This window comes from Poecilia reticulata, chromosome 20, assembly GCF_904066995.2.
Source record: "Poecilia reticulata chromosome 20, P_reticulata-male-v2, whole genome shotgun sequence".
Taxonomy (NCBI): Eukaryota; Metazoa; Chordata; class Actinopteri; order Cyprinodontiformes; family Poeciliidae; genus Poecilia; species Poecilia reticulata.
In genome coordinates this window covers 5,623,448-5,850,356 of record NC_088849.1, presented here as the reverse complement: position 1 = coordinate 5,850,356, position 226,909 = coordinate 5,623,448, and the positions used below count along the sequence as shown (strand labels likewise).

The 226,909-nt window shown below is 41.3% G+C and overlaps 5 protein-coding genes, 1 long non-coding RNA gene and 1 other non-coding gene across 28 annotated transcripts; 5 read left to right on the top strand and 2 right to left on the bottom strand.

The window, feature by feature from the left end:
* The first annotated feature begins 7,662 nt into the window (after positions 1 to 7,662).
* itgb1a (integrin, beta 1a) lies at positions 7,663 to 39,149 on the top strand. Of its 2 annotated transcripts, XM_008438263.3 has the most exons (17): positions 7,663 to 8,000; positions 24,811 to 24,874; positions 25,179 to 25,264; positions 26,054 to 26,273; positions 26,365 to 26,535; positions 28,550 to 28,788; positions 29,050 to 29,205; positions 29,296 to 29,391; positions 30,178 to 30,267; positions 30,508 to 30,648; positions 32,120 to 32,322; positions 32,433 to 32,671; positions 33,571 to 33,793; positions 34,276 to 34,511; positions 34,601 to 34,767; positions 36,292 to 36,369; positions 38,089 to 39,149. In XM_008438263.3, exons 2-16 carry the CDS (start codon positions 24,811 to 24,813, stop codon positions 36,367 to 36,369), a joined length of 2,409 nt encoding a protein of 802 aa, XP_008436485.1. In that variant the 5' UTR covers positions 7,663 to 8,000; the 3' UTR covers positions 38,089 to 39,149. The 2 variants fall into 2 exon arrangements, with proteins under 2 accessions (XP_008436485.1, XP_008436486.1); XM_008438264.3 differs by lacking the exon at positions 36,292 to 36,369 and having other exon boundaries at positions 7,665 to 8,000.
* Positions 39,150 to 40,529: 1,380 nt separating this feature from the next.
* LOC103482237 (ras-related protein Rab-18) lies at positions 40,530 to 48,747 on the top strand. Its single transcript, XM_008438262.3, has 7 exons — positions 40,530 to 40,725; positions 42,919 to 42,974; positions 45,068 to 45,129; positions 45,303 to 45,375; positions 46,245 to 46,363; positions 47,165 to 47,231; positions 47,369 to 48,747. Exons 1-7 carry the CDS (start codon positions 40,532 to 40,534, stop codon positions 47,536 to 47,538), a joined length of 741 nt encoding a protein of 246 aa, XP_008436484.3. The 5' UTR covers positions 40,530 to 40,531; the 3' UTR covers positions 47,539 to 48,747.
* A 5,121-nt stretch (positions 48,748 to 53,868) lies between these two features.
* LOC103482236 (uncharacterized) lies at positions 53,869 to 129,285 on the bottom strand. Of its 6 annotated transcripts, none has more exons than XR_014085324.1 (9): positions 129,163 to 129,285; positions 109,153 to 109,208; positions 105,608 to 105,670; positions 103,897 to 103,946; positions 80,763 to 82,998; positions 71,800 to 71,855; positions 67,316 to 67,449; positions 66,870 to 67,219; positions 53,869 to 60,725 (listed from the first exon to the last, which is right to left on the bottom strand). XR_014085324.1 is itself a non-coding variant. In XM_081601606.1 (3 exons), the coding sequence occupies exons 1-3, from the start codon at positions 67,476 to 67,478 to the stop codon at positions 60,705 to 60,707; spliced, it is 534 nt and encodes a 177-aa protein (XP_081457732.1). In that variant the 5' UTR covers positions 67,479 to 68,820; the 3' UTR covers positions 53,869 to 60,704. The 6 variants fall into 6 exon arrangements, 1 of the variants encoding a protein (XP_081457732.1); XR_014085325.1 differs by lacking the exon at positions 129,163 to 129,285 and adding an exon at positions 114,573 to 115,023; XR_014085326.1 differs by lacking the exon at positions 105,608 to 105,670.
* Positions 129,286 to 133,891: 4,606 nt separating this feature from the next.
* Positions 133,892 to 133,963, top strand: trnag-gcc (transfer RNA glycine (anticodon GCC)). The gene has a single exon. It is a non-coding gene; the product is annotated as a tRNA-Gly (tRNA).
* Positions 133,964 to 137,170: 3,207 nt separating this feature from the next.
* odad2 (outer dynein arm docking complex subunit 2) lies at positions 137,171 to 176,464 on the top strand. 11 transcript variants are annotated; one of them, XR_014085347.1, is made up of 23 exons: positions 137,171 to 137,297; positions 137,770 to 137,989; positions 138,556 to 138,713; positions 138,998 to 139,157; positions 139,342 to 139,448; positions 139,917 to 140,053; positions 140,552 to 140,668; positions 143,447 to 143,631; positions 144,154 to 144,282; positions 151,035 to 151,188; positions 153,526 to 153,672; positions 154,250 to 154,459; positions 156,027 to 156,257; positions 157,463 to 157,573; positions 157,689 to 157,885; positions 161,506 to 161,686; positions 161,771 to 161,832; positions 163,859 to 163,973; positions 167,249 to 167,437; positions 167,614 to 167,835; positions 173,316 to 173,492; positions 173,905 to 173,967; positions 174,075 to 176,464. XR_014085347.1 is itself a non-coding variant. In XM_081601652.1 (21 exons), exons 2-21 carry the CDS (start codon positions 137,778 to 137,780, stop codon positions 171,968 to 171,970), a joined length of 3,093 nt encoding a protein of 1,030 aa, XP_081457778.1. In that variant the 5' UTR covers positions 137,171 to 137,297; positions 137,770 to 137,777; the 3' UTR covers positions 171,971 to 172,146. The 11 variants fall into 11 exon arrangements, 2 of the variants coding, with proteins under 2 accessions (XP_081457778.1, XP_081457777.1); XR_014085346.1 differs by having other exon boundaries at positions 173,313 to 173,492; XR_014085342.1 differs by having other exon boundaries at positions 173,280 to 173,492; positions 174,082 to 176,464.
* Positions 176,465 to 177,324: 860 nt separating this feature from the next.
* On the bottom strand, positions 177,325 to 179,787 carry LOC145549457 (uncharacterized). The gene is made up of 3 exons (XR_014085448.1): positions 178,507 to 179,787; positions 177,901 to 178,015; positions 177,325 to 177,806 (listed from the first exon to the last, which is right to left on the bottom strand). It is a non-coding gene; the product is annotated as an uncharacterized LOC145549457 (long non-coding RNA).
* Positions 179,788 to 181,377: 1,590 nt separating this feature from the next.
* Positions 181,378 to 202,137, top strand: LOC103482323 (homeobox protein Mohawk-like). Of its 6 annotated transcripts, XR_014085322.1 has the most exons (9): positions 184,871 to 185,112; positions 185,816 to 186,072; positions 187,727 to 187,886; positions 190,521 to 190,674; positions 192,025 to 192,372; positions 197,675 to 197,832; positions 197,903 to 198,167; positions 199,322 to 199,355; positions 199,471 to 199,523. XR_014085322.1 is itself a non-coding variant. In XM_081601577.1 (8 exons), the coding sequence occupies exons 3-8, from the start codon at positions 185,897 to 185,899 to the stop codon at positions 199,814 to 199,816; spliced, it is 1,218 nt and encodes a 405-aa protein (XP_081457703.1). In that variant the 5' UTR covers positions 181,378 to 181,922; positions 182,041 to 182,169; positions 185,816 to 185,896; the 3' UTR covers positions 199,817 to 202,137. The 6 variants fall into 6 exon arrangements, 4 of the variants coding, with proteins under 4 accessions (XP_081457703.1, XP_081457702.1, XP_081457704.1 ...); XM_081601577.1 differs by lacking the exons at positions 184,871 to 185,112; positions 197,675 to 197,832; positions 197,903 to 198,167 and adding exons at positions 181,378 to 181,922; positions 182,041 to 182,169 and having other exon boundaries at positions 199,471 to 202,137; XM_081601576.1 differs by lacking the exons at positions 197,675 to 197,832; positions 197,903 to 198,167 and having other exon boundaries at positions 184,870 to 185,112; positions 199,471 to 202,137.
* The last annotated feature ends 24,772 nt before the right edge of the window (positions 202,138 to 226,909 follow it).

The window sequence follows — 226,909 nt, the reverse complement described above, 5'->3', positions numbered from 1 at the left end:
CCCTGAATAGACCTTACCAGGGAGGCTTAAGAGTGTGACCCCTCTGTAATTGGAGCACACCCTCCGTTCCCCCGTTTTGAACAGGGGGACCACCACCCCAATCTGCCAATCCAGGGGAACTGCCCCCGATTTTCATGCGATATTTCAGAGTCGCGTGAGCCAACACAACCCTACAACATCCAGAGCCTTAAGGAACTCCGGGCGGATCTCATCCACCCCCGGGGCCCTGCCACCAAGGAGCTTTTTGACCACCTTGACCATCCCCAGAGATTGGAGAACCCTACCCAGAGTCCCCAGGCTCAGCTTCCTCAACAGAAGGCATGTTGGTGGGATTGAGGAGGTCTGCAAAGTATTATTGAAGAATTGAAGGGTGGCTTACTGTTAAATATATAAGTAAGAAAAATAATACACAGAGACATAGTTCTTGCTGCTAGGCCATAGACGCCCACTGGCCCACAACGTCCCGAGTTGAGGTCAGCAGCACACCATCCCCACTATAAACAGTGTTGGTGCTGCACTGCTTCCCCCTCCTGAGACGCTGGACCAGAATCGCCTCGAAGCCGTGCGGAAGTCTTTCTCCATGGCCTCTCCAAACTCCTCCAACGCCCGAGTTTTTGCCTCAGCGACCACCCAAGCTGCATGCCACTTTGCCTGCCGGTACCCATCAGCTGCGTCTGGAGGCCTTTTTGGTCTTCTTCAGCTTGACACTCCCTCACCAAAGGCATCCACCAACGGGTTCAAGGGTTGCCGCAGGCACCAACAACCTTGCGGCTGCAGGTCCGATAAGCCACCTCAGTAATGGAGGTACGGAACATGGTCCACTCAGACTCAATGTCCCCCACCTCCCCTGGAACGTGTTCGAAGTTCTGCCGGAGATGGGAGTTAAAGCTCCGTCTCACAGGGGACTCCGCCAGACGTTCCCAGCAGACCCTCACTACACGTTTGGGCCTGCCAGGTCTGACCGGCTTCCTCCCCCACCACCAGAGGCAACTCACCACCAGGTAGTGGTCAGTGGACAGCTCCGCACCTCTCTTCACCTGAGTGTCCAAGACATACGGCCGAGCACAGAAATCCAACAACAGAACACCGCTCGAGTTCAGATCAGGGGGACCTTTCCTCCCAACCACGCCCCTCCAGGTCTCACTGTAATTGCCCACGTGAGCGTTGATGTCCCCCAGTGGAACAAGGGAGTCCCCAGGAGGGGCACTCTCCAGTACCCCCTCTAAGGACTCCAAGAAGGGTGGGTAATCTGAACTGCTGTTTGGCCCGAAAGCACAGACAATAGTCAGAACCCATCCCCCCACCCGTAGGCGGAGGGAGGCTACCCTCTCGTTCACCGGGGTAAACCCCAACGTACAGGCGCCAAGATGGGGGGCAACAAGTATGCCCACTTCTGCACGGCGCCTCTCACCGTGGGCAACTCCAAAGTGGAATTACGTCCAGCCCCTCTCAAGGAGACTGGTTCCAGAACCAGAGCCATGCGTCGAGGTGAGGCCAACTATTTCTAGCCGGAACCTCTCAGCCTCGCACACTAGCTCCGGTTCCTTCTCCACCAGAGAGGTGACGTTCCACGTCCCAAGAGCCAGCTTCTGCAGTCGAGGATCAGACCGCCAGGGTCCCCTCCCTCGGCTGCCACCCGTAACACAATGAACCCGACCCCTTTGGCCCCCTCTGACAGGTGGTGAGCCCATTGGAAGGGGGACCCACATCTCCTCTTCGGGCTGAGCTCGGCCGGGCTCCGTGGGTAAAAGCCCAGCCACCAGGCGCTCGCCTACGTGCCCCACCTCCAGGCCTGGCTCCAGAGTGGGGCCCCGGTGACCCGCGTCCGGGCGAGGGAATGCCAGATCCAAAGTTCGTCTCCATCATAAGGGGTCTTTGGGCTGCGCTTTGTCTGGTTCCTCACCTAGAACTTGTCTGCCTTGGGTGACCCTACCAGGGGTATAAAGCCCCAGACAGCATAGCTCCTGGGAACATTGGGACACTCAAACCCCTCCACCACGATAAGGTGGCAGCCCAAGGAGGAGACCACAGATTCCACTTTGGTTTTATTTCATGAATGAGAGGTGCAGTGAAAACGCAATAAACAGCTATAATTTGAAGTAATTTTGTTCTTTATTAGTCTTTCACACAAGCTGTGCTTCTATTACAAGTGTGCACAAAACTGTGTCAATATTCAGCTAATGTCAGAAGACCACAACGTGGTGTTTCCATTTAACGAGTAACGCGAATGAAATCACCTGTGAACGTGATAAGTCATTGAAAATCATATTAGGCCATGATTCTCCCACTACTTCCTGTCCTATTCTTCATGGTAGCGACAACATCCGGTTGGGGATCATGTGACATGTGTGATGCGAAAAAAAGTAATGACTAGTATTATGTAATTATCGTTATTGTATTTTTTTTGCTACTGAATTAATTTATGCGTTTTTATGTATATTTCAAATATCAAAATTTGACACCCAATTTTATTGCAGTAGCAGAAAGATACCAATAGGAGGCAATGTGAGCTTGTAATCGCTTCAGAGTCTGCGTACCATCTATGACATTTCCACTGCAGTTTTGAGAAATAAACCAATTTTGATGACAAATTGTGTAAAGGAAATGCAGTTACTGTTATGGAGGAATTTTGATCCACTCTCCTTTGCTCCATTGCTTCACTTTACTGATTTTGTCTTTAAATATTCCACCACAGCAGCACAATAATTATAAACATGGACACTAAGCTAGCTATGTTTACATCCAATTATACTGCTAATTTGGAACATCCTTCTAAGATAAAGCAAAAAAAAAAGAAAGAGAGAAAATGCAAATTGGTCGTGTTTCCATCTACAGGTTATACAAAGCATAATTGTGTCAGATGTTGACGCTAAGCATGGCTGTAGTAAACAAGATGTAGAGGTTACAAACGAGTATGGACCATACATCTCAGACAAACGGTAAGAGTCCTCTGAGGTTCAGACTCTGAAATGTTTCCTGTTTTTGTGCCTCTGGTAAGGCACAGACCCACCATTGGGTGGGTACATTTGTTACGTTATAGAATTTAATAGGTAAATGTGTTTCCATGTTCCCTTTATAGCATTAAGTCTATTTTTTTTGAAAAACCAAATAAATAAATAAAAAAACACCTCAAGCAAACTTAGAATTTTTTGTTTTTTTTAGAAAACTGAGACAGTTATTAAAAATGTTGACAGTTACATCAGCCTTTTCTAACGTGATACTTCAAAACGTGCTGAAAAGACTTTGAAAGGAAAACATTTTATGACACTTTGATTCTTCTCTTTATCAGTAACTCTGTTGTGAATTTACTAACTATTTTGAAGGGGGGGTTGTCCATTTTGGGATTGGACAGATTACCCGAAAATATTCTGGTATAAAAAGGAGTACATCACATGCCAAGGTTTTATTTCTGATTTTGTTAAATAAGAATGACCTTTTAACCAGATTTGTTTTTCATGTCCTGAGAAGTAAAATCCCAGATTTAACACATGGTGTACTTCTTTTTACTGTAAGCCGGTTTGGTCTGACACTAAGTGAGAAAAGGTGAAGATTTGTGCTCAGATCTAGGAACAGATGGAAGCAACTCCAGCAATATCTCTGAAGTTCCACTTCACAGCAGCAGTGAAGAGGGTACCGACCACTAATGATATGTTGATGAGTGCCATACCCCGCCCAATAGTTGGCTTTCTATGTCCTATCATTAGAAGATATTAAACCAAAGATCTATTTTTACTGCTTTTTATTTTTAGCCAAGCAAAAATCTTTTAATTATCGCCTTTTTGGGGGAGGGATTTTGGTAGCGCAGGAAAAAAATGGAGGAGAAGAAATAAGAGCAAGAGGCAACACAGAAGAGATTTATTTGCAACTTCTTTACACACATTATTAATTTCATATAATCTGTTAGCAATTACAAGGCTTCCCCTAGAAAACTTGCTAAGCCCTGTGGTTGGACGCTAGGACAGTCATCCATCCAGCGGGCCGCCATGTTTTTGAATTAAAAAATGCTTAAAGTTGCCAAGAAATTTGAAAATATCACATGATAATTACGCGTTATTAAAATACTGGAAGATTAATATTTAAACACCAACTACAAGGTATTAGAAAAGCAAACATTAAAAAACAATTCAAGAAATAAGCAAGGCTTATAATACACTGGGGGAAACTCTGAATTAACACATCTTTACATGGAATATAATACACATTTTTAAGCAATGAAATTCAACCCTCACCAGACATTCTCTGGTTCAGAAGTATTCATACCCTTTGAACTGACTATAGCTTTTAAAACAAAAACTTACTGGGACTTTATAATGTAGACCAGGTAATTAGTCAGTTAATCAATCAATAAAGTAAGTTGTAAACAAATGCATTAATAAATTAATTCTGAAACAAGAATTTTGGAAAATTTGAACTTAAAGTGATAACAAGAGTATTTAAAAAGCAAAGGTGTGTAACATTTTTGGTTTAAAAAAAACAGATGAGTGTGTTTGTTAAAGTATTTTATTATGGACTTTATTGAGCTGACTTTGGTTTCAATGTCATTTGTCAATGTCATTCTAAGTCTCAGACACCAGGGATTACTATGATTTGAACTTTGAACTCCAGCCTTATAAAGTTTTGAGGTCAGGCCTTTTCTCCTTTTCACTGTGTCTTGTTGCCATTAGCAATGCTAAATGGTCCATTACATTTAGAGAGGTGAGTAGTAATTAGCTACGTTTACTCAGATACATTTACTTAAGTAATGTTTTTTGGGGGAAAAATACTATTTTAAAGCATCTCTGCTCTTACTTGAGTAAAATTTCTAGCTAGTCTACCCACTGCGAGCAACTTTACTGAAGGAAGAACAAACATTTTAACCAAAAATACCCCAAATCCACACACACTCCTACATTTTATGATAATATGAGACGTCCTGTTCCTACAGAACATTTATACTTCTAGTCTTTTTCTTTTTGTTTGACTCTTTTCAGCCATTTACAAGTCAGTGTCACATGATAGTATATGGAAGTAACTTATACATTACTTTGAGTATCATTGTTGAATATTAACCGTTTCACCACATATGTTTTTACTCTTAATTGGTAAATCTTTTGGACGGCTACTTTTTTACTTTTAGTTGAGTATAAATATGTCAAAGTAACTTTACTCTTAGTTGAGTAGATTTTTCTGGGAGTACGCTGTCCACCTCTTTACATTTAAAACTATATCCATGAAAAGACAGGATCAGTTTTTATGTCCACATGTAGGAGTTTTATGACAGTCTCATTCGTTTTTGGAAAAATCATTATGAAAACAGCATCTAATTTAAAAAAACGAAGAAGAAGAAGAAGAAGAATGGAAGGCTGTAGTTTATAATTTTACCAATCAAGTGGTTTTGGTCTTTAGTGGAAAAAGTGTGTGTGCATTTTTGGCGAAAAACATTTTTCTTTTGCATTTATTTCTATGACCATGCAGTATCTACATTCCACCACAAGGGGGCGTCAGAGTACAGGTAAAATACAAGAGAAAACTATACTGCTCAAAAAAATAAAGGGAACACTTAAACAACACAATATAACTCCAAGTAAATCAACCTTCTGTGAAATCAAACTGTCCACTTAGGAACCAACACTGATTGACAACGGGGACCCTCGTCGGGTCAATCAGTGTTGCTTCCTAAGTGGACAGTTTGATTTCACAGAAGTTTGATTTACTTGGAGTTATATTGTGTTGTTTAATTGTTCCATTTATTTTTTTGAGCAGCGTATAAAGAGCATCTCATAAGCTGTATGACTAGACTTTGTACACACTAAACGCGTCGGACCAATTTAACAACAAAACCTGTTACTGGATACTAAAACCACTTCCATTTCCTGTTTGTTTGGGGTTTCCTCTTTGGATTTAACCCATTTGAGAAGCCAAAACCTTTAAAAATCGGAGGTAAGATGATCACAAAGACGATAAACCCAGATGATAATGAAATACCCAATCTACTGGACTGTCTGCTTAGTTCCATATCTTCTCTGACAGGAAATGTCAAAATATTTGGACGCCTGTGGGGGACGTCTGGCTTTCCAGACGGCCTATATCTTTCATCGGCGACTATTTCCTGCTGCTTAGTCAAAAGAAAGATATTTTTTAGTCATTTTAACTCTATCTGGGATGTGAACAAATGAGGCTGCCCCACGGTGTTGACTAATCTGCAGGTCTGATTCATATCAGTTAAATTATAGCGCCTCATCCGGCTTTGTCATACTTCGGTTTAATTGATTGTGCCTACGGGAACGTTTTTTTTGTGTGTTTTTTTTGTTATACCAAATGACAAAAAATATCTAGATGTTTTAGCTTTCTATAACCATAAGAAAAATTCAATAGGCACAATTTCCTTCCGTCTTATCCTTGTCGTGGGGTAGTGGGTTTGTTTCACATCTCAGGGACTGAACGAATTCCCTTGTGAACATTCCCTGGAGACTAAACAGGATTTAAGGAGCTTCCGGACCTGATAGTTTGTTTTTCTTACATTCTTTTCCATGTGTCCAGAGCAAAGACAGCAACACTGACCACTTAGCTTAAAGCAAACAAATAAACTGACTTTGGTATTTGAACGGAAAGAGACCCAAAAGAAGCACTTATGTGGAAAGCTAAAATACGAAGTTGTTTCGTCAAAATAATACAAAAAAATTATGGTGGTCTTTAGAAATAAATAGAAAGTAAAAAAAAAAAAAAGTACTTCAAAAGTGCGTAAAAAAATTCTTTCGAGCTAAAACATGGTGGGTTTTGCTATGATGATGATGATGATGCGATGATGACACAGACTAATACTGGTGCAGCGTTACCGTCGACATGAGCAGCATCTGTATAAATAGGCATCTAGTTTAGTGGGGTCTGGTAGTGACGTGATCACGGTCCAGCCTCAGCCTTCAAAATAAAAGTAAAAAAAAAAATCTGAATGAAATAAAATTTAGTGCGTAATTAATTTCAGTGTGCTGGAATGTGAGATGTTTCATTCAATATGATAGAATAGTATATTTACTTTGAAATGTGTTGCAACAGTCCAGTTTCAGTTTTATACATATTTAGTTTTGTACATAGATTACAAAACCAATCTATGTGCAAAAGGTACCAAAGATTAAAATTATTTGCAGGTCTCTTCTCGCCTTCTGACAGAAACTCGTACATTTTATGAAGGATATGAATGCAAGATAAGAGAAATAGACCTCAATTAACAAAGAAAATTGATATTGATTAATAATTTATTTCAGAATTCCTATACCATATTATTTGTTTTTGTGTGTGTGTGTGTGTGTGTGTGTGTGTGTGTGTGTGTGTGTGTGTGTGTGTGTGTGTGTGTGTGTGTGTGTGTGTGTGTGTGTGTGTTTTTGTCTTTCATGGTTTTGACTGTGAAGCACTTCTGACCCTAATATTACTCGGAGAAGTGAAAAAGCACAATACCAATATTGCAACATTTGTTTGAGCATCTTGAATGGTCAGAAACTGTAGTATTTTCATTCAATGTTAGATAATTTCGATGCTTAATTAATTTTACTATATATAAAATTGGACTATATAAGTAGGAAAATATTATTTGGACTTTTTTTTAATAATCGCTCTTCTAAAAGTTGTCTTTTATTGTGAAGAGAATAAGACGGAAGCGCTGTTTCTAACGGGCCGCTTTGCTGCGGGCGGTGCGGTGTCTCCCTCCGCTTTATCCTAATTTAGTCTTAGGAGAGAAGACCCGCTCCCGGCGCTTCAAGGATACAATTGTTTATTTTAAGGCTTTCTGCTCCCTCTTTCGACTTAAATATATGGTAACATTTATTCTTTCATCGTCCAAGTGGAAGTTGAGTGGCATGAAGATTCGGAGGAAGGTTTGAGTCCTCGGAGGAGAAAGTGTCCGCCGGTGCCAACAGGGCAGACAGCCGCTGCTCTCGGTGCTTCTGTGTAGCGGGACATCACAGGGAGCTGGACAGCTCGCTCTTTGCTCCTGTATGTCGCCTCGGATATAACAGCACAGCGGCGAGGTAAGCAAGCTGAAACTGGACATTTTCTCTTCTCTTTTCTTTTTCTTCCATGCCCTAACTAATTTGAGCTGGTTAAAAGACACTTTTAAACACCTCCTCGTTTGTTTCAGTGGTGTGGAATCGCTTAGTGAGCTGAAAAAGTGTAATTACTGCGACAAACTGTGATGTAGCTTTCCTTTGGAATTGAACCAGGGTTCCTACAGTCTAAAAAATGTATTGCACTTAGTTTTATTCTTTTTCCAAAACAGGATATGTGTGGGGGAAAAAAAGGATATATCAATAATTTTTTTTGTTTTCCACCATTCATCCACCTATCTCTTACTTTGACTCCACCCATCCAAGTTTTTTATCCACCCAGGCACAATATCTCCACCATCCCTCAATTTGTTCATGATCCATTTGTTTACCCAATAATCAATCAGTTCATTTGATTTCCAACCGCCCTTCCATGAACCTATCCATTTTTCTGTCAACCATTATTTTCTATCACCATGTTTGTTTAGTGTAACCATCCATCTTTCTATTCATCTATTACATTAATTTGATTTCCAACCATCCATCCATTGATTTTTTTTTTTGTCATATTTTGTTATAAAATCCTCTTTAGGAAGTCACACCCAACTTTTGTATCTGTATTAAAAAGATTAAGACTTTTTGGTATGTTTTGAGTGTGGGAAAGTTTGGATACAAGACCTGAAACATGTGAACTCTGTGGAAATATTCAGTTTATTTTTCCAAAATAACTCACGAGTGATGGTTCAGGAGGAATTTCTGCTGCAGCCCGGCGTAGATGTTATCTTCTCCGTTTGATTAAATGGATCTGCAGCAGGCCCTTTAGTGCGCCTGGTCATATGAAAGGGGCTTCAACAAGTGATCTCATATGATGTATTGTGATTTCTGTCGGATCTCATCACATGAGGCGGGGAGAGAGCCACCCTAGAGGATTTAAGCCTCTCGCAGTGGGGATTTGTCCACAACGCTTTTTGACGACTTTGTGTCTGAACAAAGACGTTGGCTTTTCTAAAACCACTCAGCCCATGATTGGCAGGCTGTACAACTTCCACTGAGTGGGACTAAGCAGCAACCCCAGCGCGCCCCCCTGTTCCTCCCTCGCCCCACTCCTCCCTGCTGTTTCATCTGAAGAGTGAGATGGAAGATGAAAGCCTTATAAATCCAGCTGACCGCGCTGACTCCACACGGCACACGGGAGCGCAGTTTAATCAAGGAAATGGGGGCAGGAAGAGCGGCGAGGACAGACGGAGAATGAGAGGATGTCAGCCGGGAAGGACGGCCAGGAGGGTAGGGAGAGGAAAGGCTAATTGAGGGGGAGGGTAGATGTAGGACGGATGTAGGGTGGAGGTTGGTAAGATGGCAACAGAGCCAGCAGCTATCAGCTGAACGGATTGGGATCCCCGCTGTGGTGTCTTCCAGGTGGGGCCAATTTTTATTTTCACACATCTTCCCTTCAAGTTTGAATATTCTCCCTGCTCCTCAAATTGAGTGTTCTATCGATCTTAGTATGTATCTATGGCAAAGAACTGCATGGACTGGAATAAAGTACCACGCAAGTCTGTTATATAGTTGGTGACATTCTAATTTTAAATGTCTTGTTTTGGTGACACTTTTTGTTTAATGGATTTAGAAATGAAATTGGTAGTAAGATGGTCAAATGATTAAGACACCATTTCCCTTCCACCATAATCTATTGCTTTGTGCTGGTCTATCAAATAAAACCCCAATAAAATTACATTGAGGTTTCTTGTGACAAAATAAGGAAAACTTCTAAGGGTGGGAATACTTTTGCTTGGCACATTACGGTGACCTCAACAGTTACGTTTCCCCCTTAATTCTACACAACATCTTCACATTTCTTTGCCTTTTGAACCGCTAATACAAATGTTTTCAGAGTTGGATTGAAGGGTAGGTTTTCCTCCCAGTGACATGTTTTATGACCTCTACAATCATTTTTAGCTCCATTATTTTGCCTTCGCTCTTTCCCTGCCAGCCTCACACTTCAGGGAGCTCCAAATACTCTTCTGGGCCATTTTTGGTGTTGCCCGTTGCTTCTAAAAACAGCTTCTGAAGCACCAAGGAGGAGCGGCGTGGTTAGAGCTGACCTCTGCTCGCCATGGTCTGCTGAGGAGACGAAGCCAAACATGCTGCGTTGGTGGTAAATAGTAGAAGCCTTTGAGCTCTCTCTCTCTTTCTCTCTCTCTCCATCTCTTACCGTGTTTGTTGTTGTGATCGCGTGAAGGCTAAACTTTGAGGCCCTTCATCCTTCCACGCCCCTGCCCACATGGATGAACGTGTTTAGAGATGTGGCTGTGAATGCCGGCCCTTCTTTAATCAGTGAGAACAATAGCCGAACTGGAATCAAAAGAAAACAACAGAAATATGTTTTTATTTCTCTGATCCTGGTGGAATAAAAAAAATACAAATGATGTGAGGAGAAACTTGTACATTATGCCAGAATGCAAAGCCAGAACTGAATGCCATGTTATCAACTTCCTTTGTTCAATTAGAGGCAGGAAATGAGTCAGGAGACATGCAGCAAAGATTCCCAACTGGACTCGCAGTTTTGTAACTTTATAATCTTAATTGTTCTGTTAAGCCTGTCAAAGTTTGTGTCTTTTTTGTTATATTTATCTTTCTTTTTTTTTTTTACACTAGAGTTCAACGAGTGGTTCACTTAAGTTTGTCATTTTCTGTTTAGAATCAGCCAAATTTGTTCCCACAACGAGGATTTTCATATAAGTTTCACATCCTCACAGCATGTAGATGTTAAATATAAAGAACAGATAAAACACAGCAAGTATGTACGTATACAGTTATACTAATTAAATAAAAAATATATTAATTCCAATGCACCTTGTTTGTCAGATTATTAAGTGCCTATTGATTAAAAACAACCGTTAAGCAGGTATTAAACGTGTTTTCTATTAATTCCATATTACTGATATAAAAAAAAATTCTAATTGGCCTTATTTTAAATGTCATGTTTTCATTAGCTGTAAGTAAAAAATCCTGTTAATCAACAAAATTAAAGGTTCAAAAACATTAGTAGCCGTGCTTCCATTGAGAATTGCTCAGATTGGAATTATGAAAATAAATTTGTTTTATGACGCGCCAATTAAAAAAAAACGACAAATCTTTCAATGAAACGTTTTGCATTGGGATGTTGCTACTGGTGAAAATGCAAAGAAGACTACAGGAAGTGGTAGGAGCATCGTGGCGCCGCATGTTTTTTAATGACTTATCATGCGAACAAACTGATTCACATGATTTTAATTTGATTTTAATTGCATTTCTTATTTAATGGAAACACAGCAACTGTGAAATTGTTGGGTTTTTTTTCAACATTAGCCAAATATTAACTACGTTATGCGCACATTTGTATTGTTATCTATATAACAATTTCACTTATTGAACTGAGTAACTGGAGTAAATGAACTTCTTAATAATAATCTATTTGATTGAATATGGGTGTGTAAGAACACTCTATTTTATTTTCTCTAAGACAGGTTAGAAAAGTGAAGATATGCTTATTTTAATTCCTCAGTAGACTGAGAAAAACATTTAGCTGTAAAGAACTTGTTTTTCTTGTTCAGAACAGGAACTTGCTCTTTCTATCATGTTTTTTTTCTTTCTTAACAGTAGCTACCCATCTGACCATATCTACCATAATAGTCACTTTTTATGTCTTATCACATTCAAACAGTCCATCTTCAGAATGCTGACCAGTTAGGGAGTTTCTCTTCTGAGGAAATGTGCAATTTGCTGTGATACAAAGATAACTTTGCACATTTTCCACCTAAAGCTCTAAAATAGAACAGAATGTTGTTAGTTCCTCTTAATGGCCTTTTGAAACCAAAAATGACATTCACTTCACTTCTTTTTAAAATGCTGTTGAATGTTGCCTCCACACATCTTGCATACTAACAACCTACTCGTGTGCATGCAAAACGAATCACAGCTTGTTATGAATTTAATTACATCTGCATTTTGCTGCCATGCTCATAAAGTTTTAATTACTGTAGCTACAAGGGGTATGGATGAACAATTAATACTGTGATAAATCTGAATTCATCACAGTCATCCAAACACAGGTTAGTCTGAGTGACTGTTGCTAGGCTGCACTGAGTATAATAGCAGTATCATCCATGATAAGGTTGTGCTGGGTTTTTTCATCTAACTTGCCTGTCAACTCACATTCAGCAGTATGATACTTTCTTCTGACTTGTTTTTTACTTGTATATATATATGATATTCAGGACGTTATTCTTTTTTTAAAGTTATTGGAATCCGAGTTCAAAGCGTACCACAGATTTGCCCGACTAACTATACAAGCTTCTTTGCCGCTTCTGGTCAGTTGAAAAACAACTTTACAGAAACAACATTGCCACTATCTTGTGGTAGCACCAGCTGATTACCAAGTGATTTGTGTAGAAACTAGCAGGCCGTTTATGAAAATACAGCCTAATTTTGTATAATGCAGTGACTATTAGTAGGGGTAAATATGTCAGCTGGCTGATAAATTGGTCCTTACTGACTATAGAATATTAACTTAATAATCAAAAGTAACTCTCTAAACTCTGTCACAACAGCCCTACCAGTTCAGCTAGTCATTATTATTATTATTACTACAGAATGAGCATTTATTATTCACTTATAAGTGATGGAATGTTTCCTATCTCTAGTATTATTTGAACACATAATGTCATACAAATGTGATCAACTCAACAACATTAATGGTTGATTAGATTTTCTTTCCATATGTGTAATCAAATGCTGAGTGTTTTCTAAGATCTACTGGAATTTCCCCCTTCTTTCCTGTTGTCTAAATGATGTGAAAAAGGAACACACACGGGCTTCTACGAGTTAATGTCTGAATATCCATCATGGTCAGAAACTGTAATAGGTTTAAGAGCAGTTACAGAGGTCCACTGTTTTGTTTAACAACTAACAGATATTGAAATACATTGCTGACTCGTGATAATCTCCCATGACATGTTTTCCTTCACTGCTCCCTTGAGGAAATATGCGTAACTGCGGCGTGCTTACTGCTAAACTCTGCGCCGCTTTTCCTCTCCTGCAGCGACGGAAATAGCAGCCCTGAGTTAAAGTGTTAAGTCTGGGCCCTAATGAAAGACATCTGAGTGTCATTATTGCTCCAGTTACGGTGGAGCAGCCCACAGATGGCCTTTTTGCTTGGCTTAAACTAGATTAAGACTCAACTTTGAAAAGTCTATCTAGCAGTTCTGGAGCAGCTAACGCACACACTTCAAACTTGTTCTGTCTAACAGCTTTTCATTAATCACATCACACTCACTGCTGGAAATATTTGCGCTGTGGTCAGCTGCTGCCATATATGTAAATATTTCTGAGTACAGAGTTGTTGAGCTGATCTTTGTCAACCGATTCAGAGAAAGAACATCTGCGTCAGTTGTTTGCTGCTCTCCAGCTCTGTATGAAACAGTTTCCATGCTTAGACGTCGGTGATGACACGTTTAGGGTCATTTAACATTTGAAATAAACATTTGATGCTCTTTGCAGCGAGGCGGTTTAGTTTGGCCTCTATTCATCTCTCTTTCACATGTTTGAACGGCCACTGTGTCATTTTTGAGTGGGAGTTGGCTCATTCCTGGGCATTTAGATGCAAGCTTCCTGTGTGCTCAAGTTGAGTTTCCTGTGTTTTGAGTAGAGGAAAAGCAGCCTCAGCATACGTGGGGAATTTGTGGAGGACTACTGTGCACTTTCTTTTATTGGATCAGCATTAATATTGAAACAGATGAATAAAAAAACCTAAGATGTTCTACTTCACCTACTTTTAGGTAACCACAATACATGTGCCTAAAAAAAATTGGTTTAGTTGGTATCTCACATGGAATCTCCAATGCAGCATCTTCATCCTTGGTTTATAACCAGAACGAGAAGAAAACAGGTCCTTGTGGTTTTATCATCCTGTGTTCACACATAAATGTGACAGTGTGGGTTTCAGTGCTGAAGATTTCTTCTCAGAACAATGAGATATTTAACCTCCCAAGTAGAGTTTACAGGAACCATTAGGTAAAGATAAAGGTAATTCTATTTATATAGCACATTTTCAGCAACAAGGCAATATACAATGTGCTTAGGGGTGGTAGCCACATAATAAACTGCTTATGCTATAATCCATTTAATACCCAACAACATTCCAGACTCCAGATGAAAGGAGTCATGTGGTTAAAAGAAAGAGAGACACGAAGCATTCATGAGGTGCATCTGCTAAGATTCTTTGTCTATAGAATCTAATAACACTTTTGTGTGTCTGCCTTACAATTCCAAGGCATATGAAGATATGTTTAGAAAAAAAAACTTAAAGAATCATTTTGTGTTCATCTGATCCTCAAGCATTCTTTTTTCCTTCTCCAGCTAATGTGGCTGGAAGCTAGTAGTCAACGCCAAAGAAAATAAATGGAAAATGAATTCTGCCAATAATGTGTCAAGCAGCATTGTGCTGAGGTTTTTCAACTTCCCAATATTCATTTTATTTCAGATGTCTATCAGGGTTTCCCGCAGAAAACCTATAAGCCTGATGGTGCAGATGCAAGTTCAGTCCACCAGTGGCCCACCGTCTTTTTGTATTAAAAAATGTTAAAAGTTAAAAAAAAATTTACATGCACGATCAGGCATCAATATTTAGAAATAATACCATACGAGGCCAATGGGCAGGTGCAAGATGGCACAATTGGTGTACGCACTCTTGCACCCAGTTAAATGTGTCATCTATAAATAAACAAACAATGCTTAGAAAAGGGCAAATAAAACCTGGTGGCCCGCCAAGCTTATGATACATTTGGGGAAACCCTGTCTAGGAAAAGATCCATGAATACACAAAATGTCCTTGAATAATTACGTTCTACAGAAAAATCTATGAATAGGTGACTGACTAGAAGTGTCCCGATGCAACTTCAGATTTCACATCTGATGCGATACCAACATCGCAGCTTAGACTATTGGCCGATACCGATATTTACCTGATACAATGATATTGGCTCAAATCCTACATTTATTACTTATTTTGTAGTGTGGAATGTTAGAAAAGACTTGATCAAGTGATATTACTCAAACAGAAGAATAGTCAACAGCAATAGGTATGAGAAAAATTAAATCATTTTATTATAAAAAAATAAGGTTAATAATAATGGGGCTAGGCATTGGATGCAAGAAATGCTGAAGTAGATTAAATGCTGCAACAAAACTTTGGAGCAAAGTGCTTAGATCAGAGATTTTAGATGTGGGCCAATATATTCCGATACTCATTTTTTGGCTGATATGGGGCTGATTTCCGATACCATTATTAGCAAACAACCCTAATATTGACTTATACGTTGGCCCAATGTTTTGGGCTTTGAACCCTCATCCTCAGTCAGTCAGGTGATTCACACAAAGTATGGAAACAATGACTCAAAGGTAACTTAATCTGTCCAGACTCATCATCACTTTACCGTTTATCTTAATAATCAAGATAAAGGGTACAAAACGGGGTCACTCCATAAGCCTACACAAACTTATTAGACTTAACGCGACTTAATGTTCTTACTACACTCCATTCCTTCAGGCTTAGAACCACATAGAACACATTTTCAGATACAACATATGTGGAAAGATATGAACCGGTGTGACAGCAGTTGAAGAAATGTTTCATAGGCCGCTTCCTGTTCCAACGGATCACGAGCTGCCGGGCTGGATGTTTCCCAGTACAAGCTTTAGTTTAGTTTTTGGCCTCAGGAAGATGCCAAGAAAGTATTTGCTCATGTGGGAAAACAGTTTAAGTCAATATTGCTGAGAGACAAGAGCAGCCACATGGGGAGTCAGAAATAACCAGCCCAGAAATAGAGATGTGAACAGTAATAGCTAGTTGGCTTCACTCCAAAGGTTGTGGTTTTTGCCTTCATTGTTTCTCCTTAAATGTTCTGTAGGAGTAGGGTCTGATTAGAGGTGAACACTGTACAATGTAGCTGCATTTTGAGGGGCAGAAAATGATATCACTTCTGGTTAAATGTTGTAGCTTTTCTGTCTGGAAATGCTACAGTCTTTCCAAAGCCACATCCCCTCCAGAGGTGTATCTTTAGCCCTTGCTGAACACTTGAGGAATGTTGGTGGGATTGGAGACAATATCTGGGACTACAGGAAGGAAAAAACAGAACAGATTGGTTTTCAGGACTGGCAGCAGATTCTGTTTTACACTACTGAATTTGCTCATATTACTTCCAAAAATGTCAAACAGTGGGCCTCTGAGGAAACATTACAGATAGTTTGAAAAATGCATCAAAATATTTTTTTTCCTCCTAACTAAAGTGAATTATCTGCATTTTCCGCATACCAACTTAATTTAGTTGTATAACTTATGTTTATGAAAATCTCAGCAGATGTTTCTAACAAAGAACTTTGTGGTTCAAACCATATTTCTACATGCACATTACTTTTTCCAAACACTTCCAGAATTATCTACTGGGACAATTCTGGAAGACAGTGCTAGTATGTTGTCCTGTATTTCTCCTCATATGGATTCACAGAGAGCTGCCATGCTAATGTATGCTAGCCAAGAAAAAACTGGGCATGCAGTTTAAATTTTACATGTCACCGTTACAGCAATAGCCAGAAGATATTTTTATGCCTGTGTTTCTCTTAGAATATTGTTAAAACAAAAGCTGAAATGACAGTTTCGCAATTTCATTTGGTTTCTAGATTTGAGATCAGCACATGTGGGGGTGTTGCCTCTCTTTTCTCACTACATTTTCTCATTTCTCCTGTTCCCCTGAATCAAACTGAAGTATTCTGTTCTATATTTTTTTTTAGACACAAATGCAAATCAACCTCAAATGTTTCCTAGTAAAGAATATCAAACTCATTCAACCACAAACCTGGTTGTGTTTTATTGGGATTTTATGTGATTAGCAAACTAAATTGTAAAATATTGAAGTTTCACATTGATGTTTGTGGTAATTATTTCAATAAGATTACAAAATATATTGCAAAGTTTGACAAAGGCACTTTATATATTTTAACATGTTCAAAAAATTCTTTAGAAAGACTTAAACTTAAGTTGCTGAAACCTGTAGAAATCAGTTAAACCTGTCGAGATAGAAATTGCAACTCTTGTGATTTATGCTATGTTCACACAGCAGGTCTTAATGAACTGGGAAGTTTCTACAGTAATAAAAAAAAAGTCAGATACTTGGAGCATGGGCCTCAACATCGGATTGGGGTCACATTTGACCTGCTGTGTGAATGTAGCCCCAGCTCCAAGTGGTATCTGGAACACATTAATGGAAAGAAACACATAATCAATTGACTTGTTGAATTTATAAAGTTGTAAACAAATATGCCACAAAGATCAAGCCTCATTGTTGGGGCTTCTTGGGGTAATCTCCTGAAATATCAAGGATATGATTAGCCTGTTGGTGTACAGACCTGTATACCCTTCATGCTTTGTGTTCCTGCTTCAGCTCACTGAGCATTAACAAACAGGTAATTACCAGGTTTCTACTGGTCGTTATCGCTCACTGAGGATATTTATTCCTTTTAAAAGATCTGAATCTAATGATACCAACTTGCCGTCACTCGCCAGTTTTAACTCCACTTTTTCTTCAGTACAGTGAAAGAGTTTCTTCTGTTTTATATCAAACTGTAATCCTCAGATTATTCCTAAATGCTACAATGAACCAACTGAGTTAAGCCATCAGCACGTCTCTTTAGGGCTGCTTCTCACACAGATTCTTTCAGAGATGAGAGGGCAGTGAGTGTGGGTGTTTGGAGTGTCAAAGTCTGTGTCATAGTCCCTGGGGGCAGCCTGATTCATTCCTATTGTGTGGTAAGAGAAGGTCTTCTGGATCGGATCATGGTGGGAAGCCAGACCGGGGGTTGTGGAGGCGGAGCTGGACACAGATGAGCTCTGTTTGGTATTCTTCTTTAACACTCCTGCACTTGTACATCTCAGAGTTTAAGCATGTTGCTCATTGGCCACTGCTGAAGTTACGCGGAGGGATAGGGGCCACTGGTTTGGCTCCACTTGTAAGTGGAGGAACGGGGTCGCAGGCGGAGCGTGAACTGTGTGGCCAATACAAGAGGGTAGGAGGAGAGCAGTGGAATAGCTGAACAGATCCCTAAAACGTCTTTAATTGAAACCACAGAACACTGACAGTGTATTAATCATGTTACTGTAGACTGACGGGCCTCTTTAGGTTCCTTTTTCCTCATAACTTTAAATTAAAATGAACTTGTTCACCACCATGGAAAGCAATAGCTTAGGCAAAAAAAGTATTTTCTCAGGCGTCAAGGCTACCATTTCTCCTACTAAGCTGTGCGCCGCCCTTTCCTGTTTTCCTTCTCCTCCATTCTGTCCTTTCGCACCCATTCTCAGTAAGGGAAGCACCAGCTCCCTCACTGCCCCCTCCCAGCCATGACCAGTTCTTTAACACTGCTATATGCTTTAACTGCTTACTTCCTGATGCTACTAGTCATTAATCATTGTAGTGCGACTGAGGTCAGCTCTTCTGAGAATTTGGCAGTATGGTTTAAGTTAGAAGGGAGTCGGTCCCGTCGTGTTCTTGTGTGTGATTCAGTTCAGCTCTGTCTCCTGAGGATGTTTGAGTTGGTTATCTGCTGGTTTAAGAGATATATTAATATAACAGCTGGATCTGTAAGTAAAGTGTTGGAAGTTTTCTTTCTCAATCTTCAAAAAATATGAATCATGAGAATGTAAATTATTGAGCTTATTTTAATTTATCATGAGATTAATTAATTAATTGCAACAGAATTGGCTGCAAAGCAACATTGCAATCAACTAATCCACCATTTAGCACTTTTTTCAAAGATATTCTTGTATTTCTGTTTTTTGTTTGTCTTCTTTTTTAAAACACATAGTCACTGTGTTTCCATTATGATTGTACACAAATCTTTGCCTATTTTCTTCTGTTGCACAGAAGCATGATTTTTTTTTTGTTTTTTTTAGCTCGGTTTGGAAATTACATTTTCCATGGGGTCTTATTTAATGTGTTTCCATTAAATAAGAAATTAAATTAAAATCAATCACAAATAAGCTTGTTCACGTCATAAGTCGTTAAAAATCATGGCAAGACAAATGTAAACAACTACAGATATATTAATAATTCAGCCATCTATCAGCCTTATTCAGGCACAGGAGCAAAAAAAAAACAACCAAAAAAAACACAAATTCAACCGGTATTCATAGTGGATGTACAGAACCAGCATGACGGGTCACTATCACGGTCAAGCAGTGTTCAACATCTCAGGAATGCCTTAGAATTTCGGCCCCTGTTAGACACGCACCACAATTATCTGCCATGTTCCAGCCTCTCCTGCCGAGTGACAGATCCGTGTGAAGTCCATAAAAAGCTGAGCTGCCTTTAGTCACAGCTCAGGTGTGTGTGTGTGTGTGTGTGTGTGTGTGTGTGTGTGTGTGTGTGTGTGTGTGTGTGTGTGTGTGTGTGTGTGTGTGTGTGCGTGCGTGCGTGTGTGTGTGTGTGTGTGTGTGTGTGTGCGTGCGTGCGTGCGTGCGTGCGTGTGCGTGTGTATGTGTTGCTATCTCGGTGGAAGAATGACAAGGACAGCTAAATAAACTTTTAACAGCCAGTGCTGAGCTGCCCTCGCTCTACTAAAGGAGCTGTCTGTAACTTCTATGTCGTCTGGTTCTCCCAGGTTTCTTCTACATTGGAGTTTTCTGGTTGGTCTGCTGGACCCCTCCCTCTCACTTCCACACATTTGTTTTTTGTTAAATCTTTTGGTTCATGAATATTTAAGTTGTTTGTAGATTTCAACACTCATAAATCTGAGTATTACTGGATGATGGAAGAGTGTGCGGTATTCTTGGCAATCGGATGCTCTTTCAAAATGATGTGTTCGGTTTCTAAACTGTGTAGGTTTTTTTCATTTAGTCACATTGACATTCAGCTGCGGGTGTTTTGGATGAGCAGGGGAGCTTTTTTTTTTTTTTCCAACATATTATAAAAATTGGGGCTGCTTGTTTTTTCTTTATCTCTTTACCAGTATTTTTTAAGTTTATAGCCCCAAACCTTGTCTGTACTGAAGCGTTTTTTTGTTGTTGTTTTGTTTGTTTTTTTAGCTTGGTTTGGAAATTGTTGTTTTCCACGGGGTCACTGACATTAGTCTGTGAGACCAAGTGGGAGGGTTGGGAATCTGGGTAGCCTCAGAGAAGACTGCTCTTCCTTCGTGGGAATCTACTGGAAAAAAAGACGGCGAGGCTAAAGATGCCTACTAACTCACTCCATTTTGTGGTTTCATCAACATGAACCAGTCAGAAACTCTAGGGTGGGCTATATATATATTATTTTTTGGGAGCTTCAGACTGTATTATTATTTAGATTTGGACAGATTAAGCAACATAAGAGTGATAATCAAGTTTACACAACTGTTCTGTGTACAAGAAATTAATACACTTGAGTATTATAAGTGTTTTTGTTTATGTTCCTATTTAGAGTTATGTAAATTTAATGGTTTACTTAGGATTTCCCCTGGAAAACCTGCTAATTCCAGGTAGAGGCACTAGTGCAGTCCACCAGTGGCTCATTCCGTTTTTATGTTGAAGAATCTTAAAAGTTACAAAATTTGGAGGCAAGTTAAGCCTGGTGGCCCTCCAAGCTTATACTACACTGGCAGAAACGCTGTTTATTGTCGGTCAATATAAATAGTTTTCTTTATTATTTATTTTGATCTAGCATCTTCACGTTGCTTGGTATGAGACTCTCTTGATATGATAAACTAAAATCAGAGTCAGAATACTTTATTAATTCCAGGGAGAAATTCTGCTGTTGTAGACAATAATCTGAATACACATCCAAAAAAAAAAACAGATATGAAACAGAAATTTGATAAGGTGATCCAAATGGATTCAGACATAGAATCAGTTGTGTTAAATTAAAACAAACAAAAACCTTTTTTAATCCTATTTTAAGATGACAAAAGCACAAGAAACACTGTTAGTATAAGTGATTCTTTGTAGTCACAGAGAAGAGTTGTATATTTAAATCACTACATGTAGGAAAGATCTAATTGCTTTGATAAAAACACAAAAATTACAATAATTGTTGTCATTGCCAAAATAACCCACTCATATTGTTTATTCATTCACAATAATTTTGTCCATATTTATTTTATATTTGCTAAGTTGGACCTTTTGTGGTGCTTTTGTGGAGTTTAGAGTTTATCACATAGACTCTTATTGAGTAGATGTGCTGGTTAATTTGTCATACTGTTATATATATTTGCCTAATTCACATCAAACTTTTTAAAACCAATGTTGAAAGAAAATTTAACTGTAAGTAAGTCAAATGTAACACTTGAAAATGACCTTTAGAAACAGTGCATCATTGTGCTCTTTTCCTGTTCTTTAGCTCTCTGACTCCAGCTCCACGTTTTATATTTTTAACCAGCATTCCTCTAAATGCCGTGAGCCTGAAGATACTTGACTCCCAGCTTGAGTTTTATAGGCCTAGTTTGCATCTGAATGGATCCTTCAGAATGCCAAACCTGAAGTGAAAACAGAACCGGAGCTACAGTGAAAAGAAAATAGTTGAATGTTTTTGTAGTTGTCGGAATGCTGTGTGAAATTGATCATTTTGAAGTGAGGTCTCTCTGGAAATAGTAGTTTATTCTCCTTAATGTGGACCACACTCTGTGTGTAAACCTTTCTCTCTACGTCTCTGTTTTAACAGAAGGTTCTCAAGTTATATAAAATCTGTATTTTTATAGTGGTGTCACATTGTCAGTCATTGGTTATGTATTTTCTTTCTTATTATTCTTTTTAACGTTAAATGGAAATACACAGGCTAATACAAAAGTCCCAGGCACAGCACTGGAGATTTAAGCCATCTGATCTAATCTGGGGGGCTGCAGACAGGCTGTCTGCTCTTCTGTGTCTATTTAAATGAACACACACACACACACACACACACAGTCACATAGGCATTCAGGAATGCACTGGTCAACACCACTCACACTTACTGTCAGAACCTCTTTTCCCAACAGTGTAAGGCAATGTAATTTTATAATCCAGCCCCTATAAAAGACCAGCAGAAACTGGTAGTTAAAAGAAATCAACACAAAAAAGCTTCTGTCCTCCTATCTCTATCTTTCCGGATTTAATTTGAACCTCATGCTTTGATATCCAGTGTCGAATACAGGAGCTTCTCTGTGGAATAAATCTCCATGAGTTTCTGATTATCGCTCAAGCTCAATATTGGCCTCACATTCCAGCTATTATTTAGCTGCGGTATTTTTTTTTAAGCTCCTGCTATCCTGAGTAATAAAAGCTAAACTTACACCACTGATGTGTCCCGAGGTCATAATATTTCCTATTCTCTTTGTTTCTGTTGTGCAGCTTTCATTACATTAACACGGCTACTGTAGTTGTAGCATCACCAAAGCGACATAATTTGTTACCTGATGACCTTAAGCTTCGGTGCAGTTGTTCTGTGAGACTCAGAAATTTGTTAAAGGGCATGAGTAGAGAAACAATCAGAAAAAATTGGCAGCTGGATGGATGATGTCCCTTCTGTTGCCAACTCATACTAGTGTAGGTGTAGGCATTCTGCACAAAAAAAAAAAAAATTAGTTTGGCACTACAGGGTTTAAGCCTGAAAAGAGATGCAATGCGAGAAACACAAAGCCGTTGACAAAGAGTAACAGACAGACTCCGGATGTGTCAGTTTTTGATATTCTTGATTGTAGTACAGCAGAATTCCCCAATATTGTATTGATAGTTTTATTCGGTTTTAAATTTCATTCAAATTTAAAGGTCTTAAATTTGATTTGCTGAAACCTGCAGATACCGTGCGAGGAAATCTGCTATGAGTCACAGTTCATGTGGGATAATTTGATGGCGCTAGTCAATAGCGCATCACTTGTACGCAAGAATACTGCTGAAAGACCCCGAAAAAGTCATGCAACAGCATAAGACCAAATCAGGACTTTGACTGACGAGCAAAATGCTGCGTGTGGCAAAAAACCGAAACACAACATCCCCATTGTGAAACAGGCAGAGAACGACATCAGCCTGCGGCAGAGGTTAAGCAGAACCACAACCCTAAACATACAGCCAAAACTGCGACAGAATGATTAAGCTTAAAGAAGATTCATAAACTAGGATGGCCGCCATCGACATCTAGATCAAAATCCAATTGGAAATCTGTGGCAAGGCTGGAAAGCTGTTCCCCTAAATCCAATTTGACTGATACTGAGTTGTTTTTGCAAACATAATTTGATAAAGATTTAAGTCTAGATGTGAAAAACTACTAAGGAAGTACAGCTAAAGACTTGCAGTTGTATTTGCAGTGAAAGGTGGCATGACAAATTATAGACCTGGAACGGTTGAATAGAAATGTATGCTGGAATGCTGAAAACCATCCATCATTGTCCTTTCAATTCACATCTACGCTCTACTTTGCTGGCCTATATAGGCCTGAAAGTTTCACCACATCCACCTTTTGTTCCAGGAAACAAATAAGCTATTCTTGCACCTTCCAAACACCACAATCATCTGTGGTGAAGTTTAGGAAACGGTAATCATCTCCAAAACATAAACTGTTAAAATTTTAGGGCTTCTTTCGGACAGCTGGAAGTGATTCAAGTACAGTTTCAGTCTTCAAATACCTCAGAGATAACATTGTAAGAGAGCGCCTTCCTGCTTTGGTTTGCACCTGTAAACAAGCCCTTTTGTGCCCGTCTACTTAAACAGTTATTTTAAACAAGGAAAGTTGATGTATCATTTGATAAAAATGATCTCAGATCTCAAGTGTGAGTTAATTTGATTATATATTTATTTCCAAAGAGTTTCTATTTCCATTGTCTTTGGTTCTGATCACAGGACAGATGACTCTTGACAAACTCGAACTCCTGGTCAACCAATAATCATTCTGTGTAGTATTTATTAGCAATATACCAAAATGTTCTTGCTGAAGAGAAGACTATTAGTAGGTTATAGACAATAAACAGAAGAAATAAAAGATTAAATGTGCTTTGAGACACTGAGCAAGGCTGTACATGTCTCAAATCAACCTTTCCTTGCAGGGGAAGGACCTGCAGTCACTGCATCCATTAGCCCTGAGCTCTGCATTAGGATTAGACCAAGGTGCGTCGATACGGTTCCGACCAAAAAGCCTGCGGGATCAATAAACATGACAGCGGAGGGGTGGGACTCCAAGGAGACGATGCTATTTACAGTAATGGGGGAAATCTGGGGAGGAGTGGCGGCCTGCTCTTTGCGTGGATACATGTTTGTGTGCGAAAGTGGTCTGAATTTAATTAGCCGTGTGTTCCTCTGTGACCGCTAGAGAGAAGCCAAGCAACTGTCTCTGGATAATTTACGACCTCCAATTACAGGCAGGCCATTTACAGTTGCAGCCCGTTACCTCGAGCAGATCCGTCTGCACTGCTGCGGTCGGCTTCGTTCGGCTCGGTGGTGTTGCGCATGCAAACATTAAGACCTTCAAGCAGATAGTCTTATCAACTGGAACTAAAACACGGTCACCTCTAAAGGTGCTTTTTCTTGTGATCATGTCTTTTAGGGCTGCAATTAGTGCATATTTTAGTAATTGATTATTCTGACGATTAATCGATTAATCAGATTTAAAAATTGGCACATTCTCAATATTTTTATTTACTCAAAATATTTGACAATTATTTTTGATGAAATAATTGTCAAATAATTGATTACTTGACAATTGTTTCAAAAATCGATTCATCACGATTAATCGTTTCAGCCCTAATGTGTTGTCTTGTGTGTTTTCAGATGGATCTGAAGCTGATCTTCATTGCATTTATAGGACTCTTTTACTGCTGTAACTCTCAGAAAGGTAAAGTTGATTTTATAATTTTTTTCTAATATGAAGCTAAAACTTTCTTTTTCACATGATGTCATTGTGTTGTTTAGTGAATGGCCATGATAACAGAAGCATTTGCTACTTTAGTTTAATGAACTCGTAGAAGAAGCTGTTGTGCTGTAGCGTCCTGGAATCAGATGGAATATTCTGAGCCTTCAGTCAGTGTTTCACACCTACTGATGCGTAAATGTATGAAGTTTCTGTCGCAGGGCTGCTCTGTAGCGCTGCTCCCTCTGACTCTGACCACTCCACTCCACTCTCCTTGTTTTCCATCTAGAGGGGAACGAGTGCATCAACAAAAATGCCAAACACTGCGGAGAGTGCATCCAGGCTGGAGCCAAATGTGGCTGGTGTACAGACCCGGTGTGTAACTCAGAGATGTCAGCTACACTCCCTGCAGAGTAATGCACAGGGGTGAAATCACGTGTTTCTGTTCTATAGAATGCTCTCCTTTACATAAGTGTCTTTTTTATGTGCCTTCCAACTTTGTCAAAATTCTTCATACCCGTTTCTGATTGGAAACAACACAGGCATGGCTTATTGTTTTGCATTTTAAGCAAATCAAATGGGACAGTAAATTTCAAAAAACTAAATGAATAATAATAAAAAATTAAAAGGAAACTATTAAAACAGTGAGATTGTAAATAAAAGGATGATTAAGTAATGTGATGCTATTCAATGACTTACAATTTGATTCTGGTTTTTAGTGTCATGGTTTGATTCAGAAACCAATTTACTTAGAGAATCTGGTTTAATTATGTAGCTGTGACAAAAGGAAAAGCAGTCTAAAAAAATAGAAAATTCATTTAAAACAATTCCAATTGTATCAAATTCCATCAGTTAATATTTAAACAAAAATAGGGTTTGTTCATAACTTAAATGATCAGATTTAGATTATCTTAGCTGCCTGGCTTTGTCTTAAATAAAAAGATATCAAAAAAATATTCAAAACCTAATTTTGCAAAACCTTAAGCAGACTAAAATTGATCTGAGCAATTTCAATCGGTTCAGAAGAACAGGAATACATTTTTCTACATGAACAAGCTGTTTATTAATTTCTCCATTTATTGTCGATCCGTCCAACGGACCCTCACTGAAGCACCTCAAAATGTTAATCCCGTCATAAATGATCTCTGTGCTGCCTCTTTTCAGGACTTCCTGAAACAGGGCGAGACCGTGTCGAGCCGGTGTGACGAGCTGCAGTCTCTGATAAAACGGGGCTGCAATGAAACATTGATCGAGAACCCGCTGGGGAAACGGAAGATTCTCAAGAACAAGCCGGTGACCGATCGCAGCAAAACCACAGGGGAACTGAAACCAGAGGACATCACCCAGGTTCAACCCCAAAAAGTCAGCCTCACCCTCCGATCTGGTGCGTCAACATCGACTTCACATCTGGTCCAGCTCTGTATATCAGTCACTTTGTAATTTTAACAATTCTTGTCCATTATAACTATATAAAGGTGAGCCGCAGTCCTTTGAGTTGAAGTTTAAGCGTGCAGAAGATTACCCCATTGACCTGTACTACTTGATGGACCTGTCCTTCTCCATGAAGGACGATCTGGAGAACGTAAAGAACCTGGGGACCAGTCTGATGAATGAGATGTCGAAGATCACATCCGACTTCAAGATAGGTCAAGAAATCTCATTAGTTCAAGTCTCTTATTGTTGTTTATAGTTTATGAAACGGGGAATGGATTGTGCTTGGACATTTTACTGCTTGTCTACCTCAGAGCTTTACAAAGTATGACTTTTCTTTTTGTATCACCTTCATCATTTTAGCATTTAGCTTCTCTGCCCTCTCATTAGAAAGCTTTACAATCTGATCTGAAACAGACTACAGAAATTCTGTCAACAGTCTGTTTTTCATATCTGTTTTCACATTTTATTTCATTATTGACTCAACTACTGACAAGTTTGTATAAAATTCATTTTAAGTGGTAATAAACGGGGGGATTTAACCCATTTATTCCTCAGCAAACTTAAGTTTATGAATGGCTCTTGTTCTAAATCTATACAATAGCCAGATTCTGCTTTTGAAATTGGTTCAACAAGCATTTCTCCATACTGACACAGTTTGACCTCATGTAGCTAAGACATTATGCACTTATTTTGGGGAGAGGCTAGAAATATTTATTTATAGTCATGTAAAACAGAGTCAGAGACATTTTCAAGAATAGAACTCCTTGTATTAGGCAGGAAAAAATAGTCTGCTAAAAGGTTGTGGGGATTTTTCACCAAAATCCCCACAAATAATTTTAAATGCGTACAAAATCATAGCACACTTGAATTACAAGTGGCTACAGTTAGACCTGTCACAACAAACAGGTCAGTAAATTGTCCAGGAATTTATTGCAATAAACGATAATATTGTCATTTTGAGACTATAGTCAAGAAATATAATGGTTAAGACATAGTAATGCAAGTACATCCTCTCAAAGACCAGTAAACTTTCATTTCTAACGAACATTAATACTGGACCTCAATGACATTTTGAATCTTTAAAGTAAATAAATAAAACAACCAAAACAACAAATAAAATGTACACTTAAATCTCTCTAAGCAAATTTGCACCTGAAACAGAGGCTAATTGAGACCCAATCGCCAGACTGAAGCTGTTTGTCATACAGTCTTTGGTAGAAAGAGAAAAACAATCATTTGAACGGAAATTATCAAACTCATTTGAATTTATCTTGCGATTAATTGATTTAATTGCTTATTGTACCTATCTGTACCTGTCTACAGTTTATTTTTAAGAATAAAGATGATTACCCATTTACAGCTTTTATTAACACCTTGCTGATACTTCAAAGAGTTCACACCGGCTGCCTTTCCATTGACCATATAATTGCTTAAGTTGACATTTCAAAACTAAATTCACTTAATGGGAACATGCCATTTTGCAAAAAACAACTGGTTTTTATTAAATTAAGGCAAAGAAATTCATTAAATTTCTTTGCCTTTCCATTTTTATCTGTTCAAAGGTCACCGGATTGAAAGAGATAGTGTCAAAAGAAAATCCAAAGTCAGTTTTTTTTTTTTTTTTTACTTTAAGACAAGGAACGCAGACAGAACAGTGGGAACCAAACACAGCAACAAACATATACTTAAATGTATAGTGAGACTTTTCAAATGGAGTTCACTGTCCAGTGTTACTTTAAATTATGCACAGACCCAGCATTTTAGAGCAGCATATAGAGATGCAGCAGCAGAGAGTGTGTAAAGAGAGCACAGACACAGATTTAAAACATGTTGCCAGTGGCACAAACCACAAAGATGATGATGACAGGAAGTAGTTGGAGGAGGATGGCGCAGCATATTTCATGAATAAGTTTATTCATGAGTGGTTTTCAATCATATTTAATGGAAACACCGCAATGTCATTTTAAAAAATTATTTTATTTCCCGATATTACCGGAATACTGACAGGAATTTATTGCAATAAACAATAGTGTTGTTTATCGCAGTATTATAAGTTTTATGCGCATTTGTAATGGAAACGCAGCTCACTGATGCAAAATATTCACAAATGAATAGAAATAGGCTCACCGTCTGGATGCAGTTTTAGAGCATTATAATTTCACCAAAACACAGATACATGTGTTTTACTTGTAGTTTAACTCTGATTTATTTATTTTTTCTTCATAGGTTTTGGCTCCTTTGTGGAGAAGACAGTCATGCCTTACATCAGCACCACTCCAGCCAAGCTGCTGAATCCATGCACAGGCGACCAGAACTGCACCAGCCCGTTCAGCTACAAGAACGTGCTGCCGCTGACCAACAATGGCGCCACTTTCAACAGACTGGTGGGGGAGCAGCAGATCTCGGGGAACCTGGACTCCCCCGAGGGCGGCTTCGACGCCATCATGCAAGTGGCCGTGTGTGGGGTAAGCCACTGACATCGCTGACATCAACATGAGGTTCAGGTTGTGAGGGTAATTTTCCCACCGTTTGTACCGCTTTCTAGCAGCTTCACCTCACCAGATGTATCTAGTAACGTTTAAATGGGTGGAGATATTTTATGAGTCTTCAATTTTTGGATGCGACTCAAGCCCTCATATGTTTCTTTTTAAGCTGCTCGTTTACAACTCTGTTTCCAGAGATTTGAGGTGATTGCAGATTGGTATTTCTGTTCATTTTTTCTACAGGAACAGATCGGCTGGAGGAACGTAACCCGCCTACTGGTGTTTTCCACTGACGCCGGATTCCACTTTGCTGGCGACGGCAAGCTGGGTGGCATTGTGCTGCCCAACGACGGGAAATGCCACCTAGAGAACAACATCTACACCATGAGCCACTACTATGTAGGGAATGTCTGCTGTTTTGGCTGTTCTGGCAGTATCGAAGGCTTCCTGTGACGTGAAGGTAACCTACTCTCTCTTTTGTCTTTTCAGGACTACCCCTCAATCGCTCACCTGGTTCAGAAGCTGAGTGACAACAACATTCAGACTATTTTTGCCGTCACAGAAGAGTTCCAGCCCGTTTACCAGGTTAGCACACATTAGCCTTTTTTTCTCCTCTTAAGCTTATGTTGTAATCATAATGAAATTTTAGCCTCAAACTTCTGCCATAAGTTGGCAACAATGCACAGTTTCAGTACATTCATCTGCAAAAATACCTAGAGATTTTTGCAATCGATTGCTCTGTTGATTATTCTGACGATTAATTGGATAAAGAAAATTGACAAATTCCACAGATTTTTTATTTAACCACTTGTGCTTTTTTATACAATACTATAGTTACTTTTTCGAATAAGAAAATAAAAATTGTTTTCCAAAAATGCAATGACATAGCATTCAATTAGTGTATTCTTGAACATTTGTAGCTGAAGATACATCTGCAGCTAAAGTACTAAAGTACTGTCTACTAATCTGTTGATTTTTTTTTTTGGTTTTATAAATGGCCTATTTTTATAAACACTTTTGTTACCCATTTATGATGGGTAACAATAGATGCTTTATTGAGGAGCTTTTTCTTACAGAACTCAAACCAGGTGAAGCTAAAAATGCCATTTGAAGAGTTTTTGGTAGAATATGTACATATTTGTACAGTTTTGGTTTAATTACTGCTCTGACTGTTTTGTTCTTTCAGCAATTGGCCTTTTTTTTGGTCCTCTATACTCCAGTTAACAATTAATTGATTACTAAATTGGTTGACAGTTATTTCAATCATCAATGAATCATGTTAATCATTTCAGCCTTGGTTGGTTTTAAGGACAAGAGCACAAGAGTTTTTTGTTAAATGTTGTTCTTGGTATTTCCTCTTTAACTCTGCAGGAACTGAAAAATCTGATACCAAAGTCTGCAGTAGGCACTCTGTCTGCCAACTCGAGCAACGTCATCAACCTCATCATAGATGCTTACAATGTAAGTACATTCTTCAGGATTTTAAGTACAACTCAAATCCAGTCGAACTGATCACATTATCATTTGCTCAAACGAGCGACGGGAACCTTGTGCAGCATTCCGAGTTAAGTTGTGCCAGCATTCCTTCTTAATCTGCAGCTAATGCTTTGTTTATTCTCTGCTGTCTGAACCGGGCTTCCAGATGGCATTCCAGTGAATAAGCTATGTTGTCTTATCTTTTGTGTTGTTGTTTTTTGCCAGGCTCTTTCCTCCGAAGTGATTCTGGAGAACACCAAAGTTTCCAACAATGTAACAATCGAGTACACGTCTCGCTGTAAGAACGGAGTAATCAATAAGGGCGAAAATGGAAGGAAGTGCTCCAATATCTCCATTGGAGATGAGGTGGGATGTGGAAGATGATGTTTTTATGTTACAGATATCATATAGTCTTTCATTGGACAAGGGAGGCATTGTCATTTGATTAGAAAAAGATTCATTCTACAATGTTGAACATGCATGCTGCAGTAATAGATTGATAGCAATCAGTGCAAGCAATAAGAAAATAAGGGCTTCAAAAAAACAATGAAAATCAAAATGAAGCTGAAATCTCATCAGAAGCAAGCTTAAAAAACAACCGCTTTTTTTGTTTTTAAAAAAAAATAAATTTAAACATTGTGAGAAAGTGTGTTAATATGCAGTGGAAGAGTTTGGGGTGTAAGCAACTTGTAATATTGCTAGATTTGGATGTGAGCTATGTTCAATAAAGTGCCATCAAGAAGGCATCCTTGGAAGAAATGGTTCTGGTAACACTCCTCTCTAAAACTGTATGATGTAAAGTAAGTATAAGGTAAACTTCAGACATCAAGCAGCAGCAGTGCGTGAGGCAACATGCAAAGGCGCCAGCAGTGCGATTGGTGCGTGCTTTGGCTTTGTGACCTATTAAAAGCATAAACTATAAACCCATCTTTTAGGAATAATTCTGCTCCGCCAGTGAAACGCTCAGCGCAACAGAGAAGCTTGCAGTCCAGGATATTAAAAAAAAATTAAGCGGCTTTTATTTTTTTTTATTTGTCTAAAAACAAAGGCTTATAATACACTGAGGGAAACCCTGCATTTTTGTATAACAATAAAGCAAAAGCAAAGGAAGTTGCTAAGGAGGCAAATTAATTATAGGCCTGACAAACAATGAAGATTGGAATACAAATTATGCTCAACATAGGAATGGCTATTGTTTTATATATCAAAGTTTTTGGAAGGAAAGCGCCATTGTTTTTACTGTCTAAATATTTATTCTGTGTATTGTTAATATGCTATAGTTTGCGACTTCTCAAGCAAAAAATAAAAATTCGGCCTAAGAACTTCTGCCCACCACTAACAATTTTCCATTTTATCTTTAGAGCAGCGTAAAGCAGAAAATGCTACACAGGACTAAAAATCCTATTGAACATTTTCTGAAACATTTTCTGGTTGGATTAGTTTATTTTCTTCTTGATCTTATTCGAGATACTTCATTATACTGTCGTTTGCTTATAGTGGTTTTATTTTAGAATTTTTTTTCAATCTCATACCTTTTTATCCTTTTCAAAGCATTTACAACATTTGTTTTATGATATTTATTTATTTTTTAAATCTATTTTCTGTTGTATGACGCATTAATGTTTTCTGAACAAGTTGTTGAAAATGAGAATTTATTCAACTTGGCTGGTTAAATAAAGGTTTTTCAGCTTTTTAAAGGCTGTTTTTAGGCATTAAACTGCAGCCCTTTCAAGAAAAAGATTAATTAAGATTTCCCAAGCACGTCAGTTAAGATTTCTAGTGGCACCAGCAGCTTGTCTGACATCAGTGAATAAGCGTTTCTCCTGTGTTCCCTCAGGTCCACTTTAACATCAGCATCACCTCTAAAGGTTGTCCAAACAATACCAGTCCTGAAATTATCAAGATAAAGCCCCTGGGATTCACAGAGGAGGTGGAGATTATCCTCCACTTCATCTGCGAGTGCGACTGCCACAGCGAAGCCGTCAACAACAGCCAGGTCTGCAGCAGCGGGAACGGGACCTACGAGTGTGGAGCCTGCAGGTACGAATCCCTCCAACACCTCTTTTTTTTTGTTTTGTTTTGTCATTACTGCCCTTCCGGTTATCTAAAGAAACCCCATTCGCTTGGCGACCCTTAACCCTCTGCTTCAGGTGCAAAGAGGGCCGCGTGGGCAGGGAGTGCGAGTGCAGCAGCAACGAAGTGTCCACGGAGGACATGGACCGGACCTGCCGCAAGGACAACGGCACGGACATCTGCAGCAACAACGGGGAATGCGTGTGCGGCACCTGCGAGTGCAAGGCCAGGGAGAACCCGGAGGAGAGGTACAGTGGGCAGTTCTGCGAGTGCGACAACTTCAACTGCGACCGCTCTGGAAACAAGCTCTGTGGAGGTGAGTCTGTGGAGGGGAGAGGATGCCGTTCGTGATCTTAAGAGTCACGCCAAGTTATTTTCGTGTGAGTGAGCGCAACACATGAAACCTGGAAACTTGACTGAAAGTTAACCAGAAAAAGAACCGAAAGATGACCAAAAATATTAGTTTTGTTCTTTTCTAATAGTTTGATGCAGACGTTGACTCACCATCCCAGTATTCAGCATTAGATGTTAGTAATATTAGTATAACATTATATGATATTTTAGGTTACAACTTACATGTCTAAACTCTGTCCACATGAACCAAAATCGATTATGGAAATACTTAATGGCCACAATTAGTTTCCCCAAGTTATAAAAAGAATGACTTTTTGGCTTTAGTTTTACCTGCTCTGAAATAAAATAAACAAATAATATTTTCTTGAAGAAAACAATTAAAGAATCTCATATACACAACTTATTCAGGTTGGGTGTTTTCTGTTTTGTTGGTGTAACTTTTATCGTTATCACAGTAATACCACAAAATATTGTAACAAAACTTTAAGTCCATATCACACATTACTGCTTTGGACAACTCTGGTTTAAAATGTCTTTCATTTAAAATTCTAAAATCTAGTTTTACAGCAGCTTCCTTTATGAAGTCTCTGTAGGACTTTGCCTCTGATCCTAAATATAGTTAAATAATAACGGCTCATTGCAGGAAGTTTAGAAAAAAAAAACCTTTCGAGTTCCGTTCTCTTCAAATTCAGGTTCTTAAAGAGAAGTGAAAAATGTCTGAAACTATCATGAACTGGAAATGGAATTAAAAATTCTAATTCGTGAACCTCAGACGTTAATTGTGCTGTAAGAAATATGACCATAATACATCATGCTGAGACGAGCTCCGTCGTTCTCCCCTCCTTTCTCTCTGCTGTTCAGGACACGGGCGCTGCGAGTGCAGGAAGTGCATCTGTGACCCCATGTGGAACGGAACTGCCTGCGACTGTTCCCTGGACGAGAGCACGTGTTTGGCCAGCAACAAGCAGATCTGCAACGGCAGGGGACGCTGCGAATGCGGCATCTGCAAGTGCGACGATCCCAAATTCCAGGGCCCAAAGTGCGAAACGTGTCCCACCTGTCCTTCAGCCTGTGCTGAACACAAGTAAGGAATGACTTTGTGTGGAATAAAAACCTCCTTTAAGTTTCTATGTTCACAACTGAATCCATCCACAAAGTGAAGAACACTGAATTCTGTTTTTGGTCTGGCAGAATTTCGTCTTAAAAGTAGGGATGCACCAGTCCACTGTTCTTTTCAATATCAGGACCAATACAGATATTAATATTGGACGGGCGCATCTGTACTTTAAAGCACAAAGCTTTTACAAAGGAATTTGCTGAGTTGAAATACATAGAGAAGGAATTTAGAATGTAGAGTAGAGGGGGCTCTGCGGAGGACAGTGAGGGGAACGGAAACATTAGCTATAACGGCAGATATGATTTAGCTACACCTTGTTTGCAAAGCCACAATAAAGGTTGTCATCAAAGGAGATTTTAATCTTAGCAGTTTGCCTTCCCTTCCCAGAAAGACTCTGTAACAATCAGTTTTTAACATGTTTTTACTATTATTAATACGGTTTTCTTCAGAGATTGCGTGGAGTGCCGGATGTTTCACACCGGGGTGAAGAAAGATGTGTGTGAGGAGGAATGCAATTACTTCACCATGCGTAAAGTGGACACCAAAGACAAGTTTCCCCAGCCCACCGACAAATCCTACCCCCTCACGCACTGCAAGGAGAAGGACGCCAACGACTGCTGGATCTACTACGTGTACACCGTCACCAACAGCTCAGAGAAGGTGGTCTACGTGTTGGATAAGCCGGGTGAGCACAGACCCCAGCCCCCGTAGCGATTACAGAGGTTGTCCTAGCCGGACATGTTTGGCGATCCTAACTCTGCTGCCCCGTTCCAGACTGCCCCAAGGGCCCGGACCTCATCCCGATCGTCGCGGGCGTGGTCGCCGGCATCGTCCTGATTGGCTTGGCGCTGCTGCTCATCTGGAAGCTCCTGATGATTATCCACGACAGGAGGGAGTTCGCCAAGTTCGAGAAGGAGAAGATGAACGCCAAGTGGGATACGGTGGGTGTCTGGAAATCCCGCCAACGTTTTTGGCCAGTGTTTTAGCAGAGGCTAGTCAGATGTGGAAAACAGGTGCAGCTCGGCCCTCTGTGTTGCTCTGTTCCTTCACAGGGAAGGTAATCAGTTGTTCTTAGCAGCAGATGGGATTTACTGCCATGTTTATATCATTACAGCGCCCTCGCTCCTGCTCTGAGCGCTCTGGCAGCTGTGAAGACGGATTGAATTTGTTGCTTTTGAACAGGGCTCGACCGAAGAAGGAAAAATGTTGGGAGTCAGTGTGGACTTTTTTGGGAATGCTATGTGCTCTGTGCATAGCAAAAAATTTTCCAGGGAGGGGCCAAGCCTTCTTCCCGCCCCGCTTCCTCCCTCATGTCACAATGGCAGCCAAGATCAACAGGAGGCAAAGCAGGAATTTACTCAGGACCATATGAAGTCATACTCTGCCACCTAGTGGCAGGGTTGTATCACAATTGATTTGAATTCAGATTAACATGACAAATTTGATATTGTATCGTCACCTTCCTAAAATAATGGCCTATGTCATTTTATACAAAAAGTGATTTTGTCCAAAAAAATCACCACCTCTTCTGTTTTTTGCTGAAAGATGATTTAGGCAAAAAAAAAAGAAGAAAAACACTCTTTTGGCAAAAAGTGTGGTTTTAATTTTATTTAAGTGACAATACTTGTATTTAAGTTCCCCCTTTAGAAAAACAAGGAAAATAATGTAGCAAAAGCAGCTGATTATGTCCTCTCTTGACAAATTACAAATGTATTCATTCCCACAACCTGACTGTCTGAAATGTATTCTAAATGCAGTTAGGATGCATCTAGAAACAAAATAGCAGCAAGATGAAATCCCACCTCTGACACCTACAAAGAATTTACAGCATAATCATTGTTTGATTGTGCTAAGGATTTAAGGGATTTAAGGAAAGCTTGAACAAATGAAAAAACTAACAAATTAATTTTGTTTTCTTCCCAGTTATCCAGTTCTCACAATTCATTTCAATGCAAATTATTCCAGGAAACAGACATTTTATTTATTATTACAATTTTAATTTTATTTTATGTTTTTACAAAGGTATTCACCCTGCAATATAGTCACCATCTAAAGGTGAAGTTGGCAGATGTCAAAGGACGGCGATGTAGCGTTAGCATACAGAGAACGGTGGAGGTCAGGATCTTCCAGTCAGTAGATCACAGTATTCTACCGTTCTTGCTACTGGCCTGGTGGATTCATCAAGAGCAGATCAGTTATTCTGTAGGAGTTATATGAGTGGCAAGAAAACTTTGTCATTTGAGTATGTCATCAGATTAGTTGTTTTTTTCTGCATGTAACTCTTAAGTTAAACTGAATGTTAAAATCATCTCTCTCTCAGACAGACGTAGGTGGAGCGCTGCGTTGTCCTCCGTCCTCTGCTCTCACCTGACCCTGTTCTTCTCCCTGTATGCTTCTTATTTATTCCTCTCTACTGTTCTGATGTTCCTCGTGAACTCTCCTCTGTCCTCATTCTCCACCTGTAGCAAGAAAACCCAATTTACAAGAGTCCAATCAATCAGTTCCAGAACCCGAACTATGGACGTAAAGGCGCTGTCCTTTGAGTTCGTATTTCTTTTCCTCTCCTCTTGTTCTTCCTGCATGGGCTGTTTTTTTTTTTCTGTGTGTCCTCTACCTTTAGTTCCTTATCTTCATTCTATTTTTTTTCTGTATTTCTTTCTTTTCTTTTTTAACAACATAGCCGCTACAAAAGTAGGGGTAAAATCCCTGTTCGGATTTACAGTTTGTAAAAGACTGCATGAGTGTGCTGTGACAAAACAATGCAGCAAAAAATACTCACCTTTGGAAATATTGGGTGGTATGAAAAACATCTAACTGAAGCATTATGTGGTAAGTGTTTGAATAATTGTGTTTAAGAGGCTTAGTGGCTGTCTGGCATGTTCTTAAAGTGTGACCTGCATACAAGACGTGTTCATTAAGGGATGATCTCTACTGACATTCAGCGACTAATTTGTGTGTTCATTTTTAATTTTTATTTTTTAAACTAAAACTACAGCGCATTTGCAAAAGTATCTGTGCCTCTTGAAGTTTTTTGCATTTTTTTCCACATTAAAACCACAAACTTTAATATTTCCTCAAGAGATTTTTCTCTTTTAGACCAAGACTAAGTAGAGCACAAAAAGAACGTGGAAAGTAAGGAAAACACAATCTCCAAATTTCTTGGCAAATAAAGTTTTGAAAAGTACTGGGTAGTTTACCTCGATGCCTCACAATAAAATTCCATACAGCCAGTTGCCTTAAAAAGTACTTAATTGGTATTGAGTTCACCGACTTAATCACAGAATCAGCTGTTCTGGGAAGATCAGGGAATTTACTAGACAGTTTATCAAGAAAGTTATCAGAAGTTTTGCAGAGTTAAGGTATTAAATTATATCCCAACTTTGTCAATCCATCCTCCAAAAATTTTAATATGTAGGAGTGGACCCATAAATCCACCCGATAGATCGATGATTGGCCGATACTCACATGAGAAACCGATCTTCTCCATGAATTTTATCTACCTGGGTAAGGGTCTGAAAATCAGCCACTGCCCGCTTTTGCTCCGCCGTGAGAGGGCGACTGACCCGCACAACAGGTTAACAGTAGTCACCCCAGTGTGGCCAAGTTAGCAATTTGGTCGCTTTATTTAGCGATTTTTCAGTCAAAAAATGAGCATCTGAATCGGCAGGTCAGGCTTTTTAAAGATCGATGATCAGCTAAAAAAAAAAACAGCAATTGGTGCAACCCTAGAAATATGTCCATAAAGCTGACATTTATATTAGAGTTACAACAATAAAACCTTCCTAGAAGGAAAGAATTAAGTCTACCATAATCGGATGAGACCAAAATATCGCTTTGTGGCCCATGCTGGGGGAATTGTGGGAAAGGCTTTTATCCAGCAGGGAGAGTGAAAATGTTCAGAGTTGACCCAGGTAGTTAACTGGGTGGGCAACTATTTCAGACTGACCAGAGAAGACTTGAGTCTGGGGCAAGAGTTGAGCTTTCACCAGAACTATGCATTCAATCAGAGTGTTGAATGCATACACATCACTTTTATGGCCTTTTCCTTCCACTTTTCAACTATTTATTACTTTGTATTGGTTTACTTCATACAATAACACACCTTGAAGTTATTGGGATTTGAAGTTTGTGGTTATAAAATGACAAAACGTTCCAAACCCCCCCACCCCAAAAAACAACCTTTTTTAAGGAGCTGTACTTGTTCAGCTGACTTCCTGTGAGGGTTTTGAACTTGAACTCTGTTGTTTTTGTGTGCTCTCCAGGGTGAAAATCCAATCTACAAAAGTGCTGTCACAACTGTGGTCAATCCGAAGTACGAGGGCAAATGATGGCCCCGGGGTCCTTCCTGAACTCTGTCACCAACTCTGCAACAGCTGCAGTCATACACCAGCCGGTCCGGCGTCCGGCGGGAGCGAATGACGGAAAATTTGTGCGTTTCGTCTTTGTTGCTTCGTCGTAGCATTGTATCACTCAGCCACTGCGTCCTGTTTGTTGTTACTAACACGTACAATTTATACCCCACGTGTCGTATTTTTGATGTACAGTATGCAGTCTTTGTACATACTTCCAAGTGTCGCGTTTTGTTTTCTGCTGACGGACCGGTCCGATTCGGAGCCTACGGCTTTAGAAAGACTTCTCCAGTTTGTGCTTCTTAGCAGTCAAGCCTCCTGTTTAACGCGTCACTGTTGCTGCACTTCGTGTCACGTGCGTCTGTGTATATTTAGGAAAACGATTGCAATAAGGTATTCTGAACAATGTCGAGCAGAATTCAGTACAAATCGGACAATAGGAGCGGATAAAGTGGTTGTACATGTAGTTTTGAATTTGCAAATGATTTCAGTTGTTTGTTTTTTTTTGGTTTTTTTGCACTATTGCAGAGTGCAGACCTAATATAAAAGTCAAAACACAAGACGGATATGAAGTATTTTATTTGTAGTGCTGAGATGGCGTGCTACCGCAAAGGGATTGTATACCACTTGTTAAAAACGACGTCACAGCAATGCTGAACAATCAAAAAATGTCTGCAGTTATATACAGCTCTGATGTAATCACATTTCTTTTTTTATGACATTTTTTTTAATCCTCAGGTCCCGCGTGTTTTCTTATCAGTTTGTTTCTGTGCCAGTTTTGTTATTATTCACACTGAATGACTGAAGATGTCACCTGAATCACCTCAAAGTGTGCTCACACCCAGATGCCTCTAAACTACAACACACGGGCCTTTCAAAAATATTGCTTTTAAAGTGCCTTTTTTTTATTTTATTACCATGTTTTTCCCAGTGCTGTTCACAAGATATTTATTAAATACCAAAAAAAAAAGGTATTTTTGTCTATGTGGCTAGTTTGTGGTTCTCTTTAACACCATTACCGTAGTTCTTCATTGTAAATTAGGTCCACTTTATTAAAGTGGAGACTTTTAAATGTATTTTTCTGAATTAATTCGATTCTTATTATACCATTCTATACTGGTAATGGTCTAATATTAATTTGTATTGTCTGAACAATGTGCAGCATACTATGATGGCTTATTATGGCCATTCTAGATAAGAAAATAAACATTTCCACAGAAATCTTTTTATTAGAATTTCAGAAATTTACTAGAAAAAACAAGGACATTTCTGAGTTTGAAAAGTCAAAAATTTGAGAGAAAAAGCTCTAAAATGTTTAGATTAGTCTCAGAAAGTGTCTAGAAAAAATTTCTAAAAAGTCAAAAAATATTCCGACTTTTGGAAATTGTCAGACTTTCGAAAGTTGAAACGTTTTGTCCTCTGAAACTGAAATTTCAACGTTTTCCCAGAAAATTTCTTGAGTTCAATCTCAAATTTTTTTTCCTTTTGGAGTTCAGAAATTTTAGGATTTTTTTGTAGAAAATTTCTGAGACCATTCTCAAAATGTGCCGTTTTTGGCAGACATTTACAACAGGAAGTAGATTTAAAGCTATCAAAAATCAACACATAATCTCCCAATTTAGAGAAATTCAAGAAAAGATGAGGAACAAAGTCAGTGATATTTTTCAGACTACATGTCCAACTCTAAGGTTTGGGACTGCAGCAAACCACAGAACGAGCCGTCAGCTACAAAAAATAAACAGAACAGTGGTGATTATTCCAAGACATCCACTGAAAACCAGGAATAACATCTAAAGCATCGCAGACCTCAGCGTTAATGATTCAACAACAAGACAGAGACTGGGCAACTACTTCCATTGAGAGTTCCAAGGTAAAAAATTTTAAAAAGCACATAAATTAACTCCAGTAAAGCCAAAAACATCTTGATCTCATAGATTTGCAGGAAAATATCTTGTGGACTCGTAAATCAAGAGTGAAAGTTGTTGGAAGAAGTGCATCTCATTACATCTGGCTTGAAACTAACATAGCATTTCAGTAAATGGACATAAAACAGTTCATACTTATCCTGCTGCTTCAGAATAAGTAATGTAACCAAAATTTCCGCTGTTTAGAAATAAATAAATAAAACGGGGGACTGACGTTTAAAAAAACGTTTTTTAAATTTATATGTTTTATTGTGTGTGTGTTTTTTTGTTTTTTTTTACTATTAATTGGTAAAATTCGCATCATATGTCATTATGCTCTGACTGCTAAAACCAAAGAATAAAAAACGTCTTCTTTTCCATGACTGCGCATATGTGCTCTATCATTATGCAATCTGCTGGATAACCGGAAGTGCCAACAAGTCACTCCGGATATGATTGAAGTGAGACGTCTTACCGAGTCAAACCATCTGTGCTTCCAGCCAGCTGTAACCAGGAGCCAAGTTCTCTATCTCTGTTTTAGAAATTACAAAGAGATAAACAGGCCTTCTCAGGGGGAAATGGAAGACGACGTCTTAACGACGCTGAAGATTTTAATCATCGGTGAAAGTGGCGTTGGCAAGTCCAGGTAAGACGAAGCTTTATTCGGGTCAAGAACATGGCAAGAATCAGCGCTGCCTTGGATGTCGGCTAGTGCTACAGCCTGCTAGCGTCTGTTTTATTAAAGGCGTCCAAACATGCTAAACAGGACAGTGGAGCTGAGTTTAACCTGAACGAACATTTTCCATCGGGGTTTGTTTTTATTTTTAGCACTACTTACAAAGCTGTCAGGGCTAATAAACACCAGAGGACAGTAGCAGCCTCCTGTTAGCTGCTGGTGGCTAGCTATTAGCGGCTAGCTGCTTGGTGAGCTCATCTTTGTTCACTCCTAAAGATGTTGCAATCGGGATGAGGTTACCGCACAGGAGTCCAGTTCACCTTCTCTTCGCCGCCACACGTTTTTACCATGACGCTAAACAACTGCCCCCTAAAAACACCCTGGTCAGTGTTTAAGTCCCGCACCAAGCAGCTTGGCTCGGGTTTGCTGCCGGTCTTCATAAATGTGATCCAGACGAGCAGCCTGCGCTGCCAGCCACTCGGTGCTAAATGTCACCGCAGCATGACATTCAGGAGCATTCACGGAACACGGATAATGAGTAAACGGAAAGGGGAAAATGCTTGCAAAGTTAAATATTTGCGGAAGACAAATTCGAATCAGAATTTCTCTCTCCTGGAAGAAGAGGGTAAAATCCTCCTCATGACTCGTTTGGAGGAGCTGCAGGTCTGGTTCTTCCCTGGATGATGGATGGATGATCCACGCCTTTCCTCTGAGCCCAGCCGCTCATCCTTTTGGCCCATTGTTCATCTTTCATGCCTACACGGGAGATTCTTTTTGCACAATACGGTTTTATTTACGCACAATTGTAAACGGAATTGCTCTAATTGCTTTTATAACAAGAACACCGACAATTATTCTACTTTTTCTACTGTAGCAAAAATACCGTAATTTGTAATTACAGTTGGTATGCTATTGTTCTGACTTGAATTCCCTAACAGGACCAGACAGGAGCGTTGTAATGTAGATGGATGGGTCATTTAAAGGCGCTTGTTACTGCAGATGAATCTACGAGTAGCGATTAATATTAAGATATTGATTTATCATTGTCACAATAAATTCCAATTAATTAGTTAAAAAAAAAAATTCTAATCTTTAAAAAACCCTAAAACTGTCCGGTTTTTATTTCTATATTTTCCCCACTCTATGCTAAATGAACACCAAATAACTTCAAAATATGATTAAATGCAGTTACTGCGTTTGTTTCTATTGATATAAATCCCACTTCTTTATGAGACTGGTGTCCTAGAGGAGCATATTTTAAATGTGAATGTTTCTCAAGAGCATTACTTTGTCTTTGGGGCTGTGAATGCTACGTCATGCAGTCACAGCTACACAGTTACCTGAAAAAACAAAAGTACTAAATGGTTCTTATCGTTACAATATTACAACAAATTGTTGTGCTAAAACTTTATGTCCATGTCTCCCACCCTTCTGCCCGATGCTGTACGTCTGCTCATGTTCCCAGGCATCAGAGGGGTTTGCTCTGCACGCTGATTACTAGCTCGTCGTTCAGACCAATGGCAGCATTTCCACGAAGCTATCTGGTGTCATCGGTCACAGTGGGCTTTTGTTTGCTAAAACAAACAAGTTCAGCTCAGGATTAGTTTCAGATGTCACAATAATGATAATGATAATCCCAAGCCGTGGTAGAGTCATTAGGACGGGGAAGCGGGCGGATTTGTTTTATGTGATTGCTTCCGATCGTCAGGAAGATGTCCGCTTGGCAGGGAGGACGCGCATTTGATTTTTTCCAGAACCAGTAATTTCCACAGCACAGCTCCTTCCCTCTTACGCAGTAAACACTCAGTGCTGTTTGTCGCCCTACATAGGGGCATCCCAGAGAGTTCTGCTGGGGTCAGAGGTCAGAAGCGAGCCTCCTCATCAGGCTTCTGAAGGAGGACTTTGAACTTTTATCAGTCACCGTTGGAAAGTGACCTCTGTCCTCCTAGCTCATGTGTAGTGGTGACATCATCTGAAGCCTGTGTGTTTGTGTGTGTGCGTGACGCAAGTGAAGGGCGAGGTAATCAATAGAGACAAAAATGAGGTTGGTGGATATTTGAGCCAGGAAACAGGAAGCGCTGTCCAGAGCCGAATCATGAAGGGATGAAGAAGCAGTGAGTCATAACGAGACATGAACTTAACTTCCTGTTTTCCCACCAACAGCCTCCTCCTACGATTCACAGATGACACGTTTGACCCGGAGCAGTCGGCGACGATAGGTGAGTTAAGACGCCACATCTGTCAGAGTTTCTGCTCCCGCTGCAGAACCGCACACAATATTGGGTTTGAAGAATCGAAACAAACCTGAACTCTCCCCGCTTTTATTGCAACTTGTTCAAGAGAAAAATGTCCCCTCTAATAAGCACGTTTTCATATACCCATCCTCTCGGATTAGACATAAAGTGATGTTTTTTTTGCTGTTTGCATGTTTTTGGTCAAGCTCCTCTCTCAAAGATGTTTAGTTGTATTTCACACGGCAGCAGTGAAACGTCTGAGTTGTATATGAGAAGAGATAAAATGTCACGACGACCCAGATGAAGCAGCTTGTGAAGGACAAACCGGAATCCATAGAGACCAATATCACGTTCTGTTTTTTAAACCATGTAGTCTGGGTGACACGCTAGCTTAAAATGACGTTTAAAGGGGAGGCATTATGTATTTTTCAGGCATATGGTTATATTTTATATGTTATCTTCATCTTGGCAAAACTGAAGGTAACAGTTTTTCTAACAAAAACTTATAAAAACTGTCTCATATTTAAAGACTTTAATAAAATTGTCATATTTGACTTAAATTTCTTTTTAGTCAAATATGGCTCAAGAAAAATGACTATGATTTGACACCTTGAAATTGGGGATCTGCCTCTTTAAGAAGCTCCTACTCATTACAATGCTCTACTTTCAGAAAGTCATCACATTATTTCTCCATTCTGCCGTTTACAACTGTTCTTAGGAGCGTTGAACTGAGAAGTAGTTTGTATGATGAGCTCAACGGATTCGCAGTTCCACCAGGTGTTTGCTAATTGTAGCTGCTAGTCTGAAGGAGCTGTGTGTGAACATGCAGCTCTTGCTGAGACCAAGCCTTTAAAGGTCCTTGAATCTCCCTTGGCAACCATTCCTAAAGATTGCCAAGGGAGATTCAAGGATTTCTCAAACTTGCATGAAAGAATCAAGGTATGTTTTTGATTATGTAAAAGCTAAAAAAAAAGTTGATTTTGCATAATACTGCCCTTTTAAATTACATTTTCAGAAAAATTCCTTCTTTGTCCACTACTTCCATTGTTAGCCCAACAGAGTACTCAACACTGAACCTTTCAAAATGATGAAATGGTTTTTTTGTTTGCATCCAGTTCTCCCAAATGCTGCCATATAGAGAATTTCAGCAGTGAGAGAAATCTAGTTCTTTCCTTTTCACAGGGTCCTGTTTTCACAGTTGAAACCAGATCTTTACATCCATTCCACAAAAAGACGGTAAACGTTTTTGCCGTTGTGGCCGACACAGATTGACCTCGCTTCGACCTCCACTGTTTTGGAGTCTCGTTGTGTAGGGCGATTGCAAACAGATGCTTTCCTGGATGTTTCACGGGGAAACACGTCAGATTGCATAACGAGTCAAAGCGCTGAGGAGTCAGACTGGAAGAGAGTTTAAATTCCTCCATGATTTCCTTTTTACTTTGTCTGATCTAAGGTTCTTTCTAAGAATGCACCATATAAACGCTTTACGATGTCAACAAACTCGGTCTGTAGGTTCGCTGGCGGATGAACCTGCAGCGTGGAGCCTCAGAGTAGTTTCAGATTCACTTTTTTTTATTTTTAGGTTTTATTCTATGTTTATTAGCCCTCCATGGTCCGAGACACCGAGGTGACTTAACTCTTCGCATGAGAACGGAAGGCGTGTTCTGCTCTGTTCACGCTGACGTATGGGCCTGTTAAGGTTTTTGGACTTGAATATTCTCTGAGCCGTTTGACAGCTGGTTGCATTTGGTTCTTCCTCAGTTTTCAATGTACTCCCATTGTTTCGAGTTTAAGACACAAAAAGCACTCTGTCCCCCCAGTGTAGCGTTTGGATGCTCCGTCACAGCGTCTTTTATCTAAAAGACGTTGGACAGACCCGGTTACCGGGGGTTACTGGGGGTTCGGAGACGGTTTGCGGTTCTGTGTGTCTTGGCAGACTTCCAGCAGCGATTGCAGTCTGTCTGCTGGACGTGATATTCTTGGCACTGATGGATTAAAACCTGTGAGAGTCATCACACACTGGAGCATGAGGTAACCACAGCGAATTGACCGATTGTCTGAATTTCTTCTGCATGTAGGTGTCGACTTCAAGGTGAAGACCATATCAGTGGATGGAAACAAGGCAAAGCTGGCGATATGGGTGAGTTCAAATGTTCACATTTAGATTAAAGGCATTCATTTCTTTTCTATTAGAAACGAGAACCAAACCTGTCTGTGTGATTGCTGTTCCTCTAAGTTGCCACAAGATGGCACTTGTGCATCAGGAATGTCTTGTCTAGACTCTGTAACCTTGGATGGCTTTTTGTTTTGCAGGACACTGCAGGACAGGAGCGCTTTCGAACCCTAACGCCGAGTTACTACCGCGGCGCACAGGGAGTCATCCTGGGTAGGTGAACCACCTTCTTTAAAAAACAAACAAAAAAAAATATTTTTTTTACTTTAAGGTCAGGAAAATGTAAAATCCCACTGTTAGACCATTTTTAAATCCAAACTGAAAAACAGTTCTTTTTGGCCTTGCAAAATGACATCTGACAGTGTTTTATCTATATATATTTTTTCTAATTTTAATTTGTCAGTTTTGTTTCTTCTTGTATTCCATTTCTTTTATCTTGTTTGATTTATGCATGTGTTTTCAAACTCTTGACATTTTTCTCTGAAGCATTTTGAACTCTCCTTTACACAAAATGTGCCATGCAGCTAACTTAACACAAAATATGATGTTTGGGAATCAACTCACTAAAGTTCAGAAAGAAATCTGAACGTTTGTGAGGTGTGCTGCAACTGAATCAAAAGATACTTTTTTTACAGCATCTTTCAATTTAGTGTTAGCTTGTTTTCCACTTTCTAACTCAAATATGTTTTTCAGTTTGATTTCACTTGATAAACATGCGTTTAAAGGTGGAGAGAAGTTTGGAAACTACTGTATATATGTGTGTCAGAGAAAGTGATGCAGCAAAGAATTGTGGGTAGTTTAACTGAAGCAGAGAAGCACTGGTGAAATCAGTGGTATTATTTTTTTGTCAAGGTGTTGTAAGTGTAATAAAATATAAATATTATTGGTAATAATCTGCAGTAATCAATAATATTGGCAGATTCTCATATCTGTGCATCACTAATTTGCAGTGATTACCTTTCAGACTCAAGGCCTCTACTAAACATCCAGCATTTTTTGAAGAATGTTTTAGTTATTAACGGGAGATGTGTCGGTCTGAGCTTCGTTTCTTTTTATTATCGTTATTTTCTGATCACCTGCAGTGTACGACGTGACGAGACGAGAGACCTTCACCAAGCTGGACAACTGGCTCAATGAGCTGGAGACCTACTGCACCAGGAACGACCTCGTCAAGATGCTCGTCGGAAACAAAATCGATAAGGTGAGCGGGTCGGACGCGACCGTTTCTACATTCAAGCCTAACGGGAAGTGTTTATTAAAAATCCACCAAATGTTTTACGTAGGGATGCACTGATACACAACTTTTTAAAAATACAGATATCAAACAATACAGGTGCTGGATTGGCTTAAAATGCCAAAATCCAATTTTTTATTTTTTTCCAATATCCGGGCCAGTACAGATAGTAAAGGGTTAGTATTGTGTTTTCCAGCCACGTTGTTGGAAAAATGGAATAGTTGTCAAATAAAACGCAAGAAATTTGACTTTGTAATGTAACGCCTTGCAATTGGGCCTCTGTCTCTTTAAGAAACTCCGCCTTCAAACGATCATCACGACATGGCTCCTCTGTTAACACCGTAACAATGTCTTTACCGCCGTTGCACTGAAACGTGGCTCCTATAATGAGCTTAGCAGGTGCTCAGCTCCACCAGGTGCTAATTGCTGCTGGCTAGTCTGGAGTTGAGTCAAAGGGGACGGCTGCTCTGTAAGATGGAAGTTTGAAAGCTTTAAAACTGCAGCTTTGAGGAGGAGCTGTGCCTCGAAGGCGGGGCTAGGTCCACCCAGGCATTTTGCACAGCCAAGTGGTTGCCACACGAGATTAAAGGATTTCTCAAACATAACATTCCAGATATGATTTTGTTGGCATTCTAACATGATGCAACACTACAAACAAAGTCAATGTTACATGCACTTTTAATATTGGATCAGTGCATCTCTAGTTCAATTAGTAGTCAAACTTTATTAACTGGTTTAAACGAAGCTAAGACGTCTTTCCTGTTTTAGGATAACCACGACGTAGACCGAGCCGAAGGGCTGAAGTTCGCGAGAAAACATTCCATGCTTTTCATCGGTAAGTGGGTTCTCTACTCAGACCTGGCGAGCGTATGAGGTAGAGCCGAATATCACACGAGGGAAGCTGCTTTTCCAAGTCATCGTGTCTCTGTCCTTTTGGTCCATGCCGTCTAACTCTGTCCCCTGTCCATACAGAGGCCAGCGCAAAGACGAAGGACGGAGTCCAGTGTGCGTTTGAGGAGCTGGTGGAGAAGATCATCCAGACGCCCGGGCTGTGGCAGAGCGAGGGCCACGGCAGGGCGGTGCAGCTGACGGACGAAGACGCCGGGGGCGGAGCCTGCGGTGGCTACTGCTCCATGCTTTAAACCACACGTGATGGCAGCACGTTAACATCTACACCCCAAACCCCGTCTCTCTCTCTCTCCAGACTGCCAACCGTTTCCACTAAGACACTACTTTTGCACAATTAGAAAAGACGCTGCGCAGCTCAGTCTCAATTTAAATGAGTCAGGCTTTTCTTCCTGCTGTTTTTTTGTTTCTTTTAGGACCTCGTTCAAAGTCTCTGCTTCCATTTCAAGCTGTTTTTTAAGTCAATAACTCTCAAAAGTGGAAGCCAAAGTTCGTCAGACATCTTTATTTTCGGTCTCTGTGATCGGAGGGAACCAAAGCTCTCAGCTTCCAGCATGCTGTTTTCTGTCCTAAGAGCTCGTTGCCTTAGCAACCGCATCCATATCAATGCTGGCCCGACTTCTCTGCAGCGTTTAACCGGATGTGCTTCATCCTGCCCCCTCCTCTTCCTCACAGACTCCGATGTATTGCTGCTGGCTCGTAGCATGCGTCGTCCGCACAGCTGCCTCGTTTTACTTCAGTGTTGGGAATGCTGTTTTACTTTGTTATTGACTTGGACTGTAACCCTTTGCTTTGTTTTTGAAGAGCGCATAAATCAAAAGAGGCGGGCACCGCTGAGTGAGGACAAAGACTCACAAGACGGATGACATCAGAAACGTTAGCAGTTCGTCTGCGGAGACAAAGTGTTCAGATGGTGTTTCTACTCAATCTGGAAGTATCAAATCGACACCGTTGAGGCGCCGGTGTCTGAGAAAACTCGTTCAAAGTGTCCCGTGATTCAGAACTCTGAACACATTGCGTTTGAATGCCAGTATCTTGTCCTTCCTGATGGGTTCAGTGTCCTGAGTGGGATCTGTACACAGGACGCGGTTTTTAAACCAGTTTATGTTTGCATGTTTGTGTGTGCCATTCTTTGTCCATCTTGGGAAATAGTCCTCTCGGACCGTTTTGTTATAAAGATTTTAACTTATATTAACGCTTCATACATGAGCGTTTGAATTTAGCTGATCTAAATATAATTGAATTAGATTTTTATGTACTTAAAATAAAACCAGTTTTATTTTTTGTGGTTAGAAACAAGTGGAACCATGTAAAACCTTGTAAATTGTACATTTTAGGACTTTAATGGGGGTAATTCATGTAAGAATTGTAAAGCTGAATGTACACATATCTGACTTTAACCCGCCCAGTGTATTAAACTTAATAAAATTCCTTTTTGAAGTGAATATCTTGATTTCAATAAAAAAATGCATGTAAAACTATTTCCACTCCTTGAACATTGACTTTGAGCAAACTTTTTAGCCCCAAAAACTTGGTTGAAAGGGGAAATAAAATTTAAACTGAAAACAAACCATTTTCCAAATTAAGGTATTTTCCAGTTTTTCACACACAGTTTTTGTTTTGCTTTTGTTTCAACAAACTTTATGGCCCCAATTTAGCTCCATATAGTTCTAAGTTTGCTCTGGACTCATTTATAGATTTACTATTTAATTAAATGAGTTGCATTTAATTTCTCGTTGGGATCAAAGTATTTTTGAATAAACATATCTCCACTCATGTATTAATTACATTTTGTCATATTTAAATCACTTTTTAAAATAAATTTTGTATCTGCTAATTAACGTTTTGGTTGAACTAGCTTGTTAACAAATGGGGATCAATGAAGTCTTATTCGTTATCGTGTTCTGTCACATAACTACTTTGTTTTATTGGGATTTTATGTGACAGACCAACACTCAGAAGGAATAAGATGTATGGTTTTCACTTTCTGTTCCCACATTTATACAGAGAAATGACATCACAGATTTATTGCAAGTTTGCATCTATGCACTACAAAACAAAACTGAGTCCAACACGTTTTCTGTCCACTTCCCTGACTACACACTACTTTCTGCTGGTCTGTCACTTAAAACCCCAACAGAATAAAATAAAATTTGCGGTTGAAAATATGCGTAAACGATAAAGACCTTTATGGGAAGTGAGGGTAAGTTTTAAGAAGTTGTCGGCAGACAGAAATAGCTGTGTTGACGTTGCTGTGCTGGAAATGTTGCCGTTAGGCGATGGGTTTTGATCACACAACACGCGCCGCATTCCTGTCCTCAGAGCAAAGACAAATGTTTAAACAGAGCCCAGGCATTCCAGACTGCAATCCATCTAAATCATTTTACACCAAAGCGGCTCTAAATCACACTGTCACAGCTTAGAAAGGGATGTGCATCATTCAAGGCTAATAAGCCAAAGACTGCTAGCTTAGATACAATTTCTGACAGACAATCGCAGCAAATGTCTAAATATCAAAACAGAAATGCATGTTTATACTTAATCAGATATTGAAAACGTCTCTTCCCTGCTATTCTTTTGTGTTTAATGGTAGTTTTTTCGGTAAAGCTACGTTTTGTGCCTGTAGTCATTTTATTAAGTAATTTGTTACCGTCTGTATTTATTTTTAATTATGGCAGGATTAATCCTCCATACAAAACCCCATTACAGCAAACTGGAAGAGTGGTCCAATTAAGACAGGTGTTAATGCACCTGGAGACCAAATATCAGCATGAAAATGGACCTGAGGGATTAGTAGTTCTTGAATGAATTAAGCATGATATTATTTTAAGAATAAATTATTAAATTAGGAATATATATAAAAAAGAATACACAAGATGGTTTTATTCTATCCGGTTTTTCTCAGGCTTGTTGCATTTCCTCCCTTCTCCTCTGTGGATAAGGTTCTCCTTGTTTCTGCTGGACTCTGAAGGAAGTATGTGAAGCTGAATGTGTGTTTGGGTTCAGGCGAGGTGTGGTTGGCTCATGTTCACAGCAGGATGTTCTGCAGCTTTGGGGAAAACCTGTTGGACGGTAAACACCCAGAGTGTGAATGTGCCGAACACACACTCAGTCAGCGGCTGGCTGAGCTACAAACACATGCACGTGTCTGTTAGATATGATAGATATTCATCTCCATGGTGACAGGCTGCTGTAGCACACATGTATGTAGATGAAGTATTTGACGAGCTGCCTCTAGAGTCCATAAAGGCCCCATCTTCAGGTCCAGCCGCTCTGTGGGGTTTCTGTTCAGCAACTCACCACTCTGACACGCTGCTGCCATTTTCCACAGCCTGAGGGGAACCACCAGACCGGACCGGACCATGAGTCAGGTATGGACCTTCAGCAAGGAACTCATTCAGTAACACAGAGTTTGCTTCAAAACACACTCAATGGTTTAATGTAGTTACAAAATGTGTAGATCCAGCAGCTCAAAGCATTTTTTTTTAAAGGGGCGGTATTGTGTAAAATATTTTTTTTATTTTAATGTTATTCCATCATCAACAACATACCTGGGGTGCTGCTTTGATTCTTTGAATGTTTGAGAAATCCTTTAGTCTCCTGTGGCAACCATTGGAGGTGCCTGAATGCTTGCTGTCAGAGGGGCAGCAGCGGCAGCAACAAGCCTACACCTGGTGGAACCGCCAGTCTGCTGATGGGCTCATTATAGAAACCTCTTTTCACTGAAACGTCATTAAAGGGTTAATGGAAAAACACTTGGGATGACTTCCTGAAGGCGGAGCTTCAGAAAGTCATGTTTCATGCATGCAGCCTTTTTTAATAACTATAGGTAACATGATTTAATTGTGCAATAAAATGGTACCATGTGGCTGGAAAATACATAATACTGCCTCTTTAAATGAAAAAAAGTTACTTGCTGATGTAGCAGCCCACTGCTCTGTCCGCTATTAACTGGGACGAGAACTTAAACTCGTGGGGTGGCTATTTGGGGTTCGCAGGTTTACCTATGTTAAGTAAATCCTTACTCGTTCAATTACCATACACACATTTGAAGTAACATAAATAACTCCAGACAACCAGCTAACTGAATGGTTTCTTTTAATAAGAACTTGAAAAAAATAAAACGTTTTTATGAAAAACCCTTCTTTTGAACTGTTGTTTCAATATAACCAGAATTCAACTTTTGTCACCAACATAACTCCATACATTTACCGGAATTTACTGTTTTAAGCACAATATCACACATGGGCCCATACTCTCTCTCACACACACACACGCACACACACACACACACACACACACACACACACACACACACACACACACACACACACACACACACTGTCCGGTACCGGTTAAAGTTTTTGTTGCAGGCCTGATGAAGCTAGGGTGCGATGTCGCTACGACAATCCTCTTCTCCCCGTTTAAGCAATCAAACTGACCCAGACCTGCTCGCTCAGTCGACGTCCACTCCGTCAAGGTTGCTTTGCGAGTCCAATTTCTGTTAGAACTCCGCCACACGAGTTGCAGGTCTCCTCCTCAACCATGCTAAAGCTAGCGTCGCCATGTTGACACGTTCCTCTAGCCACCACGGATCAGCCGCAGTTCTCCTCCGCAGTGCTTCACTACAAAACACTTCTGCAGGTATCCTACCCACCGAGTGCAAGTTTACTTGTGCATAAAACAGTCCAGTTCTTGCTCCCACCTCAACCTCTACACGCATTAGCAGCGGTCTCCATGAACTTCCTCCTTGTCGTCTCCCGCGTTCTTCTTTCTTCTTCTTCCCATCATCCCATTCTTTTCCGGGTTTTTTTTTTTCTATGTTGAGTTTACTTGTCCCTCGTTAACCTTAACTACTTCATAGATAGGCAATTCATTACAGTATTTAAGTACACAAGTCACGTCCAGAAAAGCTGCGGCTTTCTGTTTTTCTCACGCTACTCACAACTATAACCGCTCCCCGCATGATTTACAAAATTTACAAAAACAATAATACAAGTTTCTCACTTATATTTTCTGTGTACATACAACCCACCTTGTAAATATTTTGTAAATATTAAAGGGCCTTAAGAGCATGGTTTTTAACCAGGGGCTACACTGAAAATACAAGCTTTGTTTTCAGGGCCTGGTGATGTTGTGCTCTTACCAGCCACTCAAATAGTCACGTAAACGCCGCACTCAGCTGATCAACGGGCGACTAGGTGTGTGGGATGGAGCTGCAATCAAAGCCACAACTTGAAGGTGACTAATTTTCCCCACCCCGTGTCTAAATTTAATTTCAAGGTAGAGAAGAAGAATCCCTCCTAGGCTGCCGTTCAGCTGGTGTTTAAAGCTGTGGTCGGAAAAGAACCCAGGGTCTGTTTTCAGTGTTGAGTTTGGTAAATGAGGAACAAACCGCTGCAAATTTACAGTTTAGCAACACGGAGCGGCAGCGCAAACAGATCCACTCAACCTCCCCGTTACACAGGAGGAGGGACAGAGGAAAAAAATCCGGTGCGTATTCATTTCACTGGCGTGTGTGGATGGGAGCATGACGTCAGAAAGAGGGACTTATCGAGCTTGTCATCGGTGAAACATCTGCCAGAAGGCGCGCGCGCACACACACACACACACACACACACACACACACACACACACACACACACACACACACACACACACACACACACACACACACGCTTAAAGCTGAGGGACAACAGCCGGACGCACGCTGGGACCTGCTCGGATGGATAAAGAGTGTGCGCTTTGCTTTACTCCATCCAGATGTTGAGCAGTTACCGCAGAGCTCTGTCCCTTGTGGAAATATGCGCACGTAGAGTAGAAATCCAGACAGTTTACGACTACAGACTTTGCGGCCAATTACCGGGCCGGACTCGGGTTTCTAAATAAAACCCATAAAATCTCCCCAGCTTCTCCCCGTCCCTCCGTCCCTCGTTTGATGGTCTCACGAAGGTGTGCGCAGGTGAATCGTTGTCGAGAACGTTCTGCGTCATGGACGGCGCGTCCCCGAGCTCCCAGACCCGATTACGTCCGGGATTACTCGGCACCAGCCAGGTGTTGACGTCAGCGTATAGAACACTCTAAAAGGCAATACCTATTCTTACTTGAATTAGGTTTGTATGCTTTACTCAAGTCTCACAAAATTGTTTATTCAACTCAAGTAATGTGAGCAATGTACATGTTTGGCCTGAGAAAAGTACAAGACTACGTTATTTTGAGTAAACTGGATTTGACTATTTTTGTTACTGGAGTGAATGCTTCAGCTCAGCGGTGCGCATGCGCAGTAAAGTGCGGGAAGCTTCCATTGGAAGAAACAGAGCTTCTTTAAAGGTGAGTTATTCGTCTTCAGTATATTTTCATGTGCCATGTATGCCTTTACTACTCGCATATATGGTTACAGGTAAATTTTTCTTTGAGAAGATGACACATAAAAGTCTTTGCAGGCTAATATGCTAATGTTAGCATTGGCTCATGGGTCCAACATTAGCTAAAACTGCCACGCCTTTTACTTGAGAGCCTTTAATGTTTTTGTCCATTGTTGTGGAAAAAAAACTTACCAAGCACTGTTCAGGTAAAATCACTCAATCAGGTTTATTTATGAATTATGCACAATACAGAGTAGGACAATCAATCATGAAGCAATTCTGGATGGAAAGCTCTGCCAGGCAGAGACAACACATGAGTCTTTTACACACATTAAAGTTAATTTTAAATTGACTTCTCTTATGTCTAGAAGAATGAATTTCTAAACTCTTAAACATCCTTAGGAGTCAAACAACTAAGAATGATCATAATTAAGCTACCCAATTTCATGTGTTTTCTAGGAAACCCAACAAAACAAAAAAATTACATTAGTGCAGTGAAGGTATAGATAAGTGTCCGTTCAAAACCCAACAAGAAAGCGCAGATTTTCCATCTGGAAAGTAGGTAAAGCGTAGAAACAGGAACACTGATCGCCTGCTCAGGAGGGTTTGTTACCTCCTGTCATAAAAGTATAAATCTTCACTCTCTGCTTCGGTCACTCGACAGTGGACCAGCAATAGTTCTTTGAGTGGAGAGCCTTTCAGAAACATCCAAACTAGCTCTTTGGTGTCAAAAGTTGAAGTACTTGATACTTGGTAGAGTGAAGTTTTGCTGCTCACTCTGTTGTTCTGTTGTTTCAGATTTAAAGTCGTGATCTAGATGGACATTACAGACAGGTCATCCTTCACAGTGGTTGATGTGGATTCATGTTGTTCCTTCCTTCTCGCCCCTCTCCCCCACTCGGTCTCGGCGTTGCTGCAGCCAAATCCCCCCCCCGTCTCTCTCCTCTGGCTTCCTGTCAGTCCAACTGGTTCTGGTGTTGGATCTTTGGGTTGTCCAGATCGTCCCTCAGGAAATGTCCATGTTGTCCACAGATGAAACAAGCGTCAACAGTTGAGAGTCTTCTTCCCTCACAGCTCTGAAGCATGTTTAGCTTTTCTTCCTCTACGCTGATACTGGACAGCAGACCAGCGGAGGTTGTTAAAGCTCAGTCTCACACAGTTTTCAGTCCAAATGCCCAACAGGAGACTGACAGTTGTCCCCTGGAGGTGATGGAGGTCTTTTCTGTCTTCTTGATCCTCCAGATCTTCTCGATCATTTTCATCGGCTGGTTTTGTAGGAGGGACATCATCTGGTCCATGGGAGGACAGATGGGAGGAGTTGAGGTCAGAGGTCAGATGCACCGCGCGAGGCTCAGACAGAGAGAAAGAGAAAAAGCAAATAGAAACCAATTAGGGTTTGTTTTGTCATTTTCCTTGTTGTTTTCGATACATATACATTTATGTTTACGAATCTTATTTTAGCCTTTTACGTGATCATATAGTTTTAGTTATTTATTATCCATCCAGTATTATTGCTCCTTTTTGTGAAACAGTTTGTCAGAGAAACCTGAGGGCTAACTGTTCGTACAGCCCTAGTGTGAGGATCTGTTTTTCTGTGTATTTAGTTTTGAGGTTTTTCTGTGTCTGGATCTGTTTTCCCCTGTGAGCCTCTGTGCCGTCTTGATTGTTCCCAGATATGTCTAGTCTCCCTAATTACCCTCTGTGTATTTAAGCCCACCTGTTGTCCCTGTTCTTTGTCAGATTCTTGTCGTATGTCGTTCGTTGTTGACCTTTAGTCAGTCTACTCAGCCTACTCAGTTGGACTGTTAAGTCATGAGAGTCTGTGCGATTAGTCGTCGTCAGTTGAACTGTTTGTCCTGAGTCGACGTTAGCTCTAGTTCCAGCTGCTCTGTTGCTACCGGTATGAGCTTAGCCTCCGTTTCTGCCCTGCTGCCAGTTCCTGGACTGTTGTGAGCTTCTCATCAGTAAATATTCATCATCATTCATCTATCTACACCCTGGGCTTCGTCTGCGTTTTCTCTCACCACCTCACCTCAACTTCATGATACTTAGAGCTGCTTTTAGTATGAAAGAGTCCCTAATAAATAAAATTAATTAATTGATTGATCCTTTTAAGAAAAAAAAAATTATTTATTCAAACACACGAAAGAAAAATTAAACATATTAAGGCCTGTAATTTATCAACAAAAGATTTATGTTCAGCATTTAATTCCAAACAATTCACCCTGAGGAGGAGATTGCGTGCTGGAACCACTTAGACCCATTCTTCTTGAATTGGGTGGCATATCTTCTTCAGACTGCAAACGTCTTCACAGAATCCATCAAATCAACTTTGTGGCCGCTCTGCCTCTTAATCCTCTAAGAAGGGCATTTATTTCCAATAAAGATCTTTAGGATTCCAAAAAGTTTGGTTCCCTCAATTTAGAAAACTCAAGGAATCACCTGCCTTATTTACCTTCCCTATGACTCGTGTTTAGTCAGAATGCTGGATTTGGGGTGGAGCCCTCCATGCATGGTCAGTAGTTTCCGAGTGTCTTAACATCGGCGGTCTTCATCTCCTCCTTTGGCCAGCTGATTATTCCTGCAGGGTCTCTGATTACTGGTAAGGCATAGCTGTTTATTGCACGGATCTTGTTCTTGCCATTAAGCTGGCTTCTCAGGACTTGCCTTATTTGTTGGAGGTATTTGGCTGTGGCTCCTTTCCTTGTGACTTCATTCAGGTTGCCATTTGCTTGTGGTATTACCAGGTACTTGTAACTGTCCTCAATGTCTGCCATTGTTCCTTCTGGGAGTGAGACCCCTTCTGTGTGGGCGACCTTCCCTCTCTTTGTAATCATTCGCCACACTTCTCTAGTCCGAATGACATCCCAATGTCAGTGCTGTAGGTCCTGGTGGTGCGGATCAGTGAGTCGATGTCTCGCTCGCTCTTGGCGTACAGCTTGATGCCATCCATGTAGAGGAGGAGACTTGGTGACTGCATTTTTGAGTCGGTATTCGTGGCCAGTCTGTTTGAAGTTTGGAGCCATCCCGTTCTTCCAAACAGCGATGGTGCTCAGAGGGGCTTTCCTCCCCCATTGCACCTTCCCACATGCCTCACCCGGAGAGCCAGGCCGCCGCTGCTGGGACCTCTGTCCGTGGAGCGCCGGCTCCTTCGTCCAAAGAGGCGCAGGCGTTTCTTCTTTGTGGCTGTGTCCTTGAGCTACAGGCGCGCCACCAGTAGCTCTGTATGTTTTTCTTTTTTTAGCCACCATTCGGATCACAGTCACGGGGGGGGGAGAGGCATCTGTCTGCACCTATTTACCAGCAAGTTTCTGGAGGTCCATATGGTGGCTAGGGTGTGCCACATCTCCATGAAGTCTTTTTTTGCTGTTTTCCGGTGGCTCACCCCGTGCAGCACTAGGTGCGTGTCGAGGACCTCCCTTGCTGGTAAGTATGGGAATTGCAAGGAGCCGGCCTTTTCCCACAGGTCCACAGCAGCACTGCACTCCCCAAAAGGTGCCTAACCGACTCCGGGTCGGGGGCAGATGTCACGGGAATGCATGACGGATCTGTCCGGGAGGATCCCATGAGCCACCATCCTGGAGTCTGTTTGGAAAGACAGGATGGCTCGCGTTGATGATTTGGCTGAGGGGATTCAGACCTATGCAGAACAGCAGTGGGGGCAGAGTTTTTCCTGGAAAGAATTATGATTCTTTCCAGTTTTTGATTTCTGCCCCATTTGATTGACACTTGTGCAAGTGGTTTGCAGTTGCAGGTTTATATATATATATATATATATATATATATATATATATATATATATATATATACTGCAAACTGCACAATTGGTTTGCAGTTGCAGTTTTTTATCCATCCATCCATTTTCTTACACCTTTGTCCCTTAGTGGTGTTGGGAGGGTTGCTGGTGCCTATCTCCAGCTAACGTTCCAGGTGAGAGGCGGGTACACCCTGGACAGGTCGCCAGTCTGTCGCAGGGCAGTTTTTTATTTATTTATTTTTAATAGATACTGCAAACCACTTGCACAATTGGTTTGCAATTGCAGTTTTGTTTATTTTATTTTATTTTTTTAATTTATATATAATGCAAACTGCAAACCACTTGCACAAGTGTCCATTGCTGTTCTGCATCTGAACCCCCTCAGCCAAATCACCAACAAGACTGGCTGCGGATACCGACTCAAGAATGGGGCCACCATTAATGTTACCCTAACCCTGCTCTACATGGCTGGCATCAAGCTGTACGCCAAGAGCGAGCGAGACATCGACTCACTAATACACACCACCAGGATCTACAGCACTGACATTGGGATGTCAATCGGACTAGAGAAGTGTGGTTGGATGGAGGGAAGGTTGTCTACACAGAAGGGGTCTCATTCCCAGCAGGAACAATAGCAGACATTGAGGACAGTTACAAGTACCTGGGAATACCACAAGCAAATGGCAACCTCGATGAGGTCACAAGGAAAGGAGTCACAGCCAAATACCTCCAACAAATAAGGCAAGTCCTGAGAAGCCAACTCAATGGCAAGAACAAGACCAGTGCAATAAACGGCTACGCCTTACCAGTAATCAGAGACCCTGCAGGAATAACTAGTTGGCCAAAGGAGGAGATAAACATCACGGATGCTGAGCAACAAGGTCCCAGAATACTGAAATATTAAAACTGTACAATTCATGTTTAAGGTCAGAAATCAGCAACTTTCACCCAATATACAGAAAATGTTTTGTGACAGAGAGGGCGGTTATTTAAGAGGTGAAGGACATTTTAAAAAACAATGTATTACAACAACCATGCAGAGGTTTTGTTTATCGGTGCGTGGAGTAGATGTATAGAATGGATTGAATGATGAGTTCAAAAAAGTAGAAATATAAACCAGCTTAAAAAACTGATTAAAAAGGAGATTATTGCAAAATGTGTTCTATAAGATGACTGTTTTAAAGTCTGTAAATACTATTGATGATATAAATACTGTTTAAATAATGGGACATCTTTAAATGTCATTATTTCTGTAGTCTGTTTCATTCTATTTTATTTAATTTTTTTCTTTCTTGATTGTCTTTTCTGTCTGTTATAAATAAAAATAAATACATAAATAATTAGCTGGCCAAAGGAGGAGATGAACACCACGGATGTTAAGACTCAGAAGCTACTAACCATGCATGGAGGGTCCCACCCCAAATCCAGCACCCTGAGACTAGCCGCAAGGAAAGAGGCAGAGGGCTAGTGAGTATGAGAGCCACTGTCCAAGATGAAACATCCAAGATCCATAAATACACCAAGTACAAGGTTTCAACAGACGATGTGCTCAATAAATGTCTCAGACAATGGGGAACAGAGGATGAGGTGCTGGAGGTACCATCATGGGAGGACAAGCCCCTACATGGGATGAACCTCCGACAAATAACTGAAGTGGCTGATATCAGAAAATCCTACCAATGGCTGGAAAAAGCTGGACTCAAGGACAGCACAGAGGATCTCCTCCTGGCTGCACAGGAACAGGCCCTAAACACCAGAGCAATAGAGGCTCAGATCTACCACACCAGACAAGACCCAAGGTGTAGGTTGTGCAAGGAGGCCCCTGAGACAGTCCAGCACATAAGAGCAGGGTGCAAGATGCTGGCAGGGAAAGCGTACATGGAACGACATAACCAAGTGGCGGGCATAGTGTACAAGAACATCTGCAGAATATGGACTGGAAGATCAAAGTGGGGAACACCCCCAAAGGTGGTGGAGAATAACCAAGCTAAGATCCTGTGGGACTTCCAGAGGGGATTCAGACCTATGCAGAACAGCAGTGGGGGCAGAGAATTTCCTGGAAATTATGACAGACAAAATGGTAATGACGAACCAACCGGACATTGTGGTGGTGGATAAACAACAGAGGAAAGCCGTTGTGGTGGATGTAGCAATACCAAGTGACTACAACATCAGAAAAAAAGAGCACAAGAAAATTGAGAAATACCAGGGCCTCAGAGAGGAACTGGAAAAGGCCTGGAAGGTGAAGACCACAGTACCATACCATCCCATACCAACTTTATTTATGAAGCACTTTGTACACCAATAAATTGATTAAAAACAGAAGAAAACTGACCAGCAGTAGAAGGGTTAAGAACACGATAGAACCGAGCTGCAGTGCATGCTTTAGCTTTAGCACAGGACAGGACAGCGTTATCTTAAATAAAACAGGCATATGGTCTGAAAATAATGAGTCACCAATCACTAAATTACAAACTGGTAGACCATAAGATAAAACCAGATCAAGACTGTGACCACGCTCATGGGTAGCACCAGTCAGACTGCACAAAATTAAAAGAATCGGTAACATTAAGAAATGACTGAGCCATAGGTGAAGTAGGACGACAGACAAGAATATTAAAATCACCAACAATGAGAACTCGGTCGTACCTTGGCATAATATCAGCCAGGAAATCAGAAAAGTCATTTATAAAGTTTTTGTTGTACTTCGGTGGCCGATAGACCACCGAAGAGAGCTGCCGAGTTCAAATAGGCTGATCTCAAAGCTGCTAAACGAGGCCAGAGGGAACTGTTTACAAGTAAAACTGCTTTTAAAAACAGTCACTATTAATCCACCGGACCCTGACATCCTTGGAGCAGTAAAATAGCCGCAGTTCCACGGTACAAGTTCATTAAAAATGCTGGAGTCACCAAACCACTTGTCCATGATTCTGTTAATAAAACATCCAATCAATAAGAGGAAAAGAAATCCCTAATGATAAAAGTTTTATTTGTCAGCAACCTGGCATTTACCAAACCGATCCTGGCAGAAATCGGCGGGTCTGCACCATCAGGTGGCGTCCGGTGCTCCCGGCAAAGAGGCTGCAGGTTGCTAGGATTCACCCTGCATCTACCTGTGCCTGTGGTCATCGGGGCCCTCGGGGTTGTCACCCCCATACTGGAGCAGTGGCTAAAACAGATCAGCATCAGACATCTCCGTCCGGAAATGTCAGGTTCTAGGCACAGCCAAGATACTGCGCAGAACCCTCAAGCTCCCAGGCCTCTGGTAGACGACCCGAGCTCAGTGGATGAAAGAGTCCACCTGCGGAAGGGTGAGAAGGGAATTTATATAAATATGAATAAATATATATACACATTGTTTGAGTATCTCCAAGTAGGTTTGATTTTAATTAGCTTTTCATCTAGCAGTAAACTACATTATTTATTTCTTATGTGCAGAACTATCAAACATTTCCCAAATACAAATACATGTGACCCCAACACTGAAACTGATACGTATCTTGTTAAAACGTGTTATGTATCTTGTTAAAACGTGATACGTATCTTGTATAAACGTGATAATTTTATGTCCAGGAAGTGGCGATATTACGCTAGGCTTTTACAGTGGCTAACATGAATTGGTCAGGTTTCCCTTCATATTTGGTCTACACGGATATGGATGCTGCTTTGCACTGTGGTTAAAACCATTAATAGCATGCTACTCTGAGCAGGATCCTAAATAGAACGGGGCTGCACAGAAGGAAACGTCAATTCGCTTCTCTAGCTGTGGCGGCGTTCCTTTGCTGCAAGGCATCAGCTCTACCAACTACACCACTGTGCAGCCCTGTAAATAAGTAACTAATCATGGAATTAGATTTAACATGCAAGTGTTAAGAAATCACCTGGTATGCTTTAAAAACAAACATATATCGACACTTCAAATCTGGAGTAGATTATTCTACGCCAATGGCAGAATATTTCAAACCTAGTTTGTGATTTGTGAAACCTTTATCTGAATTGTGAAACTTCAAACATGAGAGATTTAAAAACCTTTTTGTATCTGGAATGCATTATAAATGAACTATCACATTTACAATATTTGCTATTATTTTAGCTTTCTGTTTTCTTTCATTTTTTTGTCCTAGAGCACCTGTCTTTCTGTTTGGCTGTTGTGGTTTACAGGGATGCATTTTAACTTGAGAGGAAGTCTTTTATTTTGAAGAATGCTTAACAGGATCTAGTTTTGTCTTTTGCCACTATCTAGCCTTCTGTTGATTTCGGTTGCTTGGTTACGAACAGCCGTTGCCGTTGTTCAGCAAGTGTACTGTTAAAAAAAAAGAAATCTGAACAGAAAATGTTCAGCAAATACATCTGAGCCTCCGTTCTAATCGCTCTTTAGCCATTTCCCGAATCAGAAGCTACAAACGGAAGCCAACTTCAGCTCCGATCCAGACAGTCAGGAACGCCGCCACAGCTAGAGACCCAAACTGACGTTTCCTTCTGTGCAGCCCCGTTCTGTGTAGGATCCTGCTCAGAGTAGCATGCTATTAATGGTTTTAACCACAGTGCAAAGCAGCATCCATATCCGTGTAGACCAAACATGAAGGGAAACCTGACCAATTCATGTCAGCCATTGTACTAGCCTAGCATAACACCGCCACTTCCTGGACATAGAATTATCACATACCTATCACGTTTTAACAAGATAATTATCACGTTTTAACAAGATACGTAACACGTTTTAACAAGATACTTATCACGTTTTAACAAGATATATATCACGTTTTAACGAGATAACTATCATGTTTTAACAAGATATGTATCACGTTTTAACAAGATAGTATCACATTTTAACAAGATGCGTATCACGTTATAACGTGATAGCGCTCGAATTTCTTTTTTCCTGCGTGATAGCAAGGCGCTTCCGTAGACCCCATTTCGACATACAAGGGTTAAAATGGAAAACAAATGACTGCATCTTCTTTACAGACTAGTAGAATTATTCCAAAATGATTCTGAGTAAATAGGTCAAGTGACTTGGGATGTATTGAAGAAAAACACTCAATTTTGACAAAACAAAATTGTTAAAGGAAAATGACTTAAAATGGAAAACAAATGACTGTGTCTCATCTATACTGATTTGTAGAATTATTTCAGTGATTTTGAGTCAACAGGTCACATGACCTGGAAGAAAAACCCTCAATATAGAAAAACTAAAAAATAAATTCTAAACAATCAATTAATCAATCAATCGCTTTATTTTGGTAAATTGTCCACATAAAGGACAAAATCATCATTAAATTCATTCCACAGTTTCACACCAATGACTGAAACACATCTAGAATTTACCTGTCTCTTACAATGGAAAACAAAAAAAAAAGGAAAATGACTTAAAATAGAAAACAAATGACTGTTTTCTATTTTAAGTCATAGAAAACGTATGACTTAAAATAAGTTTTAAGTCATGAAACTTATTTTAAGTTTTATGACTTAAAATAAGTTTTTAAGTCATAAAAACTTATGACTTAAGTTTTTATGACTTAAGTCATACGTTTCTAGATTTCTACTAGAAATCTACTAGATTTCTAGTAGAAATCTTTCTAGTAGAAAGATTTCAAAGTGATTCTGAGTAAACAGGTCAGATAACTTGGAAGCTATCAAAGAAAACCGAATTATTTAATATTAAAACTATTAAAAATATTGTATATTACTTTAAAATGTAATAGAGGCTATTGTGTCTCATGTAAAAGCATGAATTGGCGTTGACAATTAGTCAGTTGGTCACAATTCAAGGCATGTATTAACATTTGTTTGACAGGAGTGTTTGGTTCGGCAGCCATAAATTATTGGGCAAATGTTAAAGGACATAAGGAAAATTATCCTCCAAATGTTATGTTACAACCTTGTCAAGAAACAGTTAAAAATAAGAAAATTAATAGTTTTGGATGGATTATTAATAATGAGATAAGTGAGACAGGAATAAATCATTATTTAATTAGTCCTGTGGTGAATATTCCTGATACTCCACCTTGGTTAAGTGGAAAAGCTGAAGTTGATTTAAGCTTATTGGAAAAAGGCAGACAAATATAAAAAAAGAGATGGAAAGGTATATAAAGAAAGAATATGCTGAGTATTTACAAGTATATACAGATGTTTCTAAATTGTTAAATGGTAAAATTGGAATAGCATTTATAATTCCGGACTTAAGTATTATGAAAAATAAAAGAGTAACAGATAGATTGACAGTTTACACAGGTGAGTTAATGGCTATATTAATGGCTCTAGAATGGAGTGAGGAAACAAGAAAGAAGGAAATATTGATTTGTTCAGATTCAAGTAGTGTATTAATAAGTATTTTAGAACAGAATTCAGAAACAAGACATCATATTGGATATTAATCAATTTTTAGAATAAAAAAATATGGATCCCGGGTTAAGTTAATTTGGATTCCTGCTCATATTGGAGTAGTAGGAAATGAGTTGGCGGATAAATTTGCTAAGAGTGCAGCAAATGAGGTTAAAAGTATAAGTAAAATAAAGAAATGGCAGGAACTATGGGATAGAGAAGAAAAGGCAAGATTTTATTATAGCATTCAAAAAAAGTAGGGGAATGTAGGGAAGGTAATAGGAATAAAAAAGAAGAGGATGTTGTATCCAGATTAAGGTTTGGGGATAGGGGGCTAAATAGTACTATGGAAATAATTAATAAACATAGTACAGGTTTGTGTAGTTATTGTGGAGAGTCAGAAACAGTGCAGCATATTTTTCTAGAACGTAATAAGTATAGTCGGGAAAGAGAGGTGTTAATCAGAGAGTTAAATAGAAATAAAAATAAATTAGATATTAAACATTTGCTGCAAAAATCGTCTGAGGATATAGTATTTAAAAGCATTTTTAGTTTTCTTAGGAAGTCAGATATTATGGGAAGATTATAGAGGTAGAACATCAAATCTATACTCCAGTCTGGAAGGTGGCAGTAATGCACCTATAAGTCGTTTGCCAACAGCCATAAAACAAGAAGAAGAAGGAGGTGTGGGATCCAGCACATATTGGAGTAGAAGGAAACAAGAGGGCAGATAAAATGGCAAAGAGGGCAATTAAAAATCCTATTTGATTTACAGTTAAAATAAGTAAATTTGAAGGAAAGAGTATTGTTAAAGAGAAACTGATGAAAGTATGGCAAAAAAGGTGGGATGAAGATAAAACAGGAAGATGGTTTTATAAAATTCTGAGGATTGTAGGAGAAAGGAGAAATGGAAGAAGAAATAGAAAGGAGGAAAGAGTGATAACAAGGTTAAGATTTGGACATACAGAACTTGATTATACACTTTTTAAAATTCAAAAACATAAAACTGGCAAATGTGATTACTGTGATTAATATGAAACCATAGAGCATGTTATATTAGAATGCAATAAATATGAAAAAGAGAGAAGATATATGGAGAGAGAGTTTGAAAGTATTAAGGAGAAGGTTAATGTATTAGATATATTGAGGAAGAGTTTAGGGAGTAAACGTATGCAAATAATTATTTGATTTCTAAAGAAAACTAAATTATTTCATAGAATTTAATTATACTAAGTGTGTTTGTGAGTGAAGGCATGATATACAAAGTTGTGCACAAGTATGTGTTTTTACGCGTGAATGTTTTTTTGGTTGGGTAAGAAAATCCTGCCTAAGATAAGTAGCTGTTAAAAATCAGTAGCTGTTAAAAATCAGTAGCTGTTAAAAATCGGTGGCTGTTAAAAATCGGTGGCTATTAAAGATCAGTGGCTGTTAAAGATCAGTAGCTGTTAAAAATCGGTAGCTGTTAATAATCGGTAGCTGTTAATAATCGGTAGCTGTTAAAAATCGGTAGCTGTTAAAAATCGGTAGCTGTTAAAAATCGGTAGCTGTTAAAAATCAGTAGCTGTTAAAAATCAGTAGCTGTTAAAAATCAGTAGCTGTTAAAAATCAGTAGCTGTTAAAAATCAGTAGCTGTTAAAAATCGGTAGTTGTTAAAAATCGGTAGCTGTTAAAAATCGGTAGCTGTTAAAAATCGGTGGCTGTTAAAGATCAGTAGCTGTTAAAAATCAGTAGCTGTTAAAAATCAGTAGCTGTTAAAAATCAGTAGCTGTTAAAAATCAGTAGCTGTTAAAAATCGGTAGCTGTTAAAAATCGGTAGCTGTTAAAAATCGGTAGCTGTTAAAAATCAGTAGCTGTTAAAAATCGGTAGCTGTTAAAAATCGGTAGCTGTTAAAAATCGGTAGCTGTTAAAAATCGGTAGCTGTTAAAAATCGGTAGCTGTTAAAAATCGGTAGCTGTTAAAAATCGGTAGCTGTTAAAAATCGGTAGCTGTTAAAAATCAGTAGCTGTTAAAAATCAGTAGCTGTTAAAAATCAGTAGCTGTTAAAAATCAGTAGCTGTTAAAAATCAGTAGCTGTTAAAAATCAGTAGCTGTTAAAAATCAGTAGCTGTTAAAGATCAGTAGCTGTTAAAAATCAGTAGCTGTTAAAAATCAGTAGCTGTTAAAAATCAGTAGCTGTTAAAAATCAGTAGCACTGCTGGCGGACGTTTAGTGAATCATGGAGCAGAAAACTGACGTCTCCCCACATCCGTTGGGTGGCACAAGAACCAGTGTCAACTAAGCGACCCGATTCCCCAGAACCAGGATCAGCTAAGCGACCCGATTCTCTGGAACCAGGATCAGCTAAGCGACCTGATTCTCTGGAACCAGGATCAGCTAAGCGACCCGATTCCCCAGAACCAGAATCAGCTTAGTGACCTGATTCTCTGGAACCAGGATCAGCTAAGCGACCCGATTCCCCAGAACCAGGATCAGCTAAGCGACCCGATTCCCCAGAACCAGGATCAGCTAAGCGACCCGATTCCCCAGAACCAGGATCAGCTAAGCGACCTGATTCTCTGGAACCAGGATCAGCTAAGCGACCCGATTCCCCAGAACCAGGATCAGCTAAGTGACCTGATTCTCTGGAACCAGGATCAGCTAAGCGACCCGATTCCCCAGAACCAGGATCAGCTAAGTGACCTGATTCTCGGGAATCAGTATCAGCTAAGCGACCCGATTCCCTAGAACCAGGATCAGCTTAGTGACCTGATTCTCTGGAATCAGTATCAGCTAAGCGACCCGATTCCCTAGAACCAGGATCAGCTTAGTGACCTGATTCTCTGGAATCAGTATCAGCTAAGTGACCTGATTCCCTAGAACCAGGATCAGCTTAGTGACCTGATTCCCTAGAACCAGCATCAGCTTAGCGACCCAATTCCCTAGAACCAGGACCAGCTAAGCGACCCGTTTCTCTGGAATCAGCATCAGCAAAGTGACCTGTTTCTCTGGAACCAGTTTCAGCAAGGTGGCCAGTTTTACCAGAACAACCCGAGGGATACCAGCATGGATTTAGTGCATCCATTCTGGTATCCAGTACCTCAGAGTACCTGTTCGGTACATGGTTCTGAAAACTGTACCTACCTTTTTGCAGACATTTCCGAGAGCTGAATCTGGTCCCTGGATCTCCTGGTGCTCCTCAGTCGGCTGTTGAGTCAATCTTTCCCTCAGCCCAACACTTTCAGACATTAAAGTCTTGTTTTGTTGTCTAAGGTAGTCAATCTCCTCACAGTCTCTGCTATACTGGCTCCGGATATGGCCCAACTCCTCTGAAAGACTCTGCAGGTCTTCGGATCGCCTTTGAACGCACAGATATGCCCTTTTCAAATTCTTCCGAAGCCTCATGAGTCTTTTTTTTAGAGCCAGTCGAGCTTCTTCCAGGTAACGCACTTCAGCTCTCATGTCCTCATGTTTGAGCTGTGTTCTTTCCAGCTCTACACGAAAACACATGATTTGAGCTCTAAGTGCATCGTTCTCACTTGCTAACATGTCACAGTTAGCTCGCAAGACCGATTGCCTGGATCTCCTACCAGGTTTGGAGCACTCGATGGTCCGTCGGAGATCCTCCACCAACTGCCGGAGTTCGTTGTTTTCCATCTCCAATTCTTCGGGGGTCGTGTCCTCAGAACTTCGGTCCGTCGACAGGCTAGACTGATCTTCATCCCTACATCGATAACAGCCACTGTATGCCATGTTTTAAATGAAATCGTGTTTTATAAAAACAGAATAAAACAGCAGGACTTTCAACTTTGTTCGCTTGTAGAACAAATGAGTTGCTCTGGAATTTTGGAATAAAGGGAGTGATGTCAGTGATGTCACAGACAATGAGTGACATCACTGTCAAGAGAATGAGTGACATCACTAGTTCAGGTCAAAGCTAGTAGAAGCCTGTTTTGTGTGGGTGTATATCCTGTATTTGATGCATTGTGGGGACTATTTTCCTGGCACATATTGCATTGTGGGGACTCACTGCTCCCAAAGAAGAAATGCTGTTTTTGGGTTTGGGGTAAGGTTTAGGTCCAAGGTATGAATTAAGTTTTGGTCAGAGTTTGGGTGAATGGAAGTCAATGGAAAGTCCCCGCAAAGATAGTGAGACAAAAGTGTGTGCATGTGTGTGTAAGTGTGAGTGAATCCCTTCATTGAGCAGCCAGAAGTAGACTGTAAGGAAATCATTGTTCCTCTACCAGAGCTGTCTCCTCGACAGTAGAGGGACTGTCCCGTTTCCTGCACCCCAGAGGGAGAGGGTGTGTGTGCGTGTGTGTGTGTGTATGCGTGTGTGTGCGCGTGTGTGTGTACTTTGGCTGCTTTCTCACTTTTAGTCCAGCAGTTGAACATTTTTAGTGGTGTGATGCACTAAAAAAATGGTCAGGTATGGGGGAAAAAAGAAAAATTCGATGGATTGATGTCTGCTGCGTCAATCATTTCCGTGATCATAGGTATATAATGGCAAGTAGTTTACTTTTGCAAACGATTGTGAAAGACAGGGTTGCTCTCAGGAGCTCACTGAAATCCAGAGTAGCACCGACATGATGAATCCGACTAATCGTATCTTACACAAACCCCTTCACACCTAGGAACCTACCACTTAGTGACTGCAGTCATTGAGTGGTCAGAAATAATAATTGTCTGCACCATTAAACATAGCAATTAACAACGCTCAACTATGAACACTGTCCAAGGCCCAATAAGCAAGAAGTAACCAAGCAGGAGGAGCACCGTGACTGTTCTCATCCTCCCTCCTGCTGCAACGTCTGCCACCATGACAGGTGACGAAAACAAAGAGCAATGAGCATGCTCTGCGTTCCTACGTTCTTGTTTTATTTATTCACCAATTAAATATAAAGATATTTTAATGAAATAAAATAGCTACTGCAGTGTACGCAGAGCATTACAAGAACAAAGAACGGCTCTCAAAGAGGCTTCAGCACTATAGGACTTGGTCAAGATCCGTCCAGAAGAATCGGATCGTCCATGAATGTCATATTACAATATTGCACTTTGGTCACAGCGTTGTCCCATATATGCAACACCTCAGTCAACACCTACACAGTGTAGCACCCCACTGCTCCATCACCTGTTCTCAGGGGCAGAACTTTAACTCACTTGTGGGGTGGCTACTTGGGTTCGTGATTTTCAGGTAGATACCACGCAGGTTTACCTCATATGAGTAGCCGTTACTCCACTACTGTTGTCATTCTTTTACCTTCCCAGTAAAATAATCCAGACATCCACGCACAAAGTTGTTTTTTCTTATTTATCTTCAACACACAAACCTGGCTTCTTCTATCTACCCTGAACGTTGGTAGGAATTTAACACACATCAGTCTCTATAACCCCTTATATATATTTACAAACATTAACAGTTCTTAAACTTACACCAACTTCACATTTCAGCATATAACTTTACACATCTCCGCACACAGGGCCCACTCTCACACATACAGTCCAATACCCGTTGACGCTTCCGTTGCAGGCCTGTTGATGTTCGAGTTCGCTGACACGAACGCAAAGTCCTTGTTACTGTTCCTCTTGTTGGAACCGGGTGGACCACAGAAACCGGCTCGCTCCGCCGACGTCCTCACCGTCACCGCTGCTTCGCGAGTCCACTTTCTTTTTTTTTCTTTTCCTATAGCGTCTCCACGCAGGATTCCTGTAGCTTTCTTTATCTTCAGGGAAACGTCCCCGCCATCTTGCTGCGTTACCCAAAAACGGGCTCCGCTGTAGTGTCCTCTAATTAGTAACAGTCCTCGCTTCCCATTACTCAATTGTGAACTATACTTATAATCTTATTTCTAACTTACCAACTATGTTTTACACAAATTCTTTTTCGTAAGGTTCCAATCCCTCTTTCCTTTTTTTTCTTCCCCTCTCTCCTTCCGCTCTCGTTCTCCTCTCGCTTCCCAGAATCCTCTCGTCTCTCTCTTCCCCCCCGTACACTTCACTGCACCTCGTAAATCTCAGTTACTCTCGGACACAGGAAATCATCCCTCTCCGTACTTTACAATAGGTAAATCACCAAAATATACATTTATGTAACTCCATTACCCATTCTTAACCCCAGTTACATATCGGAAGACATAAACCCCCACTTCTTATGGTTCTCCAAACCCCAGGGCTACAACAGTAATTCAGCACATGAGTGACAACTTTTTTTCATCGCAGATGCAACATGTGTTTCAGTAAATACAGCTAGCTTTGCTAGCATCACGTCCACGGATCTTACCTTTCTTTAAGGTACCTTTCTTCCTTCCAAGTGACGTTAAAAATTGGACAAAGTCCCACCGTCTGTGAAAGCGAAGCGCTGCTGATTTTACATGTCGCCATATCTTATGATTTATGCAGCGCTATTATATTACTGACGCTCAGAGGAAACCACTGCGCATGTCTGGAGCCCCGCGTGCGAGTAAAGGTGGAGCCGATGGGTGACAACAGACACTAAGTCATGTTATTGCTCGGATTTTACGGCGCCACCTTAAGTCCCTGAACTTCACATTTTAACGGAAAAAAAGAGCAACGCGACTTGGATGTAAGGAGTAACGAGACAGTTTGTAGAAATGTAGTGAAGTAGAAAGTACAGATACTTACTGTAAAATGTAGTGGAGTAAAAGTAGAAAGTACCCATTATTAAATCTACTTAAGTAAAGTACAGATACATGAAAATTGTACTTAAGTACAGTAACGAAGTACTTGTACTTCGTTACTTCCCACCACTGCCCCGGACAATGCTAAAAACAAACACAGGCTGTCCGGACAAGGTCAAAATGACATAATTGCACAAGGTTTGTCAATAATTAGAAAAATTACAATCAGTAGTTTGTAGTTTTTAAAGGAAATCACAACAGAATTATCTTTAAAATATATATAAGTATTTAAATGACAACGCCAAGCCTCGCCTCCTGCCTCTGATTGGTTGTTTTTTACCTGCATTTTTGTAGATTGCTATTGTAGCTCAGGAAGGAAGAGCAAAATTTAGAATTTTTTTTCATAGATTATCTGACTCATACCATACTATCATGACATAGTGACAGTTTCAACAAATATGTAAGAAACATATATTTTTATTTATTTATTTATTTATTATACATTATAAAAACTACATACTGTAGCTCTAAATAATGAAAGAACCAATAAAACAAAAGTCAAAATGTGTCCTATTCTAAGTGTAGTACAACTGCAAAATTATCTAAATCAACTAACTGTTCATAACAACAAAAAAACTAAATGTTGAAATCTTTTCTATATATATATATATATATATATATATATATATATGTGTGTGTGTGTATATATATATATATATATATGTGTGTGTGTGTATATATATATATATGTTTGATAGCAGATCCTATTTCATCAGAACCCCTTCATTATTGAGACTTTTCTATTCTGCAGCGTGGCAGCGTTGTGTTAAGAAACAGTTTGAAATGTATTGGAGTTCATAGGCAGTCAGTATCTTACCTGCAGCGCTCAAAATTTGGAGAAGTTCTGATCAGAGAGTTCAGTTAACCGAAATGAATCTTTATAATAATGATTTCGAAATAGAAAATATTTTTTAGTCTAAATCTGCCTGGGGTTTGAAAAGTTGGAAATTTGACCAAGCAAGTTATTGGGCAGCCATGTGTGTTTTCAAGTTAGTGGAGAAAAGCTAGTTGTCAACTCAGATATGAATGTCGAGAAAAAACTAAAACGAGGCAATACTGAATAGCATCTGCTCTATTTTTGGTATTTTACCTCAATTTAACCAACAGTTTTTGCAATGTAGAAAAAAAAATCTTCACTTCACTAAATCCCATTTTAATGATTCACAAAGTTAATATTTGGCTATGATATATAAACCGTCATCGCTTTTATGCTTGATGTGTTTTTTTTTTATATTGAGAACCATGTTGGTTTTCAGTTTGTTCTTTCAAAAGGAACATTAGCTTAAAAATAATAAACATTTGCAGCTGCACACAATAAACGGTAACAGAATGACATTTGTATTTGTTAGTTTTTCTCAGGAGTTGTGGCTCACCGTACATTGGAAGTGTTACTGGGACACACTGGGGTCAAGAGTCGTCTCTGCTGACACTGGATGAGATGAAAGGAAATGCAGTTTGAGAAATAAGACTGTGCTGCTTTTGTGTCAAGCTCTCTGTGTTTCTTCTGCACGTACCCTGGTGAAGGAGGGGGGGAAAAGAGACTTGCTCATGAATAAAATTGAAGGGAAATTTGAAGTAATTATATTTAATAATGTTTCACATCGACTCCCTCCGAAAAGATAAAACATGTGGACAGGAACAGAAACAATCCCACCTCCAGATGTGGTGGTCGGTCCATCTGCAGGCCTTTAAATCTACACTTGTACCACACAAGTGATAAAGTAGTGGAACTCACTGAAGAATATGAAAGAAATGTTATTACAATTATTTAATCACAAATCTCCGGTTTCATCAACAGATATGAACTGGGGGAGGGAAAAAAAAATATTTCAGGTTGCGTCTTAAGTGTCCACTGAATGAAAACCCTCATTATTGGAGTATTTGGAGAGAAAACACGAGGGCAGACAAATGGACACGTTTAAGATCGGACCGTCTAATGTGTTCGGCCTAAATCAACAGCAGACGTCTGTGTCGATTAGTCTAATACATGAAACCAAATAGTGAGAAAATAAACTTCGATAAAACAATAAACAGCTGATCCTGTCCTCGAAATGGATCCATGGAGCGGAGCTGAGGGATTCTTCCGATGAGGTTCTGGTGGTTTGGAACATTTCAGCCGAGCGAACCTGTCCCAGTTCGGCTCGTCGGGACACTTTTTTTTCTGTACTGCTTCCTGTTTTTAACATCTAACTAATAAGGCATGCAATTAATCGGAAGATTTTAACGCGGTAATATTACATAACGCAGATTAATCAACCTATCTTGACCTAAAAGCCTCTCTGCCAGGTAGAGACTACATATATTTAAAGCTAACAACGTTAGGCAGAGTGATTAATCGTAATTAATCACAGCGCTAGTGTGATTCAATTTGTAATTGCCAATTTGACAGCACTAGGTCTAACACACAACCACACTCTGATCCTGACTAGAACAAGAAGACACGAAAAACAAGCCTTTAACTCCACAAACACTTCGTAGTGAGGAGATTCATCAATCAGAAGTCAGAAACAGTCTTCCACCTCCCACCAGCCTGCAGGAAAACTATCCAGCTGCTCTGCAGGTCGTTCCTCTCCTCCAGACAGCTGCTGCTCAGTGATTTCTGGTCCAGTTCTGTTGGGATGGAGTTTGGTTCTGGACTCAGCCGGGGACAGGGAGCCGTTTCGCCTCCGCTCAGTTTGGTTGGGCTCCCACTCAGGGAGATCCAGACGGTGAACCCACTCCTCTGTCTGCTGCTCCCTGCTCATCTTCATCAGCTGATATTTTTTCTCTCCATTAATTTTTTTTACATTTATGATGTTTATTAAACTTGTTTTGGTGTTTTAATATGGATTTTCCCACCTTCCTGATGCAAAGATCTCTGCTCTCCTGACTACCAGCGTCTGCTTTATGCCATTCAGAGGTCACAGCGCCTCCTGCTGGGAGAGTGGGCGGTGGCTCCTTGTAGCTTCATTTCCTCTGCTTCTGTTATCATATATTATAAAAATATATTATAAAAATTCTAGTCTTCTGGTGGAGAAGACTAGAATGAATCATTTGAATGAAAAAGCCAGTTGTTAGTCAATCAGCATATAAATTAAAATTGATCAGACAAGACTTTTTTCTTGTCTGATAAGACTGACAATATTCTGACCTGAATGGTGTCAGAAAATAACCTTTTTTGGTTGTTTGTTGCATTTTCACACCATTACAGTTGAAGAGCTTGGTAATATTTATCATAGTGGGGTTCTGTAGAGAGATTTTGAGCTGTTAGTATGTAAATAACTCTTGTTTCGAGTTAGTATGAATGCAAATCAGTGTTTTGTTCATGTTACTATTAATTGTTATTTATTAGTAACTGTAGCAAGCAACTTATTCATCCAAAGGTTACATTTTAAAAGAAACAAAAAAAGGATCATTCTGTCCTCAAGTATTTTGTAGAAGTTCTTGGTGATAGCATCTTCTTGCTGGCACTATAGTCCAATATGTCTTCATCTTTGTATGGACTTTGTAAATGGGCCTCTGTCTCTTTAAGAAGCTCCTGCTCTTTCTGAAACTTTGCCTTCAGGAAGTCATCGAAACATGGCTCCTGTATTAACTCTTGAACAATGTTTTTATCAACATTACTTTGAGAAGTAGCTCGCATACTGAGCTCAGCAGATGCTCAGTTCCACCAGATGTTTGCCAATTGCTGCTGGTTAGTCTGAAGGAGCTCAGAGCTACCCATTGGCTTCAAACCCCTGATGGGGGTAATGTATTTGTACAAAAGGACATTATTTATTTTCCTCTGTATGTAATAGTCTTACCACTTACATTATTTCCTTATATCCCTGTTTCAAAAGAATCAAAGTTGTCTCTTTTAGAAACGAATCCCTAACAGCCTCCTGACCCGCAACAACACAGACATTTCTGATATGATACAAGACTTGAACACATCACACTGTGTGATCTCAGCATGTAGACGTTGATGGTAACCATGCAGCGTCACATTGTGTAATTTAAGATGTCATATCGGCAGAACTCGTCAGAGAGATCTGGCTTACATCAAAGCAATGTTGAATGGATGTTTCATGTTTCCGCCAAAACGAAAGAATAATAGAAAGAGAGACTTCCGAAAAATTCTGAACACATGAAGCCGGGCTCCAACCTTCCTCTTTCTCTTCTAAAGACCCCGTTGGCCTTTTATTAACCTCATTAAAGCTAGCAGTGTTATTCCAAGCCGGACCTGCAGGTTCTATCAAGGTTTACGGCTCCCACACAGCAGTTAAAGGTGAGGACGCTTCAGCCACGCACAGCTGCAGAGGAGGAGGCTGAAAGACGACACATGGAAATGTTTGAACGGGACAAAGCTTTTAGCAGACATGCTAATAACCACCGGCTGGATGTCCGGATGTTTGGGAGAACAAATTAACAATTCCAGCCTCTTTGCCCCAATCTTCGCTTTTTCTCATTTGGGTAAAGGTGATGGCTGTATAATGAGGCTGAGCAATGAGATCCTAGTCATATTGTAAACCTCTCTACGGTTCACCACGACTTAACTGTCACATATGCACACTTTGATGTATTTAATGTTTTGATAAGAATATGGCAAGACTTCTCTTCTCAGTCTGGGATTGCAATCTGTTTTTCCATCCTGAAAGAAAAGAATCCCGAGCATCTGGTCTTTGGTCGGTTTCAGCTTGTTGGAGACATTTGGAGGTTTTTGGGGCCGACTTGGTCTGTGCTGAGGGGGCTGGTGGATCCTCTGGGAGCTTCAGACATTTGTCCTGATCAGTAGCCAGCAGGCGGCTCACTGCCACACTGATACTGTACCAAAACGCTAGGATTTGTTGGAAGAGCTCCCTGTTTCCAGTTACATCAGAATAAGAATTTCCACATCATCTCTGCAGAAAAAAGAACTCTTTCAAAGAAAGCAGATGTTTATCAAAAAAAAATCCAATGAAAGAACTGAGAAGACCAGACAGAGAGTTGAGGGAAAGACGAGTTTTATTTGTTTGAATATGCAGAATTCTTCTTTTTATTGGGTTATGATGACTTCCTTCCTCCGTCATGCTCTTCCAAACTCTGCTGGGTATTAAATCAGTTATTGTTGGGCTGGACATGCTCACTTACATTACAGAGAACCTTAAAACAGCTTCTCAGAACGTTGTCTCTGTTTGACCAGCAGGCTGCGGGATGTTGAATCAAAGTTTCAAGACCATTTCCAGACCTTCTAGAGACGTGTGGCACTGGTATGTCTGCATCCAGGTGAACAGAACCAGGACTTTGGATGAACACTGCCACACTTGGCCTTCCAGCCACCTGCAAGGTTTCTAATCCTGACACCAACTGAAAGGTGAAGGGGCAATCTGCAGAGTCTCCATGTCTCTTACCTGTCCCCTAGTACTAAGATATTTCTAGAGCAAACTCGAAATAAGACACAACAAACTTACAAGTAACTTTTCAGTAAGATATAGAAGCTTGTTTTAAGCAAATAATTCCTTGATATTCATGAAAAAGTACTAGTTCCAGTGGCGTACTAAGATATTTGCACTAGAAACTTTGCCAAAAATACTTGGTAAGATTTTGTGTTTTTTACAGCATCCTGATCTGCAGTGGAGATAAGGTACTGCCTCATAAACCATGGTCTCTGACAGAAGTCTCTTTGTGAGGCCTGAAGCAACAGGCATGTAGAGTTACCTTGTGGCAGTGAGGCATAATCACAGTGATGGTTGATTGCAACAATCCATGATGCTTGTTGAAGTCATCTTTCTACGCTAGTGGAACCGAGCCAGCATCTTGCATAAATCGATCGCTTTTTCCCAAACCGAGCATAAACCTCTGCTGTAACATTCAGGAGATGACATCTTCTGTTCCTTTACCACATGTTCTTCCATGACCTGGAGTAGCTGCATCCTGAGAGCGCTGTTAGACTGACTTCATGTCGTACCTAACAATCAGCCTTTGTTACTTTATACCTGAACGTGTGACTCAGAGAAGAGCCGCCGTTGGAAGGACCGGTGGACTGATGACACATCCTGTCCATTCCTGTTCTGGCTGTGAAGAAGGAACCCTAAAACACTCGGAGCCTTCTTCTGGTTCAATTCTCTCCTCCTACTTACTGTCTGCCTGAGTTTCTCCATTCAGATTAAAGACTGTTTGTGTTTGTGCACAACTCATCGTCACCAGTTCCATTTCCATTAGAAATGTGTGCAAAACTTTGTGAATATTCCACTGAAGTTGAAAAAAAAATCTCAATTTTGTAATTGAGGTGTTTCCATTAAATAAGCAATGAAATTAAAGTCACAGGAAAAATTATGTTCACGCAATAAAACGTTAAAAAACATGCCACATCATCATTCTCTAGTTCCTGTCGTCTTCCTTGTCTTTTCTGCCAGTCATAACATCCGGTTGTTGTTCACATGATGTGTGATGCGAAGTATTTTTATTGGAGTTTTGCGAAATACACCAATTTAGATATGGCCAAAAAACCCACATGTTAGCGCAAAAACGTTTTGCGCTAACATTAATTACTCTCACCTAATGGACTTTATCGAAAGTCCATTCAGTGAATGTACCTTCGTAATTCCAAATTGCGCAACATTCTATGGTCACTAGAACCACAGCGACCGTGATCATTATTTCTTCTCCATGACTAGCTGGAGATGAAAGTTGAGCATATAATTGCTCAATTTGACATTTTGATAATAATTGTGCCCAATGGAAACACAACAATTTTGAGAAAACTCTTTTTTTTAATAAAAAGATTTGACGCTAGGATGAGATGGTTTTTCGGTTGCTTACTGGTAAACTGGTTTATTTTGGAGAAATGCCACGAATCACATGATCAACAACCAGATGTTACTGATGGGGCAAACCACAAACACAGGACGTAGCTGTAGGACAACGGTGCTGCATGCTTATTAATGACATATTGTGTGATTCTATTTGCTTTTCTTATTTAACGTAAACACCACAATTGCAAAGTTGTTGTTTTTTTTGACAGGAGTGGAATGGTAAAGTTTTGTGCACATTTTTAATGGAAACACAGACTTTCTGTGTCCTTTCCATTACATCCATTAGTGAGGTGTTATTTATGATGATGACCATTTCTGATGTTACATTTATCTTTAACTGCTTCTGATATCATGTTACCTTGTCAACCTCTTTTACTTTGTTTTCTTCAGACTGAGTAAGAGGTAAATGAAGCAGAAAGTTTCTCTGAATGTACATCAGTGGCTCCATCGAACAACAACAGATGTATTCCAGTTGCAGACAGGCTGATGGATCTGTCCCCAGTGGTCCGTGTGGACACAGAGTTTTATAGATTAGTTCCAGTCTTTTCTGTCTTTTAAACACCTGACAGTACGCTGCTGTTGACTTGATAGATCACAGTTGATTTGTTTCACTTTGAATGCTTTCCATAAACCAGGTCTGTGTGAAGCTGTTCTTTTCTCAGCCGGTTCTGTGGTTTGGCTCTGAGACAGGTTGGTTGGCAGTGTAGTGGTCACTTCCTGTGTATGGGACGCTTTGCGAGCCCGTGCTCCTCCAATTACTCTGAAGCTTGTTTCAGTCGTCCTGTGCAGCATCAAACTGGGCCTCAGGACCTCTGGGCTGGTCCACCACCAGCCACAACAGAACCTTGTGGTCCACGGTGAGACGCTGCCAGGTCCAGTCCACATAACTGCAGCCTGGGACAGTTAAGGACAGTCCGGCCAAAACAAATCAGAGCAGAGCTGCTAGAAATGAGCTGGTCTGCCCTTCAGTGGTGAAGAGTTGGTCCAGTTTCTCTTTTGGTTTCTGTATGTCCACACATCTGTCCTCACATCATCCAGTCTCCTCACAGTGACTTTATCGCCTCGTGGGTATTTTCCTGCCTTTTCCTCTTCTTCCTCTATCTTTCTTCCATGCTTGTCCGTCCAAAGGTTTTTATAGTCGGTGTTTGTTTAGCTCTTGTTTGGCTTTTCTGCAGCTCTTGCTGTGATTTTCTCTGAGTCACAAAGTTTTACTTTTATTTGCTCTCAGCTTTGACTTGGTTGGTCTGGGAGTTGCCCAGTGTTCGTCTCGCTGGGCATCTGAGGGGAGCTTCTTTGTCTCGGCAGGCAAGTGGTCAGCGCATCGCTCATCCTCTAGCTTGGCTGCCATCCGGAGCCCTTGGTTTCTCTGCAGTCGGAACTGTTTTGGGTCAACTACAATCACTAATTCTCTAATACGAGAAGTTGACTGTTGTTCCTGGCTTTGGTCACGGCACCATTTTCTGCTACTGTTTGCATGGTGTCCCATGGCAGACCGGGTGACCTCAATCCTTGCACGCTGACAAACAAAGGTCAACCAGCCCTCGCTCCAATCCCTGTCAGGTCTTTCTCTGCTAGGCTTCAGTGTCGTCAGCTTCTTTGTGTAGGCATCAACAGGAACGAGGATCACCACACAGTAGGGGAGGTTGTAGCCATTAGGGAAGGGTAGTAGAGTGAAATTTGATTTAGAATTTTATTTTGATTCTGAAATCATTGATTATTAAATTTATAAAGTTGCTTAATCCTGCTAAAAACTTGTTTAATAAAGATGAATTAAAATTCTAATATCAGCGTGGACAATCAAATTAATTGAGTCAACTTTTAAGCAGAGTACTTCTGCTTAAACTTAATCTGAGATACATAATTCTAGAGATTTGGGGATTGTCAAAAGTTACCTTAGTTGATTTTAAGCTTATGTGGAGCTACTAAAATTGATCTAGTCTAAAACAAGTACTCATTGTTAATTAGAAAGAGCTGCTGTGGTTTTTGCAGTTAGGCGGCTGCAGGGCGACTCGGCTGATTGCTTCACTAACTGGAAAAGGGTGTGGCACTTGGATGTAGGCAGTTAGTGGCTAGATGAGTCTCTCTTGACACCATCTTAAACAGATTATCCCATTAAACCTTAATTTAGAGTAAGAATCAAAGGGTTTTGGGGTTTTCTGGACCTGTTAGATGGAGAGTTGGTCACTAGTCAGCCCAGGAGTGTAAAGGGAATGGTTGGGACTGGATATTGCGCAACAACACTATCAGTAAGCAATGACCTCTTTCATCCTTCAGGAACAAAAACAATTACATAAATTAAACTTCATTTGCAGCAAATCACCTCCCATGTTCAGATTCTTTTACCTCTTGATTCACCAATTTACCGACAGAATTACAAACAAAACGTCTACAGCTTGTAATGCTACTCCTGACTCTAGTCTGTGTATTTTCTCTATTCCTGAAAGAATATCTATCACCATTTTCATTTTCTATTACATACATTTAACTATTTTGTCTAATTTTTGCAGCCACAAGGTTTATATTATGTCAGAGACGACTGAAGGAGAAAACTCCACATCATTTCTCAATGATCTCTTTGAAGAAAACGTTTGTTCAAGATCCAGGGTTGTAATGTGGCGGTGTGAGCATGTAAAAGAGTCTGACTTATGGTCTGCCTCAGAACGGTTCAGTCAGAACCCTGATGGTGGGTCTTGAGGAAACCAGACGGGTTTCATTTGATGCACAGATTGTTATGGATGGCCACAGAGTAAGGCGGCTTGAACAGAGATAATGATGGGCCGGGCCTGTTCACATTCAGGCTGTGGTTCTCTCAGGCCCCAAAGAAAACACGACGTGGTTCAGAGCGCATGGTGAGACTAATGAAGGTCGGGTTATGTTTCTGAGATGTTCGGCCAGACATGAGGGTGGAGCTCCTGGGTTCAATCTGGCTTCCTGACCACGCCTGATTATTAGGAGATGTTCTTTGAAGAGGAGTCTGAGTTCTTCTGTCGGACCTTCTCAGACCAGATACTATACTTCAGTAACTCAAGTTACCAAGCAAGACACTCAGCTTCCCAAAAATTACTGTCTGTTGCAATCGTAAAAAATACACTTCTCTTTTTATTTTTTATCAACACTAGCCTCTTTTAGCGTCTCTCATTCTTTACTGTCCTTTTGTTCATTTAGAACAAAAGACAGTTCTTTAGATCAAAAGTCGTCCTAAAGACGACTTTTGATCCAAACAGAACCGTTGGAAACAGACAGTATTCTGTTTCCTATGTTTTCTACTTGGTACTGAGACGTAAAGCAGCTGTCAGCGAACCGACCCAATGTTCAGACCTCCAGACACCAAACAGTCCAACTATCTCAGCTTACAGCAGAGACTCAGTCAGAACCAAAGTTCAGGAGACCCTGGCTAATGTTAGCAGTTCACTGTTAAAAAACCTGTAACCTTCCTCTTACGCTCCACCACCAAACCTCCGCAGGTTTCAGCTGTTACTCCTCAAGACTGCAACTAGGATAGTTTGAGGAGCTGAACGCTGCAGAGAAAACACACATCCTGTTAATCTGACAGATTTCCCATCATGGAAATGCTCAGGCCTCACCTGGTTCAGAAAGGCTCCTCAGGTTCTGCTGCTTCTGTCTGGAGGCCAAGAACCAGAGGAGGTGATGGAGATGGAGAGAGGACAGCATTCAGTCCCTGATGAGGACGTGTCTCTGATCTCTGATCTCTGATCCCCGTCATGCTGCTGGAGACTCTACCAGAGCTTTGGGATCAGATGATTTCAGATGAATCACTTCTCCTTGTTCTCCAGACTTTTCATCAGTTCAGGAACAGAACCGACAGGAAATGGGAGCTCTGCTGTGGAGAGCTAACTAGCATAACTAAACCAAACTAGCTAAATTAGCTAGTAGATCTGATCAACACAGCCCCTCTTGATGAAAACAGGTCACTGAAGGAAACTTTTTATAAATTTCACCTCACTCATTGTTCTACTGCCAAGTTCTCACTCCAGAAAAATCCACAGGAAATCTAAAGCAGTGTTCAGTTTCCACCTGCCTCAGGTGGAACTCTCTCCTCTGACCAAGTTTCTGTCAGCAACCTTTAAGCGGCCTCTGAGATCCCTCATTTTGTGGTCAGTCAGCTTGCCATAAATCCCTCTCCTGTTAGCTGCTAATAGGCTTGGCTCCTGCTTCGTTCTTCCTCTGCATCATTGATGTGGCCTCTCCAGTTTGTTCTGCACAAAGTGCTGCAGACCTTTAATGATGGCTCACCTTGCTGCTGGGGATTCATGGACCCAAGTGGAAAGTTGAGACAGTTTTCAGTGAATGAGCTCATTTCCAGTCTGTAGCTGTTGGGTATCAGGGAGATCCAGCTCCTATTCACCCTCCTACTTGTATTGTTATCCTGGAAGTGAACCACATAACTTCCTTAGGGGAATTACTAGAGTTATTATGAGTTTATCCCAGAAAATCACAGACAAATAGATAAAGTCTGTCTCTTTAAAATTTCTTAAAGAGACAGAGACCCAATTTCAAGACGTCAAATATGACAAAATAATTTGTCATATTTGATCTTTATTGCATTTTTATAACAACTGAAGTTAATCCAGTTACTCTATGTGCTACAAAATGGCATAATGTGCCTGGGAAGTACATAATACTGGGAAGCAATCCTGTTGGAATTAAAAGCAAATCCAGGTTCTCTCTTCTTTGGTGTTCACAGATATCCTTATTCTTTTTAAACCTTCAGGCTGCGGCTTCACAGTTTACTCTTTGGTTGAAGAGGAAAACCTGATTCAACATCTTCTGATGTGTTCTGATCCAACTGAAGGTGGGCTCACCTGACGCTTTCATACCTTTCCGACTAATTCTCATGGCTGGTGGTGAACATCAGCGTCATCTGCAGGATGTCTTTCGCACATTGTCCAGAACCTGTTGCTGTTAAGCCAGAATCCTGTAACTGTATCTGCTGTGACAGAACAAAACCCAAATCCCAGCTTTTCCTCTCATCCTGTTTGAGTAAACGGATCGTCTCTCGGCTTTTCCTGCTGCAGGTCTGTCTGTGATTGACCACTTCCTGTCTCCTGAACTGGATCCGTTGTACTAGGCAGTGGCGCCTTGATGCGGTGTTCTGAATCTGACCCAGGTGGATCAACAGAAATATGACACTGGTACCTCTGGTGGGTAGAGGTAGAAACTGGACCATGAGAAAGATCATCCACTGGGCTGACTGGAATTTTTCTGTGAACATCAAGTAGAGATTTTGATTCTCTCTGGATCAGAGTTTGAGGTGCTGCTCATTTTCCTCCACTATCCCTCCATTTTGGTGATGGAAGCTCAGTGGGTTTGTTCTTCTTCCTGCTTTGGTCACAGAGGAGTCAACAGACGGTTTAAAAACCCCTCTTTTCGTCACAAAGATGGATGTTCAGCTTCTGTTCCTTGTTGGAACGTCGTCCAATCCGTCCCTCCCCGGTGTTCCAGTTTTTTTTGTTTTTTTTTCAGACCACAGGTTGTTTTTGGAACTATTCTGTTTGTTTAGTTTTTTATTCCACAGGACAGATTTTTAATCAACTAGCAGCAGCACTGCCTCACTGTGTGGACAGAAAGTTCAAAAGCCATAAATGCGTCATGGACAGAAGCTTGGAAAGCCTCCTGAATAGCAAATAAAAGCAGAAATTCCTCAGTAAGTGGAGGTGGAGGAGCAGCAAGTAGCTCAACAGATGTTTCTGGGACTGTGGTATGTTGGAGCACTGAACACACTGGCAGCCTCACTCGCTCCTTTCACCAGGTTTCCTCCAGAGACAGTGATGAGGACTGATGAAGGAATCGGAGCCGCTCCTGCAGCAGAAGAGACGGAGGAGTCAGAATGCTTTGAGTTTTTAAGACATTTAAGTTTTATTGTTTTTCTACGTGAGATTACGTGAGCAGCAACGTTTCCATGCTGCTGATTGAAACGTTCAGCATTTTCTCTACTGCTGGTGTTTTTAGATGATTTCCAGCTTCCTGCTCAGCTTTGTCCCATAAACTGAAGTCTGAAAGTTTAAAGCTGTGCTGACCCATCTGGAAGTCGATCTAAGAATCCTGAACTCCTAAAAACATGATTTTGATTTTCGTGCAGACAAACACAGGATTTGACAAATGTTCACATGTGAAAAACACATGTAAATATGTAGTACATATGGATGTGGAATGGTTATAAAATTCAATATATTATTTTTACATGTGAATCACAAGAGTGAAATGTCCCAAATCCCCATGTGTAAATGTGCATTTTGTCATGTAGTTTATGGGTTTTCGCATGAGAAATTCCTAGGATTTTTCTGGAATGGAGCTGCTGGCCTCGTCTCTCTGAGTTTTCTCTCCCCTGGATCCTGGAAGCCAGAGGCTCTGGGTCCAACTCTGTCAGAATCCGACCCAGCTTACTGCCGCCGTTCTGGGCCGAGCGGCGGCTCCGGGAGAGCCTGCTGGGAGTAAACTGGTCCCAGTCTGTTCTCTGATTGGATCTGACAGCAGCCTGCAGGCTGTCAACACAGTCTCCCCCCCACACACACATACGTCCCACCCAGCTGCTTCTGAATCATAAATGGCAGAGCTGCAGTGTGTGTGTGTGTGTGTGTGCGTGTTTTCCTCTCTGCTCTTTGGCCTGAAGTGTTTGAGTGGAAATGAGAAAATGTTAACACACACCTCTAACTCACAATGTCAGTTATACCTGTCACAATAAACAATAAATCAATTAATCGCATGATAAATTAAAAGAAACAGTAATTTTTATTTGCTTGATTTATCGTTTTAATCTTTTTTCTCTCCTTTTTTTAAAACCAAAAACTGCATGATAAAAGTCTTCAACCTGGTGTTTTGGTCTCAACTATTCCTTTTTCTTTTGATAATTTTATTTACAGAGAATTCATAATTCATTTTTTTTTGTTGTTTCTCTGTTCCAGTGTTTAAATGTTCACTGGAATTTAAAGTTTATTGATCTGGACCACTTTAGCCTTTTGCTTTGCTACACAGTTCATACATGTCATAGCTTTTGCTAACTAGATAGAACCAGAGCATCATCATCTCTCCTCTCAGTCAGGAGTTCAGACTGTTGGAAACATCCCTGCCTCCCATCAGCCTCCATCTTCCCTCCCCAACATGTTGAACTACATGTTGGGGATGTTTCCCCAACATGTAGTTCAATGCTGGTGAACTACATGTTCACCAGCATTGAACATGTGAGCCACAGAGACAAGGAAGCACTGCTTCCTTGTCTCTCTGGGGTCACTGGATATCAGGCTGGAGCCCAGAGAGCATCTCCACTGATCATAACACCTGGAACATGATCGACACTAATTTATGGGAGAGGAAGTGATGTTGGTGTCGACAAACTCCGGTCAGTGTTTCAGACCTTCTCGAAAACGCTCATGCTTCACTGTGGGTGTAAAACGGACCAAAACATCAGTCCAACAGAACCAAGATGAGTTGACCCAATGATTGGCTGACTCCTCTGAGCCAATCAGAATGAAGAACTAAGACAGGCTGTTTTTCTTGAAGATGACTGATCCTCAGTCTACTGCCAACAGTGAGTCAAATGAACAGAAGTATCATGTATTTGTCAATAAAATCAGAGACACAAGGCTGCTTTTCAGCTATATAAAGTTCTTAATTTTATTAAAAGGTTATTAAACATAAAGTTAGCTTGGTGTATTTGGTGACTACATAACAGAAGTGAATCCTGAGCTGCTGAGATTAAGGGGTAGCTTATTGTCGTGCATCTGTCCACACTGAGTTGTAGGACAAGGTGCTCCAGTGACAGGCTGATAAACCAGATTTGAGCCTGTTTTTACCATCTCCATTGTTTAATATTCCTTTCTCTTCAGCTTGTCCCCTTTCCTAGCATCAGTTTGTTGAAGCAGGACTGACTCAGACCTGACTCTGACCTCTGCTGCTATTCATTAGTCCAGTGTTTTCCCTTCAGGGAACGGAAACTGGTGGAAATAATTAAGATGTTTCCCCTCATGAGATAATGGCACATGTTCCTGTGTTCGGGAAAAATGTGGATCTTCTGTCCTCCTGGTTGATGATATCAGACAGTGAGATGATCCACGGGTCTCTTGGTGCATTTGATGAGAACTCTTATCATCTAAATGTCAAAGAAAAACTTTTGTTTTTTATAGTATTTCCATTGATTTTTGAAAGTCGTTCTACAACTGATTGTGTGAACTTTTTGTTAAAGACTAAATGTGAGTTGTTCTTCTGCCCTGCAACGAACAGATCTGCTGCATCTTGCAACAACGTAAAAGAACTTATGAGAAAAAAAAACTACCAGAGAAACCTCATGTACAACTAACTTATTTATGTGTCATTTTAACTACTTTTCTTATTTAACGGTAGTGCAGCAATTGTGAAATAGTTCTTTGCAAGTATTGACTAATTGGCCAAGTTTGGCAAACATTTGTATTGGAAATGCAGCTACTGTTCTTTTATTCCTCCACGTGTCTCAAACAGCTTCAGGCCTTTTCTCTTGTTTTTCTTCTTGGCTGCAGCCGCTGACCTCATTAACCAGACACAGACGGCTCCAAAATAAATGTCCACTCCTTTTATTTTTTAATCCTGAACTGGAGGCCGTCCGTCAAATCCTCCAGGTGTCTCAGCCAGACACAGCTGGCTTCACCCTGGAGGATCAGGCTTCTCTCCACGTTGTCCTCAGGATTATTTGGCTCCTGCCAGAAACAACACCGAAGTTCCTTTCCAGCATCTTTGACACACACACACACACACACACTGATAGTCCGTCAGTGTGTGTGTCAGACTGCAGGGGTGTGAACAGATCAATCGTCTGCAAAGATTCAGGCTCAGAACGTTTTTCTAATTCTGTGCTGCTGATGATTAATTTCTTTTTACTCCCAAAGAAACCAGGAATACTTCAGCACTAAAGACCTTGAGAGTAAAAATAGTGACGACATATATCATGTCAACAAAACCCTGATATTGCATCATCAGTGGACGGATATCAGGGATGAACTTCCACAGCCACTTGACAGCAGACACACTGTCAGCATCGATCCTGACTTGCTGCAAAGAGACCCAGAGTGATCTGCTTTGCTGCTGCACCACCAAGAAGGAATCCTGGGTCAGACATCTTACTGTTGTGTTCCTTTAATTTATCTTCCAGTAGGGGAAAGGTCAATCCAACACAACACAGAGTTTGCAGACAACATCAGTCAGGAAGCAAATCAGCTGGGATTGATGAGGTGAAGTAGGAGATGAGACTGAGGACTGGGTGAGATCACACACACGCACACACACACTGCAGTCCTTCACATTAATGTGGAAGATTCTCCCTTTTTCTTTCAAAGCTTGTCAGACTCAGATTGGGAATTTATAAATGTGTCTGGGTCATTTTCCTCTTTTCCGTGAGACTGATATCTAACCATTAATTTCTGCCATCTTAATTCAACCATAAACGTTAAGTCCAAACCTTTACCTCAGGAGGAGGAAATGGGACAAGAATGAAATGCTGTACTCTTCCTGGTGACAAAGTAAAACTAGCTGCATTTTTATTACAAATATGCGTAAAACTTTGTTGAAATTCCCTTAATGTAAACAAACAAAACAACAAAACACTCACCAGTTCCCACTTGTCAAACCTTGTGATCCGGTGAAGGTTTTAATCCACAATGATGCATCTAAAGGTTGAGACATGGACATTTCTAAATGTCCATAATGCTGTATGTTTTTACAAATGACTATTCCCTCCAGCAGTCAAACTTTCAAATGGCTAGAAGAAGCCTACCTGCAGCAGCGTCGGACAGCATCTCCTACCAAGGCTGGTGAGCAGCAGCCAGATAAGCAGCTGCTGTCTATTAAGATGCTGGTGTGAGGCTGGTCATGTGACCCTAAAACCACGTGATAACTGACACACTGAATGGTGTTCTTGTTTGGTTTAGTTTTGTGCTTAAGAAATTAAGGAAAGGAGGATTTTATTTTCAAATAAATCTTTAAATTCATAAAAATAAATAAAAGTGACTAACAGAAATGGGAGAAAACATACCCTGGTTGCACTAATCCACCAACTCCGAGGCGTAACAACGCCCACTGACTCATATCAGCCCAGCAGGAATGCTTCCCTCTAGAGACCTGAGTGTGTGAAAGATTTGGGCCTGTGTTCTGCTCCGTGTCGGCGATCAGCAGCCAGGACACGCTCCATGTGCTCCCCATTAGCATCCAGCTGCTGCCGCAACTTCCAAGAAGGTTTTTACAGGGAATCAGTTGTGGCTCTGTTCCAAGTTGTTGGGAGGGGAGGCGGACGGCAGATCCGGGTAAAACAGCATCTTTTCTGGAGAGCTCTCGAAAATGACTCCCCCAAAATGAATTCTGTATATCTCATGATCTACTTGGTTACAAAGGTAATAATCCAGAGAATACTCGAGAGGTCTAACAATCAGCATTTGTATTACTGAGTAAGAGCAAATACTTAAGGAACTTAGTGAAAAAAAAAAAAAATTAAATTCTAATGGAATACAAAGCATGCAGTTGAAACCCAGAACCTCTAGCAATCCACAGTACAGGTCCTGACCACTTATTGTACCAAATTTCATTCCAAAAAAATTAAGCACAGACATTTTGGAAAGGTATTAGTTGATCAAATTCCAGGCGAACATTCCAAATGTACCCTTTTTGGCAGTATGTGTGCAATTACAAATTTCTCTCTCTCTTTTTATTTATTTATTTTTTAAATTTGTTTCCCCAATTTATATCTTCCTATAAATATTGTTTGCAATTATTAGCAATAGTTTTTGAAACGACACAAGTGAGAAGTGCTACTAACGAGGACTGTCCTGGTTGCTCTGGTTATAAAAGCATTGAGCATCGAATTGAAAAAGCAAACCTACAGGACAGATTATTTGCAGCTTATTGGTTGATTTGGGTGGTTGACACATCCAATGGCCAATAGAATCGGGGGTCATGTATCGTTGTCATTCACAACGAATTAAAATGTATTTGAGTAAATGACCAGAAAGCTCCAGCTGTGCGCTAAAGTGACAAGTCCTATGAGTTTATAAGCGGTATCCATGGAGACAGAAAAGTTGAAAATAGTGAGGAATCACATCAGTGTGATAAATCAGAGGTCTTACTTTCACCCAGCAGTGGAAGTGGAACAGAAAGGATGCATAAAACAAAGCAAAAGATGTTTCCAGAACTCTAGGGGTTGATACTGATCACCAGCGTGGCTGACCTGAGATCAGCTAACGTGACTGACAGTCTGTCATCATAAAGAGCCAAAACAAAACATAGATCCAACCTGAAACTCAAACAGAACTTCCAGTTTTAGTGTCTGTTTCACCAGAGGATGTTATGAAACTAGAACTTGGTCCAGATCCAACCTGCAGCTGGTTTCCCTGAAAAAGAGGAAAATGAAACTAACTAGAGCATTTCTGAAGAAATTTAATCGGGGCCTGCCAAAGTGTGCCCGTCGGTTGAATCTGGCTGTTCTGCAGCGGATGCTACGGAATCCTCTGCCAGACGCCAACCAGATGAACAGACCATGGAGAGGATGGGTGGAATCAGAGAGGATCTGGTTTGCTCTGCCTAAGCGCTTGTGAATAAGTCTGTTTACATGATATGTCATTAAGAAACATACTACATAGTACATCATCATCTGATTCTTGATCATGTGACTCATGTGATGGGGAAAAAAGTGCTTCAACTGCAGTTTTTCGAAATAAACCTATTTCGGTATATGGGCAAAATAAAAAAAATCACCTCATCTTAGTGCCAATACGTTTTATAAAGAAACTAGTTTTTTTTTCTAAATTGGTGTATTTAACGTAAGTAAATTTAAACAGAAATGTGTTTTCAAGCAACTGTTGCTTTCTTATCAAGCAACGGGATAAGAAAACCTGGTGGGTTTCACAACCCACCAGGTTGTGAAACAAAACCGGTCTGTTAGTAGGAACACCTTGTCTTTTCACAACCTGTCAAGACTGTGAAAGTCATGTAGTCTGTCCCCAAGCCAAAGAGGACGCCTGCTGAGGGTCACCATGGCTACGATGTGAGAACATTAGAGACCAACAAGCTGCTGTGGCCGACTCTGTTTCTCTCATCTGGATCCACTGGAAGTTCTGAGACTCGGATGGAGAAAGCAGACTTGGAGCTTCTGGCTGTGTGTGCCCCGCTGTGTCCGCCTTCCTTCTGCTGTTTCAAAGCCACTCGGTCGGTGGAGGCTCCTGTTGCTTCATTCACTTCCTGCTCAGTTCATCTTCTCACTGACACACCATCTTCCTCTGGTTCAGTTTAACCTTTACCCATTCTGCTCATTTTGTATTTCATTGTTCTGAGATGATGGATCTGATCAAACCAGAGGCCGAAACTGAAGTATAATGTTTGTTTTGCAACAAAATATAACATTTTTGTGTAAAATGAGCTCAGTGCATCTCTTCCTTCATCAGATCAGATCAACATCCTTAGCAGCCAGGAATGTGATGGCATTAATGTCTGACTCTGTCTGCTCTGTTTGTTGAACAAACATGTTGGGTTTTCCTATTATAGCTGAGAGTCACTGGCTCCCAGTCAGTGGAAACAGGAGACTTCAGGTTCTGTGGCATCCAACTGGCATCCAGCAACACATCGTCCTGCCTGGCATCAGCTAGCACCAATCAATCTGTGCAGCTTCAAGGCCCAGCCATCAGCTACCTCAGTCACTGGGAACCAGTAGATCAGATGGACTTCTCATTATGGGACCACAACTGGAAGACGTTCAGAGCCGGAGCAGCGACTGCATCTATGAACACAGACGACATGTTGAACATTATTACTGTCTGAGCTCCAGCTGCAGGATGGATGTCTGTGGATTCTCTGTGTTTAATAATGACTTGATCATTTTGATGAGATGGTTCAGAGATGGGATCTATCCAGTTTGGTTTTCCATGGATGGCAGTGATGGGAATAAACTGCTGGCACTCCACGGTTTTCCATCGCTGACACTTTCAGGACAGTCGGATCAGAGCCTCTGGTTCCAGTTCATCTGGAGATCTGCTCTAGTCTCAGTCATCGTCTTCCTCCCTTTAACCTAAAAGTCATTATTCTGATTTCAGTGTGGGCTGATGTGTCTTAGAAACGAAGTGGCGTCCCAGTTTGTCTGCTGATCTTGAGAGAAGCTCCTGATTGAAACGTTGTCCAGGAAGAGACCTGATGGATGTCCATGTTTAGAAAAGGAGAATCCTTTGTTGTCTGTTTCCATCTGAATGTTGAAAGAAAAGGAACGACTCAGACTGGAAATAAATGAAGCAGCTAATGAGACTCAAGCAGACAGCACACATGTTAGTGTTTTACAGACCGACCCACGAGCTTTAAAAGCAACATGTCTTCCACTTGATGGATTGCTCACAGTGTCTGTGGGGGTGAGGATGCCACAGAAGAAGATGGAGAGCTCTGCTGATGTTGACTGTCATTTTTCTCAGCCTCAGTGTAGCTCATTTCTCTCATGAGTCAATATGAAGTTGTTCGCTGACTGTGGTTAGCATGTTCCTGCTATGTATCTACTTGGTCTAGGTCAGGGGTCTTCAAATCCAGTCTTTGAGGACTGATATCTTGCAACTTTGAGATGCGTCTCTGGTCCAAAACGCATGAATCAAATAGCTGAATTACCTCCTCAGTGTATTCTAGCTCTCCAGAGTCCTGCTAATGACCCCTGCTAATGGTTTGCAGGACACCGAACCTCAAGGACAAGATCTGAAGAACCCTGGTCTAAGTTTTTCCACAGGTCTTCACATCTTCACCCTGCAGAGAAGTCAAGCTAGAAACATTCACAGTTTCCAGAATCCCATCACAGGTATCCCCAGATCCTGATCTGACAGCCCTCTAAAATCAATCCTTCTCTCATCATCTGTGATTCTGGTCTCACATCTTGGTGCTTTTGCACATTTCCACCTTGTGTTCTGAGCATCAGCAGGATGAATGAGGCTTTTGTTGCCTGTCAGGCCATGTTCTCTTCAGTGGCACTGCTTCCAGCTCACTCTGTGAATGAGAAGAGACATGTGAAAGTGGTGTTTTCTTTACACAGGATAACCAAGGGGGAAACCTGAAACAATGCCAGCGCAGAGAAGGATCTCTCTCTGTGACACAACAGTCTCTTTATATGAGCTCATCCAGCTCTCACACAGACATGCAGAGAGAAAACCTGTGGCTTTGTCCAGCTTCTAGCAGGGAGATGGCATTTCCACTCATCTTGCATGAATCACTGAGCTCTTCACACACTGAGTCATGGCAGCAGCATGGAGACAGACAGACACGCTTGGTGAAATTCACAAACCCAAACACCCCCCACCTGTCTGAAGCAGTGAGGTGGGCTGCTAAGTGTTGTCATAAGAACTGGGTAATGACCAGTTCTAACATTAAGGTGTAAAGATTCAGAGGAGGAAGATAAATGAAGGTGCACCTTCCTGTCAAAGAGTCGACTGTCTGCGGTGCATCAGATGGCAGCTTCTCCTGGAATCACTCCTGTTCCTCATAATTATCAGAGCAAGTCTTCAATTGACTTGTTAATGATGGAAGGTCCAGATGGGGTTAAGGAAACAAAAAGGAAACCAGAACCGGTTTGGATGCAGACAGGGAGAAGAGTAGAATAGTAGGAGAAGCTGTTATTGGTCACAATCCCACCTGATATATTAAAAGAGGTGGAATGCTGGGTGAAGGGTCACCTAACGGGTCGCTCTTTTATATCACCCTGAAAAATCATTAGAAAACTTTATGTATCATAATAGAGATTTATCAAACTGTCCAGCAGCATATGATTGAAGGTAGATGTATTTTTATGTCCAGGTTTCCCACTTTGTATTTGGTTCCTCCTGGTTTTTAAGATCTGCTGTGAAGGTCACCATCTTGTGTTTCCTCGGTGTCAGTGTTTAGAGCTCAGCAGGAGGTCATTGTCATCGTTCCACTTTTGCTTTAATTCACATCATGTCTAATTATCTGCGTCTCTCTGCCTCGGCCTTTCCTATTTGTTTTTCCTTGTCGCTCTCAATCTAGAGGAGAATGATGTTTGTCAGATGCTCCGTGTTCAGTTGGGTTCATGGCCGATGTATGGAGTGGTTGTTCCGGCCGGGTGGCTGTGAGTTTAAAATGGAGCTTTGTTTGTTTTCACTGGCAGGTCATGAACAGTAAAGTGGTTTTAGTTGAGGCCGTCGCTGAGCTGCAGAGGTTCTAGTGTCTGTCAGTGATACTAAAGCCACACAGAACAGCCCAGACGACTCGCCAGGCCTCCCATCTGCCAGTGGGTGCTCTAACCTTGTCAGAACTGCTTGATTTTTTAGAAGCCCTTCTCATTCAGTCCAAAATAACCGAACGCAATGAGTAATAAAACATTCAGCTCATCTTCATCCTCTTAAGTGTCGGATGAACATCACTCCACCTCCTTTCATCACCAGCTGTGTTTCCATTACAAACGAATGCAAAACTTTGTTGAAATTCCACTACAGTGAAGCCCCACCACAATGTCACAATTGCAGTTTTATTCATTGAAAAAAATGTTTTAAATTAAAATCATATGTGAATAAGTTTGTTTATGCGAAAAGTCTTTGTAAAATATGCCAAGCTATCATCCTCTTACCACTTCCTGTGGTCTCATTTGTGGTTTCCACCAATAGTAACCTCTGTATATTGATCACGTGACTCAAAACAAAAAAAGTTTCCATTGCAGAAGTATACAAACACTTCACATCGGAAAATACGTTATTTCCATTAACGGAATTTATTTTCGAAATGTCAAATTGTGGAATTTTAAGGCTAATGGAAGCGCAGCTACAGACTAAAGACTGACCCGGATATGTTTACTGCAGTGTGAACAGAGGCAAACTGAGAAACCAATACATAAGGTTTCAGAAGGTTTGTCTCTGATTTCCTCCAACTGAGCACAGCTACAAGGCTTTGCTTCAGACTTGGGGAGGGGGGGGGATGTCAGAGGACATTTTCCCCTAATTTTATAAATCTAAAACAGTTTCTGTTTTGGATTTATAAAATTGCTCTTGTCGAGGTAGAGACTTGATGGTTAAGTGGTTAAGTGATCAGACTCAGTGACTGATCAGACTCAGAGGGCTTCTGGCTTCACTTCAGCCAGAAGCCCTCTAGTCCAAACACACCCTGACATGCTTGAATGCACCAAAAACACACATACACATGTTGTTAGTCAAACATACATGTTGCTTGAACAGACATAGACGTTCCCATTCTGACCTTTGGTGCTGTTTTCAAGCACCAGTTTGGAAATGGTTTCTATGAGCCATTAGGTGATGACGGCTCAGTGTAAGCCTCACTATCAGTCCATGCAGAGCTGCTCTACGTGTAGCAGCCTTGCATGGCTGCTTGAGAGTCTTTACCTGCTCCCCCCACATCACACACTGCATGTTGTATCCAGGACAGTTGATGGATTTGTTTAGCATTCCTCGTTAGTGGCCACGCATGGCTGGTTGCTGATGATAGTACCCAGAGGGTATCACAGCACAGAGAAGGTTATGCTGAGTTCAGGAGCCTGGAATATTTCCTGGGTTTATTTCAGCTGCCTCAGATCTGCTTCCAGGGCATCAGACGGGCCTCACGGTGGGACTGACGGACTCTGGAGGAGGGTGACCCAGCATGGCCACTGCACCACTGTTTTCTATCCATAACCTTTAACAATAACACAGTGAACACTTAGCTTGGACACTAGGTGTGAGCAATAGGGAGGTGAGACCAAATTTAGATTTAGAGACTTTGTCCTTTTATCTTCCTTCTTTCCTTCCTAACTTATTTTCCTCCAAATTGTCTCACTACCAGGCTCTTTATTTAAATCTCTCCAACGCAACCCACTAACCCCCATTTCCTCACCTCCCTCCTAGAATTTAGATCGGACCTAAAAATATCCAACCCGCCTGAACCCATATGGCATTCTGTCTGAGCCCAATCCAACCAAGTTAGTTAACTTTAAGTAAAGTTCCAAGCCAGAAGTAAACCCAAAATATTATGTTAAGATTTTCATGCTTTCGTTTTTATATCACATGCAAACCATCTGGGATGAGTGATGGGATCCTATCTCTACTGCTGCTCGAGCAGAGATTTCCTCAACAGGTTAAACTATCTACACCTCTGCATAGACTGTAAGTAGATTAACATAGCTTTAAATTTTTATGATTGTACGTTTTCATTTGGCTCACCCTGTGTATGTGTTGCTGGCCACAAAAGCCCGACGCCAACCCAGACCCAACCATCAAGCAGATAATTCTGGCCCGGCCAGGCCGAAATTTTTCTTTGCTTTCTTGGACTTTAGGTTAATGACTCCATGATTCATGATTGCATTGCTCTATAATCACCGTTGCTTCTGGCACAAAAAGCTGAATCCTGCATCCTGGGTTCAACATGTCCTCTAAGCTATATGTGTCCAACAAGGATTTCTATGGATTGCCATATGTGGGGACATTCAGTCAGTCGTATGTGTGTTGTAGAGAGTGTCTGTGGAGTTTGTGTGGAGAACCTTGTGTCAGTCGTGACTCAAGAGTTCAAGGCTGCTGCTTCTCTGTTTAGTTAGCTGTTAGCTATTAGCCACCAGCATGCAGGAGCCTCCAGGGACACAATAAAAATATCCATCACACCACTGGCGCTCAGCCAGCAGGAAAGAAACTATGTTCAAGAAAAACTCTGGAAATGTAATGAGCACATGTGTGAAAACTCTCCTGGGTTTTACTCCAGACCCCTCGTGCTACGCTACTGTCCATCTCCCATCTAAATCGTCTCTCTGTCTGTGAGGGACGGCTGCATCACAGAAAGATACTTAAAGCAGAAGATTCAGCCTGACTTATGGTGCCTCCTCCTACTACTGACTGCAGTTGTTTGACTGCAGTTGTTTCTCACCTCCTGAGACCTCTCTTCTGTCTCTAATCACTATAACTATTCTATGAGGTCAGCAGGTCCTCCAGCTGTCTCATTCTCGTCTTCCGTTGTTTTCTTCTCTTCACAGATCCCAAATGCCTTGAGGAAATCATTATCTGAGTGGAAAACCATCAGGTCTGAATGTGTTGTAAAAACAACCAGGATGACACACTAATGGTGTCACTAAAATGCTATAAACCAGAAGCTTTTTAAGGTTTGTCTGATTATGATGGTTGCCAGAATTACTCTGGATATGTTGGAATAAAGAGAAAGCTAACAGTGAAAGATGCAGTAATCTGTTGCTGCACCAAAGAGGCAGCAACAAGCTCTTCAGCTGTATGAGGGAAAGAAGCTTTTTGTGTTAGAAATCAAAACATTCTCTGGAGATGATGGGAACAATGGATATAAAAGCTGAAAGGATGAACTGCAGCCATGACAACCTGTGTGTGGACCAGATGACCAGACTGTCTGGTAATCGGGTCTGAGTGAAGATGACTCCACATGTGTTGCTGTGTTGGTTTGTCCTGAATCTGAGCCAGACTGGGGCCTCAGTGATGCTTGGAGGAGCACTGGGATTGGTTGGAACCTGAAGAGTTAATAGGGTTGATGTAAAGGAAGAAAAGCTTTTAAGATATATAGGAAATACATCATTGTCAACTTGGAAGAGCCATTTATGACCAAGTGTTCCTTGCTCATGTCTTGAGATGTTGCTTCAATATTTCCACATCATGTATTCAGTACAGTGCCCCAGTCCCTCCTGTAAAAAGATAGCCCCACAACACGATGCTCTAAACCAGTTCCTGTTTAACATTAGCAGAAAAACTCAGTTTGATGTGACTGATGTTTGAAGCCTCTCACTGGTTCCTCTGTAGGGAGCAACAATAAGACGTGACGATGGAACAGGAGCCATCACTGTGGCCTGAATCATGAGAGGAGGAGCAGCAGACAGAAGCGGTCAGTTCTAGCTTTTCTACTTCTTCTTGCTCTTTCCACGTTTATCTGTCAGAAGGTCGGAGGTGTGACAGATCCTGACTCTGCAGCAGAGAAACGATGTGTTTTTGCCATAGATTAAATCAATCCACTCTTTAAAAGTGAACACAGATGGCAGAGCTCTGGTGCTTGTCCACATGTTTCACATTTGTGTGTGTGTGTGTGTGTGCGTGTGCGTGTGTGTGTGTGTGTTCACTGCGTCCAGCCTGTGTGCGTCGGTTCTGCCAGAGTCGAGCCAAAGGCAAATTTCCACACATGTCCTCAATAACATCATGATTCCTTTCCAGGCCCACTGATCATCGTCACTGTAAACATTAATCTGCCGTTCTGTACACAACCTCCGGCTCCGAACACGCTGCACTTTCACACAGTAGCTCACTTGAGTTGGAAGATTAGAATAATCAATATGAGGATGATCGTAGAGATTTAATTCTGGTGTTTTATAGGTCAGGGCTGATTCATTCTGGAGACGAACTGAAGGAGGTCAACGGGATCCCTGTGGACGACAAGATACCAGAGGATATCATTCGTATCCTGGTATGGCTGGTGTCTTTTAATGTACGTCCAAAACGTTCTCCTGTGTTTTAGCTTTTTTTTCCTGGCAAAGAAAGCAAATATTCCTTATTTGTGATGGTAAAAGATTTCCTAATCCTCCCCCAGACCTCAGGCCTCCCATCACTCAGCTTCCAACCAGACACTGGTCTTTCTCTGCTCTGAGTCTTTTCTGACCTTTACACCACAGGTGTTGAGCTGGGTATTGTTATAAACCTCACAAATGTATTCAATTTTAAGTCGATATTGTTTTAAAAACTTCTATATTGAATTGATTTCATTTAAATGGAACAGTGGATATTAACGAATGTACAACACTGTTGAAAATACACCACATTTAGCAAGACTCTAATTTCCATCTGTAAACAACATACACACATAGCAATTCCCATAAATAAAAATAAGAAATACATTAAAATAAAAAAGTAAATTTAAACATAATTCACGTTTTTCTTGACATTCACATTTTTGATTAATCATTAACAATATTTGAACAACATTGCCTATGCTTTCCACACTCCCCACCAGCAGGTGATGGTAATGCACATCAAATAGCTGTTTGGCAACCACCAATAAGCTCAAGAAGAAGAATAACAAGACAACGAAGAAGACTACAACTTCACATCAAACTTTGGTAACTAATTTAAAAATTACTTTGAAAACTCAAACGTTCCTGGAACCAGAGCGCACAACCATGGAAACTGTTGTTCACCATGCCATGAACCACCCTGAATTGGAAGAAGATGAATTGCAATGCACTGATGAATCAATATTTTTACCCAACCTCAAATTGAGCTGCAGGGTCTCCTGGAGGAAACTGATGCTGGAGTCCAAGCAGTCTTCTCCAACATGTCTCTGTTTTGGGACTGAAGTTTTCCAGGGAGGAACGAAAAACTCTCGTAAACTCTGCGCAGACACATAATATTCTCGCTCTTTTAAAGAAACACACACTCACACAAAGCATCATTCCTCACAATTATCCCAGTTTACCACTAACCATGACCAGTTCATTACCTTCCCCACTCTTAAAGAGAAAAAGCCCTCTTTGTTCTCAGTCAGATGCAAACCACCGATGGGGACAAACTGTTCTCAGTCATCCTACATTAAATTCTGACTTTCAGCAACTTAAACAGCAGGTGTTTCTGCAGGAACTCTTTGAATACGATCCTGGAAAGACAAAGCTAAGAGAATCTCTAAGAAGGCCTACTTAAACCAAGAGGATGCAACGGAGTAGCATGTCAAATGTGAGACGAAAGATGATCCCCGTGTTGGTCGGATTCAGTCCAAATCGGTTCCTGAGAGTAAGAAACAGTCTCCGGCTAGAACCACTTGTCCTATTCAATGGTACCTGGCAAAGCATAGAATAAGAGGCTGTTTTGTTTTTTTACACACAGGGGACTGTTTTTCTGTTATCAGTCAAAAGTTTCTAAGCCAGGAGAGGAAACCATGGAAACATTCCTCCTAATCCATGGGTACCTGACCACTGACTGCTCCAGAAGCAAAGTCTATCTTTGGTCTGAGCCTCTTTTTTGTTTCTCTAAGTTTGATCTGACATAATAACACTTCTAGCCATTTTGGAGCTGCTTCTCTGTAATACAGAAAACCCACCAAGACTTCTTCCCTCCAATACTTCTGTGTCGACTCTTCAACATAAAAGTCCTTTATTTGGCTCCGGTCCAGAACCAGAAGGTTGTCTAGGAATCTGCTTTGTTCAGTGCTGCTAGCATCCTCTATTAGCCTGTAGCCAGGCAGGAAGAGGCTGCGCTGCCTGTTTCCAGATTCTGGAGCTTCAGTAAAACCTGTTCTTGTCCTCATAGATGTTGGTCTGATGTTGGTCTGCTGATCATTCCCCAGTCTGGTTGTTGCAGAGGAATAGTTGGCGCTTCTTTCATGTCAGCTTGGTGACATGAAGGTTTTTATGTGTAGCTTCAGTAATCTGACCTGACTCCATCTGTCCTCTCACGAACTAGTGAATATCTGCTGGAACTGGAAGCATATCCATCTGCTGGAACTGGAAGCATATCCATTAGCCAGTTTAAGACAACTTTATAATAGCCCTTCATATAAATCCTACCCTCATCCATCCTGCCAGTTCTACCCTCATACTGAGGCCACATCTGTCCAGAGATTATCCCCGGTCATGGAGCGCTTCTCTCCTTCCTTTAATTCAGCCATTTTCAAACAAACCCTCAGCTAAGCGCACTCCACTTGGAACTGGCTTGATACGTCCGCTCTGGTCTCCCAGTGAACCAGAAGCCAGTTCTTACTGGGAATAGATTTTCCTTCAGACAGACATGTTCAGCTGATGACTTGCTTCCCTCTGTCTGTGAGTCTTTACTGGAGCTTGACTCAGAAATAACCTTAAGCTCAGAGCCCCGCTGACCACCTCTAAACTTAGCGTTAGCCTCTACCTATGCTTCAGCCCTGCAGCCACTGATTTATAGATGTTTTCATTTCCAGCTTATGTTCAACCACACACTGGCATCCGTGCTGCTGGACGGCCAGAAACGGCCCGCTGAAAGGTTGTAGACAGACACAGTTCAGCTGTTCCCTCACTGGTTCAGTTTAGTGAAACCACTTCCTCTGAGGAGTTCGGGAATTTCTAACTTTCCTCCTTGCTCCATGAGCCTCTGCTCATGGAGCAGGTGGGAAATGTAGTCCTCTGCAGGCCGCTTGGGCACCGTAGGTGAGAGTTAGTGTGGCGCTTAGGGTGGAGTTTGAGTTGACAGATCAGTGAAATCAATCAGGAAAAACTAGCTTGGCTAGGTCAGTTTTATGTTTGGCTAGCTAGCTTAGGTGCTACACTACACTCTGATAGACAACTAAGGCAACAAGTAATTTCACCATATTAGTTTTACTTCCATTTCTGCCACGTTTGTCCTCTGATTTTCTCCTTTTTTTTCTTCCTTGGGCATCAGACATATGCTTTCTGAAGTTTTTTGCATTACAAAACTCCCCCCACTCATGTGTACAGAGCTAGCCTGGCCATTGCCTTCCATCACTTCTAACCTCACTTCACAGCTCAGTCTGGGCTTTCTCCAACTGATTTGGATTCCTCTGGTAGAATTTCTAACGGGCCAATCTCCGAATAATAGAAGTTGTGAACAATGACGTATATTTCTGAGCTTTTTTAAGAGTTTTAGTCTGTCTGTAGTTTTAGCAATAGCAAGCGGAGGAAGTGAGGAAGCCGTTGAGTCCGTGTTGGCCACTATTCCAAATATTGAATTGGCATTAACAGATGCCTTGTTCGCTTCAGCATTTCTCCCTTTACAGTGGAGAATGGTGGTTTCCAGTAAGCTTCACAGCATTGAATTAGCACATTATACATATATATATGTATACATCACAGGCAAATGTTAGCAATTGGATAAAATGTTTAATTTTGACAGAGTCCACACCTCCAGCAAGCAATTGTTTCTCAATAGCTATTTAGGCCATCTTAAAGTGGTCCCAGCCCCATAAACTACAAGTTAATTGGAGGAAAGCTTGGAGAGCCTGAAGTTACTAACCGGAGGACAGAGGTGCTGATTGAAGAGGGGGTCTCTTCCTCTTCCTCTCCAGTCCAGGAGCTCCATCAGTTGGAATAATATTGGTGTTGGCGAGAGCTGCAGTGAGTGGGTCCGTTTACACTGAACATTTGTAACATGAAAATAATCCCTTCCCTCTCTGCTTCCATTGATTCCTTCTTTGGTTAGAAACTGACCTTTAAAGAGCCTCCAGTGCCGTTTCAGGCAGTTTTTAATCAGCTCCGTGTTAGACCAGCTAACTCTCAGCTTGACTGACCAGCCTGGCATTACCGCCTCCTGCCTTTCACTCCAGCTTCCTGCCATCAGTCCTTGGATCTCTTCCAGACTCTCTGAAAACCCTGATGACTTTCTTTGCTTTCTGACAGCGAGTCTCTTTCTGTCTGACATGCAGACCTCTCTACTGTCTGACCGGTTACTTTACAGTCTGATAAACATGTGGACCCACTTATCTCTCACCTTGGGGGTCTCTGAGTCTCACTTAATACATTAAAATGTTTCCCATATTTTTCTTGCTCCCCTTTTTCTGCAGTAAAGAATCGAACCATTTGAAAACAAGTCCAAGTCCTGAACCCGTCATTTGCTTCAGGTTCAGATACAAGGGTCGACTGACGAGAGTAATGAACAAGAAAAGCAGTGTTATTCTCCCAAGGAGAGCCCAGTGGAGGCCACCCTCACGGTTCAGCCACGTCCTACATTTTCATTTCATGCTTTTAGTCTATTTGTTGAATTATTAGTTACACTCTGTGCTCATAACTCAGGGCTACTTCCAGGGATCTGAGGTCAGTTAGAGGTCAGTTTTCCTCCCTGGCTGAAGATCAGATCACATCTCATGGTCTAATCCAGGGGTGTCTGAGGCGCGGCCCGGTCAGGTGCTGGAATGAATCATATCTTGGCTACAGTAATGTAATGATAACATTAATAAAAAATGTGTAATAACAAAAAAAATGTTGTGAAAACAGGAAGCACCTTAGCAAAAAAAAAAAAATTTAAAATTACACGTGTCCTATTCTTGTAGCTAAATTTGGGCTAAAAAAATATTCTAAACCAAAATCATCCCAAAAAATTTGGGAGCAGTAATAACAGCTGTTAAAACCTCTTTGTATACTTTGGATCTATGGTGGTTTACCAGGCTGGCAAGACTTTATTCGAAGGGATGTGCATAAAAGTGACATGACACTTGTCATAAACATGAAGGAGTCGTTATGAATGTTTATGACTGTTGTCATAAAGAGTCATTTACTAAACAATGCAATATTGCATTAAAATATTTAAAGGGTCACCTTTGCGTTATTTGGTTGGTAACGACAATTTAATGTTATGTAGCAACAAAATTTGCACAAAGTCCACTGAAAGTGTCAACTTTGCCATGTCAGTCTTATGGACAACCCCTTCAAATAAAGCGTTAGCAATCCTTATTGTACTAAAATCTCTGTTGTTATTTTCAGTAAAATCATATTGAGCAGTTACAATATAAAATGCACAATTAATTTATTAGTAAAGTGTAAAATGTTTACAAATAAAAGTCATTTTAACAATTTTGGTGTTCATGACCAAAATGTCATGACACCATTGGTCCAATCCATAAATCTGAACGGTGCTGCTGTGGATCAGGCTACTTTCCATACCAAGCAGTGAGACTGGGTTTTCACACTGAAACAAAAGAGGTGAAATAGTTTCCCAGATTGCGCAGTGGAAGCATCAATGACAGCTTACAAAGTAGAGAGCTCTGGAACAACTTGGGCTCATCTTATTTCCTGCAGTCCAGCCAACGTTCGCTTCTATCAACAGATTATAAATAACATCTGGTTGATTCTTCTTGATTTTAGCTTCATTGAAATAGTTTGGCTCAACCTTTGTTTACAACATGTCTGATTGTTGCTCGGGGCTGATGTGTCTTCAGACTTGATTGGTCCTCTAACCAGCAGCACATCCTCTTCCCTCTGTGCTTCCATCTATTTAAATGCTGCCCTCATCTCCTCCATTTGTCATCTCCTGTGGTGAATTAGCAGCAGGCCTGGGAGAACAGGGGTTGTACTCCTTTCAGACCCCAGTTTCAGCTCAGAGTCTTTTGCTCCCCAAATGTCTCTCCTTGGATGTCCGGATAAATGGCTGTCTGAACTGGCCAGGTTGGCTTCCAGGATCTTAGTGTTCTCAGTTTCCTGCCTGATCTCCATCCTGCTCTGTTATCACATGGTGCTTCATTAGAGCAGGAATGCTCATGTATAAGGCCAGGAGGCCATTAGACAATGTGAACCATTCCTGGTCAGATAGGCAGCAGATGAAAGCCTTGCACAGAATAAGGCAGCTCTGGGAAGTATATAAGATATCTTTCTCATTCTCCTGTTGTCCTTATTGTTTGCTTTTTAAGCTTTGCTTCATCCTCTCTCTCCCAAATCACATCTCATCCTGTTAGAAATGTGGTTTGGCTTACAATATCACATTCCAGCAGGAGGAGGTTGTATTGTATTGTTCCTCTCCGGAAAAGTGCTTTTAATCAGAGTCCCTTTTCGGTTACAGATGCTCGTTGAGTGAAACTCTGTCCCTCAGACAATTAGACCTCTTCCAACTTAAAATCTATTAAAACAACAACTAAAGAATTAGTTCATAACACATAATATCTGTCAACATTTTGACAGATATTATGTGTCTCCTAATCCAACCATGTGACCACTTATGTTTTGCCATCTAGAAGATGGATTAACTTCATTTTAAATGGACACCATTATGTAAAATCGACTTTTCTGAGCTTCATGTGATAATGTTATTTCCTCATCAAAAACATACCGGGAATGTTGCCTGGATTCTTTCATGCACGTTGGAGAAATCTTTTTGTCTCCTGTGGCAACCACTCAGCTGTCTAAAACGTCTGGGTGAACCTAGCCCCGCCTTTGATGATGAAGCTCCTCCTCAGAGCCGCAGTTTTCAAGCTTCCGTCTCACATAGCAGCTGTTCCCTCGCCACTCCGCTCCTTCAGACTAGCCAGCAGCAATTAGCAAACACCTGGTGGAACAGCGGCTCTGCTGACCTCATTATAGGAGCTACTTCTCTGTACAGTGCTGATAAAAACATTGTTAAAGGATTCATGGAGGAGCCATGTTGTGATGACTTTATGGAGGCGGAGTTTCAGAAAGTAGAACTTTTTTAAAGAGACAGAAGCCCAATTTCAAGGCGTTAAATTACAAAGTCAGCTTTCCTTCAAGTCAAATTTTTGTATAACGAGAGTGTGAATATGACCAATTCGTAACCTTGAAATGAGGACAGAGGCCAGGCCTGCTTAGAAATCTTATGAACCATGAAAGGCCAGTAAGTGTGAGGTTGCACCAAGGATCCACAGCTCCACTCAGGGAATTTATTAATCTGCCACCACAGGAAGAACAACAAGCACCTTACACGTGATATGAATGAAGTATGTGTTGGTGATTCCTGTAGAGCCTTTGCTGTGGCTCTGAACACATCTCTGATAAAAGTTCTGGATGGATTTGGGTTCAAGGCACTGCCTGCTTTCTACAGTCATATTCAATCAATTATAATATTTGTTCTGCTTTAAAGAGGATTGTTTGTCAGATTAAAATAACCTTTAAGCAGGTACCTTCCACTCACTCCACATTTATTTAAATAAATGAACATGTAGACATGTATAATGAGGGACGTATTTGGATGAAACAACTGAAGGTAGGATTTGATACGCTTTGTAAATATGATGCTCAGGGTTGTCTGTAATGTTCTTAGTGTTATGTGTCTGTTTTGTGTTAATTTGGTCCTAGTCAAACTTCATGATAATTACCTTTAATGGTTCTACAGGCCTTTCCAGAGAGCTGCTTCCAGTTCTGTCCTCTGTAAAACAAAAGTTCATATTTTAATTATCACTTTGAAGTTTCTTCTTGAGGAATCATTTTTTCTCATCCTTTTGTAATATACATGTATGTAATTTTTTTTTTAAGTATCCACATTTGTCTGTACTGTATTTCAATGCTTTCCTCTCCTATTTGATCTTTGTACCAAGGATAAGGTCAGTAGGTGAGTGACTTCAGATCACACAACATCAAATCATACTTCATATTTTGCCAGATATTCAGCACCTTCTCCACTGTTCTGTTCCAGCTTGTCCTTGCTCTGTCCTCCACATGACCTCGGTTACCTGAGGGCTCTGATTTTCCCCTTTACGACTCGAACAACATTCAGTCCTCCAGTAGCTCAGCGGCGTTTCTCGACTTCAGCCCTTAGCGAGGCTTAAGTGAAATAAAAATAAACTGAAGAGGAGAAAAGGCCCTGAAGGTTCTGATAACACGTCCTCTGGGTGAGTTCTGCTGCGCGGCTCTCCAGCCGGTTGGATGTAACGTTGGCCCAAACTCAAAGGTTTGGAACTCTAGAAGCTACAGATGTTTTTCCAATGCTACTGAAGGGGAATAAAGGCGGTAGTGGAAGGTTTTAGTCTTTTGTGTTTTTTCTTCCTGCTTCTATCACTGGCTCAGTTTCTATGAGTAATGTGCGCAAAACTTTGACAATGTTCCGCTAATGTCAAAAAAGTACAATTTCGCAGCAATTGTGCTGTTTCCATTGAATAAAAAACGCAATCAAAATCACATGTGAATAAGCTTGTTCACGCAATAAGTCATTAAAAATTGTGCCGCACCATCATCTTCCAACTGGTTTTTGAGCCAGAGGTAATATCCTGTTGTTGATCATGTGACTCAAAATATGTGTTTCGGTTGCAGTTTTGCAAAATAAACCGATTTTGATAGTGTTGAAACCCCCACCACTACCAGCAGCACCTCATCCAAGGCAAAATGTTTTAACTAAAACTTGCTCTTTTTTTTTTTTTTTTAATTGGTGTATTTCCATGAAGCAAATTTATTTACGAATGTCAAATTGCACAATAATATGACAATGAAAACACAACTAGAGTCTGGAAGGTTCGGAGTTAAAAGCAAAGTTTGGATGCTGTTTAGAGACAAAAGATCACAAATTAAAACTAAACTGCATAGAATTGCATTGAAAACCTTTCACGGATAGTGCTTCCAGCACAAAAGAACCACGGATATTTAAATTGTTTTGGGTGAAATTTGACTGCTTTTTTGTGTTTTGATCTCTGGAACCATCACTATTTCTGGTTGATGACTTCAGTGGAGGAACTTTTATGGCTTTAGAGGAACTATTGACGCAGCTGTATGGTGAACAAACCAGAGTTTCTTTTATAGAGTTTTTTTTATATAGTGGAGCTGTTCTCAGAATTAATAGCTTAAAAACAAGTTCAAACACCTGGATTAAAGTGGATTTCTTTACTGGTTTGATAAACGTCTCCATTTATTCTACAACAGAGATTTGGCCTGATTTTCCTGTAGCCATCTTGGATCATATTTTTAAATATCATATTTATGTAATTTTCGTGCTTACCAGGTTGTTTTCAGTGAACATAATTGACTGTGGCTTTAAAGTTTCCCCAACAATCTGAGCCACTTATTTTGTCAGTGTGAGTTTTATTATTTTTTGCTTACCGAGCTGCAGCTTCTGGGTCGACCAGCATCGTTCTGAGATGAGACGTCTCTAAGCCCGTAGAGCTGCGGGATGAGACGGAGGGGAAACATAGATTGCTTCTGACGCAAATAGACTTTTAGCAACCTCAGATCTGAAACACTGTTCCACCATGTAAGCCTGTAAGAGTTGGGTTGGAGACCATTTTCCTCATCTTTTGTGAGTCTCTTCTCCCCAGGTAACCCAGTTTAACACTGGGATGACCGCTACAGAAACTGATTAAAGATGTGAAGCATCATCTGGTCTAACCCCAGCTAAACCTCCCTCTGTCCGGAGGTCAGAGTAGCTACCAGACCAGATATGCAGGCTTCTCCTGGAAACAGATGCTGGATGTATTCACAAAGATCAGAACCTGAACTTCACTTCAGTGCAGAACCATAATCATTTCTGCAGACGTCTGTAGTTACAGTTGTAGGAGGAACTCGTACAGTAGAGTTTGGCCGGAAATGTTTGGAGAATGACTTCAATGTTTTACTGCCAGAAATGAATTATGTTATATTTCTGCTGTGAATACACAACAAAGGGAGCACGCAGACTCTTTAAATCAAAGCTACGTATGAAGAAAAATGCAAGTGTTCAGAAATTGGAGCTTTTCCTCTGGAAAACTGTTTTTCAGGTATAAAAATTCATTTAAAATTTTCCCCCAAAAAAGTTATTTCAAGAATAGACAAAGAGTCACGATTAATCTGAAGTTAAATATTCTTGTGGTTCTGGATCCTGTTTACATGAATCCAACTGTAGATGAAAAGAGGAATGTCTGGGTTTCCCTCTTGATTATCTGATGTCAGAAAAGTAAAAGCAATGGAGGAATTTTAGTTCTGTTTTTATCTGCTCAATATTTTGTTCTTTTATTACTAAATATCCTTGAATTACAGTTTTCACATCAAAATCTCATGTTTTCCTAGAATTGAGAACAGCAGTTCTCCTGTCTACCATCAGATTAGAAGAGCTGCAGGTCTTCTCTTCCTTTTCTTCCATCTTGCAATAATAATGGCTGACAGAATGGAAAGCCTTCCTGGCTGCCTACCATCCCTCCTCCTCATCCTTCCAACCAACCAGTCCTGTAATCTGGATGTGTAACAAGGCAGGAAGAGCTGCTAATGCTTCCCACATTTGGTGCCCACCACCTGGACTAAGTGTTGCAGCGTCAGACCGCAGCATTGAGCATAATGCTCATTTCATCCCCCAATGCCATGTCTGGTTACCTCCATGGATGTTGTCTCCATTCAGTCTGAGGAGGAGAACCAGGATGGTTCTGGAGCCCACAGTCAGGCCCCGGGCCCCTGATGGAGGGTCACTACAGCAGCTGGTTTCACTGGGAGCTTTTCCCTCTTTGTCTCACTTTCATTTTACCCTCACCACTCTTTGAGTGAAATGAGTTGTGATTGGAGGGAAAAAGGTTGCTTGTCGTTTACTGATGGCCTCCATGTGACGTCTGGAAGACCTGATGCTGCTCTCTGCTGTCAGGCTTTGTGACGGTTTCTCTTCAGATCAACTTTTCTCTTTTTGTTTCTCTAAGCTGTGTCTCCATTGACCATAAAATTGTACGAATTAGAATTACCAAAAAAAAAGTTTAATTTAGTCAGTTTTGTGCTGATATGACAGAGCTTTTCAGATGAATTCAAATTTGTGAATTTCTCAAAACTGTAATGGAAAGACTTTTTTTTTTTTGCATCACACGAGTCATGTGATCAACAACCAGATGTTACTACTGGTAAAAACAATGAAGACAACAACAGGAAGTGCTTGGAGGATGATGAATAAACTTATTCAAGAATTAATAGAAACGCTGCAATTTCGAAATTGTTTTTTGTTTGGCATAAGTGGAATTGACAAAGTTTTCCGCACATTTGTAATGGAAACGCAGCTATAGTTGTGGATATTTGCTAGGCCCAGGGTTTTAGTGGTTCTCGGTACGTTGGGAGTCTGAGCGGGTAGTTTGTAGCTTCAGCTTACAGAGGCTGCCGGCTGCTTTCCTTACACACTTGCTAAATTTCCTACATGGCTGTGAGACATTATCAGACTGGAAACTGGGCTCAGAGGAGCTGCGAAGAGCTTCCAACAGAGCTGTGGGTCTCCTTCGGTTACACCTCATGTCTCTGCTGAATTAAATAAATCCATCTCCTTATTTCTCCACCAAATAACTCCATCTGAGTACTTCTCATTTCCAGAGTTGGCATTTTCTTCATTAAACATTCTACAGTAAGACCCACAGAAAACCCCTTCAGCATCAGTGTTCTGCTTTTTAATTAATTCATTTTTCATTTTTTTTATGTTTTATGTGTTTTGTGTATCTAAGAATGCTGTGTAGAGAGTGCTAGCTAGCTACATCGCTCATTAGCGATGTAGCTTGCTAGTTGCCCATCCAACTGTCTAGCTACCTTCCTAAATATCTACCTGGCTAGTTGCCTATCCAACTATCTAGCTAGCTGCTTATCTAACTAACTATCTAGCTAGCAAGTTAACACAGTAGCTAGAATAATTCTGATTTGACCCAAGTCACTGAGGAGGCAGATATTGGATCTTTGTGGCATGTATATCCTACATTTCTCTCCCTCTTTTAAGCTTTCTCCTTGGTTCATCTTCTTACTGCTGACAGAGGGTTTTCTTCCCAAATGTCCTTAATTTTATCATTTCATTTGTACATGAATCAATCCATCCACACTAGATCATGTTGATGTCTGTCCCTACCGTCTTGTCCAACAAAAGATAAAATGTCTGTTGAAGAATAATTGTTCTGGCTCTTCAAGCGGTTCCTGTTTTCTTCTGGAGAGAAGCTGCAGAAACCTGAAGCCGATGTTATTCTGAACATCATGGCTCCAATGTACTTCTGTACATTTGATGATTAGGGCCAATGGAAAAAAAAATGGATTTAGACTTTTTTCTCAGAATTCTGACTTTAATCTTCTGAGATCAAAAGTCAGAAGGCCCTAATCCTCTTGTACTGGTGGGACCTTCTTCAACTGGACTGAAATAATTGCTTGGGTCCAATTTCAGTATAAAACTGGACCCTCTTCACTCTGATTAAGAGAGATGGCAGCATGGTGAACAGAATTAAATTTCATAGTTTGACTCGAAGCTTAATCAGCGAGCAGATTGTTTACATTGAGCTCAATGAGTGACCAGTGAGAGTTTTTTGGGTCGAAATCTTCAGAACCTGTCTCTTCCCTTTCAACTGGATATCGCTAACTCTCCACTCTGATTGGTTGTTGTGATTATGCCAACTTTTTTGATATCAGTTCCAGTTTGATGGCTTTTTACAGGAGAAATGTAGATGAGTAGGGGGATGTTTTCCACTGTGAGCGGGAGGGAAAAGGGGTTCTGGTGCTGAATGAGTAGATTACTCACAGGAGAGATGGCACAGACCATGAAAGCCACAGCTTGGCCAGAGTGGAACAAAGTCTGCCTCAGTTCAGTGTAAGACTATATCCAGGCCGCGTGCCTTCACTGCTTCTTATACACACACGAGCTTCTCCAAAAGCAGTGTTGCTGTGCTGCTGTGACTTACAGCGTGTTTCATCTGGAGCTCAGCGTTGGTCGGCAGGTCCGTCTCTTATTAAGGGACTGTTTGGAAAAGAACAAGCAGAGAAAAATGTGACTGAGCTGTTTGTCGGCAGAGAAACACAGCTGTCTGAGGATGTTGTGGAAAGTATGAGGCTGTTATTTAGTCTCTCACTTCATCATTTCGCTTCATTCGTTCTGCATCATGTATCTGACTTTTTATTTATTACTGATTAAAATATAATGAAATCATAAAAGTGAAATAAAGTCTCAGTTAAAGGCAGCAGGCAGACAGAGATTTATAACTTTTCAGGTTTCAGCAACATCTAATAAATACGAATGTCTGCTTTTAATACTTTAAATCATTATGAGATCAGCGTTTGCGCAATGAATCAGTCTATTAAGAAGTCTTTGTGTCGCTCAGAGGTTGCAGTTCAGCTAAATCTGGTGATTTAAAGCAGTTGCAAAGTGGTGTGGGCTTAACACTCCAAAAACACAAAGAATTACCAAATAATTGTGGTCTAGTTTCTACTGCAAATATCTTATCACACTTGAAATAAGACAAAACAAATTTATAAGTAACTTTTCAGCAAAATATAGAAGCTTGTTTGATAAAAACATATTTGTTCTATTGGCAGATTATTTCACATATGACAAGATATTTCCCCGAGTTATAAGTAAAAGGAATCTGCCAACGGAACGAGCGCTTTCATCAATATTTAAGAATTAGACTTAAGCTGGTATATTTTGAAAAACATTTACTTATAAGTCAGTTTTGTCTTCCTTCAAATGTGATGAGATATCTCCACCAGAAACTGGACAAAAACAAAAATACTTTGTTAGAGTTTGTGTTTTTTACAGTGTAGTTTTAGCTATTTTACATTAATCGTTCAGATTTTCTTCTAGCAAACATAAGCCAGATTTTGGAAAACAAAGTGTGTGAAAACTTTAACAAACAGAATGTGACCGTTGTGTCTTAAAAAAAACCCTCCATCAAAGATCTGACAGGATCTGAGAGGTTTCTTCAACAGACGAGCTGCTGTGGGCCAAGTTTTCACCAACAGATGGTCTAGTACAGCGTTCTCAACCTTTTTCAGGCCAGCGCCCCCCCCAGCCTTTATTCAGGTCCCTCACCGACCCCCACCAAAGAATTTGTAGGATACTTTACACTGACTATTATTTTATTATTTATATTACTATCACTATTGTAGATGTTTTGATTTTTAGGCTTGTTTCTGTATTTATCATAAAAAATAATTTCCTAGAGAACAAAAAAGCCATGGGAATAGAAATTATTTTCACAGGTGTCTACAAAAAATGCAATGAACATTCAAGTTAAAATTGGTAGGCCTTGCAGCAGTGGAAAAAATATTCTTATTCTTTGCCATTTTCTGTTGTTAAATATTACACAAAATGACCGGGGCTCCACAGTGGTAGAGCTGTTGCCTTGCAGCAAGAAGGTTCTGGGTTCGATTCCCGGCCCCGGTCTTTCTGCATGGAGTTTGCATGTTCTCCATGTGCATGCATGGGTTTTCTCCGAGTACTCCGGTTTCCTCCCACAGTCCAAAAACATGACTGTCAGGTTAATTGGTTTCTGTGTTGCCCTGCGACAGACTGGCAACCTGTCCAGGGTGACCCCGCCTCTCGCCCGGAACGTTAGCTGGAGAGATAGGCACCAGCACCCCACCCGACCCCACTGAGGGACAAGGGTGTAAAGAAAATGGATGGACAAAATGACCAAATAAAAGATGTACAACATGCCAGTTTAAACTTTGATCTATTTGCAAAACGACTGAGCTCTGCAACATTAAAACATGGATAGAACTGTAACTACATTAATCATAGCTCTTCTTCTCTTCAGTGTTTCTGTCGGTTTCTGGTGGTGCAGCTCTGTGCTGCCTTCAGGAGAATGGGACATCAGAGCATCATCCATAAAACTTCACCCACATGGCATTTAATGTGCAAACCAGAGCTTTCAGTGGAAAAACTAAAGTTTCAGGTCCTTTTCATGCCATCAAATATGAGACAGAAACATGGATTATATCTTTATATACCTGCTATTGATTTATAGATTAATAGTTTTACTGGACAGAAATTACAAAGAATAAATCTGGTTCTTAATCAAATCCTAATGAATCAAATTGAAAGTGTCATGGAGTCTCAGACTCATGACATGAACACTGACATGAAAAATAATATTGAAGAAATAAATATATCAAATCAAATTAAAAACATAAATAAGTGATAAGTTATTTACTGTTATGGTCTGTAAGATATATTTATTCTCAGTACTAGATATGGTCTCAACAAACCCATGGCACTTCAACAATATTATTTTACCTTTTATCTGGAAATAGTGTCTGTTTATTCTTGCCATACAGTCCTCTGTATTAAGTATTGTTCGAAAGGTCTTGCCATACCAGTTTATTCCATCAGTAATCTTCACTCATCACCTGCTGCGCCGCCTAATCGTCATGTGTTTCACATCATGTGTTGATTTTTCACTGTTCAGCGTCGGATTCTGTTTTCATGCCATAATTCACATCTAGTTCGTCGCTCCGTTTTATGTCCCGCTTCTCCTGTTTCAGAGTTTTGCGCAATGTGCGCGTCGTTATTTTATTTTATTTTTTTTAGCCTCTAAGGTGCAGGGCGGTCGTGAAGCGTATAGATGGGGGAAAGGCATACTAACATAAACCTTTTAAAACAACGGAAACAATTTCTGCTTTCTGCTTATTGAAATTTAAAAGTGCTGTGGTACCGTTGTTCCATCACCCCCATTTCATACCGGACCACTTACAGCACCGGTGTTAACGCTATAAAATGAACGCTCTCTATTGTGGTATCACCCATGGAGGGATTTCTTTATTTAAATGGGTTCATTTTTCAGAGGGATACAAAGTGAGGGGCGTAGGAACGAGTCTGTCATTGAGGGGGACGCATATCGGAAACCTGACAGATCAGTAAATACCTTGAGCAGAAATGTCAAACAATTATGCCATCAACATGTCAGTATTGCATTACTCTTGTTTCAGGAACAAGTATTCTAACATGTTACTATTTACAATCCAATAATCAGATTAAAGTTATGCGTAGTATAATGACCGTCATTCCAGGATGAACACTCACTTTAGAATTTGCCTCACAATTAGCAAGCTAAATACTCTGGTTGCACAGACAGGCTAACAGATTCTGATATATTTTATTGGTTAAAAGACATTTGATTATTGGTCAAAATGCATTGATATAAATTGACTGGATATTGAATTGGTTCTACCTCTTTCTAAAACTAATGTAGACGGCCACAGTAAACGGCTCATAAAATAAGACACAACAGTTTAAACTCAATACAGCAGTTTGACCAACAAAAATAACATCTAAAAAACAAGTGTTGTTCTCCTTGAACAACTCTTCATCAGTGCAACAGTTTGATCTACAAAATAAATAAAAATGATACTTTCACGTCTAACAGACCTTTAGCTCCTCACTGTTAACTCAGTCTCACTTTCCAGCCCTGCATTCAGTAACTTACCAAACATGAGCCATAAAAACACTGAAGCAATAACTGTTTTTCCCCCCTGTCATTTCCAGCCACAAACATTTAACTAAAATATCTACAGATATGTGTTTCTGTCTCTGCCTCCCTCTGACACTCTGCAGCCTGATGTTCCTGCATGGATTCATGGATTTACAACAGACACTACAGTAATGTACAGGATCAGAATGTGAACTAAATATAAAAAGTATGTTTTTATCATACAGAATGAGAATTTAAACAACTTAATTTTCAGATGTATACTTTATTATACATCTCAACTCTATTTACTGTGTAGCAAAAATTTTCATAAATTTATTTTTAAACCTCTCCTCAAGCACTTTTCTTATTGTCTCCTATCCATTACCCTTATAGTGTGGAAATAATGAAAAAAATATTGAAACGTTGAAAGATATCAACCTGACATCAGTCTTCACCTGTTCTCCTTTTATTGAAATTAATATAATTTTTATATCTTCACACTCTGAAACTCCACCTGGCTCTCCTATGTCTTCCCTGATCTGCTCTTCTCATAATAAAATAGTTTAGTTTATTTAAAAATTAAAAACAGTTAATACATATTTCAATAAACTAAATGAAGACCTCACCAGAGCTTCTTCACCTTTCTTCAACATCATTCTATTTAGATATATTTTATATCTAAATAATATAATATAATATAATATAATATAATATAATATAATATAATATAATATAATATAATATAATATAATATAATATAATATAAATGTTAAGTGGTCGAGTATGATCAGGTGTTGCTCACTTTAAATAATAAAAAGGCTAAGTTTGCTGCTGTTTCAGTCTCATTCTAAATCATTGTGACTAGACTAGCTAACTTTTAAACAAAATTAGCAGTAAAATGTTGGACATGTGACTATTCCAGAATTAAAACGGCTTAACCAAAAAGATTTAGTTCTATATATGAAAGTAAACAGATGTTATAAACGAGCGATATTCATGGCAAAATTCCTGACAGATCGTTTTCCTCATTCAAACGGAGTTTCTCTGACTCGTCTGCCGCTGCCTTTACTCTGAGCCTTAAGACGGGGGAGGGGGAGGAAGCGCTCTGCTGAATGCGCTGTTATGCGCCTTCAAAATAAAAGCATGCGAGTGGAAGATTTTAAAATTCTTCGCAAGTGCGGTGAAATTATTGGGGGGGACGAATGTGACTCTCTCCAATATACGCCTATGAGTGAGAGTATAGTGATTTTAGTAATTACATGTTTATAAGAGCGATTTTCTGTTGTCCTTCTATGGAAGCGTGCAGCCTTCAAACGGAAATAAAACACTTTTTAATATAAGTTGCTGCTTTGACATGATCACAGAACTGCCAAAACGTGCATACCAGACAAAGTTAATCACAGCAATGTCATCAGCCGGTGTAACGCTGAACTGATGCGGTGAAGCTACCAGTAGCAGGAGAACGGAGCTGCGCCAAGAAGCTACAAACACTGAAGAGAAGAAGAAGAAGAGCTGCCATCGATACCGTTGCAGCCAGGCATGATTTAATGTTACACAATACAGTTTTAGCAAGTTGCTCAAAGTCTAAACTGGTATCGTTGTGTATATAAGGTGTAAAGTTTACCTTCGACCAAACGCCCCCCCAAAGGAATCCCAGCGCCCCCCTTTTGTAAAAATCTTCGCCAGCACCCCCTGCCATCCTCTGAACGCCACCCGGGGGGCGGTACCGCCCACGTTGAGTTCCGCTAGTCTAGAATAATCTTGGTGGTAATGGAATATTATTTTTAAATAATACTATTAAATAATAAAGTACTATTTCTGTTTTTATAAAGACAAAGTGGAGCTAAACACAGGCTGGTGGTCCTAGTGGGTGAGTAAAGAACCCGATGGTAATCAGTGAAATCACTGCTCACCTCACACTCTGCTGCTGTCAGACTTGGCTCCCTAGAAACTGTTTTAATGAAACTCCTCAAACACTTCTAGATGTGTGACCTCTGAGAGTCCAGAAGCTCCAGATGGATGGGCCTCAGTCTTCCATGATCCAGGAGAAACACACGGTTTCTCCTTAATTTAGCTCTCAGAGGGATAGACGGTGCAGAACTCGCATCAGTCAGTCCCTTTAAACACTTTTACCTCCTGCACCTCTCTCTGTGTGTCCTTTAAACCTGTCAAGGTAATGGAACTGGTTGCACCTGCCTGGAGCAGCAGCTGCTGCTAGGCTCTCCAAAGAGCTTCACAATGATGTGCCGAGGTCCTGAATTGAATTTAGTGGTTCCTCCTTCTGGGTTTGTGGTTGGAAGACGAGTGTTGGCAGTAAATGTTGGAGCAATGAGCTGAGCCAGGTGCAGCAGTGAAGCTTTAAATCTCTGTCTGGACCAACTGGACCAGCAGGGAGCTGTTGACTTCTCCTTGTTTTCCCTTTTTAGGTTTCTGATGAGAACAAAAATGAGAAGAACGTCTCAGACAGAAACGGAGAAACGGCATTCCTGAAGTTTTCACTGGGAATCTCTTCATTGTTTCCATTAATCAAAGGAAAGCTCACACATCTGTTCCAGCAGCAGTGGTGGAGAAAGTACTCAAAAAAATTACTTAAGTAAAAGTACAAATACACAGACAAAAATGTACTTAAGTAAAAGTCAAAGTACCACATTAACATTCTACTTTAGTAAAAGTAAAAAAGTACTGGCTTTTAAAAATACTTAAGTATTAAAAGTAAAAGTACTTGCTGAATGCATTGCCTAATCACTAATATCATTAAGTGAACTGATCGTATTTAATTTTAATACATCGGTAATGTGCCATTTTAATGAACAATGCCACAGATAAAGCATGTTTTTATTGAGTTTACTCTGTAACATAGTTTAGACTTAGATATGTGATTCTATGCATCATAATTTCAGGGATGGAAACATCTCCTGTCCTAACATAGCGTGAACTTCACTTTTTTTGCCACACATTTATTTTGAAAGAAACCCAACTGGCAGAGGAGGACATGGAACCAAGGAGCCTCGTAGCAGAGTTGTAGTCTAGACCACCGAACCCAAGACCAAATCAAAACCAGTACCCCATGCTACATGACAATAAAATTAAGTGCACCTATCAAAATTGCTTCTCAAATTGATCTGAAAGATTTACTTTCCCATAAAAACACCTAGATATCATAGAGCTGAAATAAATGTAACCAGTGACAATTCAAACTTTTCTTCATTCTGTTTTGCTTTCATCTCTGTGCCACAATACACAGAGGTCTCCTGCCATCTCTAAAAAAATAACACCCTGGGCGATTGCCCATATTGCCAATGTCAGAACTTGCACCATTAAACATAGCAATTAACAACGCTCAACTATGAACACTGTCCAAGGTCCAATAAGCAAGAAGTAACCAAGCAGGAGGAGCACCGTGACTGTTCTCATCCTCCCTCCTGCTGCAACGTCTGCCACCATGACAAGTGACGAAAACAAAGAGCAATGAGCATGCTCTGTGTTCTTACGTTCTTGTTTTATTTATTCGCCAATTAAATATAAAGATATTTTAATGAAATAAAATAGCTACTGCAGTGTACGCAGAGCATTACAAGAACAAAGAACGGCTCTCAGTGAGGCTTCAGCACTATAGGACTTGGTCAAGATCCGTCCAGAAGAATCGGATCATCCATGAATGTCATATTACTATATTGCACTTTGGTCACAGCGTTCTCCCATATATGCAACACCTCAGTCAACACCTCCACACAGTAAATCAGCCATGAGTGACAACTTTTTTTCATCGCAGATGCAACATGTGTCTGTACAGCTAGCTTTGCTAGCATCACGTCCACGGATCTTACCTTTCTTTAAGCTTTCCTTCCAAGTGACGTTAAAAATTGGACGAAGTCCCCACCGTCTGTGAAAGCGAAGCGCTGCTGATTTTACATGTCGCCATATCTTATGATTTATGCAGCGCTATTATATTACTGACGCTCAGAGGAAACCACTGCGCATGTCTGGAGCTCCGCGTGCGAGTAAAGGTGGAGCCGATGGGTGACAACAGACACTAAGTCACGTTATTGCTCTGATTTTACGGCGCCACCTTAAGTCCCTGAACTTCACATTTTAACGGAAAAAAAGAGCAACGCGACTTGGATGTAACGAGTAACGAGACAGTTTGTAGAAATGTAGTGAAGTAGAAAGTACAGATACTTACTGTAAAATGTAGTGGAGTAAAAGTAGAAAGTACCCATTATTAAATCTACTTAAGTAAAGTACAGATACATGAAATTGTTACTTCCCACAACTGTCCAGCAGCTTCAGTTGAATATTTCAGGAGGTTTTTTTATAGAAACATCTAATCTAGAAGGTGGAGAACGTTTCCCTCCATTTCTCTACTCCAAGCTGTCGCCTGATTGGCCAAGCCTTGGTACTCAGAGTATGGGCTTCATCAGGTCGAGATGCTTATCAAAGAGCTGAACCCGTCCCACCTGTCTTCCAAAGGGTGGAGGACAGTATGTGGACATTTGGACACTCAGTGAAGTGGAGGAAGAAAGACTCTGCTTTCTGTCTGTTGATCTGCTGTCCTTCTTCTGGCCAGACTCGTTGGTTTTTCCTTATTTAACAACTATCTCTGTTTTTCCAGAACTGACCCATATCTAGTTGTGATTGCATTACAAATAGCTAAGTGAAAAACTTTGTCGATATTCTGCTAATGTCAAAAAAGCACAATTTCACAACTGCGGCGTTTCAAAGCAACACACCAGGTATGTTTTTTAAGGGAATAACATTATAACATGATGTGACGCTCAAAAAGCTCACACTGCTGCCCCTTTAAAGCTTGTGTTGATGAAAAGCTGCTGCCTGTTCTTGTCTCTGTTGCTGCTGTGGAGCAGCAGGCTAACATGAGGTGCCGAAGCGGCCAAAACCTGGACATACAGCTTTTGGCTGTGTAACCTGTATGCAGCTGAGTGAAGCTAACACCCCACCTATCTAAAAAAAAAAACAGTAAATACATCGAGTAGTTAGTGCTCCGTTTGTGCCAATAAATTTTTGTTTGTGCTGCTTTGGTTTCTGAGATATTAAAAATGATTTTTTTAGGTCATTCAGCGGTCACCATCCCCCTTATCTTGCTCCAAAACAAACCATAGTGGGCTACTTCTTTAGTGCATCGTTTGTGTCGCTAAAATCGTCATCAGTCCAGGTTTTGTTTTTGAGATGTAAGTTATAATTTGGGCAGAAATTTTGACCCGTGGGTCAACGTTAGAGGGTGCTGCTCATTCTGACCCGTGTGAGTGTCTCTATGTCCAGTTTTTGGTGGCTTTGGCGCTTCATAGTCTGATACTTTTAGTGCTAAAGCAAGAGAGAAACCCAGGAGCTGCTATTTTCAGCTCAGAGAAAACAGCAGCACTTCTGCTTTATTGCTGGCTTTGGCTTCAGACTGGAGCTGCTGGTTCTGTTGGACCTCCTCTGGACCCTCTGATCCAGAGGCTCCATGTTTCCCCCTCAGCCTGTGTGTGCAGGTCTGGTTCCTGTTGGATTGACTGTCTGCACCACTGAGATAAGGATCACTACAGAGCCTCTATTACCACGCTCTGCCACCTTCATGGCTACAACAACAGAACCCGGTTCAAACAGCAGTGCTGCATTCCTTCCACATTCCTCAACCCGAGTCCAAACGAACTCCACTTCCTGATCTGAATAAATCAGCCGACCACTCAGCTCCTCCGTTCCTCCGACTGCTTTTCTGACCTTTGACCCGGCTGTGAAACCTGCTGACAACCCCAACCTGAGCTGTCAGCCGGTTTGTTCACATCGTGTCGTACATAGATTAGCATTTTGTCCACATCCCAGTGTTGGTAGAAGACAGAAATGCTCCTTTGTTGTCTTACAAAAGTTCTCAAGTGACAATATAATTTGAAAAGTAAAGCTGTGCATATCATTAAAACTATGGAACAGTTTTTTATGAGGAGTTGAGAAAAAAAAAAGCTCCACTATGAATGAATTCAAAACACTTTAAAAGGAAAAAAAACTTTTAAGTCTTGCACACATTTGAGGTTTGTTTTTTTTTAAGGTTTTTTTGGCTCTAGTGGCCTTTATTTGAAAGTGCCGAGACAATAAAGTAGGTTAAGAGAGAAAGAGAGAAGACGTCCAGCAAAGGCCACCAGGCCGGGAATCAAACCTGCGACATCAGTGCCAAGGACTAAGGCCTCCTTATGGAGGTTGTGCTTGACCCCTGCGTCACCACAGCAACCCCAACATCTGAGTTAATAATGAGGAAAATGATCATCTTCTATCGCTGATTTAATGTATGCAGACATGAACATTTATTTGAATAATTATAGAGAAAGGAACAGGTTTATACAAGATCCCTTTCTTCTTTCTGCTCCATCTTCACTCATTAAGTGCTGCAAGAGAACGTGTTTGTGAATTAATGATTTGTGTCTGGTTTTCAGACAGAGGGAGAGTGGAGAACCCAAGGGATGTTAAAGAGGCTCCAGGTTCTGCCAAAGAAAAAATGAACTCCGTCTTTGTTTCCAATTATTATTATGAGACAGGTGAATAAACCATCAGAAGCTTTCAGTTCAGAGGTCTTTAATGAACCAAAAGCATCTGCTCTCTGAGTTTAATTCTCCTGGTTCTTCATATGAGCCACTGCAAAGAAAAAGAAAAAAAAGCATTAATCAGCATGTTGTCATCAGTCTGTCTGCTCCCACTTATCCTGCTGGTGGAGAGTCCAGCTGACCTGCAGCAGTCGGAGAAAAAAGCTTTTTTTTTCTTTTCTTCAGCTTCTCCATGAAACTGGTTGATTTCTCTGTGGAGGAAGGAAAGTTGGAGACTTTCACTGGAGCTGAGGTCAAATACTGTTCAAGTATTAAAGCATGTTTGGTCATAATCTACAGCCGTCCAACCAGCAGGATGAGTTCAGGACCAAACGGCCCCGGTTCTGAAGGGTTCTGAAGGATCAGTGTGAGGCTGCAGCAGCAACAACACAGCCCGGCTGTGAACCCATCACTCATTTGACTCCTAGTCACTTTGTGCTTTTCCTCCTGCAACTTATCAAAATGTTTGCTGCTGTATTTCCTTTTTCCAGCTGAGAACTAGAAGAGCCTGAAGAATCTTCTTTTCTGCTGGTTTTGCTGTTCAGTTCTACCTATTTAGAGCTCCTTTCATAATGAGCCGCTTTAGGTCATGTTTACGCTCGCACATGAAAATGGCAGCAATTATGCAATTGTGCATCCTTGAAAAGCAGAAGTGGAGCCTCCTGCACAACCAGCAAGAAAGCAGTGAATGTTTTCTGAATGATAAGCTAACAATAAAATGCATGTCTTTTCCAGCAGCCATTGCACAGAACATACACAGGAACTATGCTTGGGCTGCTAGGTAACAAGATCAACTTTGCTAGTGTTGCTGGTGATGGGCACCATCTGCTGATTTGGGATGTTATATTTGCTTTTTGAAATGTGTAATCACCAAAAAAAAAAACATGAACTTATTGCCATAGAAACTACTTTTTTTAACATTAGGGCTTATTCTAGAAACAGTAGCAAGTACAAAAACATGCAAAATGATCCTCTCCCAACGCTGCACAGTTATTCAGCGAGATGTTCGGGTGAGCGGCCAAATAAACGGGTCGCCTTCCAGCTGCTAACGCCAACAGGCCTTGTAGCCACATTACAGGAGACACGTTTATGGTGTAAAGCAGAGCTGAGCATCTGCTGCAGGTTGGAGCTCTTACAGCCTCATAGATACCAGGCCTGGCACTTCCTGTATGCTGCTCCTTAGGCCCCCAGCTCTGTAATAATGTGGCTCAGGTTCAAACAGTTTGTGTAGCAGCAGGGAGTCACTCAGTCTGAGTTCATCACTCTCTCACTCTCTGTTTTTCTCTCTCCCTGTTTCTCTCTCAAAAGTCTAATATCAAACTCAGAGCCTCCAAACTCCATCAGTCCATCTCTTGTGTTTCCTCTCCTGTCCACTAGGGGCAGAGTGCCGCAGCTTGCTGTCAGCTGAGAGTCTGTAACTCAGAGTGAGCTGCTGATGACGGGGCCGGGCCCTGTGCTGGGAACTGATCTCCAGACTGCGGGCCCCAGGTCTCCGTCTGGGCCTCCTCCTCTGCTCGGGGCCCTCTCTCTCTCTGAAACTGGCCCTGGCGCCGCTCTGCTTCCATATTTGTGGCCGACTAATTAAAGTGCTAGTTGTAAAGTTCAGAAGGATGATTGAGAAGAAGAAGAAGTGCCGCAAACACACACAGTTCCATCCAGAGTTGGACATGGAGGAAGTCTGTGGTCCTGAGTGAACGCAGACAATCCCAGCATGCAGAGAGCAGGAGTGGAGGGTGGTGGCGCTGTTGGAGGAGGTGTTATATTTAGGGCATGCTGCGGTGGAGGTGGAGGCATGCGATGTTGTTCACTGAGTCGGAGGGTTGAGTGGCAGAGCTGTGATGTGGGCTGGACGAGTGGAAATGTCCACTGTGAAATTACAGGCAGCTCAGTGAAGGAGAGGAGATGAACTTGTTTGTGTTGTGGCTCATTGCAGCAGCAGAACGATACTCTCAGCTCCCAAATAAGAGGCTACAACAACCGTGTGCTCAGCTTGAAGAGTTTTCCCAGAGGAAATCCTCTTCTGTGTCAAATAACCAGACGGCCTCACGTTTGACTCTATTACATCAGTGAACATGTAGCGTGGAAGAGAGAAAACCAAATCGTTCCACCAAAAATCCCTGTTTGGTTTCAAAGAGCAGGTGAGTTTTAGTACAGCAGCGAAGCAGGTGTCCTCCTGAGGAATCGTTGTGTCCGACTATTAAAAGTCAATATTTGAAGAAGACACACTGCCAGCGAAGGCCTGAGAGATTTTACAGTTAATGAGGAGGATTTTTCTTACTGCTCTGATTTAGTAGAAATCCATCATAAAACCACAGAACAGACACAATGCAACAGAGAAAACCATTAGAAATACACAAAAACACTACAGTGGGAGTTTTTGGCCTCAGGATAACCATTAGTGCTTCAACAGGGCTATGCTGCTCCATAAACTGCAAATGAATAAGTTCTGGCTGCTGTTATCTCTGACCAGGTTCAATCACTGGATCCAATAAATATACACTCCTCTCTGACTGTTTCCTCTTAATGCTGGGAAACAACAGACTCTTTAATTTATCTGTAACGCTCATCTACTCTGAAGCAGAAAACCAGCAGAGATATTCTAGAGCAGCTCCTGACCGAAGGCGGCGACTCCAGAAACAAGAGTTGTTCAGGAGTTAGAAGTTCTCACCAGCCTGTGTGTGTGTGTGTGTGTGTGTGTGTGTGTGTGTGTGTTCATGTTTTCTGCTCCCACTCAGTTTGAATCCTGCAGGGTTGTTTGTGTCTGAGTTTCTCAGCATGAACTTGTATCTTTGTGTGTCTCTAATTGTCTGTTTGGCAAAGTGGTTCTCTATAAAACCATATTTGTCCTCCAGTCTAAAGCTGGATGTTCCCAGTAAAACCAGAAGGCTAAATGAGTGCAGCCATGTTCCAGCTCTGCTGCTGCACTGAGGGGGTCAGGTCAGAACCCTTCAGAACCGGGGCCGTTTGGTCCTGAACTCATCCTGCTGGTTGGACGGCTGACTAAACTGACTGAAGCCACATGACTTCAGTCAGTTTAGTGAGCTGTGATTCACAAGCTCCCATCTCCCGTCACACACAATGCAGACTGACACAAATGTTCCCTTTCCTTTCTGTAAATTAGAGCTGTGAGTTTTGCTCTCTGCCTGTTTGGAGGAGATTTCTGAGGATGTCTTTTCCTGAGTGGAGTGGATATTCCTGTGTGTTGAGTGGAAGGAAAAAAATGAAAATTCCTTGACGTTTCAGAGCATTTTCTGTGGCAGGGTTCATGTGTGAGAATTATGTCATGATAGAACAATCTCTGCACTTTTGGAAAAGTGTGTTCAAAGCAGTGTTTTTGTTTTATTCTCTGAATTTAAGACCCATTTGATACTTTTAATGTTTTCATGGAGCTAACTTGACTTCCTGTTTTTATTTTTTCTTCCTCTGTGGCCTTGTCTCTGCAGGAGGAGGACTTCCAGGAGATGTGGAACACTGCTGAGATGAAGGAGAGTCATACGGTCAACTGTTTAAGGTTATGTTGTCTTCCATTATCTTAGTTTTTGTACGTATCATACCTTGTACAGACCTGAAGAAAAATAAAACAGGACAGAGAAATGATGACTGCGGCACTACATTTTAACATCGAGCCCCTCCCCCAAAAACCAATCTGGAAGCAACAGCCCTCATCAAAGGTTCAGCTACATGACTCCTCTATTAACCTCAGGAAAGCACCAAATATATGATAAAATACACGATAAAATATAAATGAGATATTATTCATTTATTTAAATTATTTTAAATTATTTTTTTATATAAAGTATATTTCAAAAACGACCAAAATAATGTGGTGACACTTGTTAGATTTACAGCTTTTATTGTTAAGGCAGTGATGTCAAACTATTTCAGGAGGTCCAGGACCAGATGCCCGAGCCACCTCAACTGGCTCCTCTCGACGTAGAGGAGCAGCGGCTCTACTCTGAGTTCCTCCCGGATGACCAAGCTTCTCACCTTATCTCTAAGGGAGAGCCCAGCCACCCTGCGGAGGAAACCCATTTCGGCCGCTTGTATCTGTGATCTCGTTCTTTTGGTCATGACCCAAAGCTCATGACCATAGATGAGGGTGGGAACGTAGATCGACCGGTAAATCGAGAGCTTCGCTTTTTGGCTCTGCTCTCTCTTCACCACGACGGACCGGTACAGCGCCCGCTTCACAGTAGACGCTGCCCCAATCCGCCTGTCGATCTCCCGCTCCCTTCTTCCCTCATTCGTGAACAAGATCCCCAGATACTTAAACTCCTCCACTTGAGGCAGGACGACCCCCCTGACCCGGAGAAGGCACTCTACCCTTTTCCAGCAAAGGGTACTTGCAAACCTCCCAGCTGAATTTGAAGAACTTTGTCTACGTTCTAACCTCAGTTAATATATTAATCCAGTTGGCTTATAGCATTGTCGCTCACTGGGACTTGAGCTCCTCAGTCTCTCTTAAAATGCTGAGCATTAAACTACATATAGTGCCTGACCAGAAGCTGACAATGTTTTAGGTTAACATTTACACGATGTTAACAGGTCTCTGTGATGTCAGAACTAGATAGATGGGATGGTAATTGACAGGAATCTGGGTGGATGTATCAGTAAAGTTGGTTTATCCTTTCTGGAGTTTTCATGTTCCCCACCGGAGGGCGCTCAGGACTGCAGTTACCAAGTCAAGAGGGTGGGGCTGAGCAGATCCTGTTCTTAGCACCTGTTCCTCATTCAGGATCATCACCTGGCGTCCAGGAAGAGCCGACCCTTCGTTGCTTGAGTGTTGACCTGAATTGTGGAACTAGGAAATTCCAACTGGAATGCCCTCCAAAGTTGAACATCCTGCTGGGAAACCGGGAGAAGCTATCGAGTACTGCCATTTATGACTTGACAGACGGACTTCACGTTTTCGTGTGGCTGCTCATTGCATCAACAGTAGTAATTTTATGTGGGTATTTTACAAGACATACATAAAAAATTGCATCTAAAATGAATGTTACATGTAGGACATCCAACTCTAAACAGAGCAAATTAGAAGTAAATAATCTAGAAATTTGCCTATGAAAGGTAAAGCTTAAAATGATGCCGATATGTGTTTATGGGCGTTGCCATCTTGATGATCTGACGACTTAATTAGAATGTTGTTTAGAATGTTGTTACATGGTTTCTGACGACAAACCCAGTGCCAAGTCACTTCCCAGGTAACTAGAAAGCAGTACAAGTGGTAACCTAAGCCCACTGAATTCTTCCTCTACCATTGTGCAAACCTCCACCGCTTCCATCACCCACCGCTTTCCATTATCCACCAACCACAGACTAACCACCCGGCCTGTCCTCCACCTCTGCATCTCTCAATAAGCTCAGATTCTCCAGCTCAATAATCTACTTCACATTTTCCCCGTTCACTTTGTCCTCACCACTTCAGTGGCTCACCGTCCCAAACATCCAGCTACACCTCCCTGACCAGGAGCTCCATCATTACGTTGCTTAAGGAATTTTCTAAAATCTTTCTCTGGTCTTCTCCTAAGCATATGGGCGTCAGGTATTTAAACAAAACCATGACAATAAGATGTTCAGTTTTACCACAAGAAGTGAACCAAAGGTGTCTTGGTGGTAGATTTAAGGAATCTTCCTCTAACTTCTTAGATTTTTGCCTCCATTGTCCAACTCACATAAAGTCATGTGTTAAATGACCAAGTATTTAATCTGCTCCAACGTTTCTGTGTTTTTTTACTCTGTTTCACTTTAAGGAATCTCAGCTGTGTTTTGATTCCACTCAGATTGCTGTAAAAATGGTTTCTGGACTCTTCAGACATGTATTTTTTATTCCAATGAGTTTCTGATGGACTGTTATCATTGGTACTGATGGACCCTCTGGTTCTGCTTGTCAGTTATTGAAATGCTGTCAGCTTGTTCCATGAGGAGTGTGTTGCGTCGGCCCAGATGTTGCTCTTTATTTACTTCCAGTTGAAGATGACAGAAACATGTGTTCACAGATCAGCTTGGTTAATGAACAGACAGGATCAGCCACATATACCAAGGTACTTAACATGAGCGATGATGCTTTAAAACTATGTGTGTACTTTACATGTAATGTATTAAATGGCACTGCACAATATAAGCACAGGAATGGGAAGCTTTCATAAATCTTCATTTAATGCAGTGAAAGGAGGCCGTCTGGCCTTAACTGAGTTAAGATAACAAATCCCTGTTTTCCCTTTCTTCATGTTTCTCTGACGTCCTTTGAAAAGTGAGCTGCTGTGTGAGTAAAGAGCAGTCAATGACTTCCCCAGCTTGGTCATGAGCAGCCACCAAATCAAAATCTGACGACCAGAACGCTTTAACAGAACGTGCTGGAAGTCTGAAGATTAATAAGAAGTAAAGCTCTGCTTGTGTCTCAGATCCAGGAGATTCATGTTGCTGTGTAGAAAGGTCTGATGAGACTCTTTCTTTCTGTGTGATGAATTCATATTCATCTCCATAATTCTATGGAAAGCCATTGTTTAGCAGAAGGTGGAAACAGCCAGAGAAGGACAGGAGGAGAAGCAATGGAAAAGTCTCAGTCTGAGAGGGCTGCCATAGTGGGTCTTTCAGCGTTCCCCTGATGCATTTTAGAAACCATTAAACTGAAATGTCTCCGTCTCCCGTCTCCATGTATGCTGCAATCATTTTTATTTACGGACCGTATCCTAACCAGGGCCCAGTCTGAGGAGCTCTGTCTGGATAATGTGTCTAATTGTTCAGCGTTAGCATCAGAAGGACTCCTGCTGAGAAATCTGGGCTTTTTCTTTCTGAGGCTCCTGCTGCTCTTTCTCTCTTGTTTCTCTATCCTGCCTTTTGCCCAGCCTTTCATGTGGCGACTCAGTCCATTACCTTTACTTTACCACAGAAACCAGCCTGGGACGCTCCGTTTTCCTCATTTTGTGGTAAATGGACATGGAGATGATGTTACTGACAAATGGAGCATCAGGCCTGGAGTTTCCACCACCTCTATGTTCTCCAGTTGATCAGCCTCAGCGTCACCTCAAGTCTGCAGCCCTCAGATGAGCTGATGGTCATCTGAAACTGAACTGAAGAGAAACTGAGGAAGGTCAGCGATGATGGGTATCTTGGCTTTCAATTAGCAAAATGAAAGCTGCTGTTCTTCTGAGCTGCAGTTTGTCTTTGAAAATGAAGAGAGTCAAATCCAGGCAGGTGTTTAACAGATGTATATTATTCCACCTGAAGTTTGAAGATCCATCAGGGTCACAAATTCCTCCACGGATCATGATGGCAGAGTAACTTTCCATCATGATGCCTTCAATGTTCTCTGATGCATATCAGAAACTACTAAACATTAATATTCATCTCCAGTCTTTGCTGGTACAAACTTCAGTCAGTGTTAAACATGTTGTGCTCATGGATGTTAGGAGGAAACCCAAGAGATCCATAGAAGATAAAACTTGTCACCAATGGGACCTTTAGCTTCAGGCAAAGACCTTCTAACAACCATAAAGACTTTATGTTTTGTTAGAACATAAAGTCTTTATGCAGAACATGTTGATGTCAGGAACTGTTCCCCCTCAATATATCAGCAGAGTCCAGACCTGAAGAGGTTTATGACAATCAGACAAAACTCTAAGGCCTTAAAGCCAAAGTTTGACCCCTGAACCTTCAAGTTCCCTTCAACGTTTCAATCAGTTTGGTTGATGGAAGATGGGGGCTATGGGGAAGAGTTCAGGGTAGCTGCATGTACTCTGACTGTTTGCTGGTATGTGATTCTAATCAGGAACTTGTCCTGGTTTAATGGACCACCAGCCCAAAGAAAGACATGATGGGAATTCACCTGATAATGAAAACAAACTCAATCATGACAAAAGATTCAGACCATGACCAAAAGAAACAGGGCTGTGAGACTTTCTTCTTGGTTAAGAAACCCAACAAGAAGCAGAGTGATTGTGTAATGAGGCCTGTCCCTTTATGAGCTGATGTCATTTCCAGTAAAGAACCACTGGTCCACAGAGGATGCCAGTATATTATGTGTTGAGCAGGCAGCAGACGGTGCTACCAGGTTCTGTTAAGGCCCAGCTGGTGAACAGAGAACGGATCTGTAAAAAAGTCGGTTCCATCCAACATCATAAACTGACCAATCAGTCTGACTTGTGAGAGAAACCATGTGGCCGGGTCTGATGACAAACAAACCGTAAAGCACAACACCAGTACCAGAGACTTTTATCCTCCAGTGAGAGGACTTGTGGACCTTTGAGGTGCTGATGAGGAAGTACAGCATGAGGTCAACATGAAATGAGTGAAGAAAGAACATTCTAATGTGTAAAAGTGTCAGGGAGAAATGTTTGGGGACTCATTAGGCAAAGGCAGCAGGACCAAAGGGAATCCTCCGAGCCGACGGTCAGAACCTCCATGTCAGGTCTCAGTAGGTGTTGATGGTAGGGAGTGGTTCTGTAGTGGATGGGGAGCTTTTCAGCTTTTGGCCATAATGAGTGATGGTCCACAGGGACTGTTTTACAACCAGTTATATGATGAGGAAGTGGAGCTCTGCCTTCCAGAAACTGGAACTTTCTGAGGAGGAGAAATGTTGTCAGGCTAACGTCTGGCTGCTAGATGCTCTGACCACTCTGCTGAGGGTTCTCATTCATCTGAAGATCCTGCTTCAAGGCTGAAACTAAGCCCAAGGCTGCAGACAGGCTGATCAGTCCTTAGAGCTCTGGGACTCTCTGAGTTTTTCAGACGGTTGGCGTCTGAAAAACTCAGTCTGGATGTCTTGGTCTGTTCTACAGTTGTACAGAAATATCTTCTCACTTTCCAACTTCTTAAACAGCAAAGTGGTCAGAGAAATAGTCCCTAAAAGCTGCTTTTCTTTGTTGGAGCTCTGGACACATTCCTGTTTGGGCCTAATGGGTTACTGACAGCCATTATCTGAGGATCAGGTTTTGCCTTCTTGCCTTAGATTTCTGCTTCAAGATAGGAAAGAAATGCCTCAAGATGCTGAGCTCTACAAGGCTTTTAATGTGATCAAGCATAATGTGTTTCATGTTACTTTTAGTTTTCTCTGCTAATTATAGAAACTTTTTTTTAAAATCTCACCCTTGGAATTTCAACTTCTTGGACTTAAATGACGCAAATGCCTCACAAATCCAACCTGCTTCAGTAAATGTTTGAATAATTACATTGGAGCACATTGGCTATTATACAGTTGAATTCAGTTTCCCATTTGCCAGTACATTTAGTTTTCTTGTAAAACACCCTTCCTGTGCAGCAGCTCAGTCGGCTCCAAGCACATCAAATGAAACGAGGTTTTAGATAGAACGGTCAGACAGAAATGTCTCCTTCTGTAAAACCAACATGGGTCAGCAGAGGACCATCAATGTTTCTCAGTCATGAATCTCTGTTCTTGCCGCCTGCTGAGGCTGCATTTAGTGCACAGGGTGGGGTTAACTGAGGCTCTTAAAGAAAACGACGACATGTGAGTTCTGCTGTGGAGAAAATGAACTACAGCTCAGCCGACATGTAGATGGTAATAAGAGCTCACTTTGCTGACTTTTCTTCTGAAACAGGTAAAACCTGCTTGAACATTATTAAGGATCAAAGTTTAAACCTAATAGGTTAAACATCATTTTGCTAAGACCAACAAACCAACGACTATAATCAGAACAACAGAGCTGCACTCTGCTGGGCCCAGAATAAATGAGCTGATGAACAACAGAGTTGTCTCCAGGCAGAATCTGCTCTCAACTGAATGTGTCTGTTTGCAGGAAAGTCTCTTTTCCCTCTTCATGTCTTTCATAGTGATGTGTCATTATTTCCCAGCAGCAATATTCCTCTCCTTTCCTCTCACTGATTGGTCTGGCAGCAGCAGCACTGGAGCTGCACCAACATAAAGGTCTCAGGCCGAAGCTCCTAACGATGGGAGTAAAGGGAACCAGCTCTGACTCACCTCGGACTCTGACATGCTGTCCTCTTTGTCCTCCCATCAGCTTCTCTTCCCACCTTTTCCATTTCCCATCTTCCAAGCAACATCCGTCTCCATCTCAGTCTTCTCTTTTCATCCACATGTTCTTCTCAATAAACAGGTCAAGATGAATCAGATACATCCTCACAGCAGCCTTCATGTATTTCCTACAAGGTTTTATGTAAAGTGTTGTTGCCATGGTTTTTTATTATCGTTCTTCTATTTTTACATCAATTGACAACATTCATTGAAACCAACCAATCAGAGCAGCTGAAAATATTCCAGTTTATGATGATGTGATTTTCTCAAAGATATTTTATGGTTACATGTTCACATTAAGCTCCACTTTTTGTGAAAAAAGAGTCGAGTTCTGAGCAGAACTAGAACCAGAAAAACACAAAAAATTTAATTTCTATATGCAGAGTTTGACTTTGGGTTTCTCCACAAGTTTTATGGCCATAAATCTCACAATGCTTCTATATTTGACAAAAGTCTGTCCCCTCCAAAGAAAACAGTGGCACCGAGGCCTCAACCCCTTTAAATACAAACAAACCACATTATTCCAAAGCCACAATTACAGGTTTGTGTGCATAAGAAGTCCAAGCAGTGATATGGAAATCTTCTCGGAGGTATCAGGGTTTGTTTACCGAGACTCATTTAGATCAGATCTGATTGGTTCTCATGTAGCCAACATTATGTCTCAGTCTGAAGTTGCATGCAGTCGTTTTCACTTGGGATAAATCAACATAATGAGAGATTAAGGAAGTCTGATCAGGAAAGGAAGTTTAGACACCAACTGTGTTTCCATTAATGCACTAAATGCGTGCATATATTTGTCCATGAAAACCAAAAAAATGCCAAAACGTTTATCAAAAAACACGTTATTTTCCCCCAAGATTGCTGTGTTTCTACTAAGCAAATTATTTTCAAAATGTCAAATTGTGCAATTATGTGACTGATGGAAATGCAGCTACTGTTGTTGCTGCAGATCAATATAAGGTAGAACATTTTTCTACACCCTTCAGTCACAAATACAGGTTTTATTTTACCTCACTGTCTGATGAATCTTTAAAATAATAACTCAGACATTCATCTAGGATCACTAAATGATCTGAGCAGCTGGACTCTGAGTACAACATATGTGCCATAATAATGAAGAACGTTACCGGTCAGTTTTAAAGAATCTTTCAGCCCCACTTAACCAAGTTTAAAAGGTTTACCCATTTTCCCATTTGTCCTAAATCACAGAGGATTGTGGGAAAGGACAGGCTGGTTTCTGGGAGTATTTTACAACTTTGGGATGTGGTCACACATATCTAGCAGCTCCTTCCTACAATGACCAGAGTCACCTTCATATTTCCCTGCTTTAACCACATGAGCCCCACTGATCTGGATTTAACACAGAGCCTGAAAAACAAGTGAAGAGAAGAATGTGACTGAAAAATGACAACAGAGACCCGTTCTGACTCTCCAAACCAGGAACAGGAACAGTAGTAGGAGCCTGAGCACCTTATCATCACTCTAACTGCTCACACACTCCCTCTGTGTGTGTTTCATTTGAGCCTTAATGGATTGTTGGACACACTGAACTGAAGCAGGCTGCAGTAGGTTTCTGTGTGTCATCCAGCAGTTTCCATGAAGTTTAATCAGGGCCTGAGCTCCTGCAGTGGAGAAACAGAATGGAGAGCAGCCTGTGTTTATTATGCTGTATTAAGTTTTAGTCACAGAACATCTAAGAGAGCAGGTGCTTCTAAACACGCTGCAGATCAGTTTTCCTTTGGAAAAAACCCGTCTGGGAGATCTTTCCATTTAATCTCTGCTTTAACAAACAGCAATTAGGTCGGCTAAAGAGACCTGGGTTAGATATTTAAAGACCCTCGTTTATCCTGCTTCTGCTTCCACATTTTCACCCAGTCTTCAATCCATCTTCTTTCTTTGTTTTTCCTGTTCAAAGCCAGTCAGGTGTTCACATTAAATCATGCACTAAGTTAACTCTCTAGTGTGTCTGAACTCTGTTGCACACAGAACTCAACATTGACTCCAGCAGCCAGTGGCACATTTTCAGAAACTCCTCCAAGTAAAATACGTGCAGAAGGAGGAAAGCTCATAAATTCACTTCTCTAACAACAACAGCATCAGAAATGATTTGTCTTGTTACTGTAGAAGAGCTGCTGCCTCTCCTCCCCTCAGGGGGAATTTCACTGATCGATTCACATTCTGACCCCATCAAGCCGATTCCTAAAAGCTGTGGAGACAAAGACGCTCCACCTGCTCTGACTTTGTTATCAACGATCTGAAAGACAGAGCTCACCTTCCTATTGGTTCAGCTGGCAGATAAAGAGCCAAACAGGCCAGCATCAGAGGAAATCAGTGATTTTACTGATAATCAGAAAGATGTTTTCTGGGTCAGACGTCATGACTGGAGAGGATGGTTGACAGCAGGAAGGCTGCGACAGTATGGAGACTGAAGATGTCTCCTTGTCTCTGTGGCAGGTCAGTGTTTGGTTTCAGTGGTTTAAACACAGAACACCACACAGAATGTTGTGGAAAATCAGAGAACACTGAGATGAAAGACCTGCAGAAGATCTTGAACGTTCGTCTTGCAGCAGGACCTTCCAGCTTGTGGTGAATAACTCTGAACTGAGTGAACCTTTGGGTCTAAACAGAGAGAGTGAATACAAACAGAATATTTTCAGTCCTCGGTGTTTGTCTGAAGGACAGAGCCAAACCAGGAGCAAGAGACGAAACGGGCTCAAATATGAGCTGAGGTGGACGATCTTATTTACTTATTTTATTTTTTCACATGTGCTGTCATTGCATTGCATTTCAGGCTCACATCAAGAAGCTGTCTGCCTACATTTTCCAAGGCAATTTTGCTTGTTGTCCCATTTTGTGGTAAAGTTAATATACAGTAAACACCATATACTGTCACTGGAAGTACTTTAACCTTCTAAAACATTACCTACTGTATTCATTTCATATTAAAAACAAGATGGATTTTTAAAAGTGATTCCTCTACCAATTGGCCTCTCCAAATTGCCCCTAGGTGTGAGTGTGTGTGTGCATGGTTGTGTGTCCTGTGTGTCTCTGTGTTGCCCTGCGACAGATTGGCGACCTGTCCAGCGTGACCCCGCCTCTCGCCCGGTACGCTAGCTGGAGATAGGCACCAGCACCCCTCCTGACCCCAATGAGGGACAAGGGCAGGGGCGGATCTAGAAAAATATTTATGGGGTGGCAGTATATATATGTATATATATATATATATATATATATATATATATATATATATATATACGAAATATTGTTTTTAACTTGCATCGTTTCAAAATGAGCTTCATGTAGCACCGAGGCTTAAGTACAATTTCTTAATGTAGTATAGTTAATTATTTTTTACGTCTTTCATACTCCTGCTAATTGATGTGTATTACTGGACTGGAAAGCGCCTATTGCTCGCTTTGTGATTCATTGTGTCCAGAAAACCATTTTTTCCCAATACAGGACAAGGAGAAATCTGTTGCAAAAATATTAGTAGTGCCATCATTTATTATTAGTTATATCTATTAAAATAAAGATTAGAAAACTGATGTTTGATCAATTCTCCATGATACAAATCTATAAACAGTTTAGTTTATGTTAGTTCTGTCAAGATACAAGAAGGGGTGAATATCTTCTTATATTGGTCAATTGTTTTATTTTAAATATGCTGTAGGAGCCGTAGTTTGACAACTGTTATAAATATCACCGTGTATTGAGAACACAGGGGATTAGCTCAGTTTTTGTCGCTTGTTTTTAGGAATTGCAGCGGCTGCATTGCGCCACAATAAAGGTACAATAAAGCTGATAAGCTGTAGTGATGGTGGTATAGTGGTGAGCATAGATGCCTTCCAAGCAGTTGACCCGGGTTCGATTCCTGGCCATCGCAGTGCTTTGTACTGGAAAAAGGAAGCCTTTATTGTCACTATCTTTTCCATATCTGGATGTCCTGCAGAAAAATTTCACAGAATGTCACAATTACCATCTGTAGCGATGGTGATATAGTGGTGAGCATAGCTGCCTTCCAAGCAGTTGACCCGGGTTCGATTCCCAGCCATCGCAGTGCTATGACCGGAAAAAGGATGCATTTATCGCCAGTATCTTGTCTATATCTGGATGTCCTGCAGAAAAATTTCACAGAATGTCACAATTACCTCCTAAAGCGATGGTGGTATAGTGGTGAGCATAGCTGCCTTCCAAGCAGTTGCCCCGGGGTCAATTCCCGGCCATCGCAGTGCTTTGAACCGGAAAATGAATGCATTTATCGTCTGTATCTTCTCTATATCTGGATGTCCTGCAGAAAAATTTCACAGAATTTCAAAATTACCTCCTGTAGCGATGGTGGTATAGTGGTGAGCATAGCTGCCTTCCAAGCAGTTGACCCGGGTTTGATTCCCAGCCATCGCAGTGCTTTGAACCGGAAAAAGGAAGCCTTTATTGTCACTATCTTTTCCATATCTGGATATCCTGCAGAAAAATTTCACAGAATGTCTCAACTACCATCTGTAGCGATGGTGGTATAGTGGTGAGCATAGCTGCCTTCCAAGCAATTTACCCGGGTTCTAATCCCGGCCATTGCAGTGCTTTGTACCTCAAAAACAGTGTATATATTGTCAAATTCTGTTCTAAATATGGTTTTAGTGACGAAAAATTCAACACAATGTAACAAATTCCTCCTGTAGCGATGGTGGTATTGTGGTGAACATAGCTGCTTGCCAAGTAGTTGACCCGGGTTCGATTCCCGGCCATCGCAGTGCTTTGAACCGGAAAAAGGATGCATTTATCGTGCGTATCTTGTCTGTATCTGGATGTCCTACAGGAAAATTTCACAGAATTTCAGAATTACCTCCTGTACTCTCATCTCCGGCAGAACTTCGAACACGTTCCGGGGGAGGTGGGGGACATTGAGTCTGAGTGGACCATGTTCCGTACCTCCATTGCCGAGGCGGCCTATCGGAGCTGCGGCCGCAAGGTTGTTGGTGCCTGTCGCGGCGGCAACCCTCGAACCCGTTGGTGGACACCTTCGGTGAGGGATGCTGTCAAGCTGAAGAAGGAGTCCTACCGGGCCTTTTTGGCCTGTGGGACTCCAGAAGCAGCTGATGGGTACCGGCGGGCGAAACGGCATGCGGCTCGGGTTGTCGCTGAGGCAAAAACTCGGGCGTGGGAGGAGTTTGGAGAGGACATGGAGACAGACTTCCGTACGGCTTCGAGGCGATTCTGGTCCACCATCCGGCGTCTCAGGAGGGGGAAGCAGTGCAGCACCAACACTGTTTATAGTGGGGATGGTGCGCTGCTGACCTCAACTCGGGACGTTGTGGGCCGGTGGGCGGAATACTTCGAAGACCTCCTCAATCCCACAAACATGCCTTCTGTTGAGGAAGCTGAGCATGGGGACTCTGGGCTGGGCTCTCCAATCTCTGGGGACGAGGTCGCCGAGGTGGTCAAAAAGCTCCTCGGTGGCAGGGCCCCGGGGGTGGATGAGATCCGCCCGGAGTTCCTTAAGGCTCTGGATGTTGCGGGGTTGTGTTGGCTAACACGACTCTGCAATATCGCATGGACATCGGGGGCAGTTCCCCTGGACTGGCAGACTGGGGTGGTGTTTAAAAAGGGGGACCGGAGGGTGTGCTCCAATTACAGGGGGATCACACTCTTAAGCCTCCCTGGTAAGGTCTATTCAGGGGTCCTGGAGAGGAGGGTCCGTCGGATAGTCGAACCTCGGATTCAGGAAGAGCAGTGTGGTTTTCGTCCTGGTCGTGGAACACTGGACCAGCTCTACACCCTCAGCGGGGTCCTGGAGGGTGCATGTGAGTTCGCCCAACCAGTCTACATGTGTTTTGTGGACTTGGAGAAGGCGTTCGACCGTGTCCCTCGGGGGGCCCTGTGGGGGGTACTCCGGGAGTATGGGGTACCAGGCCCTTTGATACGGGCTGTCAGGTCCCTGTATGACCGGTGTCAGAGTCTGGTCCGCATTGCCGGCATTAAGTCGGGCTCGTTTCCGGTGAGAGTTGGACTCCGCCAAGGCTGCCCTTTGTCACGATTCTGTTCATTACTTTTATGGACAGAATTTCTAGGCGCAGCCGAGGTGTTGAGGGGATCCGTTTTGGTGGCCTTAGGATCGCATCTCTGCTTTTTGCGGATGATGTGGTCCTGTTGGCTTCATCGGAACGTGATCTGCAGCTCTCACTGGAGCGGTTCGCAGCCGAGTGTGAAGCGGCCGGGATGAGGCTCAGTGCCTCCAAATCCGAGGCCATGGTCTTGAGCCGGAAAAGGGTAGAGTGCCTTCTCCAGATCAGGGGGGTCATCCTGCCTCAAGTGGAGGAGTTTAAGTATCTGGGGATCTTGTTCACGAATGAGGGAAGAAGGGAGCGGGAGATCGACAGGCGGATTGGGGCAGCGTCTACTGTGAAGCGGGCGCTGTACCGGTCCGTCGTGGTGAAGAGAGAGCTGAGCCAAAAAGCGAAGCTCTCGATTTACCGGTCGATCTACGTTTCCACCCTCATCTATGGTCATGAGCTTTGGGTCATGACCGAAAGAACGAGATCACGGGTACAAGCGGCCGAAATGGGTTTCCTCCGCAGGGTGGCTGGGCTCTCCCTTAGAGATAGGGTGAGAAGCTCGGTCATCCGGGAGGGACTCAGAGTAGAGCCGCTGCTCCTCCACATCGAGAGGAGCCAGTTGAGGTGGCTCGGGCATCTGGTAAGGATGTCTCCTGGACGCCTCCCTGGTGAGGTGTTCCGGGCACGTCCCACCGGGAGGAGGCCTCGGGGAAGACCCAGGACACGCTGGAGGGATTACGTCTCTCGGCTGGCCTGGGAACGCCTTGGGATTCCCCCGGAGGAGCTGGAAGAAGTGGCTGGGGAGAGGGAAGTCTGGGCCTCCCTTCTGAAGCTGCTGCCCCCGCGACCCGACCCCGGATAAGCGGAAGAAAATGGATGGATGGATGGATAAACAGCTGCTCTACTGATGACGTGGTGGGCGGGTTGACCTGTTTAATGCCAACGGAACCAAAATACACCGAAGCACATGCTAAGGTTTTCAAAGTCAGTAGCAGGCTAACAGTTAGGCTAGCATAACTGACCCACTGCTCATTTGTTCAATGTTTTCTTTAAATTAAAAGTTTTCCTCACCTGTGAAATCTGAAGCCCTTATTACCATTATCTATGGTTGAATTAACTACTAAACATTGCGTCCGTTGTTCTGATTATTTGCGTGATTGTAGTATTTTCCTGACCACCGATATAACTGACTCAATAGACAGCAATGGCGCATGTGCGCATGTGTGTCCAGTAATATATCTATCAATGCTGCTGCCTCGCGCTCTGTCCATCTCTCGCACTTCCCGCTACTCAGCAGTGGATGTCAGGTTACATTGTGTTGCATTCAATGTTGTCTGGGAAAAAAGAGTTTCATGCGCTTAATGTCCGATTTGCCATAACTATTGAATTCATTGTCGCTAGCTGGGGTGGCAACAGGGGTGGCGAGGCTCTCGTTTGGGGTGGCAACCCGCTAGATCCGCCCCTGGACAAGGGTGTAAGAAAGTGGATGGATGGATGGATTCCTCTACCTTTATTTGTTATTTTGAAATATGTTATGTATTTGTATTTTTTTCTCTTCAATTTATTCCTTGAAATACCAGAATTTGCACACAACTAAAGATGTCTGTCTGATTGCATTTCAGTAGCCTTTTTTTCCTCCAGGAGCCTTTTTTTAAACATATTATTATTATTATTATTATTATTATTATTATTATTATTAATAATAATAATAATAATTTATTTTATTTATATATTTTTTCACAATATTATATATTATATAAATATTTTCTTTTTACCTTTTTACTCTTATTTGAGAATAATTATTCGGCACTCTACCCATCTCTGCTCAAATCTGCTTTCATTATTCCTAATTTTATTTATTTTAAATAAAATTAATAAAAAGAGGAAGTTTAGTCCAGCTCGGCTTCTGTTGTTCTTGACTGTATCATAGCAACAAAGAAGGGACGCTAGAATGTGCCGCTTGGTTGCCGTGGTAACCGTTGATTATTGTCACCTGCTGAAGATTCCACAGAACCAACTTACCAAAGAACGGTAATGTTACATTTTAAGTAACGTAAACACTTTTGTCAGGGAATATAAATAGTTTTTTAGCATTTTACTATGTTCAGACTGCCTACACATGAGTATCTGAGTTTGTTTTTCGACGATAGTTGAGCACCAGCTGCTTTGTGTAGAAAGGGTGAGCTAGCTTAGGGAGTGTTGTGTGTCCTGTGTGTCCTCTAACGGTCCTAACTGCAACTGACAAGCTTTCATTTTATCTACTCTGTTTTACAAACGCACAATGCTCAGTTGCTAAAGATATATGTAACATTATAAAAGACTCGCAAAACCAGAAATAGCTCATATTTATATTAATGTACTGCAGTACTTTATGGTTAAAGTACTCAGAAAACAGCTTTTCAGCTTGAAGTTCTTTCGTCAGGAGTCTGTTATTTACACCGATACTGAGCTGAAGCGACACCTGAGAGTTTTTGTTCCAATTTGTTCTATTTCTGAACTTCAGGAGGCGCTATGGGGCTCATACTGACCAGGGCGGCCCAGTGGACCAGCTCCAATAAACTGGAGTCCACTCCACTGAACGAGTATTTAGTGACGCAAATCCTGAACTACGCGGAGAAATTTGTTTCCAGGCACCCGCAGGAGGCAGAGCATGTGTTTGATGAGCCGCTTCAGTGGAACACTTCTTTAGTGAAATATGATTTCAAAGACGACTATATCATCAGGTTGGTCTAATGATGAACTGGCTGCTGCTCTCACTTTTATCTGTCTCACAGAGTCAGACTGTCATCGCTCAGTCTCTTAGTGTCAACACAATCTCAGAAAGTTTGTTTTCCTGGGCTCTGCTGCAGCAATTCAGACTGTATCCAGCTGAATAGCTTAGTTTTGTTGCAATTCATTTATTTTTCATCTTCAGTGAAACATAGAAGGATCCATTTAATATCATCATATCTTCTGGTCTACTTTTGTTGTGCAATTGACACAATAACCTGCCCGGTTAGCAGTGGACAAACGCTCCAACAGGATTAAACATTCCTCACAGGCTCTGTCACACTGTTAACACCATTTGGTTATTTCATGTCTTTTAGTAATAGATTATGAGAAACATCTTAGTGGACTTTTGTAGCCTGTGTCCAGTTAAATTCAACCTAAACAAGTCAAATTTTCATTTTTTACTCATTTCAATATTGCTTAGATGAAAAGCATTTCTGTCTGCTGAATGAAATTTTGCCTGTTTTCTCCAAAATTGTAGGTGACCCATTTTTTTCCCTTTCTTTTATTTCCCATGCAGTGCTATAGGTGTAAAGTCCCTTGAAAAAGACAGTGAGGGGAAGCCACTGTTGCAGTTCTTTCCACCTTCTATTTCTGTTCGTACCTTCAGCCAGCTCTCTAAACTGCTGCATCTGGCAGATGACAGGAAGCGTCATGAGGTCCAAGCGTGTCTACAAGGTAACTGTTTCCAACCTAAGCTGTCCAGCGTTCCTCCATCACCACCTGATCTCATTTGTCTGTGTTCCTGCTGACACTCTGAAATAATCCAGTTATGTTGCCTTTGGCACTTTTTCATTGATGACTTTTTACTTTAGCACTACAGACAGAGACGGTAATATGGTCAGTATTTGTCTGAGAAAAGAAAGTGGAACTGATTTCCTGGGCTCTGGGGTTGAAATTATGTAAAATAATAACTATCATTGTTTGTGTTTGACTCTGTAAATGTGATCTGTTCTGTGCAGAAAATAGAGACCTCATGGGTAAGATTGTTGGTCAGAGTCTCGCCAACACATCAGAGGAAGACCTCTCGGCTCTGGAGTTAGACATCAGAGTCAAGCTATTTATCCTGCTCAGAAACACTGATGAAAAGATCCTCAACAAGTTTGTTGGAGAAATATCAAAGTGAGTACCTCTCTCTCTACTTAGACACATCTTCACGTTCCATTAGACCATGACTAGTGTCCTCATTCCGACTGATCTGCTGTGACCTGTCTGACAGAAACAGGCAGCATGATAAAAGATGGTACCATGACTGAATCAGATAAGATCTTTGATCTGTGTTTATCTTTCTACATTTTGACTCCAGACAAGTCAAGCTTTTACCCACCGCAGTGGAGGAGGAAGTGGGGTTCTTGAGACAATACTGCACTGAAGGGGGGAAGAGGCTGCTGAAGTCAGTGAGATACACATCAGGTTAAAATCTTCTTCACATTTCACTGTTAACAGGAATGCTGGCTTTTCCATAAAAAAATATTAATATTGTGCAGCTGGAGCCAACATGGAGGTCATTCTATCTGACAGAGTCTGGTCTGCAGATGCTTGTTGTCTAACTGAAAACAAAGCATGCAGCAGCACAAGTTTCCATGTCCTTCTGCTCTTCAGCAGCATCGATTCAAATACTCCCCAAGTGAAGTTGAAGTAAGGCAGTGTTACTGTGGGAGCGAGGTTCTTAGTGGATGATTTACATTAGAAATGAAAGTGTGATTAATGATCCAGAGTTGCTCTCTTCAGAGCTTCTATTCTATCACCATCAGCTTCTGTTTCCATCCTTGGTTTCTTCCCATCCTCCTCAGTTCCTCCATAGGAAGTCTGCTGGGACATTCCTGCAGGTTTTAAGTGGCCCTGTATGCTCACGTTTAGTGTGTTTCTCTTTTCTTTCAGACTATGAATTTCCAAACGGCTGTCGCGCTCCACCTTGGAGACAACTGCTTGGTGAGATTTGTTACGTTGTTATTGAGCCATGTGACGCTGAGGCCCTGTATATCACCTGCAGCTCTGCTGGAGTCTTTCTTAATATGGTAAGAGTAGAAGAAGCAGCAGCATCAGACAGTAAAACAGTGCTGTTGACTGTAGTTGAAACTGTTTTTCAGGTCAGGTTAATCAGTGTATTAATGTGCAGTTTTTCATTTAAATCATGAAATGTAATTAAAATTGGTCATAAAACATAATGTGTTGCACGTTTCTTGATCTAGAGAAGAGTTTTGAATCTCTTAGAAACTGGAAGGATAAACAGATTATCCCCTTTTCTGTCTCTTATCATCCATTATCTGATTTTTAATGAACTGGAAACACAAATTGGATTTTAGAACTGGTTGTTTGCTGATGAATTTGCAGAAAAATAAATGCTGGAATTTTTAGTTTTTATGCATTAAATAAACAAAGAAAAAGAAATGAAGTGTTTGACGTGCTGATGGGTAGAGACTTTTTAAGACTGTTTGGTTTGCATTACTGCTTTATTATCATTACTGCTTTATTATAATTAATGATCACATTTTGTTGCATTTTTTTTACCACAGGGGTTGGACAAAGAAGACGACGAAAGTCTCTATGAGAGACAAAGTGATTATTATGAAGACATAGCGACACTTCTAAAGAGGGTATCTCCACATTTTGGAGAGAACGTGAAAAAACAGGTACAGTGGAAAAGATGCTTCTAAGCTTACACACCAACACGTCTTTTCTCAAACCTGTTTGGGGATAAATAATTGCTTTTTGTCCATGAAGAAGCTTTGATCTGAACCCTGCTGCTGCTGTGACTGAACAGAGTGAGGAGTGAGGAATCAGTCACTGTGCTACTGTGTGGTTGTCACTGGGTTGAAACATTTCTGATTTGCTTTCTTCCAAGTTCAGTCAAAACAGTAGAGACTCGTTTAGGCCAATATACACACATATAGTAGAGGCACATTTTCCTCATTTCCAGACACTGAAATATGTGTGTTTTATTCAGTAGTACTATTTCCTACTGAAGTAATTTGACAACATAAGATATTACCTCAATAATGGACTCCATCTGTTCTTAAAAAACTCTATTAATCATTTAGAAATTTGATCTTCTGTTCTCTTGCTCACACTGTTGATGGAAAATGTGCCATCATCACAGGATCATCGGATGCTTCAAGTTTTCTTTCATGCTCTCCACCTGATTTCTGAGAATCAGCTCTGGTTTTAAACTGAAGGAAAAGTTTCTAAAGCATATTTTTGGAACAATCCTTTCATTAATGATATAATTCTCAATAACAGATATTTAGTTTGATTTCTAAAAACTGTGATGAATATTGGAGAAAAAAAAAGAACAATCTGTCTCAAGCAACAAAACTACGTTTGGTTTGATTAATACTGCTGTCATGCATCAGTGAGAATGTACAGAGATGTTGGGGATCTGAAGCATTACAAGGAGATTAAGAAAATCTTTCAGATATTCTGTTTGTGGATCTTTTTTCATTTCAGTCCTTGAACGCATCCAGTTTTTGCAGACAGTGGTGGTTAAAACCTTCACACTTACCTATGAATCATCTAGAAAGGCATCTCAGCAGAGGAAATGAAGCCATATTGGATCTACACATAACAGAACATTTAGACTGCTATAAATGAGAACTTCACCTGCAGGTTTCTAAGACAGGATGTTGTTTTTTATTTGCTCAAGTATTGCGTTGAAAATGAGTCAAAGAGCAGACTACTTCCTGTAAGGTAAACCTTAGAAAGATTACTTTAAAAGATGAAGGTCTGACTGAGTAGAAAGGAGAGAATAAAGAACTGAGGCGTTCCTCAAGGCTGAGACGCATGCCTATAGTCACCTGTTGGTCCTCAGTTCATTTCCTTCAGCTGTTAGACCATGGAGGTGTCATCGTAGGTAGTTGTGGGGTTAGTAGAGGCTTCAGCAAACCATTGAGTAGTGCCAGAGTGAGCCACAATTAAAGACATTTAGGCTTTAATGTTTTATGAGTTCTGTGTGAAGGGTGATGCCTAAAGCCTGAAGAAGATAAAAATGATTGAGAGCTGCAGTAAAACGAACTGTGAAGGAGTCTGTGGTGGAACAAATCATTGTCTGGATCTGTTCCCCTTAGATTCCTTAATTGCTTTGATCCATACAGCTCACTGTCCTAGTGTAGGTTTTTATCTCTACAGGATATATTGAAGCCATTGTTTGCTGATGATTATAGTGAAATGGAACAACAAGCACCATATCTGGGAGATATTTAGGAATCACAGTCATTCTTATGGACAGGCTCTCTTCAGGGTCTAATTGAGGAAACAAAGTTGCATCATTGCAGCTCCCTCCCCTGATGGCAAAGCAGAAGTTCAAACCCACAAAGCAGCAGCCAGAGACACCAGCAGCTGATCTCCGAACATGTCTGTTTGTTGTTGAACCAGTTTAACCAGCAGTGCTGGATTAGAGGATCCCAGAGGATCCCAGAGGGGACGATGGGACACCTACCAATAAAATGGGTTTTAGTGCTCAGAACTCTCCAACATCACTCTCACTTACAGCGTTTTAAAAGCATCTGGAACAGAGTTTGATTTTATTCTAGGGAGTGTTCCCTTCAGCAAACACATGGCTCTTGTCCATTTCACATATAAGAGAATTACAGAATCTTGGTTAGCCTAATAAAGTCTGCCTGTTAGTCTGTGGTTGGGTGAATTAACTTGTATGTTTCCAGTAGCGAGTCACTTTGTGTTTAATGAGAGACGATGGGCCGTGCTTGGCTCCAGCTGATGGTGAACCCAACCTGCAGATGTACATGTTCATTTCTTTCCCTGCCCTTAATAATGTGCAGCTCCTAACAGCCAATCAGCATCTGAGCTGTTCCTGCAGAAGCAGGTGTCTGTGATTAAACTGTGACCTGCTCTCCATTCAGACAGGGACTGTAAAGTTTGCTGTTAGAGCTTCAAATCCTCCAGAACCAGAACCAGAACCAGACCTGAAGAACAGCAGCTCAGTTCAGACTGAGCTGGAAGCTTTTAGCTGGATTCTGATGAATGGGAGACGTTTGATGTCATTTAATGAATAAAGAGGGATTTGTGCTTTGGAAAGCTTTGGGAACGTGTTCTTTTGTTCCAGTTCCTCAGTAAAGACCCAGTCCTGATGCAGGCCTGCAGATTGTTCACAAGGGATTTTATGGGAATCCAGGGTTTCTCGTTTGCCTCTAATAACTGCTCTGTTTTCATTTCACTCTTCTTGGACTGACATGACAACACTTTGTTAGACATTAATATCCTTTTCGTCCTACAATGAAACATAACTAAACTCTGATGTTGGTTGGGACAATATTCAGAACACATCTTCACAAGTAGCAGGAATCAAACTTATCATTTGTGTTTAATAAGTAACATTTGCAGTTTTACAGACATATTTTACAGATTTATTCCATGAAGATTTATTTTTAGCCTCTGTCTTTTTCTGTCACCATCAGTATTTTGTAGAACAGAAACCTCGTAGGAGTATTCATCTTGCACACGTGGTTTATGAAATAGAACAAGCCCAACCTAAAACACCTGAAGAACGAGAGTGGGAGAATCTACAGCGAGCTCTGTACGGCAGGAAGAAACGTGAACCATGTCAGAGATGGAGGAATCTTGGTGTGCTGACTATATGTGGGTAAGTGAGAAGTGATGTAAGAAAAGTGGCTTTAAATCTGACCAGACTACCAAGAGAGCGAGGCAGTGATCCCTCTGTTAGTGCAGAGGAGCTTTGGAGCAGAAGGATGCCGAGCTCTCTCCACATCTGCTCAGCATGCCTGCCAGCAATCACACTTTATGAAGAGATGATTGGATGCTTTATGAATATCAGTGGTAATATTCCTGATGGCTCAGTGATCGGAGTTAATAAAGACTTCACAGTGTGGGAACCCTGTCTGCCCAATTACAGACACCAAACCAAGAGAAGTTGGGGGAAAAAAACCCAGCGATCACATCTGGTCTCTGACTGATAAACAGATCTAGAAAGAGCTGAGCTGTTGCAGCTGGAGCTTTTGATAAGTGGACACACTGGAGGAGAAACTGGCTCAAGTTAAAAGGATCTCAGTCGCTAAAAAGTACCAGTCTTGTCTCAGATTGTTAAATAATGATGATGATAAAAAATAGAAGCAGTTATATTGACTCGTATTTGAAATTATTGCAGTGCAACAGAGGAAGAGGAGCTCTTGATCAGCTCTGCAGAGAGGAAACGACTGGGATCCAAAACCAAGACCATGATGAAGGGTGGACTCACAGCAGCATCTTCAATTGGACTCACAGCTTCCCAGAGAAGGTAAGTGCTACAGATTATCATTTCAATGTCTGGATCTAGAAAGGAAAGTTTTTGCTGGACAGGTGAAAATGTTCCCAGTTTACAGCATCACAGAAGAAAGAAGCTTGTGTTTTCTTAATTGAAAGCAGCAAAGGCGCTGGAACTTTCAACTCCGACAACTGTAGCAAATGTTTACGGGGCAGCTGCAGCAGAAGTGGTGATAAAAATAAATTCACAATACATAAACAAGAGATGGTAAGAAAAGCTGGAGGAAACAGAAGTTACTGCTGTAACTACGGTTCTATGAATCCCTACTGTCCCCCAGAGGCAGTGCTTCAAGCACTGAACGATCATTCTTGCGCATGTGCAGATTGAGCACTAATGACAACAAAGTCACCTGTGACCTGCTGGGGACCCACGTGACTCTATATAATCACATGGCACCTGGTGTTCAATTACTCAACCTTCTCGCGAGAAACAAGGATTCAGAGGGACCAAGCACTCTGGTGGTCATCCAGGATTCATAGAACCGTAGTTACAGTAGTAGCTTTTGTTCTATTTAATTCCTGACCACCAGAGGCGGTGCTTCAAGCACTGGATGACGTATGTCAACAAGGTCACGAGAAATCGGCAACACTCAAGGGACAACCACTACGTCACTCACCCGAATATGATGTAGAGGTGTGCTGCTCCAGAATTCCTTGAAGGGGATGGGGCGCAGCCACATTCACCCTGTAAAACAGAGTAAAGGTACTAGGTAATGTCCAGGAGGCTGCATGGCATATAACGTCCAACGGCACCCCTGTCATGGCAGCAAACGAGGTCGACATGCCCCTTGTAGAGTGGCACTTCACTCCTGCCGGCAGTGGCCGGTCCTCCAAGGCAGCCTTGGAGATCAAATCCACAACCCAGTGTGCAAGTCTCTACTTAGAAAGTGCCGACCTTTCCGTGGGCCAGCATAGCAAACAAGAAGGCTATTCATCTTTCGGAAGGATGCCGTAGCATTGATGCCTCAAGGGCACGAACAGGGCACAGTGGTTCGGAGGAGCATCCGGTGTCAAACCGGGCAAGATGGAGCGGCTGAGTACTGCCTGCTGCCAGTGACACTTTAGGCATAAATGTCAGATCTGGCCACAGTGTAACACCTGAGCCATCAGGATTCCACCGGCAGCAGGGCTTGGCTATCGGGATAGCCTGCAATTCCCCCACACGCTTTGCGGAAACCATCGCCAAAAGGAGCGCCATCTTCAGTGAGAGCCATTTGAGGTCCGCAGATGCCAGGGGATCAAATGGGAGGGGACCGAAGAGTCTCAAGCACCAAAGAAAGGCCCCATGCCTGTGCCACAGGGTGGTTGGGTGGGTGCAAACGCCAAGGACCTCTCAAAAACAGTACAACGTCCTTGTCTTGGCCCACCCAACAACCATTCAGCCTGACATGCCAACAGGAAATGGCACCCACATATACTTTTAAGATGGAGACTCCCTGGTCCAGTAATGCCTGCAGGAAGGTCAGTATGTCAGAGACTTAACACTGCACCGGGTCCTGCCCTTCATTATGGCACCAGGTCGCAAAGGCCACCCACTTGTTAGCATAGACAGCTTGCTAACAAGCTTCTGAGAGCACGCTCAATATACTGTTAACCTGCTGGGGTGACGGGCAAGCAGTCATTGAGATGGAATTCATGGCATTGCCCAGGAAGATGGTCTCCTGTGAGGGATTCAGATTGCTTTTCTTCATGTTCACCTGCAAGCCCAAGCATCCCACATGATGAAGCACTAACCGAGTGTCTCGAACCGCCTGGTCCCGTGTCGCGGCACAAATGAGCCAGTCGTCCAGATATGGGAGGATCTGTAAGCCTCGTGCCTCCTGAGGAGAGAGGGCCGCTGCGACTCATTGGGTGAACACTGGGAGACGGCGACAGTCCGAACGGAAGGACCCTGAACTGGAAGTGCCTCCCCTGAAAGGCAAAACGACAAAACCGCCAATGGAGTGGCGCGATAGGAACATGAAAATAAGCATCCTGATCCCAGAATGTAGGCTGCTACATTCCGGGACGTGAACCAGAATGTTCACATCCGGTTCACGTGAACCAATCGCCCGGGAAAATCGCCTACAACACTTCCTTGATGGTCAGCATACAAAAAGGCATGACCTTCAAATACACATTCAAGCCCCTGAGGTCCAAGACCGGATGTAGACCCCTGGTCTTCTTCGGAACCAGAAAATATAGGGAATATAAGCCCCCTGGATCCAGCAGGGGGTCCACAGGCACTATAGCTCCCTTTGCCAGCAAGGTGCAGATTTCTTGGTTCAGTGTCTGTGCCTTCACCGGGTCGCGAATCACAGTCATTCTGACTCGGCCAGGGACGAGTGGCCAGCAGTGGAGTTGAAGAGGATATCCCCGGTACAGGGCGGACAATACCCACAAGTCCGGGTTGTGGGCAGCCCAGAACCCGAGCTGTCCCGGCGTAAAATAACCAACTGCCAGCCCTAAGGCATCATCTGCGGACCCCTGGCCCCTTGAAGGCCTAGGAGGAGGCCGGCCAGACTGTGCGGCTTGAAAGGGGTGAGATAACCTGGCCCCAGCTTGGTCTCAAGCCCGGTTTCTCTGATCTGGAGCAGGTCCTTGGACCGATCTCTGACCCGGCACCAGACCCTGAGGCTAAATGGAAGAAGGAGATGGGCGCGAGGACTTCCGTGAAGGACCTGCAGCTGCCCAAGTGCGAACTGGTTGGCGATTACGTTTGTGAAGCCCTGCCAGCTGCTACCTTGTTCGAGACGCCTGAGCTGTACGGTCCAAGGCGTCCAGTGCTGCAGAGCTGAAAAGTTCCCCTGGAACTACAGGCAGGGCCCAGAGGGTTCTCCTACAAGGTTCAGTAAGTGGCGACTGCGCCAACCAGACCTGGTGGTGAGCGTGGAGAGTGTGCGTCCAAGCTCCCTCGTCATGAGAGCAAAGACCTGCAGAGATGCATCAACCAAGCCTTGCGTGGGGTGGTCCAGTGGAACAGATTCCAAGGAGGAAGACAGGGCCAGCATAAGATGAGAGAGAGAGTTCCCAATCCGGCCCATGCACGCCACAGAATCATAGGCTTTATAGAGAAGGTCATCAGTAATACGGCAGTGAGGCCGCAGACAACTGGCATTGGGCCGCAAAGCCTCATCAGGTGGGATAATAAGAGAGGCAATGCCTGGTTCCACCGCTGGCATCTGCCCCAAGCCAACCCTGGGTGCCTCCTGTATGACTGCCTGGACCCTGCTATCCGTTGTCAGACGTGAAAGTGCCTTGGTGTCTGACCAGCAAGCATGTAGTTCCCATATATACTCCTCCAAGGGAGGAACCACAAAGGCAGCTTCTGATCTACTGCGCCTAAAGAATGCGCTGGAAGCTGCAGGCTGGGCCTGAGGAACATCAATCTGTAAATGGGCAAGAGCTGTTCGAATGGCGACTGTCAGACTCCTCTGTATCTTCCTGGGAGGCAATGGAGTCAGACCCAGAGGCACCGGAGCCCAGTTCCGGAAGGTCCTCACAGAAATGGGTGCCAGAGGCCGCCACTGAAATAGCATTGCCATCATTGACTGATGCTTCATCCCGCTTGGGAGGGAGCGCCGCGCTGAAATTTACATGTAACGTGTCTTATAAATCCAGTTTTATTATTACTATTACTAAGAATTGTAAAAAAGGCAGAGCAGCTCAGAAGTGGCATCTTTCTTAGGAGATACCAGTCAGGTATTTCTACTGGTATCTACCTTTTAACTGTGAAGATGAAATATTGAAGAGTTTAACTCTAAAAATAATAAACCTGATGTGAGTTGGCCTTTTAAACATTTCATATTGTTGTGATGTTGAAGACTTTGTGGTAATCAGTGGTGGAGAAAGTACTCAAAAAATGTACTTAAGTAAAAGTACAAATACACAGTCAAAAATGTACTTAAGTAAAAGTCAAAGTACCACATTAACATTTTACTTAAGTAAAAGTAAAAAAGTCCTGGCTTTTAAAAATACTTAAGTATTAAAAGTAAAAGTACTCGCTGAATGCATTACCTAATCGCTAATATCATTAAGTGTGCCGATCGTATTTAATTTTAATACATCAGAAATGTGCCATTTTAATTAACACTACCACAGATTAAACATGTTCTTATTGTGTTTATTCTCTGTAACAGTTTAGACTTAGATATGTGATTCTATGAATCATAATTTCAGGGATGGAAACATTTTGTCTCCTGTCCTAACATAGCATGAACTTCATTAGTCACATTTATTTAGAAAGAAAGAAATCTAACTGAAAGGGGATGTAAAGAAGGTGCGGGCGGGGTGGAGGACATGCAACCAAGGAGCCATGTAGCAGAGTTGTAGTCAAGACCACCGAACCCGAGACCAAGACCAGCGCCCTGCGCTAAATGACACAATAACATTAAGTTTACCTATCAAAATTGGTTTTCAGATTGATCTGAAAGATCCACATTCCCATAAAAACACCTAGATATTAAATACTTAGAGCTGAAATATATTTAACCAGTATCAATTCAAACTCACTTCATTTTGTTTTGATTTCATCGCTGTGCTACAATCTGCAGAGGTCTCCTGCTATCCCTAGACAAATAACGCCCTGGGCGGTTGCCCATATTGCATATGTCAGAAACCACAACTGAAACATCGCAATTAACGGTAAATAACGTTCAACTATGAACACTGTCCAACGGCGCAACAAGTAACCAAGCAGAAGGAGCACCGTGACTGTTTTCATCCTCCCTCCCACTGCGATGTTTGCCACCATGACAGGAGACGAAATCAATCAATGAGCAATGAGCATGCTCTGTGTTCATACGTTCAACTTTTACTTATTCAGTGATTAAATGAATATATATATATATATATATATATATATATATATATATATATATATATATATATATGGTAATGGCGAACCAACCGGACATTGTGGTGGTGGATAAAGAACAGAGGAAAGCCGTTGTGGTGGATGTAGCAATACCAAGTGATTACAACATCAGGAAAAAGGAGCATGAGAAATTGGAGAAATACCAGGGCCTCAGGGAGGAACTGGAAAAGACCTGGAAGGTGAAGACCACAGTGGTGCCTGTGGTCATTGGGGCCCTCGGGGCAGACAGTCACCCCCAAACTGGAGCAGTGGCTCAAACAGATCCCAGGAACAACATCAGACATCTCAGTCCAGAAATGTGCAGTTCTAGGCACAGCCAAGATACTGGAGGAGAACCTCAGGCTCCCAGGCCTCTGGTAGAGGACAGAGCTCAGAGGATGAACCAGACCACCCGCAGAGGGTGAGAAGGGAATTTTTTTTTTATAGCCACTGCAGTGTACACAAGAACAAAGAACGGCTCTCAGTGAGGCTTCAGTCCTTAGGACTTAGTAAAGATCCGTCCAGAAGAATCGGATCGTTCCTGAATGTCATATATTGCAGACTTTGGTCACAGCGTTGTCCCATATATGCGACACCTCAGTCAACATCTCCACACAATAATTCAGCGCATGAGTGACAACTTTTTTCATCAGATGCAACATGTGTCTCAGTACAGCTAGCACAGATCTTACCTTTCATTAATCTTTCAGTCTAAGTGACGGTAAAAGTTGGACGAAGTTCCCACTGTCTGTGAAAGCAAAGCGCTGCTGATTTTACATGTCGCCATATCAATTTATGCAGCGCAATTATATTACTGAAGCTCAGAGGAAACCACTGCGCATGTCTGGAGCTCCGTGTGCGAGTAAAGGTGGAGCCGATGGGTGACAACAGACACTAAGTCACGTTATTGCTCGAATTTTACGGCGCCACCTTAAATCCCTGAACTTCACATTTTAACGGAAGAAAAGAGCAACGCGACTTGGATGTAACGAGTAACGAGACAGTTTTGTAGAAAAGTAGTGAAGTAGAAAGTACAGATACTTACTGTAAAATGTAGTGGAGTAAAAGTAGAAAGTCCCCATTATTAAATCTACTTAAGTAAAGTACAGATACACGAAAACTGTACTTAAGTACAGTAACGAAGTACTTGTACTTCGTTACTTCCCACCACTGGTGGTATTTTATGCATCAGATTTGGATGCTGACAGAAGGAACTGAATGTTGACACATCTGTGGTTCCTTGCTACTAGTACTAGTGGAATCAACAAAATTTGTTTTGAACCACCATCTCTGAATGTTTTCTTTGTTGGCCGTCATTCTCTGTCCATTCAGTGAAGACTCCAGGGTCCACTCATCACCTCCCACCACAGAAGGACACCACAGTCCTGGTCGCTTTGGAGAAGCTTCATTGAGTGTTCATCTGCCGCATCCTGAAAACCACTCAAATGAGCTTCCTCTCTGATAATCTTCTCCCTGGAAATGCTATCTATGGGAGCCACCTCTCATTTAAACCGGGAGCAGATTTCATTAGTCCACAGTGCACAGTTTTCCTGATCTAACCAGCTCTGCAGTTTTAAAGAAACATCTGCAGTTGAGGTTGCATAAATGGCTCAACAAGTCTTTGCTCTCTGTATGATGACAGCTCCAGTCCTCCTGTGACATTATTCTGATGTTTTTTCCCGCTGCTAAGATCTTGTGGAAGTTCTAACTTGAAACTTAAATATGAATATAGTTAGTGGGTGCTCTAGTGTGGGATGGCCAGGCTGTTTATCCATTTAAATTCCCAGAATGAATCATGATGTACCAGCCCATCCCTTTGTCTGAAATGGATCCTTTCTCCAACTCCCGCATATGTTGTTATCTACAGTCACAGATGTGCTGTTTGTGTTCAGGAGAAGCATAGTAGCATCCTTCCCAGAGGAGCATTTCAGCGGGAGCTCCAGTGAAAGTGAGGAGGAAGAGGAGCAGACAGAGAGACGTCCTGACACCAGCACTGAATTGCAATCTGAATACTGGCAGGTCCAGAAACTCGTGAAGTACCTTAAGGTATGAGAACATCACCCAGAACACTGTTGTTTCCTTCCACAGATAGAATTCATCCCAATGTAGTGAGAGTTTTTCTAGTTCAGGCAAAGCAGGCCATAGCTGACAGGAGGCAGTAAAATCAGAGCTCTTTTTCTGTCCATCTGTCTTCCAATCAAAGCTGTTCCCAAAGCCTGTATTCCTGTAAGACCATGGCAGCTGTTTAGATCCAGACTCATGATCTGAGTCTGTGACTGAAGGATGTCAGAGGAAATCAATGTCACCTGCTCCTATTTAAAGCTCTGCTTTGAATGGAGATGTTTCCTGAAGTGTTTGATTGGATTCTTGTTGTTCTGACACAGACCTGTTTGGTTTGCATATCAGAGCCAAGGTTCAGGAGGCAGCACTGACAGACAGCTGTATCCCTATTAGCCCAAACCACAAGAAGTAAATCTATGATGGATTTGACAGGACATATGGGGAATATTAATTTGGATGCAGCAGCGCTCTAGACTGACTGGGAATACCTGAGAATATCTTCCTCCTTTTTCTGATCCCTTTTCTATGTTATTTAGACAGGATCACTAAGACAAATTATATTAGAAATAACTTTCACACTTCATTCTTCAGCAGTAAAAATAACTTCATAGCTTAAAACTGAAGGGCTTGATGTTCAGGAAACAATTTTGTGGTGTCCTGTTGGAACTGATTATTTTCTGACTTCCAGAGCTTGTTGCTAAATGAGATCCTGCTCACTCCAGGAAATAAATGTTTTGTGGAAAACTCTCCAGTCAAGAGGAATTATGTGAGGGAATCTTTAGCTGAAGAAAATAAAAAATAACTGGAAGGAAATTCCGTGTCTTAAAGGAGGAATTCACTATTTCCAGCAAAGGAACAAAGAGATGTAAATGATACGAAAGAGTCAACATTCAGATAAAATCAACACACTATGCAGTGTATTTTAAATTTTTACATCAGGACTGTGCTGATGGTTTTAGGGTTTTGTGTTTTTCTGCAGCAGAAAGATGCATGTAACTCTAAACAGCATGTCCCTGCTTTCTTTCTGTCTGGAAACCCCACAGTTATTTATGACCTTTCACCTGCAGTTGTTTTATAATACTGTCACCCACAGTGGCTGCCAGTCAGCAAGAGCCAAGTTAAATATCTGTTTTTATTTTAGGAGCAGATTTTTTTCCCTCTCACACCACAGACTGCTGCTTGTTGTTTAGAAAGTGAAACACTTTCACACAGTGACACATGCATGATCTGTTTGATGTTTTAATGATGTTTATGTGGGGATATTTGCTCAGGGGTCTGAAGTGTTAGTTTTTCTATCTAGACAGCTACAGACTCGTTCCTCTATGAGGCTCATGTTGATTCTCACAACATCCAGAATGCAAACTGAAGTCGGTTTCTGACAAACATGAATTCATGTGTTTGTTTTACATAATTCTCACTTCACTGTACAGTTTCTAATGCATCAGTGTTAAAGTACAAGCTTTAACATCATCCCTGTTATAAACAGATTTATTTTAACAGGAAGGATGCAGCAGGTAGAACTACAATGGAACCCTCCAGGGGACATGGGGAATTTTTTTTCTTTTGCGTTCACTCGCAATACTTTTACGTTCCCTTGCAAAAGTATTGCGAAGGGACGCAAAAGTTTTGCGAGGAAACGCAAAAGAAAAAAATTTTCTCATGTCCCCTGGAGGGCTCCATAAACCACTGCTAAATTTTAAAACTTCAGTCTAATTATTGCAGAAAGAAACTGAGCTGATAAAACTAGAGATATTTTTGGAAGATGTTAAATTTGTTTAAATATCAACAGAGATTTTCATTAAACTAATGAATTTAACAGTATCTGATTGCTACAAGCTGTGTCCTCATTAACTTTTCCACCCTCTGCTGGCCAGAAGCAGAACAGATTGTATAATCCTGGAAATGTTTTTCAGGTGATGGGCTGAATTTGTAGCTCTGGCGGTTCAGGTCTGTTTCCATCACCACACCCAGAATTCAGGCCTGATCACTAGTTTCTGAATAAAGCTGTGTGCTGACTCTAGATCGTTCCTCTTTAGGTCCGAAGATGATGACTTCAAGACAACAAGCATCTAAACACAATATTCAACACAGTGTCAGGTTCTGGTCTGGGAGCTTCAATCTCTCTGCAGAATAAATTTTTCCCTCAGTGGTTACCACCACACAGCTATGTACAAACCTGCAGTAACAACCAAACATGTCTAGTCAAAGTGAATCGGAGAGAAACTGCACACATAATAATACTATGAGCACCGCATCAATCTCTTTAGCCTTGAATGTTCTCTTTCATTTTTCTTTGTTTCTGTTTGATCAACGTCTTTTTAGGCAGCAGACCAGACAGCCACTGTGCTTGTTCTCTGCGCCATGATGGATCTTGATCTAATGAAAGAGGTCATCCAATTGGCCATTCTGGACTTAGGTGGACTGGAGCTCCTCCTTAACTTACTGGATACTACAGACATCAGAAGCAAAGTGAGTAGTTTTACTTAAGCTGGACCTGGATGGATTGCAGTCATGACAAGAACTGCTATGTGTCAATATGGGTTTTAGTTGGTGTAACAGGAGTGTTGGTATAGGGAGCAGGCTGTTAGACACAGGCAACTGTTATTCACCAGTATGACATGTTTGACTGCTTTTTAAGTAAAGGTTACTTAAAAAGCAGCAACGAGCTATGGTTTGACCGCCAGAGCAGATTCTTCAAGGAAGAATCCTTGCGCATGTGTAGGTCGAATGTTAATCACAACAAAGTCACCGGTGATCTGCCAGTGACTTTTTTTTTATAGACCCCTGTGAGTCTATAAAGTTACATGACACTCTGCGCTCAAGCCCCTCAACTTTCTCGTGAGACAGTAATTCCGAGGGACCAAGGACTCAGCCTGCGCATGTGCAGGAATGATCATTCAGTGCAGAACTGCTTTTATTCTGACTTTTTGACTACTTTTGATGGAAATACAGCTGAGTGTTTGACTTCTATATATTCCTGTTTCAGCACATTGTAAAGTAATATTTCTTTCTTTTTTTCCACACATTGCTTTTGTCATTTGATCAGATTGGATCTTTAAAAATCCTGGCAAAGATCAGCCAGAATGTTATCATCCGACAGACCATTGTAAACATGAGAGGCCTGCAGAGGATGGTGAACAACCTGGACATACCGGTGAAGGAGCTGCAGGCCTTGGCCTCTGAGACCATTGCACATGTGGCAAAGTTCAGAAGAGCAAGAAGAACGGTGAGGGTACATGGAGGAATCAGGAAACTGGTGAGTCTCAGCTTGGAATGATGGATGTTTGCTTCTTATTGGGTGCTTCCATTTGGGCCTCAACTGCTTCTATAAGACAGTCCAAGATCTTAAAGAAAACACCTAGTTCTTTTGTGTCAATGAATTAATGTTTTTAGGTGTCTGGAAAACAGTTTCCAAAACCTCCAACCATTGTAGAGTTTAACCCGTCAACTGTAACCGATGCTAAGCTTCAGCACATTAGGCTAGATGGTTTTCCAATTATATGTGCTGTACAATAGTTGCTGGAAAAGACAAGTGTTTTGTTGTTGACTTACCATTCAGAAAACACTTGTTGCATTCTTGTTGGTTGTGCAGGAGGCTTCACTTCCTCTGCTTTTCAAATATGTGTGTTTGTATAACTATGGATCTGTTTGCAGACATTTTCACTTGGGAGTGTAAATGTTGAGTTAGGGGAGCATAGTCACCAGCAGCTTATTTTGATTTAAAGTGACAAGAGGCTCTAAAACAGCTCATTCTGAAAGGAGCTCCAAGTAGGTAGAACTGAGCAGACTGAAATCTCATTATATAAGAATGATTTTGTGCAACAAAAAGGAAAGGTAAAAAAACGTGTTTTGTGTAGCCCATACTAACCTGTTCAGAATAGGTCACCTTAAAGCCTCTGTTCATGTTTGTAACATGAACAAACTGCAGTGTAACATGAGAAAACTGAAAGCTGACCTGGTTCTGGTATTGTACTGGTCTGACAGCTGTCCTGCTCTCTCTACTACCACAAAGTTATAGGAAGGATTGGCAGCATTACAAAGCTGTTAAAGCTTTATGGTCCAACAATTTCAGTTTTTCTTCATTTCCTCCTATACATCACTTCTTCTTTAAAGTGTAAGACATATAAAGCATTTCCATTCTCTCCCTGTGGTGCACAGCAGATACTTGATGGTGTCCATTCATTATTGGAAAGTACTAGAGTGGATGCTGGGGAAAGCAGCTAGAGTTTCTCCTCCATCCTCTGACATGCATTCCTGTTTGTTGACAGAAGTAGCAGTAATTAAAGCCTCCATCCTTTGTATATTTTTTTCAGATTCAAATCGAATGTGCTCATATGCGAGTTGCTCACAAGGCGGATTCCTTTCATGCTGTTCTATCTTTTAACTGTGCAGCGTGGTATAGCTTTGTCACTGATCAGGAAGTAAGGGTTCAAACTCTGAAGGCCATAACCGTCACACTGGGCTTCTCAGCTCTAACATCAGCATCTGTCCTACTATTTTTTCTCTCCTGTATCTCTGCTGGTTTAATTTTTAAAATTTTTTTATTATGTTGTGTTTTAATGTACAGCACTTTGTATCAGCTGTGGTTGTTTTAAAGTGCTTTATAAATAAAGTTGGTATGGCTGATATGGTATGGTTTCATCCTTGCACAGCCGGTGGTAATAAGAGTTTTAATTACACCCTTAATCATGGCTAACTACTCATTGTTCCCATTTGAAACCCTCCATTTTCACCTCAAAGTAGGAAGCAAACCTCAGGGAGTTCCTGGAATCATGTCGGCTTCACTGAGTTGTTTAAAAGTCTGGGATCCTCTTTTTGATCAGGTGAAGCTGCTGGATTGCTTCCCTTACTCGGCAAAACCAGAAGACATAGAGATGAATTTGGAGGTGGCCCGCTGTGGAGCCTCAGCTCTTTGGAGCCTCAGCAAAAGTGGCAAGAACAAAGAGGCCATCCGTAAAGCTGGGGGGATCCCTCTGCTGGGATTCCTGCTCAGGTCTCCATATGAGGACATGGTGATCCCTGTTGTGGGAACCCTGCAGGAATGTGCTTCACAGGTGAGGAGAGCCTCTGTATCCAGTAATGTTGTTCTTTTGGGGTGAGACATGTTAATCTGATTCTGTGAAACAGTCGTTACTGTAAAATCATCACTGAGATTCAGGTTCATATTATTCTATTGTTGACTAATACAGTTTAAACTAGTAAAGCTTTCTACAAACTTTTATTAATTTAATGTCATTAAATATATGTGGTACTTTTTTTTCTTATTTTTTCCTGTTTTGGAATAGAAAAATTTAGGAGCTTTAGTAGTTCTAGGACTCAAATGGAAACTGGACAACAGGAAAATAATTGTCACAAAATCCAAAAATATAGATGACACAATGAAAAATATCAGGGCTGGAAACAGGTGTGACAAAGAAACAGAAGACAGAACAGCATAATCTGGCAAGATGTAACAGAAACCAGCAGACTTGCAAAGCTTAGGAGGTGATTAGTGGAACCAGGTACGGATGGGAGCTGAGAGAAAAATAGCTGCACAGCAAAATATACAACAACAACAAGGACTAAAATACAACAGCCAAACAAAACGTATACAAAAACTCTGAGAATATCAAAACTGATAAATGAGTCAAATTCTGAACACCAAATGTGACAAATTAAAACAAACTCCAGTAGATGATGTCCCTTTAAAGGTATGCCTGGAAATACAGCAAACAACAAATTTCCAATGTTGAAGTCATTTGACATTTTAATGACAAAAGTCTAAAACATTTAAAAAATGTTATTAGTGTAAACTGTAAAAACAGTACATTCTGACTCCTTAGATGAAATGTTTCTCCTTGTGTGCTGGAGACGTTCAGTTTCCCCACAACAGTCAGTCTGGCTGCAGTTTGGATCAAGGATGACATTTAAAACTATTGGTGAAATCTTCACTTTTAAATGGTGGAGGACTTGGTCAGCTTCAAGGTGAGCACACTGTGTCCAGCAGGCAGGTTAAAAGGTCAAGAAATTACAGAGCATCCGCAGTGAGGTTTAAATAATGAACGTGTGTGATCAGAAGGCATGTTTGCATCAGATTGGATGACAACTCCACTGACAACTATTATCAAGAAGTAAAGAAAAAGTAGATCAAGATCAAATTTTATTTAAAATGTGGGATAAATTTAAGGTAATGGAATTTTTGATGATGTCGGAGCATGTAAACGATGTGTTTGAATATTTATTCATGCTTGTGTCGTTTTGTGTTTTTCTGTTCCTACAGAAAAACTACAGGGTTGCTATTGAAAGTGAAGGGATGGTGAAGGACTTGGTGAAAAACCTGAGAAGTGAAAGTGAGGAGCTCCAGATGCTTTGTGCCAGTGCAATATTTAAGGTACTTGGGTTTCTGTCCCCTGCTCTGCTCAGTGCTCTGAAGTTTATTTATATCGTTTTATTTGGACTGAAGTCCTTCATTGATACAAACACCTGATCTCTGTGCTACTGAATAGAGCCAGACTCCAGATCTCTCTCAGACCTCGTTTGCTTCACAGTGTGCAGAGGACAAACTGACCCGGGATCTGGTCCGCCGCCACCAAGGCCTGCAGCCTCTGGTGTCACTGCTCTCTAAAGCAGAAAACAAGCAGCTCTTGGCTGCTGCCACCGGGGCCATTTGGAAGTGTTCAATCAGCATGGAGAACGTAGCTATGTATGCACAGAACTTTACTATTTATTGTCCCACCTGGAGTCATGGAGAAACATGTTAAAACACCATATTAGACATACAGAACACACACTCTGCCTTTCTTTTTGTGATTTTTTGGGGGGGAATAACACATCAGTGACTTTAACAAATTTCTACCTGCTCACTGGAGCAACGTTTGATGTGTCAAAGAGGCTTAATAAGAATTGGACATTTTATTCCCATGTGCCAATAACCTTTGGAGCCTGTGCTTGCTGAGCTGATGTGCTTCACAGCAGTTGCTCAGTGTGTAAAGAATTAACACAATGGATCCAGAACAGGAGGTTTAGCCTGCTGCAGCTCTGTGCTATCAGTTCATATGTGAGTTTTATATGCAGCTGTCACTTAGTCACGACTCACTGTGTCACTGTTTCCACTCTCCTCTGTCAGATCCTTTCTCTGTTTATACAGTTAGAGATTATTGGAGTAAAATGTTCAGATTTTGTACAGATTCTATCAGCTCTGATCTTTGATGTGTTTACTTTTAGATTTCAGACTTTTCCTCCATTAACAATGGATCAGGCAGATGTGCAGACTTTACAGGCTTCAGTCATGTCATTTAAGGCCCGTTAGAACTGCACCAGTCGGGATCACAGGGAAATCAGCCTGGAGACATTTTTAATGTTAGAGAGCTGATGGGACCTTTAATCATTAGTCATGTAAGGCTAGATTTATTGAAATGTTACTTGGGATGGTTGGAATGGTTCCTGACTTGGACTTTAGTGTCAAATGAGTTTTAAGTCAGTAATTTTGCCTCTAAAATAAATCAAACCGTCAGGCTGAGTCCTGGCAGCCCTTAACATTCCACTACTGAGGCCTTGACAGACTGACTGATCCATATTTATTTTCTTCTTCAGGGTGACTGAGAGTGTAATGAGGAACCCACGTGCAGTGATTTAATGCAACATAAACACATTCATCAATCTGCATCATCTTCTGTTGTTGTCCTTTAAATATTTTATGAAAACAAATATGAATCTGAAGGTTTCAGCTGAGGTGAAATGTTGTAAAAACACTTTTCTTAATCTAAAATAACGTTTGGCTCAAAACTGCTGTAAAGCTCTGAAAGTAAGAAGAAAAGTTCTCAGCAGCTCTGAGAAGGATCTGTCATCACTTCCTGGATCAGAACTGACCAAGTGGCTTAACATGGACCATTTAAAGTCCATCTTAAGCCATCCCAACTTGGTAATGATGATAATGATGATGATGATGAAGCAGCTTGTTATAAAATGTGGCAGCTTAATACACTCAGAGCCGGAACACACACACTCCTCCAAACATAATCCTGTCACATTGTTTCTAGGTAAAATAGTTACCCTATTACTAATAATAACTCTAATAGAAATTATTATTATGATGCTTTAATCAATCGTTGTCACATTTAGTAACAACTCAGTTAGAAATGGTAAGAACACTTTGCTTTCCCTTGTACTGAATTGAACCAATCACTGAAGGTTGGTGCAGCATTTTAACAACCTTTCAGAATAAAAGCGCTCTCATCTTGTAGAGTTTCAATGTCACATGTTGTTGTTTTGGACTGTTTGCTAACATGGCTGACTTTTTGAAAGGAAACCAGCATGATGCTGTGCAGATGTTAATGTTCACTGAAACATGTCAGTGGATTTGTCTCTGATCAGAATCTGAGTGAAGTTAAAGCATCACTGTCAGGAAAAAGAGGCAGATAATCAAGCAAGGTTTTAAGACCCTACCCTCTTTTCAGAATCTATCATAGGCTGACAAGTGAAGAAAAAATCCTTTTGGAAGATTTTAGGCTGCTGTAATTACTGGAGCAGTCGAGATTTTCTGTCTTTGATTAAGTTAAATTCATCTTCCTGCAGACAGGATTCAGTCTTACTTTGGTGGCTGATTTATGGAGGTTATGTGGACTTGAAACAAGTAGCAGCAAATGTTAAACCTTCACTGATTTAATGAATGAAATGAGAAATGATTGATGTCCTGAAACATAAATGTGTAAAAAGCACATTGTCACAGTTTGTACTTTTTAAAGGCCTCCCACTGAACCAAGGACAAGGCTGAATAAAATCTGTGGACTGAGAAACAGTGAAACATTTAGTTCAGATTTTTAGCTGTGTCCAGATGTGGCCTCTTGGGTCTGTGGACAGAGGTGTTATAGACACACAGAAATGCTGTAAAAGGCTTTAACAAAAGGCTGAGGCAATAAGTTTGCAGTGGAAAGTGGAGACTGCCAAGTCTTGGAGTGTGTTTGCCAGAGCAGCAACGTTTGGGTCAAGATTGTGAAGTTTGCTTCCAGATCCAGGCTTCCTTCCATCTTAGTTCTGCTGCAGGCCGACCATGAGCAGAACATAATCTCCTCTTTAAATGATTCTTCTCTTTATCCGACTGCAGCTCAGCGTTCCCCCATGTTGGTCTCTGCTCTGATAGATTGATCTGTTTATCATATTCCTCATTGATTTAATGATTGTCAGGTTTCTGTGATCGTTGCTGGAGATCTAGGAGTTTCTGAAACATCTTAATATCACCTGGACCTTCTGTGAAGCTCATAGTCATCACAGTAGAAAATTAATTCTCTATAATGATGAATTGGTGAAGAAAAGACTGAAGATAACAATGTGTTGCTCACACAGAAGCTCCTCTGTTGTCCCTGTCTGCTCTAACATGCTTTATGAGCCTCCAGCCATGTAGAGGCCTGTGTTTTCAGTTGGATCTGCTTCAGGCAGCTTTGTGTCAAGTTACTCCTGCCAGAAAACAATTTCCTCAGCAGGACCTGACAGAAATAGACATGACACAGTGTTGATTTATCAAAACAAGATCATTGTAGGGTAGTGAGCTGCAGATACCTCAGATGATGGAGGAAGACCATTGATGTTCTCGATGCTGAACTGGACTAAAGTTAACATTGGCAGCTCCTCTGTTCATTAGCAATGTTTTCACTCTGAAGAAGAGGCTGTGGTTCAGTGGACCCTGCCCAGAACCAAATGACCTTAGCCGTCTACAATAGCTTACAGGCTATGATGCCAGCAACCGTAACTGGGAATAAAAACAGCCAGAGAAATGAACTGTGCACCAGAGGGTTGCTGAGGTTTTAGTGGAACCACAGTATATCCCTTCTGAATGTTGACTATAGTTTACTACTCTATAGCGAAGGCAAACAGGGCAAAATCACTCAGTTAAAGACGGAGGAAGAGTTTCCAAGGTTTGGTTCTGCAAAGCGAAGACGAGTGACGGCTGTGAGGAGCTGTGGGAAAATTGTTTGTCCTGCTGAGTTACAGCAAGATGCTGATGTTACTGAAGGGACAACAATCTTTACCTTTGACCCAGTCACCGGATGATCATGTAGCTCTGTACAGTCAGGTTCAGGAGACACACTGTTAGTCTGGCTGTCAAATCACTGGATCATTAGAATCTTTAATAAATTTGGCCTCTGGGTTGAAAACTAAACTAGTTTCAGTTTTGTTTCACAGTTTCATCTTCTCTCTCTAGAGCAACAAGATCTGTCGAATTGACTCTTGGTCCATGTTAGTTGTCCAGTTTCTGTAATAAATTAATCAAAGCACCTTAATTATATTCTAATGCAATCATCTTTTCTTGTTGTTGTTCCCTCAAAGCTTCCAGGAGTACAAAGCTCTGCAGATCCTGATTGGTCTGCTGACTGAACAGCCTGAAGAGGTTCTGGTCAATGTAGTGGGAGCTCTGGGACAGTTTGCTCAGATACCAGCTAACAAGTCCATCATCTGCAACGGTGGGGGCATGAGGGCTCTCATTAATCTGCTCAATGGAACAAACCAGGTATACGACATTGGTTCTCCCTGCAGTTCCTGTTCAAACTCCTTGTTTTATTGATCCAACATCTGCTCTGTGTTATTTAACCAGGCTCTGCTTGTAAATGTAGCAAAGGCTGTGGGAGCTTGTGCCACAGACAGGGACAATGTGGTGTAAGTTTATCTCTTCCTTTTCAATGTTTCATGCTCTGCTTATATTTACAGTAGGTCCATGAGGCACCTGTTAAAATGTGATTAGTGGCTTATTTCCACTAATCAGTGAATCAGCCCAAACTCACTCCTGGCTGTTTATTGATGTCATGTGTTTTTACAAGGAAATGAGACCAATTGTAGGATGTAAACACAGCCTCATTAACCTGTCTTGGGCTGCTGCTCAGAAAGATTCCTGTAGTTTTCATTGGGAACTGTGCAGGTAGGCGTCTCTTTCATCCCTAGCCCAATGACCGATTTTAAAAGCTTTGTTTATTGTAGCTGCTGTGTTAAATATGGTTGTGGTTTCATTCTCAGTGTTTTACTATAGCCATGCGGTCGCTGAGCTGCTCAGACTAACGTGCCTAAAGCCCTGCCCTGTCCAAAACTCCACAGCTGGAAAACCCAGAGAAGCAGTCTAGAGTGGTGACTTTCTCTCTTCATTTAACCTCAAGCATCATGGAGCTTCCATCTGCGCCTCATTACTTTTATAAACCTTTTCCAGGCTATAAGAGCACTGGGTAGAAATATCACTGAACCTGTGAGTTTATGGTGTTAGCTGCTTCTGCTGTGGTACGACTCTGTTACATTGGGAAACAAACAAACCCTGGGCTGGATAAAAATGAAGCCTGTCTAAATAAAGCTGCTGACTGTGGTAAACATGACACAACCAGAGATGATCAGACATCAGATCATTATGTTCTCCATGTTCTACATTTTTACAGCACCTCTTCCAGTCTGTCAGCCTGCATCTGTCAACATCTCTTATTCAAACAACCTTAGTCTGGATGTTGGGCCCGGTGGCTTGTTTCCACACATGTTGAGTCGTTTGCAGAGCAATTAGCATAACTCACAGTAGATATTTATTCCAAACCAGAACTGACAAAAATGATGATGTGTGATAAAACCCAATCAGCTGCAACATGTTTGTCCCTGCTGGACATCATGTTACCAACAAAGTTTTTGTTCTCAGATCAAACCTTCTGCTGATCACCACAGTTCTTCTCTCATCATGATCCTGAATCAGGGCCATGATCACTTCCCAGTTTTCCATCAGATCTTCCTGTTTGTTTTCATTCTCCACCAGTGTGTGGTTAATGACATCACACTTCTTCCAATGAGTCCAGTGGAAGAACAAGAGTGAAGACTGATTTTTAATGCCTTCAAGGTCTGTGGTCTCCCCTCTAATCCGTCACTGTCGGCTGCAGCTCCATTGAAATCTGTTTCCTAGCTGCACCATGGGAAGATGGAGCCGTTTTGGAGGATGATATGAAGCTTCACTTTAATTTTTGGTCCTGGACTGAAGAGGCCCTGCTGACTGGAGTCTGATGTTCTGATCCCTCTGGACTGATTTCTGTGCAGAAGGAAGACTGATGGAGCAGAGGACATCCCTGATGAGCGTCCACTCATTTCAGACATGAAGACACTGTGATTAGGGAGCGTTTAGGTCATTATGACTGCATCAGTGTGGGCTTTGTTAGTTGAAGCACACATGGGGAACATGTTCCATGTTTTTATAGCAGACAATGGAGGGTCTGTGGTGTAAATCTTTGACCTCTCAGAATCAACTCCAGTTTGAAACCAGTCATGTAAATGAGATGAAATCAAACTGCTGCTTCAGAAAACTTCACTCAGACTTTTTGAAATACAGAGCTACCTGATGTTTGATGGCATGCAGTTTTGGCAAACATCAAGTCAAAGTTTGTCTCAGCATCTATTTATAAATCCACGTAGGAATCTAGATCCAGATGTGTACTGGTTGACCTCTGACCTGAGCTTTTCTGAGATTTTTGTGGAAAATGCATAGAGAGTGGGTGGGCCACAGACCCTGCAAAAGGGCTAAGTGGGAATAAAAAGTGCTGAAATGAATTTCTGCTTCCATGCTGTTTACTTCTAGTCATTGTTTAATCTGCTTCTGGTTGGTCTGATGGAGCCAAATCTTCACTTTGATTTGATTCTACATTGAAACAATTCTCTGTGTTTGCTTCAGAATCATTGACCAGCTTGATGGAGTCCGCCTGGTGTGGTCACTGCTAAAGAACCCCAATGCAGAAGTTCAGGCTAGTGCTGCATGGGCCATTTGTCCGTGCATCGAGAATGCAAAGGTAAAGTAAAGATACGTTTTTGTAGATCTGGGAGACATGAAGTCCATCATTGTTCCTCATCTAGGCAGAATGTTTGCCTCTTAAATCATCTGGTCCACACATTTATCAATCATACATTTTCACATTAAAGGCTTGTCTCAGTCAGAAGGCAGGAGCCTGTTTCTGTCACCCAGCTTGTCTCTCAAGCTGCTGCTTCTGCTGGGAGGTCAGCAGAGGCAGAGCTGTGTCAGCAGAGGCTTACATGAACCCTGGGCTAATATGAAGCAGAGGAGCTTCCTTGGCACACTGGGATTGATGAAGTGAGGAACAGACTGAGAGAAAATCTGTAATATCCTGTGGGTCTGATTTCCTTCCTAAAAATCTTCCGTCAACATGCTGAGAGATGGTGGACCATGCAGCTTCTGTGAAGCCACTTCTACAATAAAAACACTATGAAACTGGAACAGCTACGTGACCATAAATGCTGCTTATATCATTTTAGCTGCTGCTGTTTACTTCAACATTAAGAGCTTTTGTTGGTCGATTTTCTGTCATGAAAACAAAAGATCTTGCCTGCATTTAGACATCACTATAACTGACATTAACACTGCATGTTACAATATATCTGTGTCTACAATATAAAGGCCAGACCATCTGCTGGAACATAATTTGTCAGACATTAGCTCAGTTTATATGGAGCTGTTTTGTTACATCAGAAGTGAAATCATGAAAAATTTTAAGACATTCAATCAGAACAGAGCGATCCGACCCGCTCAGTCGGTATCAATAATCATAAACACATTAGCAAGGTTATGGTTTTACCCTTCTCTTCTCAACAACAGGTGTTATTTGGACATCTGCGTTCCAGTTTTGAGGGAGCTTCATAAAGACAGTTTTTTGGTGTTTTTATGGACGAGCCAGTGACGAGCTGAACCCGATCCAACTGCTTTACTGCCGTCTTTGTTTAGACGAAAACCCAAAATGTTTGAGTTGGCAGATTGGTTGTAAATTTATGACAGAACAGTGGTATAAATGCATTGTTCTAATACTTCATGCAGTGATGTTGCTGCTCTGCATACACAGATATCTACAGGAGCTACACCATCTGTCTGTACGTTATTAACTGGAACTGATTTTATTCAGTAAAATGAACCAAACTACAGAGCAGCAGGTCCTTCCAATAAACAGATACCTCTCAGTTCCACATGATGAGGTGTTTCATTAATCTGCTTGGTTGCAGAAGCACATTTAGATGCTCGGTTGATTTTTCCTTTGCATGTGAGCAGTGCAAGTCCTAGAAGTCTGATTGGTCCAGAGAAGAGCCTCAGAGCGTTCTTCTGATCTCAGCTTCATATGAAACACAACAGATAATGTGTTTTCTATTTCATTTCATCCTGAGTAAGAGTGGAGGGGGAGGTTAGCAACAAATGTCTTTCCAAGTGCAGCGTCTTAATGCAGCAGCATTAAGAACTGGGGGCCAGTCTGGGGCATGAAAGGGATTCTGGGTAGTCTGTAGCAGCTGGTGGCTTGAGAGAGCTTCCTCTGTCGCAGGGACTCCCAGCCAGCCATCATCAGTATTCCTGAGGAAAAGCTTCCTGTGTGTTGGGGGTCCCTGGCCCTGGCAGCTCCCTCACTGGTCTGCACTGTGCACACGCCTCATCCTCTGGCATGGCATCACAGGGCCCATACACTGCACTGACTCCTGATCCCAGCTCTGAGCTCCCTGGTGGAGGGGAGAACACTGAAGTACATCCAGTTCTCCCTCAGGAGTTGACAAGCCAAACTGCAAATCAGCTTCTGCTTTTTATCTTTGCTGAATTTCATCAAGTTGCTTGATTTAACCAGAAAAATGAAGAAAATCAATTGATTTTTCTGGTCTGCAGCACAGAACCATGTATCAGCTTCTGACATGTGGATGGAATTTAAACAAACTGAGCTGCAGCAGACTGTGATTTTCATCCAGTTGCCCATAATTATTGCATTGAAAGAAATTTCAGCTGCATTTTCAAAGTCCTGAATATTATACACTGAGCCACATTCTTGTTTTATTCTGTGGCAATGATATGGTACATTGGGTTTTTTAAATAGTGTCTTGATGCTGATACAACAGAGTATTAGAGCCATACTACAAAAAAATAAAATAAAAATACAAAACTGTTACTTTGAAAATAGTCACAATATTAAAGTACATCTTTTACTTTAAAGGCACGTTGAAGCCTTTGTATTTCAACAAGTCTGAAATAAAAATTTGTGTGGCAAAAATGGCCTGCATTTCAAAATAAAAGGTATTGGTACCTCCTCTACCTAGCCTGCTTACTGCTTCGCCTGAAAATAGCGCCCCAAGTGAAAACCATTAATGACAGAGGAGAACGTTCTGGACGGTGCAGCTAAAAACATTGAATAAGACCTTAAGGAGGTGACCAATTTCAACCATTACATTGGCTGTATGTTTAAGATTGAAAGCTCACAGGTGAACCAGAAACTAGGACTATTGACAACATAGTAACCAGAGATCACTTTAAATCGTAGAAGAGCAGATATTGGAATGGGAAACATGTACACAGACCTGGAAATGCTAACTGTAGTGCTACAATAATTTTGCAACTATATCGTTACATTTACAGATCTTTAGATCCTTTCATGGAAATATGTCTGCCAAGATAATAACAATTATAATTATAACAGTCAACAACAATTATACAATTATAACAATAACAACCCTAACAATTATAACAACAATAATAATAACAATTAGGCTAAAAAATATTGGAAAATGTAATAACTTTTTCCACCGACCCTCTTCCAGGTCAAAGCTGGGACATTGGCTTTGTTGTTGTCTCTGCTTTTTCTGTTGTTTTTTTCCCTTGCCATTTCCAGAGCTCTCTTTGAACTCGGCTATCAGACTGCAGTTGTTAGGGTCCGTTCTCCCCCAGTTATGTGACGCACCCGCATGTGCTTTTCTAGGAGAGCTTTTTGGTGTATTTAACACTTTAAAACATTTGCTAGCTAATTAGAGACCAAATACAGCAACCAGGTTTCAATCATTTAAAATAATCTTAAACATTTTAATAGATTAAAGTTGTAATACTATGACTTTATTCGTAGTAGGAAAGGTCAACAAACCAAACAAACTACAGGATAGGTTTGGACTAATTCCAGTTCTTCATCCAGACTTCCTAAATGTGATCAACTTAACCTGCCCTCCTCTCCTTTTCCACATCACTGTCCCTCCATTGCATCGTCTCCTGTGTTGACCTTCACTGAGCAGCAGCTAATGTGTGTCTCTGTGACTGCAGGACGCCGGGGAAATGGTTCTCTTCCTGATCGGTGGACTGAAGCTGATCATTCAGTTACTGAAGTCACAAAGCAACGAGGTGCTGACGAGCATTTGTGCCGTCATCGCTAAACTAGCCAAAGACAAGGAGATCCTGGGCGTCCTCTCTGATCGCGGAGCTGTCCCACTGCTGGCTGGGTTGACTAGCACAGTAAGAACATGTCACTACTGACAACAAAACAGCTTGTACTGTCTGAATACCAAGATTCTGTCTGTTTTACAGTCAGGTTGAGGTTTAGTTGGTGTTTTGCTTCCAGTTTCTTCAGATATCAGCTGAACTGGAGGATGTTGTTGGTCAAATATTTCTTCCTGTTCTCCTCACTGCAGACTGATGTCAGACTTCGCTGCCACCTGGCTGATGCCATCGGCCACTGCTGCACATGGAGCTCCAATAGGGCATGCTTTGGTGAACATAAAGCCGTTGGCCCTATGGTTCATTACCTGGAGTCGAACGACAGTTCACTCCTCCTTAACACAACCATGGCCCTGTACCAACTGTCCAAAGACCCCAACAACATCATCACCATGCATAAGGAAGGAGTCGTCCAGGTCAGTTGGGCTTCCTCCTTATTTGTTGCTCACTTCCAGTTTCCAGTCTGTTTCACAGTCTTGAGGCTAATTTTAGCATAGTTGCATTGAGGAAAATGTGCTTTGGTCTCGTGCCGCCCTTGTTTCAGTGATGTGTGAAAAACGTAGAGTAATAAACTTTGAGAGTCCGAGACTATTTTCAGAACCTTTGACCGATGGAGCAGAAACAGTCGGTGGAAACAAGTCTCCACTTTCCAGCCATCATGGGAATTGAGAAAAGCAAACAGTTCAGTGTGTGCTAAGTGCCAACCCTGCACTGGACCCTAGATGCCATTGCAGCACAAGGCAAAGGACTGTAGCTGGGGGCAACTGTTGCTAAGGGCTGTTGCTGGACCTCAGGTCAGAATGCAGCAGCAATAAGTTTCAGACCAAGGACTGATGGAGAAACGGCTGAGAGCTGAAACCCATCCATGGTTCTGTTTATTTTCCTCAGTTGGTTACATCCACCAGCCTTTTCATTGAGGCCATCATGTCTTCCAACTAGGAGCTTGTTCTGTATTTTCCTGCTCAACTCCACACACTCTATTTGTGTCTCACAGTAAAACAGATTGAACGTTAAGACGATGCTGTGACTGAAGACTTGTTATGAAGAATAAAATGTTCATGTTTCAGCATGTTGGTAAAACCTTTTCTGTCTGATCCTTTCATTAAATGAGGTTTTACAGAAAAACTACCACATAAAAATCCATCTGTGACCACAAGTGTGTGAAACGGCCTCCCAGTACCAACTGGACTCTAAACTCGGAGCTGGTTCTGCAGCTGGAGCCAGATGTTCCCATGTTCATTGAACTGGTTTACTTGAACTCAGAAGCAGCAGCCATGATGGTTCAGCTGAACTGAACCTCAACGAGTTCAACCCAGTTTACAAAAGCTGCTGAAATCAAATGTGTTTAGAGTTTGAGCTGCAACAAAAACTGGACCATTCCTTTATGTGTCTATAGTAGTGTGAAACACTCCTCCTTTTTAGTGTGCGTGTGTGCTTGTTATTAATGTTGCAGCTCACAGTTGCAACACTTCACCATGATGTATTTTTGGACTTTAAAGAGCTTAAATCACCAAAGACCTTGTAGCTGCAGCAGCTCAGCAGTTTATCTGAATGTCAGACATGGAAACACAACACAGATCGCCTCATTGGTCAGATTGAACTTCATCTCAGCTCTTCTGAACAGGGATGCTGATACCAACCTGTCTGAGTCCAGAGAAAACACACGGTGTGGGAGTTTGTCCGTCTCCACAACTGAGTGTGTTGCTCCAACTTTGGACTTCATGATTTAGTGAAATCATATTTTTTTCTTTTTCTGTTGGATAAATAATGAAAACAACCAGAAATGCTGGAGCTGCTTCTCACAGGGTAATGCACTCCAACCAAAACACCTGAGAGAGTAACTAGCCTCTAGGATTGATCTTAATGTTCGCTCTCAGGATCTCCCACTTTCCTCTGGATGAGCCTCGTTTTGTGTTGTGTATCAAATCAAGCTGCCTTCCTCCTGGCCTGTATGTTGCCTCCAAAGTTCTGGGAATTGTTTGCTGAAGCCATACATCCATTCAGACGGATTCAGACAGCTGCTTGTGTTAAACAGCCTCTTTCATAAGCAAAGCTTTGTGAAGGAAATTGCTGAAAATTACTAAATGCAAACCGTAATTATTGGTCATTTTCAGCTGAACGTTTTCCAGAGTGTAGCTTTTGCCAGGTCCTGGTGTGTATTTTAGGATTTTACTAATCTAAATGAGAAAAACGTTTGCTCTTTAGTTGCTCTGAGTTCACCTCTCACCCTGGCACGGTGTGTTTTCATCTAATTCTTCTCTCATGTTTTGTTCTTCTGGAGATTTGATCAAATGAGCCAAAAGAGGAACCAGGAGTACCTGGAGATTCAGCCTCACAGTTTGCACAAAAACTATTTTCAGCTTGTGGCTGTGCTGAGCAGATGATACAGGAGCTGTGGCTCCACCTTTACTAGGACCACCATAATTTAAATCCAAAGAGGGGAACGTCTCAGAGCCTTTGACTGAAGCTTCTGTCCCTCTTGTTGTTCAGCTCTAACAGACTCTGGGTTCAGCCTGAAACTTTCCCTCCTTTTCCTCTTTGGAGACCCAGAAAAAGCAGCTCAGCATCTGTGGCTGGCTGGAGGCTGCAGGGAATGTTGTTTACCTGGACTTCTGCACCAAGTTCCCCTCGACCCGGTTGAACACAGCCGTCTGTCTGTCCTGTTTGCCTCCACAGTTGAGTGTAAAACATGGGGAAGCTGGGAAGGGGAGCTCTCTGGACTCCCTGGAAACATCTTTTGAACTCCTGCTGCAGTTTTCAAACTCTGAGCAAGTGTTGATGTTCCTTCAGTCAGGGAATGTGTAACAAATGCTGGATTATATTCCCAGAGATCCCAGCTGGGAGGGAGAGATGGAGCTGGAAGAAAGGCTGCAAAGAGAGACGTGCTTATCTTAGCCTAGCTTTGCTGTTCAGGAGACCTTATTTGGCCCCGTCTGAATAACACGCCACGAGGCTGGCAAATAAAGCAGCCCTGGCACTTCTCAGGCATCCTGTTTTTCACTAAAGAGCCTTGTTTAGTGAGTTGCATGTTTTCTGGAGCTGCTGGAGGGAAATGTGCTGCTGGGGCTCTGATGAATACGATAATAATCCTGCTAAATGTGCCATAAATAATTCTCATCTCGAGTTTATGAAGGGACCATGTTTGGTCTTGTTGATATTGTTTTGTGTTGCTCTTGAGGAACAGGGATGTGACGGTAGCTGCATTTCCATTGACCACATAATTGCACAATTTGACATTTTGAAAATAATTTTTCTAAATTTTTCATTTTGCTAAAATGTTTTGGTATTAAAAGGAAGTGATGTTTTTGGTCGCATAAACACAGATGGATTTAATTAAACTGCATTGGAAACATATTTTTCACATCATGAGCCACATGATCAACAACCAGATGTTGCCACTGGCACAAACCATGAAAACGACAAGAAGTAGTTTCAAGTATCATGATTTGCCAAAATCATGCTTTTTTTGATTGCATTTCTTATTTAGTGGAAACCACCCCGCAATTGCACATTTTTACAGGAGACACAGCTAATGTTGACTGAAACCAGGAGAAATGTTGACGCTCGCTGTTTTCCCCGAGGTCTTTCCCAGAATCTTGTTTCCTTTCGTGAAGAACAAATCCTCGATGTCTGGAGCCTAAAAGAGCCTCAGACGTCTCAGCTGGGTTTTTATCAGAACCTTGTTGTGTTTAGGAGGAGGAAGGCCTCAGTGCTCACCTCAGGGTTGGAATGTTTGACTGTCCAGAATAATCAAACATGCAGCTTGGGGAATCTCAGTGGAACGTCATTGTGATTAGACCACACAGCCCACACTAACCAGATTTAGCATGTTTATGCACAGATATACTTTAACTTTTGTTCCATTACTGCTGGCTGCAGACATGATGCAGGAATTTCAGATAATAAACAGGAAGAAAAGCTGAGGCCAAAAACACCTGCTACTCAGTGGTGTTTCATTTAGTCTGGGTTTTTCTGCTTCCTCCACATCATTAGCAGCTCGTTGAAGCAAGTTTTATTTAATCAAAAATAAACTTCCAAAGCTGGTGATTTCTGTAAAGCCCAAAGCTGCTGTTCCGCAATAAAATCTAACCAGATCCATTACACAAGCCACTAACACTAACAGTGGGATAGAGCTTTACCTTTGGAGCAGCAGAAAAGCTGTCGACTTCTGTGGTTCACTCGCAGGGTTTTAATGTCCAGCTGCTCTGCACCACTTTCATCTGGACAAACCTGCAGAGGTGTGTGTGGAGGCAGTTGTAAGCCCTCTCCTGAGGCATGCATTGGAGAGTGGATATTCTGCCGTTTCTGGTTGGTGGCAGCAGTGAGAAGATGACACTAAATGTTCTCAAACACATTTGTGTATGGTCAATTTCTTTTCAAAGTTGACTTTGTCCACTGTCTTTCTCCTTCCAGTAACTTCTGTCCTTTCCACTCCCACAGCCACTGATTGAGCTCATAGCTTCTGGTACCGACGAGATCCAGGAGTTTGCTGCTGGATGTATACGCAACATCCGTCTGCTGGTGTTGGCCAATCAGAGGGCTGTTTATTGAAATGAGAACCGCTGATCTCAGCTGAAGCCCTGGAAATGCGCCAGTGAGTGTAGGAAAGGTATGAGGGTGGTGAGCAGGACCTGATGAGTCCAGATAGCCCAAATGTCGGGAATCAACAACGAGAAGGTGGAAATGATGCAGATAAAATTAATAAAGTAAATGACTTTCTGAAAGAATTATTTGGAATCTTGTCGAGTTCATCTGAGCAAAATCGACATTACTCACCTTATCATGTGTCCCTTAGAAAGCTAACTATAGACTGTTTTAAAGGGGAAATATTATGTAAAATCGACTTTTCTGAGCTTCATGTTATGTTATTTTCTTATCAAAATGTTGCGTTTGATTCTGTCATGCAAATTTGAGAAATCTTTTAATCTTTCGTGGCAACCAATCAGCTGTGCAGATCATCTGGCTGGACCTAGCTCCGCCTTCGAGGCGCAGCTCCGGATGCAGGCTGCAGTATCCAAGATTCCCAGTTTCTGCCTTAACAGCACCCCTCCTCTGTGAGTCCCCTTCAGCTCCTTCAGACTAGCCAGCAGCAATTAGCAAGCACCTGATGGAACTGCATATCTGCTGAACTTATTATACCAGCTACTTCTGACTCCCCTTATGTATGTATATGTGTGTTTGTATGTATACATATATATATAAACAACTGAAGTTAATATAGAAACTTGATTGTGCTACAAAATGGCACCATGTGCCTGGTAAGTACATAATACTACCCCTTTAAATGTTTCTTTGATAAAAGAGGAAATTTTGCAAAAAGCTCCAAGTGTTTCAGATCTGCTCCATCAGATAATCTGAGAGGAGACTCAGATGAAAAGTCAGCCTGTGATGATGAGTGCTTTTATTTGTCCTCTTGCTTCTGTTTACCTGGAAACTTTCATCTTGAGCTTCTTGTTTCTATCAATGACATCATCATAAGTTCACCCTTCTCTTGCTCTGCTACAGTCTGGAATCTATGATGATCAAAATAAAAGATTTTTGATGCTTCTTTTGCCAAATGTGTTTTAAAAGTGAAACACTTTGGAGCCCCCGTCTCTGCTTTTGTTAAGTGATCCAGAGGAGACCACAATATCTAAACAGCCACATCTGCTTCTGGGAGCTCAGTCTGCTGCCATAGTTTATATCCATGTGTACTTATATGAACAGACCCAAAGCTGCAATGCAGCATTTATAAAAATGCAAGAAAACACTTTGGTTCTGTTGAACACACTGAGTCTAAATAGCATTCAGTAATAATAGGTAATCAATGTCATTTTGTTAGCAACAGTGGAGAAGAAATGTTGCACTGATCTGCTTTTAGGTGCAGATTTGTGCACACTGTGCCACTCTGCAGCAGGTCTCAGCAGCTGAAAGCATTCCGGTCAAATCAGCAGCAGTATAAGGAATGCACCAGTCACTTGGCTGGTTTTACAACAGAGCTGAAGAAGACATGAAGCGGTCACTAAAGAAGCGTTTCAGAGGCAAACTGATCAAACTCATGGGAAAAAGGACTTGGATTTAAAAAGGAGTACCGGTAAGCTGTTCATTTGATTTTACTGGAAATGTGATCTGGTTTTGTTTGTGCATTTGAGTAAAAGAATTTGTAGTTTTTTATTGAAGGAACAATATGCACTGCTGTTTTGTAAAATGTATCTTTATTAAAATCAAATCTAGAATATGTATTCTATGTATAAATGTGTTTCTTAAAAAAAAGTTATATTCTAATTTGAATATTGTTTGACTTCATAAAGTTTAAACAAGAATTTAGCTACAACTGTGAGAAAAGTGCCAAGAAATATCTGTAGAACAGCAATGTGTTGTGCTTCCACAGCTTCCTCCCTCTGATTCCATTTTTAGTTTGAACGTTTATTAGAAACTGTCAAATCTATTTTATAAAGCAGCTCATTTTTTCAGTCAGTAAAATTTAAACTCATTTTGGCCTGCAGGAATCATCTGTGTCCCAACACACTAATGTTGCTTTCAGTCAGCAGCAGCTACAAAAAATCCCAGTGAGTTAGAGAACAACAGAAAAGCTGCCCAGGTTTTTTCTTAAACTTGTTCTTTTTGTTTCTGTTGCAGATTCCTTCACTAATCCCATCTCTTTCTGTTCTTCCAGCTTGCAGACATTATATTTCTTGGGATGTGTGAGTGGTTATCATTGCTGCTGATCTGGGCTCGTCTTCTGGTTCTGTTTATTAGAAACAGTCTGGGTCGGGCTCCACAGCCCCTCCATAGCAAACTGTTGGCTTCAATCATGGATCCTCCTCTGATCCTCCTCTGCTGTCCTGGACCCACTAAGCTCCGAGATGCTGGGCTCTCCACCTCAGTCGCTGTAACAAAGTTTAAAGGGATTTTCATCAATATGTGCTGCATGCAAGAACAGAAAATTAGTAAAACATAGAAAATATGTGGCTGAGATCTTCATATCTCTTTGAAGTCTAAGCACCAGCAGCTGCTTGCAGGGGTCACTGGAAGAGCATGATGAGGGAAGAGTGGCTGAGATCGCTGGTTTCATGTGAAAATGGAACTTCCTCTACAAAACAACACAAACTGGTGAAGACAGAAACTCCGAGGGAAAATCACAGAATCAATACAACAAGATGGATGGTTACTGCTACTTGAAGTGCTGTGAGGAAAAAGTCCTAACGATTTTTCAACTCTGAACAAAGTGACTTCACCATGTGGAGCTAACATGTGGAGTTTACCTGGAAATAAAGCAGTTAGGTTGACGTTCAGGGTACATCAGCTCTGGAGAAGCTGGTTCTGTTATGATGTCCTAGGTTCTGATCCATCAGACTCTCCTATGACTGCTAAACAACCCGAGGTAGAAACGGCAACATATGACATCACATTGTCATACTTAATGTGGTCCAATAGCTCAGCTTCTGTTTGCCATCAGGATGAATTATGGACAAAACAACCAATCAGATGAAATACGGCAGAAAGAAATGATGGAATCACTCAGTGATGAAAGATTGATGATCCCCACGAGACATCTGTCAGCTCAAAGGATTTTAAATCACGACTCCAGGAAGGATTTGCACCAAGAACATGTTGGTTGTTTCCAGTCAGCTGGGTCTAGAGTTTGGAGGAAGTAGCAGCAGAAAGAGGAGATTTTAAAACTGAAAACACACAGAGATTAAAGAAGACGTCTGAAAATCAGGACAGAAAACTGTCAACACCGTGATTTGGAAGTTGGAAATGTACAACAAAAGAAATAAAAACCAAATGGAAGAAACAAGAAACAGTTTGTAACTGAACTATAATAAATCAGCTGAAGGAAAGCCAGACATAAACCATCATTCAGGTGCTCTAGTGTGATCTGAAATACTCAAACTCTTGAATGTGGTTGAAATAACATTATCCCCAAAATGCTTGTATGTCAATGATTCCACAAAAACATTGCTGTCCTCATGATGGTTAAGACGTCATTTCTGCCAGAAGAGTCGGCCAAAATTCTTCTCTGCTGATTTTAAAGACTCTCTGCCTGTTATCACAAACTCAATTGTTGCTGCAAATGGTGGGAAAACTAGTTAGAAAGTTAAGAGGGCAATTATTTGTCCCATAGGTCCAGGGTGGTTTGGACAGCTTTCCCATTAGTGAATTAAATCATTAACTGAAAACTGTTTTTTGTATTTAATCAGGCTATCTTTATCCTTTACTAAGATTAGTTTGATCTAAATTATTTAAGCAAAAACACATCTGAGATGGGGCACAAAGTACTTTTTCACAGCACTTTGCTAAAGCATGGAGAAAGTGCCTAGTTTAAACCACAAGACCCATCAAATGAATAAAGAAATAGAATAATTAACTTTAGAAACTAGTTTATAATAAAACAATAACTCAGCATGTGGTTCACAGAATAGTATTTAGGAGGCATGTCTGTCCTGCATGTCCCTGAAGCTGAAACGTGTGCAGCTCTGAGGTCAGGCTGGGAGGAAGCAGCAGAACTTTTCGAGGAACTCAGCCATCAGTCTGGTTTGTCATGAAGCCACAGTTCAGAGTATTAGTTGTGCCACAAGCCCTCTGAGAAGAGACGTGTCTGTGCTCTCTGGGACATTAAAATTGAAATTAAAGGTTCTCTGACAGGTGCAGCAATTATGTCCAGCTCTGACTTACCATGTCACCATCCAGGACCCATCACTTGTTAAATAATTGTCAAGTGGAGGGAAAAGCAGAAGGATAACCCTAATGGCAGTTCTTCTGTTTCGATGAACCATGGAAAGTGTCTCATCACTGGCCTAACCTTCACTCCATCTCCAGACATCAGTACATGGTTCACATGGCTACTGTGAGGAGAGTTTCCAGATGGTCCAGACCTTTGTTTTTTACTACCACACAGTCCTCCTTTTTCCATTTTTCTTTTCTTTTTTTTTTTTTTTTGGTTGGGATAAGTTCAGTTGTATTAAAATGCAACTGCTCGTTTGAAGTTGCTCAGAAATCCCACATAACCCCAGGGCTCTGCTGCAACATTCACTAAAACAAATAAACAGTAAAAGTTCTAAATATTAGAAGTGGCTTTTCCATCCCCTCCAAGGAAAATTTTTGGTAATACTTTATTTGAAGGGATGTGCATAAGACTGACATGACACTGTCATAAACATGAAGAAGTCTTTATGAATGTTTGCACTGCAAAAAGTCCCCTTTCAAAAACAAGAAAAAAAAGTACAAAAATAGGGTATAATTTTCTTAAAATAAGAAAAATTATCTGCCAACAGAACAAGAAAATTTATCTTGTCAAGATTTTCTAAAACAAGAAAAAATATCTTACCAAGATAAACCTACAATATCTTAAAATTAGTGTATTTTTACTTAAAACAAGCCAATTTTACTTATACGAGTAAGATATATTATCTTATTTTAAGAAAAATTATCTCAAGTAAAGAAAATGTTACTTGACACTGAATTTCTTAAAATAGCGTAAAATTTTCTTATTTTAAGAAAAATGTTCTATGTATTAAGAAAATAAATCTCATATATTCTATTTGTATTAGTAAAATTGGCTTGTTTTAAGTACAAATACACTAATTTTAAGATATTTGTAGGTTTATCTTGGTTAGATATTTTTTCTTGTTTTGGAAAATCTTGACAAGATAAATTTTCTTGTTCTGTTGGCAGATAATTTTTCTTATTTTAAGAAAATTATACCCTATTTTTGTACTTTTTTTTCCTTGTTTTTGAAAGGGGACTTTTTGCAGTGATATACCTAAATCTAGTTTATTTTTATTGTTGCATAGGATTAAAATATATATTTTATCATAGCCTTACTCAAGGTTCTTATGCTAAGACAAAAATCCAAAAATTGATCCTGTGAATACTGGAACAAGATATGTTATTGGCTTGCTGAAATGAAGACATAAGTTCAATTACTTTTAACATCTTTATTACGTTTAAGTTTCACATAAACACAATAAAACATGACTACTGGTCAGAATTTAAAGTCTGGATGGGCATCTGATTCTGAAACAATCCTGTAAAATGACAGAACAATGACGATCTGACACATCTGCTGCACTAAGAGTCAAGCAAACCAAATTGTCCAAAGCAAAAAAAAATCTTGGGATTAGATGTCAACAATAGGAGCTTCCCCGCAATGAACTTCTTCCAATAAGCCATAGCCTTTTATATGCGGAAGTCTTGCCTCAGTTACGGACGGTGTTCTCAAGACGTCTGTCAGCAGCACAGAGAGGAGTGGCCCCAGACACACGGATGCTGAAAGGTGTAGTAGCTATGATGTCCTCCTTTCAGAAGATCAGGGCAGGCATGGTTCCAATGGCCAGTAGAAAGTTGGTTTCACGATCACCACAGAGCTGAAAAGTGGTCTTGTTTGAAGTTGTTGGGTCATCTGCTAATTGGAGCACAGACAGAAAAACAATCACAAAACAAACCACGTTTTAGGGTCTAATCAGTGTAATGATGAATCAGTATCATAAATTTCTTACCTCAAGAATGTGAAGGATGCCGTCACTTGCAATTCCCAAAGTTTCTTGTAGATGGTGCAATACGTGATTGACGATGTGTCTGGCATAGGCTTCACCATGGCAACAGTTTGGTTTACTTGAAAAATAAAACAAGTCTTATTTTAGTTCATGTGCTCAATTACAATATTACATGAATTCAAGATGGCAAGAAAGTTATTTTAATTAAATCAAACTAGGACTACTTAAATTCACAAATCAAAAATAGTGTTTAAAATATCCTGGTAACAGTGTGGAATATCTAACCTAGGCTTTAGTCTCATTGCATTTAAGTTTTTAAATTACAGCACATCAAACACCCTCAGTTAGTGAAATACTAGGCGGAATTGCTCTTTAACCATTTCCCGAATCATAAGCTACGAATGAGAAGCCACCTTAGCTATGTTAAAAAACGGAAGCTACCAAGAACTCGTGTCGATATTTTTAAGCCACAGCTATTGTGGTTAATAACTGTTCAAAGCTCATATTCACAAGAGCGGCTCTTTAACCACGGATGAAAATTGGCATATCACGACATGCTAACTAGCTTCAGTTAGCTTATCTTAGAAAGACAGACAACTTTAAACTTACCTCTCAGTACAGCAGCTGTAGGGTCTATACACGTAAAAAAGTCCTCCATCTTCATTCATGTCCAACCGAGATTAGAGAATTTGCCAAAAGAAAATCTTATAAAAGTACAGTAGATAAAAGCTTAGTTAGGCTGTTACAACTGAATTAACGGTTAATCAGGGCAGTTAAATGATCTCTGGCGTTGCCGTTAGTGATGTGCGGATTGATACTGAAATATCGATTCTTCCGATACCAGAACTTAATTCTTTAAAATCTATTGTCAGATCCAAGGATCAATACTTTCAACACTTTAGTAATTTGAGATAATGTAGATTAACAAGAGCAAGTTAGAAAGTAACTAAATTATTGAGATCTTGCCGAAATGAAACGTTGTTAATGGGAACTACTTTTTCTTCCGCCTGGTGAGTATGTAATGTGTAAGGACGTAATGCCCAAGCGCAGCGTGCTGCTGACGCTCACTCACTCAGAAATGGACATGTTGACAGATTATTAAAAAAGTGACATGGAGCCATTTCAGCTGTCATTTTATAGTAGTTTTAATAATTAAACAAGGATGTGTTTAGTAGGGTTATTACTTTACTAATTTTCTTTTTTTTAGTTTGCAACTCCATTTTCACATGTTTTGTATATTTCTGCTGAATTAAAATAGTTTATAGTAAACGGGATTGTTGTCTCAATATACTTCTGAGTTTAAAATGAGTGCATCAGAGTACATTGTGTTCTTTTTATGAAGCCAAGATATGGATTACATTTATTTTTTATTTAATTAAGAAACAAATTAATTGTCTTTTGCACAAAGTATGGGATCTGTATTGCCAATACCACCTTAAATTTTACTCGATTGGATCAGAAAGAAAATCTGTTGTATCGAACATTAATACTATCTCACTGACATTTTGGGCGCTTTCCCATGTGGATTGTATGATGTCATAAAAGGGGTTACAAACATGATGAATAAAATATTGTTCAAACTAATATTAGTAACTTATAAAGTAAGAATTTGAAATATAAACCAAAAGTTAAAATATTTATCATGACATTGAGCTAATCAATATTGTTGATTCTAATCTCATTGTGTGGAATACCAGCCATTTCAAATCACACATCAATAGAAATTTCATGACATGTCAGTAAGAGGTTGCATCAAGAAGATCAAATTAAGAAGGTCCTTAGCAGATGGAAACATGCCAAGAATTATCTTGATATATAAACTGATATTGTTTCTGAAATTGTTGTGTTAAATGTCAATCGTTTAAATATTAAATTATAATTTCCTGTACACTCTGCCAATTTATACAAGAATATAAGTTCATGGGTTTTTTTTTATTTTTCATTGACAATAACACAAAGGATTCCATTTGGACATAGTCTGTTTTAATTATCTGAATACATTTAATTAAGTATGTGATTTCGCTTTCTGTGCTTGAAATAAGAAATTTTTACTTATATAAAATAAGTTCTAGACTTGAAGTTTGATTGGTAAATATTGATATTCTAGATTCTAGCACATATTTACTCATAATAAGTAATATTTTCTTAACATTAAGCTTTTATATCTTACTGAGATAATTAAGTACAAAAACACTTAAAATAAGAAAAATATTCTTACATAAATCCCTCTTGGTGAGAAAAATTATCTTGACAGAAAGAAAACAAGAAAAATCTCCTTAATTTAAGATATTTAATCTTACTAAGATTTCAGTTTTTGCAGTGTGACAGTTGTCATGAAGTGTTATTCGGTAAATAATGACACTTTTAATGCAAAGTTGCTGTAAAAGTTGCATTAAAAGTACATTAAAAATGCCAACTTTGCATGATTTTGTAAATTATGATAATTTAACGCAAAGTTGACGCTTTTAATGGACTTTCAATGCAACTTTTAGAGCAACTTTGCATTAAAACTGTCATTATTTACCAAATGACACTTCATGACAACAGTCATACATTCATAAAGACTTGTTCATGTTCATGACGGATGTTATGTCATGTTTATGACAGTGTCATGTCAGTCTTATGAACACCCATTCAAATAAAGTGTTACCACATTTTCTAATAAAATAAACCTGTTGCACAACAGCAGTATGGTTAGCTTGTTATTCTCCCATCATAAATATGTGCCCTCTCAGAACTCCTCCGAAGGACCACACTTTGCTAGCTAAGGCCTGAAAACAGCTTCTGTTCTCAATCAAAAATGAGCTTTTCTGCCATCCCAGCAGGGTCACAGAATCAGGGTAAACTTTATCAAGACATATTTCCTCAAGCCTGACTCACTACAATACAGCCATCAGTCTCTAGATTTTACCCACACTCGTGACCTTGAAGGTGGTCTAAAACCATTCACACGAAACCCCTGGCTCAGAACCCTGACCACCACACGCATCATGATACCCACACCTAATCATTACTTGGTTGAACTCTGGTGAACATGGGAGGAAAAGGTTCTGTTTCCATGAGGCTCCTGAGCAGGGCGACGGTATTTGCTTTCTGTATTTCTCACTCAAAACTCTTCAGCATGTTTGTCAAGCCTGACAAACACGAGATCATGAAATACGTTGAATACAATGTCCATCTTTGAGATAATGCTCTGATGAATTTTTTTTTTTTTTTTCATTGATTGATGAAGTTACCTTTGTGCATAAAATCTAAATTTCATCACTCTAGACCAGGTGGGTCCAGTGTGAATTGTGATCTGTCAAAATGACAAATGGCCTCCAGATTTTTCTGTCAACATTTTTTTGAAAAACCGGTCGAAGACGGAAAGTATTTGGCTAATGGTACATTGACACTGATAGCTTTCAGTTCTTTACCTGACCTTCAGAACTGAGGAAACTGGGAAATCTTCCAGACTAGGGCTTTGATTGGATGAAACTTGAAAGCTATGACTGTTAAAAAAAAGTTTGTATAAAAAAGTCCACTGATTGGTCTCATTAGGTCATTTCTAAAAAAAAACATGTTTGAAGTGAGTTTTCCTTTACAGTGATTTACTGCCAGCTTTTTTAAAGTGCATTGTGATGATGCTCAGTTTACTTTTTAGCTTTCTATCGGCAGCAGGTTCTGTGTGACCTTTAAACCATCTGGGCCCTCGCTTCTTCCTGTTTGGCTGAGCTGAGAAAGTAGGATAGTGAAGCCAACAGGCTGTTCTGGTTCACAGCAGATGGGGATGAGTGAACCAGAGTCCCAGCCAGGTTTCCCTCACTGGAACTTAAGCTAACCTGAGAGCTATATGGCTCCCCACCAACTCTTTTATTATCCCAGAGTTTTTATCAGGTCCTTTTCATCAAGCCATCGCTGTTCTGGACTCGAGTGGAAGACGGGAGGTTGAAGAAAACGATACCAACCAGCAGAAGTTGTCTGTTTGTTTCTTCACAGAATTAGCAGGAATATTTGGGAAAGCAGTAAATTAGATGAAAGGTCAGGTGAGGATTGTTGTATCTCTGTGATTTGGCCTTTTTTCCTGTTTCGTGTTTTTTCTTATTTTGTTTTGGCACTTTAAATGTGACATCAGTAATTGTCCTTCTCTTTTGCTTAATGCAGAAATAAGCAGTGATCCAGTCTCGCTTGCTGCTGTCAGTCTGCCCAAACACTCCCTAATACTGCAGAGCTTTGCGGAGAAATGCAGCTGAAGACTCAACAAGCAGAGATACCACAAGCAGCATTTCAGAGGTGATGACGCAGAAATATCTGAAATGTTTCTCTTAAGTTTTCACACTGATGGTAAAACATGACCTTTGAGTCTTTGTTATTCTAACATGAGGGAGGACTTCTGGCACGGGCGGCTGCACAAAAACACTGATTTGTTCTTTCAGTTTGCAAGATCAGACGGTTGAGTTCAGAGTGGAAAACATGCTAGCTGACGGACATCCGTCACTGAACGAACTTTTCCTCTTTAGTCACCATTTGTGTGTTTTTAGAAAGCCTTATTTAGAGCTATAGCAGAGGTAAGGGATTCAGACAGTAGTGGCTGTTCTACTTTCTTCCTCTCTATGATTCTAAACATCAGTCCCAGTAACTTCAAACAGCTTTCAGTTTCCCGATTATTCTCAGTACAGACAACTTAATTCACGGCTCTGACTGGCATCCCAAATGCTGAAAATTTTTCTTAAAAGCTGGAATTGGGTCATTTAAACAACCTGCTAACTTTCCCTTCAGTTACAGTTTCCAAAGTTGGCTAAGCTACCCAACGAATCTGCCTGTGGCTTTAGTTTGTGTGAGACGGCTTGTAATTCCAGCCTGGATTACATGGAGCAATGAGGTCCAAGTATAGAGGAAAAACATCTTCAATGAGAGGTTGTGGTTACAGACAGAAGCATAAATATAATCTGGTCTGTAATGACCTAGCATGTTTCCATTGAGGAAACACAGATTTATAGTAAAGGATAACTAACTGGCAGCTCCTTTAATTCTAACTGAATGATGAATAAAAACAGGATGTTCCAGCCAGAGCCATGATGGGTTCTAGATGTCTGCTTTCTGATTTTACAAGTCTGGATCTTCATGTACTGAACCTCTGTCACTGTTCTTGAAAAATAGGCTGCTGTAATTATTAAACAAAGGTAGTATCTTTCTAAAATGTATTTTCCTTAGATCTCAGATCATTTGTAAACCGAGACAAGAAATGCAACTTTGATGAAATGACTCTATAAGTTTCCTTTCAGTTTCCTTTAAGTCAGAATGAGCTCACACCTAAATGAACTAAAAGGCCTAGTATCAGTTTATTGTATTGTTGTTATATTTCCTGTGAATGATCTAAACATGCAGGAGGTGAAGTCTGTGTTTAACAGCAGTGAACAAATTGGACAATACAGAAAATAGAAACGTAACTCTGAGGAAAATCTCTTCTGTTCCTCTTCAAACCAGTAATCAAACTGTTAAATTTTTATTTTGGTTCCTTTTTAATGTCTTTATTCTTAACCTCAGTGTCATAAAGAAGTCTGTTAAAAGAGGATTTGGTAAAGAGTTTTTGTTGCAATAGTTGAAGCTGCAGAGCATCTTGGGTCTGCAAAGCTCCTCAGCAGATATCCACTGTCTCTGACATCAGAACTCTGGTGCCAGGCCTCAAAACTCATTACTTGTCCAAGCAGCCATTGAATGGATACCAAAGAAAGCAGATGCCAGTGTAATTCCTGAAGTCCAGTCTTGAGATGAAACAGAGCTGTGAATAAGGATCGCCTGCAGACTCCCCGTCACCGATCCCTTTGGAGTTGGGACATCATGATTAATGTTGGTCTACCTGTTGAATGGTTTTATTCAACCACAGAGGACGACAGACAGGCAGCAGTCTGAGGTGGATTAAGATTAAAGAGAAGCTGCAGCAGGTTGCTGCTGAGCCACTGGTTTGGATAGCAGCAATAATGTCAGAGGAGGTAACAGAAGTTCACCTCAGGCCAGAAGTCCAACCTACAATATTGTGGAAAACCTGGGCAAATAAACCCTTCCTGACCTTAATTAACCCCATTATATGACTGGGTCAATCATTGCATGTTTGCACAAATTCTTAGTAAAAGTCAGTTCCCCCTTTTAAATGAAAATAAGCACAAATAAACAATAATCACACAGAGGCTGAACGCTCCAGATGGTTAGTCACATCCCTGGAATAACTACTCTGGATAAACCCCAAAGGAACCCACAGCTGAGAACCTCAGAACCTCTGAGTCATGGGCACATAATGTGACAGGAGTAATCAGCTGTGGCATGGCTATTTATAGTCCAACTATTTCTTCTATTTGTCTGGATTTCACTAGCATAGAGCAGACGTAGTAACTTCAGCTTTAGGCAGATGGTCCAAAGGAAGATGGACAACTTTGTTTATGGATCAAATTAATGTAGAGCAATCGATCCATCCACCCACCCCCACTTGTTTCTGCTCAGGGTAGCAGAGAAGCTGGTGTCTGTCTTCATCAGGTGATGACTGTGAGAGAGTGGACATTGGACAGATCACCCATCCACCAAGGAGCTTAGTAGACTTTTTGCTGAAACTGATTCTGGTTTTGAATTATAGGTTTTCTAGCCTCCAGTAGCAGCTGGCTGTGCTACAGTGCTAATGCTAACTAACATAAACAGGACCAAGAAATGCAGATTCAGTTACAGCTGCTGTTTTATCTTTTTCATCTGTGAAAGTTTTGAGTTGCTCTGTCCTTCAGCTTCCGGACCAAATGAATCAAACCATAAATCTTTAGCAGCTAAAATCTATTCAACCTTTTGACATCATAAATTAAACTCCATCAGCAGCACAGCAGCTCCTAAACAGACATTATTTGTCCATTGGATCTCTAATCCTCAGTGCCTTGGAGCTCAGTGGCTCAGACAGACAGCCTGCTTCTTTCAGATTCATGCCCGCCTCCCTCTCCTTCCCTCTGGGGGCCGCTGCCCCTGAACCGGCCTAAAGCAGCAGCAGGATGTTCGCAGGCTCAGCCTCTGTGCAAGGAAACATGAGCAGGCGCAGATATTCAGAGTCCCGGGCCGCCGGATAAAACCAGAGGAGGAGACGGCGGTCCGTGTGGTTGGAGCTCAGAAACTCAGGCGGGGAACATGTGAGCGGGGCATGGGCGGCTGGGAGCGGGATTATTGTTCAGCACAGCCGAGAGACGCAGGAGGGAGCCGGGGAAGGTAACTGCCACAGATCCACTCACTTGTTGAATGAAAGGACAGGTTCAGATGTTCTGAAGGCGCAGCTCCAGCTGCTTCAACCCGACTTTGAATCAGTCACATTACTGCCAGCATCACTGTAGTTGATGTCAAGGAACTATTCCAGATGTTTTCCACGAAGCTGCTGCTGCTGCTGATGGATCCGAGTCCGAGACAGATCAGCTGATGGTGATGAAGCTGCAGAGAGAAAGAAAGAGCAGGTCGTTTCTGAAGCAGGAAGTCGGTTCATTTGCTTCAAACTGTAGTTTAAGTCGCTTTAACAGAATTCTTATGAATTTCTTCCTGTAGAATAAACGACTTTTGCACCATCCACAGTCTGCGTGTCTCTCCGTGGGTTTTTCCCCACAGCGCAGCAGGAAAGTGGATCTAGAACCAGTAACTGTTTCTCAGTCCACACCGACTCATCCCGGATTTATTTCTTAGCTGATTGTGCTAATTAATGCGCAATGAAAGTGCAGAAAGAAGCGCCTCTCCGCGCTAGAAGCGGGAGGAGACTCTGAATGAAGCAAACAGGTTGTGATTGTTTCCAAAGAGACACTGAAGTGGAGTCAGAGCGCCGCGGCTCCGCTCGCCTTTAACTCTGAAGCTGCTGCATGTGGAGGAGTTTAGATGAAGGATTTAGTTCATATGATCCTCAAACTAAATGTCATCTATTCTTCCGCAGGAGAGACGCGGGGACACTTTTCCTCCACGAACCTTTTGGATTTGAGCGCAGCAGAGAGATCTGCGGACCGAGCGGCCAAAGATGAACACCGTTGTGTTTAACAAGCTGAGCAGTCAGGTCCTGTTTGAGGAGAAGGCGAAGGAAGTGGAAATGAGCAGCAGAAATTACCTGGAGGTCATCGACGGCCAACATCCAGACCTCCTCTGCAGCAGCCCGGCCATCGGAGACAGCCAGGCGGCCAGACACAGGCGGAGCGGGTATGTGAGGCTCTCTGTTCTGTAGAGGCTGCTGCTCAGCATGCGTGGATGAGGGTCGGCTTTAGTGGTTGAAGGAACCCACGGGGGGGATATCTGACAGCCTGGTCAACCTGCTGGTCACTCGTTAGCTGAGCGAGAAACGAGGAAAAACTCTCCTCAGATCTCAGGGATTAAATCTTCGGGTTTTGCGCAAATAAGCGCCGCAAATGAAACATCTAAACCAGAGATTTAAAGACCGATATGGGTTTAGATTTCAAACCCATATAAATATAATGTCCAGGGTTTTTAAATGGAAAAACTATAAATCAATTCATGAACATGATGGAAGTTTTTCTACCGACGTGCGTAAATACGCATTTGCTCCAAATTTGGCTAAAATGATTTTAAAAGCGTCTCGGTTCAGACTGTAGTTTCTAAATATTTTCGTCCTGAGGTTGTGATGTAGAACAATAATAAATCTTTTTCTAGACTGCTGCTGATCTAATGACCATTAAAGCTGTGATCAGAATTAAGGTTAGAATTAAGAAGCAGCTGATATTTGTTCAGTAGCTCGTTGCTGCAGAGACACCAGTTAGATCCGCGCCTAAAGACAAGTCTGTTATTTCATGAATCTAATATATAAAGTCCAACCTTCAGCATCTCGAAAATAAGTAGGATGAACCTTTCAATTTATTTGTTCAAATAAAATTTATTAAACACATTAAAAAATGGTCATATATAAAATGTGATTATTCAAAATGTTAAAGAGGTTAAACTGGAAACAGCTGAACAAACAGGCCCAAATGCATTCCTGACTGCAGCTCCAAAGAAAAACATTGTCTGCTTCGATTAAACACTTTAATCAAAATGTTCAGTTGGAAACTGTAACTATAAATAACATTTATTTAGCAAATGCAATATTTCTTTTTAGCCTAACTGAAATCATTTATTAATATCAACGTCAAATTTAATCAAAACAGGATGAATTGTGGCGCAGGAGTGAAAAAAGCACGTGACCCACATGAGGAGGCCTCAGTCCTCAACCCAGCTGTCAGGTTCCAGTCCTGACCTGATGACCTTTGCATCATGTTTTCTCTCTCTCATAATCCACTCTCCTGTCTGACCACATAAAGGCCACTGGAACCAGAGATCATCTCTAAAAGAAACAAAAAGAAAAAAAAAACCCCAGGATGAATTAAAACCAAAGAAAGTCTAACATAAACACATGTTGGCAGAGTTAGCCAGAGTTTCCATGAACACTTTTTAACTCGCTACCTGAATTTACTATGTTCCTTTTAGATACAAATGAGGAACATCGTTTAACAGAGCTCTGGGGTCAAAGGTCAGAGTGAAATGCGCTCCGCGATGTTCAGGCTGATCCAGATTACAAGGAAAATATTTGGAGAACCAGAACCTCGGGCCCGCTTTGAGGGCGGACTAAAATGGGTTCCATCTGCAGTCAGTGGAGCCGTTTTGGGAGCTAAGGGAGAAGTGGAGAGCAGCACCATACTGACATCTGCAGGTTCAGGTGTTCCTCCTGTGGGTTCAGGACATTTCTCTGATTCATCTGTCGACATTTTAGACTCGCCGTGAATTTCTGACATCTGCATGCCGAAGCCCTGGGGTGTGTCCGGTTGTTTGCCTGCGTCTAAATGCTGTCCCTGCTGGTGCACAGGGGTCGTCCCAGCGGCAGCAAAGTGCGACACAAGCGCCAGGCCCTGCAGGACATGGCGCGGCCGCTCAAGCAGTGGCTCTACAAGCACAGAGACAACCCGTACCCGACCAAGACGGAGAAAATCCTGCTGGCGCTCGGCTCACAGATGACTCTGGTCCAGGTGAGACGCTTTCTTCTGCTCTGATTCCAGTAGGAGAGAAAGAAAAGTCAGAGACAGGAGAGTGATCAGGCTGCTGCAGTTTAGACAGTTCAGCTTTTACCTTTCCTGAATGTTTAGCAGCAGCTGAGCAGGAGTGAAATGTTGTTTCCTCTGCCTTCCAGATCCTCCTGCAGCTTCTCTCTGCTGGGCGTCTCAGGCTTTGATTGTTTCTTCCAAAAGCTGCAGCGCAGCTTCATCTCATGTCCCAGGGAGTCTAATAGTGTCAGAACTAAAAATGTGTTGTTGAATAATAATAATAAATTTCTCCTGCTGATCTTTTTGGTTTCAGAAACTCTGCAGAGAACAGATATTTACCTATTTGGAAATTGTTCACCAATTATTTTCTTTAGATATTCCTGAAACATTCTTACGTCTCACCTAAACCTGTTCTGCTGCATTAAAGAGCTCCAGAAAAATCTAATTTCTGATGATAAAAAAATTGAGTCAGGAATAAATATCATTAGTGGGTTTAGAGGTTAAAGGAGGATGATTTGTTGAAAATAAGCAAGAAGGTCAAAAGTGCAACAATCTGACTAAAAATGAGATTAATATTTAAATGGAATATTAAATATTGATAAATTCATCTAGAAATTAATAAATGAGATTTTCTGTCAAGGAACATGCTGGTAAAATAATGGTTGAAATAATCATATTTAGGTAAATGTTGAAATGTATTTATTAAAAAAAGAAAACTATAATAACAAAATTCAAATGTATTACATTAAAATCATTATCTATTGATTTATTTTTCTATTTTCTGATTTACAGTCAGTCATAAAATGATTGAATCATCCAGTAGATATAATATATAGTATTCAGTTGTTTAATCTGACCAACAGTTTATCTGCTGACCAATCAGCTGCTGTAGAACAGAATCATCCCTGCAGACTGTCTCTGATTGGTCAGGCTAAATGAGATCCAGAAATAATGAGAAATTATTTCATATGTTTTAAACAAATGTTAAATTTAGATTGTAATGAATGACTTCCATATATAATTATATAATTATGGTGTTTTATCAATTGTTGAAACTTATAAATAATTATAGTTACACGCAATGTGTTTAATGCATATATTTTCAATTTTATTGAAGAGATCATTTATAGAAATATTTATTTTGGAAAAATGGTTTCATGCAAATCAGTTCTTGATCTAAATAGTTTAACTTTGTGTTGCTGAGGTGAAAAGTTCAGGTCTGTAAAATATCTAAAGTTTTCTTCAAACACCAAAAATATGTTTTTGTTCCTGTTCTCTTTTGATGAACCTGGTTCTGTTTTCACTTTATGAAGGATAAAAAGTCTTGTTTTTTTGCTCATTAGTAATATGAAAACATAGTTATAAATCTTTAACCTCTCAGTCTTTTAAAATATTTTTGGACTGAACAAGTGATCATTTTGTCCCAAAGTGTGAACATAAACTCAGATGTGACCATGATGTCTTTCTGTCTTTCCACTGATTGCTGCTGAGAACAGCCCAGTTCTTCCACTGTTTAGTCCAGACAGACCGCTGTTCAGGCTGCCAGTGGCGTTGAACGCATCACTTCCTGTGTGTTTTTCCCTGGAGAGGCCGACCTGGCAGCAGGTGTTAAACAGCAGCTAAATCTGTCATGTTGTAGCGCAGTAGTTAGCTTTGTTCCATGTCAGTGTTGTGAGATGGAACCGATGATCCGGTGCCGTCTCCATGGTTCCTGAACCCCATCTCCGTGGTAACATGCTGTCTCCTCTGGGACCTCCCGTCCTCATGAGGACACCGTCCCTTCCCCTCCACGTCCTTCTGGTCAACGAGTTGCTGCTTCCTGCCTGCTGGGCTGCAGACTGAAGACAGTGGGAAATGTGATCCTGAAGGAGAGGACGTGAAAACTAAGTAGTCCAGCATGAGGCCGCCGTCCCCAGCAGTTCATAAGCAGCTTGAAATCTATTGAGCATGAAAAGTTATTCCAGTAGAACATCTAATGGTCTCCAGTCCCAGTGGAAGGAAGAGCAGCGGCTCAAGTGTCTCTTTTATCGGATCTTAAAGACAGAGATGGAAAAAAAACGTCTTATTGGAGGGAGGCTGGACGTGTCCAGAATGAGCAGGATGGGGACGTGTGTCTCAGTCAGAGCATTAGATCATGAAATGATGCGTTCACTGGCCGTCAGCCGATTCTTTGTACACAGTAAAAAGCTGAGAGGCTTCAGTTTTCCTGCAGAACGTCTGGGATGTTCCTCTCGGCTCTGTTCAGAGAGCTGCAGCTGACCTGCAGCCGGACTAAGACTCTGTCTTCTGTCTCTGTCTTCTGTCTCTGTCTTCTGTGTCTGTCTTCTGTCTCTGTCTCTGTCTTCTGTCTCTGTTTTCTGTGTCTCTGTCTTCTGTCTCTGTTTTCTGTGTCTCTCTTCTGTCTTCTGTCTCTGTCTTCTTTCTCTGTCTTCTGTCTCCGTCTTCTTTCTTGCTCCTCTTGCTGTTTTTCTCCCTGAGACTGGTGGCAGGCAGTGAGGTGTCGTCTCCACTGAGGATCAACATTTAGTCTGGCTGTAAATGTGGACGAGTGTGGACTCCAGACATTAACACGTCTTCCTGTCTGCCGTGTGTGTCCCCTTCCTGCTTTGTCCCCCTCAGGTGTCCAACTGGTTCGCCAACGCCAGGAGACGCCTGAAGAACACGGTGAGGCAGCCGGACCTGAGCTGGGCGCTCCGGATCAAACTCTACAACAAATACGTTCAGGGCAACGCAGAGAGGCTGAGCGTCAGCAGCGACGACAGCTGCTCCCAAGGTACAGTACGCCTCACCTGCTGCTCTGAGGACAAACTGTCCAAACTGCACAAACACTTGGATCTGATCTTCTGAGTTCAGAACCAGAACACTGCATGTTCTCCTTCTATCAGTCAGTGGAGCTGACAAATGTGCAAACACAGGCTGGCTCTCATGGGAAGGTCCGGCCCGTTTTGGTGAGGAAGCGTAAGAAAGTCAAAGTTCAGTCGTCCTGCAGTGAATGAAGAGAAAGTTCAGAGCGCTGTGGTGTCAGTAATCTCTCCCTCAGTGTGTGAGGAGGAGAAGCTGAGCGTGTGGCTCCCAGAGGAATGTGTGCATGGTGTTTGTGTTGTGTGTGCCGCAGGCCGCTGCACCACCAGAGACTCCGTATATCTCCCTGACTCGTCTCCCTGTCATATTCTGGTTCTGGAGCGATCCGCAGCCCGCTCCCACTGCTGGCCCGTGTGCTGAAAGGCCCTCCATTATGTTCTGAAGCCTATGCTTTTGTTCCAGAGACTATTTCTGGGAGCAGATCTGACCCCGCTGACCGTGTCTTCATTCCTCTTACTGTCCTGAAACGGTCCAGCTTGTTCTGGAGCTGCAGCAGCAAATCCAGGCTGAAGTAAAAACCTGTTTTCTGATTGGAGTCCAGAGCAGAGGGGATGTTCTGATCAGAAGAACAATTTAATATTTTTATTGGATTAAATCAAAAGGTCAGATTGTTTGGTGACAGAGGAGATACTGGAAGAACCATGTGGTTCTCATCTCAATTTGGACCAGGCTGAACAAGACATCTAACCCGGCCAAATGACAGACCTGCAGTCCTGGCAGCAACAGAATCTAAAGTGACGTGTCTCTGATTTCCCTGCTGCCAGAGAATCTCTGGGTTTTCATCAGAGTTTTATCTTCTTCCTGTTTCTTTCATCAGGTGGGAAGCTGGGCTTCAATTCAGTCTCCTCAGCTGCAAAGCATTCTGGGAAGGATTTAATTCTGCAGGGGACAGAGGTTGAGTTCAGATAGAGGAAATGGACCAGCATTCATTAGGGTTTGGTTCTGGGTCTGAAGTCTGGACTGGGCTTTCTGTTCTGGAGGTGATGCCAACATGTGGGCAGGAGCAGCAGGATGAAGTCTCCTGGTTCTGCTGTTTGAATTAAAGATTAGCTTTGCTTCATTTACACTGTTCTGTGTTGTTAACTGATCCCAGTTAGGAGTCAGGACAAGAACCTGAATAGAAATGATGTTTATCTTGTACTACAGATCACCATGGCAACAGAAGTTTGTTCTGAAGTTTTAAGAGATGGTTCTTGTTGTGGAGAAGATTTCCTGTCCTCCACCTACAGTACAGTCATGTGAGCATGTCCTGATGTTGCAGATGGAGACAACCCTCAGAGGACACAGAGCGGTCCTGAGGATCTCACCAAGCCCTTGTACCAGAGCGTCATCAAGAAGGAGGGCTCCCCCATGGTGGGCGTGGCCATCGGCATGGACTCAGGGCTGCGTTCTGCCGTGGAGGCCGAGGACTACGTGTCTCCACCCAAGTACAAGAGCAGCCTGCTGCATCGCTACCTGAACGACTCTCTGCGGCACGTCATGGTGGCCAACGCTGTCATGGACGCTCGCAAGAGGAACCATTCTGGCTCCTTCAGCTCCAACGAGTTCGACGACGAGCTGCTGTCGCCGTCGTCCTCTGAAGCTGAGGCCCACTTCGTCTATCGAGCCGGTAAGGAGACCACTGACTCTTCCAGGAACTCTCCAACACACACCACATTCCTCATGTCTGATCTTTGTCTTTTTCTGGACGTTTGTTTTCATCCCTGCAGCTTGTCCATTATGTCCAGCTGTCTGTCCCTCTGCAGGGTCTCTAATATCTCTCCTGCTAACTTTCTCTCTTCTTCCTTTAATTGAACATGTTGGATGTGTTGCTTAATCTTCTCCTCATGGTTGATAAAATGGAGAGGCTGTTCAGGAGCTTCTTGGAGTATTTTGTAAAATTTAAACAAGGTGCAGTTCATCTGAAACACACAAGCATATCCAGTAACCTGCACACTGTCAAACCCACATACACTGAACCACTGGTTGTCTCTGAGGCCGTCCAGAGAGGTGGGAGGAGCTTCACCTCCAGCTGACCAGGGTCTAACAGGTCAGACACAACAAGGCCATGTTGAAGACTGTCAGGCTGCTGTTGTCCCGTCTTTGATCCTGCTGTGGCTCCAGAGGAGGGAGCAGAGCAAAATGTCCAACAGGCTTCTTGAGACTGAGAGTTGAATGTGGGACCTCTGCAGGAGTTCCTGCAGCGTTTCTGAGATGTAACCAATCAAGGTCAGCTGTGTTTGTATCGGCTGAGAACACTGGGTCTTTGTTCAGGTGGACTTCACATCCAGTAGTAACACTTTTCTTTGTGTTGAACACGACCAGAACAAGTAGGGTCCGGATCTGAGCTGGAATGTTGGAGGGAAGAGCTGCTGTTATTGTGTCTCTTTTGGACAAAAGTGTTTCTTCTTGTCTGAGTGTGAAGCAGACGGAGTGTGTGTATCTGAAATGAATCAATGAGTCTGACAGGAACAATTAAAACCCTTTGACCTGAGCCAACATCAGGCTGTTTTCACTGCAGAAGCTTCACTCCAGCAGATTTTATCAAGACAAATCCCAGAAGGGCTGAATTCAGCTGTCCGACCTGCTGCCTTTAATAGACACTGACTGTTTTATCTCTCTGGTTATAATAATTTCTGGCCGCTGACGTCTCCCTCTTGGCCTCCCTGGACTCTTAATACTTTTACACAAGTTACATGTGACAGAAGCTTATTGGGTCAAATGGAAAGATTCATTCAAAATAGACAAGCTCCTTCTGGGAAAATCAGATCTGATCCAAATTAGAATAAGAATTGAGAAAGTAAAATTTTCATTCCACATCTGATTTTTGAGGAACAAAGCAAATGAAAAACTGCAGGGAGAGAGAAATGATTTCAAGGTCAAGTTTTTCTCATTTCCTGCAGTTTTTTTCTCCGATTTGCTGCAAATTCCAGATATTTCTTTAGAGAACACATTCTTCTTTTACAAAGAGTTTTATGTTTTATAGCGAGAGACAAATGTGTCCCTGTGCAGCAGATTTTACATAAATCTGTTCTTCTATCACCTCCACAGAGGACACAATGTCCAAATAAATCTGATTTAAGTTTACTGAAAGCTTCAAGCCCAGACTGGGTTCTGTTCTCTGGCTTTAAAAGATCTCCACATCTTCAGTTTGTCCAGGGAGTTTTCTGGTCTTATTGTCTTGGTAAGTTAGAGTCTGTAACAAAGTTGGGATTGATCAAGGAAAAGTGGTGAACCTGGTAGCTGCCGTCCCATTGGTTCAAAGTCTGTATGTGTCCCAGTTGGTTGTTGTGGGCTCAGCCAGAACTCCTGACTACAAAGAGCAGTCAGACGTGGCAGCAAATGGAGATCATGGATTGGCTCCAGTTAAAAACTAAACTTCAGTCGGCATCACATCCTCACTAGAGCTGCCTGGTGGATAATACTGGAGGATGTTGCAGTGACAATGTCTTAAGATTAATTAATTAAAAATTAAAAAGCGTTAAAGCTGCATTATGTAACTTCTGTAAAAAATAACTTTTTTTACATGTTTGCGTAAACTATCAGTATATTGTGACAGTATGGTATGAGATAACATTTGAGAAAAAAAAATGTAAGAGTTCCTCTGCCTTATCCCAGTGCTGTCCAGAAACAACCAATCAGAGCCAGGAGGCGGGTCTTAGCACCTGCTACATTGCGGCTAGCATACCCTTTTGTGAATGCTCAGTTTAGTTAGCATATCCACCGATAACGGCAGATAAGCAGTTTTCCTTTAACAGTAAGTTGTTTCTCCACCATTAGCACATTTAGCAGCAAGTACATGAGGTTGACAGACAGCGCTAAGACCCTCCCACTTGCTCTGATTGGATTTTTTTGACTGGGAGCGGTGCATTTCTTCAGACTGCAAAATTAGCTGAAGACGTGGAGGAGATCAATCTTTTCACAAATCATCTCTCTCATAGCAAACTGTCACAACATGAATCTTGTGACAAATATGTGAAAAACATATTCTTAATAAAAGTTACACATTGCTGCTTTAAAAAATAAGGGGAGAAAAATTCATCTGACATCTTTAATGAAATACTGGCTCCTGACTGATATGTGCTATTATGGCAATAAAACAACTTAGTTTGTTTCGTAATGATTTTTCCAACTCAAGCAACAAACATCACCAAATATATTCCAGGCCTACAGATCCTGAATGCAAGGCATGATGAGCTAACATTTGTTGCAGAACGGTGAAATTACCATGACAATAAATGGCCGTTAAGTTGTGAGCGCACATCAAACACCGGCAGCCACATGCAAACACTCTGCAGTCCGAAAGGGTTTTTCTTGAACACAAGGAAGCAACACAGTTCCATCACACAAGGCCAGAGGTTTCATGGCCAGTGAGCCTTTAATGGGATCTTAAAAGGCAGGAATCTGGCCGCCTGTTTCCCTTCTCACTCAGCTCCAGATTTGGTTCTGTAACATGTGGATCAATTTCTGCCAAATGACTCCTAATGAGTCGTGGATACAGACTCCATTTGTATTCCACGGTTTAGCCGTTAACACTCCAACTGGACGTCATGAAAACGGCAACAGAGAGCAAAATCTGGTTATTTTTCCCCAAATTGATCACTAGATAATGGAGAGCTTGAAAGTAGTTCCCCATCTGCGTACTCAACCAAATGAAGGAAACGAAGCAGCCATAACGTGTAGAGAGAAGGCAGTTTGGGGGCTTTTTATTTCTTAGACAGAAAGTTAAATATGAAGTGATGTTAAAACGAGATTTCTGATGTGACTGCTTCCATATTTTGGTCTAAACCTGATTCCATTTTCCAATCATATCTGTCTGGCTTCTCTTCCAAACAGTGAGCCAGGTTTTGGTCAGTTTTCTTTATGGACGATAGTAAACCTCGTCTGACTGATTAGCAGTGATGTGACTACAGATATAAATTAGCATTTGTAGCCACAACCTGGTACTTCTTCATTGGCTAATGTATGTTGTACATTGTCCCATTTGATATAAAATTCATTCATTCATTCAGCAGAGTAATACCCAGAAGGCCACAGGAGAGACCTTGCTCCACACAGGAGAACTCGATGTCAATGAGACTCCCAGGTGGTGATAAATGAGGACTCATCCCAGGAATCCAGGGAGCTGGACAGGCTCTGGATTTTCCTCAGAAAGAACAAGGAAACGAGTAGAAGAGGATTGAGCTCCAACCAAGACTCACTAGTTTCAGGTTAGACTTCAGAAAACAAAGAGGAGGTGATGAAAGGGACTCAGGGTGAAACTACACTAATTTAAAATGACCGTAGTAAAGCCACTTAGACTAGTTTATGGTCAAATATAAGATTTATTTTTCAAAAGTAGAATCCACAACTCGACTAGTGTTGGTTTTGGCAGGAATGGAGCCCTGGGTAAACCTGTCCTCCTGCCCCCCTGCAACCAATGAAAATGCAAGCAATTATGAGCAATTATATTATATTGCTGTCTCATTACTGAGACAGCAAGCAAGAAAAACACACTACACTGCACATGCATACAAGTAGCAGATGAGCTGCATTTTATTTTCTAGCTCTTGGGAGTTTCGCCCCTTTCTAATGCCACCCTGGGCAACTGCCCCTGTAGCTCCTAGCTCATATAAAAAAAACCGCCACTGATCCTGACGGCCAGCGATTAGTTTTTTCAAATAAAGTTCAGACAGAAAAAATGTGGAGCCACGCAAACATGGCGGTTACATGTTGAGTTCCTGCTCTTCTGGGTTTCGGTTAATTTTGAAGCGTGATCTTTACTAATGGGAAACAATGTTGACCAATCAGGTTTTGGCTTTCAGTCTCAAAACAGGTCTCTCTTGTATTAAGAAACATGCAGGTTTGCTGACGTCTCATTGAGTTAATATGTTGTTTTTATTCTCTGTGTCGTCGTACTAACCACATGGTTCATTTCTGTTTCCCCTGGGAAAATAACTGAATCATCAGAAATCCTTTATTCCATTAATGGAATGATCAAATATCCATCTACCATAAATGGACAGACAGATAAGAGGTTATTTTTTGATTCAGCATCAAGTATTGACTGAACAGTGATTCCTTTCTGGTCCTGAACAGTCAGACCGTGTGTCTGTTCAGCTCTGTGTCGCCTTTGATTTTGATTTTTTTTTTTTAAAGTTATTTTGAGTAGCAGGAAGCAACCTAGAGCTAAAAACTGACTCTGATTGAAAGGCACTTTAGATAAACCAGCTGAAAACCTGATGGGTCATAGGAAGTGGTTTGTGTGTGTTAGTGTGCTCCTGTCCAACCCACAGCTTGGTGCTAGTTGCTAACGGCAGCAGCAGATGGTAATGATGGGAGCAAAACCAGTCTCCACCACACCTCTGAACAGGTGGAGCATCACTCCGTCTTTGTTAAACTCCATCTTTTTCCTCTCTTCTCTCCCTCCTCTCGCCTCAGTGTTCAGTCAGCCAGTATTTTGGATTTTCCACCTCCATTTCAGAAACCAGCAGACATCTCAGCTTTTCCCCTTTGGTGCTCCATAAAGTGTGCTGCCAGAGCGGCCCAGAGGCAGCAGCAGAGCCGACTGAGTGTTCAGCAGCAAAGGAGGAAAGAAGCAGAAACTGGGCCAGTGATTTATTGCTGATTTATTGAGTTGTTGAAGCTGCTTTTGTTTGGAAAAATCAGACTTTCAGATGTTTTAGGCAAGAAGCTTTGGAAATAGACTCTTTGTAAGCAGAGGTGTGCCTCCAGATTCTGTGATTCTGGGCAACCAGAGGAACCAGTTGGTGTCTGTGAGTTTATGGTAGCTTAGTGAACCTTCTCCACCAATCAGAACAGATCATCTGAGCAATGGCTGCCTCACACACACTGAATTACTGAAAGCTGGAGATAGAAAACACACCCACACTTTTTCGTCCAAGTTGGATGAACAGATCCCATCAAACTGTGAAACTGGTTTGTACTTTTAGTGCAGAGGATGGAGACCGAGGGAACGTCAGTGAAATAGAGACTCCCAGATAAAGCAGGACGACAGCAGAGGAAAAGGCGGCACAGCAGGGAATTGTGGACAGACAGGAATGTGAGGATATTGTTGGAAGTCTCTGACAAACTACAACCTGAACTAAAAGTGAGTGGTTTGTAACTCTGGGTTATCGCGTCCTCATCTCCCTCTCACACATTCCTTCTCTTCTTCTAAGGAGAGAACTGTGGTGAGTGAGGTCAGGCTCCTCTCTGTGGAAGAATCCAAAAATGAACCAGAAAACTAGAGGAGCATTTCCTAATCAGGCCGTATCAACCCGGAGCGTCTCAGACCTTGTCCTGTCATCATGGCTCAGACTGCATGGGAAGCAGACAGAAGAGCAGCGAGGAGATGGAGAGTCTGAGGCTGGTGGAGCCTGCAGAGATGAGATCAGTGGATCAGGATGTTTGGAAACTCTGGAGGCTTTTAAAGCAGAAAGAGAGGTGACCAGGATAAAGCTGTGAAATCAGAGCAGTTTAATGTTTTGGCTTTCACAATGTTGGACTTTTATATTCGTAAGAAAAGATGCAGTGAAGATGAAAATGTTACTCAGGAGGAGGGACCGATTGACATGCAGGATGTTCAGAGTGAGGTTGTAGAAGACGGGGTTTCCCTGTGAGGGATTTGTTCTGAACAAAGGATGACCTGCTGTACGTCTGACACTCTTAATACCTTTGGACTAAATGGAAACTTTCAGATTATTTTCCTCTTTTGAACATTTTCTGCTCATCCAGTCATCTCTAGCTGGTAAAGAGCAAACTTCTTAAATGTTTAGTGAACTTAAGGAGAGCGCCTGAGGCTGCACAGCTAAAAAGTCCAGATGTTCTGCTGTCTTTTAATGCCTCATGAAACTCCAAGCTTGTGTTGTCATTTTCACTGCTGGGCAGATCTGAGCGAAGGCTGGACACAAGACAGAAGACAGGTTGAGGTCTAAAAACACCAAGAACTCTCAGTAAACAGCTGAAGTAAACACTCTGGCTGCCATAAAGACAACTTTACTTTCATTGTTTAATGACTTTTCTGTTTCTCACTAATGTTTCACAGATGAGATGGAGATTGGTCCCATTGAGGAGGGGGGAGGAGAGCCAGCAGGCGGCCATCTTTCTCCCACTGACTCACTCGCTGCCTTTTCATTCCCTCTCTGATCTGTTTCGCTCCGTCTTTTTCGATCTGATTTCTTCAGACAACTCAATTATGCTGGCCGGGCTCCATTTGTTTTCCAACTAAATATTACACCGTGGACTTTATGAGTCATAAGAAACATCTTTCAGCTCCATCCTATCAGTCACCTCTACGCTTGAAGCCTTCTTGCTAAAACGTGTTTTTTTCCTCCAGCATTTTAAATAAAGACAGAAACCAGAGCAGCACATGTTTGCTGAGGACACAGTGTCCACTGGAAGAACAAAACACAAGTCAAAAACCACACACACACACACACACACACATATCCACTAATCTGCTGAACATACAGGTCTTCATTATCAACCTTTATTTAACCAGGATAAAAAACTCCTTGAGATTAAAAATCTCTTTTCCTAGAGTGTCCTGGTGTTCTGACCCAGAGGAGTCTACTGAGTTTTTCTCTCTCTGCTTTCAGAAGCCACAGACCATGGATCAAGTCAACATGACAAGTGAGTCGACCTTCTCTCCCCAGATAACCTGTGTCCAATCACCAGCTGAACGTGAGCTGTAACGCTCTGTGTTTTGTTCTCTCTGTGCGTGTTTGCATGTTGTGCCGGTCGTCAGGGGCAACGGTGGCGTCGCAGCGACGCAGAAGGAGAAGGTGAAGGCCAAAGATGAGACGTACTGGAAGGAGATCAACGCCGCCATGGCCTTGACCAACTTGGCTCAGGGGAAGGACAGCGTCTCCGGGACAACCAGCTGCATCATCCAGAAGTCCTCCCATATAGCCGAGGTGAAGACTGTTAAAAAGGTTCTAGCTCTGACGTCCTCCCATCCAAATGTGGAAACCAGCAAACATTCCTCTCTCAGCAAGTTTGAACTGAACTCCCCTTTAAATGAAGAGAACTGTTACTTTCGGAGAGAAAAAGGCTTGTTTAAAGCTGAAGAAGAAATCATTTTGTCATATTGAAGTTCCCATTTTGTAACATTTCCCTGCCATTATCAGTGCCTTAACATTCCCATTCTTGAAGCAAGAAAGGTTTGTAATGTTATATTATTATCCAAAGTGTCCTTATGAGTTCAGTGATGATGAGCTATGGAATTGAAAATCCTCTGGTGTCAAAAAGTAGCGGTACAATAAGCTGGGTTAGGATTCAACATGGGGTAGAAGGTGCTTACATCTGATTAAATCTTATTTATTGAAGGTTAAAAATTTTACTTTAGTATCTTTCATTGTGTCTAAATGTTCTGTGGCAGTGCATCTTCCCAGTGCAAAGTGAGACCCACTTTAGAGATTTTTAATTTGAAATCGGAATTTTGGAAGCTTTTTTTTTTGTCTTTACTTTTCATATTTGTTGAAACTATGTTGGGACATTATGGTATGAGACAGATAACCTATTGAAGCTCCACTGCCTTCTCGCAGTGCTAACCAGAAACAACTAATCATAGCCAGGAGGCGGGTGTTAGTGCTGTCAATCACCGGCTGTATAAAAGTTACAGACTACAGCTTTAAGGCTTCTTTTAAATCTTGTATTATGGCAAATACTTAGATTTCAGTGTTCAGTAAATGTAGTTCAAAGTTATTTTCTGTACCAAAGACCCATAAACACGATTTTGGAGAAATCAAACTGAAAACCTTCTGATTACCAGACTCTTACCACAGAGCTGCCTCAGATTCACCACTAAATCAGCCTTAAACCTGGTCACCGTGATGCCTTTGCCACAGCTGCTTTTTCTGTTCAGCAATATATCATGTGACTAGTGAAATAAAAAATTTCAATGAGAATGACAGTTTCTTGCTCAGTTGATCAGGTGCTGATGTGAACCATTGCGTGCCTCATGGTTGTGTTGGGGTTGCCTGGATGTCTGGTTGTTTTGTTTTGGTCAGTTTTGTTTATCCAGAGTGTTGCATTAGGATCATGTCTTGGCATCCAGTGGAAAGAGTCTGTTTCTAGAGAAAATAGTTTTCCTAATGGTGCACATGTCATAAACTTTTTGTGGTGAGCTTGGAAAAGCTCACAGTTGTAAAAAAGAAAAAAAAAAACTCATGTCCTTGGGAGAAAGTGAAGTTGGCCCTCTGTGCTGACTTTTAATTTAATACGCCTTCAAGGTATTGTTCATGTGTTATGAAACCTAAAGTGTAACATGAATTGCTCAGTTTGAGTTTTATGACATGCAGACTGTTATGATCAAGGACTTTGCAAAAAAATGAAGTTGCACAGTGACTTTTTTTTTGTTTTTTTACATGCGTCAAATATTTAACAAAAGTCTGTACTTAAAGTTTGTGGTTGGGGAGGTGTTTCAACAAAATGAAAGTTCAAGAAATGAAGGGTGCCTTTGCGTTACTTCAGTCAGTGTGCCTAAACAAGTAGAAGGAATTGAGTCAAACCTGCCAATCCCCAGTAAGGCTGTTGGCCTCCTATAGGTGTTTATATACATCGGATCCAGGCAGGGAGGAACTGGATCCCCCGCCTTTGTTTTTGAACTTCTAGGTCACTCATGAGCCTCACAACTCGCACACTGAGAGGAGGCAGGGGAATGTAGGAAGGGTTCAGGGACAGAAAGTATTTGCTGCCCTAACAACCAGAGACCGGTCACACTGATTAGCCCATGAACCCCACTGCGAACCCGACTGTCTGAAGTCTTCAACAAACTATCCACTTCATTTGGGAGGATGCAGTCAGAACCTTTAAATACACATTTTAACATGTTTCTTCATACCTTACCTGCCTTGTAAAGTAACTACGCCAGCTGGAGTGTGAAGCCTCACTCAGGGAACGATGGTTACCTGACTAATCTGTCTGCATTACGGCCAGTCAACAGAACTCTGTTGGGGTCGACGGTACAGTAAATAAGTCGGGGAGGAGGGGATATGAGGACAAACAATGAAGCTCATTCCAATCATTTTGTAAATTAAGTTTCTGCATCAATGAACTGAAGTCATCCTCTGTGATCCTGGACAGAGTCGATGCCTTACCAGGAAGAACCTTGTTCCCTCGACAACAGAGGAGTCATTGTGCATATTGTAGCATCACGCAGTAAATCAGGACGTAGGGATGAAACAGAAACAAGATGTTTTCATTATTTATATTTAAAATGGCAACCATCAGATTGTTTTTATGTTGACTCACAAAGTGAGATTTTTTATATTTTATTTTTTACTTATTCATATGGAGACTGGATGTACAGTCCAATGACCAAATGCATATCTCCCTTTTGATTGATTTGTTTTCATGTGAAGTTGTTTTTTTATGCTGCTTTATAACATCAATGAATAAATCTCTGAATGAAGCAATAGCATCTTTTTTATACATCATGACACGCAGTTTTACAGCAACTTGGCACTCAGAAGATTGCAAGTTCTTTTATCTGGGGACACAATACGTGACTTGACAGAGAAGAAACTAAGTGTTCGCTCTAACCGACTGATTTTTGTTTCATGACGAAGACTGGACCTGCAGACGGATCAGACTGGAGGATTAACCAGAACCAACTGTGTGGAGTCTGTCATCAGGTCAATGAAATAAACATACCACTAGGTGGCAGTAATGGAAGATGGTCTCAAAAATTTGGACCGTGTTATTTCTGCTAACCCTGTGTCCAGGGTGTATTTGAAATTAACTTATGTTCAAATTGGATTTGGATCGTTAACCGTCTTCTTATTTTACGCGGTTACAGTTTGGAATTTTTATTTGAGGTTGTGAGATTATTTGGAAAGATTTGACCGTAATCTAAAAATGTAATTCCTATCTATAAACAGACAATATAATGTTTGGGCAGCGTTGTCCCAATTTAAACATTTGAGAATTTGATAAATAGTTTATATGGAACATTTTTCATTCATGTCAATCGGTATTCCATTAGCTTTATGTTCCATATGTGAACTGTTTGGTTCATCTAGGTAAGGATCACTTGGTGTTTTGTAGTGGGACTCGAGATGTAGGCAGAGTTGAAGGCAGATACATTTAAAGTGTAACTAAACCTCAAATCACCTATTTGGATATGTTATTTAGGGTTGTATCTTTTCTTTAAGTTTTTTATTCAAATGTTTATATTTCTGTGTAATTTGTTTAGTACTGCTAAAACTCAGTGCTACCCTCCTCAGGTTGACCACAACCTAGAAGCAGTTGAATTCTGTTAAAAACTGTAAATAAAAAACAAATAACACCCAAAACAAATGCTTAATAAATTTTTTTTCCCTTGCGTTGGCTACAGTTGTGGTACATCTGAGCAGCCGTGTTTTATTTAGCAAAAATGATTTCTGCAAATTCTGAAGCTTCAGATTCATGTCACACATGCATCCAATCACATTTGGAACAGTATCCGAAAACGTAAATTCAGTCTAATTCCCGTCTGTGGTTACAGCCAAACGCCTTATGTGATTTATTCCTGCAAAAAGCAGAACTATGTTGCCCAATGAATAAATTTATATAACCAACATAGCAGAACCCTGTAAAAGCTCCCAGTGCTTAATAAGTAAACAAAGCCTATTTATACAGCACATTTCACAAATAAGAATCACAAAAAAAAGCATTTCGGTTTACATCCAGGGAATGCACATTATGCATGCACCATACCATTCACCATGGTATGGTGAACAATCTTGTGAAGATTGTTGTGACAATCTTCACAAGATTGACTCTTGTTGTGAATTATCAAGAGACAATCTACTAAAAAGCAAATCCGTTTCGACAAAGAAAACTTCTACAATCAACTAGAGGTGTTGAATAAAAAAAAAAATATTCTTGGAAAAAAAACAGCTACTCAGTAGTTGAGTAGTTGTTCACACTGCAGCCTGAAGTGATCCAATTTCGATCTTTTGTCAAATCTGATTTTTTTTTTTCCCAGGCCATTCACACAGCCACGCAGCCAATCGGAAATGGGTCACTTCAGGCTGCAGTGTGAACGCACCCCTAGTTGTTTTTGTAGTATCTGTTACCATGGTGATTAAGCTGCGATCACACTGCAGCTTGAAGTGACCCATTTCCGATTTTTTTGACATAATGCGACATCTATCTAATCTTGTCATGACAGTCTGAACAGCACAGGATTCTTTTTGAATGTGTCCCAGGTCACTTGGCTATCCGATACGTATCCGATTCAAATGTGACCTAACGTCCAGGTCGCGCTCATCCGACCTGAATGTCACCGATACTCAACAAATCTCACTATTCTGCGTCCTGATACGCGCAAGCGGAAAGAAAAACAACATCCATGACCGACTATAATGAGGATTAAGTTGTTAATATGCTGCTCCGGTCGGAAAACAACTTCAAATGCGTAAGCTATGCTCCACGGTTAGCATCCATGTTTACTTCCGCAAACACTGAACACTTCTTTTTATGGAGCTTGGCAAAACACTGAGAACGTTGACGTTATTGCGCCCTCTATTGGACATGCGCGACACGTTCAGGTCGTTTGCCCGTTCACACTGGACACACAGGTCGCATATATTTGGAAGTGTGAACGGCCACGGCACTTCAGGCTGCAGTGTGAACCCAGTCTAGACTAAGCTGCCTTCCTAAGCTGCCGGGAATGGTAGTTTCCAGAAACTCTAGTGAGTTTTTCTGGAATGCCCTCGGATCTCTGTTTGGCCACCACTCAGCGCTGATCTCACCATAAAAGATGTTTGTTTATCACGTAGAGGGCAGGGCGGTAATTCAGAGCTAAACAAACTAATCATGTTGAACCACCGCGGCAGCAGAGTGCACACAGAAGCGAGGCGCACCAAGCACACACCGCACATTAGCGGTTTGGGTCCCAGCGGTGTTTGCTGTCTGCTGTGTATTTTTGCTGCCTTTCAAAACGATGGCAGCTATTTAGATGTATTTATTTGAACCAGGACCACACAGAGATCTCCCTCCTACAGCGGGTGAATCCAGATCGAGACCAGAATGTTTATTCAAATAAAGATTTCAGCGCACTTGTGGTGTCGCGGATCCAGCACAATGATTTCGATCGTCAGCTAGCTCTCTGTTTAGTATTTGGTATCCCTGGGAGCTGAAATGACCTCAAACACTTCCAAAAAGTGTGTCCCTCTGCTTGAGGATCGGTCGTCTGACATAGTGTATTAATATGCGCCGCATGCCGCTGCTATTCCTGAAACTGAACTCTCAGAGCTGAAATCCAAACATCTATGCCTGAAAACTCAATGGTCTGTCAATTGATAGCAGAGCAGCAACATGAAGTGTCGAGGTTTGGTGAGGCAGCTCCCACTGTCACTTCCTGTAAAGACAATAAAACCAAGTTTTCTTTGTCTTCTCCTTCCTGACTGCGTTCAGGTGGACAAACTTCCAGATCCACTGAGACAGATTTTCCATTGAAAAACCTTAAGTGATATTCCACACTGCTCCTCGTTCTCTTTTCATTTTTTCCTCCCATCTCTCTCTCTCTCCACTGAGTGCCTCTGAAAGGTTCGAAAGAAGTCATGAGTCTCCACGTTTATCCCAGGGGACGTACAGGCACAGCGACTCTCCTGGCGTGACGCACTCCAGACGTTCACCTTGGCCAGCAGGTCCGCCAGAAACTCAACTACATCAACAGCTGATGAAGCGTCGCCAAACCAAATCCAAGAATACAGACGCTCGAAAAATCATTTCCCGTTCGATGAAGAAATCTTATTCCTGTAGCATACTGAAGTAATCGGCTGTGAAGGATGTTCCGCGGACTCCTGTTTATTAAAGTCAGCCTTTGTCTTTTATTCACTCCTACATTTGCAAGCAAATACCTGTAATCCTGCATTTCCCCTGGTTTCACTGTTACCTATTGTGAAAGCAGAAATGTCACCACATTTCAGGCATATTTTGTGAAGTAGAGATCGGTGGATCGATCCAAAATATCGATCCACCGATCCACCAACTTGGTATTCAGATATGGATACCAAGTTGGTATCCGTATCTGAAAGATACTAGCATGGTAAGATCAATACTTTTATTTCCAAATACCCTCTTGAATTATATTGTTGTATTACAGTTTCTAAGCACTAGATTCACCACAAATGATCATTTTTTGCACTTTTCTTTAAGAAAAAGTGCAGACAAAGATCTATTTTTCTATTTGATGAAGTTCAGTCAAGCTTATTTTTAAAGGGCATTTCAGCAACAAGGCACTTCAAAGTGCTTTACATAATAAAAACATGAAAAACATCATGAAAACATCATACGGTTAACAATTGGGAAACCAGTAACAAACACTGATGGCACTTTAATCGAGTCCCATCACTGAAATCAATACACATCAAATATGTTCCAGGGATTGTGGGTTAAAAGCAAATGGGCAGGTTTTTAATCTAGATTTGAAGGAGTTCGGAGTCTCAGCTGTTTTAGTTTGCTCCAGATTTTTGGTGCGTAGACGCTGAATGCTGCTTCTCCACGTCTGGTTCTGGTTCTGGGGATGCAGAGCAGACCCAGAAGACCTGAGAGGTCTGGATGGTTGACACAACAGCAGCAGATCTTTAATGTATTTTGGTGCTAAACTGTTTAGTGATTTAAAAGCTAATAGCATTTTAAAGTCTGTTTATCATGCTAATATATTACTGTAGCATTTTGTAGACTCCTAAAGAAATTGTTCAAATTCTGTCAGAGGTTTGAACAGAAATAATTCAAAGGAGAAACCACAGAAACATCTAAAGGTCAGCACTCTGATAAATATATCAGACTTTGATTTAAAAAAGTATCGGTATCTGTATCGTTATTGGTATAGTTTTTATATTTATCCTTATCAGTATCTGTACAGGCGATAAAGACCCTGTACTTACTTGGTTTTTGACTGATTTGCTCTAAAAAAAAGTATATCTGTAGATGGTGTCTTAATTGCCTGATTGATTTTGTACTGTACAGTAAGAGTTGAAAAGAAAAAACGTCCAGGTTTTATATCGTGGCATCGTCCTCACAGTACAGGACTGGGTGAAAAGCACATGGCTGAGTTGGGCTCCACCGCCTCTGTCTCAGTTGTTTCCAGTTCTTCTGAGCTCCTAAGCCAGCCTGGCTAGAAACCTGCAAGAAATGAAGAGATCCATTCTAAAGATGATGTAACTCCACACCCCAGTGGCAACACTAAAGACTCTCAGAGGCCTAAAGTCTAAAAGAATTACCAAACAAAAACCAAACAATTTGGTTTTCAGCTGCTGCCTCAGAGCAGTCTATAGCACAGATCTAGAGGACTTAGAACAGCTACTAAGATGATGCATCTACTTTCATATGCAAATGAAAGCCCATGTTGACTGGAAGCATCTCAACATTTCACTGTTCAAAATGACTAAGTCAATTCCTGATCAACTAAATTAGGCATTTTAAAAACAACTTAATCCATTTGACCTCTCAGATAATTATAGTTCAAAGGTGGATTTTCTTTCCTTTAATTTCCATTTAAGATTCATCAGCTCATATCCCACCGAGGCTGGCAGGAAACACCAGATGTTCGCCGTCGTACGTTTGAAATATATCAGAAGAAACAAGCAACACTTTTGTTCTGGGAGAACTTTCTTTTTTTTTTTTTTTTATTGCCGTTCTCTTTTAGCTCTTGTTAAAAACGTTGGGTGTTTCCAGACTCAGCATTATTCAAAAATAACCTTGATGGCAGCGCCAAATGACATGATTGTTGTTTTCACATTCTGTGGTGTCACCAGTTGCCATTTTACCCATGCGACTGCATCTTATGAAGCTGGTGTGACTCGCATTTCCGTGAGGGGTTAGCCCTCAGCCACGTACTAAAACGTTGGTTTTAGCCAAAAAGATTGGGCTGTTAGTGAAAGTCACAAATGTATCACAGCCCTGCAGCCGCTCAGTCAGGTCCCAATTGGAGCGAGTGCATCATCGTCCCACATCCACCACCCAGAATAAATGGGAGCTTCTTGGATTTGTACCTCAATGCAGCACCGCATCACTCTCCTTTTTCAACCTGAATATCAGGGAACAGTCGTTCACCCTAAAGCACTAGCTAAATACAAACACTTACCGTAAACATTTGTTTGGAGTTTGAGTTCTAGTAGTTAAAAAACGACGTGTATAATTTAAGTAGACCAAATTAGCTCCATAGTGGATTGTTTTGTAGAAGCTAACTGTCTAGCGTCAAGTAGTCAAATAATAAAGAGTCTGCATTCTGCGTTTTCTAGCATATAGTGCCATTTTTATAACACAATCAAGTAACTATGTTACCTTCTGTTATAAAACTGCTGTTTATATCAAACATTACTTCAAAGAAATTAAACGCCTTGAAATTGGACCTCTGCCTCCTGCTTTCTGAAACTCCGCCTCCAGGAAGTCATCACAACATGGCTCCTCTATTAACCCTTTAACAACTGCTCTTTACCAGCGTATAATGAGCTCAGCAGAGTTCCACCAGGTGTTTGCTAATTGCTGCTGGTTAGTCTGAAGGAGCTGAGTGTAGGAGCTGCAGCGGAGGGCTGCTCTGGAAGGCTCGGAAGCTTGGAAACTGTGTGTCTGAGGAGGCGGGGCTAGGTCCACCCAGGCTTTTTGCAAAGCTGATTGGTTGCCACGGGAGATTCAATGATTTCTCAAAAATACATGAAAAAATCAAATCTACACTCCAGGCATGACTATGATGAAGGAATAACATGATGGTCAGCTAAAAAAAAAAAAATCAAAAACAAAAATTTGTGGAAACAGTCCAGAGCTTTAGGAAAAACTCCTGTGGTACAGAGATTCTCTCTTTTCCTTTGTCTCTGCTAATGTCCTGCACTTGGTCAAGCTGCTCTTTGTTTTTTCTTCTTCACTGGATGACAGTGTTTATCCTCCTTTATTCCACCTGCGTTTCAGCTGCAGCCAGTATCTTCCTCCTGCTGACATCCGTTCCAGGAACAGCGGTTCCAGGTACCACGGTGTTACTGCGGCAGCTCCCCGGTCCCTTTTAAAGCTGACCTTGATTAATGAGAAGGCATGTGGCACACTCCAGGAAACACAGCCCCATCCTGCCAGCAGTTTGCACTAATAGGAATCCATGCGGTGACATGTTGGCAGCGATGCAGCGAGGCAGGAGAGAGACATTATTCAACAATGTGTTTTTCCACTGAATCTTAAAAAAGGGGGAAAGATCGGTGCTGGGATCAGGAGGATTATTTTTTTTAAATACCTTTTTTTTTTTTTACCGTTTCTGCAATAGTTTCATGTCATAACATCATGCAGCTGAACATTAATGCCTATCTGATTGAAATGTAGTCTGATTGTAGTTAATTTTATTTTATTTTTTACCACTGTTGCATTATATCCTTTAATGGTGTCACCCAATACATGGTTGGGGGATTTTGGCCGTAACTCTGTCTGGTTCCGTCTGTCTGACTTTACACGTTGTGGTTGCTGCAAGCCGTGATCATGCAGGGCAAATGAAATACAAATTGAATTTACATCCCATCCGTCTTCACAGCTGCCCTTGTAGAATAACAGCCAGAGCTCAACCAGTGAGGGTTCAAGAAAAGCAAACCAAGTTTTCCATAAAAACTGCCGGTGTCCCATAAATCCACATGGGAATATGTCCGTCGTCCAACAGGTTTTTTTCTCTACTGCATTTTTCACGTCTCGATTTCTGAAGATGATTGAATGGAGGTTAGGTTTTCTCTTGACGTCATAACGCAGCAGTCACCATGATTGTTGAACTTTAATACTGTCAGAGTAGAAATTTTTCTGTGGCTTCAACATCATTTTAACATGATCGCGTTTTCACCAGTTCTCATTTTATTCCTCTATTAAAGGGGCAGCATCGTGTGTTTTCCAGTCACATAGTATCATTTTATAGCACAATCAAGTAACTGTTACCAGTTATAAAACGGTCATTAGGTGTCATTTCTTTTCATATTTGAAATATGGCTGAAAAAAAAATGAGTTTGTAATTTAACACCTTAAAATTAGGTCTGTCTAAGAAACTCTGCCTTCAGAGAGTCATCACAACATGGCTCCCCCGTTAGTCCTTTAACTTTTTTTTAGCAGGTGGAGGTTTGGAAAATGCAGCTCTGAGGAGGAGCTACATCTCAAAGGTGACGCTCGGTTCCACCACCGAATGGTTGCCATGGAAGATTAAGGCATTTCTCCAGCATACATCCACTACAGGGTCGTTTTTGATTAGGGAATAACATTTTAAATATTACTGCGTCTAAAGTCTTCAAAAACACTATATGTGGCGGGAGCAGTGTGGTAAGAATTGGCAACTTAAATTTAAAAGCACCATTTTAATCAAGATGAAATTGGTTGTAATGACTCCATTTAAAAAGTTACCTTTAAGGCACACAGACCCACTACAATGAGGCTTGAGACAATCTCACAATTTTATTTATTCCACAATTGTTTTGCTTCAATCAAAAATACTAGTTTAAAATCACTCACACATTAAAAGTCAGTTCTAGCACAACTCAGAGATGTGAGTGAAATTCGGGGTAGTGTCCTAAAAGAAAAACAGAGCAAACGAAACGGGGCAAAAACAACAAAAATCATGCACCAAACCAGAAGGAGTACCACCACCAACACCACGAGCTGGCCGTTCCTGATAAAACAAAGGAAAGAGACATTCAAATTACAGACAATACAATTATACAGTTCAGTCCACGATCAATCAAGCAGCAATAGTCCAATTTGATGCTCCGTCCTGGGAGGAACCGATCCGCTGTAGCAGACGCCACTCAGAGCGGCACTAGAAGGATTAATTAGTCCGAGCTGATCACCAATCAGCCCAAATCAGCCACACTGGACGAGTGATAGGAGCCAGCTTTACGCTGACCAGGACGGCGGGCATGAAGCCAGCAAACAGGACGGCAGGTAGGCAGCCGACAGGTAACAGGTGGACCGCCAGTCGGGGACAACCAGAACAGCAGGCAAACAGCCCGCCGGCCAAGGACAAACAGCAGCGGCCATCAAAAATCAATGTTAGAAATGGAATCTAAAAGCATGAAAAAACTAGCACTTCACTTACCACTGAGCTCTTTAAGTAGTGCCTCTGACAGGAAGGAGGAAACGGGGAGCTTGTACAGGCAGCCTGGATATACAACAGAAGCCGAGCTAAAGCTAAGCTAACAAACGTCAAGTGTGGGAAGATTCTTACCACAAGGACGACGGATGGGCGATCAGAGCGTCGTTAAGCTCATTGTTTGAGCGCACATTAATTTGCGGCTGTTATACAGAAAATGGAAATGAATCACAAGTAGTAAGCTTGATGGAGATTGATGAAGCCTGCCTTACCTAGCGTGCAGCACCAACAAACGCCGAGGTCTGAACCGGAAGGAAACGCGATACAGGCAGCCAGCGCCACAACCAATTAGATTCAGGCACTTGTGTGGTGCGTTCAAAGGCTACAGGGCATACTGCCACACACACACACACATATATATATATATGTGTGTTTATCAAAAAAAGTAAATACGTTTTGAATAATTCTCACAGCAGAAGATATCGTATACCCGACATCCCGTCTGATGTTTTGGATGTTTGTGGATAAAGCTGTATAACACCCAGGTGTGCATTTATAATGTGAACAGTTGCAGATTGCACTGATGGCAGCATGTTGTTCCTCTATGTGCACCAGCCGTCTGAGGAGGTGGAACAGGAAACAATGAACTACAGCAAATAATTCTTCACCTGCCAAGTTCACACCAAATGTTAGAGGAATTGCATGCTGAGTGTGCCATATTGAAACATTAAGTTTTCAGTTTAATGGACTCTAAAATATGTTCTTATTTCATCTTTGACATGTCCTGCATTGATCTAAACATAAACCCAGAGCATGACCCTCTGCTTCAGGAGGTTCAGTACATTGACAAGTTGACAGCTTGTAAACTCCACATGCCATTTAATGTTGGATTTAGTCTTTCTTCTTCTGAGTTAATCTGTAAAAATATGTCACCATTTCTTATCTGGTGTGAATAAAACATTTGTGTCGTTACATATTTAGTTGGACTTTTTGTTCTGCTTTATTAAAAATTCAGTAAATATAAAAGAGCAAGAACCTGTGGGTGTTTGTGTTCTGGTTTTCACTTTGTTTTTTTCTAGAAACATCATTTTTACGTGTGTTAGGTTTAGATTGCTTTTTTGGTGTTGGTCCTTTTGGTTGGTAGATCCTTTGGTGTTTTGACTCAGGTCCCTCTGTGTCTCTGTGATCTTCTCTCATCTTCCCTGATCCTCCTTTTCCCCAGCTGCATCACATTCCCCATATTAGTTGCTCCTGTCTGCTCCTCATGTCAGCTATTAAAATCTTCTCTGGTCTGATTCTTTTTTAACATCCATGCTGGACTCAGTAGCTCCTTTTCCATAAGAAATGAAACTTTGCTAATGTCGAAGTAACACAATTTTGCAATTGCGGTTTTAACATTAAACGGGAAGTGTAAATAAATTAGCACATAAATAAGTCATTAAAAAAACATGCTGCATCATATTCCTCCAACTACTTCCTGTTGTCTTCTTCATCCATTCGTTAATTTCATAAAACAACCCACCTTGTCTCACTGTCAAAACCTTTTTTTTTTTTTTTCAAAAATTGGCGTGCCTTCATTAAACAAGTTCGTAGCTTTTTGTGTTCCAGTCAAACTGCAACCGAAACATTTTTTTACATCACACAAGTCACATGATCAACGTCCGAATGCCGCCATTGATGCAAACCACGAAGAAGACGACAGGAAGTGGTTGGAGAATGTCGGCGCATGATTTTGAATTAATGACTTACATGTGATTTAAAGGGAATCACATGTAATGGAAACATCACAATTACAAAATTGTGATGTTTCCCCTGTAAATTAATGGAACATTGATGGAGTTTTGTAGACATTTTTAATGGAAGCAGCTCCTGAAACTGATTGTTGGCTCTGCAGCATTTTGTCCTTTCAGTTGAAACTAAATCAGCTGTTCCAGTCATAATCACTGTCAGCCTTCCTCCATGTCACCTGATGATGGTTAAATTATGGAATAGATTTTAAAGGTAAAGGTAGACTTTGAATAGATCTTAAAGGTAAAGTTGCTTCTCTTTCGGTTGCAGTGTAGACCGAAGGTCTTGCAGGTCATTTACCTGTCGGTCCTTCACGTCCTGACCGTGTTGTTGTCAGAGGAACTTTAACAACGTCCAGCTGAGAGCTGAACACCTCCACCCATGTTGCTCCTCGGTTGGATGGACAGGCTTGTTTTGGAAAAGTGAGGAAGAAAAACAGTTTCCTGTTCCATCTATCCATCCACCACCTGGAGCTATTTTCTCTTTAAATACTGATCAGACCTTTGTGTTTCACACATCAAGGTTAAGCAGGAACAGATGGGGTGTGCTGACTTTGGTCAGGTAGAAACTATATCCCAATTAAGAGCTGGTGACAGAACAATCTGAAGTCAAGATTTGAATGAGAAGGAGAAATATCTCACTTCAATTTATCATATTTCATCTTTATACCACATGGCGGAGTGACTTTACTTCCCCAGTGACCATCTGATCCTGTGTGATCTGAGCAGACACCGTTGGAGCGTGATGAGGGTGGAGAATGTTTCTCTAAGCCCGTCCATCATGAGCCTGTTGGGTCTTGTTAAAAGTCCCAGGTGTTCCTGAACCGGCACTGTTCCTTCTGACCTTCAGAAAGATCCACCAGAAATGGCAAATCCTTCCTCAGACTGAAGATTATGTGGTCAAACTAAAAGTGACCAACTGATATTAGAGGGCTGTTAAACTGCTCCACTCTTCATGTCCTCTGTCCTTTCTCTTTCTCCAAGTCTGTCCTTCCAATCACCAAGTTTACAACAGAACTGTGCAGAGTCTCTCTGGGGAACACTGAACTGATTTAACATGGGTCAGTTCTCTTGGCAGCAGCTCAGTGGCTGTCAGGTTTGGTCCTCTGTTCAGGATGTCGTAGCCGTGGCTTGAGGCACCACTGCCCTTCTCTCCTCTTAACCTGTTTTATCACTGATTACAAAGGCCTGAACTGCAGTGAACCCTGGTTTCATCAGGTTTTCCGTTTTCACTTCTGGCTCAGGCATAGCAGATTCAAATTACTGAGAAATCTGGCCCCAAAAACCGATGCTGGCATGAAGTACTAGTCGCTGCATTTGGACTCTGATCTCTCATTGGAAAATCATTTCTCATTTAAGTGCTGTTTGATGAGCCCACCATACTTTGGACATTTAAGTCCAGAAGAACCCTCTGACTTGATCACTTGGAAGGAGTAAAATACTTTTCGCAAAAGGTTCCACCTGGGTGTCCTGAGTGAAAATGATACATCAAACAGACAGTCGTGTTGTGGTGCGTGGGCTGCTTCACATAAAGTCACTAAATAGATTTGTACACAGGTTAAAGGGGCTTTCTATCCATACAAAGCCATTTTACAGCACAATCAAGTTACCCTCAGTTACTATTTACATGAAATATGGCTTAAAAGAAATTTGACTTTGTAATTTAACACCTTGAAATTGGGCCTCTGTCTCTTTAAGAAACTCCTGCTCTTTCTAAAACTCTGCCTTCAGGAAGTCATTACAACATGGCTCATCTGTTAACCCTTTAACATTTTTACCAGTGATTCACTGAGAAGTAGCTCAGCAGATGTACAGCTCCACCAGGTGTTTGCTAATTGCTGCTGGCTAGTCTGAAGGAGCTGAGTGAGGGAGATGCGGGAAGGGCTGCTCTGTGAGACGGAAGCTCTAAAACTTGAAAAATGAAGAGGAGGAGCTTTGTCCTTGAAGGCGGGACTAGGTCCACCCAGATGTTTTGCACAGCTGACCGGTTGCCACGGGAGATTAAAGGATTTCCCAAACTTACATGAAAGAATCAAGGCAACACTCCAAGTAACGGAATAGCATTACAACATGATGTAAAGTTCAAAAATATCAATATTACATAATATGAAAAAACACAAGGCAGCAGGGACTGAGTGACAAACATCCTTAAATAATAATATTTCAGTGTCAGCAGGCCTACTTGTCTAAGAATCTGATTTGGAGTTTATAATCCACATTACTTGGTCACTGATTCATACAAATGACGTAGTTAGCATTTGTACTGTAATTTACTTTGGTCACTCCAGCTAATTACACTGTGACTCATTGTACTGCCACAGTTTGTGCAGTTATGGGATGGATAAAGTAGGATAATATTAAGCCTTTCTGAGTTTCCTGCGGCCAACAGAAGTGTGTGGTTTCCTTGCTAACAGACATTCTTCCTAATATTTCATCAGGGGATTACAGAAAATTCATTTCAAGTGCAAACATGTGTAACAACCAACATAAAACTCCCTGATCCGTCTGGTGGTCCTCCCCTGGTTCTGGGTCTGGTATCAGACATGATGCGAGGTCAGATGACGCTGCTTGTAGCAGCTTTAGCGACGTTAGCATTGTTTTATGTTTCTACCTTTCCAAAGGTTTTAGTTGCTATGGCTGTCACATTATTCACACAGCCCTCTGCATATTAACAGTACTAATTTATTGCGTAGACTGAGGCTAAAGATGACACAGGTGAGATATAGTTAGATTTTACATTATAGTTTATGTGTACACATTCCTGCTGTAAATTATAGTGGCCATCTGAGAATAAAAATAGCCATATTAGCACTGTCTGTATACAGATATTTATAGGCTGGAGTTCTTCATTCACATTCCAACTGAGCAGTTAAAGGTGGGCCAGTCTGTCAGGAACTTTCTCAGCTGAAGTGAAAAAAGGTATGGCTAAAGCTGAGTTTGAAGCAGCGCCACAAATACGTTGGTTCAGGAACAGTTTGATGTGCTAAACATGGTTGTCCTGAAAGAATCGGGAAATGTACTTTCCAAAAGAAGCAGAAGTAGCAAACCGTGGCCTCGTCGTGCTTTCATTAGCGGTGATAACATGCTAGTCAGTGAAAAAAAACAGAATGTAAAGATCCAGCCAAAATGTGTGGGTTAGAAAGGCATGAAAACACCTGGAAAGGTTTGAGATATTATGTCGAGTTTTGTCTTGATGTGTGACTGCTGCCACAACCGAAGATGAAAGCATCGTGGCTGCGAGTCAGAAAACCGTTGGAATTTGCTAAGTGTTGCTTCAACTGCTAAAAGCAACACTGGCCAATAACGCAACGCGTTTGTCAGTCAACGTTCTGATGCAGGATCTTTGTGTGAGCCCACAAACAGACACTCGGTGGAGAGAGCGGATCTGTCTCGCATTAGCGCGGCCTCGCCTCTCCGCCGGGCTGTGAGACGTCAGGCATGGTTTCATAAGGTGTCGGGTTCCTTCACATCTCTCACTTTATCCTGCTCGCTGCTATCAGGCGAGTGTTTTGTCATGCTGACTTATAAAGTAAGAGTGAGGAGGATTGGAAAGATGTTGCTCCAGCTCTGCAACATGAACTGATGTAGAAAAGAATGAGGCGACTTTGCCAAACGGAGATCTAAGTGCAATAAAAATGAATCATAAAAAAAGTTCAGATTGCAGTTCATTTGGATTGGGGGTTAGGGTCTTTCAGTCAAGGGGAGGGAAACCTCGGTGAATAAAACCAAGCGTTTTTGTTTCAGAGCGGTGGAGAATGAAACCTGTAGGTCTGCAGATTGGTTGCGTTCAGAGACGAAGTGGCATTTACTCTCCCTTCCATCCGTCCTCTGAAGTTCACCATCGCCCAGGTCTGAAGCGTTTCCGTTGACTTTCGGAGCAGCAGAAGCCTGATACCAGAACCAACTGCTTCGTCACCACAGGTGGAAACACTTTGCTTGGAAATGGATGTTTACATTTTTGTACCTTGTTCATATTTAGACTCTTTGACGTTCCATAAAGCTAAAGAAGTGACTTCAGTTTTCCTTTAGATTGTTCAGAGGTCAGTCAAACAAATTCTACTTCTCTCAAGTCAAAGACAATGCCCAGGCCTTCTCGACTGGGCCTATGGCTACTAAGTAATGCTCCAATCAACAGTCATGCGTAAGCTGATTTTAAGGAAAGTAATTTAGTTTTTTACATAAACACAGGTCTCCCTACTACCTTTGATTCAGCAGCTCGGTAAATGATGGATATTTCTCAGCCTTCCTAAACATGAGTGAAGAGAAAAGCATGTTTGGTGTGAACCTCTGGCCTCGGTAGCATGTTAGCTCAGTTGGTCGAGTTTCCTCATATTTAATGCGCCGTCAATCTAATTAGAGGTTGATTAATTTTCTTTTAATCCACTCTTTCCAAAACACAGCCCGCACGGTGAGAAAAATGAGATTGGGTGGTTAGGTAGGGGGGGTTTAGATACTTTCACCCGTGCCTCGGCCCGCGGGGTGAGGCCAGGCTGGCAGGTGCGCCCCTGCGCCCGCTCTTGCCTAATTCCCAGTGTTCACAGTTCTCTCGTTCTCGGGCCACGGCGGATTCTTCGGCGGTGTCGTCATTAGCCGGTTCAGGACTCACCGGCCGCTACTGCTGCAAACTGGAAGCAAACCCTCCTCTTCATCCTCCTCAGGCCACTGGCTCCTATAATAAACTAATCACTTTATGTCAACATGGGCTGGGTGTTAGTTTTCCACATGCCTCAAGGATTTTCATGTAGCAGACACAAGCTGAACTGTGGTGCTTTGCTCCCAGTGAAAGATCATTTATAAACTCCTTTTCCTTTTTTGTAGGGGCGGGGGGAGGGGGGGTGATTGGCATATATACGGAAACAAATTCATTATTTGTATAAATAATGTGGCCTCGGTGCAGTAATTCCTTTGCTTATTTTTCTTTGCCATTCTGATTTCAGCTTTTTGGGGTTAGATTAGTGCTTTTTGTTTCCCTTTTCTTTTTTGTAAACCACCAACATAATACGACTGGTGTTCTATTCCCTTTGAAGATAACTCTCTGTAGACCCAGGAAAACTCCTGCTTTGGTAGCCAGATGTATGGCTGGTCCTCTGAAGAGACGGCTGGACTCTTCAAGTTCTTTGTGAGCTTCTTACTAGGCAGGGTGCGCTTTTACAAGTTTTTGTTTTATATTAAGTTTTTTTCTTGCGATTTGAGGAACTGACGGTCTGACGGGACACCCCCGTCTTTCTCCAGTTGTCCGACCGAACCATCTGTTGCAGTCTTCCTGAGCGCTTCGCTAAGACCGAGGGAGGCTTACTTTCTTTTTTCCATTTGTTGACTTTTTTGTCTCAAATGTAATCTGAATCCAGGTCCATTATGACCAACAACTGAAAACATAGCTCTCTTCCACAGTGGGCCACTGAATTTAAAGAATACAAAGTCTGGATGGACCTCTCCCACCTTCACATGAGAGAGCAGCAAACTCAACTAAAGCCTTCTTCGAGGAAATTGGACCCAGGTCACACAAACACAGCATACTTTAGTTTCAGTCAGTCTGTGTGTGTGTGCATTATCCACTTTGCTGGAGGATTTGCTTTCAATCAGATTATGTGAAATAACAAAGGCGTGACAAGTGTTTTGTAACCGCATACGCTGCGAGAGTCACACTGTGGAGTTCAAGTACAGGTACTTCTGTGGGTTAAAGGGTTTGAGTTATGACTGCATTGGATCTCTGAATGACCTGTCAAACTCAAACCGTTGTGAGGGTTAGTGTGCGCAACGTTTAGACATGTCCCAGGGCCAACACATCTGAATCCAATGGCTTTCTCATTTCATCATGCAGTCAAGTTGTGCAAAGTCCTACTAATGGCCTAATTATTTGATTTAGGTCTGTCAAAGCACAAACAGATCTAAAAGTTGCAGGACTCTGACCCCTGAAGACTGGCTTTGTGCACCAGTACAAATAAAAGATTGAATGGAAACAAAAGGACTTCCCAGTGAGAAGTCCACTGTTCTGTTTATCCTACTGGCATCGGGTTCTGACAGGGTGAATATCTGGTAGGAATCAGATGAAGCCCAAACGTATTCACAGATGCAGACTTTTAATCAGCTGATAAAGAGTCTGTGTGTTTTAGTTCAGTTTTCAGTAAATTAGCTTCCCAATTCACTTTTTTGTCTCTTGTTGCAGTTTCTTTCTAAAGTCAAGAAATCTGGTGATTATTTTTAAAATGACAGACTGCCTCTAGTTTGATCCAAAATGTAAATAAAAAAAATAAAAAAAATAGATTGCATATTTGAAAACATTCAATCTAGATTAAGCAGAAGTTGACTGAGGTATGTGTATCATTCAATCAATCATTATTTGTATAGCACATTTCAGCAGCAAGGCATTTCAAAGTGCTCTACATAATTAAAATAAAAACAGCATGTCACATTGAATAAACAGTTATAAAGACAAAGAGAATAATAAAAAAAAAGGTTAAAGATAAAAACATTAAAACCTGCACCCCTTGTAGGACTTCAGTTAAACTTCTCACACCTCAGAGTTTTAGTTAAGATGTCATTTAACAAGGATTCTCACACCCCTAGATATAGATTCGTTTAACTGGGACGTTTTCCGGTGGACTTTACATAGACAGTGTGAAAGAGAAATAAAAAGAAGTTAATAACTAGATGAAAAGTAAAGATAAAAACATTAAAAACATCAAAGACATCAAAACCCGCACTCTAAACCTAATTTAGCCATAAACAACTCTAAACAGGTGGGTTTTAAGTTGAGATTTAAAGGTACCCAGAGTTTCAGCTGTTTTACAGTTTTCTGGAAGTTTGTTCCAAATTTGTGGTGCGTAGAAGCTGAATGCTGCTTCTCCTCGTTTGGTTCTGGTTCTGGGGATGCAGAGCAGACCAGAACCAGAAGATCTGAGGGGTCTAGACGGTTGGTACAGTAATAACAGATCTTTAATGTATTGTGGTGCTAAACCGTTCAGTGATTTCTAAACTAACAACAGTATTTTAAAGTCTATTCTTTGAGCTACAGGGAGCTTTACAGTGTAGGGACTTTAAAACTGGTGTTATGTGCTCTATCTTTCTGGTTTTAGTGAGAACATGAGCAGCAGCGTTCTGCATCAGCTGCAGCTGTTTGATTGATTTGTGCACCCAGTTAGCTGGTTACACAGCTAGACTGATGAATGGGCTAAAACAAAGGAGCTGGAGCTGGAGGACAGCAAGTAATGACAGAGAATGAAGTAGTTTTCTGATGGTACAAAGTATTATAATAAACCAAAAGCAATGACAAAAACATGTAAAACTAAATAACAAAAATAGACCAAATACCATAAATTTAGTACAAATCGCTGCATCTGCTGTTGTTCTTAAGTTCCCTTAATTACCTTTACAAGAAACAACCAACAAACCAACTTTACCCAAATGGGAGTTTTTAATGCTCAGAGATTTTCAGTACTTTTTATAATGGCGTCCTATAATGAACAGAAAGTTCCCACAAAGTAGTATTTATTAGAAAAAAGGTCCTCGGAATATGTCAAATACAGTGCCCCACACACACACACACACACACTCGCACGCACGCACGCGCACACACGTGCAGACAGACAAATGGATGCATTTAGTTTTCTAACAGAAATAATTAAATGTTTTTAGGGTACATGATAATTTGAAGTCTTAAAGCTGCATTATATAACTTTTATAAAAAGTATTTTCTTTACATATCTGTTGAAACTGTCACCATCTCTCCTCCTCTTGCATGTTACTGTGCTGCTGCTAGCATAAAATGTTCAGGCTAGTTAGCATGGCCACCGAAGTCGACAGATAAACAGTTTTCCTGTAACCGTTAGCTGTTACCATTAGCACACAGAGCAGCGTGTACATGAGATTGATTGACAGCGCCAAGACCCTCCTCCTGGCTCTCATTGGTTGTTTTTGCATTTCATTCAGACTCCGATGCTAGCTCAGGGAGGAGATCGATCTTTTCACAGTTTATCTGTCTCATAAACTGTCACAACAGGATTACAGTTTTAACAAATATGTAAAAAACAAAACGTTTATATATATATATAAAAGTTACATACTGCAGCTTTAATGTGAAATGAACAATTTCAGAGTTAATGAGTGAAAAAAGGTCAACATAGAAACTAGCCTATTGTATTTAAAATGAGCTTAGAATTAGCTTAGCTACTGAATCAGTTTCAGCTTTTATCCATAAAGTAATTCTCAAGAAATTAAGTATTCCTTGTACGTCCAGTTACGGATATCACAAAAAGCGTTTTTGACGCTTTATGAATTACACATGTAATTGATTTAAAGAGCATGCAGCACAAACACAGTGAGTGTGTGTTGCATGGAGCAGAAACCCTCCTGATTGGGTAAATCCACTGCAGTCGCACACTTTGACTTTCTTTTGGGAGGGATTTGATCCGACGTCGGATAAATCGGTAAATCAGCAGGAGCGGAGTGGCTGCGTTAAATGAAATCATGACCCGACTTCATCAAGCCGTAAACCTTCCACTCCCCAGTGATGGGAATGTGAAACCTGGACAGCTTTATGTTCCAGTTTGAACCCTAACATGTATACATATTTATCTGATGAGCGGGAGGAAAAAGAAAATAAAAGAACCGGGACTAACATCTGGAAGAGTGAGCTCCTGCGTTGGCAGCCGGTGCCCAAGTCGATTTCAGATTTATGGTCAAATTATGGATTTGGCTCCAGCTGGATCATTGAATGATGTGAGGCCTCGGTTCTGTTGGCCTTGAAAGCTGGCTGCCACAGCTCTGCCACGCCGCCTGCCAGCCCCTGCTGCAGCTCCACGCTGCTTTTCAGTCTCTGCTTTCATTTCTCTCCGTGTTTGGGTTTCGCTCTGGGCGTCGACTGTGTGTGCATTCGTGATTTAAATACCGACTGCCCTGTGATGGCATCATTTTGAAACATTTCTCAGGCTAAGGCTACTCATAAAAAGAAAGAAAGAAAGAAAAAAAAATTTAATTAAAGTGAAATTTCTTCTTTTTTTTTATGATGATCACCACCTTGTAGCCTTCTCTGATTCACACAAACACTGGCAGATTGTGATTAAATCCTAAACGGAAAGTGTTAACGTGAGAAGAACGTCCAGTCTCTCGTCGGGCCTCGCTCCGAGCCAAAACCACATTCCTCCAGCAGTTCCCCGGCTCTTACATCTGCCTGCATGGACGCGGTCTCACTTGACTGGAGCGAGGAATTTATTTAGCTTTTCTGTGATGAAATATTACTCAGACGCCAGGCCCCTGCGCTCCTCCAGCTCTTATTTGTGATCCCCCTGGCTGTCGTTATGTTATGAGTTTTTGGGGCTTCTGTTTTACTGTGCAGTCTGCTGCTGCTGCTGCTGCTGCTGCTGCTGCTGCTGCCTCTCTCTGTGCTGGTGGGAATTATCTGTGACCTCACAGCACTGTGAGCAATATTTTATCGTCTGGATTAGTTATGTGTAAAGAAATCATCTTTGGTTCATACACTTACACACATTTAACATTAAGCTAAAGAGTTATTTTTTTATTTTTGTTCACATAAAAGACCCCCCTGCTTCCATAGTTAATGTTCAAGGCTCTAAAAATTAAAAAGGGGAAACCATCTTGCAGTGTGAAAGAAAAAAAAAAGGTTTTGTGACCTTTTCCTTTCCGGTAACACTTTATTTGAAGACTGACATGACGCTATCATAAACATAACACCTGTTATGAACATGAAGGAGTCTTTATGGACGTCATGTTATCATGAAGTGTCATGTGGTAAATAAAGACCCTTTTAATGTAAAGTTGCATCAAACGTGCCAACTTTGCGTTATTTGTTATATACTGACACTTTAATGCAAAGTTTACACTTTTAATGAAACTTTGCATTAAAGTGTCATTATTTACAACGGTCATAAACATTCATAAAGACTCCTTCATGTTCATAACAGGTGTGTTTATGACAGTGTCATGTCAGTCTCACACACCCCTTCAAATAAAGTGTTACCACATTTCCAGACTGATTGTTTCTGATCTGTTCTTGAATTTCTTCAGACCTTTTGTCCAACTTCATGTCGTCAGACAGGTGCTTTTTAAAAGATCTGTTTATATTGCAGACGTCTGGTTGTAATGTGACCTTGGTGTTGCCGATGGAGCTGAACTCAGCGGTCATTAGTTATGTCGGTATGGAGACATGACTCCGTTATGACTTGTATGGGGTCAGCTGGGTTTCAAAGAGTGAGGCACAACTTTTTATCTCTCGATAAATGAAGTGCTCATTTACACACAACATTTTTTTTTACTAAGGTTATGCTTGCGTGACTTTAACATTTTGTTACATGAGCTGAAATGTGTGACATTCAAAACAAAACAAAGTGTTTCCTGAAAACAAGCAGAGTGTTCACAACCTGCTCTGTAGCACAAGCCTCAGAAACACAGAATCTATCAGTACTACTACACTGGGTTACAAAAAAAATTGTTTTGAATGTTTTTTCAACTGAATTAGGATTATTTTGCATCACTGAATTCAAAACACTCAGATCAGATTTGATTCTATTTTGATTTGGAGAAATATGATCTTCTGATTAAATTCAGAACATTTTGTGACATTATCAGTTAATTTTCATTAATATTTCTCGTCCAAAAAAGGTTATAGGAGAAAAGAAATTGGTTTCTAACAGAGAGTGTCAATTAAATGTTACAAACTTGGACTTCTGTAAATTGAATAAACACTGATAAGGGTAAAGTACATGTGAATTGATCCAGATGTGAGAACAAGTTTGATGCTCATGTTGTTTCATAGTTCAGAAAGTTGACCTGATTGAGCAAAACCAAAGTGACTTTTGGATTCAGCTCATCAACATGACCCTGAATCAGCTGAAAAAGCCCAGACCATGTTTTGACTGTTGACCAGTGTTATTGTTACAAGATGAAGAATAAACGTCAAACTGTGTTTCAGTCTTTAGCTATTAAGGGAAACAACGTATTACAAGTAACAGCCCCACAAACACAGCGTTACTCCATCAAGTCAATACAATAAACTACTTTGTTGCACTTGAACATTTCATACCTGGTGCATATTTTCTCTGGATTTATATTTTCTCTGCATTGCATTTTTTTGCTCAGAAAAAAAAAGAGACTTTGTTATATTTTCTCACACTTTTTGTCTGCATAAATATGTATATAAAGGAAAACCCAGGTACAAATCTAAAGGTTTCTCTTTGCAATTCTGGGCTGTGGATGCGGGAGGAGGATGAACTGCTCTTACATCAACGAGGCAGTGTCTGGGTAAATTGCAGGCTGTGCCAGATGCTGCGTTCTCAAACCGTCCGGTCCGACGGGGTAAAAGCAACGTTTTAGTGCCTGGCTGACGGCTAACCTCCTCATGAAACAGGCGGCCACACCGGCTTCAGAGGATGAAGTTTTCTGCTCAAAGCGGCTGCTGGTGACACCACAGAATGTGAAAACAACAATCATGGCATTCGCTGCTGGCATGACGGTTATTTTTAAACGGTGCTGCAGCAGAAACACTGCCAACACCCAGAACTCATTCATGGGAGAGAAAAACAAAGCATTAATGAAGGTCAGTCCAATTTTGAAAGCATTGCATGTTTATGGAATAATAATAAAAAAAACAGATCTTCTTTAAACACCAAATGCGAAAGTTGTCAGTTTTATCTCCTCTGCTCTAAGGCAGTGAGAGATAACGTCCAAATCTCATCCTTAGAAAACAAAAGTGGGTTCTGATCCCAAACGCCAGGTTCAGGTTCCCGTATAGACATTAAACCACGCTCAACATCATGTTCCCAGAATTTCTTACATTTTTCCAAACACTCAATGAAGACATTCCAAGGAAAATGACAACATGAATCGGAGAAAAGCATTTCACATTAGTGCAGGAAACCTGAAGCACCGTGACGGAAACAGCAGGATCCGCACCAAAAAGTTACTTCATTTCTGTCAAGTGTCACTTTGAGCTGCTTTTTCAATCGTCTGACGATAAAAAAAAAAACTCAAGCATAATTGACTTATTGAAATAGCAGCAGATTTTAAATGGAATTGGGTCAAAATGAATAATGATCTAAAGTCCAGATAAACCACAGAAATGGTTCTGTGTTGACATCAACATTTCACATCAATTCCCCCAATCAGATGGTAGAAGACGTGTGTGACAAACTGAAGAGGAGAGAGTGAAGAGATGACCCTTAACCAGACATTTAGATTGTGTGTAGAGAAGTCATCAAAATGTCATGTTTGCCCGATTGTTGACTGTATGTGTCTTTTCTTTATAACTTTGTCATTTTCTGTTTTTATTATGTAAAGCACCTCGAACCGCCTCACTGATGAAATACTCTAAACAAATAACCTTGACTGACTGATGGATTCATGTCTTATAGATGAATTTTCTATGCTGCTGCATTCTGTGACTCGTCGTGTTTAAGTGAAACTTTGTCCAGCATTACAACAATGTGGCAGAGAGGAGAGGGGAAGTGGCTGGGGGAGCACTTCCTGTTCTGTTCAATAGATTGCAGAACAGATCTGAGTTGGCGATGTTTCTGAACTGTCAGATGGGTTCACCACGGTGACGCCCTGCCCACTCCCACTCCCACTCCCACACCCACCGTCATCACGATCCCTTATTCTTACAAATGTCTCTCTGTAAGGCCAGTTCACTCTGGCCGCTCCACCACCTGCTTCTCTCAGTTACAAGTGCAACCGAGCTTTCTTTTTTTTGTATTGAATTGGCATGTGCTAGAAGTTTCCCTTAAAAAAGACAAAAACAAAACAAAACAAAACAAACAACAACAACAACGTGGCGATGATGCCCATCTGCCAAAAGCGCCCCAGAATGCCCTCGTTTGGCCGCCGTCAGTATTTACATGTGGTTCCGTGTCAGCATCAGCTCTCCCCATCTTGTTCTCGGCAGTTTCTGTTCTAGTTTATTATGAGAAACGCAGACAGGAAATATTTTTCGAGTGCCTTAGGTTAGCTCAACAAGTCGGAGGCAGAGAAAGTGGCTCCAAATGTGATTCCAACAAGAAGCAGTCAGGCATAAGGTTCCACTTTCGTGATGAAAAGAAGAAGCCAGCTTAATTTCTGATTCTGAAGTTAATGTTTTTTTTTTGGCTTTTATTTTAGAAATATCATGGAGACTCAAGGGTTTCTAAACTCTTTCTAGGTGCTTGGAGTAAATAAAATAAGTTAAACTGTGAAATGTCTATTTCTCATCACTACCTAGGATATCATCTTCCTTTCTTGGAAGTTACATGTAGATTAATTTCTCCTGTTGGAAAAAAATGGATTTATTGTCTGCAATTTGTGGAGCAGTAATACATCTTTGACCTGCTGCTGTCTCTCTCGTGATTGGCTCGGGATCACAGTATCCATGATTTGAGACTAGAAGCTGTGCTTCAGCAGACACCTGTGAAATCACAGCTGACCCAAAACAGTCCAGATGCTGAAACCATTCCAGGTCTGGACCGACTTCTCTAAACAGTCATTTTAATCTCAGCGATCTGACAGTTCTGAGATGTTCGGGGTGAAGGATAGAGCTCTGATGACAATATGGACCTCCTTTATGGCAGTCTAATTACTCCGGCATGCGGGAGCCATACTTCCTCATCAAATGTGAGATTATTTATAGAATGCTGCATTTTTAGAATTTATTTCTGTGGCATTTTACCTGCTGTTGACCTGATTTTGTTTCTGGCAAATCAAGCTGGACAAGGTGAAGTCTGGAGTCTGTAAAGCGTTAGTCCACGAAGCTCCGCTTGCCCACCGGCGGGTCCGAGGTAAATATGGAGTTCCATGAGTTCTTTCAAACCTTTCAGCAGCACACAGGGGACACGCTGCTGCTGCTGCTGCTGCTGCTGGTGCTGGTGGTGCTGCAGAAAAAGAATAAATAAAAAAAAAGATGGAGAGAATGGGGACGCTCTAAGCGGTGTGGAATATCACTTAGCCTTTCAATGGAAAATGTGGATCAGTGAATCTGGAATTTGTCCACCTCAGTGCTGTGAAGGGGGGGGGGGCTAAAAATGGTTGGAGTGGTTCTGGAAGCTGTTTGAGCAAATTAATAAAACTATGCAGGAGTTCAAAGACAGTTGAGCAGCAGGAAATACATAATCACAAGGTGTTTGGACAGGCTGTGTCCTCAGCGCCTCTGATTGATAACAGATTTGTGAGATCTAAGAGTTCAACAGGTAAGGGGGAAAATTCTTTAAGAGCAAAGTTGTAGCTTTTTTTTTTTTTTTTTGTGTCTACCTGACTTTTTCTTTAGTTCATCTGAGAGAGCTCATGTGTAGGACTAGCAGTGGCTTGAACAGGGCATTTATTACCCAGGAAAAAACAGAACCCTGAGGAGAACCAAACACCTAAGAGGGTATTTAGCATAACTTCAT

Bases quoted from the DNA above. Each gene is read 5' to 3' on its own strand.
- LOC103482236 (XM_081601606.1), bottom strand. From the start codon at position 67,478: ATGGCATACAGTGGCTGTTATCGATGTAGGGATGAAGATCAGTCTAGC. The intron at 67,220-67,315 runs GTAGGAGATCCA...GTTTTCGTGTAG, and splicing joins CATCGAGTGCTCCAAACCTG to AGCTGGAAAGAACACAGCTC. The intron at 60,726-66,869 runs GTAGGTACAGTT...ACCCTTCCGCAG, and splicing joins TCGGAAATGTCTGCAAAAAG to GTGGACTCTTTCATCCACTG.
- LOC103482237 (XM_008438262.3), top strand. From the start codon at position 40,532: ATGATTGAAGTGAGACGTCTTACCGAGTCAAACCATCTGTGCTTCCAG. The intron at 46,364-47,164 runs GTGAGCGGGTCG...TTCCTGTTTTAG, and splicing joins TCGGAAACAAAATCGATAAG to GATAACCACGACGTAGACCG. The intron at 47,232-47,368 runs GTAAGTGGGTTC...CTGTCCATACAG, and splicing joins ACATTCCATGCTTTTCATCG to AGGCCAGCGCAAAGACGAAG.
- LOC103482323 (XM_081601577.1), top strand. From the start codon at position 185,897: ATGAACACCGTTGTGTTTAACAAGCTGAGCAGTCAGGTCCTGTTTGAG. The intron at 186,073-187,726 runs GTATGTGAGGCT...GCTGGTGCACAG, and splicing joins GCCAGACACAGGCGGAGCGG to GGGTCGTCCCAGCGGCAGCA. The intron at 199,356-199,470 runs GTGAGTCGACCT...GCCGGTCGTCAG, and splicing joins GGATCAAGTCAACATGACAA to GGGCAACGGTGGCGTCGCAG.
- itgb1a (XM_008438263.3), top strand. From the start codon at position 24,811: ATGGATCTGAAGCTGATCTTCATTGCATTTATAGGACTCTTTTACTGC. The intron at 26,274-26,364 runs GTGCGTCAACAT...AACTATATAAAG, and splicing joins CAGCCTCACCCTCCGATCTG to GTGAGCCGCAGTCCTTTGAG. The intron at 30,649-32,119 runs GTGGGATGTGGA...GTGTTCCCTCAG, and splicing joins ATATCTCCATTGGAGATGAG to GTCCACTTTAACATCAGCAT.
- odad2 (XM_081601651.1), top strand. From the start codon at position 137,778: ATGGGGCTCATACTGACCAGGGCGGCCCAGTGGACCAGCTCCAATAAA. The intron at 151,189-153,525 runs GTATGAGAACAT...ACGTCTTTTTAG, and splicing joins AACTCGTGAAGTACCTTAAG to GCAGCAGACCAGACAGCCAC. The intron at 156,258-157,462 runs GTGAGGAGAGCC...CTGTTCCTACAG, and splicing joins TGCAGGAATGTGCTTCACAG to AAAAACTACAGGGTTGCTAT.